This window comes from Poecilia mexicana, unplaced genomic scaffold, assembly GCF_051168715.1.
Source record: "Poecilia mexicana isolate PSO_F unplaced genomic scaffold, ASM5116871v1 scaffold_21, whole genome shotgun sequence".
Classification (NCBI taxonomy): domain Eukaryota; kingdom Metazoa; phylum Chordata; class Actinopteri; order Cyprinodontiformes; family Poeciliidae; genus Poecilia; species Poecilia mexicana.
Window position 1 is genome coordinate 22,895,450 of NW_028263390.1, and position 249,709 is coordinate 23,145,158.

Below are 249,709 nucleotides of genomic sequence, written 5' to 3' on the forward strand. Positions count from 1 at the left end.
TCTCACTAAATCTAGACTAAAACATGATCAATGAAACATTAATCAATAATCTGATGTCTAATGACGGCAAAATTTAATGTTGACTGTGTGTTCTATGACTTTGTATTTTTGTGTTTTTATGATGTAAAACACTTTGAATTGTCTTGTTGCTGAAAGGTGTTATAAAAATGTAATTGATTTTGGTTTATAGATGCACTACTGCGTTTTGGGCTGCATTTTTATGCAATCTGCAAAGAAAGTATATTTTTGAAAACTTGTGTAACTTATTTTTTACAGACAGTTGTTTTGTGGGCTACAAGCATGTCAATTACATTCCATAGACAACCATTTTATTGTACAAACATATTAACTTTATTGTGTAAAAGTAATTTTTTAAAGACATGAACAGATTCTGACGCTATTGCACACTGTAGATAAAATCATTATTCAACTTTATTAGTATTTGAACTGTGAGAAGGATCCTAAAGGGCACCTGAGATCAGAAGAAAATCAGATAAGTCCTCTTATGTCAGCCTTTCTCACTGAAGAATCATGGAGGCTTAGCTAGGATGTAAGTTTAACCCCCTTAAATGTGTTCATAATGTATGTAGAACACTTTGTTTAAATAAATATGGTGCAATCTGCACCATATTTATTTTGATCTTTACATTTAATGGTTGAAATAATGCAGTTTACATAAAATACTGGGTACAATGTTGTAGTCCATAGCAAGAAAATCTAAATCAAACCGTTATTGATGTTGACCTGAAAAAAGCCTGTTTGATGGATGGAGCAAAGGGACGTGTGTATAATACCTTCACAAAATATTTAAAATATTTTAGTCTATTATTAAAACTGTGCAGACCTCTTTAATATGCCTGATTTAATGTTCTTCTTTCAGTTTTGTAGCTTGGTTCAGTAATAAAATATCTGTAGATATAAACTGGTTAGATTTTGGTCGTTTTTAGCTGCTGTGGTATTCCTCTCCAATCTCAATGATGTGTCTCAGGGTGTTCAGGATCAGAGCATCAATGTCATGGTTCAGCTCTCTCTCACAGTGGTAGTTCTTCACAGGGAAGATGCAGTTCTCTGGGATTCCTATCAGTTTGCTGAAGTCCTTCACCTGTGAGTTAAAACCAAAGCAGATCAGATTAGAAATGATGAAGCAAAGTTTGATTAGATGTCAAAAATAATGATTTACATAAGTTATTTTACAGAAAATAAATGTCCAACTCCATGTGACTGTACCATAAGAAGTACCAGCACCACATAATGTACCTTTTCCTGTAGCAACTTGCTCTTGCAGGCATTTTTTACATCTTTTTTGGTCTCAGGACAGACCTCATCAATCTTAGTGAGAACAACCACATGAGGAATCCCTGCAGAGAGGAAGCAGAGTCATTTTACATTTCACTTTTAAATTATTAAAGTTCACTGTATTGATAAATTATCCAGAAAATACAAAAAATTTTGCTCAGCTTAGTCAAAGTGAAACAACTTAAGTGGCTTTCCGTTGTTCTTTGAAATGTTTTCGCTCACCCAGCTCAGTAGCATCATCTCTAATGTCCTGAATTGTCTCTACAACTGAATTTCCCAGTAGATTTGCTGTGTTGGCATCAAAGACAGAAACCAGGATGTGAACTTTGTCATTGATAGTTGGTTTCTGCTTATAGAACGGGTCAGTGTTGGACAAAGTACTCTCTGGGTTGAACTGAAAACAGACAGTTAAATAGTTTTAAAAATAGTGACAAATTATTATTTTTTCTCCTTTTGCTGTCAAAGTTGATGCAAAAATCTTACTTTGTATCCATCCTTAATGTGACCCTTCATGACCTTTTTCATGTCTTTCACATGGACTCTTCTGTGTCTCCGATTGACGTTGCTCAAACCCATCATGTCATTTAGTACAAAAGGATACTCGTTATCCTGGTTTCCTTTTTTAATCCTGTAGGATTGGTACTGTTAACCAGAACAAACATTCAAAATAAAACATCCAGCCATCCATTGTCTATTCTTGCAAGGTCACAGCAGAACTAGTGCCTCTAAGTTTTAAAGACTAGATTTTGTCTTTCAATCTGTTTCTGTTTCCATTTCATCAGATCTAGATGGGAGAACATGATGTGAATGTAGAAATATTCAGCAGTTCTCAGACCAGTGGATAAATAATCATTGGACTTTCAAGATAAAGAAGGAACAATTTTCTTTCTACCTCTCGGGTGAAGCTGCCCTGCCCGGTGTTACATGCAGTAGCCCTGCGACAGATTCTACTTTCCAGGATACTGATGACAGAGTTGATGAAACTGGACTTTCCAGCTCCAACTGGTCCATGGAGAAGAATCCTGAACTTCTCTTGACCTTCACCTTTAGGTTTGTAGTTGTTTATGAACTGCAGGTCAGACTCTCTGTCTCTGCTCAGGGAAACAAACATCACTTCTCCTTTAGCTGCAAGTTATTGTCTGAGCTTCAAATGAGACATAGCAGATCATAATCAAATGGCTGGATAACTGCTGGAACCCAACAGTAGAGTCAGACTGCTGAGGGAAGGTTGGAGGGCTAGACGAGAAATAATGGAGGCTTGAAATGGAACATTTCTGCTATAATTGTTGTTCTATAATATATTATTGAATAGTCACTCACTCCCAATTCATCTGCAGCCATGGTTCTTCAACAACTGTTAATTGTAGAAACATAAAATGTATGTTATTTATTATAATAAATAAAAACACATTGGGGTCAAGCAAACTTACGCAGAGGAAGAGGACGCGGTCTAGAACTAGATCCTCCCATAGCTGAAATACAGAAACATCTGGGATCAAATCTAACTTCAACACCATCAATTATTTTCAGTAATGTTGTTGCACAACCCCTCCCCCCCTCCTCCTCTCTCTCTACTTCCTCTTCTGAGAGGAGGGAGATGTGCTACCAGCTAATGGGTGAAATGAGTTTCCTAAATCTGCTGGGGTTTTAGCCTGTCCAGAACTGAAGTAAACTCTGATTAAGCCTGGTTTCTGACTCCCTCCATCCAGATGTCCCTCCTTCTTCACCCTGTGAATTAGCCAGACTGAGCAGCCTACAGTGAACTAGGTCCACAGAGCCACCTGTTAACGGTCGCTCTTTCACTTTATTACAACTTGCATTTGTTACTGAACCAGGTTGGTTTTAGTGATGAGTCCCAAGGGTGTTACAGTTACACATTTTACACCATCTCCAGTTCAATGTCAAAATCAGATTTATAACCTTTTAGTTTCTCTGATTTAGCATTCATTCATAATATTATAACCATTACTTATTAGTTACTCTTATTATAATCTTAATGTGAGTTATTACAGACATTTTCTGAAAAGAAACCAAGAATAATCCATTATTTGGATTATTTGATACCAAAGTTACAGTTACTTGTTTTACTTGTAAGCATTCTCACAAGTGTAAGTATTCTTATAAGTAAACCAATACTAATGTAAGTATTTTACTTTAGGTCTTATTGAATTACTCAAAAAATGTTTAGATTTCATTCTTTAAAACTTTTATGCTTTGAAATATGGAATAGTCTGAAATATTTTTATACATATGCAGGCTGGAAACTCACTTCCTCTTTCTTCAGGAAACCTGCTCTTCCTGTTTCATGACTCTTTCTGTCTGACTATGATTTTTTTATGGTTAGACAGAAAAAGGAAGAACTAAAGCAAAGTTTGCAGGACACAATAACAACCAGATTAATGTTATTACCGTCTGACTCTACTGTTGGGTCTTGATGTCACTTGTGTAATTAATTTTAAAGATAACTGTATTCATTGTTATTATTAAACTAAAATCTCCAGCATGGGGAAATGGGATGATCTTGGCTTTTCTTGGCAGTAAATGCAATAATAATGACAGAAACTAATGACAAAAAAATACATCCAATATTTATTCACTTTTACAAGCAAATTGACCTCTAAAATTGAAATGGAAAAAGCAACTTACCTTTATGTTGTAATCCTCTAACGGAGATCAGAAACAGACTGAGTTGCCTGTCAGAGCACGACTGAGATGGTGCTGCAAGATGTATATCCTTTTAAACCAATTTACTTTCACTTTCTATAAGCATGGGATTTTGGAGAAATGTTCTATAAACTGAGATTTTGACACATTTGAAGTTAGCATATACATTCCTTAATTGAAAAACAAATGGAGGAACTCTTTAAAAAAATATATCCATAGACGAGTCTATGGCTATATAGACTCGTCCTCACATTGACTGTAGAGGTCTATGTGAGAGCAGCTGACCAATTTTATGGTAAAGCTATTCAGATAATTAAAAAACAAAGGCGAGGAGCACATTATGAAATTTTCCATTACATTATCCAAAGTCTTGACCAAGTCAAACTCCATGTTGATTGAGCTGTAGGTGTATCCAAGTGGTTCTGACCAGACCAGTGATGTCTGGGTTGATGGTACTGAAGGCTGAGCTGAGTTACACAAACAGGATCCTGGTGTGTAACGCTGAGTGGGTGAGATGGTGCAGGATCAAGTTTAGTCCCAGGGTGACTGCATCATTTGCTGCCCTGTTTAGCCAGTAAGCAGGATACAAGGGAGCCTGTGACTTCTTTCAGATGCTTCAACAACAGTCACTCAAAAGATTTCACAACCTCAGACATAGTGACAGGCCCGTCATTAAATCATGTAATGATGCATTTTTTGGGGACTATGATAATAGGGAAGCATTGTGACTGAATACAACCCCTGAAAATGGGGATGGGGCCTGAATGGGAGGTAGAATATGACTTCAGGGACCAAGCCTTCAGGGGAAGGCAGGCCCTCTCATAATGACCACTGTGTATGTAGGATTATATAGTAGGTTGCTAAAAACTTTACAGAACCGACTGGTTTTAGTGATATAGTGGGTGTAAAATATTGACTAGAATGTTGTGCTACATGACTGGCTATAATTTTATCCTTACATTTAACTTTGACAAAAATTACAAGTGTCATGATGGGTTTAACGGATTTCACCCACATGCATGAACACCAAAGAGACGGATGTAAAAATGAAAAGTTTTATTTACAGCAAGCAACAATTAAAGCGAAGCTGGTCCAGAAAACTGCTTGGCTGCTCTCGGTGCATGGCTCTGTGCGTCCGAACGGCTTGGAGGGGGTTGGTTGGTCCTGGAGTTCTTTCTAACCTATAGAGTTGCTTCTCCGTGGAGCTTGGTGGTTCGGTGAGTGGCGTTGGAGGGCGGACAGGGAGGCTTGTCCTTGAAAGCGGCTGAGTTTAGGTGGAACGGCCGGTCGGAGACTTCTGAACGGCTGGCAGAATCTTACAGTAACACATGAGGTTTGGCTTTCAGGCATCTATGGGGCAAGATCCCATGACATCGTGGGAGAAACCAGTGGTCAGGCAACCAGATGTGGAAGGATCCTGAGGAGAGCAAAAACCCACAATGAAGCACAGCACAACAACAGGCAGATCTCAAGAAGGAGGAAAACTCGGAGCAAAACTCTGAGGGGCTGGAGGATCCATCTAAGGTTGACACTCTGGCGTCGAAGTACCGGCGTTCCACCTTCTTATGCTGCCGTCAATTAGATGATCAGCCTCGGGTGAGAGGATGACATCATCAATGAAACCACAGCCCGCCACCTCTCGGACTCCATCTAGTGGGGAGATAACTCAGCAACCCAAAGGAACAAGCTAAAAAAAACCAGGACCTAACAACAAGTGGATTGCCAATATTGTCTCCTAGTGTATTCTGGGTAAAACTTGTCACCAGCCCCCCACCAACGTCATCAGTCACTTGTTAACAGGAGTGGAGCTCCATGGAGCGGCAAAGTGGAAAGGATGGAAAAAAGAGAGCAAGGAAAAGCCAAAAAACTGGACGCATATTTTGTTTGTCGTCTTGGAGATGAAGTGGAGTTTTTTGTTGGCAGCGATTCAGACTCGTCAAAACTGGCATCCCAGCCATGGAGCCCTAGACTGATTGTAAATTGTATCAGCCCAGCCGCATAGCTGACATCTGACGTCAAGTGTCTGACATATGACATATTACTGAGTTATCCACCTCAGTAATATTCCCTGGAAATTTCACCCAGGGAATGTTACTGTTTTTTACCTGTGTGCCTTCAAAAGAATTTTATCTTCTTTTTAAGGCACACAGGTATTCAGATATGCAGGTATTTCTGACATCTGAGACAGGACTTGGATTCACAAAGCAATTTATTAAATTCTGTTTTAAAATACTCTTTTAAAAACACACTTCCCTATAAAAGAAAAAGAAAACAGAAGAAAAACAGTAGCTGAGGTTACCGGTAGATGAGACGGCATCCACCAAACACAGCAAACCAAAAAAAAAACCCTTTAAAGCACCAGATGCAGTGAGACAACCCAAATTCGAGAATTTGAGCACACAGAAGAGGAAGACAACATCACCACCACTGGACCTCAGCAACTGCAAAAAGAAAAGACAGTTCCTGCATGTTACAACCCTGAGCCTAATATAAATAAATGAAATACAGTTATATAAAGAGTCAAAAGGGAAGGTGATGGACTGGCCAACCGTGTCTCCAGATCTAAACCCAGCAGAGCATCTTTGGGGCGTCCTCGAGCAGAAGGTGGAGGAGCGTCAAGTCTTGACTGTGTGCCAGCTCCATGATGTCATCATGTAGGAGTGGAACAGCATTCCAGTGGCAACCTGTGAAGCCCAGGAGAGTTGAGGCAGTTTTGGGAAATAACGGTGACATAAATATTGACACTTAAGGAACGTTCACTTTTGGGTATAGTTGCTTTTGATGGTTTAGACCTTAATGGTTGTTTATATAGTTATGTTGAGGGAAGAATACATTTACACTGTTATATAAGCTGCACATAGACTACTTTTCATTGTTTTAAAGTGTCATTTTGTCATTGTTGTCCCATGAAAAGATATACTGAAATATCTGCAGAAATGTGAGGGGTGTACTCACTTTTGTGATACACTGTATTACGTTATGCGTTAAAGGTGTGTTGAATACATAACATCCCTCATGTCTTTCCCAGGCATAAAAGAAAGGCTCAGAATTTTTTACCACCAACAGCCCTGGGATAAATCACACCTGGTGCCAAATAGTGATGTAAAAACACAGAGACTCATCAGAGGGAAGCTGGAAATCTGTAGCCTTTATGACTTTTATTTTTTGCAAATTCACTACTTTGGTTTTTTTAAAGCCGACCAGGTGCGACCAGGTGTATTTTAAAGTTTAATTTTACATGTTGAAGTAAAACAAAACACAGTAAAACATCAAATTTGGATGTTTTAGACTACTTTCAACAAAATTACAGGGATGAACATGTCCCAGCCTGAAACAGTGAGATAAACTTTTTCCACAGTCTTTTGATACATTTGGTTTAGATTTTAATCTTTGCAAGAAGTGTTTTTTTCCTCTCCATTTCATCTCCCAAGCTAAAGTGCTTGCATAGTTGGAAAGGTAACAGATTACTGTTTCCGTTTGTGTCCTTTTCACGCTGGTGTCCCACCTGTCACAGCCTGTATCCTCTCGTAAATGTCTGCCTGTTTCTACATGTTACACAACGTCTAGAGACATCAGATGTTTTGCTTTGTGCAAACTTGTCATTTGTTATGTGCTGTGATGTAACTTGATCATAAGTCCCCATGTTTCTTTACAATACATTCAGCATTCCCTACAAACAGTGAGTTTAAATTATATGGACAAAGACGGTGGGCTTTTACCTTCACGGCTAAAAGGCCACCTGATTCATAACTGGAATGTAAATTAGCATTTTTGTTTATTCGCTTGATGATCTTGATTATGGTACTTGACCAAAGGCTGTTTATTGCTTGTTTCATAACTGGTGATGTTCTTAGGACAGTTGAAACAAAGTGAGTTTGGTTTGATGTTTGTTATGGTGTATGATTTTTTTATATAGTTTTTTAGCAATAATACTGAGTATAATACTGCAAAATATATTAATGTAATAAATATTTGGAAAAAGTCAAAGCTTTGTATGGTCTAGAAACTAACTGGTTTAAAAGCAAAAGTGAAACGGAGGATTTGATTGGATGTTTTGTAGAAAACCGTCTCAGTCTACTTTGGAAGGTGACTGCTCTTCTGTTCAGGTAACAAAAGGTAATATTTTACACTTTTAATGTCGGATTTAAATGAGTCTTTGACTAAACTGAAAGTATAGTTATGTTTAATAGTTTTTTCTTAATTTGATTAAAGTATTTTTTCAGTTTCATGTTTATTTCAAGCATTTTGAGTTATTAAAGATCTTTCTAGAAATTTCTTTAAAGCTATAAATTGTAAACTGATCAATGTTAATTTTCAAGTCATGTTTGAAGACATATTTTGTTGCCATAAAATAAACTTTACAAATGAGCTCACATGCTTTATTTTCTAGTCATGGGACAATCTCAGTCTAAATCCCCAGGTAAGTAAGTTATGGGAAATTGGTATACATTGTCTTAATTTAAGAAGTCTCTTTATTTTCTAACCTTTTTGCTCTGTTGGTTGGTGGTGTACTGTGGTACATTATTAACTTTAACACATGTGTTATGCATGAAGAATTTATATTTAGAAACAAAAGGTGTAAAAGTGCCTTTTATTTAGGAAATTTACTACAATGGATATTTTCTGTGAAAAATGTTTTGAGTCGTGTGAAAACTTTTACCTCAGAGCCTGCATGTTCCGACACACCGCCACCATTCCTCCCCCACAGATAAACAAATTTACAGATTTTTATTTATTATCTTATCCTGCTTGACAAAATGGTCAACAAGACAGCTACTTAATGTTTTGGAGCAGGTTTCAGACAAGTCATAATTAATAATATGATGGAACTTCAAGGCTCACAAGACAAAACTACTAAATTCACATTTCTTCAGATCTGGCAGCCAATAAGAGGAACTACACACAGCTTGATCTACACACTAACTTTTTCAGCTGCATATTGACTTGTCCTTAAGTGATGAAAGGAGATTTTCAAAAAAAAAGAAAAAAATATATATATATGTACACACACACATATATATATATATATATATATATATATATATATATATATATATATATATATATAGAAAACTGGAAATCTGTTGTGGCTATGCAACAAACTGACATGTAGATAAAGAAACTGTTATCACCACCTAGTGGCAAATCAGGGGTATTTAAGCATATTAAATATAGTATTTGTTTGTTTTCCCACAGAAGCAGAAGATGATATGAAAGGTAAGAAAAAATATATCTGTATGTCACTAATTTAAACCCTAATTTATTCAAAGTGTTATGATTCTAAATGACCGCCAGACATTGATGTTTATTTTGTTTATCACATAAACGAGATGAACTATTGGTCTATTTTGACCAATAGCCCAAAAATGAAGATGATGTTGGATTTGTTATGAATATTACCCCAAACAAAAAAACAACAAAAAGTTTGAGGCAGCCATCTTTTTGTCATATTCTTTTATGCTTAAAATTGACATATTTGCCCTAAAATTGTGGTGTCAAATAAAACGATTCTTTCATCTCACTGTACTTTTTCTTAGTTTTATAAGTCATATTTACAACATGCACTATTTGAAACTTTGCTGAAAGAGCAAGTTTTCATTTCTTTTAAATATTTATGCAGTTTGTTAATCTTTGTTTCTCTTAACCTTTGATTACATTTTCAGTTCATATTGAACCCTGGAGGATAATGTAAGTGTGATTTTTGAAACATTTTTTTTTAAAATAAAAATAAAAATGTATTTAATAGACATGTAAAAGTAAGTTCCTGGTTTGATAGTGTCTTATTATCTTATGGATGTTGGTCATTAAGCTTTGCCAAAAGTTACATTAGAAAATTACTTTTTTTGTTTACATTTAAATGTGTTTTGTCACTTTAGTACACTTAGGGCTCACTCAAGTAAGCAATACTTATAAACCAAATTAAATCTTAAATCAAAGTCTGTATTTGTCACATGCCCTTTGTGCCTACTGTAGTTAAAGGCACGGTTCCCTCTTGACCCTGGAAGAACTAAATGGGTTTAAAAGATTTATGACTGACTGAGGATATTATCTCCCCATTCTTGGAAATCTGTGTTCCAAAGATAAATTAACTCTGAAAAGCTATGAAGCTGTTTGTGTTTGATTCTGATCAGTAACAGTGAGGATGATCGGAAGTTTCTCAATGAGTACAAACCCGGGCCTGAAGATCAGAAACTCAGGATTCTCCTTTATGGACCAACTGGAGCCGGAAAGTCCAGTTTCATCAACTCTGTCCAAACCGTCCTGCGCGGCAGACCTTACTCTCAGGCCTTGGTTGATCACACTGAGGGTGATTCTTTTACCAAAGAGGTAACTTTGCCTTTTATTTCAATATAAGTTTGATGTTAAACTTACAGATGCTTTAAGGCAAAGCAGTTATGTTTCTTTTACTTTATAGAACTAATTTATTCAATCTTTACATTTCTTTTTGTGCGATTCAGTACATAACCCATCAGATCGAAAAGGATGATGACTCGTTTTATCCTTTCATCTTAAATGACATGATGGGCCTGAGCAAACTCAAAGGTGTCTTGGTGGAAGACGTAGAACTGGCATTAAAGGGTCATGTCAAGGAAGGGTACAAGGTAAACTAGATATCGGGATTATCTTTTTGAAAAGGTGATTTTAGACCTGCATTTTTATTTACACATACAACTAATTTGAATGCGTCTCTTTTTCTTTTTTCAGTTCAATCCTGAGACTCCGTTAACTGAGGACAATCAGTTCTACAACGCCCGTCCAACTCCCAATGACAAAGTGCAGATTCTGGTGTGTGTCATTCCGGCTGACAAAATAAGTATAATGGACCCTGAAGTTTTGAAAAAAATCAAGAATATAAGACTCAAAGCCAGTGCACTGCGTAAGTGTGTAAATTTCTTAATGTATTGTTGGGGTAACTTTTGAAAGGTCCAGTAATTCGGACAGAGAGCTAAAGGTCCACTATTATGCTTACTTGAACAAGCTGTATGATAGGTCTGTGGGCTAAACAAAACATTTTCATTGCATTTAATTAATATACAAAATTATTCTCATATCTTGAGATTTCACCAAATCAGTTCTGCCTGTTTTGAGCTGTTTTAATGCTACGTCACTATAATGCAAATGAGCTGCTGCTGGCCACGCCCTCTTAACTCTGTTTACATTAACAACTATGACATGTGAAAATGACAGAACAACAATACAAAACACGCAAGACATCGTTATAAACGGTAGAAATTTCAATTTAGGAGGGATATTAAACATTTCTATATCTAATGACAGCTCATTGTATACTTTTAGAATCAAGATAAAAATGTGTTGAAACATCTTGTTTCTAATGTTCTGAGGTAAGACACAAGGATAAATCATTATTTATGTTAGAGGTTTTGTCTTTCTGCAACCACTAATCTGAATCGGTTCAGATGTAAGCAGAGCTCTGTAGAAGTTGACCAGTCGATTCAGGTGTGTTGGTCTGTGAGTGCTGGAGTGTGAGACCATTGATGGTTTATTGTTGTTCCCTTCCTAATGATTTTGTCATGATTTACGGTGTTTTTACTTCAGAAACACAACCATCATTAATGTTTTTTTTACTGTTATGCTGACAGAAATTCCACAGGTGACCATTCTCACCAAAATTGACGACCTTTCCCTTGAGATGCATGCGGAAATAAACGTATATGCGATTAAAGGAGTGAAAGAAAAGGTTTGTTTGATTAGTAATTTCATGAATATCTAGTAAATCATTGAATGTCCATTAAGAATAGTTTACTACTGAATAAAAAAACTTTTGTGACAAGTGTGAAAATATATAACTGGAACTTGGTTTGTAAACTTTGCAACATTTAATCTATAGAGTTCTTTGAATGTCTTTTTTTTCAATTGACACAAGTTTCTGGTATGTGTGTTAAGTGGGAAAGATTTTCCATCTGTGAGTTTTTTGTAAATGAAGATGTTTTTTTATGTTCTTTGACCAGATAAATAGAATCTAACATGGCAGAAAATATGTGCCTGTTCTTCTAAAAAAAGTTTTAAGACATTGCTTTCTTTTGCCTATATAAAGAGAAGCATTGTTGTAAAAATATTTAAAAAGTATTCATGCATACATAATATATGGTAAACAGAAGTAAAGGCTGATGGCTAGAAAAGAACTTTACTCTGTTTCTTTTAATGCATGTTGTTTGTCCTGACAGTTATCTCTCATGTGTTTAGTCCTATTTTAAACAAAGGATAACAGTAATATCTATAAATACTCTGATTTTTTTTATCTAGGGCTGGCATAAAATATCTTAAATCTAAAATAACAGTAACAGATAATGTAATTAAATTTATACAATTATTTAAGATTAGCAATTCAAGCCTCATTTCTAGAAAATTAGGATTATTATATTATTAATCTAATTAGATTCTATTTATCATACCTGCAAAAATAAATCTTCCATTTAGTACTGGTAACTATTGTATTTCTTTACATATTTTATGGTATTTACCTTTATACCTGGGTTAATAATGGCCTGTATTTCTTTTCATTGACAGTCTAATATCTTTTTAGTCATGTGAATGCTGCCGCTGAACATCATCCGGGCCTGCTCAAAAATAAAAGACATACTAAACACAAATCACTTTTGACATTTTTCAGTTATGTTGAAACACTTTGTACTGATCCTGTGTGACTGCTGAGCAGTGATGGTTCACCAGTAGGAAGTCAGGTTGTTGAACTGTAAGCTGTGGTTTGATGAAACATGTTTTCTTTTTCAGATGAAGGCAGCGCAGGCGAACATGGGCTTTCCACTGAACTGCATGTTCCCTGTGAAGAACTATCATGAAGAAATCAACATGAACAGAGAGGTTGATGCTCTGATTCTGAGCGCCATGAGACACATCATCCAGTATGGGGACGATTTCATAAAATTCAGTCAAAACCGTTCTGAACCCAAAATTGATTCGTTGTGAAGATTTATTATTTGGCCCAAATCAACCATGTGTGACTGAATTCTGATGGGTAAGTCTTATTTTTGAAATGTTGCATTATGCTCATCTTAGGTCCTTTACAGATAAGAGTTGTTTGCTGTAAAAATAATTACTTTTGAAAAAATATTAGAGATAGCGGTACAGGGTTGGGGTTTTTTTAGTAATAATATAACGTTAATATTGAATTTTAGTAATCAATTATCAGTATCTCACGCTGAAAAATAATCTGACATTTTATCACCATGTATCTCATGTAAGGGGTGAAAATAAGATAAATCTGTTGTAACCTTCTATTTACTCTGATTATTGCTTTTGTCCTTCAGACTCAGTTTGTCAACACAAATACTGCATTTTGAGTAACAATTTTATGTAATCTGTATCCAGAAAAAATAAAATCTGAGCCAGCAAAAGAACCAGCCTGCTGTCAGACCTACTGCTGTCTGCTACAGCAAAACTCAGAGAAATCTCTCATTGTGGGTTTTCCAATGAACTGCATCTGTGAAGAACTGCCAAGAGGAAATTTACTTGAAAGATGAGATAGAAAAGCATCCTATGATGAGGTACTGGACTGATGCTGATGAGGAACATTTTTAAAAATGACAGGTAATTCTGAGCTTGTTGGGAAAATAAACAGCTTATCTACTTTTCTTTTCTCTGCTGAATCTGCTCAGTATGACTTTTATGGCCTTCTTAGGTAAATCTTCCTTATATATCTGTTACTTACCTTATGCTCACACGGTTTTCTACCACTCAACATTAATCTGTCCTTCCTCTCTTGTTTTAAATAATGATTTGAAACATTTCTGCATCTGCAGTCATGTGTGACTTTAGATCCAGATGAAACTTCCCCAGTTCCTCTGCCTCCAGTTCTGCCAAGTATTTATAAATACACAAAACCTTGCATATCCTGCATACATATATGCGCAAGAACTTGCAATCCTAGTCATGGCATCACAACATGGATTGGTGATTTAAATAGTTAATCCTGGTCTGAACATTAATGTTATGATTACCCAGAAACTGTGCTGAGTTATAGTTTAGAGTTTAGTATTTCTTTCTCTGATCAGAGACCATCAGATGTCCAGTTTGAGAAAAACTACAAACTTTAGTTTGATGGTGACCAGCTTAGGATTCTTCTCATTGGGCTTGTTGGAGTTAGAAAGTCCAGTTTCATCCAAACTGTTCTACAGGGAAAGTTGTTCAGACTTCAGCAAATAATACGTCTTCCAGCTGTTTCACTACAGCTGCAGGAGGATATGCTTTTCCATTATTGCCTGATAAATGTGGTTTTGTTTGACTTCTGAAATTTGCTGGTTGGGTTGTTGAATGGCAGAGACGGTTTACCGACATCTTGATGCCTTCACTACAGCCTAAATCATAGATCTCACCGGTTCTGTGTTCTTGTCACCACAGGCCTCACTAGTCTTTGTCTGTGGCGTATTTGTCTTTACTTATAATCGCCAGGCCTTTATTTTCTGCTGCTGGTTGTCGTTTATCGACCAGCTTGTCCCCAGCTGTTGTCCCTGGGCTTCATCTCCGTTTGTCTGCTCTCTTTATTCCCCCATTTCTGCCTTTCATGCCACTGCAGCTGAATAACGCCTGAGTGAGCAGTCAGTTTGTGTCTGTCTGTGCTTTGGGAAATAATTAAATAAAGTTAAATAAACACACAGCAAAGTACAAAAATAAAACATGCAAGTAACACAATACAAAAAGGCCACATGGAAAATCTGTCTTCAGGAAGGAAGAAGTTTTTATGGCAGAACAATAAAGTTTACTGTTTACAGTCATCCAGTAATTCAGAAACATTCAATAAAGGTCAGCTGAGCTGAAAGATGAAGCTGTTACATGTTTAAATGTTGAGGTCAGTGGGGTTTGGGTGCAGCTGGTGAATAATAGCATAAGTGATGAGATCAGTTGTTCTCAGTTGATCATAGAACAACTTGGATCCAAGGACAGATAGACATTTCATCACACATTTCCTCTCTTTTAAATGTTTTTTAAACATTTTTTCTCCTCATGGTTTCACTGAGGAGAAAAGGAGAATAGAGCCAGATGAAAAAAGTTTGATGATAGTTGGATGTATTGTGCAGCTCAAGTCTGATCTTGTCTGGTATTCAGACATGATGTATCGGAGGATATATGTCCATATTGTACTGCTTGAAATTTTTAAATAAAGTGCAGCAGCGTACAAAGAAGACTAACTATGTTATAAAACGTTTCCACTCTTTTTCTACTCAGACTTCCCTTTGGGTGAGATGACCAAGGGTCACGATTCCCATCTGGGAGTGAAAATGGATGTCTAAGAATTACTGAGGTCTTTCTAGTCTGATTGACATTCTGTTTATACAAATACATAATTATGCCCCTAGTAAGACCGTTTATTTATGTAAAATAAAGAGATCCACATCAAAGTGGCTGCTTAGAGTATGAAAAACAGAGAGTTTCACTTGTGTTATTTTGAGACAAAACTTCTCTCTCCATGAACATTTCAGGTCTGACGGTATCTAATCTGACCTCTTCCTCAATCTGTCACTGGGTCGCATCTCCTCCTCCCCTGACGAAACCCCAACAGTAACTAATTCTCCTTCCTTCTCAGCACCTGCTGCCAGTCAAACTAAGTTTGACACATTTTGCTGTGTCTACTTAGTAGCTTTTTAATCCTTTTTTCTCTGATTTTCTGCACCCCCACTGCACTGTTATGGTTTATCCATTCCTCTCGTTTCTTTCAAACTCAAACAGCAGAAGTTGATAACTTTGATCAGAGGGAGACAGATGAGGGTTTTTATTGGATTGGCCTAATATCCTTCAAGAAAATCAACCCATGAGCCGTCGGGGAAGATTGAAAATTATTTATAATGTTCTCTTGATTAAATTATGTCAACCAGCCCAAAAATATATGCCAGGTCAAATGACCAAAACCAGAACCAGAATATCAACCCAGAAAAAAAATAGAATAGAGTCTAGACAATTTCAGCATAATATTAACTCAACATCACGATTTAACCTGGACCAAAGCCAGAATAAAATCAGGTCAAAGCCAAAGAAGATCTAATGTTGGAGGAACAAATAATAAAATGTTACAGAAAGTAGAACAAGTCCATAAAGTGGAGTTTATAGGTTCCAACATTTGGACTGAAATTTACAGTAAACATGAGCATAAAGGACAAGTGTTTCTGGGTAGCAGCTGACTGACTCGGAACCAAAGATTACTCTCAGTAAAACACAGCACAGGTGTTAAAGATTTACTAATAAACATGAGTCAGCTGATTTTTATTTTTATACAATTTTACACGTGGATTTGCAGCTCAGCTGGTTCTCTGTATGATATCTCACATTTCCCTGAAGTCAAACTGCAAGTTTCTGATTATTTTGTTCACTCTGAGCAGAACCAGGCGTCCCAGATGAGAAACTTTACTGGTCCAGTCACTCTGCCCCTCAACCTGCTGCAGCCTCTCTGTTCTCCATGTAAACAGACCAGGCAATTGCTGCAGAGGTCAAAGTGCCAACGCTCCATCAGTCACTTGTTTGTCAACAGGAATGACAAACATGGATACCTGTGGACCCAGACAGCACTTCCTGTGATCTCAGAATGTAAGAAGCAGCAGATTCTGCAGCCCAGTCTGACAGAACCATGCCTACGCTCCACATCCTGCTGAGTACTGGCTTCCAGACAGTCTGTGGAGTGTGTTGATGAAACCTGCTGTTTTAATGCTCATGTTCTTATCCAGGCCCTTTAACACCTTCAGACACTTATTATACATCTGAAGAAAACACGGTAACACCTTATATGAAGGGGGGTGAATAAGACTGACATAACACCTGTCATGAACATGAATAAGCCTTCATGAATATTTATGACTGTTGTCATAAATCATCATTCGGTAAATTATGACACTTTTAATACAAAGTTGACATGATTCAAAATGTCTTTGATATGACAACTTGACATTAACCAAGACATCATTACTGTTTAAACTTTACTTTAATAACAAAAGTTACCTCATTTTTAAAGTGCAATCAGTAATTATTTTATAACAAATTTATATCAGAGAACTGCATGATTTAGTGATGCAGCTGTGAGTTTGAATGTTGTGTTGATGTTTTCTTTCAGGTATTTTATAACTGCTGTGAATTACTCAATTCAATCAAATCAGAATCATAAAATAAAGCTTGTCAGATATAACTTAGTTCTGCACCAAAAATCACTACATCCATATGTCGTTCTTTATGAAAAATGCTTAATTTAACACAAGGAACATGTGAAACAAAGGCATCAGGTTTGATGGTTATTGATCTGCAAGAAGTTCATTTGACTACATTAACACAATATAATCCTGCAACCCTTCAGATAATTAATAAAGGATACATTTTTAAAACAATGTTTAAAATGTTGAATGCTCATGATTTTGTCGCTGCTACTCATAAATGGTTGGCTGAGGCTCGAGGTTGCTCAGCCATGATGATATTAAACAGAATGAGAGTGAAAATAATAATGAAGCTGAACTATAAGCTGCCTGTAGTGGCATCATCATGATGGGGGAGAAGCTGCAGATTTAAATTCATGACAGCATTTCAAACGTTTCCTGAAGAACTTTGAGGAGAACTGGGAGTCAAAATCATTCTTCTATAACAAGTTTTTCTCAAGCAGAAAATCTTCAGCACTTTATGAACAAATAAAAGAAGAAAAGGCTGCACTCTTGGCTTGTGCAGCTGCTGTAAACATGCATTTGAGGAGCAGGAATACCTGGTAAAGAAAAAAAGGAACAACTTCAGATGGACACCAAAATAGCTGCTGCTAATGCCAAGCTAATGGTGCTAGAGGGCATCACTAAAGGCAGCATTACATCTCAGCATTCTGGTGGAATGGATTCATATGTTAGAAAAGGTGCTAGCTAAACTCAAGAACAAACCTACTTTACCAATTCCATGAGCTTCATGGATGGTTACCAAACCTTCACCGAAGCTTCAAGAAGATGCTGCACTCCTGTTGGATAAAGAGGTTGTGTCAGATCTAAATGCAGCCTATGAAAAACGCATCCCAGCTCTGGTGGATGACACGATTTTCAATACTTTGGTGTCACAAACGGCTCCCCCTGCAATAGTCCAGTGGTCGAGAGGAGAGGAGGAGAGCTTGTGAGTCTTAAGTCTGGTTTAGACGGCACAATTTAAGGATTGTCGGCTGATTCTCCAAACCTCTGTGACCACAGAGCTGATAAAAGTACAACAGGTTCGATCGGTTCGTGTGTCCAAGGCAGGAGCAACACGAACCGATTCCAGAAGAAAATCCTGTAAAGCTAAAAATGAGTTAATATTCTTCATAATATTCTTCATCCTAATAGAAATAGTCCAAACTCTGATATGATATGTTTTTATTTAATAACTGGTGACAGAAATCAGGCTCCAGTTGTTTCCTCTGAAGATCCAAAAGTTCAGATTTAATCTGAATGATCTGCTGAACGTCTGAGGATCAGATTTATTCTCATATTTACACCCGAGTCAGTTTGTGGCTCTGGAAGGTTTCCGTCTGTTTTTGTTTTCTTCTGGACATCAGAAAGCTGCTGCTGCCTGACCCAGTTTCCCTGCCAGTCCTTACTGGGTCGTTCCCAGTGCAGATGTGTGCGGCTCAGTCTGGATCCGGTTCTCTCTTTCAGAAGCCAGCAGCGCTTCTCACGTGAAGCAACGTCTTCGTCTGGTTCTGATTGACTTCTGTCGTCTGATATGTAGGACGGCGCATTACGGCCATTTCAGATAGAAAAAAAAACAATTAAAAATGTGTCAATTTCTGCCAAAAAACCTCTGAGATTTTCTAGATAAAGCAAGATAATTTATGGATTAGAAAAATAAAATAAAATTCTTCTGAAACTCAAATTTTGAAGTTTTTTTCCAGTAAATTTTTGACTTTTTGAGTTCAAACATCTTGTTTTTTTTTCTAGAAATGTTCTGATACTTCAATGTATTTCATTTGTTACTATTATCATTGAATCATTTTTAACTCTTTCTCACAGTCGTAGTTCTTCTCAGGGTAGACGCAGCTCTCTGGGCTTAAGTCCTGAACCTGCAAATAAAAACACAACAGATCAAATTAGACAAAATAAATCATCACTAAGATGACAAAGATGGACTAAAAATGTTAAAACTAATGATTTAATGAAGCTCTGTGCTTATTTAATAGTAAATAAAGAAACTCCTTGAGTTTGGGGGATAACTTACATCTCCCTGCAGCTCCTGGCTCCTGCAGACATTCGTCTCATTGCTGATCTCAGAACAGGTGTCATCAGTTTTGGTGAGATCGGCCACATGATGAATCCCTGCAGACAGGAAACACAGGAAGCCACTCATTTCACACATACTGTTTTTTAGTAACTTAATTGAAAGTAAATGAGTTAAAAATGTTTTTTTATTGTTGTAATGTTTCCTCTCACCCAGCTTAGCAGTTTTCTTTCTGATTCTGATGTCCTGAATCGACTTCCTAACGGTTCCTCCCAGCACATTTGATCTTTTACCATCTAAGACAGAAACCAGGATGTGAGCTTTTATAGTTGGATTCTGGTTGCTGAGGGAATCTGTTTTTGACAAAGCATTTTGAGTTGAACTGAAAAGTCAAATAGTTGTAACAATAATAATAAATTGTTCTTTATTCTCCTTCAGCAGCAGAAACCTCACTGTGTGTCCATTATGTCCCTTCAAGGCCTTTTTTATGTTATCATGAACTTTTCTGTGTTTCCAACTGATGTTACTCAGACCCATCATGTCATTTATTACCAGAGGATTCTTGTCACCCTGTTCTCCTTTTTAATGCTGTAAGTTTTGTACTGTTAACCAGAAAAAAACAAACATTCAACATGAAACCTCCATCCATCGGCTGTCCTTGCAGGCTGATGGCTCTGAATCTTAAAAAATTTGCTTTTGTCTTTCGATGTTTATTCAACTGAGAGCTGTGAAGGCTTATTATAATCGCAGGATTTCTTTTTTTCCTGCCATTTTACGCGGCTTTTTGGAGGCTTTAACATATTAAAACCTCCTCAGACTTCACCCAGAATTGTCTCCCACATGTAATTTTCAGATTCCAGTGGAATCGTAAGCGGACGTGGCCAAACTGCTCTACAGCGTTTGATATGGTGCAGTTTGATGGTCACTGCAAAAAAATAAAGAAAGAAAGAAATCCAGCATGCTGCACGACTACGAGGGGAGTGAGACGTCTGGGCTGAACCACTGGCCCACCAAAGCACCGTCTAACCAGGAACACAAACATAAACCTTATCGGTGCAGACACAGAGCCAACGCGCTGGGCAGCATGTTGAGATGTAAGAACACGCTGCACATAATTCTTTGTTCACAAAGATAAATGATCCTCACTGTTCGCTCAACACGTCTGACAGCGGCGGCTTTTAAACTCGACTCGTACCTTGATGAAGAATTCTCCAAAGAAACATCAGTCCTCACAGGGATAAATATCCACACAGCTGAACAGTTTGAGTGACAGAAGGCGCGCAGATCTGCACTGAGGTAAACTTCAGAGACTGGGCCGCGACAGCGCGCGAGGCGCCAGCGGTGTGATTGGTGCACTGCTACCGACTTCCTGCCCTGTTCAACGCATCAGCTATAAACCAACGATTCTGCTCAGCACAGCAAAACACTTGCAGTCCAGCTTATTAAAAAATAAATAAAAACAAGTAGTGCTTAGCCTAGCTGGGGGGCAAGTAAAGCCTGGCAGCTGCCAGGCTTATCATACTCCGGGGTAAACCCTGTAGTGGTAAGTTTTCCAAACACAGTTTGGGTGCAGTCGTGCTTTAGATCAGGTCGATAATACACAGAAGTTATGATGGCTGCAATGCTTTGACACAACTGGTTATATTTAGGTCCTTTTTTTAACTGCTAAGGTATTCCTCTCCGATCTCGATGAGGCTCCTCAGGGTGTTGAGGATCAGGGCGTCGGTTTCATGGTTCAGCTTCTTCTCACAGTGGTAGTTCTTGATGGGGAAGATGCAGTTCTCTGGGATTCCCACCAGTTTGCTGAGGAGCTGAATCTGCAAGGAAAAACCAGAATAGATCACAAAGCAGTACAGTAGGGAAAAGATGTATTTGGTAAAGATCTATTCAGTAAAGTTCTTTAAGTATTTCAGAAAAAAGCTATATTCAGTTTTTAAAAAGCTGCAGTGTATGTACCATAAGCAGCAACAGTAGAACAGGAGTAATTTACCTTTTGCTGGAGTGTCCGGCTGTGGCAGACATTTTTTATATCTTCTCTGATCTCAGGACAGGCCTCATCAATTTTGGAGAGAATGGCCACATGAGGAATCCCTGCAGAGGAAAGTAACATACATCTCACTGTTTCACAATATGAAATTCTGTGGACTGATAAATATATAAAATACACCAGTTTTTTGTTTTTTGTTTGTTTTCTGGCCTCATTGATGGTTGGATGACTTCATCCCGGGGTTTTGTGGTTCTGTGGTGTCTCTCACCCAGCTCAGTGGCTTCGTCTCTGATCTCCTGAATTGTCTCTGCTATATTTTGGTCCAGCTGATTTATTGTGTTGGCATCAAAGACGGTAACCAGGATGTGAGCTTTGTCGTTGATAGTTGGATTCCGGTTGAAGAACGGATCGGTTTCGGACAACGCACTCTGAGGGTGGAACTGGAAACAGTTAAACAGTTGCATCAATAAGAAATTATATGAATTTTTCCCCCATTTAGTTTTTTCATAGCTGCAGCAGAAACCTTACTTTATACTCATCCTTGATGTGACCCATCATGGCCATTTTCATGTCCTTCTCATGGACTCTTCTGTGTTTCCAGCTGATGTTGCTCAAACCTGTCATGTCATTCAGTACAAAAGGATACGCGGTTTCCTGGTCTCCTCTTTTTATCTTGTAGGTTATGTACTGTTAACCAGAAAAATAAAACAAATATTAGGAATAAACTTTTTATTTTGTCTTTTAATCAATTTACTTATTTTAAATTTAACATTTGTGTGTGAAAATTGTGATGCAGAATTTCAGATAAGTTATTTTATGTCAGATCTGAATGACAGAAGATGAAGTGAATGTTTTATTTTGGTGCAACAGTAAATCAGTGCAGAACTAATCATCAGAATTACAAGATGGAGAATGAGAATATATTTTTCCCTTAAATGAATCATACATTTCCTTTTACCTTCTTGGTGAAGCTGTTCTGGATGATGTTGCATGCAGTCGCCTTGTGACAGATTCTACCCTCCAAGGCGCTGAAGACGGAGTTGATGAAACTGGACTTTCCGGCTCCGACGGGTCCATGCAGAAGGATCCTGAGCTGCCGGTGGCTACCTTTGGGTCTGTAGTCGTTTATGAACTGCAGGTCAGTCTCTCGGTCTCTGCTCAGGAAAACAAACATCACATCGCCCCCTAGCTGTAACTGACTGAATTACTGGACATGTTTGCTGAGGGAAGGCAGAGCTAGAACAGAGGCAACAGGTTTGAAGTCTTTATGCAATATATTGTTGAATAGACACTCACTCCCAATCAATCGGCAGCCATGGCTTTTCAAGAACTGTCAAATACAGAAATAAATTAAAATAATGACATCAAATGACATTTATAATAATAGGTATATCAGTTTTAAACAAACTTACATGAAGGAAGTGCTTTGGCTTTAATACGTCCCATACCTGAAACAAAGACACATCTTGAGTTTTATCTCATTTTAAAATTTTAAATCAAATCATTTTTAGAAAATGCAATTATTAGATCACTTTTCATGATTCAAGATAAACCTCTCATATTCAGATTGGAGATTTTAGACTTAAAAGGTAGCATGTTAAGATGCACACATTTCTAGCTGAAAATTATAATGAACTTAAACATTTAGAGGAACTCCTTTGTTTTTTGTTTTCCTAAAACTTATTGATAAAATCCTCTTAAAGCTGCAGTATGTAACTTTTCAAAAAATGTTTTTTACATATTTGTTAAAACTGTTATCATGTTGTAACAGTTTAATATGAGACAGATAATTTGAGAAACGATTATCTGCCTCCTGAGCTACTACTGCTTTCTGCAGAAATGCTCCACTTTGACCAAAAACAACCAATCAGAGCCAAGAGGCGGGGCTTAGTGCTGTCAATCAGCTTTATGTCCATGCAGCTAAATGCTAATGGCAGAGAAACAACTTACTGTTAAGAGAAAACCGTTTTTCCGTCATCATCTGTGGCCATGCTAATTAGCTTTAGGATTTGTTGCAGGATCCTTTGAGGTGAACCAGCAGCTGTGTAAGGTCGTGTTGTGTTCTGGTCATATGAACTATATCTGTCCAATCATAGCTCATGAGGTGTTCCTTTGAAATATTTACATACACACATTTGTTCATAAGTAACAGTGAATATGTTTTTTTAGTACAGGAAGTAATCACACATGTAGCACTCAAAGACTGTTCAGAGACAGTTGATAACTGAAACATTACTTTGAATCAAAAATTAAAACCTACCTAACAAAAGAGGACATTAAGTTGGTGGTTCACATCAGTCCAGTTGTTCTGCCCCAGTACATTAAATAAAACACAATAAACTGTTCTGCCCCTGTACATTAAATAAAACACAATAAATAAACATAAACAAACTGCAGCGCATTGGCTCCCAATGAGCAGTTAGCAACAGTTAACAGTTGTAACATTAAACATAACTAAAATGCACGACATTAATAATAGGTAATAACAGGTAAAAACCCTCACAAAACATGGCAAAATTACTCATGAAACTCTGTATATAATTAAATTTGTCTAATAGATATGCTAAAATATAATATTTGTAAAGAAAACAGAACCGATCCTGATACGTACCAGAGTTACAGGCGGCAACAGAAAAAGGGGGAGGAGCTGTCGGTTACCGGTTGCTATGGTAACCACCAACCGTCAGGAGAAGCAGGAAACAACTTCCGGACAAACAAAATCAATACAAAGAATAAATGAACAAATAAACATATGCTTTTTAGAAATAAGTCAGTTTATTTTAAAAAATTATGTTTTTCTTACCTGAATAAAAATAACTTCATTATAAAACGATTTGTTTTTTAATTGTTTTTAAACTTGTGAGTTAGAAGCTTAATATGGTTATTTCAGTATTGATTCTTCCCTTAAATAAACCACAACTCCCCTTTTCACCTTTTATTTTGGGAAATTCAACATCACGTAGTTTACTCAGCTATAATGCTCCATATTATGTTTTCCTTCCTTTCAGTCAGAATTATATATATTTTTTTAGTTTTAGGAATAACGTATATTAGCTGCAAACAGCTAATATACGTTTATTAGCTGTTGTAAAGACTTATTGTAAAGAAGTTGTAAACTGATGGCTGAGATGTTTTACAACTAATTATTTTTAATGGTTAATTGTGGGCATGAAAAAGTTTACAAAATAATTCAAATTTCTGTTAGGTTATACATAATTTAAAAGAAAAATCAATTCCCTTCACTTGAAACGCAACAAAAAAGTACAGGAAGAAAATTATTTAAAATAAATATAAAGTTATTAAAACCTGACTCCTCTACATCACATGAAAGCACATATTAATTTTATTTAATCTGTAAAATTATGCTAAAAATAAAATTTATAGCAGAAACATCTTTCAGAAAAATGTAATGATCCAAATCAATATTTGTATCAATCAGGACGAAAATTATTCAAATATCTTCATGCCTTTGTTATTTTCGGTCACTCACACATTTTTATATGAAAAAAACTTTCTGACATGATAACATTTCTTTTAAGTAAACAAGGATTTTAGAAAATAGAATGAAACATTAAAGCTGTGAAAGACTTAAATAACTTCTTAAATCGATCAGTTCAGCCTGTGCAGCGTTGAGCCGCAGTGATGCGGAGCTCCAGCAGGGGGCAGCACGCTCTTACTTTCTGTTCGGTTTTATTGTTGCTGCACGTTGAGTCATCCTGTTTAACGTTATTCTTCCCATCCGTATGGAAATACCAGGAAAGATAGAATGCTTAGAAAACTCCAGGTTTAATGTATTATTAAACATATCGGTTAGTTTTCTTAGTCTTCTTTAAGGGTCAAGGTAATTTTGTCGGACAATAAAAAAAACAACTCAAGTTAACAATTTCTTGCAGTTTAATTTAAAACAGGCAAAAAAATAACACAAAACATATAAATTTATTCTAATTAAGTAAGTCACAGAAAGTCACATAAAATTATCCGATTATGCATCTGCAATTATGAATTGAATATTGAGCATTTCTGTTTTTATGTCACTAAAGTAATTCATATATTATTGATGTGAGGAATGATTTATGAAAACAAAATCAAACTTTTACAGACAAAATGAAGTAGATATTCTTTATCTTTATAGAAAAAGATCAAACTCTGATATTATGTTTTTATTTAAAAACTGGTGACAGAAATGAGGATCCACTTGTTTCCTCTGAAGATCCCAAAGTTCAGATTTAATCTGAATGATCCGCTGAACATCTGAGGATCAGATTTATTCTCATATTTACGCCTGAGTTCTGGAAGGTTTCCATCTGTTTTTGTTTTCATCAGGATGTCAGAAAGCTGCTGCTGCCTGACCCAGTTTTCCTGCCAGTCCTTACTGGGTTGTTCCCAGTGCAGCTGTGGGCGGCTCAGGCTGGATCTGGTTCTCTCTTTCAGAACCCAGCAGCGTTTCTCACATGCAGCAAAGTCTTCATCTGGTTCTGCTTGACTGATATGTAGGTCGGCGTATTACGGTCATGTCAGATAGGAAAAAAATGTAAATTTCTGCCAAAGAACTCAGAAATTTTCAGACTCAGAAATTAGATATAGCAAAATTTTCACACTCAGAAAATTTCTGATCTTAAAAAATAAAAAAGTTCTAAATAATTTCTGAGATTAATTTCAAAATTTCTGAATATTTTTCTCAAAATTTACAATTTTTCAAACTCAGAAATTTTCTCGTTTTGTCCTAGAACATTTCTAAAATTAATCTAAAAATTTCCTAAATTTTATTTTAGCAAGTTTTCAACTTGTCAAGCTCAGAAATGTTCTTTATCTTTGCAGAAAATTTCAGAAATGAATCTAAAACTTTCTAGGCTTATTTCAAATTCTCAATTTTTCAAGCTAGGAAATTTTTTGTAGAAAATGGCCGAGCCTAATCTCAGACTTTTTAAGTTCAGAAATTTACTTATTTTCTACAGAAATTATCTAATATTTAATTCAAAATTTCCGATTTTATTTCTGGCAAATTTTCAATTTTTAAGGTAAGAGATGTTCTTGATTTTTGCAACAAACAAAAAAACTGAAAATCTAAAAATTTCAGAACAAGTTTTTTACTATTCAAGTGCAGAGGTTTAGTTGTTTTTTTCTAGAAAATGTCTGAGATTAATCTCAAAATTTCTGATCTTTTTTTCCCAGAAATTTTTCCACGTTTCTTTGTAAGAAATTTCAGAATTTGACTTTAATCTTAGAGTTGTGACCTTAATCTCAATTCTCATCTTCTTCCCAGTTTAGCCCGCAGCATCAGCACTAGAATCAACAGCAACACTGTAAACAACAACAGCAGCAGCAGCATCGCGGGAGCTGGCAGCACCATGAAGGGGAAGAAAACCTCCTCCAGGAGGGGAGCAGCCGACAAGCGGAGCAACACCAGCTGAACCAGTCAGGAGGAGGAGGAGGAGCGGATGGATGCCAGCCTGGGATCAGACAGCAACAGCAGCAACAACAACCCTCCTCCGACTGGGACCAGCTCCCAGTTTAATCATTATTATGGGAATGGAAGAGGAGGGCCTTGCTTTGATCAACATGGCGGACAACAAAGCCCAGGGACTGGGGTAACAGCGGCGGCACACACGGTACACGGCACCATGGACCAGGTCCACAACTCCCACGAAGGCTACAGCAACAACAGCCCGTACAACCACTATCCGAACTACCGAGCGGGCTACGGGAGCGGCGGCTACGGGGGCATGATGAGCCCCTCACGGCAGGGGAACAGCCTGATGGGCCCGGCGGCCGCTAACCCTGCCAAAGCGGCTATGGTGGCCGCCAGTTCTCCGGCTGGAGGAGGCGGAGGAGGATTCCAGCGGTTTCCCGGACAGGGTCAGCAGCACCCTTCGGGGGCTACGCCGACTTTGAACCAGTTATTAACGTCTCCGAGCCCGATGATGCGCGGCTACGGAGGCGGATATTCAGATTACAGTAATCCCGCTGTACAGCAGCACCAGTCGGGTGTGGGGCCGGCGGAAGACACGGGCTCTCAGTACGGATCAGCAGCAGCGCATGGTTGGGGAGGACAACAGAGGAGTCACCCGGGTCACAACGGACCGAGCAGCGGAAGATCTCAGGTGATTTAACCGGAATTAACGTCTGTTTTTCCCAGATAAAGACACCCACCACGGTCTGTTCTGTCAGTTAGCCGCTATGCTAACCCCGCTAGCTCTACTGGTATCGGTGACAGACCTGATTTTCACAACACGACACGCGGATTCCTGGTATTTTGGACTAATTACTTAACAAAATACAACACTGCGTGCTTTATTTCTATTGGGAATATCGATTATCACCAAATAGAGGTAAAATATATTGCTAAAATGTTGTATTTTGTGTCCAAGGTGACTCCGTGTTTAGCTCGATATGCTAAGCTAATGTTAGCCTCGTAGGCCCGAGCGGATCTTGCGGAAACAACCGTTAACGGTTATATTTCCTCATTTTTAATCAGCTTTAAATTAATTTAACTACATTTAGGAACATTAAAAGATGATGACAGGAGTTATAAATGATCTGACAGCTAATTCCTCCCCTGACACCCAGTAACCTCTTATCATATGCTAATTAGCCCGTCTTTTTAGTCAATAAAGCCGACCATCACGTCGTTTTTTTTCACCGACACTTCAGTCAGAAAACGGTCCAAATTGTGACTTAAACCCAGTTTTTATTCATCAAAGCTGTCCAGGTTTGAGCCCCTGATCTGTACAGAGATTTATGGGCAAAACGCCCACAGTGTCCAAGTCTCCAAACAGGAGCCCTGACCTTCACACATGCAGATTAGCCATGTGCCCATCAGCACCGGGATAAATACACAGCTGCCCCCGCAGCTACAGCTGCCAGCCAGCCGGAGGCAGCAGTCTCTGACACCGGTCAGCCCGTCACCCGTGTCCGGGACATCAAGCAGGATTTTAATTTTCAACTTTTAATAGCACAAGTCATTGTAATAACCATTTCCTTAACAAGAATCTCAGCTTAAAAATAGAGGTTAAGTTATATTTAAAGAACTATAAGGGTTTTTCCAAAGTAAACATCAATAAACAAATTTTATTTAAGTTGCATATTTTAATGCTAATTTGAGAATTCAGATGTAGGAACGTCTAAAAGTTGCATGAAACCATCAATAATAAGAGAATAATTGAAAATTTGAAGAAAATTTACACACATCTTGAAGAAAAAGCCACCCAGTGTGAGTACTTTGTAGAATCATCAAGTCTCTTCTGGTATCCAGCTGAAATTTTTTTTTTTCTCAATTGGCTTAATGTCTGGACTTTGACTAGGCCTTCTACCCCATGATTCTAGTGTGATCTCAATTGGTTTGTCCTGCTGGAAGGTGAACCCTACAGGTTTTCCTCCAGGTTTGTCCTGGATTTAGCTTCACCCATCTTCACTTAAACTTTGACCAATTTCCCCTTTCCTGCTGAAAAAATTCAGCACAGCATGATGCTGCCACTACAATGCTTCACTGTGTGTGGATGATGTGTTCAGGATGATCTTCCAGATGTTTTTTTCTCCTGCATGGCTTGCAGCAAACTCCAAAATTGACATGCATGTGTTTTTTAACATGTTGCTACTCTTTCATAAAGTTCAGATTTCTAAAGTTTGCGACTAAAAAGGATGTTTTCTACCCGACAGTGGATCATGCATCATAGTTTGAAGTTTTAGGTAAGGAAATGTTAGGTAATTTGATTAATATAGCACATTTTCAACAACAAGGCAATTCAAGGTGCTTTAGACAATTTAAAGTGCTTTTTTAATGTGGTAAATGTGAAAAAGTGTAGCAGATATGAACATTTTTGCATGTGGTTCTGAAAGCTTTAACTGAACTCCTCAGGTTAGATCAGGAATATAGATTATTTAAACGGTGCATTGGAAAATAACAAACAGAATTGAATTTGTGATATTGGAAGGTATTTTTGTTGCATGTTGATAGAAAACCTTTAGCTGGATCAAAGCACAAAGTTGCACTCTGTTGTTGTTGCTAATTTATTATTTTAAAGCATTTATGTCCACAAATCAAATTAGAAAGCAGCCGAATCGCTTCCTAGCTGACCTGAGATGAGAACTATCGTTTGTTTACATTCTGGTTATTGATCAGCTGTTTCTACGTTCATTCAGAAAGGATTTATCTGTTTCTGTCTCCTTGGTAACGTGTTTCCTCACCTGTCAGCCTCGCTGTGAGCTGATCCAGGCGTGGCAGTTGCTCGTTGCCTCCCAGGTTGCTCAGATTGCTCTCCTGCAGTCAGAGTGTGAGGAAGCAGCAGGAGACTTTCTGCTCCACAAACCCTCGTCATCCTGCTGCAGCCAAAACAAAACTCTGCCAGAACCATTTTATCTCTGAGTTTATTGAATGATAACCAGAATCTGTCTGGGAAGATTTTTATACAATTTGAGATCAAAACTGAACCAACATAAAGAAATGATTTGATACCTTCATTTTATAGTTAAATTTTACATGCCAACTTATTTGGCATGTAAAATACTGAAGACATCCAGATTTGCCTAATTAGTTTTATTTTGTTTCGTGTTTTATCTCTTTCTGTTTTTTTATGTTTTATGTCTTATATTTTATAAAGCACTTTGTAGTTTCTAACCTGTAAAAGATGCTATATAAATAAAGTTTACTTATTTACTTTTAAGGTGTTTAAATAAGGCAAGAGTATTACCTGACAACTAGGCTGTGAAAGGTTTAATATTTAAAGTTATTTTATTTTTATTCTGTTTATTGCTTGGGGCATAAATAGGATTACAAATGTATGAGATTGTTGACTGGCTGCATCGGTCATGGTAACCGATTTTGCTGGCTGATACATTGTCCCAGAAATTATCGTGATAAATGATAATATTGCTGTTTTGAGTTTTTCAAGTCATATAATGCAAGTACACATTCTCAAAAATCAATAACTTTAATTTCTTGTAAATATTTAACACTGGAACTGGGCGATATTTTAAATGTCCAAAATAAACAAAAATTTAAAAAAGAACGAATTATGAAATCTCTGTAAACAAGATTGTATTTAAAAAGAAGAGTTGGTTATCTAGTCATGCAGATGGAAATTATTGAGTTTGTTTTAACTCATGAGAAAATATTTATTGCTTATTGCATCAGGCAGTTATTGTGAATAAGAACTCATTCTTAATATCTGGTAAAATAAAGGTTGATTGAAGTTGGGCTGTAGAATATCAGAAATATCAGAAAAATATTAAATTGGGATACTTCTGTTAATGATACTGATAGCTAATAATTGATAGTTTATCAGAATCTGTGACAGTGTTTTTCAAAGTGAAGCCCACAATGAAGATCAGAAAGCTGGAGGGAAAAAGAAAAAAAAAATATTTAAAAGATAATTTTAAAAATAAATGTTAATTTTTTTATAAATGTAATATGTTTTTCAGTATTCATCATCAGATTTATGTCATAATATAAAATTTCATGATACAATTTCCAAAACAGAACTAATTGCCAATTAAAATCAGAAGGTGTGAGGCAGCTTTTATGCTAAATGAATGTAATAGTTACTGAATAATAAATAATTGATTTTTTTAAATATTATTGTTTCTTTATGTACACTGCTCAAAAAAATAAAGGGAACACTCAAATAACACATCCTAGATCTGAATGAATGAAATATTCTCATTGAATACTTTGTTCTGTACAAAGTTGAATGTGCCGACAACAAAATCACACAAAAATCATCAATGGAAATTAAATTTATTAACCAATGGAGGCCTGGATTTGGAGCCACACAAAATTAAAGTGAAATGTTCCCTTTATTTTTTTTGAGCAGTATATTTTATCTGTGGGTTTTTAAAGCGAATTTAGCAAATGTTTGTTAGATTTTTCAGTCTAATTTATAGAAATAGCTTCACTATTTTTCTGTTTGCCATTGCCTGCAGGTGGCGCCGATGGACCCGATGGCAATGAAGCGCGCTCAGCTCTATGGGATGAGCAACAGCCCGTACTCCCAGCAGCAGGGGGCGCCGTACCCTGGACAACCCTACAGCTCCCCATCGCCCCACAGATACCCCATGGGAATGTCTGGCAGGGGGCAGATGGTAATGGGAGGGATGCAGTACCCTCAGCAGCAGGTAGGAGCCGCCATTTGGATTATTATACCACAAAGCTGGATAAAATGAACTGTTGAACACTCTCAGCTCTATAAATAAATCAATAAATCACATTTTTATGTTAATATTGTTAAAAGCAGTAAATTCATGTTACCATTAAAGATTCACTACCTAAATATTGTCATATTAGTCATATTAATGTAGAAAAAAACATCTATCTCATCTACTTATGTAATTAAACAACAAAAAACAGGAGTAAATAATAAAAATATGGCGAGCTCCAAAATAATTTGTATAAATGAAGATCTTCTAAAGTGAAACCTTTTCTTTGAGTTTTCCACCTTTTTATTTGGCCGAGGCTGAAAACCGTGAGAATCTCTGCTAAGGACAAACAACTTTAGTCAAATTATTTAGAAACAATCAGAGTGCAACAGAAATGGGCCGAGATGCTAACCCTGAGGAACTCCATATATTATTAAGTGGGAGTTGTAAAACAGAAGCTACAACCTGATGAACCTGAACTGTGTACAGGTGTTAGAAAACCAACATAAACTTAGTTTTTGCTTCTTTTTTTCTGTTTTTTCTTCTGCTTAACTTGAAAAAACAAGTTGTGTCCATCCACATTTACCTTCATCTAGAATCAACACATTCTCTCTCTCTTTAAGAGAAAGTCACCATGTTGTGTCTCTGAGGTGATGATTCACATAAATCTGAGTAACAAATGTAACTGTACAGTAATCTTAGTGAGCTGTGGGTGTTTTATCGGTCATCATTCTCCTCCCCGACCCATTTAAACACTCCTAAACCTTGAGGTGAGGCGTCTCCGTCTCAACATGTCGGAGCAGACGGCTGCAGTGGAGCGGGTCGGGCCCGGCTGCTCTGGGTCGGCCTATTTCTGGACTCCAGCCGGTTATTTTTAGACTCCAGACTGCTGATTTGGGTCTGAGGCTTCTGCTGCTTTTCAGCCTTCCTGGATGATTTCTGACAAAAACGACGATTCTGAGCCGCGGATGTTCGACTGTCTGAGGATTTGGTTGAAGCTTTGGATGTTTTCTGCTAAAGACTGAAAAGTTTTCATTCCTCAGTTTTCCACTCTTTAGTTTTGCTGCATGTGAAATTTCTCTAACAGCTTGAATAAATAAGTGAAGTCAGAATAGTGAGTGTAATAGGGGATAGAGGATGTTTTTCAGTAAAAACAAACAATTTAAAATTGTTCATAAAAATACATTCTTTATTTTGAACAAATCAATTAAAAACACGTTTTGCAGCATAAGAATCAGTCACTTTAGCTATTGTATTTGTCTGAAAACGAGTGAGAAGACGTTTACACTAATTTAATGAGGTATTTCCTGTAGCAGTCAACGCTACTACAAACCTTTATAAGCCTCTGACTGAAGACTGTTTCCTGGCATGCTAGCATCTTAATCTCCAGGCAGCAGAGAGAATAATCCTGGATGATGCTATCACTTCTTGGCTAGCTGTGCTAATCCAGCTCCTTTGCTTTTGCTGCTCCTCTTTAAATCAGTTTGACTGTTTGGTTAGAGATGCTGGAGTAGGGGATACGACCCTTTAGTTCTGTTCTGCATCCACAAATTTTCCTTTTCAGCTTCTGGTTGGTTAGACTGAAATCTCCTGGAAGGTGTTCCTCACATCTCATAAAATAATTATTCTTAAATAAAATTAAATTTTCCAATTTTAAAATGCATTAAAAAATTATAGAAATTGTGCAAAGTATGCACTCTGTGAGTTACATGTCAGATGACATTTTTTAAACTGGTACATTTATTACATTTAGTTTCTTAAGAAGTAACTTCAAATGAATCAAAAAATATATTTATCCACTTAAACCGATCAATGGTAATAAAACGTTTAATGTCTAAATTATAGTATTTAAAAATGTTAAGCAGAAAATATAAAAAAATCATAATTTAAGAGGAAGTTAAAAAATATTTAGAAATCCTCAACAGGGTTTCCCCCAGTGTATTATAAGCCTGGCGGCCCGCCATGCTTTACTAGCCCCACCGCCAGGCTAAGCGTTGCTTGTTTACTTTTCTAGGAAAATAAAAAAAATAATAATATATATATATATATTTTTTAAAGCCGGGCTGCAAGCGTCTCTTTTGCTCTCAGCATTTCACTAGCAGAGCATATTTTTTCCTAAAGGGTAGGTTTATAATAAATAGTTTTCTGTTTGCCGTTGCCTGCAGTTTATGCATTTAAAAAGATAAGAGCGCGTGGACCAATCACACCGCTGGCGCCTCTGCGCTTTACCTCGCGCTGCCGCTGCTTTACCTCAGCGGGATCGCGCGCGCCTCCTATCACTCAAACTGGACACAGGCTGACCTGTATGGATATTTACATCAACCTACTATGAGGAATTATGATCCTTTGGAGAACTCTAGGTAAGAGTTTAAAACCCGCCGCGTTAGCTCTGGTTGTACAGCTCTATGTGAACCGCAGGACTAACTTGTAGCGAATTCAGAGGCGCGTTGTGGAGTGGTGAGAATGATTTATCTTTGTGAACGAACAATTATATGCGCCGTTTACATCTCAACGCGCTGCCCAGCGTGTGGCTCTGTGTCTCTTCCCTGTAAAGTTTATGTCTGTGGTCCCGGTTGGCCGGAGCGTTTGTGGATAAGGAGCAGCGCTAACCTGATCATGCAGGTTCAGCCCGGTGAGGAGCTTTAACGCTCTCCTCAGAGTCACACACCACGCTGATTTTATATATTGTGTTATTATTATTTTTAGTATTATTTTTCCGGTTACACGATGCATCAAACCATATCAAATGCGTTGTCTACTTGGAGATAATGTGCGCAGCCGCACAGAGATCTGAGAAACTCGTCCCATAAACTTGACCAACCAGAATAGTTTCTGTGACGCTTATTAAAAACTCAACAGACACAAAATGGAAGAGCTAATAAAGGCACATTAACAGCATTGAATTAAATCTCCCTTTTGTTGCTCATCTCTGCGTAGTGCAGCAGATTACCTCATCATGCAGGGCCGGTCCATGGCTGCATGAGGGCTGGAGCAGAATCAGACGTAGGGGCCCCTTTTGTTCCTAAAAATATCAGCACCTCTAACAGCTTCTGTGTTAGATTTAGTGAAACATGGGAGAAGGGAGTAGTTTAATTGGCCAGCCTAAAAAGCAATAAGTTATAATCGCAGTTTACTCATTTGTATTTGTAAATTCAAAGATTAAACTCACAGCATTAGATTGTTACTATGGTAACAAAACACTCTAACTATGAATATTGTTCTTTGAAGTTTTACAAAGTAAACTTGCCAGCTCCTTAAAATCTTGTATTTAAATATTAAACAATTTAAAATCATTTATCTATGCCTAAACAATTGAATCATATTTAACAGCATTGATCATCTCAATAAACAAATCTTACATTTATGTATCTGTGGTCTGTTTTAAACTATTTGCGTTTATGGGGCCCCTGAAGCCCTGGGGCCCTGATGGAGCCACTGACTTAATTTGGATTAAACAGAAGTGCAAATTTGTTGTTTTAATACTAGTTGTGGGTTTAATAGCATTTCACTGGAGATCTTTTCCCGTAACATATAATTACACAGTAATACTTTTACATTTCCTGTCAACTTAACATCTTTTAATACAAAAACACGGTGGACCGCCTCGACGCCCCGACCACCAGGCTTAGCAAATTTTCTGGGGGGAACCCTGCTCAAATTAATTTGGTTTGTAGAAGTTGTATGACCAGAGAGACGTTACTGTTGACCTCTGACCTCTGAGACTGGGTTTCCCCCAGATGAGCTCCCAGTACGGCCAGCAGCAGCAACAGAACCTGAGCTTCAGCCAGCCCGGCCAGCCGCCGTACTTCAGCCCCCCCCAACAGCAGCCGGCCGCCCCCAGCCAGCCGCCGTACATGCAGCCCTGCCCGCTGCCGCCCCAGGTAGGACACGCCATCTCCATGGCAACGATATGGAGACAACGACCACAGAGCAAGTCGTCGTCAGGATTAGATAAAAAAAAAACATCAAAACTGTTGAAGAACTGTTCTGAACTATTTGTCTGTCCATCCATCTTTTTTTAACACTTGCCAAAAATATAAACAGAATCTTTAATAACTTTTGTAATGGACAAATCAGAACCTGAAAGCCTTTCAGACAAGCTGATTGGTTGATTTAACTTGTGGGCGGAGCTCCGCAGACAGAAGCTTATTGGTTGATTTTAATTTGTGGGCGGAGCTCCACAGACTGAAGCTGATTGGTTGAGTTTAACAATCAGAATCTCTTTGTGTTTTAAAGTTCATGATTAAAAGTCAAACTGCTGCTGATTTTTATAATTGGGATGTTGGGACTAACAGTGTGTTTTTCTGTGCTTCGTGCAGGAAGTTCCTCAGGAGGCATATGGGGGGCGGGTCAAGTCTGCAGCAATGACTCCTGGGAAATCGAACCAGGAGGACCTGAGCCAGCAGGAGAGGCCGTCCAGTCTGCCGGTGAGTCAGACTCAGAAACTCTGAATTCAGATCAAATGTTTGGGTTGGTGACCTGAAGTGACCTGAGGCAGACGTTTTATTTTGAAAAGCTGATCATGATGGGTCACCGCGGAGTTATTTTAGAGCGCTGAGCTGTTTGTTGTTGTGATTCAGACTCTGACTGTGAGGCAGATTGAGCAGATTTCAGGCTGCGCTGCTGCGTTTGCTGCCAGATTGTCCTGCAGCTCCCTGTCCTCGTCCATAATGACGCCGTCAGTTTCTCCTGGCCGCTGAAATCTGCAGAGATCACGCTCTGAGCGGCTGCAGCTTCCTGCTGGGAGACCAGCAGAAATAATGATGATTCACAACAAATCGCTGAGTCAGCGGCTCCTCAAGCACCTCACATCCTGTTTTACAACACAAATTATTATTTATCTACAAAGAAGAAAAGGTAAAAGCATCTGAATAGGAAGGAATTCTCAATTTTAGGTTCTGGTTCAGTTCTGTAGGTTCTGGTTCAGTTCTGTAGGTTCTGGTTCAGTTCTGTAGGTTCTGGTTCAGTTCTGTAGGTTCTGGTTCAGTTCTTTAGGTTCTGGTTCAGTTCTGTAGGTTCTGGTTCAGTTCTTTAGGTTCTGGTTCAGTTCTTTAGGCTCTGGTTCAGTTCTGTAGGTTCTGGTTCAGTTCTTTAGGTTCTGGTTCAGTTCTGTAGGTTCTGGTTCAGTTGTTTCTCCCGTTAAGTGTGTCGCCTCCAGCTGCGATCCGTCCTCTTTCTCGCCGTCTCTTCGTCTCTGATGTTGCGCCGCCGTCCTCTTCCTCTCATCGCTCCATCTGAAATTGTGCTGCTGATGCGGTTGCCGTGGCGACGGCTGGTTTGAGAAGATCCTCAGCTGTGCTGAGAGGCCTCAGTAATGAGCAGAGCAGAGATCAGAGGTTTCTGAGGTTTCCTGTTTGATTAGAGAACGTCCTCCATCTCATCTCGTCTCGTATGGAGGAGTGGAAATGAATCACAGACACACACACACACACACACACACAGACACACACACACACAGACACACACACACAGACACGGCCCAGTCTGAGGCTAGAATCCAGTAGATGGATGATGAAGCAGCGCTGCCACAGAAATCTATTTACCAGTTTGATTGACTGCTTCAATCAAACTGTCTCTGCTCCATCTGAGGCCTTTGGGTTGCTATAGCAACCTGATTCTCCTCTCTGACATCAGGTTTCATCATCTATTTTGACGCTGGTTGTTGTGAGCTTGCCGTGCTGCTTCCAGGAGTCTGGTTCTGGTTCTGGTTCTAATCCAGGACTCCAGAAACGGGGCGATCAGAACCGATGCGGCTGTAAACACCTGGTTGCATCTGGTCCTCGCAGAGAAACACAGACGACTGATTGGTGGAGCTGTTGGAGGGGGAGGGCTCTGATTGGCTGGTTTAAAAGTTTTCGTTTTGTCTTTTTCTTTTTTGTCTCTTATTTTTTCTTTTATCTTTTTGTTTCTTTTTTCTTTTACTCTCTTTCTTTCGTCTTTCCTTTCTGGATTTCTCTTTTTGCTTGCTCTTTTTTTCCTCTTATTCTTTTTTTATTTTTCTCTTTTTCTTCTTGCGGTTTGTTTCTTCAAGAAGTTTCTTTCATTTTTCTTTTCCTTCCATCTTTCTATTTCTTTTTCTTTTTTCTGTCTTTCTATTTTCTGTTTTTCTTTTTTCTTCGTCTCATTTTGAACAGTATTGAGTATTTAGTTAAAACTGTTGATGTTTTCCGCCTCCTCGTGTTAAGTCCCACCCCCCATTGTTAAGCTCCGCCCCTCTCTCCTCCAGGATCTCTCCCGCTCCATCGATGACCTGCTGACCGGCACCGAGGCGGCGGTGAGTTCAGGGGCCTCCGGTTCTGGCAGCACTCAGGGCGACCAGGGGACTCCGGGGGCCCGCTCTCCTTTCTCTCCCCACGTTTCGCCGCGCCTCCCCCCTCCGGCCCGAACGGGTCCCTCTCCGTCCCCGTCGCTGTCCCCTGCTGGGTCCCGCTCGGGGCCCCTGTCCCCCACTAGTGGTCCAGGTGGGATGAAGCAGATGAAGATGATGAAGACGAATGCTGTGACCTTGTCGTTTTAACTCTGGTTCTGTGTGTTTCAGGCCCCCAGGCGGGCCCCCAGGTGTCTGGATCAGACATCGGCCCCCACTCCTCCCAGTCGGCCATGACTCCAGACCGAGGTTCGGCCCCTGCCTCCATGTTGGGCCCCAGAGCGTTGATGTTTTCTCTGATCGCTGTTTGGCTCTTCTTCAGGTTTCCCTCCCTCCATGCAGCGCAGCAACCAGGGGCCACATTTCGGCCCCATGTCCCCCAACCCAGCACCGGCTGGCCCCGGGCTCCACGGCTCCTACCAGCAGGGCAGCCACTCCTACGGCCCCCCAGGTGGGACATGAGCAGAGCTGATAGTAACTAGTCACAGTTACCTGAGCTGCTGACTGTCTGATCACTGGGATCAATTAAAATGTCTGATTGAACTTCTGTTATTCTTTAAAGTTCTTTGATACAATATTTGTTGTGAATTGGTAATAATAAATAAATTTAATTGAATTATTATTAAATATTACTTCTTTACTGGAGTAAAAATTGCAACTTAATTGAATGAAGATCAAACTTGTTTTAAAAGTTTCACAACAAAACTTTTAACTAGATTTTATGAAAAACAAAAACTTTATGAAATCAATTTCTTTTATATTGAAAGGAATTGATTGGGAAAACATTTCTTTTGCCGGATTTTGTTATTTTCTACTTGTTTTTTTTTGTTTAATAGTTTTGCTGCTTATATGAATTATTTTCATTTTGTTCCTTAAAATACCAACATTTTCACATAAATTTTTATTTCGGTTTGATGATGTAATTTTTAAATATTTATTGATGTTTTGATTATTCACTCAGGACTTGAGTAACTTTTTAACCAAATACATTTTTACTCGAATAAAAGATTTGAGTAAAGTTTCTTATCGAGAAACTAGTCGTGTTTTGGGCCCCTGCCTGCTCTGCTGTGGCCCTTGAAGCTACAGAGGAATAAACTTGTGTGTTCCTCAGGTACCTACCCTCGGCCCCCTCACTACGGCGGGACCCCTGCAGCCGGCTACAGTGGCCCCGGCTCGGGCCCCAGCCTGGCTAACAGCATGGGGCTGAACACCGCTGGCCCCATGCACGGGCAGGGCCCCTCAACCCCGTCGGGCCGAGGCCCCGGGCCCGGAGCTGGGGGCCGCCCCTACACAACTGGACCCAGCACCGCGGCCCCCACCTCTCCCAACATGCCGCAGGCCACCGGCCAGGGCATGAGGCCCCGTGGGGCCACCGCCAGCTGCAAGCCGCCAGATATGGGCCCCAACTCTGGACCGAGCACCAACGCCTCCCTCAGCGCTCACAGCAGGTGAGAAACAGGAGACACTCTGGAGGAGAGAGCGCCCCCTGCTGGGTGGAGGCCAACTGTCTGAAAGTTTAAATATTGTGGACAGAAAATAAAAGATTTAAAGGAAGCCATGACCTCTGACCCTATGACCTCGGCTTAAAATGAAAAATACAACGGGATCCAATTTCCATTTTAGTTATTTTCTTTTATTTTATTATTCTCTAAAAAAATTACAAACGACAGAAAAGTGGCTTTTATTTCACTCATGTCTTCTAAGAGTTTTAGAGCCAAACTACGAAATTTTTGTTTAATCATGAGAAAAAGCCGTAAAATTTTACAAAAACAGTGTCTTAAAATGATGGATAAAAAGTTTTTTTTTGTTTGTTTTTAGGATCTGAGTGAGTAGCTCAGTTCATGTGTTTTTTTGTTCAAAGTAGAATTTTATTCTTCTTCTGTGGTTGTCAGATAAAATGGCTGCCCTGACATCACTCTGAATTATGGGAACACACAGACTCTATTGGTGCAAAAGAAATCCAGATCTTTTCAAAAAACAAGAACTATAATAATTGACTAAATTGATTAATCACCCAGAGTTACCTCTGGGATTAATATTGATCGGTTTTGTTTAATATCCAGGCAGGGCAGCTACTCAGCTATGACAGCGATGAGAGGTTCTGGAGCTTCTGGAGGTTCTGGAGGTCCGTTCAGCAGCTCAGGCAGGATGACCCCTCAGGGCCCGCCTTACACCGCTCCAGGTAGGAATCATCAGCACCCAGGAATCATCGGCACCTCAGGGATTATAATCCATCATCTGTGTTTTGTTTTTCTCTCCATCCCTGCAGGATTAGGGATGATGGCGGCAGACGGGACAGGAAGTCATGACCTGAAGCAGCGGGTCGAGCTCCGAGATGCCGTCGGTTCTGCTGCTGATCCAACCAAAATGAAGGTTGATTTGATTTATTTCTACAGACTCATGGTCCACATAGACATAAAAAAGAACAAAGACATGATACACAACAACGCATACAAAAACCTCCTGGTTTAACAAATAAATGATTGATTAAAAACAGCAAGTAAAGGAAAATATTAAATTAATATAGATTCTGAAAAAATGAAGTTAGAGGAGAGAATAAATATAAACATTGTGTTAACTAAATACAGATTATGGAAAGTGAGAAAAAAATCTACAAATAAAACGTGAAATAAATATTGGAAATGGATAATCGGCTTGGATTAATTTCCCATCTTACTTACAGTGTAACTAAACCCCAAATCTATTTTTTACAGATAAACTGTCTCCTTAAATGTTCTATCTTTATACATCTGTCAAGTTGTTTAATGATGCAATATTTGGTCTCAAACTGTCTCAGTGCTGCCCTCTTTGGCGTGAATGTTGGTACTGCAGCTGAATTTTCCTATTGGTTCCAGGTGGTAGACGTTTACATCACTTTTCTTTTCTTTCCAAACAAGCCAATTTCTCATATTTAATCTTTAATTCCTGAAGAAACTAATTTCCACCATGTTGCTTGGCAGCTCAAATTATTCCAGGACCAAAACTGTTCAGTTTTTTTTAGTAAAAACTTCCTTTAAACCTGAGTGTGTGGCCGTGTGTGTTTGCAGCAGGACAGCTACGGCTCGCAGTGTGTGGTGCCGCCCCCCAGCGCCGCCTGCCCCATGTCCCCCAGCCCGGCCAGCGTGTCGTCCTGTGTGGGGGAAGACAGCGACAGCATCGGCAGCCCCGCCTGGCTCAGGACCCCGTCCAGCCCAGTAAGCCCCGCCTACAACGCTAAAGAAATGTATGGAGAGAAATGTGTGCCAATATTAATACTGCAAGCAAAGAACATGTTTCAAAAACTCGATAAATTAAGTCAATGATAAAGTCAGAATTTGAAAAACTTATCAGTCAAAAAATACGTTGTGAAAGTAATTTGCAATATATTTGGAGTAGTTGAACCTACATTTGTGCAGATTTTATTTTTTCCAATTTTTTCATATTTCAGTTCTCTTTGTGATCGCAACACTTTCTACTTTTAACACACAGATTAAAAAGTATTACATTTGTAAAACTCTGTCTCAAAAGAAAAAATAGAAATTGGAGAAATAATCTGAAAAAATAATAAAAAAATAATAAAATCTGAAAATCTGTTACTGTAGGTTTAACATTCGGAAACTCAGACATTAAGTTTTATTTTTAAATGTTTTTTTTTTTTTGTTTTTACAAATTTAAATTTTTGAAACGTTCTTCACTTACAATAATAATATTGTAACTAATTTCTCTCCATAGAAGTGTAACAGTTGGTAACTGAAGTTATTTAAAGAGACAGAACCATTTTCCTCCGTTTCTCCTGAGTCTTGATCCGCCGCCTCTCTCAGCAGAAGCCCAACGTGGCGACCATGACCAACGAGAAGATCACCAAGCTGTACGAGATGGGCAGCGAGCCGGAGCGCCGCCTGTGGGTCGACCGCTACCTGTCCTTCATGGAGGACAGGGAGACGCCCGTCGCCACCCTGCCGGCCGTCGGCAGGAAGCCGCTGGACCTGTGCCGGCTCTACATGGCGGTGCGAGCCATCGGTGGCCTGGCCATGGTGAGACGCTCTCCTCTCGGTTCTGCTTGGTTCTGTCTGGACCAAACTGGACCGTGTTTCTCCTCCTCAGGTGAACAAAAACAAGAAGTGGCGGGAGCTGTCATCGCTGCTGAGCGTCGGGACGTCCAGCAGCTCGGCCAGCTCCCTGAAGAAGCAGTACATCCAGTACCTGTTCGCCTACGAGTGCAAGATGGAGCGAGGGGAGGAGCCTCCGCCTGACGCTGGCGCCGGAGACGCCAAGAAGGCCCTGCAGGTCAAGGGTCAACCGCCTTCTCCTGGTAAGACGATGCTGAACTGTAAGAGGAAGCAGCTGCTGTCAGGGATCCTGTTTCATACACACACACACACACACTCACACTCACTCGGATGGGATTATGTAATGGACTTTCGGTGAGCTGTCAGCCGTGAACTCAGTGTAAATATAAACATTAGTGACCTCAGTTTGACCCAGTTACCCACAATGCCGCAGTGATTCCACTCTGCAGGGACAACAAAACGTGTTGCTGATGATCAGCAGGAAGAACTTCCATGGATGGACCATCACACTGATGGAAATGCGTTTTCTTTTTATTTCTTTTTTGCAACATTTTAAAAGTGAACAAAATTCACATGACAGTTGGATAAAAGCAAAGTTACTGTCTCTGTAGCGCCAACCTGAAGGTGACAGTCACACAGTGTGTGTCCCTGACCTTTGACCTGTACAGGTTCTGCACAGATGGAATAATTTGTTTCAGCCTCATTAAGCTGGAGCCATTTTGGAAAGAGTCAAGGATAACTAATGATAACCAGTTTAATTTTGGGATCTAAATTTTGAAAACATGAATTATTTTACAGTGATGATGTTTATTACTGACCCCACAAAGATATGAGACATAATTATCGAGTAAAGATGGCTCCGGTTTGTAGGATTAAGGCGTTTTGGGTGGAGGCGGCGGTCAGGTTTGTGTTGAGCGTCTAAAACTTTGAGGACGTATCGACGCCATTTTGTTTGTCTCTGCAGCGAATTCGGGCTCGTTTCAGGGCCCCAACACGCCCCAGTCCAGCAGCTCCTCCCTCACCGACGCTCCGGTGGACCCGAAGCCCCCGACCCGCTCGTCCACCCCGCACAACCAGATGGCTGCCCAGCCTGGAAACAGGTGGGGGAGGGGCGTCTAAAGCAACATCGTGTCCAAACCTTATTAGCTCGTTTTCTGTGAACATGACTCAGCATTTGTTTGTCTGCCTGCAGGACCATGGGAGGCGTGAGCGTCCAGGACCCGTTCTCTGAAGGCAGCGACCCGGCCTTCCACAGCAAGCGGGGCCCGGGGCCCGGCGGGGGCCCCTACCAGCAGGGGGCGGCTCCAACAGAACCCGCAATGAGAATGCAATACGACGCCAGCAAAGACCCGTATGGAGCCCCGAGGAAGGGTGAGGAGAGCCGCTCAGCTCTCACTCTTAACATATTTCCCAGAATTCATAGCAGGAAGTGGAATAAACATCCGTTTCTTTACTAATAAACAAATGTACATAAAATTCAAGCTAAAGCTAGGCGTGAGAATTTATCCTTATAATTTGTTGTCATAATTAGACCTGTCACAATAATCATTAATCACAGGATAAATTTAAATGAGCTCAATAATTTCCATTTGCATAATTTATCGTTTTTGTTTTCTCTCTGCTGGTCGTTAGTTTGGTGCTTTGGTCTCAACTGGACCTTTTTTTGAAGGATAATTTTGCCTTTTAGAAACTTCATAATTCATTTTATTTTGTTGTTTGTTTTGGATATTTAAAGACTTCCAAGTCTTGAGTTAAATGTTCATAAGAATTTAAAGCTTATTGATCTTTGGGAATGTGTTCTTGCATTATTATATTACTTGAAAATGGTCTCAAAACAAGAATATTGTCATTTATCGTAATAATGTACAGAACAATTTATCATCCAGCAAAATTTATTGGCCTCACCATAGTGAGAATGTTGATTTATATTCTCGATTAGTTTCACAAAATATCCCGTTAAAGTTCTGAGTCCATGTTGCTCTCCCCTATGAGAGACCAGACTGAGGATAAATGTTCAAACTGAAGAGGAGCTCTGCTGCCCTCTGGTGGCCACGTATGGACAGCATCCACTTACATCCACTTGCATCACCGCTTGCATCTCCATCAGTGTTCAGTTTCCCTCCTTTCAGGCAGAAAAACTGTTTACGCAGAAATTGAACTGCATCCTCAAAGGGATTTTGGTTGGTTCAGGTCCGGTTCCCGGCGAGGCCTTCGGTCAGAGCCAGATGCCCAGCGGTGCGATGCAGGACATGTTCCCCCGCGGACCCTCCTCCGGCCCCCTATCAGGGATGGGGCCCAGGCCGCAGTACCCCTACGGCCCCGGCTACGATAGCAGGTAAGACCCGGCTCCGCTATCGCTCCCTCATGCCACGTCTAAACCTGAAACCGGTTGAGTGTTGGTGCCACTCTGGTGCAGATTGGACAATGTGATGGGCCCAGAGGGAAGCATGGCGCCCCCTGGCGCCCAGAACAGCATGGGCCCGTCTGCCAACGAAGCCAGCATGTATCCCCCCAACAGATTCCCCCAGCAGAGGTGAGAGAATGTGATAAAGCTTTCAGTTTAACTGAGAGGCATTCCACATGGCTGTCTGTTAGGACCCCTGCTTTTTCAATGCATATGAGGCAGAATGGAACAACAAGTTATCATCATTTAATGGATTCTAATAGATGGATACTAATGTACATCAGAATCGACACAAACTGTCCCACTTTTTTCTTTTAGATGTAACCAGGTTGGTGTGATGTGGTTGAATAAAACTCAGTTTCTGTCTTCAGGCACGGACACGATGGATTTGGTCAGCAGTATCCTCACAGTATGGCCTACAGTTCCCATCAGCCCCTTTACCCCCAGCAGCAGGTGAGTGCTCTGTACCTGTGACCCAGCTGGGTCACATGGGACAGGAAGTGATCGGTGACGATGTGTGTAATGATGTCTGGATCACTGACATCGGTTTTCACAAAAATATTTCAAAAACGTGACGGTCCCTGAGGGCCCCTGACGATCTAGGCCCCTGACGATCTAGGCCCCTGACGATCTAGGCCCCTGACGATCTAGGCCCCTGATGGTTCTGGTCCCTGATGGTCCCGGTCCCTGACGGTTCTGGTCCCTGATGGTCCCGGTCCCTGATGGTTCTGGTCCCTGACGATCTGGGCCCCTGACAATCTGGGCTCCTGACGGTCCCGGTCCCTGACAGTCCCGGTCCCTGACGGTCCCTAACGGTTCTGGTTCTGTCCCTGCAGGGCTACAAGCGTCCGATGGAGGCCATGTTCCCGGCTGCGAAGCGTCATGAGGCCGAGGCGTTTGCCGTGCAGCAGTTTGGCTCCCAGCAGCCGGACCCTTTCGGCCCCTACGGATCCGGACCTGGGGGGTTTTCAGGACATGAGCGCCGGCCCGTCCCCGGGCAGTACCAGTACCCATACGGCCGCGACCGACAGGCCCCCCCACAGCACGGCATGATGGGATCGGCCCCTGCAGCGGCGACGGACGGGGGGCCGCAGCCCAGCTTGTGGCCCCCCAGGACAGAGATGGGGATCTTGTACAGCCGGCAGGGCCAGGGGCCCCCCTTCCCAGACCAGGAGGGCCGGCCCCCACACGACACCCAGTGGGCCCCCAGTCACCTGAACCAGTGCCAACCTCCCTTCCCCTCCCACTCTTCTTCCTCCTCCTCTTCCTCCATGCCCCCCCTCCCCTCCAGGCAGCCCCCCTCCTCGTTCCAGGCCACGCCCACCATCCCAAATCACGTGACCCGCCCCCAGAGCCCCTCGTCGTTCCCCCGTCCTCCGGTGGGCTCCCTGTCCCCCAACGGCGCCCCCTACCTGCCTGTTAAGAAACCAGGTGTCCCCACCGTTCCCCCGGCCAATCAGGGCCTCCCCCTTGTTTACAGAGAGGTCGTTTTCCCGCCCGGCTCCGTGGAGGCCACACCCCCCAAGCTGAAACCACGGCGACGGCTAACGGCGAAGGACACAGGTGAGACCAGCGCCGCTCCGCACAGAGGTCACATGACCAGGAAGCCATCCTTAAAAAGTCTTAAATGTCTAAGATTAAGGCCTTAATTTAATTTGCTGTTGCGGCTACCGCTAACTAGCTGTTAATATACACTAGCTAGCTAACTATCTCCCAATGATAAAGTGAGCTAGCTGTTCATGTTTCTAAAGTTAAGGCCTTAAAACGTCTTAATTTAAAAACAATAAGTTTAATACATTAAACACGGGTTTTAAATTTTGTTGAGGCAGAAATATTTAATCTCATATTCCAAGTAGTAATTTTTTTTGTGAAACATTACTGTTACATCTTCACTGCGTTCTGTGGCTCAAGGCGGTTGCTAACTGTTGCTAACTGATATACCCTTGCTAGCTAGCTAGCTAACAACTTCTGAATATTTCTATTATGATCTTAAATTTAATTCATGACGGCCTTAAAGTCTTAAATTTGAGTTGGTGAAACCGCGCTGAGCCTCACTCTGATCGGCTTCGTCAGGAACGCCGGAGGCCTGGCGGGTGATGATGTCACTGAAGTCGGGGCTCCTGGCGGAGAGCACCTGGGCGCTGGACACCCTCAACATCCTGCTGTACGACGACAGCACAGTGGGCTCGTTCAGCCTGACGCTGGTGAGGCGCCGCGCCTGAAACGCTGAGCTTACTGAAGTTTTTTAGATCAAATCCAAACGTTTGCTTCTCGACTGCAGCTGCCCGGGTTCCTGGAGCTCATCGTGGAGTTTTATCGCCGCTGCCTCATCCAGATGTTCGGCATCCTGCAGGAGTACGAGGTCGGGGCCGAGGGCCCGAAGATGACCCCCGAGGAGCCAGGGGAGGCGCCGTCGCCGCTCCACACGGAGGACGCCAAACCTGAGGATTCCCCTCAGCAGAGCAGCAAGTACGACAAGCGGCCAGTCAGGGTGGAGGAGGCCGGGCAGAGCTGGGAGGAGGTGGAGCGCCGGGCCGACCCGAGCCGACCCAACGGCTTCATCAGCGGCCTGCTGCACTGGAAGGCCGGAGGAGGAGACTCCACGGCTCACATCCAGACGCACTTTGAGCCCCGAACCGGAGACTTCAGCCCCCCAGACCCGGAGCAGGAGGAGCAGAGCGCAGGAGTGGAGGAGCAGCGAGCCCAGGAGGAGGAGCAGACGGGTCAGCAAGGAGGTAAACGGGTCAATATGGGGCTGAGCTCCCAGTCTGCAGCTCTGACTGGTCTTCAATGTCTGCTGTTTCAGACTTTGCAACATTGATCAGCTGCTCCTGGTTGTTGCTGTTTCTGCTCTCCAGGCTCTCCATCTGAGGTCAGAGGTCAGCGCCCGGCCCCTGCGGAGGCTCAGAATCCCATCAGCCTCCAGGAGGACGAGCCGCGCTGCTGGGACGAGGCGCCGCTGTCCACCGCCGAGTCGTGGCAGGACTCCCTGGCCAGACGCTGCATCTGCGTCTCCAACATCATCCGCAACCTCTCCTTCGTTCCCGGCAACGACGCCGTCCTGTCGCGCCACCCAGGCCTGGTTCTGATCCTGGGCCGGCTGGTTCTGCTGCACCACAGCCACCCGCGCAGGAAGCGGGCGCCGCCCACCTACCAACGAGAGGAGGAAGCGGGCCGGGCCTGCAGCCGCGACGAGTGGTGGTGGGACTGCCTGGCGGCGCTGCGAGAGAACACGCTGGTGACGCTGGCCAACGTGTCGGGCCAGCTGGACCTGTCGCAGTACCCCGAGAACATCGTCCTGCCGGTGCTGGACGGGCTGCTGCACTGGATGGTCTGTCCGTCCGCCGAGGCGCAGGACCCGTTCTGCGGGGCCAGCGGCGCCGCGGCGCTGTCGCCTCAGCGGCTCGTCCTGGAGTGCCTCTGCAAGCTGAGCGTCCAGGACTGCAACGTGGACCTGCTGCTGGCCACGCCCCCCTTCAGCCGCCAGCGGCAGCTCTTCGCCACGCTGGTGCGCCTGGTGGGCGAGCGTCGCAGCCAGGTGTGCCGGGAGATGGCGGTGGCCGTGCTGTCCAACCTTGCGCGTGGCGAAGCCACGGCGGCCCGGGCCGTCGCACTGCAGAAGGGCAGCGTGGGAACTCTGATCGGCTTCCTGGAGGACAGCCTGGCCGTGGCGCAGTACCAGCAGAACCCGCACACCGCCGCCGCTGCCATGGCGCCAGAGCCGCCCAGCATCAACATGATGTGCCGCGCGGCAAAGGCGCTGCTGGCCGTGGCGAGCGTGGAGGAGAACCGGCCGGAGTTCGTCCTGTACGAGAGCCGGCTGCTGGACATCTCGCTGTCGTCGGCCCTCAACTCGGCGGTGGCGGCCATCATGTGCGAAGTGCTGTTCAAGCTGAGCCGCTCGTGACACACAGACCACCATGGAGCGTGCTCAGTGGGACCCACCGGGTCCGATTCTATTTTTATTTAAAGAGACAGAAGTTTTTACGTAGAAATGAAAATATATAGAATATATAAAGCTCCTCGGTTCCATCCACAGATGTTTATTTGGGGTTTTTAAATAATTTTAATACAAAAAAATATTTAATACTTTTTAATTTTCTAAAAATTTTCAGTTTTTTGTTTTGTTTGAACCAAAGTGATTTGACGGACAGCGACGGGGATGGAATGCTCTTAATTTTTTAAAACAAGCGTGCTCATTTCTTTCCGTTTGCAGGGCTGCTCCGTGTGGGCGGGGCTTGCTGTTTGTGGGCGGGGTCAGGGTTGTAGATAAACATCCTTTTTTTAACGTGTTATGACGGAGGAAACACTGATGTTCAGTTGTGTTCTTTGTTCTGGTGCAATAAGTTTGTTTTGACGTTTTTTGTTTTTTTTTAAAATGTGAATTTTTGAACCATCCGCAGTTCAAACGCCGCTTCGCCTCCGCGGAATGAGGCGATGTGGGCGGAGCTGCATCCCATTCTGTTCCCACCAACATCCTCCTGTAAATATGTACATTGCAGCTCCAGCAGAGGGCGCCGGTCACAGCGGCTGACAATTTCAGGATGTGTCCGAGGGAGGCGGGTACGTTTGATTTGACGGACTGCGTGTACAGGCTGTGGGGGCGGGGTTTCACCGACGCCGCTTCAGAAACAGTTGTAAACAAATGTAAAGAGAGAAAAATGACTTTGTTTCTTCAGTATGAGATCTTTATATGTTCCACAACATGTTAAAGAATAAATGTACATGAACTCTGGTTGAGCACTGTGAACAGAGCGCCACCTGCTGCTTTTCTTTGACTAAACCGGAGCGGAAAGGAACGGGAGCGTCACTGTCAAACAGCTAACAGTGATGCTAATAGTTAGCATTTTTAGCTTGTCCACATTCATACAGCTCCATGTCACCTGGGATGATAAAATGTTGAAGTTTGATGCTTTTTGCAATCCAAAAAAAAAAAAAAAAAAACAGTAAGTCATAATTATGAGATTAAAAGTAATTTGTACCACCGTAGGTCTGCATGACTTGAATAAACGGGTCGATGTTTTGAGGACTTATTTAGTTGTAATTTAAGCGTTGGAGCAGAAACTGCTGGACTGTTAGTTGAAAAAAATTAATCTTTGGTGCCATGAGGTTAAGATGTTAAAACGGATCAATAAAGCTAATTTCTTAACTAGTGTAATCAAAGCCTATCAAATTAAAATTTGGAGACATTTTAAGCTAAAGTTTAACATCAGACTGTAAAATGGAGAGCAAGACCAGAAGAGTTCAAATCTCAGATCAGGAGCTAGAGATGTAAAGATGCATAAAAACTAAAAACTCTAGGAAATGTTACATGGATTTATTTAGTTTACAATTAAAACAAAGAAAATGGATCACAGTGAGATCTATACTTTTTCACTTTGACCCTTATTTTTCTTACCATTCTTGACTTTTCCTAAGTTGGAAAAATCAGGATAATCTTTTTCAAGTCTCAAAGTGTTGTTTTTCTCCAGAAATATCTGGTAAACCCAATGGAACCGAGCATCGAGCCCTGAGGAACTCCATGCAGTTGCTGAAAACCTGTGGTGGGCACCGCTAACTAAAAAGTTAGCTGTGCTAACTCTAAAACATGAATCATGAACATTAGATCTGCTAACACTATAGCGCTACAACAACATAGTATTCAGAAGAAGCTAATGCTGAAGCGCTAACTTTTTCTTCCAAAAATGTAAAAATCTGCATTCATCTTTAGAGTTGTATTCCTTAGTTTTACTATTCTTGCTTACAACTTTACACTCAAAAAATCATGCCTATTTATAAGTCACATTGATCAGTCCCACCAGCATTTCATGATCATTTTTGCGATTCTTTTTCAATCAAAATTACTGATAAAATTGTTATTGTTTGACTTTTTGTTACTTGCCGTATTAATTGGAGGAAATAACTTGACATCAAATAAGGAAATACTTGCGTAACATTTGCAGGGGTTTGTTGATTTTGTGGGATCGCAAAAATCTGGAGGGACTGATTAATGTGATTTGCCTTTAAACTGGTAACTTGATAAAACATTTAAACACAAATGTTTTCTTGAAGGTTCTACTATGTGTTCCTTTGGAGATTAGACGGCCACATAAGTAGCTTTGGTGAGCCGGATTTGGCTCCCGGGCCTTAAGTTTGACGCATATCAGAAAAAAATCCTCCATAAAACTTAAAATTTCACAACATTTAAATATTTTTATTTACAATATGTGACTGTTCTTGTTCTGGTATGACTTTATCTTCATAATTTTACATTTCCCAGCTGTAAAATCTCCACAGGGTCAGAATGGTTTTCAGTCTCTGGCTGATCCCTGTGGTTTGGACCCTAAGATGGCGTCCCAGTCCAACGGTTCTGATCCGGCTGCGGCCTCTGGATTCCTCGGGATGGCCGGGAAGAACGACTCCATCTTCTGTCTGAACTCTGCCAACTGCAAGAGACAGGGAAAGGATCAGAAACCTGCAAACATCCCACAATATGTCCTCTAAACTGAGCTGCTTCCAGAAAAATACTTTAAATATTTATTCACCTTTTTAACCAATGTAAACATTTTTTTTAATTTTACACATTAATTTGAAGTCATTTTCAGTTATTTTTGTGAATTTCAATCAATTGTTTGAATTTTCTCCAGATACAATCCAAACTTTCCTGTTTATTAGAAACAAACGTACGCTGTGGATGCCGAGAGCTTTCCACACGGCGACGCTGAGCAGACCCACTCCACACCAGGCGTACAGGGAGCCCCAGCCCAGCGCTCTGAGGGCCAGGGAGGCCCCGGACTCGGGGGCCACGGCTGTCGCTGCCACACCCTGCAGAGGAAACATGTTTTCAGCAGCTGGTTGGGTCCATGTTACCTTAAGAAGGAGATTTTCCTTCTATCTGCCAAAGCAGTCTGATGGCAACCAATAGGATTCTAGAGACTGTAACCATGGCGATGTTAGAAGAAGCACTAGAATTTCTGTTCTAGCACAGGAAACTTTATGACCAAATATAGACAGAGCTCTGCAAATGTCCAATCAGATCTCTGCCCAGGGGGCACATGACTCCTGCTGAGGAAATCGTTCACACTAACAGAGTCGCTCGCAGTTTGGCCCCTGAATCTTTAACCATTTTAGATTTTGGCCCTTGAATATTTGGTCTTTTTTAACTTTGGCCCTTTTGTCATAAGATTTTTACACTTTGGCCCCTGATGAAGGTTTAATTCCAGAGAGAAATATGATTTCTTAACGTATTTCGGTTCGGTTCTGTTTTCTAGTAAACATACACAAAGCTGCCGGGGCCCCCAGCTCAAATCAAATCTCCCGTCAGACGACAAAGCCCGCTGTGTGATGGAAATAGAACGGAGGAACAGCGGCCGGATTGTTCGCCTCAGAAGGACCAGAACCGCCGCCTCCTTCTCAGAACCGCCACCGGATCGAGAGTCAGGAGGGAAACGGACGTCATCGTTTCACAAACACAGCTTTAACTTTTCAAACCGGATTAGTAGGAAGAGTGATGCTCTGGAGTTCACACCAAACATGAGGCCGTTCTGCTTAAATTCACACCAAATCCTCCTAATATCAGAATATTAGCAGAATAAATTCAGACATTTGTAAAATTGTTTCTAAGTTCTGCTACCAGTAACAATTAAAGGTGAAGTATGTCCTGATTTGTAAAATTGACACTAAATTACAACTACAAGATAATTAAAACTCCTCAATTTGTGTTTATTTGTTTTTGTGTAGGAGACAAAATAGCTACTTCATTTTACAAATTATCACTTTTTTCTCGTATTAGGACTAAATTATCGTATGGTTATTTGTTGTGCGACTTTATTCTCATATTACGACTTTCTCTTCATATTATTACAACTCCATTCTTGTAAAATTATAAAATTACAACTTTTCTCGAATTATAACTTTATTATTGTAATATGACTTCTCTTGGTATTACGACTTTCTTCCAGTATTATTACAACTTTATTCTCTCAATCTTGCAACTTTTTTCTGGAATTATTGACTTTTCTTTTCTTATTACTTTATTCTCAAATTATGAAATTTTTTGGAATATAACTTTATTCTCATATGACTTTTTTTCTCAAATTATTTTTAGTTTACTGTTGTATGTCTTTTTTCCCATAAAGTTGTGAGTTTAGTCTTGTGATTAATTTTTTCCCAGTCTGGCTCTAACTCTGTCTTATTAGTCCAGTTTGCGTGAAAATATTAACTCCATTCTTCTTTCTGGAAAACATTTTTCCCGCTGGGCTGACTTTACCTTACTGAACCACTCTGGGCTCTTCTTCTTGGCCAGCGCCAGCGTGGAGCCGAACCCAGCGATCATCCCCGCTGAGGCCACTGTGGTCAGAAACACCGCACCTGCAAACAGGAAGCCAGGTGAGGAGTGATGTCACAGCAAACAGGAAGTCAGTTGAGCTGTGATGTCACAGGATTCAGCTGCTACATCAGCAATCACTGACATAAAGTGGGGAAACAGGAGATTCTCTGTGTTTGGACATCGGTACCAGGTTCTGCTGATGACCCAGTTTGGACCTTGCTTCAAATTTGATAAACAGAGGAGATAATAGTGCAAAACCAGCCCGCAGCATCACACCTCCACCACCATGCTTGGAGGGACTTATGAAGCTAGTTAAATACCTTCCTGTTTTGTTGTGGATACTCCAAATGTTTGTTGATATGTGTCATACTCATATTATTACAAGTGCTTTGACATCAATAACTGCTATAGCAGCATCAATAAAATAGAAAACACACTGAAACTGAAAAGTGCTGTTCTCCAATGACACGGTGTCTTTCTGATCTGATATTACACGAAAACAGTGGAATCAGAGTTTTGTCTTGGTGGGTAAATTATCAGCGGAATAGTTGGGGGCATTTCAAAAAGTCCTCCTTATACATGTCAGTGACCCCTGACCTCTGCAGCCGCACTCAGGTGAGCTGAACCTTAAATCGGTAGATTTTTGACTGAAGTTCGGCGGCAGCGGCTCCGTTTGGTTTTAACCTCCATTCAATCTGCAGCTGCTCACCTTTTAACACATGATGTCCGTCCTTTTCATCAGTATCACGGTTTGTTCTGACAGCAGAGTCTCCGCCAACATCCGCGACCGTCATGCTGTTTCGGTCCGTCTCCGTAAAACGTCCGGGTACAAACACTAAAAATAGGAATCAGATATTATTTTCCAGGGAATTAGTGAAGAAACCCCCCAGAAATATGACAACCTCACTGAAGATACCATATAGGTTTTTATTTTCACTGCGTTTTAACGACTAACAATTTTAACCAGAAGATAAAGAACCAGAATCCTGAACCAAAGATCGTTTATTACTTCTTGAGGCGGATTAAACTGGACACTGAAAGCAAGGGACTCACTACAGTATAAAATCTTTTAAAATATAATATTTTACATATAGAAAGCAGCTATGAAAGCAATGTAAATGTAAAAACGTTAAATAGAATATATTTTAAATATGAATACCAGCTTGAAATAAAAGTGGGCTAAGAAGATGCCATGTTATTTTAAAAAACGAGCTTTAAATGATAAAGCTGCTATCATCAAGTTAAAATGTCCTCATACCATAAATAAATAATTACAAGAAGCGCTTATTTGCTATAGTGGTTGCAAATATTTTGTCATAAATTGTTGAGGAAGTTCTAGATACTTTTCAAACTTAGAGTTTTTAGTAAAGTTTAATTTTTGTTTGTTTATTTATTTATTTGTTTGTTTGTTTGTTTGTTTGTTTGTTTTTCAAGAAATTTTGTTTTCATTTCCTATTTTCTTAATAACCTGACAGACAAAACTGAAGGATAAATACGCTAAGGATGGTCAACAAAGCCCTCCGTTTTGACTGGAAGGTTGTTTTTCTGTGTGTAGTGACACATCCTGGTGGTGATAGAGGATCTCCGCAGGCACCAGCGGCTCTGCGGAGGATCGGGATGCTCTTCACCTCCTCCTCTTCCTCTTCCTCCTCATCCTTTTCCTCCTTTCCACGGACGCGGACCATCTGAACGCCCGGTAACCTGGATCACACCCACTCCCAGCTAGAACCGGAACCAGTTCACATCCAGGGACTGGGTCCGGAGAAGACGGATATGGTACCGAACCGGAGGTTCTAGCGCGTGCATTTGTTTACAGAACAAATTAATTGTAACAGTGATAAAACCCGGTCGCTTTTGTTTGGGTTCGTGATGGAAATACGGGCTCATCCGCGCGCGCACCTTTGATTATCGTTTCATCTCCGCGCGCTCACCTGTCAGGACTCATGTCTCAGATCCAGCACGCGGTTCCGGACGGACCGATCCGGTACACGCAGATCTGCACCCGCAGCAGCAGCTGCTCCTCCCCGCAGACCTCATCCTCCGCCGCCGCCGCCGGCACCGAGCCGCCGTCCTGCACCGGACACCGCGGCCGGACCCCCCGCAGGAAGTGGCAGGTGTTCCCGGGGCGGAACCGGTTCTACTGCGACGGGCGGGTGATGATGGCGCGGCAGACCGGGGTGTTCTACCTGACCCTGGTGCTCATCCTCCTCACCAGCGGCCTCTTCTTCGCCTTCGAGTGAGTCACGTTTGGGTTTAAAGTTTGTATTTCAGAATATTTAGATGGGAAAACTTTACGTTAAACTTTAAATGTTTGTAAAAGTGGAGATTATAATCCTAAATTCATTCAGTGTGAAGAGTTGGGTTTTGATTCAGCCTCTTTCTGATACATTTTACACACTTTGGGCCCCTGAATTACTATTCAGTAACATTCTGGGCCCCCAACTTATTGGAAACTTTCACTTTTGGCCTCTAACCTGTTGATTAACACCTTTGGGTGTTAATCAACTTGTCACTAACTTGCTGGTGATGAACATTCTGGGCCCCTAACTTTTGAAATCTAACAATCTGGGCCCCTAATTTGTTGGTGATTAACACATTAGCCCTTAACTTTTGAAATTTAACATTTTAGGCCCTTTATGTGTTGGTAATTAGGCCCTTGAATTATTGCTAATTAACAATCTGGGCCCCTAATTTATTTGTAATTATCACATTGGCCCCTAACTTTTGTAATATAACATTTTGGGCCCCTGACTTGTTGCTAATTAACATTGGGCCCCAACCTCAATAAACATGATAACTTGTCTCAATGTTTTGTTTCCTCCTGCTGTATCGAGCTCTCTGATTGGTCGAAACGCTCAGCCCGTCTCTCTGTGTCCTCAGCTGTCCCTACCTGGCGTCCAACCTGAGTCCGGCCATCCCGGCCGTCGGCGCCGTCCTCTTCGTCTTCGTCATGGGGATGCTGTTCAGGGCGAGCTTCAGCGACCCCGGCGTCCTGCCCAGAGCGACGCCCGACGAGGCCGCTGACCTGGAGAGGCAAATCGGTAACCATGGAAACACAGATTAGTGGGCCTGTTGCAGAAGTCTGGAGTTTGTAGTTGTTCAGTAGTTTCCCTCCTCCTCCGTGCCGTCGGAGCGCTGAGTCACATGTCGCCTCTTGGTTTCCATGGAAACTGAAAGTCGCCGTCTATTTCTGGAAGCCAGTCATTCCCTGATTCACTTCCTGATGCAGAGAGACGGAGACGATCAAACATGGAGGACGATGACGGCGACTCCGTCAGAGGAAGAAGAAGACAGGAGCCGCCATTTTGTTTCTGAAACTCCAGGAAGTTCTCCTGATTCCAGAGAAACAAATTCATCCATCAAAGATACATCCAACCATCTAAACATCCAACCACCCTTCTAAGCATCCATCCATCCATTCACCCATCCATCCATCCATCCATCCATCCATCCATCCATCCATCCATCCATCCATCCATCCATCCATCCATCCATCCATCCAACCACTCATCCAAACATCCATCCACCCACCCATCCATCCATCCATCCATCCATCCATCCATCCATCCATCCATCCAACCACTCATCCAAACATCCAACAAATCCACTCATCTATGTATCCATTTGTCCATCAATCCTTCTAAACGTCTGTTCGTCCATCCAACCATTCACCATCCATCATCCATCTATCCATGCATCTAAACATCCAACCACTCATCCATCCATCAAAGTATTTATCTTTATTTTATTTTTTATTTTGTTTCTATCTAGTCGCTCTACTTCAGGAGTCATTTGTATTTCAGTTTTCCTCTTTGACCTCTTAGATCTTGACCTCTCAGGCCTTTGACCTCTTAGATCTTGACCTCTTAGATCTTGACCTCTCAGGCCTTTGACCTCTCAGGCCTTTGACCTCTTAGATCTTGACCTCTCAGGTCTTGACCTCTCAGGCCTTTGACCTCTTAGATCTTGACCTCTCAGGCCTTTGACCTCTTAGATCTTGACCTCTCAGGCCTTTGACCTCTTAGATCTTGACCTCTCAGGTCTTGACCTCTCAGGCCTTTGACCTCTTAGATCTTGACCTCTCAGGCCTTTGACCTCTTAGATCTTGACCTCTCAGGCCTTTGACCTCTTAGATCTTGACCTCTTAGATCTTGACCTCTCAGGCCTTTGACCTCTCAGGCCTTTGACCTTTTAGATCTTGACCTCTCAGGCCTTAGACCTCTCAGGCCTTTGACCTCTCAGGTCTTGACCTCTTAGATCTTGACCTCTTAGATCTTGACCTCTCAGGTCTTGACCTCTCAGGTCTTGACCTCTCAGGCCTTTGACCTCTTAGATCTTGACCTCTCAGGTCTTGACCTCTCAGGCCTTTGACCTCTTAGATCTTCACCTCTCAGGTCTTGACCTCTTTGATCTTGACCTCTCAGGCCTTTGACCTCTCAGGCCTTTGACCTCTTAGATCTTGACCTCTCAGGTCTTGACCTCTCAGGTCTTGACCTCTTAGATCTTGACCTCTCAGGTCTTGACCTCTCAGGTCTTGACCTCTTAGATCTTGACCTCTCAGGTCTTGACCTCTGAGGTCAGAGTGTGTTGTACCAGCATCTGTCGCCTCGTCTCTGAGCTGTTGTTTGTTTTCAGACTCGACCGGCTGCTCCAAGCCTCCGCCTCGCACCAGAGAGGTTCTCATCAACGGTCAGACCGTCAAGCTCAAGTACTGCTTCACCTGCAAGATCTTCCGGCCGCCGCGGGCGTCCCACTGCAGCCTCTGTGACAACTGTGTCGGTCAGTTTACCTCGTATGTTTCTGCTTCCTGTCACTTTCAGCCATGGATTTACATTTTTCTCCAATCTTTCATTGAATCTCGGGCTTTTCCAGGTTCTTTAAGCGCTAATTTTTGCCGTTTTTTTGTTGTTGCAGAGCGTTTCGACCATCACTGCCCCTGGGTGGGGAACTGCGTCGGACGGAGGAACTACCGCTTCTTCTACCTCTTCATCCTCTCCCTCTCCTTCCTCACCATCTTCATCTTCGCCTTCGTCATCACACACGTCGTCCTCAGTGAGTAACCGAGCTTCTGCCGCCTCCTCACATTGTTTTCTGTTGTGACTCAGCAGCTAATCTCTTTAGAAATCTGCTGAAAGGTTTCTAATATTCAGGAGACAAAACTTTGAGAAAATGTTAAATAATCCAACCTTTAATTCACAGATTACAATGGAAGAGTGTTTAGATCATTATCCCACTAAAAATTAGATAATTATGTTGCATAAAATGAGATCAGAGTGACAGGGAGAGGCAGCTATGCATAAAAATACAGAAAAACAGAAAAAAAGTCTCACTTCAACTGTTTTTGTTTAATTGACCTAATTAAGACCTGATTTTTCTTATAATTCCTGATTTTTCGAAAACTGGAAAATGGTTTAGGTTAACTTCCAAAATCACAATTTTCAAGTCAGAAAATGTTATTTTGCTCCAGAAAACATTAAAAACAATAATAGGATCAGGCATCAAACCATGAGGATCTCCATTCAGATGCTAAAAACCTGTGGCTGTTACAGCTAAAGCTAGTTGTGCTAACCCTAAATCTCTAATCATAAACATTAGTTCTGCTAATGCTAATGTGTTACAACAACATAGTATTTAGTTGAAGCTAATGCTAAGGCGCTAAGTTCAAAACGTTGATACCCACCATGCGTCAATGACACAACACATTTTCATAGTTGCAAAAGAACTAAACTAAAAATTAGCAGAAGTATTTTTACCGCTCATGAAATCTGATATAAACTCACAGAACCATCATTTTTGGATAATTCATCCCAGTTTTGATTTGTTTTTTCCTTTTTACCTTGAGGAACTTCATGCAGTTGCTAAAAACTACTGGTTGTACCGCTAATCTGCAATAGCACAACTAATCCTGAATATTAGTTGTGCTAAAGCTTTAAAACAACATAGTATTTAGTGGAAGCTATTGCTAAAGCGCTAACTACAACAATGTTGATACCCACCATGTAAATGTAAACAATGCAAAACTATTTCAAAGTTAGCTTTCAATGCTAGCTCTGCTGTTAGAGGCTTGTTTGCCGTCCACTGCTAAAAACTGATACAGAACAGTTTTTTGATCATTCAGGATGAATCTATTTCATGTTTCCTGCTGTTTTTGTGTTGGAAAGGTTTAAACCCGTCACGTTAACTAATTTCACTCCACTGAACCGGGGGGTAGAAAGCAGTTTCTGTGCTGACGGAGGTTTAACCCTGATCACTGGTTTCTGGGGATTTTTCCTGTCATCAACCAGACTCTCTTCTCAGGCCGTTAAAGTTGTTTATGTGGCCCGAAGCTCCAAACTCCAGAGCTGTGAGGCTTTTTAACAACCAGCAGACTGTCTCAGATAAACTCGTGTTTTCTTCTGAGCGCTCCTTGTTTTCTGTTTTTAGCAGCGCTGCTATAAAAAGATGCAGCACAGAGTGGTGACTTTGATCTGCATGAAATTAACTGCAGCCTCTGACGCCTTCACTTCTCCTCAGCATCTTTGTGTGTTTAAAACACAAAAACAATCCCTCAAAGGTTAAAACTTTGAAATGTTTCTGTGGTTTTATCATGGTTTTTGACCCTTTCCAGTTGCTTGGTTTCCTGTCTTCACACCTCGCTAACTCCATTAGCTCAATGAGATTTAGCTTGTTTTAGCAATAAAACCTTTTTCTGTCTGACTGTGGAGGGATTTTTGTAGATTTAGCTTAAAAACAGCAACATCTTCATGGTGATTCAGATCTTCACTGTAAAACAGAAATATTGGGATGAATGGGTGAACTTTATTAATGAAGTTATGAATCTCTTCTTCTTTGTTGTTTTCCAGGATCAAACCGGACTGGATTCCTGACCACACTCAAAGACAGTCCAGCTAGATATCCTTCAGAGCCCAAAGGTTCTGCTTGTTGAGCCAGTAAAAGTTCTGAAACAAAACAAATCGCTTCTTTTGACAGGAACGTCACATTTATACATATAAAACACAAAATTACTTTATTGTGAATCCAGTCTTGACTAAAAAAATCAAGCTGAAAGTGTGGCTGGATGTGCAGCCGTTAGCATAGCTGTAAAAGTGGCAATAAACTTAGCTATAAGTGTAAGCATAGTCGTTAGCATGGCTGTTTAAGATAAATAAGAGTTATTTTGTTAGCGTATCCGTTAGCATAGCTGTAGGCAAAGCTGGATGTGTAGCCGTTAGTGTAGCCGTAAAAGTGGTGTTAAACATAACCACTACTGTAGCCATAAGTGTGACTGTGTGAGTGCAGCTGTTAGCATGGCTGTAAGAGTGGCTGTATGTGTAACTGTTAGTGTGGCTACAAAGTTACCATTAGCACAGCCATAAAAGTTATGATAAATGTAGCCGTTAGGGTAGCCATAAGCATCTTTATGCTCGGCTGTAAGCGAAGCTTTTAGCGTGGCTGTAAAACTGGCTGTAAACATAGCGGTTAGCATAGCTGTTAGCTGGGATTCATCATCTATTTGGCTGTAAGCAGAACCAATCTGATCAGGAAAAGCTGTAAACATTCAGCCTTTCCAACATGGAGTTCAGATCTGACACAGAAAATCCACCACAGGCATTAATTAGCTCCCATACAGCCCCTCCCCTCCCCGTTTCTGATAAATCAATCCCTGATGCTGCCACCATCTACAGCTCGATATGTCCTGTAATGCACTGCCAAGGTCAAAGTGTCGCCACCCTGACAGGGACATCGGCTTCCCTGATGGGGGAAATGAATAAAATCCAGATGAAACACTTCAGTTTGTTTTCGAGTCGTGAGCCTCCATGTTTGACTCCTTCACTCCGCGCTGCACCATCCTGGAGGTGGTGGTGTGCTTCTTCTCCGTCTGGTCCATTGTGGGCCTGTCGGGCTTCCATACCTACCTTATCAGCTCCAACCAGACCACCAACGAGGACGTGAGTATCCCAGAGCTCCCAGTTAGACCAACACGACCGATCTGATGGATTAACCCCGGTGTTCCCATTCAGATCAAAGGAACCTGGTCCAAAAAGGAGGGAAAGGACAATTACAACCCCTACAGCTACGGAAATGTCCTGACCAACTGCTGCGCGGCGCTTTGTGGGCCGCTGCCTCCCAGGTCAGCAGTAAACCAGCACTAATGCTGGTACAGGTAACCATGGCAACCACAGATTACTCAGGTAACCAGAGGTAAAGCCATTACCAAGATCAAGGCTAAAGTCTGTCATGGTAACTGATTTAGCTGGACGATAAAATATCCCAGAAGTTATTGAGATAAACGATAATATTGTGCTTTGACACTATTTTCAACTAATATAATGCAAGAAGATATTCTCAAAAATCAATAAATTAAATGTGTTAATGAACATTGAACACTGGAACTTAAGACATTTTAAATATCCAGAACAAATAAACAAAACAAAAAATAAAATGGACTGAAAAAGGGGCTAGTTGAGGCCAAAGCACCAGATCTTTGGTAGAAAAAGAAAAACGATAAATCATGCAAATGGAAATTGTTGAGTTTGTTTTAATTTTTGTGCGATTACTAGATTTATTGCTTATTGCAACAGGGCATATATGAAATAGGACTAAAATCTGGGTCAGAAAACAAAAATAACTAAAAACCTGAATCTTGACTAAAATCTGCTTCAGAATCAGGACTAAAAAGAATTTCAGTCAAGACTAAACAAAACCAGAAATCATTACCTAAATCAGGAGAACTATTTTTTATTTAAACATTTCAGCCTAGTCCCACCACTAATATTAATATAGACAGAGGAAAAAACACACAAAAACCTCTGAACTTCTGAATAACAGCTGTGGATTTCAGGTCAGGAGGGAATCACCATAGCAACCAGCGACCAACCACATTTTGTGTTCAACTTTCAAAATAAAGCTATAATTCATAGCTAATGATAATAAAAGATAGAAACCTTTAATATTGCTAGTTGCTGCTGCCATTCAACTTATCTGGGATCATCAGTTTGGGTTTGGAGCCGCGACCTCTGACCTCTCTTCTTGTTTGTGTGCCAGTCTGATTGACAGGAGGGGTCTGATCCAGGCTGACACGCCGCAGACCGCGCCCCAGTCCAACGGGACCGGCGGTGGCAGCTACGCCCCCACGCAGCTTCACAGTCACATGGTAGGTGGATATCACCCAGGGTGGCTGCAACACGGGGGCGGAACTTCCTGCCAATTCTGCTGCTTTCACGCAGCAAAGATTTCCTTTGTGCCGCTGTCATTTTACATTTACTAGTACATCGTTCCCACAAGTCTGAACTGGAGGTGATCCACCACCACGTCACTGAACCGCCATCTTGGTAGGAAAGCTTAGTGCAAAGCCTAGCTGAACCATGGCTTCCAGCCCAACTAAAACAAAGCACAGTGACACTCTTCATCAATGTGCAAGAGAAGGAGACATCAACAAAATGGCTGCTGTCAGGTTTGATCTGTATGAGACAGAGAATATGGCTTGTTTATTGTTGTCATAGCAACTCCATAGCAATGGTCATGACAATTGGTTACCTACCAAGACGGCTACCAGCTGCAAAGTTCCCAGGAGTGTTACATCACATGCTGTGTATATCTTTAAAAAGATGGCGGCACAAACGATTTGGTCAGATCTGAATAAGTTTGGGTTCCAGCTTCACTCTGGTCTCCTCCTGTCCTCCCAGTGCGACCAGGACCAGTGCCTCCAGAGCACCAAGTTCGTCCTGCAGGCCGCCGCCACGCCGCTGCTCCACAGCGACCCCGTTGTCCTGCCGCCTCTCCCCGCCAAGCCTGCCTCGCTGGGCGGGCCCTGCGCCTACCTGGCCCCCGCCCAGCCGACGCTGCCGTCCTGCGCCGGAGACGTCCTGACCCTGAGGGACACCGCCGTCGACTCCCACTGCCACCATCACCTGCACCTGCACCACCTGCACCACCACCAGCACTTTGCCAGCCCTGAGGAGACGCCCTGCGGGACACCGCAGGGGGCCCTCCCCTGCCCCGCCCACATGCACCTGCAGCACCCGGCACCGCCGGTCCGGTATGACCCCGTGACCCAGGACTCACTGCACGAAGACTCGGTCAGAGGATTGGTGAAACTCAGCTCTGTCTGAACCACCGGACAGAAAAACTTCAGGAATGTAACAAAAAACCTTTATAATGACTAAAAACTGATTTATTTTTTATTTTTATTGCTTCTGAGTTTATAATTCCACCTGTTCAGAGTTTAATTTGGAGCTGCGAAAGTTCACATTTTCACTTTTTGGTGTATTTTATATGGAAAAACAAAACACAAAATTTTTCATCGGTGGAGAAACCGATGAAAAATCGGTTTTCATCTCTCCCATCTCTCCCACTTGATGGTGGTGGGAGAGATATTTGGAGCTAAATACAATACAATCCTGGAAGTGCTGGGATGGCCTAGTCCAGGGGTGGGCAATCCTGGTCCTGGAGGGCCAGTGTCCTGCAACTCTTAGACGTCTCACTGGTCCAACACACTTGAGTCCAACAGCTGAATCACCTCCCAAGTGCAGTCAGGTTCTCCAGAGTCCTGCTAACGACCTCATTATTTGACTCAGGTGTGTTGAAGTAGATACATCTAAAAGTTGGCCTAGTCAAACTCCAACTGAGAATCTGCTAAACGTGAAAACTTTCAGAATGAGTTTGAGATGTTTTGTGAAGAGGAAATGTTCAAAGCTGAACAAGAAAAACCTGCAACTGGAACAGTCAAAAATTTTCTGAATAAAAAAAGCATGCCACACTTTTCAGATTTACTTCCACTTGCCAGTGAGGGACTACTTTGTGTTCCTAATAAAATACACTGAAGTTTTTGGTTTTTAATGTGGCAGAATGTGGAAAAGGTCGATGTGTATTAATACTTCCGCAGGGTTCTGGGTTCATCAGTGCTTTTATTTTGAAATTCAGAACTTTGGGTTGTTTGGTTTCTGGTGTTTAATGCATTCAGGTGACGCAGTTTGAGCTGCACCGGGACCAAAGCCGGACTTCTCTTCTTTCTACCTTCATCTTCCTCCTCAGAGAGGAATTTATTGGACTTTAAATCCAGAATAAGCTACTTGATGATGATGATGATGATGAGTCCTTCTTCTTCTTCTTTGATTGCTTCTGCAGCGCTATGGAGCTGATGCGGCCCAGCTACACTGCCACACACAGTGTCAAGTTTTATACCGATGATGTCGTCACTGCATTAAATTAAACCATTCTGTGCTTTTATTCTGAAGGTCATATATTGTTTCCTTGCTGAAACCCTTCCCATTAAAAGATCCACAGATAAACTTTTACAGAGAAAAACTGAAGTTATCAAACTCCTCAGAGAGAAATAAACCAAACATTTCCTAAATATGTTGTCAGTTTATATTTGATCATTTCTGTTTATTACTATATGGTCCATGGAGTTTAACATTTATTGTGGGTAGTCAGCCTGCAAAATATAATTCCACAAAAATAGAAATGAGGCAAAAGTAAACAAAAAACAAACAATGGAGTTCATCTAACATGAAATGTGTGCATAAAAATGACATTTTAATGAAAATAAATAATAGTGTCTCAAAAATCAGGAGTAAGTTTGCATGCAATCAAATTTATAACCAACTGAATTTTAATTAAAATGGGAATATTTGTAAATGGAGTAAAACATGTCGGGCACCCAGGCCGCTAGGTGGCAGACGTAAACTTCCGTAGTACTCCTAAACATCCAATGAGCGGCCGCCGTGGGCGGTAACCCGGATACAGTTACTGGGCGGATTGCCCCGACGTCAGCTGCGAGGAAAGAGGGTTTTAAAAGACATTTGGAAGTTTTAGAGGGAAAACCGAGGAGAATGGTTCAGTTTAAAACGGAATATGAGTTTTATAAAAGGTAAAACATCCGCAATCCAACAGAAATACAGAATATAAAGCTATATATCAGTAAAACAATACTTTATCAAACAGATTATTAAGCAAGAGACTAATTCCTGGAATGTATTCTTTCATTGTAAGCATGTTTGCTGGAATTTCAGAATAAATAAACCGATAACTGCACTAAAATGCATACAGTACCTGACTTTTTAAGAATTCTGCTGATTCTTCTGTATGAAATATTTTCGCGCTAACAGGTTTGTTGACAACGCCTTTTTATGACATAAACAAAGGAAAAAGCGCGGCAGCTGCACGCAGAAGCCAAAAAAACACAATAAAATCCATCCTATTTTATTTACTGTCTTTATATAGATTCACTTTTATATAAATTAATCTGTTGCATGTTAAGATGTTGAATTCATCGCAAGAAATCGGGTTTAATACGCAGTTACACTGATTACACACGTATCCTGTTGAAAATAAGTCATATGTGTTATTTTCGAAGTTACCACCAAATGGCATCATGATTAGTGTGTTTAAGCTACTGTTTATATTATTATTATTATTATTAAATGAATAAAACAATAATTTAGCATCTAAGGATTCCCTTTTGCTGTTATCGACATTCGCGATTTAACGTTGTAGTTTAAATACACACCTACTTGTTTTTGATCTACGAGAGACATATTTTATTAACATATTTTATGTTTCATAAACGGCGGCTTTAATTGTTTTGTAACGTCAGTTATTCAGCAGTTTTGTAACTTTTGCCGGTTTGAATTTCCCGCAGTATTTGCACGTAGTACGTAATGACGTTACATCAGCTGATTGGCTGGGGGAGTTCTAGCGGGAAGATTCCAATAAAAGAACGAGCGGACAACAGAAGCCGCTTCATTCTCTGCTGTCTGTCTTTATGTTCGTTGCTTCTTAGTCCTAGCTTTCTGACCTTTCTTAGTCTCTTTAGACGTTAATTTTGTTACTTTTCCTTTTTATTCTTTATATTTGTGTGAAACCGAAGCATTAAAGATGCTGTCTGCGCGCTCCCCTCTCTCTGTGAAGAACCAACAGACTCTCGGCAGTCAGTTAGACAGCATGACTTTGGACAAAGAGAACACGGTGAGAGCGGGAAAAAACATCATGTCCGCCCCGATTTATTAGAACATTTATCTTTTAAAATGTCTTTCTTGATCCTCTTTAACGTCTTTGTTCCTTTCCAGCCTCCCAGTCTGAACAGCACCCGCGTGCTGGCGTCCAAAACCGCCCGGAAGATCTTCAGTGAAGCCGCGGTGAGTGTGTGGAAATGTTCCGGAGAAAGATCCGAATATGAACCGAACTATAGCGCTGGTCGTGGCGCCTAAACTGGAGGAAGTTTAGGCGCCACGACCTAAACTTCCTCCAGTTTAGAGCTTTCCGATGCAATCAGATCCGATTTGATTGGATCTGATTGCATCAGAAGGCTCTAAACTGGAGAAGAAGGGTTATCGGATCCGATTTGATCAGAAGGCTCTGAGTTTAGAGCCTTCTGATGCAATCAGATCCGAATTGATTGGATCACATCAGATCCGATCAGCTCCTTTCTCATTTATTTACCTGCAAATTGATTTATATCTTACAAAATGTGGTATTTTTATTTATGTTGCACATTTTTGTTGTTTTAAAGTAGCTATATTTGGTCTTAACATAAGTTATAAAATTAAAGTAATGCATATAAAGAATATTAAAAAATGATGATTGTGTGTTGCATGAGACTGTAGCTGATATTTGCTTGTTTTCCAGCCTAATGCAGTGAAGAAGAGCAGCTCTGAGGAGCCTCTGCTGAAGGAAAACCCTCGCCGCTTCGTCATCTTCCCCATCCAGTATCACGACATCTGGCAGATGTACAAGAAGGCAGAGGCTTCCTTCTGGACAGCAGAGGAGGTAAAAACCCTAAGAAACGGGTAAACATCCTGACATAATTAATGCAATGCACCCAGAGCATGATGCTGCCACTTCTGTACAGGGAAGTGAGTACAGTGTGTGGCTCCTTTCCTCCAAACATGAACTAACATCAGAACTTAAAGTTCAGATTATGCATATGTGTATAGCCAGTTTTATCAGAACATCTTAATATTAACAAATAATTTTGGTGAGAGAAAAGCGTGAGATCTGATATCAGCTGCTCAGTCGATGGGATTCTTTCTTCTATAAACTCGTTGCTCAGTCATTTCAGTCCTGATGATGAAAATCATTTAATGAATGATTCCCTTATTTGTAAAATCAATACCAGAGCATGACCTCAACGTTTTTCTTTGTTTTTTGTGTCCGAGATATAAAGCTACTCCTTCAGTCTCCTAAGACCATAATTTCATTGTCCTAACATTAAAACATAAAATCCCAGCCTGGTTCTTATTGCATTGTATTATTGACCTGAATTCAAAGTTGAAATAAATTGAAGTTGTGAAAACGCATTTGTCAAACAAGATGGCTGCCGTAGCTGCTCTGACATTACTCCAAAAGTTAAATCTTCAAAATGGAGTTGGATGATATTCTGCATCACAGGTCTCAAACTCCAGTCCTGGAGGGCCACTGCCCTGAGCTGTGCCTCTGCTGCACCACACCTGAATAGAATAATTAGGTCATTAAGGCTCTGGAGAACTTATCTACACAAGGAGGAGGTAATTAAGCCGTTTTGTACCTGTGGCGCATCTAAAAACTGCAGGACAGCAGAACTTAAGGACTAGTTTGACATCTGATCTACATCGACTGTTTGGATTTTGAACCTTTTTCTTGAACTATTGAACCTTTTAGCCTAACTCTTTCTGTCTAACCTGTGTTGCCATGGTGATGTGCGTGCAGGTGGACCTGTCCAAAGACCTGCAGCACTGGGAGTCCCTGAAGGACGACGAGCGCTACTTCATCTCCCACGTGTTGGCCTTCTTCGCCGCCAGCGACGGCATCGTCAACGAGAACCTGGTGAGGAACCTGCCGCTGGTTCAGGCCGCTCTCGTTGGGCCCGACCCGCTAACACTGTTCCTCGTTTCGGCCACCAGGTGGAGCGCTTCACGCAGGAGGTGCAGGTGACAGAGGCCAGGTGTTTCTACGGCTTCCAGATCGCCATGGAGAACATCCACTCTGAGATGTACAGCCTGCTCATCGACACCTACATCAAGGATCCCAGCGAGAGGTGAGTGGCTCTAACTGGTGCTGCTGGGAGCTCTGGCCGGCCTCCCTCTGACGCTGCGTTCACTGACCCTCAGGGAATACCTGTTCAACGCCATCCAGACGCTGCCGTGTGTGAAGAAGAAGGCCGACTGGGCGATCAACTGGATCGGCAACCGGAACGCCTCCTACGGTAACACCGCCCTCTGTGACCTCACACCGCCGTTGCCATGGTGCCGATATTGATCAGCTGTGTTTTTGATCGCCCAGGAGAGAGAGTGGTGGCCTTCGCTGCCGTGGAGGGAATCTTCTTCTCTGGTTCGTTCGCCGCCATCTTCTGGCTGAAGAAGAGAGGCCTGATGCCTGGCCTGACCTTCAGCAACGAGCTCATCAGTCGAGACGAGGTGATTTACAGCCCATCAATAACCGATAACTGATCGATAACGATGGCTCGGGGAGTAACGGACTCTGCTGCTTTCAGGGTCTGCACTGCGACTTCGCCTGCCTGATGTTCAAACATCTGGTGAACAAACCGCCGGCAGAAACCGTCACCAAGATCATCCGGAACGCCGTGGAGATCGAGCAGGTGGGGAGAACTGGGAGGACTGGGACTGTACTGGTTAACTGGGAGCTGCTGTTTTTGTTTTGTCCTTTTTCCCTACCCTTGTTTCCCACTTTAAGAATCTCATGAACTAATTCTCTAAAATAACGGTTGAGCTCTATGAATTGTGGGAAGTTGAGTATTAAGTGTTTTATTAAAGCTGTTTCTGGCTCCTCTCTGGTTCTGCTGGGTCTGATGTTGGTTCTGGTTCTGTCCAGGAGTTCCTGACTGACGCTCTGCCTGTGAAGCTGATCGGGATGAACTGCGACATGATGAAGCGCTACATCGAGTTCGTGGCGGATCGGCTGCTGCTGGAGCTCGGCTTCTCTAAGGTACGGACAGAACCGGGTCAGCTGAGGCCTGGTTCTGGTGTGTGGTGATGATCCGCGCAGGGGTACGGACCTCAGCCAGTGATGGGGGCTGAGCGCTGCTGCAGGAACCCATCAGAGCGTGTGGTTCTGATGGGGTCAGCAGCAGAGCGACACAGACGCCTGTCTGAACACGCCTGCAGTTTCCTCTGGGATCCTGGATTCTCAGCAGAGTGAGACCTCCTGTCCTGTTTCTGTCTCTGCAGGTGTACCGGTCGGAGAACCCGTTCGACTTCATGGAGAACATTTCTCTGGAGGGGAAGACCAACTTCTTTGAGAAGCGGGTCGGGGAGTACCAGAGGATGGGCGTCATGTCGGGTCCGACCGACAACACCTTCAGGCTGGACGCCGACTTCTGAACCGAGCCGGACCGCCTGACCGCTCCAACTGGACCTGCAGTGCCTGGCCTTGATGAACTGAAGGTATCAGCCAATCAGAGCCCTGCAGCTCACCTGGAGTCAACAATGAAACACATTTTCACCTTCAGTGACTCTTCCTGGACTCTTAACTTAATTCAGACGCTGGATTTCTGGGGTTTTATATTTAATTTGTATATAAAGTTACCTTGTTGTTTGTCTTTTTTGTTGTTTTTTAATAAATGTTGGGAATATAAACGTGTCAGTTCTTCATTAAATCTGCTTCAGTTCAAGATTTTGAACAAATTTTGGTTTCTATTGGTTTTTCCTCCACATTGGGCTCAAAGTTAAACATGAAGGCTCTAATTTTAGGTTATTGGTAAAGAACGTTTCAACCACTACACCCAGATTTCAGGCCTGATCACTACTTTCTAGCTGCAAAAAACTAAAGCTTATTAATTCAAAGTATAATCAGCTAAAGGGAGCATGTAGATATTAAAAAGGATTGACTTTTTGGTTGACTTGGTAAAATTGTCTTTTTTTTTTTTTTTTTTTCCTACATTTGCATTGATCCTAGATGTCGTGTTGGTAGCTCCTGGGTTTAATACTAGAGAACAGTGATTTTAAAAAGAGTTCTTAAATCAATTTTAATAAAAATGTTTTTATTTAAGACATTAAGTTAAATTTATGCCTTTTCTGTAAAAACGTTTAGTTCATATAGATAATGTAGTTTATGACTGACTCGAACGCACCGCCGCTCCTTTATCACGTGATCTGTTACGTCACACTAGGAAGTAAACAAAGAGCCGAACGTTTCTAATTAACCGCTTGACCTGCGTCAGAATGTCGATTTCTAACCCAAGACAAGTGTTTTCAAACCCGGTAAGATATTTTATTAACACATGTCTACCTTTTATATCAGATCTAAGCTTTACTTTTGAACTTTAATCCATTTTTATTTGTTTTATTTCTTAAATATGTGCTAGCATGTTAGCTTAGCTGCCCATCTGTCACATCGGACCAGAACTTTTTAAGCACGTTTGAAATGTTTAGTTTAATTTTTAATGGTTCTGTTTTAATCCAAGTAGGCGGATAAAGTGAAATAAATTAGTTAGTTTTGGTACTGTAAGAGTTGAAGGATGATGACGTCAGTTAAAATAATAAACTTCTATAAGGAGGAAAATATACAAATTACGAAAGGAAGTCTTGAAGTTTTCATAATTTCCAAAATCTTAAAGTGATACAGAACATCTCAAAACAAGAGTATGGAAATACCTAAGTATTTAAAATCTTCATTCCTCTTCTCATTGTCTAAATAACGTGACTTTCTTCGGTTTTGATGTAAAATTTTAAAAAATTCATCCATTTAAAGTTAAGTGTATGTTTAGAAGCTGAAAAATGTGGCAGAGCTTCCCTCATTCAGGAATGTTACTGCATGTTTGGTATTCTGAGCTGAAAGTCTTGTTTGTCCTGTGAGGTCATAAAACATAAAACAGCTTTCCCTTCCCAATATGGCCGACCTGCTGTCATGTGAATCTGGTGGCTGTGGCTTCCGGCTGTTTCTGTGTGCAGCTCATTGTGTTTTCAGCTGAAAGTATTGAAAAAATAAGTCAAAACAAAACAACTTTTATATCTGGAAGTTGCTGATATTTAATCAGAAAGCGGAAACTTTTTGCTGATTCTGACGTGTCCAGATATTTCTGTCTCTGTCCACAGTCGATCCCATTCGCTGGCACCATTCTTGGTGGTTTACTGCCCGAGGAGATGGTTCTGATCCAGGGTTCGGTACCATCTGGTGCTGACAGGTGACAAATACGTTTCTGTTTATTTAAATTTACTCTGATTCAGGTTGCTCTATAATCTAACATGGCATTTAACAGGAGCTAAAAAGCACTAACTTATATTATGTACAGATTTATGTTTGTATCTTCTCCTCTCATGTTTTATATTGTTCTTGTATGTCATTTGTTTTAAAGTTATGAGAAAAAGAACAGTCTTCAACCCCTTCAAAATAAGAGCATGAATATAAATGTCTTGGAAGAATTCTCAACAGTCTAACCAAAACCTCAACATAGATGTCAAAATTTATTCAACTGAAAGTTCACGAAACAGCTAAGTTAATTATTGGTTTAGGATTTATCTGTAATAATTAATTTAGGGGAAGCTAAGTGCGGTAAGCGTTTTCAAAGTTAGCAGAAATGCTAAATGCTATTAGCAGATTAGCGGACGTATAACCACCACAGCATCTGAACAATCAATTTCTGAAATACAAACGCCAACGAGGGAAATTTACATTGTTAATATCAGCCCAGTTGTAGTTATTGGATCGATCCCGATATGTTAAAAATTACTGTCATCGTCCGATACTGAGATTAAAATTTAAATATTGTGCATTTCAGAATGAAAATGTTATTTTTTAGCTCGTTTTCTCTGCGGCTTCTCTCAGGTTCCAGGTGGATTTTACGTGCGGCAGCAGCGTAAAGCCGCGGGCTGACGTGGCATTTCACTTCAACCCCAGACTGAAGAAGAAGCGCATCGTCTGCAACACGCTGGAGAAGGAGCGCTGGGGCAGCGAGGAGATCCTGTATCAGATGCCTTTAAAAGTCGGAGGTGCATTTGAACTCATCATCCTGGTCCTGAAGGACAAGTACAAGGTGGGAGACACTGCTGTCCTCACAGCTGTTTTATTATCCAGAAGTTAGCTAATATGTTACATCAAGTAGAGTGGAAATGTCAAAATATAATAAAAAATAAAAAAAAACTTTTTAATATTTTCTAACGCCTCATCTGGCTGTTAAATCCTGAGCAGTCGGGTTCAACCATGTTGGTGGAGCAGCTACCAGGTTAGCTCTGCTGGATGAAGCCACAGCAGTTTTTGGGGTTGTTGCTTTTCCTTTTTAGAAAAAAGTTGGTATATTTGCTGCTAGTTTTTATACAAAACATTTCTAGATTTGTCTGAAGTGAACTTTAGAAAAATAAAAACTTGCTAAATTTGTTGCTAGTTGCTTTTTTTCATTAAAAACTTGCTACGGTTGTCGCTAGTGGCTATTTAAGAGTCACCAGATTTATCACTAATCGATTTTTTTTTTTGATAAGTCCATTGATTTGTCGCTAATGGCTTTTTTGATTAATAAGTCGCTAGATGAGTTTGAAAAGTCGCTAAGTTAGCATCAGTGTTGTCTCCCTTTTTTTCTGCTAAATAAAACTTCAGACTGAATTAATTCTATGTTTTTATCAACACTGGACATTCAAGCATTGCCGTTAGTTCTGGGGTACCACAAGGCTTGTTGCTCGGTCCAGTTCTCTTTGAATTAAAGTTATTAAAATAAATGGGATAAGTTTGTTTTAATCAGAAGATAAAAACCAGAAGTGATGGTTGTTTGTCATTAAGGTTGCGGTAAACGGAGCACACGTGTTGGAGTACAAGCACCGCGTGGACCTGAACCGGGTCGACACCATCCTCATCTCAGGGACAGTCTCGGTTCAGGCTGTGGCTGTTCTTCCTCCTGCTTCTGTAAGTTGATTTGAACGACGGGACGTCCAACCAGCCATCCAACAAACCAACCAGCCATCCAACATGTCTGTCTGTTTCAGAGTCCCGCCTCTCCTGCTTCCAGTCTGACCAGCCAGAGTAGCTCAGACTCTGAGGTAAACAGCTTGGAAACGTTTTTCCACTTCCTGTTGTTTCAGATTTTAAGTTTTTCATTTCTCCCTTTTCCAGGCGATTCTCTCGTTCAGAGATCTGGTGAGTTTTTCTGCTTCACATGAAATTTAAACTTTTGTGAATTCCTGTTCAAAAATCTGTATCTGGTTTCTACCTGGACCTTCTCCATCCCTTTAGTTGTCTTCGACCTGCCTGAATGAAAATCAAACCTGGATCTGAATAAATTAGAAAATTAGAAAAAGTAAATTTATTTCACAAAGTAATATGTTCCCATTTAGTTCTCATTAGTTTACAAATAAAACATGCAAACCCAAAATTCAGCTTTCAGGTTTCATCAGAGGTGTGACTTGTTGAAAACTTTATTTTTCATAAAAGGTCATGAGAACAATTTGAAAAGTTACTAAATATAGTGAAAGGTTTTTTTTTTAAAGTTTCCATCAATGCTTCCCCATTTAACTTAATTTCCATTTGGGATAAATAAAGTATTTTTTTGAATTTGTTGTTGTTCAGCAGGTAAATGAAACATTTCACTGTCTATAAATTTCTCCTGCAAAAAAATTTCATACTTTTAAATTGTTAAATTAACTTAAATCATTTTAATAAAAGATAATTTATAGATTTTATTAAATAATTTAAATAACCTGAGATGATTAAGTTCTTAATTGTATAATTTAATGGTTTTAATTAAATTATAATTGAAACTAATTTAGTCATATTAAGGAGATTATTTTTGTTGATCTCAGAAAGTTCCCTTCAGAGGACGGCTGGAGAAGGGGTTAAAGGTCGGACGCAGCATCATCATCAAAGGACAGACGAGTCCGAATGCAAACAGGTAAAACACACCTGATGGTGTCACTGACTCCGCCCCCCCCGCTGTAGTTTGATCCATGTGTGATGTTCCAGTCTCGGCGTTAACCTGCGCGACGCCAGCGGCCGTGACGTCGTCCTCCACCTGAACCCCCGCCTGGCCAAACGAGTCTTCGTCAGGAACTCGTTCCTGTCCGAGTGTTGGGGCGCCGAGGAGTTGGACCTGGAGGCCTTCCCCTTCGCGGCGGGGGAGTACTTCGAGGTGAGCGTCCCTGTTGACCGTCTGGGTCCGGTCCGGCCCGGTTCTGAGCGCCTCTGTTCGCCCTGCAGATGATCGTCCGGTGCGACGCGCGGCACTTCAGGGTCGCCGTCAACGGATGCCATCAGTTCGACTACAAGCACCGAGTCCAGGACCTGAGCGCCGTCGGCCAGCTGGAGGTGGTGGGCGACGTGACGCTCATGGACGTCCGGATGACCTGAGAAACACTAAACACTCACCGTACAGCTGGGGTGTCCAAACTGGCTCAGGTGTTTACCACGGCACAGACAGAAGAAAAGGAGCAAAAAACTCAGAAACATTCTGGAAACAAAACTGGGAAATTTCTAGAAAGCCATGGAAATTTTCAGACTTTCAAAAGTCGAAGAATTTATCAGTAAAAAACTAAAAAATTTAGCATTTAACCTCAAAAATTTTCTAGAAAAAACATGGAAATTTGAGTTTTCAAAGTAAAAAAATGTGACTTTTTAAACAGAAATTTCCACGTTTTTCTTTCAGACTCAAAATTCAAACTTAGTTTTTTAGTGGAAATTCATTACTCCTTTTATTTTATTTTCAATGGCCAGGTTCATAGGCGTTTCTATTTTTAATTAGGATAAAATTATCACAGTATTCTGTAGCCAATATTTTATTTGTTAAAATAAAAATATTGGCTGCAAAAAACCTGTTTGGATACATAATAATCCCTTTCCAGCATCAAATCTGGCTGTTTCTGTGTAAGTCAAGTATTACATGCTTAGTTTATTGAGGAGGTGAAATAAGTTATTTTTGGCTTCCAGGTATTCTTGTTTCGATGAGACGTTTGGACACCCCGGCCTTGAAGCATGTCTGACGCCTCTGATATTCTATCATTAACATTAATTAATTACTGCAGTGATTTCTGGATCAATGTGACGGATTCAAGGCTAAGAGTGAAATAATCCTAATGCTTGATTATAACATTGAATGTTGTATTATTACTGGCCTCTTAAAGAGGAAGATGACTGTTTTTTGCACTCAAGGATGTAAAGATGTAAAGAGAAGAAAAGATGGCTGATTCATGTAGATTGATTTTGTTTTTAATGTTATGCCTGATGGAAAAATAATCTGATAAAATTAATCCAACATGCTGTGCTAAGAATTTACTTTAACCTTAATGACTTTTTTTTTGCACCATAACACGTTGGCTCCCTTGCAGTGTGACGTCACGCCCCCATCGTCCTGCTGGAGGGCAAAAACATCCGCTAGCCGACGATGACTAGCATTGGTTTTAGCTGTTGAGTTGTAAATATCACACGCGAAATGTTAAATGTGCGCCTGATATCTAAAAGATAAAGTGTGCTTTGCTACTAATTCACACTAAAGCTACTGTTAACATTTAGTTTTAATGTTAAGGTAGAGAAAAGTTATGCTAGTTTGACAACTACAGCATGTAGACGTGATTGAGTTCGGTGTTTCGGTTGAGTTGAAACACTGGATCAGTAGAACATTAAATTAGCTAATCTGCCACAGTGATCAATAGCAAAATAAACATCAAACCTGAAGACATAAAACATGTTCTGTTTATGTAGAAAATGTTTTTCTGACGTTGCCGGTTGCTATGGCAACGAGACTGCTTGTAACGTGGCAGTGATTAAAAAGGTTTAAATATTTCATTGTTCTTCCCTTTGCTGCGGTGCACAGCACTAAACACCTACATCTCATCTAATGGTTAACGGAAATGTTCTAGCGGCCATGGCAGCAGCGTTGTGCGCATGCGTGACATTTCCTCATGTAAACAAGGTGTAAAGGGTAACGTGACATGGATATTTGAGACCATTTAAAATTAAGGTCTTAGCTAGGCTATAAATACAGAACCTTAACTCAGCAGTCCAAACTGCCAACACTTATGAAAACTAAATGTAAAAACAAAAAAAAAAGAAAGAAAGTTAGGCTGGGCCTCTTAAAGAGGAAGATGACTTTTTTTTTGCACTCAATGTTGTAAAGATCCTTGAGCAGGTGGGGAGGACAGTCCAGTCCTCCACTGCTTCATCTTTGAACTGTGTCCAATCTGAGGATGTCATCTGAGTAGCTTTATGGCACCATCCAACCAGCCTCATAGCAAAGACTTCTCAACCTGCAGAGACAGAAACGGGACAGGAGGTCTCACTCTGCTGAGAATCCAGGATCCCAGAGGAAACTGCAGGCGTGTTCAGGCAGGCGTCTGTGTCGCTCTGCTGCCGGTCCATCAGAACCACACGCTCTGATGGGTTCCTGCAGCAGCGCTCAGCCCCCATCACTGGCTGAGGTCCGTACCCCTGCGCGGATCATCACCACACACCGGAACCGGGCCAGAACCAACCCGGTCCTGTCCGTACCTTAGAGAAGCTCCAGCAGCAGCCGATCCGCCACCAACTCGGTGTAGCGCTTCATCCCCGTCAGCTTCACTGGCAGAGCGTCAGTCAGGAACTCCTGGACAGAACCAGAACCACCAGCAGAACCAGAGAGGAACCAGCAACAGCTCTACTAAACATTTTAAACAGTCCTCAACTCTAATTTTGGAAATTAAAAGTTCACTGAATTTATGACAGAAATTTCTAAATTGGGAAGCAAGGTCACAAGAAAAAAAGCGAAGGAAAGATTCAAAAAAGGAATAAAAGATTCATAGAATGAGGGATGCAGAAAGAACAAGAGAAGAAGGAATAAAGGACAGAATGAAAGAAGAACATAAGGAAAGGAGAGAAGACGAGGACAGAACACAAAATACAGGATAGGAAAGATTTAAGGAAGAAAAGATGGAAGTAGGAAAGAACAGGGACAGAAATTAAAGGAAGGAAGGACATAAGGAAGACTGTTACCTTCCAATGAGTCCATTTTTTCAGATCTTTGGACAGATTCATCTGGACACGTGATGTAAACAGGTCAGAGGTCAGGTGATGACGTATACAGGAGTCTCCTTCAACAAAGGTTCCTCCTTTGTTAGAAACAATAATTTTAAAATTACATTTTACACAATGACCTCAGTACTCCAGAAAAAAATCCATTTTAATGTGAAAATTTGTCTTATGAATAAAATATTATCAATGTTTGTCTCTTTTAAACATTCAGTCCCAAAATCATTTTTCCACTTTAGTGGCCAGAAAAAGATTTCAAGCGAGTAAAGCTGTTAAAGATCTAAACTCATCTTCAATGGCTTTGGTGTTTACAGCATAAACACCAAATTTCAGAGTCACGGTCAGAAATTAGCCGTTTTTTATTACTAAATACCAAGTTAGCCCCGATCAGCTTGTTGGAGGTGATTAAACAAATATTTCTTTTGAATATCCCCCTAAAAGGCTGGTTTTAACTCTTACCCTGGTCTTCTTGTACATCATTGCGTCGATTTCAATCCTACTAGTCTGTTGTTTCTGAACGAAGAGAAACAAAAACTGCATCGTCACTGCTTCGGTTTCACATAAACATAATAAGATAAAAATATTTAAAAAGTTTAAACTGGAGAAGACTAAAGTTAAAAGGTCCAGAGAGCTAAGCTAAGCGCTGCGGTCCCATCACGGCTGTTTCTTTCCTTGTTTTAACTGACGTTCCTTTTCCTCCAATCGAAATCTTTGAGCTACAACTAGCCAATAGGAGCTCGGCGCTGTCTGTCGCTTTGAGAGAGCAAAGCCAATGAGAAACGAGAACACGTCCAACCGGATGTCACCGTTACAAGGTTTTAAACTGTAAGAGTTAAAATAAATAAGTTTTATTGGTAGAAATACAAATTATGCTTGAAATATTATAAATAATATTGTTTTAAAACTTATTTCTTTTATATTTAGGAGGTTGAGGTGATAGATTTGAGATATTTCATTATTAAAACAGATCTGTTAATTAGGATATAGAATATTTTATGCCCCCTTTTAAAAAAAACTGTTAATTTATCTTTTCATACTTTCGCCCCATCAATAATAATATTGTTCATCTTAGGAAATGGGATTTTATCTAGTTTCTGTAAATTTCTAACATAAATTAATAAATTAACTATTAAATAAATGTCCAATGGACTAAATGCCGTTATCCATACCGTTCACATGAATACAGATGCCCTTTTATGTAAAATATTATTCAATGTAGGAACTGCTAAAACTTTATTTCAAAACTTAACTATTTGTCACAGCAATATGTAAAAGAAATTATGCATATTTTTTGTCTCGTCTTTAAGGAATCTTCATGTTGAATCTCCTAATTCAGAGATAAACTCCTAGGATTTTCCCGTTTTATTGAGAACATAGAAATCAAAATGGTCACACAACTCTCAGGAGATGAAGGGAACCAGGATGGAGGGAACCAGGATGGACTCGGATGTAGTTTTGAAGTTCATCTTGGTCTGAAAGCAGCTGTTCATCAACAAGTATCATGGCAATAGCAAAATAATGCAAGCACAAATTCTCAACATTTCACACTGGAAGTGGACGACATTTTAAATATCCAAATAAACAGAAACTACAAATAAAATAAAAATTATCCTTAAAAAAAGGTTTGAGATGAAAACACGAAAAACAATAAATCATGCAAACGAAATTGAGACTAGACGGGACGCTAGTCGACATTTCAGGAACAGAAACCATGAAATGTTTGGAGAAAACAAGAATAAAATGAGCCAGTAGGGATTAAGATGAGAGAAAGATCAAAGCCTCAGAGGAGTAATTAAAAAATGCAGCCGTTTTATGTTTTCCACAGAAGATAAACAGTAGGTTCTGGACCTTCAGAACCAGACTGGTCTGCAGATGGACTCCAGGTCAGCTTTATATGAACGACCAGCTGGCTCTATCAACAGAAACTTGTCAGGAACAATGTCCTCATTTAAAGCTGTCTGACAACATGAAGTCTGCTAGAAATCCAGAGAAATTCAAGAATAGATGAGAAACAAAGTAGTTTTACTAGACCTGCAGTTTTGCCTCCCGGCACAGGGCGTCACTGTTCTCCGTAAAACGCAACCCTGGCCAGACTCCGCGGCCTTTTTGTTTATTTTCCCTCGCTTCTTTTGGCTGCAGCTGAATGTCGGTCAGTAAGGCAAAAGGGCGGAGACACGAAGTTTCAGTTACACGCCTCCGTGCTCTCCCATTGGTCACGCCCCCTCAATGCTGGCCTCTGATTGGTCGGTGGTTGTTACCGGGTGGGGTGGGGAGAGAGCAGCGGAGGTTCTGTTGTGTAACTTCGTACGTCAGAGTCCTGCGGTCATAAACGGGACGCTGTTTATATAACGCAGCTCAGAAAGGTAAATTAATTTCATATGTTTCAGTTGAACTCTTTGTGTTTTTTGTACTTGTTAATCTACCAGAAGACAAAATAAATAACCTAAAAACACAAGACAAGCTACAGAAATCCAAATATGTCAAACAGACAAGAAAAAAAAAAATCTTATTTCAACATATAAAGTTAGAATTTTGCCTTTTATTTATATGTGTTCTTGTGTGTTAGTAATTAAAATATATTTGCTGTTTGGACAAGTAAAATAGGTGATGATAAGTGAGTTCTCAGGGGTTGTTGAGTATTTGTGGATGTTAATCATTTATGGTCCAAAACAACCTCCATTACTTTATTTTTTCCTATTAGAAATGCTGGAAAAATCATTACAAATTGCCCATATCATCCTCAAAAGGACGGTAGTTACTTAAATGTATTTGAAAATATTCCTTTAAGAGCTTAATTGCACCATACTTTTACTTGATTAGTATTATAAAGTAATTTCTACCTGTGAGTATGTACTGGTTTAATGAGCTTTATGTTGGAAATTTTTGATTTCAAAGTGTTTCTTCTGCTTGAATTTTTAATATATTAATTATTTGTATTAATCTTTTCATTCCAGTCTTCAAAATACTAGAATTTGTATATGACTATATTTCTATTGGTCTAATGACATTTCTAAATATTAAATCATGTTATCAGTACTTTAGTCACATTTTTATCAGCAATTTCTTGAATGGTTGTTTTTTACTTTTATTTTTAATTTTTTATTATTATGACAACATAACTATGTCGGCATAGTTATGTTCTTAATCTTCCCAACTTATAGAAAAGCAACACAAATACAAAACAATCAAGAAGTTCATTGTAAAGTTTTATTATAAAAGCTATATTGTTCACTGTTGTCAACAAACAAATGTATGGAAATGGGATTACTCTGATATAAACTGTTATTATTAAGAATAACATTTAATAACATGAGGTATTCTTACTGGCTACACTATGGGCCAAATCAAGATATTAAAAACAGCACTTTTTCCTCAACAAAGAATGTTAAATAATAATAATAATAATAATGAATAAAGCAAATATAGGTAGTATCACAGTGATGAATACTGTCCACTGACATTTTTTAAAAAATATCAATAAATGGAGACTGGAATACATGTAACATTCATATAGATATCAGTATATTTACAATATTTACAGTCAAACAAACAGAAGTCGGCTAGTAACAGAAGCACAATACAGAAGCTTTGGCAAACAATAAACCTTGTGCATACGTTCTGCTAAATGTGACATATACACATGAAGTAAACATCATACATGGAGAGAGTATAAAAACAAGTAAGATTTTTATTTTTAAAAATCCAGTGCAAAGTCAGGTTTTTGTTGGTTCTGTTTGTGGATGAGTAGCAGCCTTCATGTCCTCCTCCTTCCTTTTTGCAGTGAGTTTTGTGGTTGTGGTTGTAAAATGTCCTGAGTAAAGCGGAAAAGCTGTGAGTCCGGGTTTATGGCAGCACGGATATTTTAAAACGTGGTGCGTTTGTGAAGCAGTTCCTCCTGTCTGATTGTAGCGCTTCTTCCATCGCGACGAGGACGGACATGTTTACAGGAAGTTCTTGATCTGAGTTCACCAGGATTTGCGGACCCTGTTCTGATGTCTTGTAAACGTAGCCGGGGACTGAATCCTAAGCCTTGGAGTCCTGAGTTGCCCCCGCCAGTCTTTCAGTTGGCGGTGGAGACGAGCACGCCGAGGGGAAGTGTGGGGCCCTTGTTTTGGCCCTTGGGCGCGACGGCTCCTTTCGCCAGGTCCCTGGTTTCCGGGGGCCACGAAGACGCCCTTTTGGTGGTCATGTGCCGCCGGGCATGTTTGGTCAAATGGTCGCTGCGCATGAAGCGCCGGTCGCACACGGTGCAGACGAACTTCTTCTCGCCCGTGTGCGTCCGGCGGTGGCGGGAAAGCTCGTCGGAGCGGGCGAACCGCTTGTCGCAGCCTTCCCAGTGACAGCTGAACGGCTTCTCGCCTGCAGAGAGCGAGAACGGGTCGGTTAGAGAAACAGAAACACAGAACGCTCTCCGACTCAACGCCGGACTCACACTTAGGGCTGCACAGATGACAATGTTTTTCTGTCTAACGATTATTACAGTAAAAGATTATTCTATCAATTTATTTTGACAATAAATCAATTACTCTAATGATTAATCTGATGATTCATTGATAATTCTTATTGATATTTATGCTTTTCTAATATTGTATAAAATATTCGATTAAACGATCAACTACTAAATTAGTTGACGATTATTTCAACCATCAATTAATCATGATTGACTGTTTCTGCACTATTCAATAAAATAGGTATATCCTTATTTTAAGTTGTTTATTTACATTTTAAACGTATTTCTAATGTTGTATAAAACAAGTGATTAAATGATTAACCGATTACTTTTTGATGAATTTTTATTCTTGTATTTTTATGATGTACAGCCTATTGAATTGCCTTGTTGTTGAAATGTACTATACAAATAAACTTGTTTCATTGATTACTAAATGAATTAATGACTATTTCAAGAAGTGATTAATTATGATTATTTGTTTCAGCATGCATCGGCTCCACTAACTCGTACCTGTGTGTGTGCGCAGGTGAGCCTTGAGGTGTGAACTCTTGAAGTAGGTCTTCTTGCAGCCGGGGAAGGTGCAGACGTAGTTCCGTCTGCGGGAGAAGTCGGCCTGCGAGGCGCCGCTGCTCGTTCCTGACGGCATGTAAACGGGGGCGGGGGCCAGGGGGAGGAGCTTGGTGTTGCCCAGGGTCATTACAGTCTGGGGACCCTGTGTTGTCTGTGACATCGGCCCCTGCGGCACCACGAACATGACTGCCCCCTGCGGCACGGTGGAGCCCACCAGCAGGGGCTGGGTGAAGGTAGGCGGAGGGGACTGGGGTCCGGCTTGGGTCTGGACCTGGACCGGAGCCTGGACAAACGCCGAAATCATTCCCGTCTGGCCGCCGACCGGAAAAACCTGGCAGAGAACCGGAGAGGAGGGAACCGCAGAGGAAGACGGAGGGGGTGTGGCGTTCTTCTCCACGGGAGGCAGCTCCGGCGGTGTGGGTGTGTCCGTCTGCGGGGAGGAGGGCGGCGGCACAGGGAGGCTGTCAGCGGTGTGGCGGATGACGCTGGTGGCCATCGCCTTGCCTGGCAGAACCATGCAGGGTGGCTCGATGTGAGGGGGCGGCGTGGGGATCTCAGGGGAGGCGCAGGGCTGCAGGGGGCGGAGCATTAGCTGTCTGGAGGCGGGGCTGGGGGCGGAGCTTGTGGTGAGGACAGTCGTAGTCGATGCCTCGGCAAAGCTCGGACTGTGAGGCGGAGTCATACACTGAAAAACAAGAAAAGCTTTTCAGTCCTCCATTTCTGCTTTCTGATTGGTTGCTTTCCTAGTTGTGCTGGAAACTGATCAATGATCATGATTTAAGTGTTTCACATCAGTCAATAGACCCTTTGCACATGACGTCACACAACCTCCGTTTTGGCTCGAAGCTGTGTATCCTTAGTTCCGGTGTACATAGTAAGTAACGATAAAGTTGTCTATTTCATATATATATATATATCATATATCATATATATATATATATATATATATATATATATATATATATATATATATATATATATATATATATCTGACAGCATACATTGATCAGACAGAACACCGGAGCATGGAGTTTACACAGTCTCTAAAACATTTGCCTAAAATAAGATTTGAAGATAGATCACGATTTGCAAACCAATTTTCTCTGACAACAAAATCTAAATTAGACAAAGGCTAGAAATTCTTCACCGAACAATACCTGTTTTACTATGAAGGTAGGTATTTTTGTTTTGCGTAACCGTTAGCTTAGCATTAGTGAATTTTGTTAGCTAGCTAACTACGTGACATAACTGTTCCTTAACCAGAACTTTTTACTGTTTTTGAACTATGACGTTTTAGGCTCTAATCTTGATCAGATTCTTAAATTATAGACTGGAGTTGCCACTCATCCCATAAAATAGGGGTTTGTTTGTTGTAAGCAGAGATGTCCGGTGCCGCCGCTGCTTTGTAATGCCTTCATCTAATCGGACCACTTTTTCGGTAACGAATAATCTAACGAGTTTGTATTTCAAATCCAGTAATCAGATTAAAGTTATTTATCCAAATCACTGCGCATTAATATTTTTCTTTTGTATTTATTTTTATTCCTTCTGTGCGTCTTTGGGAGACTCTGTGACAGCAGCGACAGAAACATGAACAGTGCATGGAGATGCGCATTTTGTTGCTGGAAAAACAGAAATGTCGTCAAGCCCAACTGCTATTTGTGGCTTTTGTCTTTTTTTTTCTAAACTCATAAAAACCGGTCGCGTTTTTTGGGGGACTTGTGTTTGAACGTGAAGTTGCTCATTTGAGCTTGGAAATGAGCAGAGATACATAATCAGCCCCAGAATATTTAAAATACTATTCTAAACAACGTTGTTGGAAGGTGTCCTTTATTTTCCATTAATACAGAAAATGAACCTCTAAACGTTACATCACTGACAGGCGGCGGTGTAAATGTTTCCTAAATGTGGCTAAAGCTGCTGCTAGCTGGTCATGATCGGAGGCTGGTTCCTTTGAATACAGTTGGAGAATGGTGAATTGACAATGACTAATAACGGTTATCTAACACGTAAACACTGTTTTATAAAATACAGAAAGTGAACCTCTAAACGTTACAGCGCTGACAGAGTATATTTTTTCCTAAATGTGGCTAAAGCTGCTGCTAGGTGGTTTACTCTCCGATCGGAGGCTGTTTATTTTATACACAGTTAGAAAATGGTGAATTTACAATGATTAATAACAGCTATCTAACACTTAAATGCTGTTATTATTAAACTTACCTTTTATTATATCCTTAAGATTATGAGAATGCGGGAATTTTTCAGCTTGGTTCCCAAGGCAAAATCACACCGGAAGTAAAGATACCCAGGTTTGAGTTATGGCGGCCATTGTCTGACGTCACTGTGAAAAGGGTCTATATTGGTAATTATTAGTGTTTTTGCTTTAAATATCTGAAATACAGCTGATCTGGTGGTGTGACGTTTCCTGATTTATACACGTTTTTATTTTTAACCAGTTATGAGGAATGGGGGGGAACTTGAAACTGCTTCTGTGCCAGTTACTCAGCATGTTGTTGCTAGGCAACCGAAGAGTGAGTGAGCTAGTTGATTCCACCCGTCTTGCTTAGCTAGCTAGCTGTGAGCTAAAGCTGTGGATCGAAGTTCAGTGAATATTCTGTACATCAGGGTTGTCCAAGGTGCGGCCTGGGGCCGTTTATGGCCCTTGGATTCATTTTGTGTGGATTTTGACACAAATTTGGCCATCCAACACTTTTTGTAAATTTATTTATGAGGAGATTTTCTGCTGCAAGTTTAAATCTTCTTAAACTGAAATTTAGTACAACACAAAAATTTTTCTTTATTTGATTTATTTTTTTATTATTAAGTCGTGCCACTAATATCCAGGAAGTTTTTACTCAAAACATTTGAGTAAAAAACAATTCCGTTATCTGAACATTACATGTGGGTAAATACAGTGGAGATTGTGGAAGAAAATTCTTACATTTGTTGCTGTGAGTAAACTTTAAAACATTTCATAGATTTAAAAAATGGGAAATAATAAGCCCAAAAAGGTAAATAGCAAAATATTTAAGCAAACACAAAATATTAAGTGTTTTTTATTGTTGTGCAGATAAAAGAGGGAATTCACAACAATATTTTTGTGTTTTTAATTGAAAGTTTGCCCCCTGAAAACTTTCAGCTTGGGGATTTTGGCCCTCAGTGCAAAACATTTGGACACCACTGAATATTCTATCAGATGTATTATCTATTGATATAAATTACATAGATTACATAGATTACATATTGTTATTGATTTATAACTTTAGGCTGACTTCCTACCAGTGAAGACAGGGCGATCAGGTCCTTGGGAGCGTCGCCGCCCTCCGGGTGCAGCTGGATGGAGTCGCAGGAGTCAGAGGTGGGCGTCAGTGGGCGGGGCTTAGGAGGCCGCTGGCACCAGAAGCTCATGCTGACGAGCGCCTCGGCGGCCTCCAGGTCGTGGTACTCGACGCACGGCCTCTGCTCCATGGCTGCCAGCGCCGCCGTGTGGCTGTTCACCAGATCCACCTGAAGAACATCAGCAGGTCAGATTAATCCTGAGAGCAACTACTTTGCTCTGAAACATTTATTTTAAGTCTTTTTTAAAATCTGCCAGCTCTTACTATATTCATTGGAAAAACTTAAGACACAATGTACAAGCTTTCATAAAAACACATTCATCCCTTTTTGCGAAACTAATTTCTTCATATTGTAGCGCCCCCTATTGTTGGAAAATAAAAAAAATTATTTGCGTGATTAAAATGGAATAAATCAGTGAGATGAAGTGGACATTTGGGATGGATGGATGGATGGTCAAGTGGATGGATGGGTGATGGAAGGATAGATGGATGATGGATGGTTGGATGGATGGACAAATGATGGATGGTCGAGTGGATGGATGGGTGATGGATGGATGATGGATGGATGGGTGATGGAAGGATAGATGGATGGATGGGTGATGGATGGATGATGGATGGATGGTCAAGTGGATGGATGGGTGATGGAAGGATAGATGGGTGATGGATGGTTGGATGGACGGATGGATGGACGGATGGATGGTTGGATGGATGGACAAATGATGGATGGATGGATGGATGGATAGATGGTTGGTCGAGTGGATGGATGGGTGATGGATGGATGGATGATGGATAGATGGTCGAGTGGATGGATGGGTGATGGATGGATAGATGGATGATGGATGGACAAATGTTGGATGATGGACAAATGGTTGGACTCTTAGAGAATAGTAAAGGTTTTTCTAGACCATCAAACTTCAACATAAAACATTTTACTTTCAAGGTTTTGCTTTTCTCTAATGTTCCAGATTCAACTGCCTCCATGTTTTGTATTTTAAAATCTTGAAGAGCCTCCATTTTACCGTCATGTTATTATAAGAAAACTGAATTTATTCGAACAGATTCGGAGTTCATTTGGTGGAAAATGCTTCATTCTAAGTGGTTTAGATTAGAAGTGAAAACAAAGAAAATGTCGATCAGGCTGATTACGTCTCAGTGAGCAAACAAGGCAATCATTCCTGCATGTCCTGAACGCACCAGCCGACTGTTTGCCTCTTCCTCTGGGAACGAGGGCGCACCACCACCCATCTAATTACCAATGATATCATAGTTTCCCCAAATCCTCCTGAGCCCAAACCGCCTCAGATTCTAAATAAACCAGAACCAGAGGCTGGGGTGTAGCAAAAACACATAAATAATCGACGAATTAACTGCGAGGCTGAGCTTGGGAGGCGACTCAGGGACAAAGGGCTTCGGGGTATTTGGCCGAGTTGGAGCAAAGCTCAGCTGCACATGCAGGAAGGGTGGAGGAGAGCGAGCAAGGGGCGAGAGACCATCATAAAACACAGAGAGAGAGAGAGTCCCCTTCTTTCTCTTGCTGTGTTTCACAAAAGCTAAAGGGGACCCTCCCTGCACCCAGAATAGATGACGGAAGCGGTTACGCCCCCCAAAACAGGCCACGCCCCCTCCACTGACTCACCCACAGAGAGAGGGAGAGAGAGGGATAACAACAGGAAGTCAAACAAAACAAAGTCAATTTGCAACAAACATGCCAACACTCCCATTTCCCAGCTTCACACGAATGCACCGCTTGATTATAAACAGGTTCATGCACACACTAAAGTTCCTTCATGCAGATATCGGCTCCTGATCGTCGTGTTTTGTCGACTATTGCTGTGTCTTGGTTTTTTTCCCCTCCCATACGCGCCCATTTCTGCCGAGTCTTTGTTTTCAGGGGCAGCTTTCAAACATACTGACCCCTGGATGTGATTCCCTGATCAAATCCAGACTTTCAGACAATATCTGACCAAAACAAAGACCATGTCTGATCAAATTAAAGCAACAATGCTGCATAATATAAAACTAATGCCTGAACATATTCATTATAAGCATTTTTGAGAACCTTAAAATAATCTTATTGCACTTTTCACAAAGACTCACACATACATTTTCTTGATTTTCCAGATATTAAGGCATGCATAAATTCCTCAGTTTTATTTTTATTTTACATTATCCACTACTTAAACTTAAAGAAAAAGCACAAATTAATACAGTCACGAATTATCAAAACCAATCTGGTTGAGGTGGATGAATTTATTTCAACAATAAAACCACATGAAAATGTAATTTCTGATCATTTTTCATGAAAAAAACAAACGCTGTGATCGACACAATAGGCGGTCGATTGTTTTTCCTGGAGGTGATTCAGCTGAGAAACAAAAGAAACCATCAACCAGACAAACTTTCTGGTGCAGCGATGGATGCATTGCAGGGATGCAACTGTTGTTAGAGAGAAGGGAAGAGATCGCGCGCGCACACAGGCACGTGCGATCCTGCATCCGCACACAAACACACATGCGCGCGCATATGGGGGTTCATCGGGTTCACTGTGACCTCAGATAAACCGGCTGGCAGGCTGAAACACCACCGGATCAGAGTCGGTACCGAATCTGCCGCGGGTTTTATTAGACCAGAGAGATAACCGGACAACTTTAATCCTTAAAAATAAATAAAAATTATGACAATAACAATAAAAACAGACAGGGGAGGACGAAACCGGCCGGGACTCACCTGGCAGGGGCTCCCTAACGAGGAGCTCCGCATGAGGAGAGCGAAAAGGAGCAGAGGAGTACTGGAGGTTCGGAGCGCTGTGGTTCTGCCTGCAGACCGAGCTTCACTTCAGCTGTGAGGAGCCAAAAAAAAAAACAACAAAAAAAAAAAAAAACACAGAAACGAAATTCAGAGCAAGTCTGGCGGGTGGTAACACGCAGCCAATCACAGTTAAAGGTGTAGCGGGCGGCGGCCAATCACCGGCGAGGCGGTTCATGATCAATACGTGGCCGCCAGATGATTGGTCTGAGGCGGGGTGCGTGGCCGCCGGGGGGCGTGGTTAGGGAGTCAGCGGTGTCAGAGTAAACCCGGTGAACCCGGCAGCGCGTGCGATGTGGGGGAAAGGTTGGGGAGGAAGGGGAGACGTGAGCCAGGCGAGCCCGCGAAAACCAGCGGGAGCGCGCGCGGCAGGCTGCACTGAGACACAATGACTGCCACAAAAACAGCGAAGATATCGACAAAAATTCTAACCTGAAAATGATGAAAACAGGCTCACACTCGGGTTTAACGACACAAAGGCTCTCTCACACACGGTTTGGGTTCCTGTTTCTGCGTTATTACTTTGTTGGAAAGGCGGAAACGCATCGAACCTCAACAATAACAAAAGATTATCATGTAAAAACACTTGGGTTCCAACTTTGTGTGTTCAATGAACAACACATTCAGAAATTCCACCACAATTATTAAAGTAAATACAATATTTTAGTTTCAAACAAACTAGTAATCAATTAGTCTTTTGTTTGTTTCTAGAGAAAGAGTGTAAGTATCTGGAAGAAATACATAGCATGCTATGTTACATTTGTTGTGGGAATTTGGATATTCTGACATTTTAGTAAAAAGATATCAACTGGAACACCTCACATAAGTCAAACCTCCTACTTTAAAATTCTGACAATTTGTCAAACTCCAGCTTTAAGTTCCAATATGGCCGTTCCTTGCAACAACAATCGTAAGCTGTGATGAAAACATGTTTATTTTACAAGAAATACTTGTGAAAGGGGGTTTATAATGAATGTCAACTAGATAGCAAGGCCAGGAAAAACTTTTAATTAAATTAAATTTAGTGAGGGAGAGGGAAGTATGTCAGTTATGCTAGCTTGACTTTGACAACCGTAAGATTTAGATGTGCTGTGTAATTTGGTGTGTTTGGTTTCAGTAACAAAAAGACGACCTAAACGCCAACTGTCTGATATGACAGAGGAGGCGTTTAAATTAGCTAATCAACCACAGCGATCACTTATTAATAATCTCAAACATCAAGAAAACATCAAACTAACAGATTGAATGTTCTGTTGTTTATGTGGAAGATGTTTTAAAGTTTTTTGGTGATGAATCCTGATACATTGTTGCTGACAGTTGCTATGGCAATGAGTATGTTTGGCATTACTGGCTATGGATGGCAAGTAAAAGAATCATCTTTTTGCCCTCCATTCTGTGCATGCTATACTTCAAAATCCACATAAAAAAAAATCGTAGACGGAAATATGACTCGTGCTTCTCTGGAGTCCCAAAGCCTTTTCATATGGATTTCCATTTATTTTTGTGAACTTTTCATGAATTTCTTTAGATGGGGGATGATGTGATTTTTTTAAGATAAGATAAGATATTCCTTTATTAATCCCGCAGTGGGGAACTTTACATTGTTACAGCAGTATAAAAAGCAAAACCAATATGAAAAACTATATATACACAGTAAAATCAAGTGATTTTTGCCTACTTCATGTTGTCATGAAGTAAAAGTAATTTTTTATTTATTTTCTTGAACACAGCCTTGCAAAAAATGTCATTTATCACACAGTTTAAGATGTGATATGACTTGTTTAATGAAGCTTGTTTTCCTCCATGTGAATATTTTTTGATTGACACGGCTGTGAAAATGTGTGTTTAGGAAGAGATGGGCGTGTCACATAAACATGCGACTGGACGGCAAAAAAAAACACTTGAGTGACAGCAGTTCAAAGCATTTTCTTTTTCGTTCCCTGAAGGAGTCAGAAACTGAAGCTGCAGACAAAACAACACGCGGGGGCATCCAGCCTGTGTTTACATGCAGGACTTGGGAATTCAGCTGCTGGGAACGGCAGTCCGCGAGTTAACTGATGATTTATTTTAGATGCTTGCAGGGATGTTGAGTTTTTTCAATCGTCTGCACGTTAAAATACAGGGAAAATTAGTATTTAAGGTGAGACAAAAGGGAGGTGAGATTCTGCAGCTCTGGAGGCCATCAGCATGTTCCTCATTGTCTTTTTCCTGCACCGTTTTCCTGTCTGTGGCTCGCCCCCTCCCCACCAGGCCAATGAACCCAGGGACTCCAGAGCAGCGAGGTTGTAAACAGCCTCTCCAGTGAAGAATTTCAGGGCGGGGCTAAAAGGCAGCCTCCCCCCCACTCTCCACCATTTTTCTCCCCCTTTTCCTCACCCAGGCTCGTGCACACGCTGGCCCTGCACCGGCTCCTTTGTTGAAGCTGCATGTTAACCCTTTAAAGTGCAACGTGGTGAGAGTGGGTGTCTCAATGCATTTGCATTACAAATGACCACAAGTCTACATAAAAAAAACTAAACAATTTTGCTATTGTGCTGTCTCTACTAAATAAGTTAAATTAAGGTTGTTTTCACAACTGATGGGTTTTGATTGGGACCAAAACTGTAACATTTGTTCCATTTCCAGCTGCTGTGGGTTTTTTTCCACTGCACTAAGTCAAAACAACCAAACCCTTTGAAAAACCTGTTCCCCTCCTCGCCTGTGGGGGCGCTGCACCAAGAACCACTGAAAGAAACAACATAAAAACCTCTAATGAAGACCCTTGGCGCAACTTCTTTCTTCACAAAATGCAAACAAAAATGGAGTAGCATCATATTCTTCTTTAGCGTTAGGCTAGCATGTTTGCGTTTGTTGTATTTACCCAGAATGCCCTGTGCTGTAGTCTACTTCCTGCTTTCTCACTGATTTATTCCATTAATTTTATTTTTAATTAATGAAAACACCACAACTGCAACATTGTGTTTATTTTTCAACATTAGCAGAATATAGACAAAAATGTATGTAAGCTTGTACGGCAAACGCAGCGCATGTGTGAAACAAAAAGCTTGAAGCAGGATCTGGGTGACGTGAGTTCAATCTGGCCTCCAGGTTCACTGAGGTTGTGGAGTAAAAAAAAAAAAAAAAAAGGGGGTGAAAAAGAGGAAAACACATGAACGGTCGGTCCATAAAACCCAGTCTCCAGGCAGAAAACACTCCCAGATTTGTGCAGGAGGAAATCACAGACTGAGCTCAGCTGTTTCAGGGAGTCAGGAGGAAAAATCCTGCGGCCCGTTTTCAACCCACAAAAACTCAAAGAACTGTTTGTTAACGTGAGTTAAACAAGCGCACAAACCGCCTCTGAAGTCCAAGAAATCCTGGGGACTCAGTGTGAAAACAAGTGAACTGGGAGGAACTCTGAGGTCATTATTAAAAACAGACATGGACAAATAACAGAAAAAGATCTGAGCACCTTTTTACAAAGTTAATGCACTTTATTTTTTACCATAGCCTTCTATGGTAAAAAATAAATTGCATATTTAGGAATAAAATTATTAAAAAGTATTTGAATATCAAAGCAAATACAAAAAAATGTCCAACTTTGGATGTTTTTGCTGAAGAAAAAACTATTTTTGACAAATTTCATCTGAGACAGAAAGGCGTGTGAAAGTAAAGAAATAAAATATTTTTAAATGTCTGATAATGCTGACATGTTCATTTAGTACAGAGTTAAATCACCTTAATTCATTTTGGTTTGGTGGAAGATATAAAAAATAACTTTACAGTAAAAATGCATTCATCTTAGAAACATTCAATTATTTTATAATGGGTGAGAAATTAGTCAATTTTATTTGTTTACTTACACAATATGACATTGTTAAATAAAAAATGTATAAATAAAAAAAAATCTTTCACAGCTGTTAGATTTCAAACAACCCAGAAAAATGGAAACAAATTAAATAAACATAAAAAATGATTATAATACTTTCATTAAATCTACCATTATTGATACTGCCACAATACTGAGAGATAAAATGGAAAAATATTTAACTGTTCAATTTTTTCTAAGAATTATTGTGAAATAAACCCTTCGTTCAAAAGATGAGATTATTTGTTAGAGATATTGTTAAATTTTCCAAAAATCTTGGTAAATTTGTCATTCATTAAAAAGTCTTTGAATAATTTAATCACAAAAACATTGTTAAATGAACGATTCATAAGTCTGAAGATTTCTGGTTTAGAAAACATTTTGAAATAGACAGCTTTGCTCAAAAATCATCTAAATTTTTGTCAGATTTGCAACAATTGCTTCATAAAAGTCTGAAGATTTTTCACTTAGCAACATCGTGAAACAGACACCTCGATATAAAGTATTTTAAGATTTCTGTTACAGGAACGTCGTTGAAAGACTTTCGATTTTAGTCACGTGTTAGTAAACGAACACTATAATCAAAAATTTTTAAAAATTGTCAGAAACATCGTGAAACAAACTCTGTTCAAAAGTCTTAAGGTTTTTGTTACAGAAACGACGCTGGGCTGTTAATCAGTCTGACGCTGGTGAAATCATGGAGCAGATGAAGCTCCAGATCCGTTTCCCTTCCCTCAGGCTTTGGCTGAACATCACGACACCACTTTACATATCTTCAGGGTCAAAGGTCGATCCTCCTTCGAGATTTCCAAGAACTGGAAGTGAAGGAGCTGCATGTCTCATGTTGTTCCAGTTGGACGTTGATTTAAAAATGCGTCTCATAAAACTCTGTTTTTAACTCTTTATTTTGTTTTATCTAAACAACTAAACAAATAAACACTTTGTGTTTATGTTCAGTGCAGAGTTGGTGATTTTGCAGAAGAATCAGAAAATCTAAAACATTTATATTTTCTTTAGTTAATATATTATAAAAGTCCCAAATCTCAAACTTGTTTTATTTCTTTCTGGGAATAGCTACTGAATAATTAAAAATGTGTCACCCTTCTCTGTTTGTCTCTGTCCAGTAAGTTGACTCCTGCAGGTTCACCAACTCAAATTTAAGACTTTTTAAGACCATCAACAATTAACTTTAAGACCTGCATCGTGACCGAATTGTTCAAATGAAGATTGTATATTCATATATCTGTAAGAATAGAAATTTATGGTACTCCTGATGAGATTGACAATAGCATCATTTCAACTACAAATGTGTGCAAAACTTTGTCAATATTCTGATAATGTTTGAAAAACATAATTTCGCAGTTGCGTTGTTTCCATTAAATGAGAGACAATTAAAATCACATGCGACTAAATTTGTTTACGCAATAAGTCAGACTGGTAGTAGTCCTACTACTTCCTGTCAGCTTCTTTGTCGTTTCCACCAGTAGCAACATCTGGTGGTTAGTCATGTGACTCGTGTGATATGAAAAGTGTTTGCATTGCAGTTTTGCATAATATTCTGATACGCCCCAAAAACCCCACCTCATCCTAATGCAAAACCTTTTTTAAAATTTTCTTTTGACATTGACATGTTTCCACAAACAGAAGTTTCCAATTCATGATAAACGCAGAAGAGCTAGCTAGCAAGGCTATATTACCAGCTAGTTAGCGGTTAGCATTGAGTCACAGAATTAAGATGTTTACGCTCAGCTCAAACTCTTGACTGACAATAAAATCAGTGTGAGAAAAAACCCCAAACTAGACTGAATATATGAGATCAAATATGCCACTAAATGTTGTTTTAAACATGCCAAACCCATAGGGGGCAGTGTAGCACAAAGCTAAAACCTGTCATCCAATCAGAATCCCTCAAAACAACCGTGACTTCCTGTTCAGAACTCAAAACAAGAAAGTTCATTTGTATAGATACATATATGTATTTAGGTACTTTTAAGTACCGTATTAGAATATAAATTAAAAAATAAAACATCTGGCTATGTGTGGACTATACTAACAAGAAAAACAATTGGTTGTTAGTAATGGTCCAGCAGCTTTTGCCCGAACATATTAAATAAAATGTAATAAATAAACCATAATGGTTCCCAAAGAACATCTGACAGAACAGCATCCAGTTATAAAATCAAACAAAGTAACTGAAACTCACAGATTAATTATAAAAACATCTATGTTACATGTTCAAAGTTACACATGAAACCGTTTCATGCAACTTGATTTGTATAAAATGTGTGTTGGAATATAATTTGATACCACAGTTACAGACGGCAACAGGACAGGCGGGCAGGTGTTTCTGGTTGCTACGGTAACCACCAACCGTCAGGAGAAACAGCAAATAAAAGTCAGTAGCAGAAAAACTTGACTAAAAAAAATAAATGAGTTTTGATGAAAGAACCCTTTTAGATGTATTAATCTTGATTTTATATAAGCATTTTTAAGAACAAATGTCAGCATCTCAAACATATAAACTTTAATCTGTTAATGTCCAAAGAGCGGCCTGGGGGCCATTTTGTGGCCCTCAAATGCAATTCAAGACTGATACAGACTTCTTTATAAAACAAAACCTTAATAAACAGGTTATTTTTCATCAGGGTAAAATTATTTTTTTACAATGGAAAATGTTATGTAAAACACAAAGTATTTTACAACCAAACTAACAATAAGTGAGACAACGTTTTTACTAACTTTTCCTGGAAAGCCAACTTTGCTGCACCCAAATCAGCTTTTATTTAATTTATTAAATTCGGCTAAATGTAGCAAACATTTTGAAAGAAAGTGACCCGAATCCTGTTGTTATAAAAGCCTAAAACAATTTGTAAGCGTGACGAATCCTTTTTAGGTTTTGGTTCTGCAATGAATAACATCCCTTTCCTGCTGAAAAATGAAATATTTTATTTGCTCAATTTTAGTTTTATTTGGTACTTTTGACTCTACAATTTTGGCCTAAATGACCAAATTTACTCTGGGAGGAACTTCAGAGACTAAAAGTTAAATTTAAATTTGAAGTTCAGTTTCTGAAATTATTTTCAAATTATGATGTTTAAACTAGAATAGTTTTTGGTTTCGAGTGTTTTAGTTGAATTAAATGAAAATTCCCGATTTAAATTCTAATATTTAGAATTGACTTTTCATTCAGTTTTTAAATTTGATACTTTATTAAGTAATTCATTTACTGAGGTAAATAAACTGCCATAAATTTCAGATAAAATGCTGGAAATGTTTTGTTAATTTTAGAATTTGGTTCCTGAGTTCAGTTTAATCTTGGATACAAAATTATTTTAGATTTAGTTTCAGTTCGTTTCAAACTTTTGAATGAAGAGATTTTTAGTTTCAGAATTTAATCTGTATCTTTTTAGTTTATTTTCATTATAGATTTTAATTTCAGGCTCTGTTTTCTGGTAAAACATTTTATGTGATTAATGTTACAATAATATGGAGTTAAATTTGATTTTAGTTTTGTGTCTGAATTTAATTTCTGGTTTATTTCAGGTTTATTCCTGAACTTTTAAAATACCATTAATATTTGTAAATTGAAACAGAAAAAAAAATAAACAAAAATAAGTAAAAAATCTTAAATGGAAAAAGAAAGTGTCATTTCTAATAACAGTTTGTTCTGTTATTACAATTAACTGTTTAATAATTGTTGCCAGATATTCACACATGTAGAAACAATTTGAACATTAAAATTTAAGATAAATAAAAATTTTGAATTAGAAGCTAATTCTTCTACATTCATGAATTGTTTGACAGAAATGGTGACATTTTTAAAATATTTCAGTTTTACTTCTTTAGCCTAAAAATGATTTAGATTTTTTATTTGTTTTATGAAGGAAAAAAATATTTTTATTTTAATCAATAACATTGCTTTTAATTTCAGTTTTTCCAGCTAAAATACTTTTTTCCACCCTGTTTCTTCTGCTTTATTAATTAATTACCAATAAATTGATCAGTTTGGATCATTTTCATTATAGACATTTTGACAAATTTTTAGAACTTGGGTTCAAATAAGCAACTAATTTTAGTGTCATTTATTCTAAAAAAATCAATAATTATACTTCTTTTAAATTGTACACATTGAAAATAGTTAATTTGTTTTCTAAAATGTTATTTTTTAATGTTTAAGCTGCTGTCTTATTTCTAGAAACAGAGGACGTTTTCAGAAAGCAGAAAAACAGATTCGGTTTGAGAAAAATGTAAACTATTGATGCCAATTGACTCCTAAAAGTGGTTGGTTTGTGTTTAAATGCCGAGTTATTCTGCAGCTTCGTCGTCGGAGCAGCAGAAACTGTCCTCCTCTTCGTGTCTGAGAGTCCGAAGCGACTCAGAGCCAGCAGTCGCTCCTGAATCCTCGGAAGAGAGAGCCCAGTTTGCTTTCCAGTAACTCTGCGTGGGAAACCTGGACGACTTCCAGATGGTTTATATCAGCCGCCTGACAGCAGCAGGAGGAACTTTATGCTAAATCAGGAAACTGGGATCTGGTTTTTATTTCTTAAAACAAGTTTCTGGACGCCACAGGCATGGAAAAAAGGGAGGAAACTTTTTCAGTTTCTGCTCCACAAACCTGAAGTCTTCTCTAGCGGACAGAGTAAAGTAAAATTACTTCAGTATATTTTTACTGCAAAATCAAGCAAAAGTAAAAGTAGCTTAAGAAATTATTTACGAGTAAGAAAGTATTTGATAAAAAAGTCTACTTAAATACTGAGTAACTGATCAAATTATCAATCATTTAATATTTAATATTACATAATCAGATGGATCAAAGTATGAAGTAAAGTGGGAATTTTGGTATTTTAAGAACCTAAATGACAATAATTCATATGAATAACAAAAGAAACAAAATCAGGCAAAAGAAAATGTTTCCAAATTAGTTTCTTTCAATAAAAAATTATGAAACTTTAACAGAACTGCTGGTGTGTGTCTGTCTGATGGATCTTTGGTTAAAACTTGTTTGTTTTTCATTCAGTGGGTAGAAAATCCAGAAATTTTAATCAATTAAGAGTAGAAATACTTCATAATAAAAATACTCAAGTATAAAAATAAAAAGTACAGCAAATAAAAACATACTCCTAAAAGTGATTTTTTTCCAAAAAGTTACTCAAAAATTATTTGGTAAATGTTACGATCCAACTCTGATCACTTTTGAAACTTGGGATGTTTTCCCACCTGGTAGTCCGGTCGACTCGATTCGGGACCAAAACTGCAACAGGTGTCACATTTTCAGCTGCTGCGGCTGAAACCAATCAAGCCCTCTGAGCAACCAGTTCCCCTCCTGGCCTGTAGGGGCGCTGCACCAGGAGCCACTGAAGGAAACGACACAAAAACATCTGAAGACACTGAGCGCAACTTCCTTCTTCACCAAATGGAAATAAAAACACTAGAGTCAGATTATAACAGTTGCAGGATTTTTTAAAAACCATGAGCCATTTTTCACGCTAGCTCTAGGCTAGTGGGTTTGTTTTGGTTGCATTTACCCAGAATGCCCTGCTCTGCAGTCCGCTTCCGGTGTCCGGTCTGCTTGGCATTCACACGTGAATTCGAACCGCACCAGGGTTCACTCCAACCAAACCAAAACCAAGGATTTCTTGGACAGAAAACTTTTTATTAACAAGTTTGAATAATAAACTGTTAAAGGTTTCAGTTCAGTTAAATGTTTTCTGTCAACTTCATTATCATGCAACAAAATTTTTTCCATATGTAGGTAAAATAGTTAAAAGAAACCCTGACTTTCTGCTTATATCTTTCATTTTTTTTTCTTTTTTCTATTTTCTAACATGGCTTCTTGCTTTCTGCATCAATATGACCTTTAAAAATCTAAAAACAAAAGTTTTAGCTAAAAGCTCTCATTACAGTCTCTGTACTGGATTTAAAAATATTTTCTACCTGTAAAATTGTTATTTCTTAAAATTTTCAGCATCAGACAAAAAATGGGAAAACCTCCAATTTAATAACTAATTTAAGTTTTATTTTGGAACACCAAAATAAACTGGTTTTAAGTTGTCTGTGGCTTTTTTAATCATATTTTTATGTTAAATTTATTAGACTAAACCAAAAATATTCCTCTGAAAAAGATGGATTAGAAAAGAGCTACAGTCCAAGAAAAATCCTGGAAAACTCCTGATTTAAACTTAAATCTGGTTTATTTTAACACATAATGAAAGTGACTAAGTTTCAGCCTACAGTAAGTGAACGCAGCGCCAATCGATTGGCCAATGGGCTGCTTGTTTTCATATCTCCATGGCAACAGCAGAACACGCCGCTGACGCAGCCCAACAGAGCGAGTCTGCCGCTTGAGAACTTTTCTGTATTTACCAGCAGAAACAGACCGAAGCCGCATATTTATGTCCAGAGGAAGTAAACTATCAAAGGAAGTGTTTGATTTTATTCTGGCAGCAGAGGAGAAACGGAAAAACTGACTTCCAGAATGAGAAATCCTCGTTTTTGCTGCAGTTTGTCTCCACCTGCTGGCCATTCTTCTGCCACTGCAGCTCTCCGCTGTTTCTTTGTTTCCAGACAAAGCAGACGAAGCAAATAAGTAAAATTACTATTACAGTCAGCAGGGCTCTGTTAAATGTTAAGTAACTCAAGTATTTTCCGTAAAATATAAATATTGATAAGAAAATAAACAGATGAATGAAACTTATCAACATTTTCCTACTTTTCTTCATCAGTTCTGGTAGAATATTTCAGTAGCAAAATCAAATGTTTATTCCATTTCTTCCTTTTCTTGGGGTTCTGGGTTTCTTTACTGGATCTCCAGTTTGAGTTGCGTTTGTTTTCTCAGTCCTGAGCCACTTCCTGGTCTCGACTTGTTGTCCGATCTGCGGCGTTTTGATGCCAAAGACGCGCCTCTCCATCTCCAGCACCTCGTCGAACAGATACCAGGCCTCCACGTCCAGCATGAAGGAGAAGAGCTGGAGCAGCCAGACGAAGGAGCGCGGCAGCATGGGCTCCATGCTGGGGTAATGACTGATGCACGTCCTGCAGAGCAGACGAACACGTCTGGGTTCATAACGGGACGCCTCATTAACGAGTCGCTGGCTGAGCATTCAAAGACTCACCGGGGGTTGCAGGGTCGCAGCGGCGGATGCCAGTAGTTGAGGTTCAAGGGAGTCATGAATCCGTTACTCAGGGAGATGACTCCATCCAACTTGGTGTGGTGCAGACTGGGCCCGTCTGATCCGTTCTCGTCGCCCCAGCAGAACTGGAAGCTGGAGGGACCGACATAATGGACGGCCGCCGGACAAGAAGACAGCCTCTTTAAACACATCTGGACGTTCTCTGAGATTCCTGAAGAAATGACAGGGTCTCTTAGTATGTTACCCAAATCCCAATAAATCCCTGCAGACGGATGGGTCCCCAAAACTCAGCCGACTTCAATCGGGTTCGTTTCCGGTTCACAGTAATGAAGCCAAAACTAAGATGGCTCAGGTTTGTTGGTAATCTTTTCTGCACCGCTCTCTCTCTCTCTCTCTCACCGCGAGTGAACAGAAGGACGATGGGATCAGCGGACGGACGAGAGGAAGAACGGATGATCAAGGTTTTGAGGAGAATCGGTGATAAACGGTAACTTTGGGGGTGTCCAACCCTCACCAGAAACGAGTGGGACTTACTGCGTACGAAGCTCTGACACCAGTCATGCAGAAACCTATCAAAGGTTTCCTGCTGTACTGATCAACCAACCTACCTTCCCACCCTGTGTGTAGTGACCCTGACTGTTTTCATGCTCATTCAGATTCTTACTTCTCCTTTTTGTCACTATAAGTCTGTCCCGCTTATCCACGAAGAACAGTTTCTTTCCTTTCCACTGTTTCCTGTGAAAAAAGACAGAAATGATCGGCTGTTCAGTAAATGAAGTCATATAAAGACCTTCAGGTTGGAGGCCCTGATGTCTCACCTGGCGGTGTCCTGGTCCCTCCTCTGCTGGGCCTCCACCAAAGCAGCCTGAACCAGTTTGTACCACTTCCTGAAGCTGAACATGTCTGCTGTGAACCAGCAACCAAACAGAACAACACAAAAAACAGATTAACTTTTCATTTTCATACCATTATGACTCAACCCAATGCATTGGGGATGCACAATATATTAGCACCTTGTTCGGGTGGAAATTATGCATTTTCTACTATTTTCCAGTATTTTCCTGAGAGACAGAAACAATGACTGAAGAGGAGGAAAAGACCGATGGCAGAAAGACAGATGGACTGATAAGACAGATAGAATGATGAATGGAGGAATAAATAGATCAACAAGAAGATAAATGGACAGATAATGGACTGGATGGACAATAATCTAGATCTATTGATGCCACAACAATTAGATGAATTAGACAGGTGGACGGACAGATAAACGTATGAAAGGACAGGAAGACAGAAGATCCAAAAGATTGAAGAATGGATGAACAATGAGATGACAGGAATGGGTTAACAATGGGATGGAGGGACGGACAATGGGATGGACGGGCGATGAGTTGGATGTATGGATGAATGAATGAATAGATAGGTAAATAGATAGACGGATGGATGGACCACCTGGTAGATAAATAAAACCTTTAAGATAAAACAGAAACATGGAGGACCAACCTTTGTCGTCATGGGAATCAGCCTTGTTCGATAAATCCCTGAAACACAGAAACGAAAGTCACAAAGGTGCAGCAGAGACTGTGAGGTCTCCATGGCAACAGTTCAGGTGTGTCAAGTTACCACTCAGTGTGATCGTCCAGGCCAAATATCACCTTTATGGTGACAATGATGAGCGCGGCGGCCTGCAGGTCGTACCGCGGCAGGATGGGACGCAACCCGCCGTCCAACGTGTGGCGCTTCTGATCCGCCATACCTGCACGGTCCATCAGGACGCAGACCCACCTGTGCAGCTCGTCTGAGGACCAGAACAGACGGGGGGGTTGTTAGCGGTCCTGGTAACAGTCTGCAGGACTGACTGGGTCGAACAGGTTACCGGGCAGGTTAGCGTCAGTCAGGTAGCGCAGGCTGAGTGGCGCCGGGTGGAGCAATGCTTCTGGGATGATCGGAGGAAAAGCAGGGAGCTGCAGGAACTGGACCAGAACCTGCGCTTCTTTGTGGACCGAGCGGTGAGACGGGATACTCTGCAGGAACAAGAACCATCGTTAGCAGATAAAATGGGTCAAAAACAAGGAAAACCTATTCTCTCTGTCTGGATCATTGATTCTCTAACTTTCAAAAGGCAAAAATTTATATTTAGGGGCTGCAAATAACTGAGCCGTACCTCAGCAGGTTGAAATATTAAAGTATTTTTAAGATGCTTACTGCTTAGACTACAGAACAAATACTTTGTTTATGGGCTCAGGACACATTCAAATTAAAATTAAAAAATACTTTACTAATCCCAAAAGGAAATGAATGTTAGAAAACCCAGTTATTCCATAAACTCACAGAGGAAAACCCGTTCAAAAGCCTAAATGTCGAGGAAATTATTACTACAGTACATTTTAACAAATCGGAAATCATCATTATTAACTGGACATGTTATCATTAGCATGTTAAAGTCAGAATTAGCGTGTAAAATTAGCTGTAGCATATTAAAATTAGCATGCTAAAATAAGAATTAGCATTTCAATTTGTAAAGCGTTAGCATGCTAATGCTAACATGAGCCAAACATAGTGAAAATTACGGTAGTACCTTTTAGTACAATGACCAACCTCAACATGAAAAAGAAGAGCATCCGGACCACACAGCTTCATCTCTTCTGGAAGATCCTCGTATGCAGTCACATACGGGACGTGACCTTCTTTTACCAGCCTGAAACCACAGACGGATGCTTAGGAGCAACTAAAGTTTAAAGGATTAGGATGGGTTAGAAGTAAAAATAAAATTTTGGTTTGACTGGAAGCCGTAGCCTTTAGCGTCTGGTTTAACTTCAACAAACGTGAAAATAATGGGCCGAATCCAGAGCCTTGTGGAACTCCATTCCCCAATATTAAACTATAATCTGCTAAATTAGAGCACAATATTTGAAAATTCATGTACAAAGAGCATAAAAAAGTTTCACCAAACAATATTCAATACAGATTTGTAAAAGGAGAAAGCAAATACAACTTAAAGGAACTGAATACATTTTTTCTAAGTAATTTAGATCGAGAACAGTGACAATGGAAATCTGCATTTCACTAAAAGGCGTCAGTTTATGGAATAATCTTGATGGTGAGATAAAACAACCTCGATCTCCTTCTGCCTTTAAAAGATAATTGAAAATTATTACGATGAAGCGACATGGCGTTGAATTAGTTAATGTTTTGTTTTTTATTTGAAATATGTTTGTAATAATTGAATAGCAAATTTCATTTTTTATTTCATGATTTTTTTTTAGTTGTTCAATAAACTACTCATGTTTATTATGGAATAAATTAAATAAAAACATGAAATGAAAATAGGTATTTAGCAAAAATATCCAAGTTTTTCCAGAATATTTTTGAGATTAACTGAATTTTTTCTTTAGTTTTCTAGCAAACTTTTGACTTTCCAAACCCTTTCCAAGTTTTTTGGTGAAAATGTTCTCGCCTTTTTGTCCCTCTAGAACGGCTCTGATGCTCCATCGTATTCAAGTCTTTTAAACATTTTTAAAAGTGAAAACATGACCATCCAGGTGTGTTTTGCTACCTGAGCAGGTCGCTAAGCGTCAGAGCTTCGCGGCTCCAGACCAGAGCCAGGTGGATCAGAGCCAGAGTCTTCTTCATGGTCATCAGGCTGCGGCTCCGTTTCCACGACGCCGAGGTGCCTGTGCTGCTGTAGTCCGATCCCAGCCAATCACTGGAGCTCTCTGAGGGTCAAAGGAACATTTCAACCAATCGGAACAGTCTAAAAAATTTAATATTTCACTAAATTCACCATGGATTGATTGTTTATATGTTTATTTTTTAGTACCTGCATTAGAGCCAGCGGAGCTGCACAGAACTGACCCGGAGTCGGTGAAATTATCAGACAGAACCGATTCCGCGGCGCTGTCCATGTCTGTGTCCGAGTCCAACGCTGCCTGTTGGGAAAACATGGAGGAATTAACTTATGACTCATTCAAACATTTTTACAAAGACTAAAATTAGTTTAAGAAGTAAAATCACAATTAAAATGTGTATATTTTGATTTTAGCCCTGACACTTTATAATAACCTAATAAAAAGACTTTAGTGAAACTTTGTTAAAATTATAGAAAAATTAAAATGGAAAAAAATATTTACAGAGCAAATATTTAAAAAAAAATTTTACTCTGTAAAATTATCAACAATACAAAATATATTTTAAGCATTACTGAAAAAACGGTAAATTCACTAAAATGATCAGAAATTACCTCAAAAAGAAAATTCCCTGTAAACACATGAGCTAAAAATTACAGAAATAAAATCTATTAAAATCTTCCCAGAATAGAGTGAACATTAATGAGAAAAAAGTAGTTTCTCTGAAATAAAAAATAATTTCAAAATGACCAAAATGTAGATGAAAGTGTCAAAAAACAACCAAAACAAATGGGTAAAAATGACAGAAACCTGAAAACATAAATTATATCTAATGAAAAAAACAAACAAAAACAAACCTATACCAGTGACGAACAAAAGGAAACTGACCCCTCTGAACCTTAAATTCCTGATTGGGTTTCTGGTGTATCCCTGCTGGCTCTTCTGCAGATAAAGTCTCCACATCTGACACAGAACGTCGTCCTGAAACCAAAAGCATCAAACTAACAAAGCAGGTTTTATCTACTGGTAACGGATCAATGGGAATGACGGGAGCGGACCTTAAACTGAGGAGCGACTCCCAGTCTGAGGAGAGCGTCGGCCTGGTTCTGCAGGATGAACTGGAAACCTTCGCACAGCATCCAGATGTAACCGCGCTCTGAGGAACAACAAATTATTAAAACATCTGGTAATATGAACATTCCAGAAAACAGTGTCAAAAGACGTTTAGATACTTAATTATTCAGGTGTTAAAAGTTAAGTTTTGACCGCAAACTTAAAATTTCTGGGAAATTTTTAAGTTAAACCTCTTAAATAAAAAAAGTTTGATATGTGAAAAAGAAACAGGAGATTAAAACCAACCCGACTTCCTGATTCTGGATTTATTGCCGATCCGGGAAATTCTGTTGGAGTTGGAAGTGAACGACATGTCCACCACCTCTCTGGTTCTCTGAGGACATTTGGATAAAACACCAAAAACAAACAAACAAACAAAAACAAACAAAAATCACCACTTATCCAGGAGACACGTTGAATGCACAACAGTGACACCTGCAGGACGGTTGGTGGTACTGCTGTGAGCACAAGCTCAATTTGAGTGGATTTAGTAAAAAAGGCGATTGTAAATGGAAGAAAATTAAGAAAAATTTTCTGCCAAAAACTTACATTTTTTTTAGATCAATATCAATAATTTTCAAGGAACAAAACAAGAAAATTTGTGAGTTTGAAAAGTCCAAAATTTGCTAAAAAAGAAAAAAATACTAAAAACCCAGGAAAAAATCTAGAAAATAACAAAAACAAAAAATCAAACATGTTCAACTTTTGGAATTAGAGTTAGAAAAGACTTTTAAGTTAAAAATTCTCCACTTTTGGAAATGTTTTGGGTTTGAACAGGCTAATTTTTTTCACTTTGGAAATTCAGTGATGTCCTTGTTTTTTCACATTTCTGAGTTGTTTTCCTTTGTTTCAGAAATTTACTCCATTTTTGTTCTAATGGCCCCAATCATTGTTTAAAGTCAAACTCTGTCAGAGAAAGATTTGTTTGGGAGTTACCTCGATGACATTGTGGCAGGACCTGCAGTAGAAGCGACCCTCGTCTGAGATGCCCCAGTCCACGGCTGCACACTGATTGCAGGGCTCTTTGTATCCGTCCTGAACCAGAGGAAACACAGAAGGACAGGTGAAGGCGACACACCTGGCTGAGTATCAGTGAGATCTGATTTTTGTGTATTAAAAACGAGCCAAGCAAGAAAACAAGTCTAACAAAAAAACATAACAGCTTGTATTTACTCATGCTTAAAAGAATAAATTGATAATATAAATAAATCTTTCCTTTTGCTGAGATAAAATCAGCTGGTTAAAATATCAAGAACAGTTTGATCTTTATATGAATAAATTGTCACTAAACATTTATTTTAGAACATTTCAAAGCTGCTGAAACTATTTTAATTAACAGTAAAAGGTTGGCAGGAAGACTGTGGAAAACTTATAATAAAAAAGCATATCTTACATAATTTTATGGCCATGATTTTTAACAGTAGCAATATAAAGAACCAAACTAATTTATTAAAATTAAAACCTGCTATCTGTACCAATATTTACAGTTTTGCAGATAGCTGGAAATTAGCAGTTAAAAACTATATTCACTTATTATTAAATAAGATGCTGTCTTATCAGGATCAGTAATTAAAATATATTTATAGCACGTTTCAGAGTTTGTTAATCAGAAAACATGATTAAAAAACAGGTTTTGTTTACGGAGTTCGATGCAAATCGACTAGCTAACATTAATTTAACTCTTAAAAACAAATATATATTGAAAGAAAGTTTAAAATAACTAAATAAAAGTTGAAGGGAAACCACTGGAAAATGTTTATAGAAAACAATTTAGAATTTTATGGCAATAAATTTTAAAGCAGTATGATATAGTCAATCCATAATATTTGAACAAATATGGCTTTTTTAAGTTTGCTGAAAGTTAATAGTTGAAATCTATGTTCTCCGATTATTTAAAAAAATGCTTTATATCCAAGATCAGTAAAAAAAATCTGTATAGGATGTAAATTAGTTTGTTAATCAGAAGATAATAGAAAAAGAACTGGTTTTCTTAACGGAGTTTGGCGCAAATCAACTAGCTAACACCAACATATACGTTTTCTGAGTGACATTTACGCAAAAAATATTTAATTACTGATCAGTGCTTACCGTATCCTCTTCATCCATGGTTAAGGTTCAAATTTATCGGTTTCGCATTGATTTTTATCAGATGTTAATGTCCGCAATCGCTCTATCATGTGGACCATAAGAGTAGTTTGGATTTCTTCTTCTTGTTTTCTTTCAGGCTGGAAGTTGCACTGCTGCCACCAGCAGTCCGATCCGCAAACTACAACATCCAACAGGTCAAATTAACTTTGGGACTTTCGTAACTTTTGAAACTTTTACGATCCTGAACCCGTCAAACTGAACGAACGCACAAGAACGTTCTCTTAAGACGTGTAAATTTCGTGAAAACCTTGGAGTTTTCACAAAGTTATACTCCCAGAAATTTTACACACAAGTCTGCTTTTATAATTTTGCATTTTAATGTGTTTATCAGCTTGTTAATGTCTGTGATGCTTTCTTTGCTCTAGTTTATGAGATTTTTTGCTTCCTCAATCTAAAAGCGGATTTGGGTGAGATCAGAGATTATAAATAGAGCCGCCAGATGTTTCCGCTATATTCTCTTACATAACGTCACGACACGAGTTCCTTTTGTTTAAAATGTGTGTTTATTGTTGTTTTGTTTCAGTTTTTAATGTTTTATTTATTTATTTTTTATTAAATCACAGCCACCATGAACGGGTTCAGATTTCACGAGCAAACGCACACCGCGAGCGCCTCATCAGACCGTCAAGTTCACGTGCGCACGAACTAAAAAACCCGCGGGCTTTCAAAATAAATGCATTTCTGAAACAATTTCGTACCGTATGAAGAAAATCAGATTTATTTCTATTGAATTGTCTTACTTAATCCCAAATTAAGCCTTGTTTTTGTATCTAGTTGAATGTTGTTAGATAAAACACGATGCTTCGCAAAACATAAAAATTAAATTAAAAATGTTTATTTGACATTCAAGATGTTCCATTAAACTAGGTCAAAAGCCATGAAAATGGCATTATGCAGCTGTTTTTAAGTGGCTTACCTTCATAGATATAAAAATTTACAAAAATAAAGATTAAATAAATTCAACAAGTACTACTGAAAGGCTGAACCTGTGACAATTACAAAGCTCTTTGGCCACTTTTTCACCGGTTTTCAGAGGATTTATTTTCTCTCTTCACATTACTGTCTTACTCTGACCTATTCCAACATTCAGGCATGAAAAAAGCTACTAAACTGAATGGGTCAAACTGTGTAATGTGCCCAACTGAGCGCAAATATGTTGAAACAGAGACTTTAAAAATCAGATTTTCTTGTTTTCCTGATTTTGTAGCCACTCTGATGAATTCGGTTTGGTGTTCAGTTCCGCAAAGCATTATTCAAGACTTTGTATATTAAAGTTATTATAGTTGCTTACTAAATTAAATTTAAACAGGTCCTATCTTCAGCTTCTTGCTTTTAATCATCCTAAATGTTGATTCAGTGTGAATTCCATTACTGCTGTTGATTTCATGCTTTTATTCTGAAGCCGTCAGGCCTACTTCCGCCCCGCCTCCTTGCTTCTCGCCAGCTTTCCTTATCGACTCTCGGTCTTCCTGGTTCTGCGGAGTTGGAGTCGTTTTCCCTGCGCCTTTCTGTAACAAACAATGACTTCATCCGATCTGGATGCGGATATTTTAGTTTTTAAGAAAAAATGTGCTTAAAGTCGGAGGTTAGCGGCTGACCTTTCGGGACCTTTCCCTCCGTTGAGTCCGTCCCGCTGCGGATCATCCACCAATCTGTCCAACATGGGAGCGAACTTCATTGTTTTGACACTTTTTGCAGTTTTTCTCTCCAGAACAGAGGCTGCTGTGTCTCCACCCGAAGACAAACAGCAGCAGGAGTTTGGTAAGTTCTCCAAACATGGAGGTTTATATGAAAACCTCCTGAATGAAGTTAATTCAGGGAGACAGAGGCGATTCCAGAAAAGTTCATAATGGTGGCCATTGATCTGGGGGCCAGAAAAACTTGAACTAGTTTATTTTGAGTACAGATATTAAGACCACTGCCTCAAGGCTGATTTAAAGATGTAATTTTCATAATATCATGTAGTACCTCAGTAATACTACTTAAGAAGAGTTAAAGACGTTTTAAAAATTTAATGTAACTTAATTTTTCTATTTGTGGAAAAAAAAAAAGTATAAATAATATTTTAACCCATTTTCATCAAACTTTTGTTTTTTGCTCAGATATCTGAGCAAAAATTGTCTGACCAATCTGGCATTACAGTTTTAGCATCTCAATGGCCAAATTTATCAAATTGTACAAAAAAAACAATACATTTTTATTACTTATGTGTTTTTGTTGTCAATTAGATATTAGTCAGTGTTTTCCCTCCATCTGACCCCTTACTTGGTTTTAAACTTTTTGTTGTGTCCTTCCTCTGCAGAACCTCTGCGGTCCATGCTGGACAACTTTGACGTTCTTCCATTCTCCAGCCTGCAGACCCACTCTGTCCGCCGCCGGGACGTCCAAACCGAGGCACACGTGGAGAAGCTGCTGAGCTTCAACGCCCTGCAGAGGTTGGACCCCAAAACTTCACCTATTCCTCTGAGCTGATCATCCAAAATATAAACTCCCCTTTTCCTTCTTCCTGCTGATTCCAGGAACTTCAGGCTTTACCTGAGAACCAACAACGAGATCTTTACGGAGGATTTCAAAGCCGTCGTGGAGGACGAGGATGGACAGAGACGAAGCTTCCCGGTCAACAGACACAACTACTTCACCGGACACGTCATCGGTAAGGTGTTCTTCAAGGTTTCAGAGTCAGATTCACCTCAGTCCTTTAAAAAACACTGGGTTTATGAGAGTCCTTGGAGAAGCCTTGACGTATCAGACGTCCCTGAAAACCAGGCAAAGAATTTAGAAAATGAGGCTTTAGATGAATGTTTGATCGACTTTGATAAGAATGAGCAGGGAGTTGCTTTATATTTGTGTTTTCTCTCTTCCAGGGGAGGAAAACTCTCGTGTTCAGGCTCATATCGACGACCACGAGTTCTCAGCTCACATCCTGACGGACGAGGCGGAGTACAACATCGAGGTAAAGAGCAAAGAAACTCAATTCCTAGTGAATAAACATGGAGTCACTTTAAAATGTCTTGTTCCTCTCTAGCCTCTGTGGAGGTTCACGTCAGCGCCCCCCGATGGCCGCCTCCTGATCTACCGGTCGGAGGACATCAGGAACATCAGCAGGCTGCAGCAGCCCTCAGTCTGCGGATACGTGGCGTCTGAATCCGCTCACCTTCTACCGGAGGGGGTCAGGATGGCGACGAAGGGCGATGAAGAAGGTCAGTAGGACGTCAAAACAAGTCGGACAGAGAGTTTCTGTTTTAGGATGTTCAACTATTTCATTTTCTCTCGATGTATGATGATTTTTTAAAAAAAATCTAATGAAAAGATACATTTCTGGTAAATCTCCAATTAAATATTTGTAAATATATTCCAAAATCACCTCCATTTGCATAAATTCAGCCATGATTTTATGGAATGATGAAGTATCTGTGAAATTGTTCTCCTTGACCTTTATGCTGCTTCTAGAACTGTTTTCTTGCTCCATTTCTTTTGACTACCCAATCAGTAAAGGAGTACCACAAGGTTCTGTTGTTGGACCACTCTATTTTCTCCCCCTCGTTTTGACTCATTTACCGTATTTTCCGGACTACAGAGCTCACCTCACTATAAGCCGCATCCACAAAGTTTTTTTTTTAAAAACTGAAAACGTGCATACATAAGCCGCACTGGGCTATAAGCCGCATGTTTCAAAGTGTGGGAAAAAGTAGCAGCTTATATTCCGAAAAATACGGCAGATAATATTCCGTTGACACATTTTTACTGCATTCTATTTTTTTCAACATTTTCACATGTTGAGAAAAATTTGTAGTAGTTTTATGGTGGATAATTATTCCAATCTATTAGCAACAAATCTCTCAAAAGTATGTCCTTTCAAAACATCTCTTTGGTCTTTCTCAACTAAATCCTGTTTAAAGAACCAAATTCATCTCTGGAAAGACTCCAGAAATTGGTCAAAAAACAGTAAAAATTATGTTATTATTACATTTTTTTTTGTAAAACAACCCACCATTTGTCCATCTTGTCTGCTCAGAGTCAGTGTTCAGAGGGAAACGCCAGGTCACCGACCATAAGAAGAACACGTGTCCAATGCTGCTGGTCGCGGACCATCGCTTCTACCAATACATGGGCCGAAAGGAGGAGAGCACCACCATCAACTACCTGGTTAGCTCACAGCCTCCATGTTGCTTCTTTTCCCCACTTCTAGTGATCTGACCTCTCCATCCCTCTCTATCCAGATCGAGCTCATCGACCGCGTTGACGACATCTACAGAAACACGTCATGGGACGAAGAGTTCAGCGGTTACGGAGTTCAGATCCAGCAGGTGAGGAGGAGGCCGCCGCCGCTGGTCGCTGCAGTGAAGACGACCAGATGTTGAAGTGTGAAGATGTTGTGTTTCTGCTGCCAGATTATCATTCAGAAGTATCCCACTGAGGTCGGTCCTGGAGAAAGTCACTTCAACATGAGGGGCAGTCCAGTGGAGGGAAAAGACGTCTGGGACGTCAAGAAGCTGCTGGAGGTAAGAAATGCTGAACATTAGCAGGCGAAGGGGAGAAACGGGCTGCTGTTCGTCTTCCATGTTGAGAGGAACCTGTAGCTTAGGAAGCTAGCATGGCTGGATGAATGGATGTTAGCATGGACGGAAGTGCTTCCATGCTCTGTTTTAATGAGCGTAAATAAATAGAGCATCCTGATCAGAATAACAAATTAGTTGCAGCTCTGAGCCCATTTGCTCCTCTCTGGATTTAAGCCTTCAGCATTTGACTCTTTTTGGAGTTGACCATTTCCTGTCTGACCTCCTGCAGCAGTTCAGTGTGGACATTGCAGAGAATGCCTCCAGCGTCTGCCTGGCCCACCTCTTCACCTACCAGGACTTCGACGAGGGGACCCTGGGCCTGGCCTACGTGGCGCCAAACAAACCAGACTTTCCCGGAGGGCTCTGCTCCAAACGTAAGCGCCAAAGTTTCCTCTACAGGTTGTCACGGTTACCATCAGCATCGCTGTAGTGTTTCTGAACTTGCTGTTCAGCTTGTGTTTCGACAGCAAACAAACACGGATTCATCTGTCTGAACACGGGCCTCACCAGTACCAAGAACTACGGGAAAACGATCCTGACCAAGGTGAAGTCCAGAAGCCCTTTCTGAGGGTTTTTCAGTTTTTGTAGCTTTTTTCTGATGGGTTGTCTCTACAGGAAGCAGACCTGGTGACGACTCACGAGCTGGGCCATAACTTCGGAGCGGAGCATGACCCGGACAACGTGCCGTACTGCGCCCCACGGGAGGATCAGGGTGGGAAGTACGTCATGTACCCCATCGCTGTGAGCGGAGACCACGTCAACAACAAGGTGCCGAGATATTATAGATAGATGGACAGATGTTAGCATGGATGGATGGATGCTAGGGTACATAGATAGACATATGCTAGCAGCCATCCAACAGTGCATGCTAGAAGAGATCGATGCTACCATGGACTGATGGATGATATAAGCAACCAACCATCAATCCTATCATGCAACAAGATGCCATGTTTTTTCCACTGTAAACCAGAAAAAGTTTCATGACGGTTCGTTTCCATTTCAGCTGTTCTCCAACTGCAGCAAGCAGTCCATCGTGAAGCGGCTGCGCTCCAAAGCGGCGTCCTGCTTCAAGGAGAGGAACGTCAACGTGTGCGGGAACTCGCGGGTGGAGCAAGGCGAGGAATGCGACCCGGGGTTGCTGCACTTCAACTCGGACCGCTGCTGCACCCAGGATTGCCGGCTGAAGGATGGAGCGGAGTGCAGGTCTGAGTCGCTCCAGGTCGGGGGTTCAACGCCGCTCCGATCGGCTGATCCGCCATCTTTCTTTGTTCAGTGACAGGAACAGCGCCTGCTGCAAAGACTGCAGGTTCCAGGTGAGAGGCGAGGTCTGCCAGGAGCCCATCGACGCCACCTGTAAGGGCCACTCCTACTGCACAGGTCAGGACTCTGGGTTTCCTCTTCTACAGGAATACAGATGTTTTGTTGGACACTTGTTGCTTTTAACAGTCAAAACAAGGAAGAATTAATTGAAAGTTTCAAACTGGAGCTATTTTAAAAATACTTAACTTTATTTATATTTCAAATTGAAATATTAACTATTTAAAAATATATGTGTATAAAAAACTTTTTTTTTCTAGAATATTTTAACATATACATGAATTACAAAAAGTTCTGTTTGCCAACAGGAAACAGCAGTGAGTGTCCTCCGCCGGAGAACGCTCCGGATGCAACGGTGTGTCTGGACAACGGGGAATGCCGTGGCGGAAAGTGTGTTCCCTTCTGCCAGGTGGTCAAAAAGCTGGAGCCCTGCGCCTGCAATGGTAACGCTGCTGCATGGGTTCGAGAGCGGTTCTCATGGGGAGTGTCACGGGTTCGAGAGCGGTTCTATTGGGGAGTGTCACGGGTTCGAGAGCGGTTCTATTGGGGAGTGTCACGGGTTCGAGAGCGGTTCTATTGGGGAGTGTCACGGGTTCGAGAGCGGTTCTATTGGGGAGTGTCACGGGTTCGAGAGCGGTTCTATTGGGGAGTGTCACGGGTTCGAGAGCGGTTCTATTGGGGAGTGTCACGGGTTCGAGAGCGGTTCTAATGGGGAGTGTCACGGGTTCGAGAGCGGTTCTATTGGGGAGTGTCACGGGTTCGAGAGCGGTTCTATTGGGGAGTGTCACGGGTTCGAGAGCGGTTCTATTGGGGAGTGTCACGGGTTCGAGAGCGGTTCTATTGGGGAGTGTCACGGGTTCGAGAGCGGTTCTCATGGGGAGTGTCACGGGTTCGAGAGCGGTTCTGGTTCTCTGATGAATAGCGAGAAACACTAACTTGTTTTTTCTGGAAGCTGAAACTGTCTTCCTTGTGAACCTTTGGGTCTAACCGAACCTTCTGGTTTCTTCCCAGAAACAAACTCGTCCTGTAAAGTCTGCTGCCGGGGGAGCAACAGAGTCTGCAGCCCCTTTGTTGACGTGAAAGGCGACTTTGTGTATTTGCGGAAAGGCAAACCTTGCACTGTGGGCTTTTGCGACGGAGCGGTGAGTCAAACACTCATGACCATTTAGTGTTGGCAATGCACCATCATAGCTGGTCTGCCAACCAGAAGAAGAGTCCCTTGCTTACGGTCTGGATGACCGCTATAAGTAGTGCAAATTACCAAAACCATAAGGCCAAAAGGGGTACTTTCATTCTGACTCAAAGGTCTGTAGCTGGTCTAACCAATGTTCCTTTAGGAAGATAAAGAAGGGCCCTGGTTTTCTGTGATTCTTAGTTCTAGTGGCCATTCAGAGACGAAGGGAAGGATGATCACTGGGTTAGAACCAGGAGTTACAGACATACATTAAACTGGACCTGAAGAGTCCCCGTTGGTTTAACCTGATGATTGTTCCTCAACCTCAATAACCAGAAGCCCAAAATGGAAAAGGCATCTACTGAATCCCCTTGAACACAAAGCAAAGAGTTGGGGACCCTTAAGGCTTCAGATCAACCATAAGGCTTAAACTGAACGAGCCATTCCTGTCTGTACAGGGGAAGTGCATGAAGCAGGTGCAGGATGTGGTGGAACGTCTGTGGGACTTCATCGATAAACTCGACATCAACACGTTCAGAAAGTTCCTGGCTGATAACATCGTGGGCTCGGTGGTGGCGTTCTCGCTCCTCTTCTGGGTTCCTTTCAGCATCCTGGTCCACTGTGTGGTCGGTGTCACTCCTCACAGACGCCTCTCTGGGTTTTTTTCTCCCTGAAAGCCGTAACTTTGTTCTGCTTTCTGTACTTCCAGGACAAGAAGATGGATAGACAGTATGAAGAGACCACCAAGTCTCTATTCTTCTCCAGCGTGAGTATGAGCGTCCTCAGTCATGCTACATATAGCAGATAGCAGGATGTAGGCATGAGGTCCAACAGCTTATTAGATCAATAAACAGTCTGGTTGAAGATGGCATTGTTCTTTGGCAAGACATAAACTGATAATCACTGGCGTTTGGTTAGCCTTTACCTTAGGAGAACCCAGTCAGCATTAGTTGAAGGTCAGAAACTCCTGCTCACCAGCTGCAGTTTCCTGTAATTGGCTTTTGTGCCATCCTCTTTGCAGCCAACATCTCCAATTTGGAACCACTTCCACCAAATGGTACAAGTCAAATGTAACTCAAAGCCAATCAATTTTATTGGCAGCAGACTGCATTTATTGATTGACCCGTGGATTCACATCAACAACATCTTAACCACCATTTTCAGCCTATGATGAAACTGTAGTAGCTGCAAATCAATTCCTTGAGGTCCAACCTTTTCATCATTTGTGGGAGAAGAGCATGCATACATTCGACTCAACGGGACAATCAACAACGTGCAAATGTACCAAGAGATTTCTGAGAAACTGGCCTCAAGAGTAGATGCACAAAATGACGTCATCTGAGTGTCAACCACAGCTTCCCCTACATGTTCCTGCCTATTTTCACACCAACATACTGAGGTATGTTGGTGTGAAACATACCAACATACCTCTGTTTAGCCTCTGCTAACAGAGGCTAAACCCAAACCAGAGATTAAACAGCTACAGTAAGACTTCACAGTGGAGAGGAAGCTCTTACTGACTCTGAGCCAAAGTTTTTAATCAGTTTCAGACTTGGTGATCATTTCAGGGTAAAGGAAAACCCTGCTTTAGTTTGAGGCATTTCAATGGACTGTTTGGTCAGGTTTCACTGGGATTTGGTCGAAGAGCCTTACAGCTGTAGAAGCCACAGGAACGTCAGAGAAAACAACACAGGAAGTTTAAAGTGTTGCAGCTTCGACTATGTTAAACTTCAGATTGGGGAGTTTTTTGGCTTAACAGATCCTCTAGAAATAAATCTTTTGCAAATACTTTTGCAGTGGTGGGCACATTTCTGCTAATAGTGGAGCTAATTTTCCACTTAGTTCTTGAGCCAACTTTGTTAGCGTTTAGCATGAACAGGAGCAACATGGTTGAATTGTTGTTGAATTTAACAATGCTAACATTGTTAGCATTGTTTTCTACTAAATACCATGCTGGTAGCACTTTAGCATCAGTGGGACTAATGTTTATGACTTGGGGTTTGCATAAGTAACTTTTTAGCTAGCGGTGCCGACCACTGTCCTTTGATTTCCTTCTGTTTACTTTCAGATAACTGAAGGTTGACAGCAGGTTCCAGTCTAGTCATCACCACACTGACAGTCCTTTTCTTTCCCAGAATGCCGAGCTCCTGAGCAGCCTTGATTCTGCTTCTGTCCGGATCTTCAAGCCTCTAAACTTCCCGCCCGCCCCTGTGCGGCTCCCCCCGATCAGCCCGCAGCTTGCCAGCACACCGCCGGTCTTCGGTGCCGCCCCCGCCTCGAGCCACACATCCCCGCCTCTGGATGCGCCCCACATGGCCACCATCTTGGAGAACCCCAGCCTGGACTCCCACCTGGACGAGGAGGAGCTGCAGGAGGCGTTCGGACGCCCAGCTGGAGCTACTCGCCGTTCATTTGAGGACCTGACGGAGAGAAACCCGATGAGACGCAGCGACAAGTCAAAGCTGTTCAGACTTCAGAGGCAACATCAGATCGACAGCAAGGAGACTCAGTGCTGAGAGACGCTGCCAGGGGGCGCTGCTGCCCCTCATCCGTTCCTTAAAGCTGATCCCTGAGCTCACCTCCAGCTGTCTCAGGTAACGTAATGAAGCCATTTTCAAACACAGCTTGGTGTCGATTTATAATCTGTTTATTTTTTAAATAATTTTCTGATCTTTTTTTGTGTTCGTCACTCATTTTCCCTTCTAAACAGGTACAACTTTTAACTTTGCACTTCAGTGGTTGAAAGAATACATTGAAGTTTTAGCATTTTTAATTATTTGATATAAAAATCAATTTTTTTCTGATCTCATCACAATGGTAACATCTTCCCAATCTGCTTTTCCACCTCAAGGTCCAATATTTTCACAATTAAAGCGCAAAGATGTCAACCAATCATCAATTCCAATAAAGTCCTGATAGGGTTTAAAAATAGGATCTGCTGAAATTTAAAACCTCTCAGTTTGAGACGTGAAAGGGAGCTAAAAATTAAATTTAAATTTGTGTTTTTGATTCTTATCAGAATGAATTATCCATAGTATCCATTGCCTAAACATAGTTTGTAAAAAAATGGAAGCAGTCTTTAATTTCATTCTAAATAACTGAGGTAAGAAAGATAATAACTTGATTCTTACAGAAATAAAACTTATTTTGTCTCATATTTCTCTGATTCTGGTTATCAAAATGAGATGAAATGAGACCAAAACAGGTGTCAACTTTTATGATTTCTGTAAAACAAAATGAGCTCAAATTATGTTAAAAATAAGAGTTGAAACTGTTATAACAGCAGAGCTTTTATCTTAAGATAATGGGAGAATGAAACTGATCACATCACAGATAATGAAATAAATCATAAACCAAACTGCTCTGACTTGTTTCAACATCTTAAGATAATGAATTCAGTGTTTCATTAAATACATTAAATACTAAATTACAACAAAATGATCTTCAGGAACAGACTGTTGGCAAAAAAAGCAAACGAGAGGCTTTATGTCGACATAATGAAACATTGAAACTTATGACAAAAACTCAAAATCTCAAAGATATAAGTAGCTACTTGTATCTAAGTAATTTCAAAAAGAAATATCACTTACCAACTGATAACCCCCAGAATGCTTAGAGCTTAACCACACTAAGCCCAAAGAATAACCAACAAACTGTTAAATTTTACTGACTTTACATGTCAGCAGTGGATCTAAAATTAATTTAACCAGAAAATCTGGGATTCATAAATAAAAAATGTGAAGGTTTTTTCTTTAAACTTTCAAAATCGCCTCAACAAATATTCTTCAAAATAAGAGCCCAGGACATTTAAGCTTGAACTACTGCAAAATTCATATTTTCTAATTTTCACACGATGAATGTGAAAGACAAAAAATTCTGCATTTTTATACAGTTTTGCAAGATATTTTACAGAAAATATTTATTTTTTCACGATTTAAAACAGTTTGTGGGACTAAAGTTAAAGTTTTCTTTAACAGGATGGTGCTTTTTATTCGTGTTTTTAAAGTTTGTATTTCTCTAAAGTGAATGATTTACTTTAGAGAAAAAAAACAATCAAAAACACAGTAAAACTTTAGAAAACAATTTAAAGATGGTTGATATTTTTAAATATGCTATAAACTGCTTTGAAACAAAAAGACTTGTACAAATCTAAATTAAAACCAAAGAATTAGACCAAACTTTATAGTTTTGGTGAAAAAAAAGTGTTGTATTTTTTTTTATTGTATTAAATATCTGTTAAAGTGTTAAAACCACCTCTGTCAGTATTTTGGGATGTTGTGTCTTTTTGTTTTAATGCGTTTACTTTTATTTAAATGTTCAAAAACTGCAGCTTTACATGAAAAATAAAAACTACTGTTCAGAAAACCTTCTGCATGTTTTCATTTTACAATAAAAGCTTTAAAATCTTCATTTATTCAGCTGAAGAATTTGGTTTAAATAAAATTAGAAAAAAATAGCAAACTGAGGTAATTATGCAAAAAAGTGTTAAAAATGAACAGAAACTCCTAACACACATACATGTCAGGTGTATTTTCACAAACTTTAGAAATATGTTGAATGAAATATGTATGTGGTCTGAAACCTTTGTATTACATCGCATTTCCATTTATTGTGGTTCTAATCTCACCAAAATAACCTAAGTTTCCTCCAATGGATAAATATTATTGATTTGATTCATGTAATCACCTCGATTGGAGTCAGAGCTGGACAATCTGGAAGAAAAATACATTTATAGAAATCTAACAGGTTAATAAGATATAAATGTTCCAGAACAAATTTAAATAACAGGAATTAATTAGATTTATTTTCAAAAATTGTCAAACTAAACACTGAATTTCCTGTAGGAAAAGTAGGACAAGTCGGAGAAATCTCACAAAATTTGTTTTATCTTGTACAAAAACAATCGTTACGGACGTCTGACAACAGCTGTGTTGTAAAAAAATAATCAGTTGGAATAAAGTGGGCGTGGCCTGTCAGAAGACGGGCGTGAGGGCCTCAAAGAGTCGATGGACGGCGACTTCAATCATTTCTCTCAGAGGCTCGTCGTCCAGACACGTCACCGCCTGCAGGATTAAATTCAGTTGTTACAAAAATGCTGATATATTAAATCAAATATGACTTAAAAGAAATTTGACTAGAAAATTTAACGCCTCCAAATTGGGCCTGTCTTTTTAAAAACTGACTCTGAAGCTCCGCCTTCAGGAAGTCATTACAACATGGCTCCTCTATTCACCCTTTAACAAAGTTTTTACCAGCGTTGCTCTGAGCAGTAGCTCCTGCAATGAGCTCAGCAGCTCCACCAGCTGTTTGCTAATTGCTGCTGGCTAGTCTGAAGGAGCTGAGTGGGGGGGGGGAGCTGTGTCCTTGAAGACGGAGCTAGGTTGCCATGGAGATTAAAAAAAATCTCAAACATGCACAAAAGAATCAAGGCAACACTGCAGGAATATTTTTGATGAGGGAATAACATAACATGATGTAATGATATCGACTAAAATTTTTTTAGAGTGTATGGACTGTATATGTTAACCAGGAGAAGTAATAAAAAGCAGATGTATTTATTGGCACTTCTGGCACTCCGTAATTTTTCTCCTTTTGTATAAGAAAACAGAAATCTTCTCGGCCTGAAGAGGGCGCTGCTGTATTGAAACATACAGCAGCGCCACTTTCTTTGTACTCACTCTCGTCTCCGGGTCGATTGTTGCCGTGGCACCGTCCACCGTCACAAACAAATTCCTGCTGTCTTTGAAATTTACGCAGTCGTCCCCGAACATGTCACTGCAACACACAAAGCGATCAGGTCGCTGCTCCAGTTGTCGGGCTTTTATTTTGAAAACAGTGGTTTGTGTGCCGTGTGGACTCACTGCATCATGAGCTCCAGACGCTCCACAAACACCTCCATGTCGAAGGTCTCCTTCCTGTCCAGGACTGAAAAACAAGCAAACAAAGGTCAGAGGCTCCAGCCGAGTCCCAGAGCGCCCCCTGCAGGCGGTCGTGTTGTGTTTACTGACACTTCTGGGCGCTGGGATTGGACTGGACCTCCAGAACCACAGTGGCGACGGCGTCTGCATACATGTCGTTGAGCGGGTTGGCGACCCACTGAGGAGGAAACAGACATTTGACATAAACAACCAGCTGCACTGTTGGAGAAAAACCTTTAAATATAAAGAAATCTGTAAAATAATAATTAAACTTCATATTACATAAGTTAGAGAAATATTACAAACACTATGCTAATTTGAAACTAACATAAAAATAGTGTGTTTAATTTAAATATTTGTGTTTTTTCATGCAAGCAAGTAAACATGAAGATAAAACTAAATTAGTTGATTTAATACGCAGAAAAAAACTTTATACTTCAAATAAATGTTTCAAACTCATATTTTACACATTATTTATTATATTAATTTATAATTTCCTATGTACATGAACAGTTGCTAAACAATTTCCTGTACCAGACTTTAAATTTTTTTCTTTTTTGATATTTCTTTTATTTTTAAAAATGCAAGTAAAGTATATGTTAACCAAAGATAAATAATAAAAAGCAAATTTATCTTTTGTACACTGAAACTGATTGCCATTTTTGGGTCTTCTGGCATTCCATACTTTTATTGCTTTTGTATATTTTGACTGAGGATATCAATGTGTAAAGCGAAACCCAAATTATAACATATTTTCTTTTTTTCATCAAAATTACAATCTTAAGTTTTATATTACCAAGTATGTTTTAGACCTGCAAATTAAAACTTAAACCTTTAAAACACAAAATATTACAATTTATCACAAAGTTAGCCATCATATGACCTCCAGCAGCACCATGCCGGCTTCATGAACCAATGTGATGCTTTCAAAGATCTTCACTGTGATTTTCTCCGCCTTCTCCACCTGCTGCACATCACCTGCACAGAAAACACCAAAACACCTCAGGTGAGATTTAGCCTCCTCAGTGAGAGTAAAGCGGGTATAAAACATGGACAACGTGTTTGTCAGTCAGAAAAGAAGCAGAGTAATTCCCTAAAAGAGGCTGGAATAAAGCGTCTGGAAATAAAACCCCAGGTGAGTTTCTGTTTTTGGTTTACCTGCCAGGTTCCTCAGCTGGCTCACCAGCAGGGAGATGGGTCCGGTGAACGGGATGGCCTGAGTTTGGGTCACCATGCCAACGGACAGATCCGTGTAGTCTGGACAGAGAGGGAACCAAGCAACATGAACACACCACGGCGCGGTGCATTCAGGGACACAGAACCGCAGGAAAAACTAAAACTAAAGGAACAGGAACTACTACTGACATCTTAAAACCAGCTGTTTGCATTTAAGTTCTCAAAAGTTTGTTCAGTACTGTGGAAGTTCAAAGTTAAGAAGAACTAGTTCAAAGTTCAGTTCACAGAAGGTTAACAGTAACTAACCACCAACTATAAGGCCTGAAAAAGACAAACAATAAAGAAGAATTAAATAAATAAAACAATGCTTAGCTTGGTGGGGTCAAAGTAAAGCCTGGTGGCCCGCCAGGCTGAAGGTACACCAGGTGAAACCCCGCCCACATCTTACTACTGTTGATGTGAGGAGCGGCCATTTTGAAAAGTAAAACCGGCCGTACAAATCGTAACTGGAGTAGTCGGAGCTGCTCTTAATTTCCCAGTAGGAAATCCGACTTCGGAGGGCGTTCCAGAAGATTTTTCCAACTGAGAAGTCTGAAATCCCAGTTTTGAGAGCAACTTGCATGCAGCATCAGCTCTGTGATTGGACTGGACAGTTACTCACTGGAGAGGTCAGTTGGGGTCATGATGTGGTAGTTAAAGTTCCTCTTGACCAGGATCCCGGAGACCCTCTGGCCCTGAGCGCACTTCTTGTCTGCGAGCGCGCCCATCACCTGCAGCAGGGCATGCTGGGAGTTAAAACGCAATCGGATTGCATTGTGTGTTCGCGAACACGCCGAGACGGACCTTCGCCAGCTTCTCTCCTCTGAAGGTGAGCGTTACGGCCTCGGTGTTCCTCGGGTTGTGGACCTCGATGTGGACCTCGTCATTGTCCTCGTACTCCCGGATCAGAGCCGCCTTCAGGCGGGCCATCTCGTTCTGCTCGCCGTGGACCAGAATCTGCAGGACCAAACGAAGACCAGTCAGTTTTTTGATCTCGACTCAGATCTGGATAGAGCGGGGAGCCCGGATTACCACGTGGGGAGGTTTGAGAGCTCTGATGAACTCGCTGGTCTGCTGGTAGTCGGTGTGAGCCGAGAAGGAGATGTAGTCCACAGACATCTTCAGAGGAAGCTTCTGACCCGACATGGTGGTGATCTCCTCAGGTTCAGTCATGATGTGCTGCAGCACAATAGCACTTTGTCAGACATGACAACACATATCTACCACAAGAGGGAGCTCTTGCACCACCAGCTTCTGGTCTGGCCAAACCTTTGACCTGATTACACACTTGGTGAGCAGGTGTGAAGTCAGTGAGCCATTATAACCAGTGAGTTTTATCTGAGCTCTAATGTGGATTAAAAACAGCATAACTGAACCTCAGTGGACATAATGCTGCCAACATCCGCTAACTGATATTAGCAGGCCAATTTTTGGAGTTGCGCTTTTTCTAGCTTTGAGAGTTCACTGTGTTTGGCTTTAGCTTCCACTAAATACCATGTTGGTAAAGCATTTTAGTGCTAGTGGAACTAATAGTGCTTTGGGGTTAGCGCAGCTAGCTTTTCAGTCCCATTAGAATCTAAATCTGTGATCGGGGTCTGGATCACCTTGGCCAGCGTTCCCTCCACGCAGTACCCGGCGATGATGACGCCGTTCCTCCTGTCGGTGCACCAGCTCTCAAACAGCTCTCTGGAGAGTCCGCTCTGCATCATACCAGGCGACGCCATCACCACGCTGGGGCCGATGTCGTCAAAATGATCCATGCTCTGAAAACAAAAGACACAAACACAATCAGTGATTGGTCGAGCCACAGCTGGACGCCGTACTGAGCACGCTCAGTGACCTTCAGGTTGCTGATGTGCTTGAAGACGAAGGGGTTGTTGACGTTGATGGCCTTGCGGATCTTGTCGTTCATGGCGTTGATGTAGGTCTGGTAGACGGCCATGCACTTCCTGGCCAGAGACGAGGCGTAGTAGATGGGAATGTCGTGGAGCTCCGGGTGGTTCTGCCAGTACTCGTCTGGGTCAGAAGCAGATCCAGATCGATCAGACTTACAGAACCGCCGTACGGTAAGAGGATGCAATGGAGCCGGACTCACCCAGGATGAGCAGCAGCTCCTGGGCTCGTCCCAAGGCGAACACGGGGATCAGGCAGCGGCCCTCGCGGTTCACGATGTCGTGCACCGTGTTGCAGAACCGGGCCTCTCTCTCCTCCCGCTTCTCATGGATGTGGGTCCCGTACGTCGACTCCTGTCGCACAAAAACATGTCAGCGCATCTCAAATGTTCTGGTACATTTTCATGATGCCTCTAGATATTCTCTGGAAGGTTAGTCACTGAAACTACCTGAAGCCTCACCTTTTATCTGCACAGAAAATGAGCTAAAATCCCTGAATCTGTTTCTTTACAAACAGCCACATTCAAAACTGTTAAAGACTCATTGATAGTTATAATGATGATTTGTGTGACAAAAAGGCAAAATATAAGTTATCATTAACAGAGCTTTGGTCTACATTCAACACTAGAGGGCACTATAGTGTGGCACAGATTAAATAAAACAGCTTTAACAGAAGCTTCAAAATGGTTTTAAACAGTTTAATTGGTGGTGGGTTGCAGGGGAGCTGCTTCAGCCTGGTGACTCACTGTGATGAGGATATCTGGCTTCACGCTGGGGATCTCCGCCGCCATCAGGTGTCTGTCCTCCTGCCGGGAGAAGTCTCCGGTGTACAGCAGCTGCACCAAAACACAAACACTTAGAGAAGGAAAATCTCTGCTCCTATTAGTCAGAGTGCTTCATATTCACTCCAGATTTTAATATTTTTATAGACGGACCTTGACGCCGGCGATCTCGATCATGAACATGGCGGCGCCCAGAACGTGGCCGGCGTGGTAACACCAGAACTTGATGCCTGCCACTTCTTTCACCTCATGGAAGTTGATGGTTTCGATCTTCTCCATGCTGTCCTCCAGGTCCGTCTCGGTGTACAGCATGTCGTCTGCCGAGATGTTACTGAGAGAGAGGAAAACAATCTGATCATTTTCAATGATCAAAGTATGCAGTTTCTGTTTTCAGGGTTATTTTGGTCAGATCAGAAGACCTCCAGATTAATATCCACCAAGACTTTTTCTTTCATTTTATGCTAAATTTCCATTAGAAGAACCAGAATCCACTTTACTGCCCAAGTTTGTCCACATAAACAGTGGTGGCTGTAGTAGGAATGGTGCCTTGGGCATGACTCAACTTTGGTCCCCTTGAACTATTAAAATGCAAACAATTAGCATTTTTTCCCCCCCAACAAAAAGCAGGTAAATAGTCCTCAGTTCCCAAACGTTTCAGTGTATGACCACACCAAAAATATAATTAAATATGGAGTGAAATATTAATAATATTACATATTTAAAAAAAAAAATCAATAAAAAATACTTAATTTTATAATTCAAAATTATATTACATATTTGTTTAGAGATTTAATGGTATATTTATTTATTTCAAGATATTTCCATATATGATGGCCCCTGAACTCACCTGACTTTGACGTAGTCGGACAGCAGCCAGCGGTAGATGGCCTTGGTGGCGTGTGTCATGAAAGTACGTCCCTTAAAGCTGGTCTTCTGCAGGAACCAGGGAAGCGCTCCACAGTGGTCCAAGTGGAAGCTGAAAGAGGACAGAGCTGTAGCAATTTGGCTAATCTCCCATCCACATCACCGCTACTGCAGGTCTGAGAGGAGTTTGATGTTGGTTTCCTGAACTCACTGGCTGATGAGCAGCAGGTCGATCTCAGCCGGGTCGATCAGGTCGATGTAGGGCAGAGCGTCCATCCCCTCCAGACCAGGATGGATCCCGCAGTCCAGCTGGAGGTAAACAGATGTACAATTTTACAATCTGGGGTTTTCAGTTTGTCCAGGAAATAAGAAATAAAAAGAAAAACAGAGTTACCATGATTTTTCTGCCTTTGAACTCCAGAATTATGCATGATCGTCCAACTTCCTGACCGGCTCCTCTGCACACAAACGCACCATGAAACCATAACTTTCATCCAGATTATATATATATATAAAGTCTTTAAAAAGAAAAAAAATCTGACTTTATAGTCTTCAATTTGAATTACATACAGTCAAAGAATGGTATTAAACAAGTTACAATTAAACGGGGAGCGAGGGAAAATTTCAAAGTATGAAAATATGACAAATGTGTGTGTAAAGGCTACTAAAATATAATCAACAAACTTTTACTTGTCACCGAATTGAAAAGATTATCCTTATTATTATTTATAAAACCAGTATATAAAGTGTTTGGGAACATATATGCGATAAAATCCGAAAAGTTGTGTTTTGTGAATGGAATTTGGTGTACGAGCAACGGACTCGGGGATAAAATTGTCCGATTTAAACTCACAGCGGGCGGATCAGCAGCTGGTCGCTCTCCTCCGCAGGAACCGTCGCATCCGCTTTACGTTTAGCCGCCATGTTTACTGTAATAAACTAAACAAGACGTTTAACAAACAAATTCATCACTCCGCTACTTTCACACTTCAGTACGGCAACACTTCCGGTCCCTTCTCTAATCAGTCCGGTAAGTACAACTTCTAGCTTCTCCAGTTCCAAAAATAAAGCCCGACCGTAGATTTGAATTTGTTGTTGTATTCTTAATCTGTGACACTTTATGACCACTAAACCTTAAAATTCATGCAATCTTACCCAAAACACTTATAATAATAGTGTTGAATTTATTGTCCACCATTTTTATATATATATTTTGAAATGTTGATTTTATTTTCCATCCTTTTTTATTTCTAAGTGTTGCTTGAAAGACTTTTTGCTTCAATTGGCCAGTGTGGGGATTGAACCCATGACCTTGCCATTATTAGCACCACGTTCTTACCAGATGAGCTAACCAGCTATTCATATGAATGAGTTTCCATCGATTTACTAAAAACTTAGATAATCTTGACTTAATGTTTTTCAAAATCAACATGCATGTAAGTATATTTTACTCTGAAGTGTTGATTGTACTTCAGAGCAATTTTTTATTTCAAGGTATTTATTTTATTTCCCATCCTTTCTTTATTTTGAGGTGTTGATTGTCTGAAAGACTTTAAATGTCCAGTGTGGAGATTGAACCCTTGACCTTGGTGTTGTTAGCACCATGCTCTAACCAGCTGAGCTAACCCACCTTAAATAATGATGATTTTTCATGGATTAAAAGAAAACTTACATGATCTTACCACAATGAAGATTTGAGAAAAGCACTCATATTAAAATGTTTTTCCAGCTGTTTTTGTTGTGAAGTGTTGATTGTCTAAAAGACTTTATGCTTCAACTAGCCAGTATGGGGCTTGAACCCATGACATTGGAATTATTAGCACTACTCTCTGACCATCTGAGCTACCCAGCCATACATGCTGTTGAGATTCCATCGATTTAAAAACAACTTACATGATCTTAACAATGAAGGTTTAAGAAAAGTGCTCATATTCTAATGTTTTTCCAAAATCAACATGCATAATAGTTTATTTTCCAGGCTTTTTATGTGTTGATTTTCATTATACTTTAGATTTGACCAGAGTGGGTATTGAACCCATGACCTCAGCATTACTAGCATCACACACTGACCAGTTGAGCTAAACTACCTTTTGTAATGTCAAGTTTTCATGGATTTAAGAACAACTTACATGGTCTTAACTGACTAAGAAAAGTGTTCATATTCTAATGTTTTCCATGCATAATATTTGATATTGCAGCCTTTTGTATCTGTTGATTTTCCTGAAAGACATTAGATAGGAATTAGCCAGGATGATGATTGAACCCATGACCTTGGCGTTATTAGAAACACGCTGCGACCAGCTGAACATGTTGTTGAGTTTCTATCGACTTAAGAAAACTAACAATGAAGATTTGAGAAAACTTATCATTGTCAATATAAATAGTGGTTAAATTTAAGGACTTCTGCAGTTTTGAATAAGACTTTAGGTTTCAATTGGCCAGTGTGGGAATTGAACCCATGACCTTGGACATTATTAGCACCATGTTCTGACCAGCTGAGCTAACCAGTCCTTCATGTTGTTGAGTTTTCATCAATTTGATAATAACTTAGATGATCTCAACAGAATGTTTTTCAAAATCAACATTTAGAAAGGTAAAATTTCAAGCTGGCCTTTATTTTGAAGTATTGATTTTATTTCTGAGCCACTTTTTATTTTAGAGCCATTTTTCATGTTGATTATTTGAAAGACTTTATATTTGAATTGGCCAGTGTGATTTTTGAACCCATGACCTTGCTGTTATTAGCACCATGCTCCGACCAGCTGAGCTAACCAACCGTTTGTATAAATGAGTTTTCATCGATTTACTAAAAATCTTAGATGATCTCAACAAACGTGCTCAAAATTTAATGTTTTTCAAAATAAATATGTACAATATTAGATTTTTCTGGCCTTTTTATTTGTTGATTTTCTTAATACTTTAGATTTGAATTGGCTGGTATGGGTATTGAACCCAAAGTGCTGATATTCTAATGTTTTTCAAAATCAACATTTATAAAGATTTATTTTCCAGCTGTCTTTTATTTTGAAGTGTTGATATTATTTTTGAACCAGTTTTTATTTTGAAGTATTGATTTTATTTTTGAAGCGTTAATTGGCCATTATGGGGATTGAACCCATGACCTTGGTATTGCTGGCACCCTGTTCTGACCAGCTGTGCTAACTTCAGCTGGTCAGACATAATAATGAGTTTTCATGAATTTAAGACAAACTTACACAATCTTAGAAGTGTTCATATGCTAATGTTTTTCTAAATCAATATGCATAATAGTTTATTTTCTAGATATTTTGAAATGTTGAATGCATTTTGCATTGATTTTTTTAGTTTTGAAGGTTTGTTTTTATTTTCCAGCATTTTTTATTTTGAGGTGTTGATTGTCTTTTTATTTTGAAGTTTTGATGGGGTTTTTTTAGAGCACTTTATTTTGAGGTTTTGCTTTTATTTTGTACCCTTTTGTATTTTGAAGTGTTGATTGTCTGAAAGACTTTAGATGTGAGTTGGCTAGTATGGGGATTGAACCCATGACCTCAGCATTGCTAGCACCATGTCCCGACAGGGTGAGCTAACCTACCTTATGCAATGTTGAGTTTCCATCGATTTAAGAACAGCTTACATGATCGTAACATGAAGATTTAAGAAAAGTGCTCGAATGTTTTTTCCAAATTCATAATATTTGATACTGCAGCTTTTTTATGTGTTGATTTTCTGAAATACATTAGATAGGAATTGGCCAGTGTGGGACTTGAACCCATGACCTTGGTGTTATTAGCTCCACCTTCTAACCAGCTGAGCTAACTATCCTCTCATGTTGTTGAGTTTTCATCAATTTACTAAGAACTTAGATGATCTTCACCAAAGTGCTGATATTCTAATGTTCAAAATCAACATTTATAAAGGCTTATTTTCCAGCTGGCTTTTATTTTGAAGTGTTGATTTTATTTTTGAACCAGTTTTTATTTTGAAGAATTGATTTTATTTTTGAACCAGTTTTTATTTTGAAGTATTGATTTTATTTTTGAACCAGTTTTTATTTTTGAAGAATTCATTTCAGAACCTGTTTTTATTTTGAAGTATTGATTTTATTTTTGAACCAGTTTTTATTTTGAAGAATTGATTTTATTTTTGAACCAGTTTTTATTTTGAAGTATTGATTTTATTTTTGAACCAGTTTTTATTTTGAAGTATTGATTTTATTTTTGAACCAGTTTTTATTTTTAAGTATTGATTTTATTTTTGAACCAGTTTTTATTTTTAAGTATTGATTTTATTTTTGAACCAGCTTTTAGTTTGAAGAATTGATTTTATTTTTGAACCAGTTTTTATGTTGAAGTATTGATTTTATTTTTGAACCAGTTTTTTTATTTTGCAGTATTGATTTTATTTTTGAAGTGTTAATTGTCTGAAAGACTTTATGTTTTAATTGGCCAGTATGGGGATTGAACCCATGACCTTGGTGTTACTAGCACCCTGCTCTGACCAGCTGCGCTAACCTCAGCTGGTCAGAGATAACTATGAGTTTTCATGGATTTAAGAAAAACTTACATGATCTTAACAAAAGTGGTCATAAGCTAATGGTTTTAAACATCAAAATGCATGAAGGTTTATTTTCCAGTCTTATTTTATTTCAAAGTGTTGACTTTGTGAAAGATGTTATGTTTTAGTTGGCCAGTATGGGAATTGAACCCATGACCTTGGCATTATTATTACCAAGTTCTGACCAGCTGAGCTAACCAGCCATACAAACAGTTGAATTTTAATCGATTTACTAAAAACTTGATGAGCTTAACAAACATGCTCATATTCAAATGTTTTTCAAAATCAATATGCATAATGGTTTAATTTAAAGCCTTCTCTTTATTTTGAAATGTTGATTTTGTTTAAGACTTAATATTTCAATTGACCAGCATGGGGTTTGAACCCATGACCTTGAAGTTATTAACTTTCATGATCTTACCACAATGAAGATTTGAGAAAAGTGCTCATTACTGTAGCTTCCGTGCTAAACGATGCCTCCAATCAAATGTTGATATCTCAGCAACCATGAAAGCTATGGATTTCATTCACCCACCATTTTTATCAGAAGGAATAGGGGAACGTTTCTGTCCTTTTAAAATTTTAGGATTTACATTAGTTTTTTATTTTTACATTTCATGGAATATACTGTAACCCAGCATATTAGTGGAAGCCTATTTGCTATCATCAGTATTTTAGCTAGTTTTAGCTCTTTAGCTAATTTTGGCTTTTTACCTGGGTTTCTCACACTACATGGACTATTTCTTACCTTTCTGCAAGTCTTCAGCAGTTGGCTTCAAATGCTTTTGCCATTTTCACCAAAAGCGTTCATCATTGAGCATTCAGCATTCACACTTGCATTTTCATAGGAAATGCACATTTTCTAGTTCGCGTCTGAAATCTCTTTCAAAACCATTTCAAAATTAAAATGAAAGCTGTTGAGTAGAAGCACGGTTGAGGTATTTCACTAAACACAGAAGTGTCTCCAGTAACAGACAGAATCTGAGTATGTGCTATTGATATAACCTTGAATAAACTGAAAAATGACTTTTTATGTCCACATATTTATTTTCTAAAACATATGCTTGAAAAGTGGCTTTAGAATGCAACCGTGGACTGGAAAACACAACAGTCGTCTGAAGTTTTATCTTTTCCCACATCAAAATTGACAGTAATTAACCAAGAAATGATCATTTTACACCTATTCTGTCAAAGGAAAGTTCCAGGAAGGCCAAAAGCGAGGCACATGCACGCACGCACGCACGCACGCATGCACGCAGACACACACACACACACACACACAGAAATAATTGTTTCATAATTACAAAAAAAGAAAATTATAGCCTACTTACTTGGGGACAGTGTATTAAGTAAACCAAAAACTGTAGCAAAAAAATCTGTTTATGCAAGGAAGTTAGAAGTAAAACAAAAAGGAAAATAAATACTTCAATAAAAAAAATATGAACATTTGATGTGTTGCATTCAAGTCTTGACAATATCTGAAAGTCAAGTTTTGGCAGGTTTTATGCAAACAAATTTATTTGACTAGCACCATTCGAGCAATGACCCAAATCCATAGATTTTGAAACAAAATTCAGATACATGCTTGGTTTTTAAAAAGAGAAGCAGTTAGGTCATTTTTTAAAAGTTTTTTTTCTATACTGAAAAGCAGCAGAAAACAATCATGTTTTAAATAAGTCAACAGGATGCTAGTTCCAGAGCTCAGAACCAGACATTAAACTTTACTTATTTAGTTCTGAGTAAAAATGTCTCTAAATTACTTTGACAGAAATTGTTCTTTTGAGTTTGATTTGCCAAACTAAACAGATTCAGTTTTGTGCTCATCTGTGTTTGACTCTGAAAATCAGATGTTTGCTCCACTAACGGCTCTTTGGGAAGATCAGAATGTGTTTTCATGAGAAGGAAATTCACCAGCAATGTAACAAAACATTATGTATTCAAAACGAAACAAAACTGAATCCCCAGTTACATCAAAGTGTCTTTATTGAAGAGAGAAAACAACAAAATCTAACAGCCGTTTCCTGTTTCGCACTTCTTGACCCCATTGTTGAATCTCACCTCCGGTTTTTCTGTGGAGAAATTATTAATATTTTACATCTTTTCCACTTTTTTGACCTGAAGCATTAAGATGCAGGATCGACTTCGATGAAGAAGAGTCATTTCATCGGTCTGCTTGAGATCATCTTTCAGCCATCGAACAATCCCAGCTTATTTTCAACCAATGAATGGAACCTTAAATTTTGTGTTATGTAGCAAGAATGACCCAAACATTTTACCTGGAGCTGATAAAAAACTCCCCAACCGACAGGAAGACTTGTGTTTTTATTGGTGTTCAGCTCTAATGATCATCAACAGTTAAATTTTTTGAACGCTTGATTTTTAAAATTTGGAATACCTGCAGATGCATTGCATATTCAGCAGACGTAATGCGCCCAAGTCTCCATATTTACAGTGAAGATACATGTAAACGCAGCGATCCTGCCGTCCGCCTCCATGCTGAAGCTCCACAACTTTCATTTTAAATGTTTTCACAAATATTCCCAGAACTCAGGTTGATTTAAAAATACATTTTTAAAAGTTTAAACAAGGCACAAACATAATTTAGAGATGCAAACAATTGTCCTGCAGCGTTCAGCACATTGGATAAGATAAACCTTTTGAAGTTTCAGATATTACACATCAGGTCCGACATGAAGGCAGAGGGTCTTATGATCCAGTGTGAGTTTTTTTCCTGGTTACGTCCAGTCGGACCTCTGGTGGAGAATGTTGACCCTTTACAGGACTGATCACTCAGTGATAAAGTGAACAAAGGTGACGGGAAACGCTCCCTTTCTGTCCGGTTCTCCTTCAATGTGACCAATCTGAAACACAAAGCAAACGCCGGTTACGGAAATACCATTAAGAAATCAGAAGAAAAGCAAAACTAGCAAGAAAAACAGTAAATGAAGACAAATAGCAGAGCAGGCTTAAAAACCATTGCTTGTAAACCTTAAAATATGTTGAAAGTGGCAAAAAGTAGTTCATAAAAATTCATCATGGCGTACCCCCAGGCTCAGCTCTTGGTTTTCTGGCATTTAGCAAATATAAATAATTTTGGTAATTCTAACTAAGATAAAACAGGTTTGTAAGAACATTGCATCTGAAAAGTAATTTCATACATTGAATGTGTTTATTTGCTTTTCCTCAGAAACAAATCTTTAACTGACAACAGTGATATGAGATTAAAGACCAATGAACAAAATAAAATAAATTGAAGAGCCATGTAGGATTCTCATTTGGATCAACTTTGCTCAGCATCTTGACATGTCAAGTTGTTGATTTTTCTCCTTTTCTTGGTGCGTTTCCTTTTCTGGACACTCACCCACCACTCGCTGTCCTCCTCCCCCTCCACCACGATCACCTCCCCTTCTCTGAACGTCAGCTCGTCTGGATTGTCGGCAAAGCAGTCATAGATGGCCTTCACCCTCTTTGGCTTTGGCTTCTACAGAACCAGAGATCAGCCAGGACAAAGTTCACACTGAGGTTCAAACACCACAAATGATTTCACCTCTGGAAGGTCTGAGGACTCACAGAGACGGTGGTTCTGGGTTTAGGTGTAGGAGGAGCCGGACTTCCAGGAGGCTTAACACCTAGAAAGGAGAAGGAAAGGTTGTTGGTGAATTAATAGCTAAGGAAGATGAGCTAAACCGTCTAATGCTACAGGAGGTACACTGACTGACACGTCATTAGGTACACCAGTTTACTAAACCGTCTTATGACACCCGATGTGACCAAAATGAGGAATTGGAGGAATTGCCTGTTTGGCATTGCGTCAATCAGGCAATGATTGATGCAATGCCAATCATTGCGCCAATGATTGTGTCAATGATTGGCGCAATGATTGGCATTGACTCAATGGGTCATTGGGCCAATGAGTCAATGACCCAGTGACCCAATGAGTCAATGCCTCATTGGGTCATTTCATCTTCCTTCCTGCTCCAAAGGAAGAGCAGGAAGAGGTCTCTAAAGAGATTGTGTTCTGGGTGTTTGGATGGGAGAACGGACGGAGGATAGACGGACAAGCCAATGTTCTGACATCCTTGGATCCTGAACAACAACTACTTTGGTCTCATAATTCTCCACATCTGAGATCAATCAGGGCTGATCTCTGGAGACAAACCTCAAACTTCCAGGACTTAAAAGATCTACCAAAGCAGACCTTTCAGGGTCTGAGTGAGTCCAGACCCCAACAGGTCTGGACTCCCTAAGGGGCGAAGCAGGACCTTGTATATCCAAGGCTGCTGGTCTAAATATTACTGAAAAACAAAGAGGTGTTTAATTACCTGGTTTGTTCACAGATGCAGTTCTGACTGGAGGTCTTTGAGGAGCCTGCTTCTCTAACCTGAAACCAATGAAAATGAAGTCATCACTTACAGTCTTTACATTTCAGCCTAATTTGACAAGATTAGTTCAAGTTCTAACCAATAAGACCAGTTCTGACCAGTACTGATTCTAAATAAAAAATGCAGACCACTACTTAGTGGTAATGATTCTGACTGGTATTAGCATTTATGTTCGCCGTAAACCAGAACCAGACATGGTTACAAGAGATTTTCATCAAAGTTCTTTAATAGGCAAGTCCAAGTCCAAGTCCAAGTAGAGTGTCAAGTCTATGGAAAAGTCCAAATCAAAGCTAAAGCATTTTACCCCTAGTCTAAGTCAAGTCACAAGGCTTTGACAGGCATATTGTAGTCTGGACTCAAGTCTTTGAGAGGAAGACCAAGTCGAATCTTTGTGGGCCAAGTAAAGGTCAATCCCACATCTTTAAAGGACAAGTTACAGTCTTGTCTTACGTCCGTCTTTCCAAGTCAACGCTCAGGTGTTTGAGAAACAACTTCAAGTCTCTCTTCTTTTAGACCAGCTCCACATGTTCAAGTCAGTTTATTCTCTGATGTCAACTTCCTATTTACTTCAAACACCAAACGGTGAATCGTATCTCATACTTGGGTGATGCGGATCCTGGCGGTCTGCTGGGCTGGTGCCGGTCCAGATGCGGGGTCGGAGGTTGAGGTTTGTAGTGGGGCGGCGATGTGAGCGGTGGTCCCGGTGGACGTCCAGCTGGTGGAGGAGGTATAGGAGGCAGCGGCGTGTTTTTGGCTGATGCGTTCTTTGCATCGAACCTGCCAGATGCCCTAACTGAAGGAGGAGCACCTGGAGGAGGAGGGACAGCTGGGAGCACTGGGAGAGGAACACGGAACAGGTCAAATTTCTCTTCATTTCCTTGAATCAAAGACGGTGAATAAAACCGACGAGAGGCTCACCATACATGGAGGAGTTTGAATCAGAGTTTGGAGGGTTAGACGGGTCAGAGGATGAACGCTGTCTTCCTACTGTTTCTACTGCTGCAGGTTTACTGACACCCGGTCCTCGGTGCGGGCCCCTGGGGGGCAGCGGCGGGGTTGGCCCCGGCGGCGGCAGGGCCCCCTCCAACATTGTGCCGTACGTCTCATTGCTGATCATAGAGCTTGGGATGGGAGGCCTTTGCTTGGCTTTGAAAGCGATGTCGTGCGCCAACGCCGAAAGGTTGGACTGCATGGCGCCGGGAACGATGCAGCTGACCGGACGGTCGTCCCGTCGGGGTGTTTTCAGGATGGGCTGCAAACAAATCCCAAAGGGCGTTAACATCCTGAATCCCGAACAGGAGACTCCGGCGGCGTGTTAAGATGGCCGACCTTGTCCTCTAACTCGTCCTCGCTCTCATCCAGCTCCTCGTGTTGGAGACGCCACTCGTACTCGACGTGAACGTGGACGTTAAATTTCCCCGTCTGAGCCTCAGTCAGCTGGAATATGAAGCATGATGACATGTAAATGGGACATTACCCAGAATGCTCGAGAAAAATCTACATAAAAATAAGACAAAGACAGATCTGATGTTTCTGTATGAACTCCTGAGAGTCAGTAATGACTTGGTGCTGTGCAGGAAAATCATGACACTAAGATGTTGGTCTGATACCAACCAAACCAATGGACTGGTTTGGTTCTTATTTATCATTTTTAAGATTCTGTTTTCCAAATAAATTTCAATTCAAGTCCTTTAGTACCTCTTAAAGGGGCAGTTTCAGTTACAGCAATCGGATTTTAGTGAAGTTTAAGTTGCAAAACTTTCAGTTCTGCAGAGCTTTACAAAATCATCAAAGTCCGAAACATTACTGGACAACCATAATATTTGGAAAATATGAATACTGGGAAGTTCCACATATAATGTGGGAAAACTGATTCATTTTAGATCATTTTTAACTGAGAAAATGTAAATTTGAAATTAAAAAAATGTTTTTTTTTGCCTCCACAACTTTAAAACAGAATGCACTAAGTTGGATTCCTAGCAGGATCCTGAGCCGACCTTTGGGAACCAGGACGTAAAACCAGAAAAATAATTTGTTGAACCAGTAAAATCTCACCAGCTCTTTGCACTGAGAGTGTCCCAGGCGTTTAGCGATGTCTAGAGGCGTTTCTCCTGCTTCGTTTGCTGTGGAGACAAATTCAGTCATTCATTTAGAATCAATATTTTGGTTTATTCTGACAGGAATCATCAGCTACAAGCAGCTTTGATTCCTCTGTTTATAATAAGACATGATTTCCAGTGAAAGACGGTTTTGTGCAACTTTTCAGGGTCTCTAAAAACCCTGAAAGATTCGTTCTAATACTGATTTTCTTGTTGCAGACTTGAGTCTTTCTGTCAAAACTAATCAGAAAATAACTTTTCATTTAGATTTTAACACCAGAAAAAAGCATTTATGAAAAAAAAACTTTTAAGTAAGCAAATTACAGTAAACAGTAAATAAAGTCAAAGTTCATAATAGACATTTCTACACGATAACTGCAGCGTTTTGGAAAAACATAAATATATAAGAATAAACCTGATGATTGACCTTCTGACTTTAAGGGAATCTATGATTTTAAAACATGTTAAGAGGAAAGCGACAAATTAGTTTTTTGTGACTAATTTGTGAACTGAAATCACTAAAATATGAAAATCTTACAATTTTAAAGGAATTTCATGCATTTTTCTGCTTATTTAAATCCATTTTTCATTACGTTTAAAATGATTTTAATAGGAAATGATTATACCTATGTTGTAAGAGAACATTCACAGTTTCTCTGACTTGCTGATTATCACATTCTGATTGAGTTGCTGGTTTTCAGCTTCTTTCTGCGACTGCTTTTAAGAAAGGAGGAACATTTTGATGCAAAGTGATGCATTATTTTGGTGCATCTGTCTCTTTATTGCAGCTTTTTGCCAACTGATTAGACTAAACCAATGATGCCTTCAGCTCAAAACCTAAAGCTGCAAAGTTTGTGAACCAGAAATGACTCCTAAAGTTGATTCCTCCACATTTCCATAAGCAGAAGTCAGATTTTCAGTCTGATAAACAGTAAAATGAGCCGTTTGAGTCTTACTGGTGGAAACTGAAGCTTTCCCCCTCAGCAGCAGCTTCAGACACTCGCTGTTGCCCGTCAGGCAGCAGTAGTGCAGCGCCGTGCTTCCTCTGGCCGTCTGCTTGTCCAGGTTGCCACTGAAACACAGTCAGAGAGGTCAGAGGTCACGGAAGCAGCCGAGAGGGTCCGTCAGTCGGCCAGCCGTTACCTGTTCTGAGCGAGGAAGTCGACTATGTGGAGAGAGTTTCTGTCCACCACTCTGACGGCCAGGTGGAGCACCGTCTCTCCGTTTTCCTGACGGACACAAACGCAGCAGTGAAACACACAGAGTAACAATACGCTGCATTTAACAACACAGAGTAACAATACGCTGCATTTAACAACACAGAGTAACAATACGCTGCATTTAACAACACACAGAGTAACAATACGCTGCATTTAAACACACAGAGTAACAATACGCTGCATTTAAACACACAGAGTAACAATACGCTGCATTTAACAACACAGAGTAACAATACGCTGCATTTAAACACACAGAGTAACAATACGCTGCATTTAACAACACAGAGTAACAATACGCTGCATTTAACAACACAGAGTAACAATACGCTGCATTTAAACACACAGAGTAACAATACGCTGCATTTAAACACACAGAGTAACAATACGCTGCATTTAACAACACAGAGTAACAATACGCTGCATTTAAACACACAGAGTAACAATACGCTGCATTTAACAACACAGAGTAACAATACGCTGCATTTAAACACACAGAGTAACAATACGCTGCATTTAAACACACAGAGTAACAATACGCTGCATTTAAACACACAGAGTAACAATACGCTGCATTTAAACACACAGAGTAACAATACGCTGCATTTAAACACACAGAGTAACAATACGCTGCATTTAAACACACAGAGTAACAATACGCTGCACTTAACAACACACAGAGTAACAATACGCTGCATTTAACAACACAGAGTAACAATACGCTGCATTTAAACACACAGAGTAACAATACGCTGCACTTAACAACACACAGAGTAACAATACGCTGCATTTAAACACACAGAGTAACAATACGCTGCATTTAACAACACAGAGTAACAATACGCTGCATTTAACAACACAGAGTAACAATACGCTGCACTTCAACAACACACAGAGTGACAATACGCTGCACTTCAACAACAATGCAGCAGTAAAATCAAAGTAAAATCAAAGCTAAGGTGTGGCCTGAAAATTTGAGAAGCCTTGTGAAAACAAAGCGAGTCAGAAAGCTGCAGAGAAACAGAGATGACCTGAAAACCAAATGGCCTGAAAATCAAAATCAAATGAAAACTAAATATATAAATATTAACTCACATATCCAATAAAAATAGTTTATTTTGCCTAATTTTGTTATTTTGTATTTATGTTATATTAATTATTTTCAGTTTGATCCTTAAAATACCTAAATTTCCATGTAACTTCATATTTCTTCTGTCTTATTTTACTTAGTTCCCATGTGAAGTCATTTCCATGAGCTTTGTAACTAAACAGCCATCTTGTCAGGCGGTTGCTATGGAGTTTCCATGACAACAATAAACACGCCACAAGCTCAGAACGAGCTCTCGACTCGTTCTTAACTTATAAACAGTATTTAGACATTACAGCTATTATGATCTCGATTTTTGAGTACTCTACTCACATCTGTGGAACAGTAAGATAAATATCAGTGATACTTACTGGTATTTACTGGTACTTATTGCTGAATTAGCAAAATTAGCTCAGCTGATGTAGCTTCCATCTTTGTTTTGTTTCCAGTTCAGAGAACAGCGAGTATCAGTTGTTCTCTGGCTGTTTGGCTACATAGTGGCAAGTTGTGAAGACGTCCTGCCCTCTGGTTAACGAGTGTGTTAACGAGTGTGTTAATGAGTGTGTTAACGAGTGTGTTAACGAGTCTGTTAATGTGTGTTAACGAGTGTGTTAACGAGTGTGTTAATGTGTGTTAACGAGTGTGTTAATGTGTGTGTTAACGAGTGTGTTAACGAGTGTGTTAATGTGTGTGTTAACGAGTGTGTTAACGAGTGTGTTAACGAGTGTGTGTGCCTACGTGTTCGTCGGCCTGCGGGAACGCCTCCATCAGGTCGACGCCCTCGGCGTAGACCTGGATGAGCGACAGGATGTCCCGTTTCCGGACGGCCTCGTACATCGCCTTCAGCCTGGACTCGGCGTCGGCGCTGAACTTCAGGGCGAAGCGTTTCTCCGTGTACTTCGCCGTGATGTAGTCTTTCCTCATTTGCCTGGAAAAACCCGCAGATGGCGTTAAGACCCTGCAGCTTCTCAACAGAGCCGCACCAGCAGAACCTACATGTCACTTTTGGGGTCCGGCTTGGTTACGCCCTCCATGTCTGCCTCCATGATGTCATTGAAGTTGGCATTTCCCACATTCTTTGCCAGCTAAAACACAAAGAGACGATCAGCTGCGACCAGATCCGTCTGGTCCAGGAAATGCAGCATTTTGTTCTGAATCAGCTGATCTGTTGCTGAAAACAGGATTTTCAGACGCTGTCAGAGCATTTTGAGGCATGAAACTTCTTCTTTTCTCCAGTTTCCTTATTTTTTTAGAACAAAATGTACCCTATGTATCTACAGTGCTGTAAATATTTAATTCCTGACAAATTTCCCTCTTTTGTTTGACAAAAACAACCTGGACCATCTTCTCTTTTCTAGCTTTAACTTAAACATACCACAGTTATTTGGACAGCTGGCTTTAGCTTAACTAACACACCAAAGTCTGACTACTGTCTCTCTAATAGCAGAAAGAAATCATTCAAAGTGCAACTAACCCAGGAAATCAACTTTATTTATTGATAAACTGTGTAAATCAGTTATTTAGGTTCAATCTTCATGTTTCTGTGGAAATGTTTATATTTTCATGTAAATTTGTTTAGTTCTGCAATATTTTGTGAGTATTGAGATACACGGTGTCCAGGCCAGGCTACAGGACTTTTTGTCTACTTGCAAGAATAAAGTCAAAATATTTGAAGAGCAAAATCGCAACTTTACCAGAAAAACATCTGAAATTATGAGAAAAAAATTTGTTTTAGTAAGAAAAACATTTGGAAAGAGTTTCCTTATTGACGTGATTCTTTCCTCTAAATAAATTGTTTGCACAATTGTTCCAAAGTCCTACTGATAATAATTTGATGCTGTAAAAAAATTAAGTATTTCCTCATTTTTTAAAACTGATTCCAAAGTATAACTTCGCAAGACAATCAATATTCCTCATTTGATTTTGTTATTTGTTATTTTTAGTTCTCATAAAATGATAACTTTATCTCCTAATCTTACAACTTTATTCCTGGAATAAAAATTTATTCTTGTATCGTTTTGACGGTACTCTTTTAACAGTATGACTTTTTTCTCATAATAAAAAGAGAAAAATAAATAATCTGAATTCAAAGTCCAAATTAACAGAAGCCGCAAAACACACTTATCAAAACAAGATGGCCGCCCTGAACTGCAGAAACCAAAAAAAAACAGATTTTCCAAAAATTAAATCTTCAAAAATTTGATTTGATTTGATTTAGAAGCAGAAACATTCGGAGACGTTAAACTGAGTCGGACTCACCAGCAGCTCCGACGTCCCCAAAACGTCCAGCTCCAGACTCTGGATCCTGGAGTAATGGACGCCCATCTCGCGGTGGATCCCCGAACACTCGATGCAGATCAGGACGCCGAGGTTGGTGGAGAGCCACGTCGGGCCTGCAGTTAGGATGAGGAATTATGAAAACAGGATGGACCCAATCCAAGTTCACTTCATCTCAATGTTTCATTGCATTATTTACTTTACAGGCTTACTGTTTCACAGAAAACATCACTGAAAAGTTCATTTATTTCAATAATTCAGTTTAAAAAGTGAAACTAATATGTCATATAGATCCATTCCACACAGAATTACATATTTAAAGTGTTAAGTTCATTGATAACTGGGGATAAAAATGACCACATCACAACAATAGAAAAGTTGGTTGCATTTTTTTTACTTGAAGCCAAACACACCAAATTCCACAGCACATCTACATGTTAAGATTGTCATAGTCAAGCTAGCATAGCTGAACTACTTCCCTGTCCCTCGCTATTAGATTTTTAGTTTAAAGTTTTTCGAGACCTTTTTTCTGGTTGTCGTAGTTTTGACAATTAGCACTGCGTCTCTTTTTCTTTTATATATCACACATACATTTAAGATTTAGCTCGTTGTGTTGACTTGTCAGCTAAAACCAATGCTAGTCATTGTTTGCAGTTTTTTGCCCTCCAGCAGGGGGGCGGGATCTTACCCTGGTGAGGTCACGCTGCAACGTGTCTGAGGAAGAGTTTACTTGGTGGTAAATGTGACCGAACGGTGTAGACTCACTTGGAGCGCCGCAGTCGCAGCAGCTGTTGTTCCCGTTCATCCTCTTCACCTCCCCGACGATGGCCTTGGTCAGCTCCTGGACGATGTTGTTCTCTCCTTCGTTCTGGTCGCCTTTGAAGGCCATGTTCAGAGCCTCCTCCTTGCTGTTCTGCAGCACCGACACCCAGCTGAAACACACAGGTTACCGTCAGAACCAACATGGCCGCCAACAACGCACTCCGGAGCGGGAACTTACACCTGACAGTCTGCCTCGTCTTCAGCCTGGAAGTGGTACGTTCTGTCGTCTGCAAGAGAGGAACAGATAGATGAAAACATGGGAATCGTGTCGGCCCGATGTGAGGACAGATTGGCTCTGCTGCGTACGTGAAAACAGGTCGAAGCTCTTCTTCTCGTCGGGATTCATCTTCACCTGGCAGGTGAGCAGGTTGAGTTTGGCTGGAGGTTTGTTGGGCTTTGAACACAGAGAGACGAGACAAACTGAATTTGATGGAGCATTTACCACATCTACTGCACATCCCCAAAGTCATCTGAAACATTTGTAATTTACAGTTTAAAGGACCTTTGAAAATGAGCCTGGTAACGTCCAGTAGAGCTTTACACTGAAACACGACAGTGAAACCTCAATGAACACAGGGAGTTGTTGCCATTGAACGCAGCACGTCTTTCAACGTTTTCTTCAACAGTCCAAGTGAGAAAATAAAGATTTGATGCACATGAAACCATAAATGTGTAATAGAAAATATTCCTTCCAGGTAGGGCTGGACGACATGCATGAAAGACTTACGACAGAAATGCTTCATACATATCAATAATTGTTGATGCTAATGATTATTGATTAGTTTTTTTTGCTTTAAATGTCTGAAATTTTGGGTGTTTTATCCACAGTTTTCTCTCCAGGCTGTTTTTTTTATTTTGAAGCAGTTATGAGGATCGGAGGGGAAACGTAAAGCTGCGTCAGTTACTCAGCGGATTGTTGCTAAGCAACCGAAGTGTGAGTGAGTTGGTTGTTTCCACCAACCTTCCTTATCAGAGCAGCTAACGCTCCTCTGCCTACATCTCCCAGAATGCTGTGCGGTTCTGGAATGGAGGTCAGTGCATATTATACATGTTGAATATTCTGATATTTTATCTATTGATATTGATCATGTATCTATTGTGATATTATTGATTTATTGTCCAGTCCCACCCTGATATGAAAAACTTTTTGTCGACTTGTAGTTTTTGTGAAATACTAAAAAACAAAATACTGTTTTCCATTTCTGTTTTCTTTTTTCTGATCTTTACTAGAGAGGATAAAATACCTGGATAAACCCTTAATCTGCAGCGTAGCGACCCAGACTCAGTCCTCCCTCCATAAACGCCTCTAACCAGTGTTGGATTTAAGTCCAAACTTTTCCCACCCTGTTCTCTTTTATCCATTTCTTTATGCTTTTTCTTCTGCTCCTTTTTCTCCTCCTTTTCCGCTTGCTCTGTCCTGATTGGCCCCTTGACTCCTCATGTAAAAACTTTAAAATAAAAGGAGGAAGACGAAAAAGGAATAATAAATATAAACCTAAATTAAAGATCTTGATACTGAAAACCCAGGGGGAGCCTTCCGGTTGGACATGCAGGCAGGAGGGCGGGAGCTGTTCATGCAGGACAACCAATGAGACGAGAGCTCTTACCGTGCCGTGGGAAATCGTCAGCAAGCCTTTGTTGACGGAGCATTTTCTCTTCTGCCACACCTTTCTCAACCTGAGGAGGCAACAACAACCTTCAGACCAAACACCAAACAGTTTCAGCTGTTAGTTAGATGCTAAACGCAGATAAATCTCGCTGAAATCAGATTTTGGACGGAGAACAGTCCTGCAATGAAATGAAGAAGTCACTTCTCCAAAAGCAACATAAGACGGGTTCCAGGACAGAAACCTTCATTTTTGGAGATGAAATTGAAGTGTTGGATTGATACATTAAAAAAAATAAAACAGGGAGCTCCCTTTTACTTTTTTCAGTTTTAATTGTAAAAAGTTTTAAATAATTTTAATGTTCAGAAAATTCTAAAAAAAAAAACGACAACAAAAAAACCACTAAATATTCTGGTTGTAAGGTGACAAAATATGGAATCACTTCTGTCTAAAATAAAAATGTAAAATGTAAAAGATGCGGCCCGGTTCTGCTAAGCTCGCTCCATCTATTCCTGTGGGATTCTGGGACTTGGAGTTCACTCACCCCTCACTCTTCTTGTAAAGGAATCCAGAGTATTCGGTGCCGTGAGCTTTGTTTCCTTGAAGCTGATGGAGGTTGTAACCTACGCTCTGCTTCGCCTGAAGTTCCTGAGGGTCAAACAAACTTCATCAATAACCACGTAAAATATAAACAGTCTGTGAAAATTTATTCCATTTTTGCTTTTTTGCCTCACTGAAATCATTCAGATCACCAAAAAAAGTTACATAAAAGTCAAAGATAAATTGAGCAAACACAAATTTTTGGGAATCCAACCAAAACGGATGTGTTAGCCTAGCTTTAGCCTAACATTAGCCTAGCATTAGCCTAACGTTAGCCTAGCATTAGCCTAGCAGGATAAATAGCTCATGGTTTTTCACCGGAGACAGAGAAATCCACCAACCACTAAAATCTGACGCTACTCCATTTGTGTTTACATGTCGTGGTGAAGGACGTTGCGCTCTGTCTTCTTCAGAGGTTTTTGTGTCGTTCTGGGTGCAGCGCCACCACAGGTGAGGAGGGGAACAGTTTTTTAAATTTGTCTGAACCATTTGAATCAGTGAGAAAGAGAACCACAGCAGCTGGAAATACAACAAATGTGGAAAAATAATCTGTCTCTCGTTTGTTCTTGAACTTTTTTAGATCAGGTCATGATGTGTCGCTTTCAGAGATCTTTTAGCCTACTTCGTGCTGCCAGACAGGATCTGTTTAAGTTTTTTCTGGCTTCTACGGGTCAAACAGTAACCAGACAGAGGAAAATGAAATGATCACCATTTACATCTTCCACTTCATCAGTGAAGTTGCGTTTAGGGTTCTTATTGATCATTGATTATCTCAATGTGAGACAAAAAAAGCAAAACCAGAAGAAATGTTAAACAGAAAATCGGAATAATGCGATAAAAACTGTTTCCACCTCCTTTTGCTCCATTTGCAGCGACGCCTTCAGGACGTCTCGGAGCTGACTCAGCTGCTTCCTCTCTCCATCCTGAGTCTGTTTGATCTGAAATAAACAACAGAAAACGTTTAACTAAAGTCACATTCTGTAAAACAAAAAGCTTCAGCATTCATCTGAAGCTTCCTCACCGCGGTCAGGTCTGTGCCCATCTTCTCCACGGCTGGTTTCAGATTCTCCACAGTTTTAAGTCCGTCCTGAAAAAAACTGCATCAAGAGCAAAATGTGCATATCGAGGTTATTAAAACTAAAACTAACAGAAACTGAAACGGAGAAAATATTTTTGTTAACTGAAGTAATAAAAACGGTAACTAAGGGGTTGTCAGAAAGTTAAAGCACTCAATTTTCCTTCTGGCGACACTTACGCTTGTCCGCAAAATGGCCACAGCAAAAGTTGGGAGAAAACAGCAGAGTCAGCGCGTTGCTGAACAATAACTGGAGACACTTTTTTATTTTTCTGCTAACCAATTTATCTAAATATAATTACAATACAAAACCTTTGAATTCTGCCCCTAGTAATTAACTACCACTATAATAATAACTAAAGCTAAACAATATTATACTAATAACAAAGAAATGTGCAAAAATACTTTAAAACGAAAACTAAACTGAATTGGGCAAACAAACATCACAACAACCTGGGAAACATGATTTATTCATGAAAAACAGAGGAGTTATGATACTGATAAATTTGTTTGTGTCTTGATTTGAAGCTAATAAGTTTTAAATAATTTGTCATTTTTGAGGCTTTCTTACTTGCACTGAGCGTGGAAGTACTTGATGAGGTTCTGGAGGAAGTCGACACCTTTCTTCTGCTTGATCTCGTTCACCTTCAGCAGGTACTGCAGCGACGGGGGCAGAGATGAGGAAACTGAATAAAAACTATGCGGCTGTAGTTTACCGATATTCTGGGATAAAGTACTTTTAAAAACCCGACTTCCTCCTTTCAGTGAACCGGGTTCAGATGTGAAAAGAGCCGACCTCTGAAGTGGTTACACAAACTGAGCTCAGAATGACGAATGACTCTTAGTTCAGGAAAACACTCCACCTGGTTCTGCTCTGTAGAAAACGCCAATCAGGGTCTAAAGACTCTGATAAGATAAAGTTAATATCCAGAAAAGGCTCTAAGTGAACAAAAGGCACCTTTAAAATTATATTTCTCCATAAAATAGAAGATATTTCTGTTAGCTCATTTTATTGTTTCCTAAATTACCTATAGGGGGCACTGCTGAGTACAAACCAGACAAAACATTGAAAATGTTTTTTATTTTAGTTTGAAGAAGAGAAATCCTTCTCCTTCAGCTTAGTTTGAGCCGCTTCATCAGCGAGGATGGTTTAGTTTTCTGTTTAAAGACCAGAGGAACGTTTTTCCTTGTTTCAGAGATCAGTGACCTAAAAACCGAGGCAAACGCAGAAGGAGGATGTGTAGCGTAACAAATCTGGTGAGCAGTGACCAAAGATACCTTATGTAAAGGGCAGCCAGTCTCTGAAACTAGAAAGTTCAGACAGGACCTGGCCACCGGCTGAATTTTGGGTCTCAGATAAACGTTCAATAATCTCCTTTCTGGAAATAAAATGCTGCTTTTCGTCAGACAAACTGTCAAATCTGTTTTTTAATAGATTTGACTGCAGAAATGGTGTCATAATTAACACACTTCATGACTGGGTTCAAATTCTTTCTTTCTAAAGGTCCATCAAGGCCGGGATCCTTCAGGGTAGCGTATTCAGTCCCCTTACGTTATTTTATTACTACTTTACTATTCCTGTAAATAAAACCATAAGAAAAAACGAGCAAATTAAGGGTCACCTTAAAATGGCCTTTTTCAGTTTTCTGTTATGTATGGGCAGAATGTTGTTCCATACTTCTTTAAAAACAAAGCAGCCAAATTTGAAAAAACACAGCAAGTCATTCGGAAAGTGTGAAAACCTAACAATAAAGATAATTTTAACGTAATAAAGTCTGACTCCTTTAAAGAATAAACAAGAAATTAGGGATGATTTGGACCAGTGAGTAGTTCCGTATGTCCAGCTGGTTCATCATAAGAACCACCCAGCAGTTGAGCGCTCATCAGAGGAGGATCAGGGTTTTATGTGAAGTTTCAGCTCATCGGCGAAGACTCTGACCTCACACATCTGAAGCTGGAAAGTCCGTCTCTCTTTCTCCATATCCTCTGCAATTTCTCCTCCGCTGAACTCGGTTCGGATCATGCCATGCTGCTTGGCGTGTTCTCGCTTCTCCTTCTCAATCTTTGCTCTGCAACAGGTTATGGTAAGATGTTATTCAGAATAGTTAAATGGAACAAATCTGGACGATCTGACTGAAATATTTATATTCTTACAGTTTTGTTTCGTAATCCTTCCAGGATTTATCAAACGACTTCTTCAGGTCCTGAAAGAACGAACCGGAAACGTCATAAATTCTCAGCAGATGACGCTTAAAGCAGCAAACAGGATGAACTTTGACCATCAAGTCACTCTGGAAATATTTCCTTATCATGACATGAGTTCATGTTTAGTAAAGAAAGACTCATCCACAGGCTACACTAAAGTGCTAAAGAGATGTTAGATTAATTAAATCAGAAAACACAGCTATAACGGAAGATTGGACTGGATTTAGAGAATTTAAAAACCAAAGATCAAGAACTTGTCATTTTAGACACGGTAAAACTAATTTGCAAAAACAATGTGAGGAAATAACACCTGAAACTCTTAGTTTCTTACCACTAATCAAAGATTAGGAATCTGGCCGGTGGATGCATCGCGCAGCAAACACATGAATGATGCAAACTCCAAAACACACAAACGCAAAAAAACAAATGTAAAAGAAAATCCTGCAAACACAAAAAATACAAAAAGCAGAAGTCCTCCAGACCACTAGGGGGAGCCTGGAGTAGGTAAAATTACCTACGTAAATATGCTGCGGTTCTGTAATGCTGTAAAATATTGTACATTCGAAAAAGACCAAGCAAAACACGTCTTTCTTTCTTCTGACCAACTCGTCTTTACTGATGATCTGGTTCCAAATGATTAGGTGATCGACTCCCCCTGCTGGTTTGGAGGGAGTTTGCAGCGTTTTTTATTTGCTGTTTGTGCGATCTGCTACATTTCCTGTCATTTGTTTTCTGGGTCTGTGTGTTTTGGAGTTTGCATCATTCATGTATTAGCAGCGTTTGCACCTTTCCGCCACCGTAGAAAAGTCTTTCTGAAATAACTTTATGTAGATTGTCTGACACGAGAACTTTAAGTAACAGAATTAAAATAAGGAATCCTGCCAAGTGTCTGTTTGTGGAAACATGAAGCAGTTCAGATTTAGTGAGCTGGTGTGAAAGTGTCAAACAGAAACTGAAACACAAACCCCTTTCACTCCTTTCAGGTCTCCTTTCAGCAGACTGTCCAGAGGAAATGTGATGATGTTGTTCATGTTCTGCAGCTGCACAAACAGAAAGACTTTAAAAACCTTTTCAAGTTCTAAAAGTAGCAACCAAATTTATCTCCTGGAGAAAACAAGGATCCTCACCAGGTTCTTCAGGAGAGCCGCCAACTCTTTGGTGAACACGGCGAACTTCAGGAAGGCGGCACCGAGTTCGCATTCCACGTCGTTCATGTAGTTTCCTGCGAACTTCTCCAGGGATTGGACGTACTGCTCCTCGTTGTCCACATGACCTGCGACACAGCAACGCCAGGAATACCAGATTACAGCAAAATAAAGACAAATTATAATCCAGACTAGAATAATCAATGTTCCAGTTCACATTAAACTCAAAAGCAGCTCTGAACAGCTGGTTTTTAGTCCGGATTTACAGGAGCTCAGTGTTTCGGCTGTTTTTCAGTTTTCTTGAAGTTTGTTCCAGATTTGTGGTGCATAGAAGCTGAATGCTGCTTCTACTTGTTTGGTTCTGAGGATGCAGAGCAGAACCAGAACCAGAACCTGAGGGGTCTGGAAGGTTGATACAACAGCAGCAGATCATTAATGTGATGCTAAACCGTTCAGTCATTTATAAACCAACTGAAATATTTTAAAGTTTATTCTCTGACGCTGCTGCAGTAAAGAACGCGACTAAAGATAAAAGCGTTGACGAGTTTCTCTAGATCTTGCTGGGATGTTAGTCTTCAGGTGATGAAAGGCCGACTTTGTAACTGTCTTCATGCGTTTCTGAATGTTCAGGTCAGAGTTCATCACTACACCCAGATTTCAGGCCTGACCTTTAGATCCAGCTGTAATAACTGAAGTAGCGCCTCCCTAACTCCACCTTTTAGACAAACATGCCAACAAACATTTTACTTTCCATAAACGTAACCAAAGGACACATTCACATTTCACCGTCTAACGTCAGGCCAACCCTGATCAATAACATCAATAATACGATAATGCACCGTATCGCTTCTGGACAACAAAACTTCCCCGGCACACATTTAAAAGATAAAAAAAGAAATCACAAAATATGTTGTCAAGTTTTCTAACAAACTCAAAAATCAACAAAACATGAAATATTTTTATGACCTCAGATTCATCCAGTCTGCTGATCATTTTGAGATAAAACAAAGGAAAAATAAAAAGTCTGATCTCAGCAATAAAAACAGGCTCAGTTTAATCTATTAAACGTTAGTTTACAAATGCAGAAAGGCAAGTTATTAAAACAGCAATGCTTTGTGTTGTCCCAGACTTCTTTTGTCTGGAATAACTACGCCCTCATTAGAAATAACAGTGAATTATTTTGGTGCTTCAACAAACAAATTTGTACCATTCTTGAATTAAAATTTGGACTAAATCAGTGTTATGGCCGTAAATGGCCCCCGAGCCACGCTTTGGCCCCAAATGGAGCCAAACATCAGAGAAACCTAAAAATAAACTTTCTGTCTTCAGACATTCGAACAGATCATGAAGCTGCTGCCGGTTCTCCCACAGAAACATGTTGAGGCAGCGAGTTTGGTGCTGCGCTGTGTGTGTGTGTGTGTGTGTGTGTGTGTGTGTGTGTGTGTGTGTGTGTGTGTGTGTGTGTGTGTGTGTGTGTGTGTGTGTGTGTGTGTGTGTGAGAGTTGGGATTCCTTCCTCCCTGCGTCGGTTTGCCAGTGGGTCGGCGTGCTGCAACAGGAAGCAGTATGAGAGGAATGCTGGGAGCTGAGACTCCACCTGCCTGAAGTCAGACCCACCCGCCCAGCGCACGGCTGCAGACGAACCAAACGCACCCCACGCTCAAACAGCAGCCAGAAAACTACGAGACTTTCAACTGACGCAAAGAAGAAATGCCAATCCTGAGGGGAAACAATTAAACCATCCATTAAACCATTTTATTATTATAATAATAAAAAAACAAAATTGGATTTTCAAATATTCTGTCACAAAGAAATAATCTCAGTCTAAAGGGCGAATAAATAAATAAACAAACGTAAATTAAATAATTTTATTAATAAATCATAATAGTAACAAAAACTAATAATAATAAAAATAAAAAAGCTTTTGAGCATTTCTGGCACAAAGGAAAAAATATTTCTAAAGGTAAATAAATCAATAAAATAAATACAGAAATCATAATAATAAGTTTATTTATATGAAACATTTTATATTCATTATTAAAATTAACAAGAAAAACAGTCCCAAATGAAAATTAAACAAATTCAAGGCTTTAAGTTCTAACTGAAAGAAATTCTGTTTTTTTTTCTTTTAAATTTTTGGCACAAAAAATGTCAGGGCCTAAAATATTTGCAAAATGTATTTAAATAAATGACAAGAAAACTAAATGTGAGAAATAAATAAAAAGAGAAAAAATTCCAAAAGACAGAGAGAAATAAAAAAAGTCTAAATGGCATCTTTGGCATTAAATTTACATATTTTTGGGTTTTTAATGAAGCCAGATTTCCTGCTGAGTCGATAAAAATGGGTTTGGCTTTTCAAGACATTTTATCTTTCAGAAGACAGGACTTTTTATTCTTCCCCAGAATAAAAACAAAGCAAACGCCTCCAAATGCAGGTAGTTAGCATCTTAATGGCTCAAATAAAACTTGACCTTTGACCCTACATCCCAGAGGAGTTGAAATGATGAAGTTCAACCATCTTCCATCCATCATAATGAGCTAAAGGAGGAAAGTTTACTCACTGAGGCCGGAGTGGTTGATGGCCTTCACCGACTTCTTGATCTTAGACAGGAAGGATCTGTCCAGGTCCAGAGCCTGGAGGAAACACAACGGGTTCAAAGGTCAACGCTGGTCCTGAACTTTTACACAAAAGATTCTTAACAAGTACAACAAAACAACCGACTGCACTGAAGTCTCATAGAAAAGAGCCGACTAAACTTCTCATGATCCGTTTCTGGACCAAAACGAGGCGCCGTTTATAAAGTTAGTTAAAACTTAACAACAATTTGGATTATTTAGCCTGAGAGAAAAAAGCAGGTTCATTTTTCAGTCCTATGTTATTCATTCATTTATAAATATCACAGTTTACAAACTGAATGTTTAGCTCCCAGCTAAATGTTCAGTTCGCTCTAAATATTTAGCTAATATGCAACTTCACTTACTGTTAGCTTGTTACAAAATATTTAGTCTGAAGCTAAATATTTAGCTTACAGACTAAATAATTAGAATCTAAATATTTAGGCTGAAGCTAACAAAATGTTAGCTTAAGATCTAAATATTTCGCTTCAAGCTAAATATTTGTTTACAGACTAAATATGTAGCTCCAAACTAAATGTTACAAGCTAAATATTTAGCTTAGAAGTTAAAATATGACTGAAAAATTAACCCGTTTTTCTCTCTCAATTTGGCTAAATAAACAAAATTGCTGTTAATGTTTTACTGTGTAACTTCAAACACAACATCCCACTGAAACGGTTCTGCTGCGTCATGGAGAAGTCAGAGACGGGAAAATATCAATGCAAGATGGAGAAAAGGGATGAAAATAACCACGAGACGCAAAATGGTGAAAATCCAGGAAAATAATAAAAAGCTAAAAAAAAAAAAAAAATTGACAACACTGAAAGATCAGCAGAAAATTTCAGCAAATTTATCACAAATGTCAAAGCAGCAAAGCTAAATCTGTATTTCCTGCTTCTCGATTTGATGGCGGCGGGTCTTAATTAATCGGTTATAAGCAGAGTTTGTCTGTCAGCAGAGAAAAGCCGACTTGATGCTATAAAAGGAAAAGGGAAGTTCAAGATAAAACTGACAAGCTAAGACAACAACACGTCGACCACGAAGCTTCTTTCAGTTCACTCGTTTGTTTGCAGCTCCAGAGACGCGACGCTGCATTCAGTCCATACCTGCAACATGGAGGTTTTTATTAAACAGATTTCTTCTGATGACACAAACTTTGTCTCAACAGGAAGACGTTGAGCTGCTGCCAGTCAAAAATAGACGTTCCTTCACACGTTACTCAACAGGAAAGCTGCGCAACAGACCAAACCACTTTATTAGATACATCCGTACAAACACTTGTCACCACAAAGGGCAAACCAGACAAACGTGACAGCAGCTTAATGCATTTAGACCTTCAGCTGCATCAAAGATGACTTACTGGACATCACAACCGAGGAAAAGAGGATTTTAATATGCATCGTTGAGGTCAGAGGAGAATGGGGCGAAAGACTGGTACTAGATTGTAGGAAAGCAACAATAGCTGAAAAGTTCACCTGCAGGTATGCAAAATTCACATGCTGAATGCTTTGTTCCTCCATTTGTGTCTCTACTGCCTCTAAAAAACTCCACCCACCTGGCTTTTGGCAATAAATTTATATTTTTGGTGTCTGGAAAATGACCTATTTCAAAAACCTCAAAGCCTGTTACCTAGCAACCACAGCCGAGCTCCAGCCTGTTACCTAGCAACCACAGCCGAGCTTCAGCGTGTTTGGTCAGCCCGTTTTACCGCTGCACAATGGCTGCTTTGTTACTGACTTACTATCCAGAAACCACTTGCTGCTTTCTTGTTGGTTCTGCAGGAGGCTCCACTTCTGCTTTTCAAAGATATATGGTTGCATAGCTGTGCATCTGATTGTAGCTACGTTCACAAACGAGTGTAAATGTTGAGTTTGGGGAGGGATGGCCGGCAGCTGCTAGCTCGGATTTAAAGCTGCAGTATGTAACAAATTAACAAAATCAAACAGAAGGTGAAGTTTTCTTTCAAAATAAACAAACAGAAACAAGCCTGGTCTTCATTCAGTGAAGTTACTCAGCAATTTTACTCAACAGTAACAATGCTTTACAATAAAATTACTCAAGTGAAAGTACATTTGTTCCAAAAAGTTACACAAGTAAATGTAACCACTACCCAACTCTGACTGGAATGCTGTCGTGTTTCTACACAAATTTCTGACCCTCCATGTTCAAAGTCTATTTTGAACTCCACCTGGTTGTTTCCACAAAGTATTTCATGGCTAATGGCATTAAGCTGCTGCCAAGTGACAAAATTACTATTTGAAGAAGAAGTAGAAGAATGAAGTAGAAATGTGTTCTGCTGGTTTTACTGCATTAGTCACATGACTTGGCCCAGCTGCACACCTTTAATCTAGAGTTTGGTCTGGTTTCCAGCTGCAGCCGTGAGTCACAGCTCAGTGACTCACGGCCTGAAACATGCAGAAAGTCCAGAAGCTCAGTCGCTCTGCGGCTGAAGACAGCGAACAGGGTCTGCTTCGTCTCCATCTGGAAAACTGAAGGTTTCAAACCCAGAAATCTGATGGGAATAGAAAACCGGCTTGACCAGGAAACGCTCCAGTTTTTACAATAAAACCCAACAGATTAAGGAGTTTGGCTCTAGTATTTAGTTTCTGTATATTCCTCCACATTGATTTGTTTAAGATCAATAAATCAAAAGGTATTTTATTTTAAAAGCAAAAGATAGAAGGGAAACCCACAGAAACTTATCACAGTAATGTGTTATCAACCTAAAGCTGGATGGCATGGCTACAAAATGTATCAAGCTAAAGTGGTTTCATGTCAATTCATATTGATAATTATTGATTAGTTTTTTGTTCTAAATATCTGAAATATTGAAAAACTGGTGGAGTGACCTTTCCTGTTTTATCCAGTTTCTTCTCAAGGGATGGTGGCAAAACCTGAAACTGCTGCTGCGCAAGTTACTCAGCAGGATGTTGCTAGGTAACCGAAGAATCTATGAGTTGCTAGGTAACCAAAGAATCTATGAGTTGCTAGGTAACCAAAGAATCTGTGAGTTGCTAGGTAACCAAAGAATCTGTGAGTTGCTAGGTAACCAAAGAATCTGTGAGTTGCTAGGTAACCAAAGAATCTGTGAGTTGCTAGGTAACCAAAGAATGAGTGAGAGAGTTAGATGGTGCTACCAGCCTAGCTTAGTTAGCTGTGAGAGGTTGAGTGTCTGAAGTCCTGCCTTTGCCTACATTTCCCAGAATGCTGTGCGGTTCTGGATTGGAGTTCATTGAACTTATTGAATATTCTCTCGGATGCATTATCTATAGATATTGATCATGTGTCTATCGCAATATATATTATCTTTAATCTATTGCCAAGCTAAACTAAGACCTACAAACATTTTTAATCAAGACATTAAAACTGACTTGACTAAGCTAACACAAATAAAAGATGCTAAAGCAAATTCTTCATAAACCAGTAACAGACTAGGAGGATCTTATGGCAGGACCATCAGATGCTCATTTAGCATTTAAAAAGAGAAAACATCTTGTTCTATTGAAAGAGATCTAAAGCGATAGCTTTCAGTCTCATCTGTTGTATCCTGATGAACAGGAAGTGATGGATAGAACACGGATTATTGTGTGTTTATTTCCTAATCCTCCCATTTGTTTTCCAATCCAGATTATTTCCCAGTCTGTTGGAGCCAAACGGTGACATAAGCACAACCACAAATACTACTGAGGAAAATCCATGCGTCTGCTGTCGTCTGAAAATGAATGAGTCGTCGATGAGTTGGAGTTACTCAGATCACTTCAAGCAGACAAGTTGTTACAGGACTGAAGCTGAAGCTGCAGAGAAGAAACAAATGGAGAGACTGGATGGAAATAATGGAAGAAAGACAATTAAAACATGGAGAGGTTCAGCAGAGAGATGTATAATCTGCAGTAGGAGGGAGGATCAAAGTGAGGCTCATCATGTTGGAACTTGAGCCGACTTCAGTGAAGATATCCCAACATGCAACAGGAGAAAACAATGCCTGGTCCTGTGGCTTTTACTCACTCATATTTGCTTTTTCACTGGTGTAAACATTTGAAATATTTGATGAATCAAATTTAAAGTTACTGAACATCCGAGAACAGCAGGTGTGTCTGAATAAAAGCTCATCTGACCAACTTCATACCGTTTGTTTTGGTGAAAGTGAAGTCCTTCGGTTCCTAAACTCTTCATGAAGGTGAAACTGTATCAAATCTGGAATGCTTTTTGAAACAGTCACAGGCAAGAATACATAAATCACCAAACTGGGAACAGGTCCAGGCCGTTCTACAGTGCCTGGAGATGTGGATTTCTTCATAATTAATAATTGAGGAGTTTCTGCGATGGGAATATTGCAAACATTGATACTGTGAGCAGAACTTTGATTTGAACTGTTGTGTAACTTGACATGTCTGCCTACTTTATTCTTTCCTCCATTTCTCTTTTGTGTTTCCATCACTCTGCGACCTTTAGCACTTGGGGAAACACCATTAGTGTCCGGTGTGAACAGCTGATGAGACTGTAGATTACTACACCAGCATGAAAAATACAAGTTATTAACATTTTAAGTATTAGCCAACATGCTAGCAGCATGAAAACTGAAAACATTTACTGCATCTTCTCCATGAAGGTCGAAGGTCATTTTATCTGTTTATTTTGACCATACATTTCCTCTTTATTTGTTTAAAATTTGCATTTTAATGTTTCTTTCTTTCCATACAATGGGTTTCTCTTCATTGACCTCATGGTATTTCCATCACTGTTGAAGCTCTTTTTAGACCAGTTTCCTTTAAGACAAATGAGGAAACTGAATAATCATTTTAAGGCATTTTACTCGGCTGTCTGACTGACTGACTCTGAGAAATAAAACATAACCAGCAGCAGGTGACTAGTTTTCACCCAAATCTGGATCCAAAGAGACCAGAACTGCATGCAAGAAACAACAACATCAAAGAAAATGCTGCTAGTAAACTGAAAGAAGTTACAGATCATATAGAGCAGGGGTGGGCAACTCCAGGCCTCGAGGGCCTCCTGCAACTTTTAGATGTGTCTCAACTTCCACACACCTGAGTCAAATAATGAGGTTGTTAGCTGCATTACTGGAGAACTTGACTGCACTTAAGAGATGATTCTGCTGTTGGATTCAAGTGTGTTGGACCAGGGAGATGTCTAAGAGTTGCAGGACACCGGCCCTCGAGGACCAGGATTGCCCAGCCCTGATATAGAGTAAAAAGATACAAAACAAAATCAAGATGAATACTACAAAACATAAAGCACCTTGTGTAAACTGACCCTGTTCTAAGAAGTAAAATGAGTCATGGTTGAGCTGTTTTTGTCTCTGAATAAAGAAGGTGACAAAAGGAGGAGAAAGTCTCTAAGCAGAAGTAGACAACATTAAAAGGGTTGCTCAGAGTCGACACATTGCCTAAAAAGGCTACAACAAAGATACACACAAAGAGTCTAAAAATGATTCAGGGAAATGGACTGCAAAGCTGTAACAGACAAACAAAAGACCTACTAAAGGCTTAAAGTCCAAAAGCAAGACGGACAAAATTAGCTTTAGAGATTCTCCCAAAGGAAGTCAAAAACAAGCAAAGTGACCGTCCCAGTGCACATCATGCTGCTAATTAAACTGTACTGTTTAATTCAGACGTGCAGAAGCAGAAAAACACCTAAAAGCTGCAGGAAAGCGGCGCTGTAGACGAGCCACGTGGCTGCAGGTTAGGGGAGCAACAAAGATCTCAAAATATTACAACACAACAATATTTCTCTTTGGGATCTCTGCTGTTTGGCCAGTTGTGGTCAACATGAGGCCTGATGATGCCACAACTACCCTTAAATAATTGGTTTGCAGCATTTCGGGTTTCCGGTAGGAACGATAAACAGACGATAAATGTTGCATAGCTGAACAGTAAATGTTCAACTATGCAACGTTTATCGTCTGTTTATTTGCAGTTTTCCTGAATGTCATTAAAATCTCATCCCATCCCAATATTGTGTCTCGTCTTGAGGGTGTTTTCCCTTCTGATAGTCCAATAAACTCAGTTAAACTTGCGATCAAAGTTTCAACATTTGTTGCATTTTTACTGTCAAACCAGCCAAACCCTTTGAACAACCTGTTCCCCTCCTCGCCTGTGGGGGCGCTGCACCAAGAACCACTGAAGGAAACAACAGAAAAACCTCTAAAGAAGATGCCACTTCCTTTTAAATAAAAATAAAATAAAAATTGAGTTTTAAGATTTCTCTTTTGTCCTTGGTAAAAGACGGCGAAGCATTTCTCCTGTTAGCGCTCGGCTAGTAGGTTTGCTTTGGCTGCATTTACCCAAAATGCCCTGCTCTGTACTCCAGGCCGCTAGGCATTCACATATGCATTCAAACTGGACCAGAGTTCACTTCAACCGAACAAAGACTGAGGTTTGTAGGTGGACCAGGGTTCACATTTTGGTTCGATTACGCATTCAGACCTCCCCAACCGAACCGGACTTTCTGAACGAGCCAGTCTGATTAAAGCAGACCTGTCTGTCTACATGAAACAGGTTAAAAGATCTCAAAAACAGAACATGATGGTCTGACCAAGAGAAAAACAAGTGAGAAACAAAGTCACCTGCATAGTCACAAAGTCGTTTCTAAGATTTATGGACTCCAGAGGAACAAAAGGTGTAAAACATTCACCACATTTCAGGACAACAACGTCAACGTAAATCAGAAGAAAGTAATTCTTCAGTTTGTTTTCAGCTCTGATGTAAAGGAGCCAAAAGTTTCTGCACATCTCAGGTTTTCAGGGAGTTTGTTCCAGATCTGACGAGCATAGAAACTAAAAACTGCGTCATCTTGTTTAGTTCTGGTTCTGAAAACAGAGTAAACAAATCTCTAGAGACCTGAGCACCAAGCAGCTTTATGCACCAACAGCAGATTATTAACATCTTATTATTAATCTGCCTCATTTAATCAGAATAATCTGGAATCAGAACCAAAACAAATGGAAACAATGTTTTCAGATAATCCAAGTGCAGAGCTGAGCAGTAACTACCTACATTTACTCAATTATATTTTCTTTTAAATTACTGTTAAGCTTTACTTTTTACTTTTATTTGAGGGATGTCATTATGAAATATCTAAACTCTCATTTGTGTAAATTTTCTGGATTTTCTACCCACTGAATGAAAAACAAACATGTTTTAATCAAAATTCACCAGACACACATCTGCAGGTTTTGTTAAAGTTTCCTAAGTTTTATATTGAAAAAACTGATTTGGAAAAAAAATATTTTGCCTGATTTTTTTTTGCTACTTATATGAATTATTGTCATTTTTGTCTTTAAAATACCGAAATTTTCACTTAACTTTATATTTTCTTCCATCTGGTGATGTAATTTTTAATTATTAAATTTATAAATATTATATTTTTACTCTTGAGTAAATACTTGGATGGGTAATTTTTACTTTTACTTTACGTAGTGCTGCTCTGCCACCTCTAAATGACAGTGTTTGTGTGTAAAACGGTAAAAAGAGAAAACATCCCAACAGGATTTGTGGCGCATCCAGGAAACCCCAGTTTTCAATCAGCATCCTCTGACCTTCGCCTCCTCTTCCTCACCAAAACCAGCCTCATCATCACCGAGTTGCAAAACTTCACAAACAGGCTGTTACAAAATGCTGCGAATCAACTGCAGCTTCAGCAGGAGGAAGTGCTGCTTTCTGTTCCCCTTTTCAAACACGAAAAACACGAATCTGCTGCGTGGAAACGCGAAGAGGAGAGGGTCACCAAATCTTTCAAACTGTTCCAACTGCAGGCCGAACAACTTCTCAGGTTCCAGCCAGCTGTTTCAGAGCAGGAAGTGGACCGACACCAACACGGCTAAAACCTTCCAGCTCTGACTGGGTTTCGTTAGTAATGTGGACCTGATGGAGCAGAGCGGGTGGTATGTGTGTGTGTGTGTGTGTGTGTGTGTGTGTGTGTGTGTGTGTGTGTGTGTGTGTGTGTGTGTGTGTGTGTGTGCGCCCACCTCCTCCAGAGCTCCCACCGTGTTCCTGCAGTGGGACATCCGGGTGGTGAAGCTGGACGTGGTCGGAGCTTTGTAGTCCTCATTGGTCTCCGCAACAAAGTCCGTGACGCTGATCTGATCCACCGGCATCTTGAGGAGTGATAGTCCTCAGCAGAACTAAGCCGAACCGAACCACAGGTCCTGCAGGTGGAGCCGCCTCACCTGGCCGGATGAGTTAGAGTCCGCCGGGCTGTCAGAAAACCCTCAAACCTCGGCCAGCTTCTACTAACGTCATGTCAGTCCATGTTCAAGGCTTGGTCGCATTCCTGTGTCGGTCCAGCAGCTGCCTCACCTGGGGAAGCACAGAGCAGGGCGGAGACACGGACAGAGCTCTCACTCTGCTGCAATTTCCTGGAACCAAAGTCTCTCGCTGGCCACGCCCCCTGGGTGGGCTCTGGCTGAACTATCGGTTTTCTCCTTTTCATTTGAGTAAATGGCTTTAATTAACGCACTGAGGGGGCAGAGCACCCAAGATTTTACTCAAGAAAGAGCAGCAGTACTTCAACATACTCAAGTAAAATGTAGCCGTCCAAGAAAGTACTGAAGCAAGAGTAAAAAGTATTTGGTAAAAAGTACTGATCAAATTTAATATTTAAAAATTACATAATCAGACTGACTAAAATATAACAATAAGTGGAAATTTCGGTATTTTAAGGACAAAAATTACAATAAGTCATAGAAGTAATAAAAATAACAAAATCAGACAAAATATTTTTTTTCCCAAATCAGATTCTTTCAATAAAAAGCTTAATAAACTTTAACGAAAACTGTGTGGTTTTTGTGAATTTTTTGTGAATTTTTGTTTGTTTTTCATTCAGTTGGTAGTGAACCCAGAAAATTTAGTCAAGTAAAAGTAAATATACTTTGTAATAAAATTATTCAAGTAAAAGCACAAGTAATGTAGTAAAAATACTCCTAAAAGTTTTTTTTTTTTTTCGAAAAAAGGTAACTCAATTAAATGCAATTGAATAAATATAATTATACATAACTCTGATCATGCACTCCTCCTAGTGGTGTGCAAATATTGCTCCTGGAATCATGTCTGGTTTTTGCTGTTATTGTTGCACAATTCAATACGGAAATGAGAAGTGCACAAAAAGCCTCAACAGATAGTTTTAATATTTTCACAGTTTCCTTTTGTGTAGATTTGATGATTCCAGAGAATAAAAATCCTAAATTCAGTGTTTGACAAAAATTATAATTTTATGTAAAATCAATACAGACATATATGTTAAACTAAAACGTCATGTTTGAAAAAAGTATATTAATGTTTATTCCTACAGCATCTGGTTGGGCCTTATTTTGCATAAATGACTGCATTGTTGTGGGAAAGATCAGCCGGATGTTCACACAGAATATGGCTGTAATTTTCTTGTGTAATAATTTGACTTTTACTGTTGAAAATGGTAAAATAAATTATTTTGAACAACATTCCTCGTTAACTTTTAAAAAACATTGCCAACCACTAAATCAATACATAAATATGCTGCTCAGGTAGAGACATGGTTAGTCCTGCCCTCTAGCGAGCAGAAAGTATAATTACATCATCACACACGAAACTTTTTTTTAGAGCTAAAGTAAAGAGATAAGATAATAAAAAGGCGATAATATAATTTAGTTTTTTTATACAGAAAAGAAAAAGGGAATTTAAAATCAGATAATTTTAGATTCCCTACACAAATTTTCCCCCACCTAATTTTACATTTGCAGTTACATTTTTCATTTTGTAAAAAAAGCAGATATTTACCCTAACTTTATGTAATGTTTTTTTATTAAACTTTTTAATTGAAGTTGAGTATTGTTTTTCAAGATTCAAGTAAATAATCCCTATCTGAGCTGTGACAGACTATTTCAGACAATAATTTGTCAGATTTGAATGAATTCAGGTAATTTAATGATCAATTTCTCCAACTAGTCTCCAATGGCAGGAGCAGTGGCGCAACTGCACATTATTCAGGTGGATGCGAAAAAATAAATCGGCGCCCCTCTCCCCCTCCACCCCCCCGAGAAGGAACGTCAGGGTGAAGGGGCGACGCTCAGCCCCCCCTCCCCCCCCACGAGGCGACGCTGCGTGAAGTGTAAAACTCGCTACATGTACCTCGTTCTGTGCGAGAGGTGAAGGAGCGTGAGGCGCGCTGAACTGTATGGGAAAACATAATCGGCGCGTCGCCCCCTCCAGACGGGGTTTTGGCGCCCCCTCTGGTGCTGCGCCCCTATGCGTTGCATACGCTGCATACCCACTTTTTGCGCCTCTGGGCAGGAGGAAACTGTTAAGATTATACTGCTGTCAGCAGTCAGTAAAGCAGTGTTTAAATTAGCTAACCAACCATCGCTGGGCGAGGCCAGCTATACGGGGGCAAGAGGGGACAATGGCCCCTCAAACGAGTGTTTTGCCCTCTCAAATCAGACTTCTTACAAATAATTAACATGTCACTGAAGTTCTCTGTGTCTGCAGCCAGTACAGCTCAAACTCTAACCCCTTTACCGCTAGTAAACAGCCAATCAGCATTCAGTATGCAAATGAGCCTACAAGTAGCCTTGAAACGTAAACGTCACTGGATCAAGATCCCTGTAGAGGGGAACAGCTGCTGGCCACCATTGGCTTTATCTGTCAAGTTGTCTAAATCGTAAGTGTACGCTTATATAGAAAAGAAAAAGGAACGCAATGCTTTGCTAACTCTACAACAACTAGAAAACAAGGCTATCACATTTCACAGGTCAGTAAAAGGTTTTAAAAAACAAAAACAAAAAAAAATACCGAGGGAGAGGGAGCAAGACAGTTATCTTAGCTTGACTTTAGCAACATTAACAGTAGATGCTGAGCTGCTGGGTTTGTTTCGTTTCAGTTAAAATAAGGCGACTCACACTAACTGACCTGTAGATCACCTGTAGAACAGGTGATTAGCTAGTCAGGTAGTAGCAAAATAAACAACAAGCCTAATAACATAAAACTGTAACGGTCTGAATGGTCTGTTTCTGGGGAACTGTTTGCGTGTTTTTGGTGTTGAATCCTGAAAGTACATTATGTCCTCTTTTTAGTTTCCTTTTCAGTTTCCCGCACTGCTGCCGCCGTAGTTTCTGTTCAATAAACGACTAAAACTGGACTAAATGTCTTGTTTGTTCGTAGAACTTTGCAATATCCACGACAGCCAAGATAAATAAATATATAATATATATATAATAAGGGTGCTGCAAACATTTTTGTGGCTGATTCCTGCACAAAGGATAGACACATTTGGAAACCCCTTATTTAAATGACTGCACCACCTCAGCCAATGCTGGGCAGCTAACCAAAGCCTGCATTCGGTGCATCTTTAAGATAATTCAATCCTGCTAGGGTCCTCTGCTATGCAAGATGCAAAGAAATAGTAGAAAAGTAGGAGTGGTAAGAAAAACTTTTGAAACTAACTAAAAAACTAACTTTTTTAGTTAGTTCCTAATTAAAAAAGCCTTCTGCTTTAGTTGTACTGTTTGTTTATCCTGTTTGAAATTTAGGTTATTGTTTTTAGGTTCATATTAGTTTAAGATGTGTAACTGCATAATAACCATCCAAGTAGATAAATGTTGTGTTGGTTGTTCAGTCTTGGATGAATAGTATCTCTAATTAAGATCTTGCAGTTCATGTTTCTTTTGTTGGGTTGGGCACAGTTTACCCCAATCCCATGAGGAAATCACAACAATGTTACTAAATACCATGGAATATAATATGTACACATAATGATGCCCCCTTCACATTTCTGTCTGCCCCCTCATGTATCCATGCTTAGAGCCGGCCCTGTCGCTGGGCTAGATTAGCTCATAGCAGTGGTGGCTAATCTACTATAGTACTTAATAATCGCAAATATAAACATCAAGCACAAAAACATAAAACCGTAATGGACTGAATGACCTGTTCTTTATGTTGGAAATATTTGATTGTTTTTGGAGTGTTGTTACTTAAGCCTCCAAGAAAAATATGAACAAGATTTAGCTTTTGTTACTAATAGTTCAATAAAGTCTGAAAGTAAATTATAGGGATTTTTCTATGTTCTAAAAAAATAAATACATTTCAACCTACCATAAAACGTTCCTCTAAAGTGTGATGACGTTGTTCTAATACATTTCAATTATTCATTTGTTTTTCAGATTATTGAGATACAATAATCATTTAACTATGAACCAGGATTGTTTTACAGTAGAAAATAATGGATGTTTTTCTACTGATGCATTATGGTATTAGTGTCTCATCTTCCCCATAGATTCCTGCTGGGTTCAGGTCAGGCCATTTTGCAGGCGATACCATCGTGACTGAGGTACTGGTATTAGGTACATGGGCCAGTACTTGCTGGAAGATGAAATAAAGCTTCTCAGCAGAGAAAAGTGGCTTAAAAACAAAGAATGTAACCCGGGTCCTGGAAACATGTATGTGTGGAGGCTCTGGAAGGTCTGACATCAGTCTGTGCTTTGCAAATGTCCATCAAACTCCTTCCACTTAAACCTGCAGATTTAACAAATATGTAAAAAAATACTTTTTAGATATTCTTTTTTTACATGTACTTCAGCAGCATTTTGGCTTTTCAGTCCTGATGTATTATAACCTAGATATCTTGATTTAACGTGGGCTGATTTTAATGTTTTACAACAGATGCAATCTTGATTGTTAGAGCCATAAATAAGAAATATTTAGATTATTTCTACAATGCTTCATCATATTTAGTAAAGAAGGTTGATTCAATTCGATTTGATTGATAATAGAAGAGGTGAAAATGTGTTTCTTATGCCAGCAGTCATATTAGACGTTGATTTCAGGTGAGAAACCTCCAACTCTCTCTGATATACATATTTAGAAAACATGTTAATTATTTTTGCCTCAAGCTAAATATTTATCTTGTAAGCTGAATATTTTGCTTCATGCTATTTTTTTCATGATGATTTATTAAAGTTTCATATTTATAGTTTTGAATTCGAGTTCTCAGGAGAGTTCAAGAAAAATGAGATATTGGATCCCAGGGTATGTTCAGATCACCGATAAACGACAAAAAAGTCTCAAGTAACAAAATATAAGTGAAGGAGGAAGCAGAAGTAAATTCAGGCATTAAAGGAAGAGTAGATAATTATATCTGCAAGCAAAACATTTAAATACAACCCCCCTCCACAAAAAACAGTTGCCGTTCTAAAAAGTCTTTAAGCCAAACAGAAAGTCATTTGTTTTGTCTCTGTGTTTAATATTTCTAGGTTGACAGTAAGAACACTATTTGTCCTGTGACGTAAATCCTGTTGACTGAGAATCTCCGTGCATTTCCAATTCATATGGAAATATGAATGACTGTGAAGACCAAAAGGAAGAGTTCCTTCACACTAAAATTCCTCCTGGTGGAGAACATGGGACCCGGATCAAAACCGCGGGGTGAGATGAAGATCTCGTGATCATATCTGCCTCCGCTCCACATCATGGTGAAATCCTTATGGCTTTCTGTTTATTGTATTGAAGAACAAAGCGACAAAGACGAGAATCTGATGAATCAGAACCTGCCTCTGAATTGGAACCAAGCTGTGTGTCCTTCCAGTCTCGAGAGCCACCTATTCATTTTAAAGCTCCATTGTCTGAGACAAAGTAAGTCAACATAACAAAACCAAATCTGATTATGAGCAGAGCTCAAACTACTGTGAGATGGATAGATATTAGGAATGCTAAACAAGAAGACATTAGAACCACATCCCACAGTGGACTTTAAAATGTATTTAAAACTCTTGATTTAAATCCTGATTCTTTGCTGTAAATGATTTAATGTTTGTTTTGTTGCAGAATCCAGAACTTTTCTGATCCCAGCTGTGTTTCCAAGAAGAACCCTACTGCATTTGCCAGTGAGAAGAAGTGAGTTTTTCTGCTTCTATCTTGCTGTAACTATTTAACCTAATAATTTATATTAAGCTTTTGTAGAAAAACATATCCTGTAGTTCAACAGTGACTGCAGTGGATCCCCACCAGCGAATAGATGAGATCCATAAGTACTATTTTAATATCTCAAACACCAAATATACCTGCGACAGTCATACTATTACTGTCAGTTGATTAAAAACATCAGTTGGGTTAATCTTACTTTACTTTACTGCTTAAATATCTAAGCTTGACATTAAAACACATTTTCAAAAAATGTTACAGAAAATGTTTTATTGCCTCATACCAAATATCTCAGTTTTCCATGTTTTTGCATTCAGGAAGGTTTAAAGCAGTAATTGCGTTTCAAAAATAAATTGGAAATGCTCACTATAAATTGGTTGTGCTTCGGTGAAAGGATAATTCACTGTTGCAGTAATACTACCATCATCAAGGTGTTTATTTTAAAGTACAACAGTCTGACACACTGTGGTTCTGGTGAGACTTTTAAGTCAACATAGGTAAGGAGATTAATTTGCATTATTTAATATCAACATGTACATTTTTTTAGATTAACTGCATGCATTAACACGTTAATGTTGACAGCCCTAATTAATACATACAGGGGAAAAATTCATGAATCTGTAAGAACTGGCTGATTGCATAGGTGAGGGGGCACTGTGTCAAAAGTTATCAGCTACTTATCCTCAATTGTCCTCTTTATTTTTCTCCATAAAAATACAATAAATAACATTAAAAACTGTTTTTATGCATAAGTCATTTTAAACAACGCTAAAAAATTCTGCTGACTGCTTTTGTAGTTCTTACCAGGAGAGCTCATATGAACTCAGGAGTCAGGCTGCCATTCAGAATCACACTGAACTGGACGCCATATTTACGGTGAGAATACGTAAATAAGTATGTGTGTATTTAAAAGTTATTCGTTGAAAATATGTACATGACTTTATTAATCTCATCTCCAGCTGCTGGAGGAAAATATTCGGACTTTTGTGAAGATTGAGCTGAAGAAGCTCCAAAAGCTCCTGAGTCCAGATTATCCTCAAAACTCAGAGGGTCAAATGCAGAATGAAGAGATTCTGGAGGGTGAGAATGAGGAGCAGAGGAGAAGAACCAGGGAGTCATTTCTGAACATCACTCTGCACTTCTTGAGAAGGATGAAACATGACGTTCTGGCTGAGCGTCTGGAGAGCAGTAAGATATTCTTTCTTCATTTAAATAGGAACATATCTCACTTTCATTCTACTAAAATCACAGAAAAAGTGAACATTAGTAATGAAAGAGAAACTGGTGTTCCTGTTACCTACTGGATTCTTGGTCCAAATCACAGATTTCATCTGTTCTTCAAGTGTGATGTTATATGCCACATCTCCAGTACAAAAGTAAAAAAATCAAATCACAGTTTGCAGATCACATAATGCAAAGCTGCTATTAAAGCCAGAGGAGATTAATCTGGAGAGTGCAAAGAGAAGGAAAGACTCAAATGCCTTTCTCAATTTGTACTCCTATGGGTTCATGATTTACCACAGGAAGAGTTTTATCCCAACAAAACATTAATTATCAGTGAGTTCAAATACAAAAGAAATACCCTTCTAGAATGTCATTGTAACAAAGAGAGGAAAATGTATTTTCAATGTTAGCAGAATAAAGCAAATGAAATAAAACTGTTTTTGTTTCTTCATGCAGGGACCCCTACCATAGAGTTCCAACAAAAACATAGAACAAATCTTAAGGAGAAGTTCCAGTGTGTGTTTGAGGGGATCGCCAAGAAAGGGAGTCCAACCCTTCTGAACCAGATCTACACAGAGCTCTACATCACAGAGGGAGGGACTGAAGAGGTCAATGATGAACATGAGGTCAGACAGATTGAAACAGCATCCAGGAAACCACACAGACCAGAAACAACAATCAGACAAGAAGATGTTTTCAGAGCACCATCTGGAAGAATTAAACAGATTGGAACAGTGATGACAAAGGGAGTGGCTGGCATTGGAAAAACACTCCTGACACAGAAGTTCACTCTGGACTGGGCTGAGGGCAAAAACAACCAGGACATCCATTTAATATTTCCATTCACCTTCAGAGAGCTGAATGTGCTGAAAGAGAAAAAGTTCAACTTGGTGGAACTGGTTCATCACTTTTTCACAGAAATCAAAGAAGCAGAAATCTCTAAGTTTCACAATTCCCAGGTTCTGTTCATCTTTGATGGCCTGGATGAGAGTCGACTTCCACTGGACTTCACCAACAGTCCGATCCTGACTGACATTACAGAGTCCACTTCTCTAGATGTTCTCCTGATAAACCTGATCAGGGGGAAACTGCTTCCCTCTGCTCTCCTCTGGATAACCACACGACCTGCAGCGGCCAATCAGATCCCTGCTGAGTGCGTTAATCTGGTGACAGAGGTCAGAGGATTCACCGACCCACAGAAGGAGGAGTACTTCAGAAGGAGATTTAGCGAGAAGCAGAGTAAGAATGTAATTTCTCATATCAAGACATCTAGAAGCCTTTACATCATGTGCCACATCCCAGTCTTCTGCTGGATCATAGCTACAGTTGTGGAGGACGTGTTGACCAGAGAGAAAGGAGAAATGCCGAAGACCCTAACTGAGATGTACATCTATTTTCTTGTGGTTCAGATAAAATTGAAAAAGGTTAAATATGACAGTCAGCCTGAGGCAGATGCACACTGGACCACAGAAAACAAAAGAATGATCGAGTCTCTGGGAAAACTGGCTTTTGATCAGCTGCAGAAAGGAAACCTGATCTTCTATGAATCAGACCTGACAGAGTGTGGCATCGATATCAGAGCAGCCTCAGTGTACTCAGGCGTGTTCACACAGATCTTTAGAGAGGAGAGAGGGCTGTACCAGGACAAGGTGTTCTGCTTCGTCCATCTGAGTGTCCAGGAGTTTCTGGCTGCTCTTCATGTCCATCTGACCTTCATCAACTCTGGAACCAACCTGCTAATTGGATCAACCAATGCATCAAAGCAATCTGCTCCAAGACAAAATGAGTCTTCTAGAACAGAGCTCCACCAAACAGCTGTGGACAAGGCCTTGAAGAGTCTGAATGGACATCTAGACTTGTTCCTCCGCTTCCTTCTCGGTCTTTCATTGTCAACCAATGAAAATCTCCTGCAAGATCTCTTCACACAATCAGTAAACAGCTCACAAAGCAATCACGAAACAATTCAGTACATTAAAATGAAGATTGCTAGCAATCTGTCACCGGAGAAAAGCATCAATTTGTTCCACTGTCTGAATGAACTGAATGATCGTTCTTTAGTGGAGGAGATCCAGCAGTACCTGAGATCAGGAAGTCTTTCCTCATATAAATTGTCTGCTACTCAGTGGTCAGCTCTAACGTTCACCTTACTTTCTTTGGAAACAAATCTGGATGTATTTGACCTGAAGAAATACTCTGCTTCAGAAGAGGCTCTCCTGAGACTTCTGCCAGTGGTGAAAGCCTCCAAAAAAGCTCTGTAAGTGCAGGTTTTGATTTGTAAGTACATTATAAATTAGACATTATTTCACTGCTCAATGTTATTTCGTCTCAGGCTTAGTTGTTGTAATCTGTCTGAGAGAAGCTGTGAAGTTCTGTCCTCGGTATTGGGATCAAAAAACAATTCCTTGAGAGAGTTGGACTTTAGCAACAATAACCTGGGGGATTCAGGAGTAAAGATGCTCTCTGTTGGACTACAGAGTCCCCACTGCAAACTGGAAAGCCTCAGGTCAGTACTCCTCCACAAACTCCTCTACAGTTCACATTTACTGTTAGCTTTGAGTTATATGCCAAAGTATTTAGTATGTTTGCTTGCAAACACAACATTAAACAATCATCCATGTCAAATATGACTGTGTTTACATTAAAAAAGTTAAATGTTAAATGGTTGAGTGAAATAAAGTACAGTCCATTCATGCATTTATTGTTTTTACTGAAATGAGATTGGGTGGTGAGAGTAACTGGTTCTGGAGGGACCAGTTACTCTCCAGTATGGTAAATGAGGTCTGAGTTCCCAGGCCATTGGGACAATATATAGGCCCTCAAGCCAAATCAGGGTCTCCTCACAATGTCTCCAAAGGGAAGTGTCCAGATTATGTCCCCAACCATGTCAGCAAACTCTTTGGAACAAGCAGACCCCAAGTAACAGAGATGCTGGTTCCCTATTCTCTGAAATGTCTTGAGGAACACAGCGATACACAAACACAACTGGAAGGACAAACGGTCCCCCACAACTTTCTCAGTGATTATGCAAGGTGACAGATCTGGTATGGTTTCCCAGTGCCGGTCCACTTGATCTAAATTGGTGTAGAAGTCTACATATCCATGCCTTTTTTTCGTGTTTGAGATTGTGGTGTTTTTAATTGCAGGTTGTCAGGTTGTATGATTACAAAGGAAGGTTGTGATTCACTGATCTCAGCTCTGAGCTCCAAACCCTTACAAATGACTGAGCTGGACCTCAGCTACAATGACATCGGAGAATGGGAAGAAAAGATGTTGACTGCCAGCAAAAACAACTCTGAACTGGGCACTCTAAGGTATTTTCAGACAATAGCAAGTTGATGAGTGAAGTCATGCTAGCAACAAAGGTGCAGAGGAGATGAGGACCAGGAGGAAGACATGCTATGCAGTTGTGAGCTCAAGACTATTTAATGACCTTTTCCTAGTTAATTTTCTTCTACATGCCTTCCTGCAGGGTGGATCACAGTGGAAAGCAGTGGTTAAAACCTGGTCTAAGGAAATGTAAGTTTGAATGAAGTAAACCCATTTATTAAGATATTAAATCAGTTAATAGCTTAATTTGTTTCTCTCCATTAGACTTCTGTGAACTTGAGTTTGACACAAACACCATAAACAGAAACCTGAAGCTGTCTGATGACCACAGGAAGGTGACAGTGTTGGAGGAGGAGCAGCCATATCCAGACCATGTAGACAGATTTGGCTGGTGGCAGCTGCTGTGCAGAAATGGTTTGACTGGTTGCTCTTACTGGGAGGTGGAGTGGAAGGGAAGAGTTCATATATCTGTCAGTTACATGAGTATCAAGAGGAGAGGATTCAGAACTGACTGCAGGTTTGGAGAGAATGATCAGTCCTGGAGTTTGAGCTGCTCAGATACCGTTGGGTATTCAGTCTGGCACAATAACACAGTTACAACCATCTCCTTCTCATCTCCCTCATCCTCCACAGTGTCCAACAGGATAGCAGTCTATCTGGACTATCCGGCTGGATCTCTGTCCTACTATAGAGTTTGCTCTGGCAGATTAATCCACCTTCACACTGTAAACACCACATTCAAAGAACCCATTTATCCTGGCTTTGGGTTCTGGTCCTATGGTTCCACATTGTCACTCTGTTCATATGAGAACTGCAGGCTTCTGGAAATGACAGCAGTTTGAAGTCTAAATTAGTTGTTAAATTATTGTTATTTATTTAAAATGCATTATTTATATGAAAGCACAGTTTGAAGAAAGGGATAACTTTTCAAATGCTAAATTCTCAACTGGAAAAACAGCAACTTAGACTTTTTTAGCTAAACTGATAACATTAGCATTTCAAGCAAGACTGATTTAATGTAACATACTAACAGCACAGTTATTAGCTAAAGTGCTAATTTTAAATTTTAGTTAACATTCCACAACATGTTAGCTTTAATTTGCATGTTAACTATATTTTTTACTATGATAAAATGAACTTATATACTGCGATTAGCTAATTCTAAAACACTGGCAAAAATACGAAGATACAGATTAAAGTTAACTACTGTTTTTAGTTACATATACAGGTTCTCTCTTTGGATTGTTTGGAGAAAAAAAGTCAGCCTTGATTTTTGTGCAACTTTTTGGACTACAGTGACAGAAGATATCTGCTCTGCTGCACTGTTGCCAAAGATACGGAAGAGGATTAGTGCCACTGAAAAAGAAAATCTGACTTTAATCTCAGAATTTTGAGAAAAAAAACTCAGACTTATTTATTTTTTTCAGGGGCCCTAATCCTCTTCTGTACAAAATCCACAACAATGCTGTTTTTTTTGTTTTTTATTTTATTCTGGATAACAAACCTCTGTCTTTTGTCAGTGCTTGCTGTGAATACAGAAAATAAAGATGAAGTTTCTGTGAAACCTTCTCTGCTGTGATTCTGTGACGTCACAATGACTAATTGACTCGACTTTCATCACGTTTATCCCGACTTTAAAACAAATAAAAAGATGTTCTACCTGAGCTAGAAATAGTTTCTACGTAGCTGTAAGTTTAGCAAACCGCAAAGTATTTTCTCAGTGGACTGAATAGTTTCACGCCACATATAATTTTCTGTTCACCTTTCAATTATGCCTCACATTGTAAAATCTCCCACAAATAGGTTGAAATCTGTAGCTGTGATGCAACAAAATGTGGAGAAGTTGGAGTGTGAGCTTTTGTAAAGTACCTTTGGAGTGTGAGCTTTTGTAAAGTACCTTTGGAGTGTGAGCTTTTGTAAAGTACCTTTGGAGTGTGAGCTTTTGTAAAAGTACCTTTGGAGTGTGAGCTTTTGTAAAGTACCTTTGGAGTGTGAGCTTTTGTAAAAGTACCTTTGGAGTGTGAGCTTTTGTAAAAGTACCTTTGGAGTGTGAGCTTTTGTAAAAGTACCTTTGGAGTGTGAGCTTTTGTAAAGTACCTTTGGAGTGTGAGCTTTTGTAAAAGTACCTTTGGAGTGTGAGCTTTTGTAAAGTACCTTTGGAGTGTGAGCTTTTGTAAAAGTACCTTTGGAGTGTGAGCTTTTGTAAAGTACCTTTGGAGTGTGAGCTTTTGTAAAGTACCTTTGGAGTGTGAGCTTTTGTAAAAGTACCTTTGGAGTGTGAGCTTTTGTAAAGTACCTTTGGAGTGTGAGCTTTTGTAAAAGTACCTTTGGAGTGTGAGCTTTTGTAAAGTACCTTTGGAGTGTGAGCTTTTGTAAAGTACCTTTGGAGTGTGAGCTTTTGTAAAAGTACCTTTGGAGTGTGAGCTTTTGTAAAGTACCTTTGGAGTGTGAGCTTTTGTAAAAGTACCTTTGGAGTGTGAGCTTTTGTAAAGTACCTTTGGAGTGTGAGCTTTTGTAAAGTACCTTTGGAGTGTGAGCTTTTGTAAAAGTACCTTTGGAGTGTGAGCTTTTGTAAAGTACCTTTGGAGTGTGAGCTTTTGTAAAGTACCTTTGGAGTGTGAGCTTTTGTAAAGTACCTTAGCAGCAGCTGAAGTGACCTGATTCTCAGGAGGCTCCATCTCCTGTTCCTGTATTAGGATTACACCAGGCTCCCAGCCGCAGGTCCGACTGGTTCGGCATCTCTTATGATATGTGAACGAGATCAAATCCCCAGTTTCTACTAACGAGGGACAATGAGCTGCTTGCTCTGATTCAGTGGTTTTACCTGGAAGTTGGAAAAAGTAAGTAATTTAATATCCGTCACTATCTGACCTGGTTTATTAGAGCTCTAAAATGTAAAATCCTAATAATCATTTACATGTTTTGAACTTCTAAACCGGAGCAGTTTAGAGTCATATCTGACTCATCTGTAAAAATTGCAGGAAATGCTGAACCAGCTCTGACAGAAGCAGACAGACTAGATTATGAGTTTATTTTGAAACGCTGGAACAACAAAGCCTTTAGTCGTCTGCATGTTTTCATTTGTGCAGGTTACAGAAGAAAAGCTTCCAGTAGCTTTTCTTGGGTGTTGAAACAGGTTCATAATGTAAGCGTGGAGCAGTTAGTTGCTTTGGACAGATCAAAATATTATGTTTGTGGTGGATTCAGCAGGTTCTGGGTCAGTGTGTATGGCGGTTCTCTTTAAGGAAGTTGTGATCGCTGACTGATCGCTGACTGATCGCTGACTGATCGCTGACTGATCGCTGACTGATCCTGCTGCTGCGTTGCTGTAAAGGTCTGAACTCTGCTATGGATCTGTGTGGGAAACGTGAGAGCCAGACCACGAGGTAAGATGTTTATGTTTATCAGCTAAACGTCCTTAGATAAACTTATTTGTTTTATCAAATATAACCGAAGAGTCATCAGAAAGTCAATAACATTTTGATTCTAAGCATAAAATTAAAGATTTAAACAAAGAAAACATCATTTTCCCCACTTCACAGCTCTGAACTCAGTCAGGTGTCAGTCAACCGTCTTCGACTATTATTTGAACCCTCTGCTGACGCAAGGTGATGATTTTCTATTTTCATGTCACATTTGTGAAGTTATGTAGTGAAGTCATAGTTTTAATTAACTAATAATTATGATTCTTCTGTTTCAGGCTCCGACCACCGAAACATGACACCAATAAGAGTGATCGATTGAAGAAAACCCGTTTATTTGACGAATCCGACCTCGACGGTGGAAAAACGTAAGAATCTGGTGCTGATTCAGTTTTCAATCTGTGGTTCATTCTGTTTTTGAATGAAACTTTCTCTTCATCAAGATGAACTGCATTAGAAAATCAACTCTGGGCCTCTCTCCTGAGTATTAGTGTATTCTTTAAGGAGGTAAATGGATTTAAAAAGTTATAGGTCCCTTAATGAATGTGTAACAAATATACTGCCTAATATATAATAATATAAATACTAAGTATCGTCTATGTTTCTTCTTCACCTTGGTTGCTTGAGTTCTGCATGAAGTTGTGCAGCTAATGAGCTACAGTGAGCCAGATTAGCTGAATGTTTTTAGGAACATTAATTTCTTTGGTCATCTGAAGGAAACAGAGATGTAGAGAGTATTTACAGACTAAAATGTCAAAATCCAAAAGTTGGAATGTATTTAGTTAAAAAGTTTCATTGTCGGATGTTTGGTTAAACATTTTTAGTAAAGACACAAATCAAAAGGGCTACTGTTAAACTCAGTGGGAGCAAACCATCTAACATTAAGTATTTATAGGAAATTGCAGCACTTTACTTAAACTCTGTTTAAAAATGCAATAAAATTTGATACATTAAAGATAATTGACAAAACAAATCATCCTGCAGGAGCAATCCCAGCTGAACCAGATTTTCTTGACTTTGAAGTGAAAATAAAGGTTTTTATTTTTAGAGGTCAAACTTCAGTCCTTCGCTCTGATAATCTGAGCTTTGGGAGCCAAACAGATATTTAGGTGCATTTGTTTAACCTTGTTGACAGTAAAATGGAAGTGGTCAAAAATAGAAGTTAAAAAAAGTAGCATAAATGAAACTATTCACATAGTGAAGCAGTTAATAGCTTTACTTCATCATCAAGCTAAAAGAAAACGTCTCAAACTGGGATCATATTTACTGCAAACACTTTAATCCCAGTTAGTGGATTATAAGGTTGAGGCTTTGCAGTTTTTAACGGTTTATATCCTGAACGCCTCTTCCTCTGAAATCCTGCATCATCACTGCAAACCTTAACTTCCTGTGTAAACCTTTCTCTTTCTGAATCATTTATTTATTTAGTGTTTTGGCTGACTGCCACTTCTGCCTCTGTACCAGGGTGTCCAAAGCGCGGCTCGGGGGCCATTTGTGGCCCTTAGACTGATTTAGCATAGAACAACATTTACTGACTTTACTGCAACCAAATCAGCTTTAGTCAAATTTATTAAACTTGGCTAAATTTAGCACCAACCTTATAATAAAGTGATCTAAATCTTAAATAAATTTGTTCAGTCGAGCCAAAAATTTTAAAAACTTGATGCCTTTTTTTAAATACAGCAAACAAGCAAAATTTTTTTTAAATTTTTGGATCAACAACGAATAACATCAAATAAAGACACTACTTTTGCTTGATTTTATTCTACTGTGAAAAACAGAATTTATAATGCCTAGTTAGTAAAAATAAAAACTGTATCTATATTAACTTGTTGTATTCAGTAGAAATATCCAGACCAGTTAAATGCTCCGATGGAAGCGTCAGTATGTGTTGCTCATGTTTTCAGCCTAAGTGATTGAAAACAGTTGGTAAAATCTGTTATTTTTAACATTTCAGAGCTGCTTTCTGCTGATAGAAATATCTCTGTGAATCACTCGTACTGTTGTTTCCATCAGCATCGACCTGCAGACACCAGTCCTGTCCCCAACCAGCGCCGTGTCCATGAAGAGCGACCGCTCAATGGATCCCATCACCGTGTTCAGAGAACCACAGCAGCCGCAGAATAAAGGGTGAAGAATCACTGAAAGTAGATATTTACATAATAAAACGAGAATAGTTGATAAAACTAATCTTATCCAAACTGCTGTTAGGACTCTGAGGAGAACGGTTCTTTTCCAGTGTTCAGCTGAATTTTCTTAGATAAACTTATTTTATCAAATATAACCAAATAATCATCAGAAAGTCCAATGAGATTTTGATCCTAAGCATAAAAATAAAGATTTAAACAAAGAATTAAGTATAAACATTCTTTATGAGGGAAATTCAACTGAGTCAAACAAAAAATCTACCAAATTTGACAATAATTTAATAATCTGACTGAACTGAATCCAGTTAGGTTGACTTGGATCTACAATGAATAACTGGTCCATTGCATTCAATTCAATTCAGCCGTCTCAAGGCACTTTATGTAAAAAAGGTCATTTTAATTTAATCACTCATATGTTCCTGTTGATCCTAGTTGTCAACCTGTGCATTAAGCTCAGTTCATTATTTAAATTAGTCCAAACTGTTTGTGTTTAAACCATCAGAAACGACCAGGGTCCGGTTCTGTCCCCAACCAGCGCCGTGTCCATGAAGAGCGACCGCTCAATGGATCCCATCACCGTGTTCAGGGACAGAAACCAGACTGAACACAAAGGGTGAGAATCTAATTATTTTATACTCATTTTCTTAAATTAAGGTGCATTGTGGCTGCTGGAAAAGACAAAGTTTTATTTTTGAATTTCCATTCAGAAACCACTGCTGCATGCTCGATAGTTGTGGCCACTTCTAGGTTTTCCTTGGAAATGCTTTTACTGTCAGTGAACTTCTGGTTGTTTTGTTTCTACCAGGATCCAGACAGCAGCCGTACCCCCATCCAGCTGTTTATCCATGAAGAGCGACCGGTCCATGGATCCAATAACCGTCTTCAGAAATGGAGACCTGCCTGAGCACAAAGAGTGAGAATATAAATATTGACCAAACTAACACTGTATTCATCACAGGAGAATTGTTTTGGGTCTCTACTGCTTCTAGAAACGGGACAAACTAAAAAACCTGTCCAGGTGTTTTTAGGGGATAATAAATGTTTTGTGATGCCACAATCACCTACCAACCCAAGTGAAGCTCCAGCATGTGTGGTCAGATGGTTTTAGCGCTGTATGTGCTGTACAATGGCTGCTGGAAAAGACAAAGAGTTTTAATTTTGATTTACCATTCAGGCTCCACTTTTTCTGATTCTGGGTCAAAGATGTACGGTTGCTCTGCTCTCCATCTGTTTGTAGTAGTTTTCATACAAAGTGTGAGTGTAAACTTCATTCAGTCTGTCTCTGAACATGAATATGTCTCTGGACACAAAACTCTAGGTTGTGTCTTGGAAAACAATCTAGATGTGCTTTCCTTGGAAATGCTTTTACTGTCAGTAAACTTCTGGTTGTTTGTTTCTACCAGGATCCAGCAGCAGACAGCAGCCGTACCCTCATCCAGCTGTTTATCCATGAAGAGTGACCGGTCCATGGATCCAATAACTCTTTAAAGAAGGACACCAGCCTGTTCAGAACAGGTGAGAATACAAACTATCAGCTGTTTACTTAAAAAAAACATCATAATTTAAAACAAATGTTTAAGTAAAGAAAGATCATCATAACTACTTTTCTTCAGAAATTCATAATGAAACAGTTAAACTTGTGCTGAGGGATTTGGGTATTTTGATGATGCCAATACAAAGTAAATACTGAAATAACTTTTGCTAAAATGTGTCATTTCTGCAGTAATGAGCTGCAGGACTCAGCGGCTCTCGGTGTTCAGTCTGTTCATCATCAAACTGATCTGGACTCCATTTTTAAGGCAAGGACCATTTTAGATCAAACACTTGATTGTTAAATTACAAGGCTCCTCTGGGAATTTGAGCATTTAATGATGGTTGCAATGATCACAGTTAAGTGCAGTCACCCTCAACATAAATATATTTATTTATTCCTTTTTGTTTCAGGCTCTGGAGGAAAGCATGGTAGGTTTTGTGAAGTCAGAGCTAAAGAAATTCCTCAACATTGTTGGAGCAGATTATCATGAACACTTAAAGAACCAGAGAGAGACTGAAGAGGTGTTGGGTGGAGGTGAGGAAGAGGAGGAAAATACCAGCGGAGAGTCATTTCTGAAGCTCACACTCGACTTTCTGAGGAGGATGAAGCAAAAGAGGCTGGCTGATTATCTGCACAGCAGTAAGATTACTTCAACTTTTAAAACTTAAAGTTTACAAAACAACCAACTAAATTAGTGCTTTTGAATTTATGCTTAAACATTAATTTATGGGAAGCTTTAAAATGTGCTAAACATTTTTAAAGTCATCAAAATGCTAAAGAATTTGCTCTTCTACTAGCACATTAGCGGTAGCGTGCCCACAGATGTAAACCAGCACCTCATTAGGCCAACATTGAGAAGTTTCCTGTATTAATGCTGTAGGAGTTGTTGTTTGCATTAAATCATATAAAACTTTAAAATGCTGGAGTACTCCAGTTGTTCCAGGTATCTAACATGAAAAATGTCATATTTTACATGGTAAAAATCGTCAGATTTCTTTTCTTTGTACAGGGGCCTCTTCAACGAAGTATCAGCAAAGACACAAGACTAACCTGAGGAAGAGTGTCCAGCATGTGTTTGAAGGGATTGCTAAAAGCGGAAGCTCAGCTCCGCTGAACCAGATCTACACAGAGCTTTACATGACAGAGGGAGGAACCGGAGATGTTAATGAGGAGCACGAGGTCAGGCAGATTGAAATGACCTCCAGGAAACAAGGCAGTCCTGAAACTGTTAGAATAGAAGACATCTTTAAGGTTCATCATGACAAAGCTCAGCCAATCAGAACAATGCTCACTAAAGGAGTTGCTGGCATTGGGAAAACCATCCTAACGCAGAAGTTCACTTTGGATTGGGCTGAAGACAAATCGCATCAGGAAATTCATTTTACTTTTCCATTTTCCTTCAGAGAGCTGAATGTGCTGAAAGAGGAGAGATTCAGTTTGGTGGAACTCGTTCACCGTTTCTTTCCAGAAAGCAAAGAAATCTGCAATTTCGAACAATTTAGTGTATTGTTCATCTTTGATGGCTTGGATGAGAGTCGACTTCCACTGGACTTCACCAGCAGTCCGATCCTGACCGACGTTACAGAGTCCAGCTCAGTGGACGTCCTGCTGATAAACCTGATCAGGGGGAAGCTGCTGCCCTCCGCTCGCCTCTGGATAACCACACGACCGTCAGCGGCCAATCAGATCCCTGCTCAGTGTGTGGATCTGGTGACAGCAGTCAGAGGGTTTTCAGATTCCAAAAAGGAGGAGTACTTTAGGAAGAGGTTTATAGATAAGAAGCAGGCCAGCAGGATCATCTCCCACATCAAATCGTCACGAAGCCTCCACATCATGTGCCACATCCCGATCTTCTGCTGGATCACTGCCACAGTCCTGGAGGATGTGCTGAAAACCAGGGAAGAGGGGCAGCTGCCAAAGACCCTGACAGAGATGTACATCCACTTTTTAGTTGTTCAGACCAAAGTGAAGAAAGTTAAATATGATAAAGGGATGGAAACAGATCCTCACTGGAGTCCAGAGAGCAGGGAGATGATCGAGTCTCTGGGGAAACTGGCTTTTGATCAGCTGCAGAAAGGAAACCTGATCTTCTATGAATCAGACCTGACAGAGTGTGGCATCGATATCAGAGCAGCCTCAGTGTACTCAGGCGTGTTCACACAGATCTTCAGAGAGGAGAGAGGGCTGTACCAGGACAAGGTGTTCTGCTTCGTCCATCTGAGTGTCCAGGAGTTTCTGGCTGCTCTTCATGTCCATCTGACCTTCTTCAACTCTGGAACCAACCTGCTGATGGCAGCACAAAACACACCACAAACAGGAGAACTAGATTCTGCAGCAGTCCAGCTTCATCAGCTCGCTGTTGACAAGGCCTTACAGAGTCCAAACGGACACTGGGACATGTTCCTCCGCTTTCTGGTTGGACTTTCTCAGCCTGTGAATCAAGCGTTGCTACGAGGTCTACACACACAAACACAAAGCAGCTCACAAAGCAACCAAGAAACAATCCAGTACATCAAGAAGAAGATCAGCGATGATGTGTCTGTAGAGAAAAGCATCAACCTGTTCCACTGTCTGAATGAACTGAGCGACCGTTCTCTGGTAGAGGAGATCCAACAGTACCTGAAATCAGGAAGTCTGTCCACAGACAAACTGTCTCCGGCTCTGTGGTCGGCTCTGGTCTTCATCTTACTGTCATCAGACGAAGACTTGGACGTGTTTGACCTGAAGAAGTACTCTGCCTCAGAAGAAGCCCTGCTGAGGCTGCTTCCAGTGGTCAAAGCCTCCAACAGAGCTCTGTAGGTGCACAAAGGATTTCATACATTTAGTCTCTCACATTTCAAACAGCCTTCAGTTTTCTGTTCTTTGTTTTTCCTGAACCCCAGACTGAGCGGCTGTAACCTCTCTGGGAGAAGCTGTGAAGCTTTGTCTTTGGTTTTAAGCTGCCAGTCTTCCAGTCTGAGAGAACTGGACCTGAGCAACAACAAGCTGGAGGACGTAGGAGTGAAACTGCTTTCAGTGGGACTGGAGAGTCCAAACTGCAAACTGGAATCCCTCAGGTCAGAACATGCTGGTGTTTCAACTGGTTACACTTGTTTCCAATCTTTGGTCGAACCAAGCTTGTAAAGTTTTCAAACCCCCCATCCCATTTTTAGTCTTACAGGATGTCTAATCACGGAGGAAGGCTGTGCTTCTCTTGCCAAAGCTCTCGCCTCCAACCCGTCCCACCTGGAAGTCCTGGACCTCAGTTACAATCATCCTGGAGACTCAGGAGTGATGCTTCTGTCTTCTAGGTTGAAAGATCCACACTGCAAACTGGAAACACTCAGGTCTGAAACTTCATTTCTCCCCGTCTTTGTTGACTGAACTAACTCCTCACTTTGAGACGTCAACACAACCTGCTGAGTTTGACCCTGATCAGGATCTGCAGGAAATCGATGTAGCTGGTTTACTGAGGAAAACTCACTGGCCAACCTGAATGTCCCAAACTATTTCCTTCCATCGGACTGAGAAGCCCAGCAGGCCAGTAGGATTCACAGATTGGACCCATTATTGGTTCTTCTCCCTGTTTTCACTCCTGACTGAGCCAGGAATCATTTACTGACTCGTATGGAGGTTACCTTTATAGATCTCCTGTAAACTTATGAACCATGCAATTATACCACATCTTAATGTAGCAGCGCAGATTATTAGAATAATAATTGAATCTAGCCTGTCTTTCCCTAATGGTGAAGCTGAAGGATTTTAAATAAATGCTTGGGAGACAGAATGACTTTCAAACCCCAGTCAGACCTGACCTGGAGTTTCCTGGAAGAGAAGCAGGTCCAGTTCAATCTTCTTTTTGTCCCAGTAGACAGATGTACAGTTGAATCTCAATAAAAATTAGATAAAAACTCAACTTATTTTAGTGATTAAAATATTCCAGTATGGCCTGTTGGTGATGCTGCAGCTGCTGTTCAGAGACACATGAAGTTCTCCAACATGTCCTGCAGGTCGCTTCACCGACCAATCAGTGGAAAACTGCTGATCATGTAATCTCTGAATGTGGAAACGTCTTAGTAACATGTTCAAACATTTTAATTCACTCCTGTTCGTCTTCCTGCAGAGTGGACTGCTGTGGGAAGCAGTGGCTCACGCCTGGACTGAAGAAGTGTAAGTCTCAATAAAAACGAAGAAGAAAAACTTTCCACATGCATCTTTGGGGACATTTCAAAGATATATTATCAACTTTATTTATTTCATAGTTTTGCAATGGCTTGTTGGTGTTTCTCAGCTCCTCCTCTACTTATCTGTTCATCTGCCGCCTGGGTTCGTTTCCTTGTCCACATTCCTCCATCATTCCAGTAAAACCTGCTTGTTGAGCTGCACTTCCTTCTGCCTCAAGTATTTTTATAATCCCTTATTTGCAAACTCAAGTTTGCCTCGTCATTCTCACAGTTATCTGTTTTTTTCCATCAGTAAAGATTTTTATTTTGCTTTCTGTAGCTTTGATTCTGTCTGAACTCTAACTTTGGACATGATTTAATCCCAACAGAAACATGACTCGGCACTCTTCTAAGTAGATGACATAATGGTGACCCACGCCTGTTTTCTCTCCTCAGATTTCTGTGAACTTGAACTGGATCCAAACACAGCTGGCCGAAAGCTGGTTCTGTCTGACAACAACAAGAGGGCAAAGATCGTAAACCAAGAGCAGCCGTACCCTGATCACCCGGACAGATTCGAATGGAACCAACTTCTGTGCAAAAATGGCCTGACTGGTCGCTGTTACTGGGAGGTGGAGTGGAGTGGGAGGGTTCTGGTGTCGGTGAGCTACAGGCGACTCACCCGGAGGGGCCTGAGCAGCGAATGCTGGTTTGGTGGGAACGAGCTGTCGTGGGGTCTGAGGTGCTGTGACGACGTTGGTTACGCCACCTGTCATAAGAACAACATGGCCATCGTCCCCCTGCCACAGTCCTGCCTCTCCCACAGGATAGCCGTGTATCTGGACTGTCCTGCTGGGACTCTGTCTTACTATCGAGTGTCTGCTGACACCCTGACGCACATTCACACCTTCAATGCCACGTTCACAGAGCCGCTGTACCCTGGCTTTGGGTTCTGGTACGATTCCTCAGCGACTCTGTGTTCCCTGTAAGGAAAATCCACTTTCAGTGTCACCATCATGTAAAGCAGCATAAATAATATTAATATTGTGATGAAACTAGAGGCAGGAAGAGCAATGAGAACATTTGTAGTAGTGAATAAACATTCATAACGTTTTTTTCTGATTGTTTTACGTTATTTTTGAACAATGTGTCATTCTTATGTTTTAAATGTTTTATTGTCTTTGTTAATCTCTATGATGTAATCTCTGAAATTGGCCAAAGTTGTAAATGAATATCAAACTGGTTTCTAAATTGCTGTTGGTAAGTTTCCATTAAAACACTTTTTGTGTTGGTGGCTATTGACACTGTGGTGAGATGATTTTTATTTTAATCTTTTATTACCATTATTTGTGTTGATCTGTTTAATACCAAAGTAACTTTGTTTCAACAGATCTTTTAAAAATGTGCTTTGAAAATAAAATTCATTTGGATGTTTTGAATCAACACAAAAATAATACAAAATACTGTAATATTCAATATTTAAAAGATTCCTGAAAAGTTTATTTTAGGGCTGAAATTTAAATACATAAAGTTTAGGCATTAAAAATTTCACATAATCACATTTTTTGTGTTTTACATATTTGATGGATTTCTTAGATTATATTTTGTAATGTATCTCAATAGCAGCAATAAAATATATATTCATGGAGAAAAACACTGATGAATTCCCAGCTTTATGTTCTTATTTGAATGACCTTTTCAGGATTTCCTTAAACTGTTTATTTTACTAAAACATCCAAATATATGGAAACAATGTGAGAAGCTGATACATGCAGTCGGACCAAATCTCAGGTCACAGCGTCTTTACAAATGACAAAAACAACGACTGTGATGGCAAAATGTTTCACTTTCTGCACTACTGTAATAAAAACCTGCATCTTTCTCTTTTTCCTGCATTCTGATGGCAGCAGGCTAACATGTGACTACAGGACGGCGTTTCTGCAGGGGACAAACAGGAACTGTAAGTATTTTCCCAAAAGCTCCTCCTTGCTTCATGACAGGACAGACTGGTTTCATGTCTGATGAGTTTTCATCATTAACGCTGCGGTTAAGAGGCTCAGAGCGCATCGATGAGCCAAATGTCATCTGGCCTGACGAGGAGTAATCAGCGCCGACTCTCCGGACGACGGACAGCCGAGGAATTTCTACTGAAAGTTAGATCAGCAGGTCAGATCTGTAAATCTGTTAACTGGTTCCCATTGTAGCTTCAAACTGGGGTTTGGTGTGTTTGTAAATGTGAATGCTGCACAAAAATGTTTTTTTGGTAAAGCCCAATAATCATAAAGTACTGAACATACATCTTTGTGTCGTTCTTATATAATATCAACACTGTAATCAGTGAAAAAATGCAGGAAGTGTCAAAACTACCCAGAGAACTTTGCACTAAGATGAGTGTTAAATATTCACTGAGTTTGTTCCTCAAAGCATTTAAAACCTAATGGATCCTCAAATGGCTCATTTTGCCTCCCTAATGTATCTTCCTAATTCAAATTAAATGGTTAATAATACTGTATGTGTGGCATATTGAAGGGAATAACTTGACAGTAAGTGACGACTCAGCATGTTATTCTTTGTGACAAGGTGAGAAATGAGCGCGCCACCTGAAACGCTCGGGGTGGAAGAGGAGCCTCAGGGTGAAGCTCAGAGGTGAGATTATAATCTCAGACTGCCTGCTCATTTTTCTGACGCTGCATTTCAACTCTCCGCTTTGTGACTCATTTGGATCCAGTGGATCTGAACCAACCTGGAAGCCACTGAGGAATAAACGCTCCAAAGACTTTGATATGGATTTTAGTAACTCGCCTCGTAAGACGCAGTAAGAAAAGTTTTATTCTGTAACTTCCTGTGACTCACATTCCCAGTGACCAGTTTGTTGTTTTAAAGCTCTGAGCAGGAACACGAAAGCGAATGCTCTGGAACTGGACCAGAACCGAGACTCCAACCTCCTGGAGTGTCTTTGAAAAGCGACAAATTTCTCAACATACCAGAGGATTTCAAACCAGCACCTTCTATAGAAACCCGGTATGTCTGTTAAAGCGTTTCATGTTACATGAACCTCAGGTTCACATTGTCAGGTGAAAACTGGGTGTAGTTTTCTTAAGGAGAAAAAAGTTATTTTTACCTCAAATATGTTGTTTTATGTCTACATATTGTCAGGCTTCAAGAAAATGATCAATGTTTGTTGATATTTATAATAAAAAGTAGTTTCTGACTATTTTACAAGAAATAAACATGTTTGTGGAATAGTTTCAGATGCCATGGACGTAGTTTGAGTTTTCGATGATTTGGCTGCTGCCTCAGTGAGGGAAACTATTACTGCAGTAACAAGAGGGAATAAATGATGCTCTGTAAATCAGCACAGTTTGGCTTTAATCAGGTTTTACTGTCAGTGAATAAATGGAATCAGCTCCTTAGACAAGTTGGGATAAATAAATAAACTGAACTGAATTATTGTCAGTTAAGGGAAGAAGAGCTGGAGAGCCAGGATTAAACCTGGATTAGGAAGGACAGCCTGTCCAACGGGAAACGACTGGAAAGTCGTTTCTTTTATTCTTTTATTCCGATAACAAAACATCATTGAATAAAAGTCCAAAATCCTGTGAGTGATTAAAGGTTTTGGAAAGAACAAAGTCTTTGAAAAAAGAGTTTTGACCCAATCAGATATGTAAATTTGTTTCTGTTTAACTGAACTGTAGCAAACATTACTCTGGGTTTCAGATTAGATCAAAACAGAAGAAGAAGATGCTTTTCCTGAAAGACCAGCAGCAAATATAACAGTTTGTTTGTCACGTTTCCATCACAATCTGTTCATTTCTTTGGCTGACAGTAAAGCTCCAGGCTCCCCTGGGCCCAGCTCGTCGATGAAGAGCGACTCCTCCATGGAGATTGCAACACAGTTTAAAAACAGACGTCAAACTTTTCATAGCAGGTAGAGGGTTGAATTTGAATCATAGTTACATTTTTGGATGATCTTATATTAGTTTAAATCTAAATTTCTCTTTGCAGCCAAGAGTTCCCAGATGAGTCTGGTGCTGAATCTGCTAGAGAGCAGCATCAAAAAGAGCTGAGCTCTGTGTTTAAGGTAAAGACAAACAGTTATTACACAAACTGACAAGATAAAGAAAAAACAATCTAAAGCTGTAGAGCTCAACCAGTCTAACTACCAGACACATTTCTTTCTGCCTTATTGATTTATTGGTGCCACGTTCTGTGTTACAGCAAGTGATCAGAAGAGGCAGGCTCTATCAATACAGTGGACAGTAATATAATTAATGGCACAAAGAGAAATAGTTGAGTCTGTGTTGGTTGCTTTTCTCAAAGCATCATAAGTTAATTTGCTGTTTTTATTTCAACATTTGAAGGTTAAATTAGCTTCTTTAGCAGCATTTAGTCTGCAACAGGTTCATCAGAGAAAGTTCCCTAAAGCAGCTGGTTGCTATGGCAGATCCAAACAATGAAAGAAATTCAGCAACTTTGTTCATGTTTCTATATAATCTGATTAAACTGAATGTGTGTCTGTTCCAGACGCTTGAGGAAAACCTTATGACTTTTATGAGAAATGAGCTGCAGAAGTTTCAGCTGATTCTGAGCTCAGATTATTCAGAAGCTGCAGAAAATCAGGAGAAAGAAGATGAGAGCAGCACTGCAGACCCAGAACAGGCCAAAGGCAGCAGGGAGGCGTTTCTGAAGCTGTCGCTCCACTTCCTGAGGAGGATGAGGAAAGACGACCTGGCCGACTGTCTGTGGAACAGTGAGACATTTTCAGTTTATATTTTTATATGATGCCGACATATAAAAATACATCACAGCCATATCTGTTCCAAATTTATAATTATTCTAAATAACTATTAATTATTGCAGTTCGAGGTTCTGCTGCTAATCTCGTTGACTTTTTTAGGAACCTGTGCAACAGAATGCACACAAAAGCTGAAGTCCAGCTTGAGGAAAAGATTCTGCTGTGTGTTTGAGGGACTCGCTAAAGCAGGAAACCCAACACTGCTGAACCAGATCTACACAGAGCTGTACATCACAGAGGGAGGCGATCGGGAGATCAACGAAGAGCACGAGGTCCGGCAGATCGAAGCAGCGTCCAGGAAGCAGCGCGTTCAAGAAAAAACCATCAGACAGGAAAACATCTTTAAAGCTTCACCTGAAAAAGATAAACCAATCAGAACGGTGATGACCAAGGGAGTCGCTGGAATTGGGAAAACGTTCCTGACGCAGAAATTCGCTCTGGACTGGGCTGAAAACCGGAGCAACCAGGACATCCAGTTCATTTTCCCCTTCACTTTCAGAGAACTCAACGTTCTTAGAGAGAAACGGTTCAGTTTGGTTGAACTTGTTCATCACTTCTTCAATGAATCCAAAGAAGCACAAATCTGCAGATTTAACGACTTCCAGATCGTGTTCATATTTGACGGGTTGGATGAGTGTCGACTTCCTCTGGACTTCAGCAACAATGAGGTCCTGACCGACGTGACCGAGTCCACCTCTCTGGACGTCCTGCTGACAAACCTGATCAGGGGGAAGCTGCTGCCCTCCGCTCGCCTCTGGATAACCACACGACCTGCAGCGGCCAATCAGATCCCTCCTGAGTGCGTTGACATAGTTACGGATGTAAAAGGGTTCACTGACGTACAGAAGGAGGAGTATTTCAGGAAGAGGTTTGTAGACCAGAAGCAGGCCAGCATGGTCATCTCCCACATCAAGATGTCACAAAGCCTCCGCATCATGTGCCACATCCCGGTTTTCTGTTGGATCAGCGCCACCGTTCTGGAAAACGTACTGAAAACCAGACAAGGAAGAGAGCTGCCCAAGACCCTGACGGAGTTATACATCTACTTCCTGCTGGTGCAGAGCAAAGTAAAGCAACTGAAATATGAAGGGGGAGCAGAGACGGATTTAACCTGGAGCCCAGAGAGCAAGAAGATGATCGAGTCTCTGAGGAAACTGGCTTTTGATCAGCTGCAGAAAGGAAACCTGATCTTCTATGAAACCGACCTGGCAGGATCTGGCATTGATATCAAGGCGGCTTCAGTTTATTCAGGCGTGTTCACACAGATCTTTAAGGAGGAGAGAGGGATTTACCAGGATAAGTTGTTCTGCTTCATCCATCTGAGTGTCCAGGAGTTTCTGGCTGCTCTTCATGTCCATCTGACCTTCGTGAACTCAGGAGTCAACCTGCTGGATGACAGACAGCCAAAGCAAAGGGTGTCTAAGGCCTTTAAAAACCAGCCTAATGTAAGAAAACTTCACCAAACTGCTGTAGACAAAGCTTTACAAAGTCCCAATGGTCACCTTGATCTAGTCCTTCGCATACTGATAGGTCTTTCACTGCCGGCCAATCAAACGCTGCTCCGAGGCCTGCAGACACAAACAGCAAACGTCTCGCAATCAAATCAGGAAACGGCTGAATACATCAAGAAGAAGATCAGTGATGGTCTGTCTGCGGAGAAAAGCATCAACCTGTTCCACTGTCTGAATGAACTGAACAACCGCTCCCTGGTGGATGAGATCCAGCAGTACCTGAGATCAGGAAGTCTTAGCACACGGAAACTGTCTCCGGCTCAGTGGTCGGCTCTGGTCTTCATCCTACTGTCATCAGAAAAAGGTCTGGACGTGTTTGACCTGAAGAAGTACTCTGCTTCAGAGGAGGCTCTGCTGATGCTGCTGCCAGTGGTGAAAGCCTCCAACAAAACTCTGTAGGTGACGGACTCGCACAAAAATGACTCAATGCAAATCAGAGTCATTTTGAGTTTTATGTAACTGTTTTTCAGGCTACGTGACTGCACCCTGTCTGAGAAAACCTGTGAAGCTCTGTCCTCAGTGCTTGGTTCGCAGTCTTGCTGCTTGAGAGAAGTGGACCTGAGTCATAACGACCTGGAGGACGCAGGAATGACGGCGTTGTCCTCTGGGATGTTGGATCAACAGTGTGGGCTGGAATCACTGAGGCACGAAGCATCTGCTGGTCAACCTCCACCAATCTGCTAACAGCAGAGATCATTTATTACTTAGCAGTTTTAACTTTGAAAATGTTTAGTGCACTTAGTTTCCCCTAAATTATTCCCCCATATAAACTGTAATTGCTAATTTAGTCAGCCATTTTGCCAACTTTTTTAAGCATTAGCATTAGCTTTCTCTAAATACCATTTTAGTGTAGCACGTTAGCGTCAATAGAGCTAATGTTTCTGCTTTCTGCTTTAGGCAGAACTTTCTAGCTAGCAGTAACAATCAGAGTAATCATTTGTTCTTCAGGGTGGCTGACTGCAGCCTGTCACAGAGGAGCTGTGAGGCTCTTTCCTCATGTCTCAGTTCAAAGAGTTTGAGGCTCCAGAGTCTGGATTTAAATTACAACAACCTGCAGGACGTCGGCCTGAAGCAGCTTTCTGAGGGACTGAGGAGTCCGTACTGCAAGCTGGAGAGGCTCAGGTCAGAGAAACCAAAATGGCTTTTCCTCAACAAGTTGACCAAAATTTTAAATAAAGGAAGATGATTTTAAAAGTAGGTCAGCAGTACATCCAATCAGATGCAGACGTGTTAAAATAAAACGATTCTCATTGTGAAATTGTGTTTGCAGCTTGACGGCATGCAGCCTCTCAGAGCACAGCTGTGAAACTCTGGCCTCGGTGCTCAGCTCTCCCTCCTGCAGCCTCAGATCTCTGAACATGAGCAACAACAACCTGGGCGAGTCGGGGCTGCAGCGGCTCTGTGCTGAACTGAAGAACAAACACTGTCAGATGGAGACGCTCATGTTCGTTGCTTTTATCACGAAGCCTTCTAGCACTTACCTCTTGATTCACAGTTTGTGTTGAGATCATTAAGATCCAGACAAATACGCAGCAAACTAACTGGGCAACCGACATGAAATTCACACCCTTCAGTTTCTTCTACCTTCACTTAGAACAGAATCCAGATTTTAGGTTCTCATCTGATCAAACTGGGACAGATCCAGTACCGACACCAGTCCTTTTGGGTTTGACTGGTAGTTTAAAGCTGCTTCCTAAATGCACTTCAATATGTTTTCTCATGCCTTTTGCCTGAAACAACTTTCTAATTCCATGTTTTCTTGAATAATTCTTCTTTTTATCATTTTTCCAAATGCAACACCTGCAGCTTGTTTCCAGCATTTGGTGTGAATTTCATGCCAGTCGTCCCATTATTACTGTGCAAAATGGAGATAAAATTAATTATCAATTCCCTCCATTGTTTATACATTTTTTGCATCTTATCTTCAAGATTTACTCTGTTTTTAAAAGGCAGAACACAGAAAATCATAGTTCAGCATAGCTGTTGAGGAGCTCAGTTACTGGATAAAAACATTCAAAATAAGACTTAAAACAAACTGAAATCCATGAAGTTCTCTGTTCATTAATCCTGTTTAACGTTTTTATTTTTCTAGACTGTGTGGATGCCAACTCTCAGAAAGATGCTGTTCATACATATCCTCAGTTCTCAGCAAACTGAGAGAGCTGGACCTGAGCAACAACAACCTGAGAGACGCAGGAGTGCAGCAGCTGTGCAGGGGGCTGGGGACGCCGCACTGCACGCTGCAGACGCTCAGGTGGGTCCAACCTGGTGTGTTTATGACTCTTTGTAGACTTGAACATAACTCATGATGCGTCTCAAACACCAGACTGTCAGGCTGTCTGGTGACAGGAAAAGGCTGCGGCTACCTGGCATCGGCCCTGAGCTCCAACCCGTCTCACCTGACAGAACTGGACCTGAGCTACAACCATCCAGGAGTCGTAGGGAAGCAAATGCTGTCCTGTGAGCAGAAACAGTGGAAACTGGCTAATCTGAGGTCATTACACATGAACTCTACCTGCAGATCTACACTCAGATGGGAATTATGACATTTTATTATTTATTTCTCGCTAGCTAAGCTAGCTCGAGGAGCAAAGCAGTTTGATGAATTCGACTGTCAGCCAATCAGAAAATGAGCATCAGAAATAAAATTTTAATAAATTACTTTAACTTGTATTTTAAGGTTTTTGATTCTTTTATTTTTTCCCCTCCAACTTTCTGAGGCCCCCAGTTTAAACACTTTTCTGATTTTGAAATATCAGTTATAATTCTCTCTATTAGCGAACAATTTATCATAGAAAATCAGAAAAATGATGAGTCTCACAGTTACTAAATACATGAGAAACAAGTAAACCTAAAACTTTATTGTTGCCGTTTTCTCTGCAGTTTGGACCAAGGCGGAGAGCTCAGGCTAAAGCCTGATGTGAGAAAGTGTAAGTTTCATAAACGATTAAATATAAAGCTGGAAACTGTTTTATTGTGACTAATCTTCCATCTCCATCAGATTGGGGTGAACTTGAAGTGGACATGAATTCGGTGAACAGACATCTCCGCCTCTCTGACAACAACACGGAGATTCGGCAGGTGGAGGACGAGCAGCCGTACCCCGACCACCCAAACAGGTTCCAGACCTGCTGGCAGCTCATGTGCAGAAATGGCCTGACTGGTCGCTGCTACTGGGAGGTGGAGTGGAAGGGAGCAGCTCTCATCTCTGTGAGCTGCAAAGGAATCAAGCGAAGTGGGAAAAGTGAGGACTGCCGGTTTGGAAGGAATGATCAGTCCTGGACGTTGGAGTGCTCCGATGTGTTTGGGTTCGCCGTCTGGCATGTGAACAGAGAAACAACCATCCCCTCCCCCTCCGCCCCCCACAGGGTGGGGGTTTATCTGGACCATCCTGCAGGAACGCTGTCCTTCTACAACGTGTCCTTTGGCAGGTTGAAGCATCTCTACACCTTCTGCGCCACATTTACTGAACCCGTTTATCCCAGTTTTGGTTTGTGGTCTGGAGCCTCAGTGTCTCTGTGTTCAGCAGCTTCAAAGAAACTTTAAAGCCGTTTCAGTGTAAATATAACAGCTTTACATAATTATAGCTGTGCATAACTAAAACCTTCTATGTGAATAGGTAAGTTAAGCTGTTACACGTTTTCTATGAAACCAAACGATATCCACAGATCCCAGAGCAGCAGGATTAGAAAACACCAACAGATCTGTTACCATGACGCCATCACAGCCGTTTAATCCGTTGTTAACATGCAGTAATGTGTTTTTCTGAGCCGTCTTTAAACGCATCGTGAGTATTAAACCTGGGGTTGCACCATAACTCTGTGACTGTAGGAGGCGCTGTTGCATTTTAACACTTTAATGCCCGTTATTGAAAACAAATTGATGTTCATTTGTCACCGTTTATCAGTTATATATTCATTATTGATTTGCTTCAGTTGGTCGTTTCTGTAAATTCTGATGAATTTGGTTCATAGCAAACAAAAAACACAAACTCACTTTCTCAGAAAATTACAAGACTAGTGTGTATTTTAATCCGGAAATGTGCAGCAGGAGCAGTTTATCTTTTATCAGCTTGAGTTGAACTCAGGTAACGATGAGGTGGAAACCAGCCCGACCTGAGATCAACAGGTAAACGATCCTTCCTGGTTCCTTCCTCTCAGGGAAGGTTTGCTTTCTGGACATGAAGTTTATTAGACATCACTGTCGTCTGTAAAAACAGGTTATGTTCACTGGGACAATAAAATGGAAATAAAACTCTTTTCTCTCCAAAATGGTCCTGAAGTTTAATTTAATGTGTTTCTGGTCTGAATTGTTATTTTTTATAAACATTCATGGCCTTTTATCAGATAATAAAATCCTCTGATCTCCAGGTTCATCTCCTAAAACCGAGTCCATTTCCTCGTTTACTGGAAGAAATATTTAGCAGCTGTGAAGAACAGATTATACATTTATATTGCAGAGTGGTGCAGTGAAATGTTAGTAAATGTGTAACATATAAATCTATATTTTAAATTTGATTCCTTTGCTCCATTTGTAGGAGTTACTGCTGCAAAGATCCTTCACTCAGTGGAGTCAGCAGAGTTTCCTTGGACAGAAAACGTTTTTATTTAACCTGATTATTTGCTTAAAATGACTAAATTCAGTGAATTAAATCAGTTCATCTTGTAAAGCTGCAGTAATTATGGTGTAATTACATATCATCTCCACTAGATGGTGGAATCTGACCAAAGTGACATTATTTCTAATCTGAACACATTAAATCTCAGGTGAGACTTTATTCCATTTCTAACTGAATTCACCTGTAAAATTAAATTAGATGAAGTTTTTTTTTACAGCTGCTTCTCAGTAAATCAGAATATCAACTGACTACTTGGTGGAGGCTCCTTCTGAATTATGGAAAACATCAGAATTCACCTTTAAGGGATAATAAAGTTTTCCTGAACTTGAACCCAGAGTCAGCCTGTCAGAACAAACAGCTGCTGGACTTTGGACCCGCTGGGCTGCAGCCACATGGGACTTTTATTTCAAGGTTCAGCAGGAAAAGCAGCAGCTCTCAACTTTCTGCTCACCTCTGAGAAAACCGAGGAAAAACTCCAGGATGGCAGAGAGACGGGCGACGGCTGCAGCAGAACCGGACTTCTTGCAGTTTAACGACCTGGCCTGCGAGACGGAGGGAGGGAAGGTGAATAATGTAGAGAAGAGAAAGTAAAATTTAGGTGAAACTGTCAGATTGTTTTCCAGATGGAGGACAAAATATTAGCATAAGACAAAAAAGTCAAAATTTGAAGCATCTTGAACCTTTTGGCGGCTCTGCATGGAGGAATGATGAACTCCACTCTGTACCTATTAAAACGGCCTCCTGCAGGGGTTTTCTGATATTGCAAAGCATGATTGTTACTGTGTTTGCACTGAAGTTGATCTCAAATGATGAAATTTACAACATTTACAATCTGCTAAGGAAACCCAGAAAGAGAATAAAATGTATGTACAATTTGTTCAATCTGAAATTTTTAGTCTTAAATGAAATAAATTCAACCAGCAACATTAAAACAACTTTAAGTTTCATTGTTCTAACCTGTGCTTGGTGTGATTCCTGCAGGTTATTTTTGCCACAGATGAATGGTTTGCTCCGGCGAAGAACCTGCTGAAGGTGAACGTCTGATTTTACCTGCAGGATTTGATCTGCTTAAGTAAAAAGATCATTAAATCTGGAAAACATCCACAAGCTACTGAGCCAAAACAGCTGTAAATCAAATGTTTCAAATCTTTGGCTCGACAACCACGTTTAAAGACGTCGATACGTTTAAAGCCAAAAGTTATGAAGTAATATTTTAATTCTAAGTGAGCTCAGTTGTTTTCACGCTGTCCTTTACCTGAAACGGTTTATTACCGTTTGTTTCGCTGCCGTCACTCCCCAAACATCTGCAGCCTGTGTTTTCACAGCGAGAGCCTCCGCAGTTCATCCCGTCGGCCTTCACAGAGTTTGGGAAGTGGATGGACGGATGGGAGACGAGGAGGAAGAGGATCCCTGGTCAGCGTCTGAAACCAAACGCCGTAAAACTCGCATCACGCTGAACATCGTCCGATTCTGACCTCAGATCAGATTCATCCAGAGAAACTCAGACAGAAACTGTTAAAGTTTATTTTGAGTCAAATTCTGTTTTTACAGTAATGAGATTAAAACCAGTTCAATGGAAACAGAACAGAAAAAGTTATTATAAAATTAGTTTCAAACGTTTTTCATATTTGTCTCTTCATCATAAAAACATTTTCTTGTTGAACTAGAAGGATAATTGCTAAAAGAAAAGTGGAGAAGGTTTTAAACATTTTCACCAATTCAGAATCTGAAAAGTGTGGCAAACATTTGCATTCAGCACCAGATGTTCTCCTTCAGCCTAAATGAACTTGAGATGTTTTATAAAGACAGATGGAGAAAAACGATCAAACCTCCAACGGTCCTGAAGGTGAATATGATTCTAGTTCTGATTCAGGGCTGAGAATAAATCTACACCACACTTTTCAGATATTTATTTTTGTAAAATCCTGTGGTTATGTTTTGGTTCCACTTCACATCCTATCCCTGCTTTCTGTGTCTCCATCAGAAAGCAGTTTGATAAAAGATATTAAACCTAAAACCACAGCAGGTCATTTTCAAGAATAAAGTCAAATCACATAAACCTCAAACATTTCATCCCCATTTCTTCCCCATCCATCTGCATGTAAACTCCATGCAGATTTTACAGAATGAAGCGTAAACATGGCTGCTTTTGCTCCCTGAAGGTCATGACTGGTGCATCATTCAGCTGGGAGTCCCTGGTTTGATTCATGGACTTGATGTGGACACGTCTTTCTTCACTGGAAACCACTCGCCCTACGTCTCCATCCAGGCCACCTGCCTCGGTACCGATCATCAGTCCTTCCCGTCTACTGGACCTAAACGCTCTCCATCTTCTCTTCCTTTGCCTCCACACATCATTCTCCTACTTAAGTGTGAAATGTGTTGATATAAGTGAGTTAAAGTCGTCCTCCTGACCAGATGAGCTGCCCTCGTTCACTCCCGGGGAAGATCGGACCGGCATGGCCGCCACTGCAGCTCAGATGGCTGCTGTTGCCAAGGTAACTGTCGGTGGTATAATAGATCAAAAACATGTCATCGTGGTGATACATGACCTCTGCTAAATGGGAGTCGGCGCTGACAGACATCATGTGGTGGTGCTGATGGATGACGGCTGACTGACGGTTTCTGATCGCCAGCTGAGCTCGGAGGTTTGGCCGGAGCTGGTGGGCGTGGCGCCGCTGCAGCCTGGATACGCAGAACGCTGCCACAACTACTTCAGGGTCAGCAGCAGGAGCAGAGTCACACACCTGCGCCTCAACATGCATCCAGGTACGTTACAAACACACAATCAGGACAGACATGGATGGCTGGAGACTCTGGCCTCAATAAATGATCACATGACGAGTAAAATGCTCTGATTTCTTCCAGATGGAGGAATAGCCAGACTCAGGGTGTTCGGTGTCGGGCAGAGGGATTGGTCTTCCGTCCCGACCAATCAGGACGTCGACCTCGTAGCGATGACCAATGGGGGAGTCTGCCTCGGCTACAGCGACGCCCACTTTGGACATCCGCGCAACATGATTGGTTGGATTTAAGTCAATCACTTGACCTTCCACCAAGAGGTCAGATCAGGGAACCACAATGTTTAAAGAAGAAAGTCTGAATTCACACAGACTTCAGTAAAATGTTTTCTCTTTGAATGCATGAAATTATATTTAAACATTACTAAACTACAAAACAAACTTCAGAAACCTCCTCTAGTTTCTGACCAGAAGTCAGTCCAGTAGGAATCCGAGTCCTTCTGGTTCCAGAGACACTTTAAGGCTTCGGCTGAACAGCAGTTAGACATAAAAACACACAACTGTCCACTGATCGGTAATCAAACTTAGGAACAGGAATAAAAGAATATACGAAAGTTAAAGAATCAATATGTAATATTTGTGATTGTTATGTTAATAATTAATGAATAATTATGAGATTTTTCCCTTTTTCTTAAATTAACTATAAATTTCTATTTTTCCCAACATAAAACTTCAGTTTACTGATTGGATGCGAGTCGTTTGTGCAAACAGATCATTAAAGCAGCGCAGAAGACGAGTCGACACTAAACCACACAATGATTAAAGGCAGAATTGATTTTATCCTCATTTCTCTGTAACATAAAGACGTTTGTCCACCGCCTGGTCTGCGTTCATGTCTTCAGTCCAGTCTGAATTACTTCCCTCTGCCATTTTTACAGGACGCGGTCGAGCCGCCAACATGGCGGACGGATGGGAAACAGCCCGCAGATTAGACCGGCCCAAAACGCTCAAGGTTTCAACATGAATAGCATCCAAAACGTTTTGTTTTTAATCTGAAATATTTCTCATGCATTTATTTGATGCTACAAAATATCCAGTTAAAGTCGCAGTTGAAGAAAATGACGATCATTTAAACTGGGAACTGAAACACTGAGCTCAGATCAGCGTTTCAGTTAAATATGAAAGCGCTCATGTTTTACATGGAGGCTTCAGGTGAAATGTTTGAAATTTCTCCCTGGGCGTCGCCTTGCAGGCAGACCAGCAGGGGATCCTCCAGGTGCCGGGCTGGGAGTGGGCCGTGTTTCGTCTCGGTCATCCTGGGCTGATTGGCAGCATTGAGGTGGACACCAACCATTTCAAAGGCAGGTACATCCGAGTCAAGTCTGCTGCCTCCTCCAAGAACAAATCCATCTTTTTATCCGCGCGTTTCCCACTCAGGTAATTTCCCAGACTCCTGCCGGATCGAAGCGTGTCTTTTAACCCCTGAGGAGGAGGCGCGCTGCGTCCAAACCAGATGGAACTCTGGGAAATGGGAAGTTCTTCTCCCACCTCAGAAGGTAACATTTATCACCACTCAGATCGTCTCAGTTCTGTGATCGGCGTCCTCACCTCCACCTTCCTCTCTGGGCTTCAGCTCCGCCCTCATCACAGGCATCACTACAGCAAAGCAGATCTGACGCCGACTCGGCCCGTCAGCCATGTTCGGCTCATCATCGCTCCGGATGGAGGCGTCAGCCGCCTCCGTCTGTGGGGTCGGCCCAGGCTGGTCACTGGAGCTCCAGCCAATCAGAGCAGAGCGTCATCCAAACTGTGACAGGCTGAATTCAGCATCACTGACCATGAGGGGCATCTGAGGATCTTATTCTGAAGGAATCATGTTGATGATCTAAATTTAAAAGGTTTTAAATCTATTTTCAATCTAAGAAAACTGAATGGTTCTAATATAACAAACCGAAAGAAAACGTTCCCAGGTTGACGGGAAAACAAGTGAATGTTTGTCTCTGTCCACGGATAACGGAGGAGACATCTGGACTCAGGACAGCTGGGTCTGCCCAACTCATTTTGAACAGAACCAGAAGTTGGTGTTAAATTATGACGTCAAATTTCCTTTAACTCAAATTTGATATGAACAACATTTTTACGGTAACAGTCACTGTTATGAAATCCCTGGTAAATATAGAACACTGTCCCTTTAAGAGTTTTCCTGAAATAAAATGTCGTCTTCATTTCCACCCAACTGGAAAACCGTCCCTGGACCCAGGCTGGTCCACCAGGAAACATTTATCTGCTTTACTCAGTTTCTCTGCAACACAGCCATTTGTTTAGATTCACGTTTATCGGCTTCTTCTTCTCCAGCTGCATCTTCCCCAGTTAACGTGAAATAAACAATTGGAGGTCAGATGAGTGAGGATCAATGACGGCTCCATTTTCTTCTTCCTCAAAAATTAGTTGTCTTAAAAAATATATCTAATTGGCATTGATTTTGTCTCGATTGATCTCCTTCAGTCCTTTTTACGGCTGCCGTTTCCTGCAGCAGCTCTAGCTGGAGCTGCGTCACCTGAAATGTTCTGCATCGTATATTTCTATGTGCTGCTGCTGCGTTTAAGCATCTGAAGCTCCGCCCCTTCATCACTCAGCTCTGAGCATAAACCTGACCTCTGACCCCATCTGGGCAGCTTCAGCAGGGAGGCAGCCATGTTTGTCAGCTGCTCAGATGTTACTGAAATTACAGTAATTATCCACGCTGTGTGGTCCAATGTGTTTGAGTTTGACTGCTGACTTTGACCGTTTGGGCCCCTCCACTCATTTCCCACCTCTCTGGGTTTTCACCAGATGTTGGACGTCGCAGGAACATTTTCCACAACTCACTGATCTGTTGATTCAACAGGTTTATTCCACAGACATTTTAAATTTCAACATAATTTAAGGCCTCATTTGGGTTCTGCAAGTTTATTTTTCTTTTAAAGATAAATAATTATGAGAATATTATCTGGAAAACAATTTAAAAAATAAATGTTGTAAATAAAATAAAGCTAGTAAAAAGGTTTTATTTTGTATTCATGGTCAACCTGATGTCTGTTCCTAGTAATGAACAGAGTCCGTAGAACAGCTCCCCCTGGTGGAAGTGTTACAGTAATACATATTTTTGACTTGTGGGACAAATTGGGTCTATTTAATGAAAGGTCCAAAAAAATAAAATAAAATAGCCCTTCATATTTATGCATTTATAAATAACTAAAACCTGAGTATGCAGCATGTTGGTAAAAAAAAAAGTTAAAATATGATAAAAACTGAGGCTCATTTCCAAATGATAAAAGAAGTTATTTCTATTACATTTTTATTTAAAATGTTATTATGGAAACTAACCTTTCCAGCAGTTGCTCATTATATCTGATCTGTTTTCTCTGTGTATGGGTTTGTTTGGTTTAAGCTCCGCATGTTTAGATGTTAATTGATTTTGTCGACTTTGTGGAATCTAAACAGCAGAAATCTGAAGTTTCCTCAAACATTTATTCAAGGTAAAGCAGATGAGGGAATTCAGCAGCTTAAAGCAACGAAGGATTTGTTTTTTCTGCTGGTCGTGGTCATGCATCACGCTGCGCTTTTAATCTGAAACAATAAACACTGCAGAGTCTCCAAACTCTGTTTATTCGTTTAAATGACTTCAGCCCCGTATTCAAACCCTTCTTGTTGCAAGGCAGGCAGCAGTGGCATCAACTTCACCGTTCCCTCCAAGAAACCAATAAAACAGCAGTTCATAAAAACTCTGTGCTGTCAGACTGTCGTTTCCTGCCAGTGATTCTTCAAACCAGTCATGGGAGGAATATTAGTGCAGCACTTTTCATGCAACCAAAACAAAGAAAGAGATTCACAGCCAAGAAAAAGTCATTTTAAACAGAAGATCTCAAACTGTTCTGGTAACCAATTCAAGTTCAGCCATGGATTTACTGTCATTTCTGCAGCTCTTCTCAGAAACCTTAAACCTAATGAGTGAAGCCAATGTGTGGCATTAAAAAACACCAGATTGTTTCTGATAACAGATTATACGTCCATTGGACAGAAACTGGAGGCTCCAGAGACGTCCAGCTGGATGGACTGTTGAGTTCCACAGTAAGGAGATAAATATTCATATTTTAGTGAGTTTCCTTCTGCAGTTGACTCACCTCTGCTTTCCTTCCCAGGGTGTTCAGGCTGAAAGATTCCCCAGGTGCCTGAGCTCCACTTCAAGGTTCCAGGTTATCCTCTGAGAATAGAAAAGAGTAGTTAGTATTTCTGGTAAAAATGTTAAAATTAAAATGTCATGTAGTGAAGATGAGCTGCAGGCATCGTATGAACTGGCCAATCAGTGAGCAGAGCTAACGAACTCCAGCCTTCCAGAGCTGCTGTCCTAGATGCAACCCATCTCCAGCACCTGAACTAAATCACCGTTTCATTACCGAACCTCTGAATTACTGAATGCCGATGAGGAAATTCAGGCATTTTGACCTAAAGGTGACAGGAATGACTGGGAAACTCCTGATCTGAACTGGCAATAAAGTGCCAGAAAATGTTTTAAAAATGGTTTCATTTCTGTACCAATAAATTAAAGTATTTTTATTCAGTGACGTACAAACAGAAAATGCAGTGAAGAGCTGCAGTGTGTCCTGAACCGGACCTGCTCTCAGCCTTCAGCGCTGAGCTGAATTCATCTCTGCTTTCTGTCTTCGAAGGCTCATCATCGACCGCTCTGACGTTAATAAAGATGAAGCACAGAAGAGGAAATTAAAGCCCAGCTTCCCTTTTCTAATGAGATCATATCCATCATGCTCTGCTCTTTAACCTTCACTCCTCGGAGCACAGCGCCACAAAAACAACCAGTGGTGGAAAAACCTGAAGCTCCTCAACCAGGAGGAAAACTAAACGCTCATGGCTGAACCTAAATTATGTCCCATTAAACACACAGAGACATCAACAGCTTTGGTTCTTCAACAGGGGCAACGGAGACAGTGCAGCTACTGGAGACATGAAACTCACTGACAGCTGAGATGTTATGCAGATGAGCTCCTCATGTGATTCTTGTTTGTCTGAATGCTGGGGGGGGGGGCAGCAGACAGGAGCAGCGTAATGAAAAATGGCTTTTAAGCTTAATGGGAATTCACTTAAAAACATAATTTAGATCCTGCAGCAGAGCAGGAAGCAGCATGAGGCGTTCAGGGAGCGACAAGCAGCTCAGAAACCTGTAAACGATTCAGAAAAGGTCCATCCAGGAAAAACTGCTGCCTAGAAACAGTTTATGGCTGCTGGAGATTTACAGCTGATAATTAATAGTTTTCTTAATACTTACATTGCTTATAGTAACTGAGATGAAACAGATAACCTAAGCTCTACATGAAGAGGACTCGGTTCTGAACTGTGGGTTTAGGTGTGAATAATGCTTTTACAGCCACTCTGTGTGGTATGCTTTTCCATCTAACCTGGGTTTCCTCTGCAGGCACACAGCTCCAACAGACCAACTTCACACAGCTGGCAAATGGGACCCACATCTGATTTTTTCACGGCGGTGTGAATGGCCTGATCTTCTCTCACAGATCTGGATTGCAGTTCTTCCACATGTGGAACTAAATCATGTCTGATAGTTTTCAAAGCGTCTGCAGTCTGGATGAAATTAAGTCAACTCGCATTTTATCCAACGTTTCGTCTTTCCAGTTATTGGTTATGAACTCTGATCAATAAATACATTAATAACTGAAGAATCGAATTTCATGTTAATTTGGAAGAAAATCTGAAAGCTGAGAATCACAAAGCCGTCCATGTTCTGCAAAGCGTTGGATTCATTGACCTTCTTGATGTTTCCTTGCTGAGTTATCATGACTAGATTAAATAATCCAGCTGGTTGTGGAGCCGGGCGGATCACCAGGCGGATCACCGGGCGGATCACCGGGCGGATCACCGGGCGGGCAGCTGGGCGGGAAGCCGGGCGGATCACCAGGCGGATCACCGGGCGGATCACCGGGCGGGCAGCTGGGCGGGAAGCCAGGCGGATCACCGGGCGGATCACCGGGCGGATCACCGGGCGGGCAGCTGGGCGGGAAGCCGGGCGGATCACCAGGCGGATCACCGGGCGGATCACCGGGCGGGCAGCTGGGCGGGAAGCCGGGCGGATCACCGGGCGGGTCGCCGGGCGGGTCGCCGGGCGTACGCTCTGTCTGGATGTTCCTGGTTGTTAACAGAGCTGCTGCTGTAAAACCTTCCCATGAGCCTCTGGGGCTTCACCTCTGGTTCTCTGCTGGTTCCCGTCTGCGTGACAGGAACCCACACTGATCGACAGCGGCCTCATAAACGACAACTGAATCTCCCCAAGCGTCACTCAGCCCCTCGGGGGGATAGGAGGTGAGCGGGCCTCCCTCAGCCCGGCCCGCTGCAGATTATTGCTCCGTCTAACAGGCTGAGGATATTACTTTGCCTGGAGCGGAGCCTCACCAGCTTATTTCCCCTGAGACTCCTGAATCACATTTCCAACGACCCTCGCTGGAGAGATCTGGTAAAACCGTGTCGGTGTAAATCCCCCTGAGACGGAGCGGCAGCTTCATTAGCATAACGGGGAGCGAATGAAAGCCACAGCGAGGAGGCTGGAGCCGGTATGAACAGGTTCGACTTCCCTCCCCCCGACACATCCAGGATGATGTCTGGACTCCTTCTGCTGAATTATTGTGGACCATTAAATACACATTTATGCCAAAGTCGGTGTTATTCTGTCTGGTGAAAGAATGATTAATGAACATTTTTGACTTCACAAACATACAAAGATTCACACATCAACAACCAGAGATTCAACTCAAAGCAGAAGATGCTCTTAAGCGAAGCTCTGGCTCTGTATTCGACCTTAAACTGCCCTGAGTTGGTTCTCCCTGTGGATCTGGTGCTTCTCTCTTGGTACTCCAGCTTCTTTCCACAGTTCATAAGTATGGATAACAGTCCATGTCTACGGGCCTCAATAGCTGTGCTAAGAGGCAGAATATCTGTCCATCCACTGTCTTCCACTAAACCAAGATTGAGTTATGGGTAACAAGCCAAGGAGGAACCCCAGGTACCCCAGGCCAGATGGGAGCCACTTTTCCACCGAGTGGTTTGTGTGGGTCGGTTTTTTTATTTTATGGGATATTCAGGAGAGTTTCCGTTGCCAGTTGGATGAATGTGGTGTTATACTGGAGCAATGACCAATGTGATGCTCTACATCTGGTGCTCGCTGCAAGCAGCGCCGTTTTTCTGTCCCCCACCTGATGGACTAGTTGTGTGCTGCCAATGCATAAAGTAGTGAAAAATCTAGAAAATGTTGGGTTTCTTTGATGCTTACTTCCAATGGCAGTTTATTGTTACTTCAAGATGTGTGATGTTTACAAGTTAGTGACACAATGATGAGCAGAAGGATCCCAAACCTTTGGGTGAAAGTAATTTCTGCAGACATGCTTCACCTTCTGATGGTAGAGATGGATTCACTCAAAGCATGGAAACAATAATTGTTGAACATTTATGAACTTTGCTGCTGTCCAAACTGAAGATCAGGCTAAAAATACTGGATGTCAGACTTCTGTGTAAAAGTCAAAAGAAAAGTTTCTAGATGCAATAAATCCGCAGATGCCAGCTTTTGCAACCATTTTGCATTGATTGTTGATTTCCATGATATTCCATGAGCTCCCATGTCACTCAGCGGTGGCAGGAAGAAGCACAGCAGCAGAAGTGATGAGGATGGATGTCCAGGATTCTCTGCTTCATCCCTTCAGTCTTCACTCACAGCTGACAGCTTACTGCGTCCCGGAGGCATCCGATTGATCGGCAAGTCGAGACTCTGTCCTGCTCAATAAAGCCTGAATGAATTCTCTTAACGTTGCGTCTGTCATGCAGGACAGAAAATCCTCCCTCGCTTTGTCAGTGGGGAGATATTAAAATCCATCAGGGTGAGCTCTGCACCAGACACAGTAATTCAGCCTTGAACACTAAAACAAACTTCAGAAACATAATAAATGGATTTTCTGTATATGTGCTGAATACCTGAGACCAGAATGAAATGTAAGTAACTGAATTTGACTGGGTTGATTTGATTATGCATTTGTTCTTTAAGGGGAGCTGAGATGACATTAGTTGTGAGTTGCATCAGTAAAATTTCTCCAGAACAGTTGCAGTAATGCTGACAGGAATCATCTAAGGTCCGACCTGTAATTCACTGGGTTTATTTCAGAGTCCAGTCTGTCCACAGAGAGGATTGTCCCGTTGGTCCAGAGCCTGCGACGGCCAGGCCTGGTCACTGCTGAAAACAGCAGCTGCCCCTGAACTCTCTTCCTTCAGTCCCGTGATTGATGGACTATAGATTCAATAGACAACAAGGTCAGTGAAGCAGGAATAAAGATTAGACCCAGAGGTCAGTGGAAAGCCTGGACATGACTGTCGCAGGCAGAGGAACCTGAAGCTTAGAGACTTTGCTGGAAACCCCAGTAAGGAAGCCAAGAGCTGGGATTGATTCACTTCCAATCACGGATAGAAAAGTAAACCTTGATCCAGGCAGAAATTAGAAACCCGGAGGAGCTGAGGAACTCAAGAATGGTGGAGGTCAAAGGAAAATGGCGCACAGACATGGAGGAACCTATCCAAGAGGAAGTGGACCTGGGCTGACCACTAGAGCTGTGGGGTGAGGAGAGACGTAGTCAACTGGAGGATCTGAGGACCATTTGAGAGGAAAACTTAGGGTGCAGTTGGATATGCCGAGCTGCGACAGGATGCAGAGGCTTCGCTACCCAATCATCCTGGAAACATCAGTGGGAGAGACAGGAAGCAAGAGAGGCAGCAGAAAGAGCCTGATGGATATGAAGCAAGAGGGAGGGAGCAGTGGCCAGTCACCAAGCTGACCCACCAGCAGGAGGGTAACGGGTCAAACCCCTCCATGGCAGCCGTCACCAACCGAGGACACGACTTCCTGGCTGAAGGCAGCAGCCCATGCTGTATGCAATCAATTGGTCCAAGCACTTTGTGAGTTTTCTATCCTAAAATGTACTGTTAAAGTAAAGACTTACTTTATTCCTTACTACAAATGAACTGGTCTCTATTGTGTATGGCTAACATAATACCACTGTACAACATGGTAGTGGCAGCATCATGCAATGGGAATGTTTTTCTGAGGCAGGCCATGAGAATGTAAAATGACAGCAGGCAATTATAGAAATAGTATTCAAGAAAAGTCAACAGTTGATCTTCCATATCTTCTCTTATGATTTGACAGTTTTAAGGTATAATTTTGATGCTCAGACGTGAAGCACATCAGACAGTTTCTCTGAACCCAAATCAACGATGTTTAACTCTGTAGAGTGGAAGCAAACAGAGCTGCAGCTCTGGTAGAAGAGCAAACAGCTGATGTCTCACTGTGTTCTCCATGTTGGTTTGGTTTCTCCTGCAGACAAACTTTCACATTCTGACAGTTGTGAGTAATAACTCCTCGAGGCAGTGCTGCACTCTGCAGGGCACCAGGGGTTACAGAAACAATGAAAAATTCATACCGCTGAATCGCCCACATTGACTTCCTCCTCCTGAGTGTTTTCTTTGATCGAACACTGACGAACTGTGGCCTCTGCGCTCTGCTGACTCTGCGGTTCTCTGCCTCATCTTTTGTGTTGCGAGTCTGTCCGATCGGTTTCTGCTGAAGGACTGCACTCAGTCCAAGGTGAGGAGGATCAATGCTGCTAGTCTGAGCAGTGGAAGGACCTTTAGCCCATAATGAGATGCTCCTGCAGCAGAAATGAAGACAATCAAAGGTAGATTACTAACATCCAGAGACCTCCGAGCTGCAAACATCCTTCTGACGACGCAGTTACTGAGGCCCAATCGTGGTTCTTCATTTCATCCATCACATTTTCAGAGACAACTTTTCACTGACACCGATCATTCAGGACTTTCTCTTTAGTAAAGTAACAGCTGATGGTAGTTGATGGTGGTGAAGGTTTGCATTTCAGCCCCATTCAGAAATATTTAAAAAGTTTCTGCACATCTTCCCACATCACAGCCACATGGGAGCTGCTCTGCTCTGCCTCACTTCAGCTTCCAGCAAATTCAGGAGTTTTAATTTCCACCTTATGGCCATTTTATTTTAGTCTCTTCCTTATGGTGACCTGAAGGCTTCCTTTTGTCCTCATAACGCTTTTATACTTTTACATGACGCCAGTACAACTTACTAGAATATCATTGAAAATGTTGCTTATTTTAGCAATTCCTTTAAAAATTAAAACTCGTTTTAGATTTGATTGAATTTCTATTGATTTTTTTTATGACTATGGCTTACAATCAATAAAATCTCCAAATTCAGTTTGTCAGAAAATAACATTTTACGCTGCACAGTTAGCACAGACGTCCAGCAGATGGTCGCCGACGCCCTCCACAGGGAGCAGCAGCAGCAAAAGGTTTTGCTCTGTTCACAGGGTTCCAGCAACATAATGGGAAGTTGAGTGGAAAGAAAAAGTTGTTAAAAAAGGAAAAGGAAGATCATTTAAGTGTTTAAGGGAACCGTTGGGCTGAGTCAGAGCTTTCAGACCCAACACACCAAAGACGCTCGCATGCAGAATTTCATGCTTTTCTTTGTTGAAGTGCTGATTTCAGTTTTCTCTCTGACTTCATACGTTCCCTGCAGCCAACGGTACAAGTACCAGTTTTAATGACCAGGTGTCATATAATCCGAACTGGAACTAAAAATTCATCCATCCATTCATTGTCTCCTTGCAGTTATCGCCAGCAGTTATAGTGTGAGCAGTGGGGTCACCTCTGAGAGGTCAGGCCTCAACGTCCCCGGAGAATCTATGGGTTATTGTCAGGAGGAAGATGAGGCAGAGGAACCAACAATGCAAATGAGCTGAAGACCACTACTAAAGCAGCCTTTAGTCCAGGACACCAGAGGCTGATGTCCTTCGTTCTGTTGGTGCAGTGGAAAAGGACTTCCATCCAGATCCTACTGCAGATAATGTTCAGCATTTCCTGGTTTCATTTTCAAACCAGGACTTTGAGGGGGAAAATAAAAGAAGAAACATGAATTGTTTTCTTAGTGGTAATAATGGCAACAACTTCAAAATGGATACGTGACAAAACGCTGACGGCGTTCATCCAAGATTTGGGGATTATCAGGACAAGAAGTTTTCTGCTGTAAGAGCTCACAAAAGGATTCCCTACATATTTATATGAGATGGATAAAAGACTTTAATTGGTGATATTTCAATGTTTGTGGCCTTTGCATCATCTGTCACTCAGTTCATAAACTTTTCAAAATCTCTGGTGAGATGTTTTCACAGAGCAACAACATGCACAGCAAATGACTGTCTGTCCTTTAAGGAAAATAAAGTTAGACTGTAGAAACTCAGTGTCTGAGTGCTGGTGTTTATCCAGCCTTAATGCATGCAGACGCCACCGGGGATCAGACCAATCAGGAGCCAGAAAATCCTTCCTCCATTCAGCGTGTTCTTTGACAGATGGCTGATCAGTATTCAGAGCACACACATTCAGCCCCCCTCCACCTCTGCAGCACTTCTCACTTCATTTCTCCGTCATGCTCGGCTGGTCCGTCTGCTCGCTCAGGTCTGCAGCGCCTGGAAATGAAGGAGCGGCGGCAGAGATTTCAGGGGGTCGGACGGTTTTGGGGGGGAATGATGACGACGACGGTGGGGTGAGGAGAGGCAGGAAGGAGGCAGCTGCAGTTTCTGAGCAGCCACTGCACAGTCAGAGCTAATCAGACACTTACTGGGGCCTGGAGGCAGGGACAGGCACTTTCTGATGCTCTGAGAATATTTTTTACAATTTCTGAATCCTGAAAACCATAATGTTTTAAATCATGTTCAATCAATGCATAAACATGTCTGTTTATAACCGAGTCGTTTTTATTAATCCATTTGAAACAAAAAGTAAACGCCTGACTGCAAGTTGGTTGTTTGAATTATGCAAATATACATTTGAGATTATTTAGAACGGAGATTCTCAAATCCAGGCCTGGAGGCCCGGCGGCGTGCTGCGGCTTTTAGACGCGTCTCTGCTTCAACACACCTGGTCAAATAACCAGGTGATGAGCTGGACTCTGAAGAACCCGACAGCACTGAGATGCATTGAACCAGGAACATAAAGGTTTCTGGACACTGATGTTTCATTCCTTCAACATTATGGTAACTGAATAACAAGTAAATATTTTTATCACCAACACAGAGAGAACAAAACAGACTGGACTTATAAACTAATGAGTCATAAATATTCGGTCGCTAAACGAAGGACCAGTGTGTTAAATCTTCTGAAGACCAGCCTACTAAATAAAACAGGAAGTAAAAAATTAAAGCTACAAAAACACAGCAAATGTAAACACAGAAATTAGTGAAATGAACTAAAACATGTTGATTCAAACTACAGGAACTAATAACTAGTAAATCAAGGACATCTGAACAAAACCATCAACACTAAAATACAAAATCCCAAAAGTCAATTACACTAAAATAGACTAAAGCTGAACAAAGTGATTTACACCACAAATAAACAACTCCTGGTTTTCTATCTTTCTGTGTAACAAATACTTTGGTTTTGTTGTTACAAATTCTGCAAGAACCAGCTGAATGTAAGTTACATGGAAATGTAATCACTCAGAAATGTTTCTCCTCAAGTCGCCCAATTAGGAATATTTTCCCTTACAGACTGAAACTCTGAATGAAGAAACTCCAGCATCTTATGATCATAAAGTCCTGCATCATTCAAATCCTTAAAACATGCAATATTTTGAGATGATTTTCAGTAGAATTCAAGTGCAGAGAACAAAAGGCAACAAAAAACTGGCAGGTTAAAAGTTAACCTGTCATTCACAGGTTGTCATTCACAATGACAGGGGTGTCAAACTCCAGTCCTCAAGGGCCGCTGTCCTGCAGTGTTTAGATGTGCCACAGGTAAAAAACAGTGGAATGAAATGGCTTAATTACCTCCTCCCTGTGTAGATCGGTTCTCCTGAGCCCTGCTAATGACCTAATTATTCTTTTCAGGTGTGGTGCAGCAGAGGCACATCTAAAAGTTGCAGGACAGCGGCCCTCGAGGACTGGAGTTTGAATGACAGGTTAAATAATAAAAACAGGAAAAACTTACAGAAATGCATGAGCAGAAAGAACAGAGACCTGAGGTGAACCAGCGTTGAACAGCGTTCAGCAGGAGATGACGCGCTGGAGCAGGGCTGGAAATGAGGATGAAACCAGGTGAGCTTAATAACAGGTGATGTGGAACAGCTGCGGCAGAACGAGACCAGAGAGACGGAGACAAATAACACGAAGGGAGCTGAACTAAGACTCAAATGGATCTATAACCAAAGAGAAAAAGACTAAAACTAAGAGAATAACCCAAACAGCAGGGAGGGAAGAACCAGAAAAATGTGAGATAATAAATACAAATATGGCAAAACTCTAATAAACACCGAATGATTACGACTGAATGATCATCTCTTAAAATAAAAATAAAAAATCCCTTCCCATTAAATAATTGTTTTTATTTTATCCTATTTGTTTCTTTTACCTAATTAAGACATTAAAAAACAATTAAAATAAATACATATAAAAACATTGGTGGTTATTTGTAACTATATTGTTAACTTTTTTCTTTTTTTAAGGAGTGACTGAATTGTTTCCTGGGTTACATTAACTATCAAATAAATATTTGATAGATTTTACAATGAAACTGACAATGGAAGGTAATGTGTAATATTTAGAGAAGTTATCAGATCTTATAATGGTCAAACAGGATTTTAGATGCGTTTAACAATCACACGTCAGTCTTTGGTTTTATTAACTGGCGTTTTTACTACAAAGTTCTGTAGCTAAAAGGACAAAAGCTTTTCTGTCTCAACGATCCAAAGGCGACGTTTTCCTCAACCCAACTTCTGTTTATGTTTCTTATGGATGTGAGTTAGAAAGTGACATTTTTTCCACTGACAGTTGAATAAACAGGATCCTAACTGCCTCGTTTTTCCCAGGTAATTTAAATGCAGCATAGCTGGTTGAGGGGAGAAGCCAAGCCAGGATCCTGAAGCTACAGCAGTTTTCTAATCTAAACAGCCACTTAACCCCTGACATGGCGCCTTACAATGAAACACCTACACAACTGGAGATCGCTGATGAAACAGAAAACAGGACATCACATTATTAGGATAAGAAGATTTCTGCTGTTTGATCATTTGGTGCCAAGCAGGAAACGGCTACCAACTGTAGTTCCAGCAACTCAACCTCTTTAGAAATTACCCTTCTTGTCTCCCGTTGAACCCAGATCTCATTTCTGTTTGTTTTCATGGCGTAGTTCACAGCGAGCGGGGTCAAAGGTCAATGAGGAGAACACAGGATACCGAGGGGGGTTTCCAGGGCGGGCTGGGGCCACCGGGTGAGTCTGCGAAGCCAAAACAAGCTTCTGAACTAGATGAGGGAGCGAAGGAGCCTTAAAAACTGACAGCCGTTTGGTTTTTCTCTCAGGAGAATTTCAAAATAAAAGGAACCTGACTGACATTCGATGTGTGGGCCTAGTAGGGAGGAAAAAAATAAAAAAACAGCTCCACCATAAAAATTCACATCAGGATAAGAGAATTCAATAAAGCATGAAAAAGTAAATAAATGTTGTTTTTAAAGTAACTTTTAGAAGTGGACAAGAACATAGAAAACATATTTGGAAAAAGCTGAAGTTCTGATCAGATATATTTAAAATTCATTTCTCCGAGTTACTTTTCAAATCGGAGATCCATCGTTGATCCATCGTTCTCTCAAACAACTTTTTAAAAAACTGTCACTGTGAAGGGAAATTGAAGCTTTCTGTCACACAGAAGACAAACTCCAAGCAAGACATTCATTTTGTTGTTGCTGCTTCCAGGTTACTCACTTCATGGCATTGGGAATCTTCAGCAGGTTATCTAGAGCTCTGACAGGAACTGGACCAGTGGCCATAGATCTTCTCTACACAGACTCTGTGGCGCAACGGCAGCGCGTCTGACTCCAGATCAGAAGGTTGCGTGTTCAAATCACGTCAGAGTCAGCAAGGAGGTCTTTCAGAAGTACCAAGCCCTTCTAACTCAGCTTAAGCTTCTAGATGTTAACTAAAACAGTTGGTCATTCCAGATTGAACTTGAGAAATTCTGTAATAAAAATTAGAAGTGCAATGGAATTTTTATGGTTGCTGCTTACGGACTCCTCAGGACCAATCAGAAAGCGCGGTGACGTAAGAACAGAGGGGAATCCCAAACAGCTGACATATCGCGCAACTGAGAGTCCGGTGGATATTGGAGATGATATGTGGAAATGTTTATTATTATATGTAAAGGTCGTTATTATATATGTTTATGTTTATTCAGTTAAAAATGTTAACTATGAAAAAACATATTCACTTCCAAATCATAGTGCAGCAAATAGAGCGGCTGCTCCCGCTGTCTTTTATCCACCGCCTTTTCTTTTTTAGTCTTTTATCTCTTAAAATGAGTCCACAAACTGTCACTATTGCTTCTACATCGTCATCCGTGTTTGGTCATTCTAAATCCCCGCTATGTTGGGGGTTTTGTGGATTTTCTTCTGGAATCGGGATGTTTGTGACTGGAATCGGTTCGTGTTGCTCCTGCCTTGAGGCTGAACACGAACCGATCGAACCTGTTGTACTTTTATCAGCTCTGTGGTCACAGAGGTTTGGAGAATCAGCTGACAATCTTAAATCTTTCTGTCTAAACCAGACTTAAGACTCACAAGCTCTACTCATCTCCTCTCGACCACTGCCCAAACGCTGTGACTCTGGTCGCTATGGTAACGTTTACATAGCCCTTCAAAATAAGATACAGATGCACCACAAAAACGAACATTTTACTTTCATGAAAATTTTAACTCACGATAAAGACTAACGGAGCCCTGAGCTTGTTTCTCTGCAATGAGACGGTCCATCAGGGAGTGATGGAGACAATGACACCCGAAGTGTTGCTTATATCCACAGCCTGCTTGGTCTCTACGAGGTGAAGCAGTTTGAAGCTTCATTGCCTCATTAGCAGCCGGCCGCCGCATGTTACTCAGAGCGGATAGAACACCGGGATAAATCCATCCTCCTGTCGCTTCTCTGGGCCTTCTCCCCTTTGCAAAGAAACTTTCCAAAGACACCTGATCTGTTTCTTACTCATTTTGCTGCTTGTGGGCTCAGTGTTGACTCAGAATTCGGTTAAAGGATTTTCAAAATAAACGGTCATCCAGACTCAAATAATACATAAAACGGAAATATTTAATTATTTCTTGTGCGGCCCGGTACCAATTCACAGACCGGGGGTTGGGGACCACTGACATAGAAGACAAACTCCAAGCAAGAAATTCATTTTGTTGTTGCTGCTTCCAGGTTACTCACTTCATGGCATTGGGAATCTTCAGCAGGTTATCTAGAGCTCTGACAGGAACTGGACCAGTGGCCATAGATCTTCTCTACACAGACTCTGTGGCGCAACGGCAGCGCGTCTGACTCCAGATCAGAAGGTTGCGTGTTCAAATCACGTCAGAGTCAGCTCAGAATCTTGATTTTCACAACACAACAACTGCTGAGGTCCATCTCTCACTCTCATCAAATCTCTTTCATCACAGTCCACAGCAAAACACATTGAAGTCGGCCACCTAATTGAAGTAAAAGCGTTTCCTTGGTATCGTTGCAAAAACTAGAAGTGAGTTTACTCTTACCAACTGGTCTCTGAGATTCTCCAAATTGGCATAACGTTGGCGGAAGCCAAACGTGATGTTCCATTGTTTTCTTTTTGCATACATTTAGTTGTTGTTTGAGAGTTTTTATTCACATGCACTCATTGGTTCAATCACACACCTTTAGTTGAGCAGGTGGCTTTTGTACCCACAGTTTCTCTGTCAGGAACTCCTCCTGTGGCAACAAATCTTTACTGCAGAGACTCTGTGGCGCAATGGCAGCGTGTCTGACTCCAGATCAGAAGGTTGTGTGTTCAAATCACGTCAGAGTCAGTAGTTAAGCTCAACCTAAATGCTTTCTCTGAGATATCTTTTGGTGGGTTGACGCATTGTTCTCTCAAACCATTTCTCTTAAAAAAACTGTCACTGTAAAGAGACATGAAGACAAACTCCAAGCAAGACATTCACTTTGTTGTTGCTGCTTCCAGGTTACTCACTTCGTGGCATTGGGAATCTTCAGCAGGTTATCTAGAGCTCTGACAGGAACTGGACCAGTGGCCATAGATCTTCTCTACACAGACTCTGTGGCGCAACGGCAGCGCGTCTGACTCCAGATCAGAAGGTTGCGTGTTCAAATCACGTCAGAGTCAGCTCAGAATCTTGATTTTCACAACACAACAACTGCTGAGGTCTCACTCTCATCAAATCTCTTTCATCACAGTCCACAGCAAAACACATTGAAGTCGGCCTCCTAATTGAAGTAAAAGCGTTTCCTTGGTACCGTTGCAAAAACTAGAAGTGAGTTTACTCTTACCAACTGGTCTCTGAGATTCTCCAAATTGGCATAACGTTGGCGGAAGCCAAACGTGATGTTCCATTGTTTTCTTTTTGCATACATTTAGTTTTTGTTTGAAAGTTTTTATTCACATGCATTCATTGGTTCAATCACACACCTTTAGTTGAGCAGGTGGCTTTTGTACCCACAGTTTCTCTGTCAGGAACTCCTCCTGTGGCAACAAATCTTTACTGCAGAGACTCTGTGGCGCAATGGCAGCATGTCTGACTCCAGATCAGAAGGTTGTGTGTTCAAATCACATCAGAGTCAGTAGTTAAGCTCAACCTAAATGCTTTCTCTGAGATATCTTTTGGTGGGTTGACGCATTGTTCTCTCAAACCATTTCTCTTAAAAAAACTGTCACTGTAAAGAGACATGAAGACAAACTCCAAGCAAGACATTCACTTTGTTGTTGCTGCTTCCAGGTTACTCACTTTGTGGCATTGGGAATCTTCACCAGGTTATCTAGAGCTCTGACAGGAACTGGACCAGTGGCCATAGATCTTCTCTACACAGACTCTGTGGCGCAACGGCAGCGCGTCTGACTCCAGATCAGAAGGTTGCGTGTTCAAATCACGTCAGAGTCAGCTAAGGAGGTCTTTCAGAAGTACCAAGCCCTTCTAACTCAGCTTAAGCTTCCAGATGTTAACTAAAACAGTTGACCATTCCAGACTGAACTTGAGAAATTCTGTAATAAAAATCAGAAGTTCTATGGAATTTTTATGGTTTCTGCTTATGGACTCCTCAGTAGTTGGACTTTTTAGTGTTGTTATAAATCTCCCAAGAACTCCTCCTGCGGCAAAGAAGTTGTCTGCAGCGACTCTGTGGCGCAATGGCAGCGCGTCTGACTCCAGATCAGAAGGTTGCGTGTTCAAATCACGTCAGAGTCAGCGAAACACCCTTTCACAGCTGCTAGCAAAGTGTAACACTGCCTAAGCTTCCATATGTTAACTAAAACAGTTAATCTATTGTAACATGATCCTTCCAGGGGGAACTTGAAAAATTCTGTCATACAAAACAGAAGTACAATGCAAACTTTATGATTGAGCCTTATGGATTCCTCAGTAGTAGTTTTCATTTATATCTCTGTCAGGAACTCCTCCTGTGGCAACAAATGTTTACTGCAGAGACTCTGTGGCGCAATGGCAGCGCGTCTGACTCCAGATCAGAAGGTTGTGTGTTCAAATCACGTCAGAGTCAGTAGTTAAGCTCAACCTAAATGCTTTCTCTGAGATATCTTTTGGTGGGTTGACGCATTGTTCTCTCAAACCATTTCTCTTAAAAAAACTGTCACTGTAAAGAGACATGAAGACAAACATCAAGCAAGAAATTCATTTTGTTGTTGCTGCTTCCAGGTTACTCACTTCATGGCATTGGGAATCTTCAGCAGGTTATCTAGAGCTCTGACAGGAACTGGACCAGTGGCCATAGATCTTCTCTACACAGACTCTGTGGCGCAACGGCAGCGCGTCTGACTCCAGATCAGAAGGTTGTGTGTTCAAATCACGTCAGAGTCAGCTCAGAACCTTGATTTTCACAACACAACAACTGCTGAGGTCTCACTCTCATCAAATCTCTTTCATCACAGTCCACAGCAAAACACATTGAAGTCGGCCTCCTAATTGAAGTAAAAGCATTTCCTTGGTACCGTTGCAAAAACTAGAAGTGAGTTTACTCTTACCAACTGGTCTCTGAGATTCTCCAAATTGGCATAACGTTGGCGGAAGCCAAACGTGATGTTCCATTGTTTTCTCTTTGCATACATTTAGTTTTTGTTTGAAAGTTTTTATTCACATGCATTCATTGGTTCAATCACACACCTTTAGTTGAGCAGGTGGCTTTTGAACCCACAGTTTCTCTGTCAGGAACTCCTCCTGCGGCAACAAATCTTTACTGCAGAGACTCTGTGGCGCAACGGCAGCGCGTCTGACTCCAGATCAGAAGGTTGCGTGTTCAAATCACGTCAGAGTCAGCTAAGGAGGTCTTTCAGAAGTACTGAGTCATATAACATCGTTAACTAAAAGAGTTGGTCTATCATTCCAGATTCAACTTGAAAAATTTGTAATAAAAAACAGAAATGCAATGCTAATTTTATGTTTGCTGCTTACAGATTCCTCAGTAGTTGACTTTTGGTATTTTTATTCAAAACTCTGTCAGGAACTCCTCCTGTGGCAACAAATGTTTACTGCAAAGACTCTGTGGCGCAATGGCAGCGTGTCTGACTCCAGATCAGAAGGTTGCGTGTTCAAATCACGTCAGAGTCAGCAAGGAAGCTCAACTTCAAATGATCTCTCTGAGATGTCTTTTGGTGGATTGTTCTCTCAAACAATAAAAAAAAAATGTCACTGTGAAGGGAAATTGAAGCCTTCTGTCACACAGAAGACAAACTCCAAGCAAGACATTCACTTTGTTGTTGCTGCTTCCAGGTTACTCACTTCGTGGCATTGGGAATCTTCAGCAGGTTATCTAGAGCTCTGACAGGAACTGGACCAGTGGCCATAGATCTTCTCTACACAGACTCTGTGGCGCAACAGCAGCGCGTCTGACTCCAGATCAGAAGGTTTCATGTTCAAATCACGTCAGAGTCAGCAAGGAACCTTGATTTTCTTTGCAAGCTGTTGCTTTCTTGCAACACAACAACTGCTGAGGTCCATCTCTCACTCTCATCAAACAGTCCACAGCAAAAGACATTGAAGTCAGCCACCTCAATGAACTAAAATATTTCCCAAAAAAGCAAAACAATTGCATAAACTTAACAACCAGCATCTGAAAACATTGAACTCATTTGCTAATTTTAACTCAGTTAGGAACTCTTGTTGGGTGCCAATTAGCATCAGCAACAACCTGTGATGAGCTGCAGAAGAGGTGAAGCTGAAATCTAAAGGCACGTGTTTGATTCATGTTTTCACAGGATTCACCTGTTGCAGGTAATTAGACTCATGGTTTGGGTGATGCACCTGTGAGATCATTTCTTCACTTTTCTGCTTTGGCTTTAACTGACATGATCTTTCTTTAAAGTGTAGGAGAGGTGCTGAATATTTAACCAAATGAACCTACAAAAAGAATCAGAGGCAGATTAACATCCATGTGAACATAAATTATATTTAATTTGTATGCTTGCTTACTTTTGTAGCCTGCAGGATGTGATACAGGATAGGACAACTGGCTCAGCAGGACATTTCCAGAACAAAATATTGTTGGATTGTGCTGAATATTCAGCACAACAAAGACTTTTATTTTGTAGAACATAACAGGAGATTTAAGTTCCTTCTAATTCTGATCTTTTAATGTTTTGTTGGTTTTCGGGCAACGAGTTTGGAGACTTTTCAGAGGTTTAATGATTCACTGCGTTATTCTTTCAAAAACCAGCTTCATTGTGTTGTTTGGTTTGTTGTTCTCTTGGAACAGGCGATGCGAGTTCATTTTTTGTGTAATATGAAAAGTTAAATGTGCATCATCTTGGAAAAAACATTGTTTTAAGTACAAATACAGATTTTATCCTTTATCTGATTTTATTGTGGTCTTGATTATTTAAAATTTTGTCAAATTGTTACTTATTTCCAGGATTGTTGGTAATGTTTACTAACAGAGGTGAGTTTGTGTGCAGGAAGTGGGCCTCCAGGTGAGCTGACCGACCTTTCTGAGGCGCTCCCTCTGGGCCTGATCTTGTCTTGTCCTGCTTCGTCTCCAAGGCCTTTTTCATTTCCAGCCAGTCCATCACCTGACAGCTGTGGTCCATTCTGCAGACAGAAGTCATTTTGATCCTGTGAAATAGAATAAAAAATGAATTATTCAAGCAGGATTTGGTGAGTGATCATTTTATGTGGAGGGAGTGGAATTGAAATGTCAAAATTCAGAGAATATGTTGTGTTTCTTCAGACAGCAGCCTGATCCCTCAGCAGCTCCACCTCTTAAGTAAACCCAGAGTCTGCAAACCTGCGAAAGTTGTGTGACAGAAATGGATTCATCAAAACAAAGTGGACTCCTTCGTCCAGGGAAACTGAAAGTTGCTGCAGACAAACAGCAACCTGCTGGTGAACCGCGCCGCCTCAGCAGGGGTCCGCTGTCGTCTAATTAGACATGTAAACGAGGTGGGGCCCCTGTGGCTGGAAGTGTTTGAAGTGCTGCTGCTGAGGGCGGCGGCATAATTAGGAGAGGGAACCGTTAGCAGGACTGGCTGTCGGGTCCGAGTCCCTCTGCTTCTCCAACGTTTCCCACACAGGACCAGGATGGAGCAGGATCAGCACTGCAAAAACTAATTCTCACCAACTATTTGTGGTCTATTTTCCAGAGCAAATATCTGAATACATTTGAAAAAAAGACAAAACTAACTTAGAAGTAACTGTTCAGCAAAATATAGGAGCTTGTTTTATGTAAACAATTCATTAATATTGACAAAATAATTGCATTTCCATTGGCAGATTATTTCACTTATGAGAAAAGTGTTTGTTACAAGAAAAATAATCTGCCAGTGAACATGAACTTCTTCATCAATATTAAGGAATTATTGCCTTAAACAAGATTCTACATCCTGCTGAAAATTCACCTGAATTAGATTGGCCTTATTTCAAATGGACCAGAAAATAAACCAATACTTGGTAAGATTTGGTGTTTTTGCAGTGAAACAGAAACAGTTTGTGCAGCTTTAAAATGTTTAAACTGTATGAATAAAAACAAGATGTATTATTGGATTATATAGTCATGGAGGGAAGTTTATTTATCCTGGGATACATTATATAAAATATACAATAATGATTTACAAATAGTTTGTTTTTATAACTGCTTTTCCAGCTAAATAGAAAAACAGTTTATCTCTTTAGGATTCCAGGTTATTGTTTTGATTTCATTATTATTCTGTTATACAAGATTCATGACTTGCCTTAAGTAGTCCCACCTGTTTCTAACGTGAGTCTGCTGACATCACCAGTGAGTCAAACATGACATCATCACCTCACCCGGTGAGTAAGCAGCCAGTTACTCACCGGATCAGGTGTGAGCTGTGGCTTCAGGCGCTGGTTGGCGCGTTTCGTCAGTCTGACTGAAAACAGCAGCTGACTGAACCGCACCTCCGAGTCCTGGAGGCAAGAAGAGACACGCCGACGCCATGAGCTCCCGCCTGCTCAATCAGCCCTTCAACATAAAATATCCAGAAAACTCTGTGAGTTGGGGAGGAACTGGTGACTTTTTGGAAAAAAAACAAAACTTCCAGGAGTATTTTTACTACACTAAACTGTTTATATTTACTCAAGTAATTTCATTATGAAGTACAGAGACTTCACAATTAATTTTGTTTCTGTTGTTTTGTTTATTTTGAATATTTAAAGCATCTCCAGTCCCAGTGTTAAACATTAATTAGAACTTAAAGCTTATTGATCTTTGAGAATGTGTTCTTGCATTATTATGCCATTAAATCACTTCAAAAATGGTCTCAAAACAATATTACGGTTTATCGCAATAACTTCTGGGGCAATTTATCGTCCAGCTAAATTTATCGTGATAAGGCTACCTGCAGTTGTTCTTAAAATTGCATAAGTTTTTTATTGAAGATGTTTATTTTGCCTGATTTATATTAATTATATTCCTTTTGTTTTTTAAAAAAAGAAAACATTTCAGATTTTGTCTTGACAAAAACAACTTCATAAAATTCATTGATCTATGTGTTTGTTTTGTTACTAAATGTGAACAATGGATCAATTATCTGGTTAATGGTGAAGCTAGACAGAAATGTTTCTCAATTCCTTCAGAGGAAACATCAAGATAAAAATACTGTGTTTTTGGTCAGGTTTGTGTTTAAAGATGGAGTTTGATTTTGTCTGACTCCTCTGACGCTGTAATGCATCAAAGCGACAGGCCAATCAGAAGCCGATCCACTCTTCGTCCAATATGATTAACTGTAATTAATCTGCTCTCTGAATGAGGTGTGAAGTGTGGCGAGTCGCCTCGTTCATCTTCGTTATGCAACCTTTGGGGAGGCGAGGAGTCGCTGTCCTGCTGCTCAGTCAACCTGAAACTGTAATTGGAGCTAATTTACTCATTTATCTGCAGAAAAACAAGAAGCTTAACTGAAGAGAGAAGCTTCAGGCGCAACTGAAACCCAAAACAACAGATTTTATCCTGTTCTTTGGCGTCTTTCAGGCTGTTTGGATGTAATGAATTTATTCAGATGTATGAAATTATTTTCTGGATGCAGAACATGTCACCTCTTCTACTGTTGGCCTTTGGATAACTGGACTGCACTGTGTTAAAGTGGCTGTAAACATGCAGCTATTGATCTGAGTGATTGTGCATTTTTAGAAATAATTACAGTGAAATAATTAGAGTTCAATAAAGCAGAAAACTTCCATTAAAAGAAAAAGTGATCTGACTCAGTTACACATCTGATATTCCTATTAATAATGACTGCAGAGTGTGTCCTGTTACATATTTATGAAACAGAAAATACTTTTTGTGTAAACCTTTATACCTGATGCTGCTGTTACACCTGAGTTCCCCCATATGGGATAAAAAAAGACTGATTACATTCAATAGATTCTGGGAATACAATAATACTAAGTTATTAAGAATGTCCACTTACATGTAATGAGCTCAAACAGTTTACTTATGTTTGCTAGCTTAATTCCTTGGTGTTAAACGATTTAACATGTAAACATTAACTACACAAATTTATAAACTGTAACAGCAAAACTTTGCTATCAACATAAATTTGTGAATGCAGACATGAACGAACTGGTTAAAAATGCAGGAAGAAAAGTTGTTGCAAATAAGCAACCAAACGAGTTAACTTGAGTTAGAACAAGCTAGGCTACATTGATTAGCGCCATGTTTGGCTAGCTAGCCTAGCTGATAGCTAACACGACACTCCGCAAAATAACTAAGGCAACAGACAATTTCCTCACATTAGTTATACTGTACCTCTGTCACGTTTTTCCTGTTCTTCTTTTCTCATTTCTGCTAAATACTGGACAGTTTCGGACGTTTTGCCATGAGACTTTCTGAGATGACTCAAAGCTCATCCAGTGATTCTCCCCGGAGCGCAGAGCTGTCAGAGAGTCGGTGTGTTTAGGAGAGCCATTATCATCGTTATCATTTTAATTTAACTGTTACATTTTATTATTAAACCACAATTAGATAAAATTAATGTCTTCCTGTGGAAGTAGTAGGTAGTGAGGGGAGGAAGCTAAGAAAAGTGCCATTATTATTAGATACAACATTTAATATTCTTTGCTATGCAGCTCAATTAGTGCAGAATCTTTCATATTAGGAAGTTATATTATTACCAGTGGAGGGAACTGCTAACTAAAAAGTTAGTACCGCAAACATTAGCGAAGGAATCATAAACATTTGTTCCACTAACACTACCAACATGGTACTTAGAACAAGCTAATGCTAAAGCGCTACATCAGCATGGTTATTTGTGTAGGCTAATGCTAAATCACTCATTTCAACCATATTGCTATCCATCAAGTGTGAATCACGTTACAACATAGCATGTCACCCTCAACGAAGTCAAATTTGATATTGCACACCTTCCTGTGTGGTTTGCAACTTCATTAAGTAATTCTTTGGTCTAAACGTTTCCCTCATGGTTTTAGTTTTATAGATGTTAAGTATTGCTACGTCTCTATTGCTAATTTAGCCTGATTGATTATGGCAGGGCTTTAATAGATTTTAAACTGTTTTAAACATCATTTCCTGTTGGAAAATTTTACTTAGGGGAAACTAATTGTGCTAAATGTTTTCAAAGTTGCCAAAAATGCTGAACAAAAATTTAACTATGCTATTAGCACATTAGCAGAAGTGTGCACACACTCACCTGAACATTTTGAATTTGATTGTAAATTTTTTAACTGCAAATGAAAGATATGAATTTGAAGTAAAGCTGTCTGTCACAGCCATCAGCTTGGAGATTTATTCAGATGAAAACATTAACTGAATCCATGACTCGTCTCTAAAACAGCAGAGCAACTATTCATTTCTCAGAACTGATGATGCTGCTGATGATGGAGATGTGAAGACATAAAACCAGAGTGGAGACTGTTTTTATGGGGAGATGGGAGTGAAGATTTTAATGTTTCACCCTCGTCCTGCTCTCACGCTCGGAGGCGTTTTCTGTCTGCTGAGCTTTATGACGCCGTCTAACGTCTTTCCGCACCATCAGCATCCAGTCTGAGCGACACGCTGCAGTGATGGCAGATATATGATCGCTGCAATGAAAATAGAAAATGCCAGATTAAGTGATATTTTATATGAAGACATTAATTAAACAAAAAAGGTCACGGGGAATATTAATCATTTGATTTAGGGCAGAATAATTCAGGAAGAAGGAAGCAATTAGAGTGAAGATGGAGAGGGTGACTTTGCAAGGACTGAAAATAAAAATTTATGATGTCAGAAATTCACCAGATAATCTCGTAGTTTCTCATCAATGAAGGTCGACTTTAAGTCTGTAAATTACTGCAGGATATTACAAGTTGGTGCTATTTCCCATCCTGTTTCCTGTCTGCGGACCAGACTTTCCCAACATGTCGAAGCAGAAGTGCTCATCGCTCTTTATGAACCTCTGAGATCATAAAAAAGTAGCTGCAGCACAGATTTAACTGGCAGCTGTTTGAAATGCTGCTTCAAAGAAACGAGGTGGATTATGAAAAAATATCCCAGGTGGGAAGAACAGAAAGGAGAAGAAACTTTGTTCTTCACGTCTATGAAAATACATTTGGTATCAATCTTAAGGATAAAAACCTGCTGCTAATACACTCTGATCGGATGGAGTCAAAGAGCATTTCAACCAAATGTTCAATATAATCTGCTCTCAGTTAAATAATGAAAAATGTCCAGCTTGTTGCAGTGAATTGGACTGAAGGAATCTATCTTTTTAAAAAACAAAAATAAACCCTTAGATCAAAACATGATCCTATTTCAGATGCAACCCAAACTGATGCAGAGAGCAAGTTCTCATTTCTTAAAGCTGCTCTATTATAATTCCTTTTAAACAAGTTAGGATAGATCTCTGGGATATAGATAAGTTAATTACAGTTTTTGCACAAAATCATTTTTGGATAATGAGATTTTGTTATAGTCAGTTCTCCTTATTAGCTGTTATAGCGCTGTGTCACTTTTATTCAAATTAGGAGCTGCTGGTCACCTCCCCCGCCCCAATTTAATGCAAATGGCTGCAGACAACAAATTTATACAACTGTACATCTTTGAAAAGCAGAAGTAGGGCCTCCTGCTCAACCAATGAGAATGCAGCGAGTGATTTCTAGAGTCAACTAAAAACAAAACGTGGCTTTTCCAGGATATTACAAGTTAGTGCTGCATTTGTGCAGCGCATTTAGTGGAAAAACCAGCTGACCAAACATGCTGGAGCTCATATTGGGTTGCTAGGCAAAAGGGCAATGCCTGGCAATTGTTACTTAGTAACCAGGAGGTTTTTGATGCCAAAAATAATAAATTTATTGCCAAAATACTGCTGTAGCTTTTTCTTGTTTGTTGTCTTTTTTGTACTTCCCAGATGGAAGTACGAAAATGTGCAACAGTGAATGTTTTCGTATCAGAAAAAGCTGTTCATACTGGATTCAAACCGAATTAACGGACAACAAAAGTTTTCATTTTGATGATTCAAATCTAATTCTGGTTATTTTCATTTTCAATTATTTATAAGAAGCAAAATAACATAAAATTTAAGATGAATTCTGGAGGCGAAACGTCTCAGACTGATGGTGTAAATAACTGGCTAATTTTCTAATATCGTTTATAGATTCAGTCTCAACAGCTTTGGAAAACCTCGTCCAGTCTGACCATTTGTGTGGATTATCTCTTAAAGCAACACTCACTTCTCTTCTTCATCTTCTTGTTTTCTACCACACAGATGGTGAATTTAACTTTTCGAACTTCCTGCCAATTAGAAGCCGGTGGAGGAGGAAGGGGGTGATGCAGAGACAGATGGAGACGAAGAGACATGAAAAGAGACTTCCTGCTGAGTTTGGGGGAGGCAGATTGTGCTGCAAACCATCAGCATCAAACTCGTGAATTCATCGCTCCACCCGGTGATTTCTCTCTGAGTCTGGAGCCGAGCCAATCCCTCCTCATCATATATTCGTCCGTTTATCCCTTCCCCTCGCCTGGAGGCTCTGGATCTCACTGATGGGGAAACAAGGAGCTCCTCAGGGCTCTGATAAAACAACAGGAAGTGTTTGGGCTGAGTCCATCCTCAGGTTTCACCTTTGTTTCTTCTGCTGCCCGGCCAGTCACCATGGATCGATGCAGAAAATGATCTCTAATTGTGTTCACAGCTCAGTGATTGAGAAGTTAGCCTGTGTTGATTTCAAATTTGCTGCTGTAGCCACAGGCAGGCTTTGTACAGCAGAGCTTTGAGGTGTGGAAGCTGAATAAATCTATACGGATCAATAGTTTCAGTGGTGAACAAACAGGAGGTTTTGGGTCACTAACGAAGGAAACTACAGCAGAAGCTTCAGAACTTTATGCAACACTGCAGGGATCAGAAACTAAAAACATCACAAACACCGAACAGCTCCTGGGAACAGCTCAGATTTGGTTCTATGCTGTATTTTGTATCAAGTGCGGCTTTAAATTCCTTCATTTTGGTTCCTGGAAGCTGCAGTAAGTAATTATTATAAACAAAAAGGGGCATGTAAATTCAACTTTGTTTAATTTTTCCATCATGTTTTAGTTTCATTTCCTCATCAGAAACAAACCTGGAGTTTTGCTTTGATTGTTTCATGCATGTTTGAAAAATCCTTTAATCTCCATGGCAACCAGTCAGCTGTGCAAAATGCCGGAATGGACTTAGCCCCGCCCTCGAGACAAAGCTCCTCCCCCACTCGGCTCCTTCAGACTAGCCAGCAACAATTAGCAAACACCTGGTGGAACAGCTGATTTCAGGAGCTGCTGCTCAGTGTAAAAACATTACATTACATACTGGCGCTTGAAAGCTGCAGTACGTAGCAAGAAACAGAAAAAACAATCAGTGTAAAATATTTGACTTTGTTTTTTTATTTGATTCAATTTTGATTGAAAATTTAAATATTGTTTTTATCTCCTTTCAGATGTCATTTTCTTAGGTATTGTTATTATTTCTGTTTTTTTCCAAATATTTGAGTTAAAATCTATGCAAGCAAACAAGGTCACTGTTAAAAATGAATGAAGTGGATTAAATTAAACCATTTGTTTGCATGTTCTCTCTGTGAATGTGTGGTTCTCTCTGGGTACTCCAGTTTCCTCCCTCAGTCTGTAAACATGACTGTTAGCTTAGTTAGTGTCTGAATTGTGTGTGTGGTTTTATGTGACATCGCCCCACATTCCTGATATATATATTAACACCTGTTTGTCCAAAATGGCCTCCGTATAGTCCACATTTTTTATTTTCATGCTCTTCTCTGGACCTGAACCGGTGTTTCTCCAGACTGATGACCTGCTCTGGTAAGAGCTGCTGCTCCAGCTCGCTCTGATTTTAATTTAAATAAATCAAAGCAGCGCGTCATTCACGCCTCATCAGCTGCTCCTCCTCCTGCTTAATGTGCAGCTTCTCAGGATGTAAACCATCAGATTCAGCTGCTAATGAACCATGTAGAGGATTTTACCTGACGTGTCTCTTTATGACTTTTATTCCTCAGATTCTCTGCATGTTTCCACGGTTGTAGCTCAGAGTAAAAAGAGAAACAGTTTTAACCTTGAAATTAACTTAATTTAATTCACTGAGACTCTAAAAGTTCACTGTGCAGCATGAAGTCCAGAAATAGTCATACTCAGCTAATTAGATTATGCATTAGTCAGATTAAAAGTACTTTAAACAACATTAAAAATACATTTCTGAGTTCAAATAAAAATGTTCATTAGTCAGATGTGATATTCAGATGTCATGTTTTCATCTGCCATAAGCAGAAAATTAACAGAAAAAAGATTTGAAAGAAAAGTCCATGTCATGTTTACGACTACAACTAACGATTATTTTATCAATTGATTATTCTGTCAATTATTCTGATGATTAATCAGGTAATAAAACTGGAAAATTGTGCAGATTTTTAATTTATCAACTTAGTTTTCTTCAATAAAATATTAGAAATAAATAAAAAAAATGCATAAAAACCAATAATTCAAACCTATAAGAAAATAAAAATTGTATTGTATTAAAATACAATAACACAGAAATCCTTTAGTGAATTGATCATTTATAGATTCATTGATCTGAACCTAATAAAACATTTTCTGAGACGTCATACTGCTGTGAAATCTGAATAAATAAATATTTTCATCAGATTTCAGGATTCTCTGTCATCATTTTGTTGATTTAAAAGTATAAATTGTTCAGGACTCATTATGAACAAAAAACTAATTAGTTCTCGTTTTATGTTCAGATATTTCCAGTTTTGCCTGAGATGCTTGAAGACGTCGTTAATGTGAAGGTTTAGAAATGTTTTCACCGCCATGTGAGAAAAGCTCATTTGAATGTCCAGCAGCTGATCCATGATGCCATCTGCAAACATATCCGCCATCTGATCCTCTACGGCTGCATGATGAGACAAACAGACTTCCACTTTAAATGTTTATTTTTTTAATTTTCAGGTGATCATTTCCTGTTCGTCATGGCAACAAGACGAAGCTCCACGTCCATTTCTGGACCACCCAGGGAAGGGATATCATGTAAAACATTTTACAGAGATTGAAACTCATAAAGCAGAATTATATGAACCCAGAGTGTCATACAAACATCTCATTTATTTCTGCTGAACAACGGGATCCAATCATACGAGGGCAGCAGCGGTGATGAAGATGAAGGTCTGCAGCAGGAAGTTAAAGTGTTGCAACGACTCGCTTCTCCCTGCATTAATCAGATGATGTGAATGTAAATCCATGTGACGCGCCGCCCTGCTGGAAGCTCATATAACCAGATAATCATCAGCTGATAACACGGCTGTCGTCTTCCGCCCCCTCCACACTTCATAAATACACACAGTAAAAGCATATTTATTGTCTTTATGGGGAGGCCGACAGGACGGTTTACACCTGCAGAGACGGAGGAGGATTGGTTCTGCTGCTCTCTGTCTTTCATTTTTCAGCAAAAAATAGAGTCTAGACTGCCTCAGTAGTTTGGGAAAGCCTGGAGTTCGCTTCTGACAGGTTCATCTACAAAATAACACAAAATAATTACAAAACATACAGATTTATTTAAAGACAACAAACCTGGTTCTTGGTTCAGTTGAAGTGAACTCTGGTGCGGATCGAATGCATATGTGAACACCAAGCGGATCAAAAGCTGAAACTGGACAACAGAGCAAGGGATTCTGGGTAAATGCAACCAAAGCAAACACGCTAACCTAGCGCTAGCAGCAGAAATGTCTCCTGGTCTTTAGCCAAAGACTAAAGAGAAATCCTCCAACACTAAAATCTGACGCCTCCATCTTGTTTCCATCTGGTGAAGAAGGAAGTGGCTCTCAGTGTCTTCAGAGGTTTTTGTTTCCTTCAGTGGTTCTTGGTGCAGCGCCCCCACAGGCCAGGAGGGGAACAGGTTGGTTTGACTCAGAGCCACAGCAGCTGGAGGAGGAGCAGATGATGGTTCCCAGTTAAACCGAGGTGGGAAAACAGACGTAGGTTTTATTTCAGATAAAGTGAGAACAGCACTCTGAATGATTGTTCAACTCGTCCTGAAAAGTTGCATAAGGCTTTACGGTCCATGAAAAAGACATGTTGCCTTTGCATATTGGCTTGTATTACATCCCATAATACAATGCAAACCTCGCATCTTATTTTGGGAAGGTGTTCGGATGAAACTTGCAGCGGTTTTTCCTGTTTTGCTTTATTTATAGATTTTGAATTTTAACATAAGAGACTACAACACGACCTTGTCCTGACCTTTGGGAAATCGCTGCGATCTAAACAAACTGGGAGGGAAATGGACCAAATTTCAATTTAAACTAATCATCCTCTACTTTAATGGGTAGAATCAGCTGAAATAAACAAAGGCTACATTAAATAGCAGATTTTTTGTTGTATTTTAATGTGATTTTTTAGTTTCTGGCTGTGATGAAACTCCCTCATGGCCAGGGGACCAGAGGTGGTCACCTTCAGGTCCTCTGTGATTATTGGCTGATGCTCCAGCCAGCAGCGCCTCCTGCAGAGTTTGCACATCTCATCTCATCGTGTTGCTGCTGATTTCTCTCCGCGTCCTTCTTACACTTCACTTCTCCTGCATCTAATGAGGTCGACTACATGGCAGCTCCGCGTTCCTCTTGTCTTCCTGCTGGGATTTAAATGACACATTAAATTTAAAAAGAAAAAGGATGAATATTTAGATTCTCCTTCTGTGTGTTTTCTGTCAGGGTGTAAACTCCTCGGCGTTTTCTCCCACTCAGTTCCACTCTTGCAGCTGCTAACCGATTCTCTTTGTTCGCATTTAATGGCTTTTCAGGATCAAAAACTTCCTGTTTTCAGGCCGACGTTCAGGAGACGCTTGGAAATCAGGAGAGGATTTGAAGCTCCTGCAGCTTTTCTGATTTGGATCAGAGTTTGATGATGGTTCACTTTAATAAACTCTAAACCACCGGCTGTCTCCTCCATGCCACGCCGCATTGATGCAGTAACTCATGACTGACATTTTCTTGTTCCTGTGTGATGTTCTTATGATTTAAAACATTTTGAGCTGCCTTGCTGCTGAAATCTTCTTTTGAAACAAACTTCACTAATTCATGCAGACCTGAGAGCATTGACATGAAAAAACATTTCAGAAGACTGATATCTATGTTTAAAATATCATTTTTATTGATCTGATTGAATATTCTGATATTCTGAAACACTAAATGTTGGGTTTATATTCACTGTGGGCAAAAATAATCAAAACTGCAAGAAATAAAAGCTTAGTTAACTCTGTGTGGAGTGAATTTATCTGAGTTTCAAGTTCTGAAATGAGGGAGAAACTATCCACAATATTCCAGTTTTTATTTTAGAAGAACCTGTGATTTGAACTCTGAAAACAAAAGAAAACTGATCCAGTTTGTTCAGTTGGCATCACTAGCTGTGTTTCCATTAACCAAAAAATTACACAAATAGAAATGATCCTTAATGAAAATACACCCATTTAATATTTGATCAAAGGTTTTTGTGGTATAATGAGCACAAAAACTCAATTTTATTTTATAAAACTGTAGGAAATACGAGTCACGTCATCTACAACAGGATGTTACTGCTGATGGAAATGACAAAGAAGACGACAGGAAGTGGTAGGAAGATGATGGTTTGTTTTGACTCATCGTCTGAACAAGTTTATCCACTTGTGATTTTAATTTTACTTCTAACTGCAATTGCCAAGTTGTTTTTCTTTCAACATTGGCAAAAAATAGTCAAAGATTCTGAATATTACCAGAGGCTTTAACCAGGTTACCAAGTCATGGGGTTTATTGGAAGGAGACAGATTATCATAACAAACAGTTCATCAAAACAGATTCAATAAAAGTTGATTAAAAAGGTTAATCATTTTAGATCAGATGTTAAAACCCACATTCCCTTAAAATGTTTAGCTGTGTTGGACTTCAGTCACACGGTAGCAGCAGAATGAAGACGAAGACTAAGAATGATTACATCATTACATTTTTAATAAATGCCTTATTTTATTAATATCTACTCTATCTGACCTCTTTCCATCTCTTCTCCATCAGTGATTGACTGACATCTTGTACATTTTACAGATTTTCTTTCCAATCTGTGTTTTTTAAGATTCTCTTATTTTTATTTCAGTTCCTGGTTTGATTTGTGAAGTTTTCCTTTGATCCGTCCTTCACACTCTGGTCCTTCTGCTTTCTGACTTCATGTTGTTTCCATGGCGCTCAAATGTGTGTGTGTGCTTAACATGTGTGTGTGTTTTATATGTGTGTGTGTTTTATATGTGTGTGTGTTTTATGTGTGTGTGTTTTATATGTGTGTGTGTTTTATGTGTGTGTGTGTTTTATATGTGTGTGTTTTATGTGTGTGTGTGTTTTATATGTGTGTGTGTTTTATATGTGTGTGTTTTATGTGTGTGTGTGTTTTATATGTGTGTGTGTTTTATATGTGTGTGTGTTTTATGTGTGTGTGTGTTTTATGTGTGTGTGTGTTTTATGTGTGTGTGTGTTTTATGTGTGTGTGTGTTTTATGTGTGTGTTTTATGTGTGTGTGTTTTACATGTGTGTGTGTTTTACATGTGTGTGTGTTCGTCGTGTTTGCAGAGCGACGGCTGCTCTCTGCCTTCTTTCTCATGTAAATCTGAGCTCTGAAGCGCTGCGGCGTCGGGCCGCTGCATCTCTTCTAATGACTCTACTCCGTTTGCAGGACGTCGGCCCCCATAATCAGGTTAAGGAGCCCTGGGGGCCTCTGCGGGCCCCTGAAGTCCGACCATGCTGCTGCGAACGGCTGCAGGATCAAAAACCCCAGAATATAAATTTCACGGCTGGAAATGGGGCGAGGGGTTTTCTGAGCGCTGCAGCTTTTTCATTTCATCCTTTTTCATCTTTTCACTCCTTTAATTTATTATTTCCTTATTCTAAAGTTTTCTCGTGTTTTAAGACACAGCTGCAAGCCAGATCTATTTATCTTATAATCAGAACTTTTATCCATAACAGCCTAAAAAATGTGATTTTAGGTTCATCATATCTTCTATTTTTTACCCACTTTTACATTATTGTTTGGTCAAACATCATTTTATACAAATAAAATCTAGACTAAAGGTCTGTTAAACTCTTGCATTAAATGTGAACACAACATCAAATTACATCAAATTACTAAATTGGTTGTTTATCAGCATTGAAAACCCCGTTTTCTTTCCAATTTGTTTGCAATGTTTTGTCTACAAATTCAATATGTTTTTACTTTAAGTTGATAAGTTGAACAGAGTTAGCATAGCAGCGCTAACAATAAAGTTGAATACAGTTGGGCTATGATAAGCTAAACAGGAAGTAAGTGAAACCTTATCTATGGAGCACCTTTCAAGGTAAAATTCACACAGAGCTTCAACAAATAAAACAAATGCGCAAAACAAACTTAAGAAAAAGCTAATTTAAAAAAACAAGCTTTTATCTGAAGCTACTGCATCTGCTAAACATGCTAATCATGTGACCCAAAACCACTAACAAACATCTACTGCACTGTTTTCACTGCTAAACAGATCCATGTGTTTTATTTGGGTAAATAAACAGTTTTATTGTTCAAGTTTTGGCCCGTTGTTCATCATAATCTAAACTTGCAGTTTGTGCCTTTGCTGTTCACACAGACGTCTGATAAATTAGTAGCATGAACAAACATGCAAAAGAAAATAAAAAATTGAGCATCAAGACTTGAACTTAGCCTAATTTTCTTCTCTCTATGTATAAATTTGAAAAACATAAACTTGACTAAATGAGCTGGTTAAGGTGCTTGGAGTCGTTTCTAATGGTGAAATTTCCTCCTGCTTCAAACCAAGAGAGAAACTTTCCTTTAAAATGAAACGCAGTTCAAATAAATGAAGCAAGGAAAAGCACCATGATAATGTTCATGGATTGATGTTTAAAGTGTTTTGTCTCTGGCGAACAATGAGCCGACCATAAACCGGAGCTGTTAAACTTCATCGCACATCCTTTGTGGCTCTTTGCAGCTGATGAAAGACGATGAAACCACAATATTTCTGAACACAAAAGCTCCTCTCCTCTACAGGGCGATGCTGTGAACGAGTAATTACATCAAAACGGGGCTGAGGGGAGATGAGCCCACAAACATCCACGCAAAGCAGACGTTATCATTTTACAATTAGTTTGTTCGATTTTTTTATTTCTTATTGGTGTGAAGAGAATGTTAATAATGATGCTGTCAGTGGAGGGTGGGGGCAGCAAAGGGAAGATAATGAACACAAAGCTTCCCCTGAATGGGCCTTAATTAACTCAACGAGGATCATTAACACATCCAGTTGGCGTGCACGTGTGTTCCTGAGATAAAATACAAGAAATTCATGGTTTTTATTGAGCAGATGACAGGAAAAGAAAGTTTAAAACATGTATGGATTAGAACTTGGACCCAAATTCTGACCCAGACTGACACATGCTGCATTGTGTTTACCAATATGGCCAAAACCTTGTTGAAATTCCACTAAGGTCAAAAAAATGCAATTTTGCATTTGCAGTGTTTCCATTAAACAAGATATGCAATAAAAATCCCACATGAATAAGTTTGTTTACACAATAAGACATCAATAAACCTCATCCTACTCTCACTTCCTGTCATCTTTGTCATTTCCACCAATAGTAACATCAGGTTATTGATCATGTGACTCATTTGTGTTTCTATTGCAGTTTTCCAAAATAAACCAATTTCAATATGGATGAAAAACTGAGTCATCCCAGCCCAAAAACTTTTTATTGAAAATCCTGTTTTTTTTTTTTTTTTTTTTTTTCTTTTTTCAAATTGGTATGTTTTCATTGAGGGAATTTATTTTAGTAATTCAAGTTTGCACAATTTTATGGTCACTAGAAAAGCTTTAGTGAGACCAGTCCATGTTTCTGGACTGTGGCAAGATGCCGGAGTATCCTGAGAGAGTCCACAACTGCACAGGGAGAACAGGAAGGCCAGCAGCTGGGATTCAAACCAACAACCTTCCTGCTGCGAGGCAGCAATGCTCCAAGCTACTTCTCATCATTATTATTGAGACGCTTTGGTAAACATTTTCAGCAGAAACGATCGATTTTCCATGAAGCTCATTCATGTCAATACTTATTGATTTGGTGAAATATTTCTTCAGTTTGATCCAAATGACTTCTCAGTTTCTCACAGAGACGTCCATCTGAAAGGACGGATGATCTTTAATATGTTAGCGTGTGATTCCACGTGTAATCTAACGGCGTTTAATCCAGCTGAACGATGCGGCCGTTCTCCCTGCAGCTCTGCAGACCTCAACGTTCAATAAAAACACTAACAGTAACAGGAAGTCCTGTCCTGTGGCAGAAGGATCCATAATCAGGTTTAATCCTCTCTGTGGTTAAAAGCTGTTCATCGATCCGCTCAGTTCCTGCTGAGGTGTTTTCTCCTCCAGCTCTCCTCCTCTGTGGGGGACATTTTCTCTGAGGTTCACTTTGAAGCTCACACTGACTGGCTTCAGGAAAATACCGCATGGTGTACTGACGAAGGGCCTGTTTAGGCAAACATGACAATAATTTTGACAAATTTGACAAGGTTTACGTTACAGGTTACCTATTATGATTCCTTTAACAGGTTAGAATAGGTCTATGGTCTATGCCGAACATGTTCATGACATTTTTTTGCATAAAATATGAGATTTTAGTCTGCTCAGTCCTGCCTGTATTGACCTGTTTTAGAGCCTCTGTCACTTTGAATTCAAATAAGCTGCTGCTGGCTACGCCCCCCCAGCTCAACGTTTACACTGGCATGTGAAAATGGCTGCAAACAGATGAGCAACTATATAACTGTACATCTTTGAAAAGCAGAAGTGGAGACTCCTGCACAGCCAATAAGAATGCAGCAAGTGGTTTCTGAATAGTAAGTCAATAGGAAAACACTCGTCATTTCCAGCAGCCATTGTACAGCAGGAAAACCAGCGAACCAGAGCTTGGGTTGCTAGGTGACAGGCTGGATTTCACTGGGGTTGCTAGGTAACAGTGCAGTGTGACACAATTGGGAGGTTTTAGAAATGGCTCCTTTTCCAGACATCAAAAATCATTAACTTATTGCAAAAAATGGCTTTCAGAAACAGCTGAAACTATACTATGACTATTCTTGTAATTAAATTTAATTAAACTTTTTTTTTAGTCTGGCCGTAATACTCTGTCAAATCATTGGTGTTTATGTGGAATTTAAAATTTAATTCCCCAAAATATGAACTTCTTCAGTAAAGTTTGTTTTTATGGAGCTAATATTACTCTGCTGCTGTTTTTACTTCAGAAGCTTAAATCCGAACTTGGAGTTACATTTTTGTTTCCCATGAATTTTGATTTTGGTAAAATCAGAACACGTAGCTTTGGGCTTTTTCAGCTGATGGTAGCAAACCTTCAGAGACCGCCCTGACTCTCTCTCCGGACCCTCGCCATCTGCCGCAGCTGTCGCTCGCCCCAACCGCCACTCTAATTGACAATGAACCCAAAGGCGCGGCGATAATTACAGCCGGCCGCTTGGCAACTTCTCTGGGTTTCAATTCCTGCTTTTCAGGATTCATCAGGCCCCATCTGCCGGCTCCCAGGTCTGGCATCTGCCTCCCCCGCCTCCCCCGCCCGCCTCCCTCGGCATGCTGGGGGTTTTGTGTTGGTGCTTATTAGCGAGCTGGCCTGTAACCCTCAGAGGTGAAGCAGCCTGAAGCAGAAAGACCAGCCCTGTTTGTTCAACCAGAGAAAGTTTCAGATGAAGAAAAGATTCCTTGTGGTTTTCTCTCTCCTCCTTCTTTTCTTCTTCTGCTTTCCTTCTATTTTTCCTCTTTTCATGTTTTTCTCCTTCAAGAAGCAGGATCTGAACAGCTTTATTGGTGCAGCGTGTCGCCAACAAAGAGCTCTAAGAAATTAGTAAAAAAAATCCATTCAAGCTGCACAAAACATCTGTCATTTCATTTAAATCTGCTGTGGAGGTTTAAAGATTTCAGCCTCAAAGGCAGCAGAAGTAACAAAGTCCTGGATCAGAAAATAAACCACATTCAGGCTTTATAGGTTAAAAACTCTGTTGGAAGCATAAGAACAGTCTTTCTCCATTTATTTACAAGTTCTTCATTTAGCATTTACTAATTTATGACCCATTGTATTTAGTTTTTATGAACACAGCCTGACAGAGAATGAAGATCAGCTGTAAAAGTGGCAAATCCAGCCAGGTGCTCGGATTATTTCCATCTGCTTTTTAAAGATTTATTCTGGTTTTGGTGTTTTTATTTGGTCTCATTTCATTTATATTTTCTAGTTGGAAAAGTCAAATGAAATCAGAATCAAATCCAATATGGCTGCCATTATGCATAAAACATAATACTGCTGTAACACTATGGGATATCAGCCGCTATCATCAGTAGCAATGGTCCCACAACGATCATGCAGTCAGTGTGATGTCACAGCGATGACCCAACGATTACATCACTCAACCTGAGCAGATGCTCCACTCACTTCAGGATGCTTAGTGCTTGAAACTGAAATTCATAGCATTATTTGCCGTCAGATTAATTTGCTAGTGATTATCTGACCTCTGATAGAGCTACAAACTTTCATTCCTAGTCAGCCATCCTTTTCTTTATCTATAATAAAATTACAAAAAGTAATGAATGTATCCTGCCTTGTTGAATTGAGCCATAACAGAAACCTGACGGTCCATAAAATGCCCTTAATTTTCTCACAATCATATCAAATGTACCAGTCATCTGAAGACAATGTGATACAACTTTAAAATTCTGCAGAAATAAATATTTTTTTAATCTATCTTAACTGACAGGTTGGCAACAAAGCACAAAAAAACAACAAAAACATGTCCTGTTTGCCATAGGATGTGATGGCGACACAGTGAACATGACGAAGAACATGATATAAAACTGAACTTATTGGTTACTTTTAAAACACTTTGTGGAAGAAAACTAATACTTCACTTCTGTCTAAACATGTTCCTCTAGTGAAACATGGCGGTGGCAGTGTCATGCTGTGGAAACCTGTCAGCGGCTGCATGAGAGCTGAGACTGGAGTGAAGATTCACCTTCCAGCAGCAAACAACCAGCCACAGATATTATATGGGTGTCCAACACGCGGCCCGGGGGCCATTTGGGGCCATTGAAATAGTTTTGTGTGGCCCCTTTTTGTGGCTTATTCTGTATGAGATTTTCAATCACAAATTTATACAATTTTATGACACATTGGCCAACAAGTTAGTAAACCTACGACTTTGAGCATCTTTGTTCCTTTGTAAATGTGCAGCTAAACGGGTAAAAAACACTGACAGTGAATTAAATAAATAAATGGTTTACTGGTGGTTTTCTCTCCACACATTGGATTACATTGCTAACAGCAGTTAGCCTGGTCGGAAAGCAAAAGTACTTCCCTCCCAAACAACAACAAATTTCTTCTTCTATGATAAAACCAGAGAAGAAAGAGTTTCACAGAAGTTTATAACTTTTTTCTGCTCTGATTGAAAGTCTGTGAATCATTCTCGTCTTCATTCAGGCTGAACTGAAGCAGCAGCAGCAGAAAAGCGTGTCGTGGCTCATCAGGGGGCTCAGGTCAGAGGAAGGGGGGTGTTTTGTTTCCCATAGGCTCTTTTCTTGTCTGCAGCAGCTTCGTTTGTGTGCGAGACGCTGCCTGCTGTTTGTGAATGCATCACGCTGCATTCATAAAATCCCGCTGCTCTCTGGGCTTCGAACTGACGAATCTGGAGAATATTTGCAGGTTTTCTGTGTCGAGACACTTTTGATATAGTCGAAAAAACTTCTGAAATGACACAAATGCTTCCCAAATTTTGCACCTTCTTGTTTTTGGACAGATTGATGAACTGAAGAGTAATTTTCCAAACTGATAAGATCATCTGGTCGGCCGACTGTCTGCTATATATCAGACACAGATGTGCTGAAATCATTGTCTTGTGTTATTAGCTGCAGTTCATATCTACAATAGTGTAGTAGGGCCACTGTAGGTAGAAAAACAAAGGAATAAATTTCTGCCAAAAACCTGAGAAATGTTCAGATTAATCTCAGAAAGTTTCTAGAAAAAAAAAAAAACTTTTCTGAGCTCCAAAAGTAAAAACAATTCAGAAAAACTAAGAAATTTTGAGATTATTGTAAAAAAACAAGTCTTCTGGACAAAACAAAGAAATTTCTGAGCTCAAAAAGTTGAAAAATTTGCAAGATAAATACTCAGAAATTTTGAGGTTAATCTCAAATATTTTGAGAAAAAACAAGGACATTTCTGAGCTCCAAAACTAAATAAAATAAACTTTTCTAGAAAATTTTCGAAATTAATCTTTTTCAGTTCTTTGGCGGAAATTTTCTTCGTTTTTCTATCTGCAACTGTCCTAATATGCCATTGCAGATATCGTCCTTCGGTCCAAACTGCTAAAGATTGTGCTTTATGGAAGTTAAGTGCTGATCTTCTGTAAAAGACAAAATATTTTCTGCAAGAGTTAAATCAGGGATTAGACACAAGAGTTTATCCTGAATAACAGGAAACTCATCCAGGATTAAACCAGGTTGTTTTTCTCGCTTTGTTTGTTTTTGAGACAGATCAAGAAGGACATTGAAAAAATAAAATAAAAACACAAATTTCCTGTTACTGTGTCAGATTCAGGCTCTGTATGTTATATATTTTCTTCTGCAGTTAGAAAATGAAGGTTGAATGTTTTGAAGAAAACTCAACTTTATGATGTGTTGATGCAGCAGTTTGGTGTTTATCAGGAATTGGTTTTATACCAATAAACTGAAGGGGATTTTAATTAAACACCACAGACAACATTTTAAAAGTGATAAATATATATATATATATATATAATATGGATTGTTGATGTGTGGTCCATGTTTTAAGGTAAAACTGTTAAATAATAGAACACATCAAACTAGCTGTTATACACTTTGTGAGATAATTAGATTAAATTAAAGTTTATTTTAAACTTTAATGCCCAGTTCTTTTTTTTATAACTGTGGGTGTATTTCCCAGTCCTCAAGGTTTGGTGACCTGCTACTTTTACATGCATCCCTGCTCCAACACCTGAGTCAAACGACTGGATTCGCTCCTCAGCAGAGGCCTGGGAACAACCATTCATTTGATTCGGGTGCTGCAGAAGGGATGCATGTGAAAGCTGCAGGATGGTAGATCTTAAGGTCTGGACCTGGGCACCCTTCACTCTGCTTTCACTCCGTACACTGCCTCCTACTGGGCAGTCGGTGTAAATTCACAGAAAATGCCAGATATCCTACATCTCACAGTAAAAAAACCCCAACAATATTAATAACATCAGTTAACCACTAACAATGAACATTACTGCTACAATTTTAAGTTGGTGAATGTGATGTCTGATGTTTTCCTTTCGCCATATGAAATAATATTTTGGCTATTTTTGAAGAACTTTTTTCTTGTTGAAATTCAACAGAAGAAGTGAGAATGTGAAGAGAGGAGGCCATAAAGTTAGGAAAATATTTATTTTTATTAACTTATTGTGCTGCTAACTAAAATGTTAGCTGCGCAAACTAAAATTTTAGCACTAATTAAAGTGCTAGTCATAAACATAAGTTCCAGTAATGCTTAAACACTATAGCAATCTGGTATTTAGTTGAAGCTAATGCTATATTTCTATACAAACACAGTATTCAGTGGAAGCTAATGCTATATTTCTATACCAACACAGTATTCAGTGGAAGCCAATGCTATATTTCTATACCAACACAGTATTCAGTGGAAGCTAATGCTATATTTCTATACAAACACAGTATTCAGTGGAAGCTAATGCTATATTTCTATACCAACACAGTATTCAGTGGAAGCTAATGCTATATTTCTATACCAACACAGTATTCAGTGGAAGCTAATGCTAAGCAGCTAAATTCCACCACGTTTTTGTTGTGAGAGCTGGATTCTGTTTACCTCATTCGTTGGTTTGCTGTTGCCACTTGTTCAACAAAGTTTCTTGGGGAAAAAATAAAGAAAAACGTGAGGAGACAAAACGGAAATCCATCAAAAACAGTTTTCACCACCTTCAAAATAAGAGCATGAACATAAACTAAACGGTCGATGAGCAAAACTTCAACACAGATGTCGAACTTTATTCAACTGAAAGTTGACAAAACAGCCAAGTAAATTAGTGCTTTAGGATTTATCTAGAAAATTAAGGAGGCTAAACGTTTCCAAAGTTAACAACAGTGAAAAATTAATAATAATTAGCTCCGCTGTTAGCTCATTAGCAAAAGTGTGCTACCACTGTACAGAACTGTACTGAAATTATATTTGTTTTCTCTGAGTACGTAATAGCATTTATCTGTTACTCTTATATTTTGGAGACTAAAACATGTGAACACATGAAAAAATTTAATAATAAAAACTTGCTTTTGTTCCCCTGTGATTCTGTTTATACGGCTATTTTACAACATTTTATTTTTCCTTTGTTTTTTTCTGCTTTTGATAAATTGTTGCTTTGTTATGTTATGTTATTAAAAGTAATTTGTAGATGTGACTGAAAATTAAATGTTATATTTAAAACTATTATTTAAGTGTTTTCAACAGAGCAAATATTGAACAAAATTATTTTAAAAAATTTAATAAGAATTGTATAGTTAAGTAAATAATTTTATTTCCTTACATTTAAAGTAATTATTTTTATTTTATGTTTTAGTTGATTTTTGGGGCAGTTCTGTTACACCATAATCTAGCTCCAAAATCTTTCCCTAATCCTGAGGAAGAGGAGGAGGAGGAGGAGGAGGAAGGCCTGAATCCTCTGCCTCTGCCCCTCCCCCATGCAGAGTCACCCTTCCCCCCTCATCTTCACCACAATGGCAAGTCCCCCGGTGATTGGGGAGCAGGGAGTTGGGTGTGTGGGGGGCGTCTTGCAGCTTGGTCTCAGTTTGCGTCTTTAGAAAAACCAGCTGCTCTCCTCTCAGCCTGAACTCAGGTTCAGCTTCAGGCTCTGAAATTTAAATCAGGGAAATAATCAGCAGCAGCAGAATATTTACAGCTCATTTTGGGATCTTAGGATTCGTTTTGTTGTTTATCATGTAAACTTGTATATTTTTTACTCTGGTTGTCTCTGGTTTTGCTATATTTAGTCACTCCATTGAGTTTTATCCTGTCAGATCCTTGATTTAATCTCTTATTATGTCCCTAGATCTGTTTATAGTTGCCCTATTTTCACATTAAATGTACCTTTGTGTCTGTTTTTGGATTTCTGGCAGCAGCAGCACATTACCTTGGCATCATGCACCTCATTTCCCCTGATCTGGTTGACCAGCGTGGCCCGGTGTCTTCAGGAGAGCAGGGTGTTTTCCCACCTGACAGTTCGGTAGATTCGGTTCGATTCGGGACCAAAAACTGCAACATTTGTTCCATTTCTGGCTGCTGTGATTTGCTTTCTACGTTGTCAAACCAACCAAAGCCTTTGAGCAACCTGTTCCCCTCCTCGCCTGTGGGGGCGTTGCACCAAGAACCACTGAAGGAAACAACACAAAAAACACTTTCTGTCTTCACGAAACACAAACAAAAATAGAGTGGTGTCAAACTTTAGTGGTTGCAGGACTTCTCTTTTGTCTTTGGCTGAACACCATAGGAGCCATTTCTCCCGCTAGCGCTAGGCTAGCACATTTGGTTTGGTTGTATATACCCAGAATGCCCTGCGCTGTAGTTTACTTCCTGCTTTTTGTCTGCTTGGTGTTCACATGTACATGCAGAGTTCACTTCAACCAAACTGGTTTGTAGGCGGAGCAGAGTTGTTTTTTTGGTCGATCAGCTTTCACACCTCCCCATCCGAACCGGACTTTCCAGGCAAACAGACTGGAACTGGATTAAAGCTGGTGGAAATGATGCAGCCTTAGGCTCTATAAATAGGCTGTCATGTGACAAAATGAACACACCGACAGCACCACTGTCCTGTGGATCTACAGCTGAACGAGGTGTCGCGTATTATGATGCATCAACGACGTAAAAGTTGGATAAAATGCAACTTTTCTGTTCAGACGCTTTGAAAACTGACTGAATTAGTTCCACATATGGAAATGGAGCAAATTAGATTTTTCTGGGTAGAAATGTCAGAATTGGGTTTCATTTATCTGCTATGTAAACCTTATTCCCTCCTTTCGCTAAGGAACATGTTGAAGTTATCAATCAATAATTTCTGATTCTTTTTCTCATTATTTTGGCATTTGACCCAAAAATAATCCTAAATTTTGAATTCAATCTGTCTATAATCTGATATGTTCCAGTTTGTCTTTGTAACAGTTCAGGTTTATATTCAGTCATAAAGAAACAATAAATCAATCGCATGATAAATTGACATCAGCTTATTAATTTCCATTTGTATGATTTGATGTTTTCTCTTTTCTCTGGATGTCCGTCTTCAGTCTGCTGTTTTTTGAGCTACAGTTTTATTTACAGAGATTTTATCGTTCATGTTATTTGTTATTTCTGTTGTTTTGTTTATTTATTTCGCATATTTAAAATGCCTTCCAGCGTTAAATGTTCACTAGAATTTAAATTTTATTATCTTGATATTACATGAAAATGGTCTCAAATTGACAATATTACGGTTTCACCACATTTTGATTTAGATGAGATCGTCTTCTGAGTTCCTTCCAGACGGGATTCAGGATTTCTGGAATTACTGCATTCAACGTAATCTGCAGTTTAACCTGCTTTGTTTTGGATGGCTGCTAGCTTAATCCCTAATCTGTCTTTTTCTATCCATGGTATGTTGTCAGTTTCTGAATGTTTTCCTTTTGTTAATCCTGATTTATTCCATGAACACTCCAAATTACACCTAAAACAGACACATTTGTTACAGTTTTTCTATTTTTAACATATGTAAATCCTCACAATCACCCAACGTCGACGCCTCCTCTTGTAATTTCCACCTCTTCAGGTCTTTCAGTTCAGCTGATCAGGGCCTTCATTACTCCTCTCTGTTGTTTCTGTCTTCACGGTGATTGCACTCGCAGCAGGCGACCTCGCCGTGCCGCCGGTGGTGGCCGCAGCAGAGAGATGCCTCTCCATTATGCAGCGTCCAGTTGGCAGAATTAAACCCAGACAGCCGAATCCATCAGAGGCTCATCTGGAGGCGCGGACGGCGCTCCAGCTTTGACAGATCCTGCTTGGGTGCTGTCACTGCCCATCGGCCCGGCCTCAATCAAACACAGCCAACGATTTATTTAAAAAGACACCTTTCTGATTATTCGCAGAGACGCCTGGCGCTGTGGCGCGTTGTAGGCTGAATATTAAGGAGGTAAATGTTTAAGATGCAGTTGTTACATTTTAAAAATTCTGGGAAACTTGGTGGTTTGATGTTATTTTGATGTTTCTTAACCCAGGTTGGAAACAACATAACGCACGGGGCTGAACTTCATGTGGTGTTTCCACCTCCAAACCTGCAAACTGGATCTTGGGAGAAATCTTTTTTTTTTTTTTACCAAGAATTTTTCATCCAGTTTCAGTGCAAATGTCTTAATACACTTGAAATACGACAAAATGAACAAGTACCAGGATACAGGAGCTTGTTTTAAGTAAATTATTCCTTAATGATGAAAAAGTCCTAGTTCCACAGGCAGGTTACTATGACATGGAAAAAATGTCTCATTATTCTTCTGAGAAAAAGTCTGATCTCTTAGATTATAGTCAGAATTTTGAGATTAAAATCCAAATCCTGAGAAAAAGTATGTTTAGCCGCAAATATGAAAAATGTAAATTTCTTCACAGGGACACTGAACTTTTGCCTGGATATTGAAGGGCTAAAGAACAGCTTTAACTCGTTTCTAAGCGTTTTTGTTGAATTCGTTGCCGGTAAAGCGTGTGCCTGGAAGGTGTTTGGTGAAAAATCTTCTGTCAGATTCTTTCCTGCAGAAGATCATCACGGATGCGCCAGCAGCGCTGGACCTTCACATCATTTGCTGCATGATAACATCCGAGCTGCAGCAGAGCTGCTCAGGCTTCAAAGCTCCCAGGAAAGGTCCAGGCTCAGCGGGGGGCCGCTGACGATGGAGGAGGGGAGAAGGCAGCAGAGCCAGGGTGTCATGGAAACATGGAGGTCAAGAAGCTTTAGTTTACCACATGACTCTGACCCTCCATGATATTTATTTAGCTCTAAGTTCTTTCTGACTTGTTCACTTTAGAAATTTACATTCCTACATTTTCTTTTTTTAGACATTTATTCTGGTTTTGGATTCTGTGCAGCTGGAAGGATTTCTGCTCTTTCTACTTTACTTTTGGGCAACTGCTATGATCTGTAACCATGGCAACAACATTTTGTTTTTATAATCGGAGCAGCTGATTAGCATCTCAAATAAGAATCACATCCCCGACTCCAGCGTCCTTCTGACCAGATAGATTTAAAGAGAAGGAACAAAAGCGAAAGGTGTGGATTAGCAGCCCTGCTAACTGCTGATGGTCCATCCAGGACAGGATCTGTGGAAGATCATCTCTGCTTCCTGGTGTTAGCATGACATGATGGTTACGGAGTCTTCAGTCAGAGGCCTCTTCAGATTTGTTGCAGGACTGACTGCTACTGGAGATCCTTCCTGCACAAAGCATTACCAATCTGAGTTATGACAATATTTAATTTAACGTTGGATTAAATAAAGTAGTTTAGATTGAATTTATTCACATATAGCGGCATATTTCCTTTTGCCCAAAAAGTTATTGCCACACAGAAAAACCAAGCTAGCTTCTTTAACTGAACTCATATTCTCCAAAAATGAATTATTTGATGCATAATGTTGCTGAACAGTTATTTTACTATATAGAAGCTGGATGGAGTTAATATGATCAGATTTAATAGAAAAGAAAGGAGAAAAGTGCAATAAAATTAAACTGAATCTTTGGGGACTTTGACTTTGCTGTTCCTCAGGGCTCTGCCTTCAGCCCCGTCTGTTTTCTTTATGAACATACCAGAAGTTTACATACACCAAATTAAAAGACACTTTTTTTCTGACTGTCTGAAGTTAAATCAGACCAAACATCTCAGTGAGTAAAACCAAAATTATTTCTATTTACTTAAAACCAGAAAATGTGTAACCTTTCTTGAACTGAGACATTTACATACATTTGATCAGTATCAGGGATAAATTGTCTGTTAAAACGGACGTTTCCTTCCACAAACGTCTGTCAGGTTAACCAACATATCTGACACTCGTATCGGCTGAGAAATCAGAAATTCACTTTCCTAAAGACTGTGAACATATTTTCCTCTCTCTTTGGTTAATCAAGACGTTGCAGAGAAATTCCTGCTCTGGTTACTAATTATGACTAGTAGGTCAAATGTGGATTATCAATTCAAAATAATAATTAGTTTAACATAAAACATATTATGTGTCACATGAACATGTTAAAACACATCTAGAGGGTTTTTGCATCATACTGAGGATGCAACAACAAGCTCGTGGGAATCAGTAAATCCTTTTGTCTATATATTTAGACTATAATTTTTATTGCTGCTTTAAAAATATTGGCTTTTTATAGCAAAAAATAAATAAATACAAAAAAAAACCCACTATAGTTTTAGTTCTGTATGATTTTTATTTTCAAAGCCTACATGGATGAATTTTTATGCATTTATTTTATTTTTCATGTATTTATGTTTGACCTTTGATGATGTACAGCTGGAATTTAGAGACAAATATATAATAACAGTATTTTGTTTTTACAGTATGATTAATGAAATAGTATATAAGCTGTTGTCTGGTTTGGTGTTCAAAATATTAACCATTTATTGGCTCAATAATAGATGTAGGTAAAAAAATAAAAAATCATCTTGATATGTTCCGTGTATGCACAAATATACGGTAAAACATACATTCAGACACAGTATGGACCCCCCACCCCGCCATCTTGTAGCTGAATTTCAATGAACCATCCATAATGCATGATGGGCCCCGTTACCATGGCAACATAAATCCAAGGTTACACCAAACCCCTGACACCCCCTCCTCCCCCCATCCCATACAGAGACATAATTGGTTGTCACGGTAACCCAGTTGTTCTGATTCTCCCGATGGAGGAGACGCATCCATCAGGCCGGCCCAACCCCCAACCGAACCACCTCCACCGCTAATCAGCCCCCAGCACTCCCAGTCTGCTACTGGAAGGAGATAAATCAGCTTTCGCTTGGAAAACAAAAAAATAATTCACCTTCACTGGTTTGTTTTGATGGTTTCGTGTTAAATTCTGGTTTCATTTTCACTCTTTCAGCGTAAAAAGTCTCAGTTTATCATTGATAAACGAGTTTGTCAACCAAATCTCAAATGTGACCTTCAGATGTTGGCTATGCAACATTTTACTGATGGACATGTTTTTAGCTAAAAATTAAAAAACAATAAGGGAGCAGTGGTTTTTTTCTACTTGATTCTTAAAGATTTTTACTATATTTGGAAAGTTTAGACTTGTAGACTTGTTCTGTCTAATTGAATAACATTTTCTCTGACATTTCCCATTTTGAAGAATAGTTCAAATAAATAGGAAGACTGTGTGGCGTCACAGCTGTTCCCCAGGTAAACAGGAAGTCATAAACTGTTAATTAAAGTAAAGTAAATTAAAACAAATGTTTCATTCAGTTTGTAATATTCATTTACTTCAGTTTAACTTATTTAATAGGGACAATGCATGTTCATGATTTATATTTCTGTAAAAAGTTCACTTTGTCTTTCTAAAACCAAAGATCATACAAACAAGGATAAAATTACTTAAATACACAAATTATGTCAATAAATACAAAAATAAATACAAACAATAAACAGAAAACAAGGAAACTACAAAAACAATTATAAAAAGTATAAGAACTAAATTAATCAATCATTAATAACTGATTTTATAATTTTTTGTCCGTTTTCAGTGAGTCTTGTTGCAGTAAAGATTTAAAGCTTCTGGCGATGAAACGAAGGTGAAGCTGTTCATGTTGGGACTGAACCACCGTTACAGCAGACGGTCGCCCAGTCACCCTGTTGAGCGTCGACCCTTCCTTAAGGATCCAAACCTCCATACAGATGCAAAGTGAGGAACTCAATGGGTTTGGAGTAGACCAGTCTGCTGCAGCTCTTAAAGGGACGGCATTATGCATTTTCCAGCCACATTATGCCAGTTTATAGCGCAATCAAGTAACTAGTTTACCTTCAGTTGTTGGAAAATGTCATATTTGTCAAATATGTCTCAAGAGAAAATTGACATTGAAATTTAATGCCTTGAATTTGGGCCTCTGTCTCTTTAAGAAGCTCCTGCTTTTTCTGAAACTCCGCCTTCATGAAGTCATCACAACATGGCTCCTCTATTATCCCTCTAACAACGTTTTTACACTGAGAAGTAGCTCCTACAATGAGCTCAGCAAGCAGTTCCACCAGATATTTGCTAATTGCTGCTGGCTAGTCTGAAGGAGCTGAGTGGGGGAGGAGCTGCGCTTCGAAGGCGCCACTAGGGCTACATAGGCGTTTTAACAATATAATAAGAATGTTAATTCAGTCAAACATTCGTCACATTTATTGGCTTATTTTTATTTATTTATTTGTGTCTTGTTTGAATGTGTTATATAAAAAAGAAGTTACAGAGAACATAAAAAGTTAACATGCTTTTATTATGAAACTTTTCCGGTTTTACTTTAAATTTCCTGACATGATCAAACATTTTTCCTTCTTGATAAAATTCTTCCTCCAATAGACCCTTTTCACATGACGTCACACAACCTCCGTTTTGGCTCGAAGCTGTGTATCCTTAGTTCCGGTGTACATAGTAAGTAATGATAAAGTTGTCTATTTCATATATATATATATGTAAAATGGACACATATATATCTATATATATCTATATAGAGACATATATATAGAAAGAGAGATTTAGATATATGTATATATCTGACAGCATATGTTGATCAGACAGAACACCGGAGCATGGAGTTTACACAGTCTCTAAAACATTTGCCTAAAATAAGATTTGAAGATGTATCACGATTTGCAAACCAATTTTCTCTGACAACAAAATCTAAATTAGACAAAGGCTAGAAATTCTTCACCGAACAAAACCTGTTTGACTATGAAGGTAGGTATTTTTGTTTTGCGTAACCGTTAGCTTAGCATTAGTGAATTTTGTTAGCTAGCTAACTATGTGACATAACTGTTCCTTAACCAGAACTTTTTACTGTTTTTGAACTATGACGTTTTAGGCTCTAATCTTGATCAGATTCTTAAATTATAGACTGGAGTTGCCACTCATCCCATAAAATAGGGGTTTGTTTGTTGTAAGCAGAGATGTCCGGTGCCGCCGCTGCTTTGTAATGCCTTCCTCTAATCGGACCACTTTTTCGGTAACGAATAATCTAACGAGCTCGTATTTCAATTCCAGTAATCAGATTAAAGTTATTTTTATGTCCTTTATTTTCCATTAATACAGAAAATGAACCTCTAAACGTTACATCACTAACAGGCGGCGGTGTATATGTTTCCTAACTGTGGCTAAAGCTGCTGCTAGCTGGTTTACTCATGATCGGAGGCTGGTTGGAGAATGGTAAATTGACAATGACTAATAACGGTTATCTAACACGTAAACACTGTTTTATAAAATACAGAAAATGAACCTCTAAGCGTTACAGCGCTGACAGAGAGTATATTTTTTCCTAAATGTGGCTAAAGCTGCTGCTAGGTGGTTTACTCTCCGATCGGAGGCTGTTTATTTTATACACAGTTAGAGAATGGTGATTTTATAATAATTAATAACAGCTATCTAACACTTAAATGCTGTTATTATTAAACTTACCTTTTATTATATCCTTAAGATTATGAGAATGCGGGAATTTTTCAGCTTGGTTCCCAAGGCAAAATCACACCGGAAGTAAAGATACCCAGTTTTGAGTTATGGCGGCCATTGTCTGACGTCACTGTGAAAAGGGTCTATTCTAATCAATCCCAGCAGCCAATCAGCTCTCAGCACTCTGTTACCACAGCAACCACATGATCAATCTGCAGACCACGTTTTGATGCTTCCTGTTTCCACCTGAACGGTTCTCACCTTTGCAGCAGCTTGACCTCTGACCTCTGATGGCTCCCACAACAACAGCCGCATTCCAGAGTAACGGCTCAGCTCATGTATGTAAATGGCTGCTGACACACACACACTGAGGCTAATCACTGACAGCTCTGATGGTCTCAGCAGCTGCACTTTATTTTACATGTAAAAGCCTGGTTTAACAACCAAACTGCAGATTTTCTATCACTTCAAAGAAAAAACATTACATGTTGCCACATATCCCGTTTCAAAATGGCCGCCTGGTGATTTGACTTTGATTCTGTTTCACTCTCAATGTGTACACACAACATTTATACAAAATATGTAAACTAAATATGTAAGATTGAATTTATATATGTTGAATGTCCCTGATTTGAAGTTGGAGTCCCTGTTAGAGTAATCTATCTGACACACCATGCACAGCAGGAATATCAGAAAATTATCGTTAGAGCCATTCTGATAAAATGGTGAGAAGGAGAAGATTGAGTTAAAAAGTAGTGTAATTATGAATCAGTGTTCATCAGAGAGACTGTCATGGGAAATAAACGGTCTCTGTTGCACCGACCTAAAGGTAAAAGCCTAAACAGTTTGTGTCCAGTATCTGTGGGATCTGCAGAGACGTTAGCTGCCATTAACACCTGAGTTTCTGTTTAATACAAGCAGATTTTATCACCACTATTTTGTAATACTGCACCTTGATCAAAAGTGCATTATTATCATTATTTCTATTATTCCTGTTGTTGCTTAAACAGTAAATAGGTGTTTAATGTTACATCCCTGCTGTTTCTGCTGAATGTGTAAATAATCCACACATACATGCAGACAGTTGGTAAACTCCTGATGATCTACAGGCTGAATAAATATTGATTATGTGATTTTTGTGTCCCTGAACACCAATAGAAACTCATTAAACATCGACAGTTTCAGTTATCAATTTAAATGAGATTAAAATAACGGACAGTCGCCGGTGGGAGTAGACGTGAGAGCTGACTTTAAGCTCTGATTGGCTGGCAGCAGTCTGGAGGCGGGAAAGTTTGGCCATCCAAACGCTGTTATTGGTTGGAGCTGAAGTCGTGGTGCGCATGAGCAGCCTGTTAATTAGACGCCGGTTGGAGCGTTGGAGCAGACGGAGAAATGGTGCAGGTCTGAGCGGATCCTCGCGGCTGGAAGGGGGAAAAACCAAGTTAAAATAGTGAAAAAGGAGCAGGAAAAGCGTTTCTGCTGGATTACCAGAGTCTCCTGCGGTTGACTGGAACAGTCTGGGACCATGGTCCAGCACAGGGAACATCCTGGAGCGGGAATCACCAAGGAGTCCCGCGAGGCGACGGACACCGAGGAGGGTGAGCTGCTGGCGGCTTCGGCCTGCAGCGCCGTGCCGCTGAAGCCGGACTGGTGTAAAACGGCGTCGGGTCACATAAAGCGGCCCATGAACGCCTTCATGGTGTGGTCCAAGATCGAGCGGAGGAAGATCATGGAGCAAAGTCCGGACATGCACAACGCGGAGATCTCCAAGCGGCTCGGGAAGCGCTGGAAGATGTTGAAGGACACGGAGAAGATCCCGTTCATCCGGGAGGCGGAGCGGCTCCGGCTCAAGCACATGGCCGACTACCCGGACTATAAGTACCGGCCCAAGAAGAAGCCCAAAACCGAGGGCTGCGCGTTTCCAGCGGGGAAGCCATCCGCTCAATCCCCAGAGAAGAGCACCGTGAGGTCGGTGAGTAAAAACCCCGGAGCCGCCAAGAAACTCTCCAAACTGAAGGCCGGGAAGACGGTGGCCGTGTCCGGCCGCGGGGGCAGCCACCTGCCGCCGCAGCCGGACCACCGGTACCGCTACATGGTGAGCGTCAAACGGGAGTTTACCGACGACGAGGAGGATGATGATGATGATGATGACGACGACGACGACGATGAAGACTCTGAGGAAGAGTTCAAAGTGGAGGAGGAAGAGGAGGAGGAACCGTCCCGGTTCGGCCTGGCCAAGGTCCCGTCCGAGCCGCAGTTCGAGTCCTCCGGCCGGCTCTTCTACAGCTTCAAGAACATCACCCGGCAGGGCGGCGGGGCCTCCTCCTACCCGGCCTCCCTCTCCCCCGCATCCTCCTCCCGGTCCGGGTCCACGTCCTCCTGCTGCGGGGAGGACCTGGACGACCTCCCGGCGGAGCGGGCCGACCTGGCGCTGGGCTTCCTGGGCGACCCCTGGGCCTCCTCCTGCAGCGCCGCCGCCGGGAACCTCAGCCTGTCCCTGGTGGACAAAGACCTGGACTCCTGCGGCAGCGAGGGCAGCCTGGGGTCCCACTTCGAGTTCCCGGATTATTGCACCCCGGAGCTGAGCGAGATGATCGCCGGGGACTGGCTGGAGGCCAACTTCTCGGACCTGGTCTTCACGTACTGACCGATCCGGAGCTGAGGGTCCGGATCGGTGCTGATCGCGGGGCTTCGCGGTAAAGGGGGCGTGGTCGCTGCCGGCTCCCTGCCTGGACTCGGTACCGGTTTCGGAGCTTCGCTTCACCCCAGCAGCTCCCTACCTGGACTCGGTACTCTCCAACAGGGTTTTTATGAATTAATTTTCCGTCTCAGGTCCGACCCATTTTCCGGACTATGCAGTCTCACTCAGACCCATAAAGAACTGTAGAACCAGAACTGTAGGACTTCAGGTGTTTTTTAACGTCGGATACTTTTGCAGCAACTTTAAAAAGAACCAGAACCGAACTTCTAGGCGTGGCAGGAAACCTTTTTGATATTTGCATAACCAAACATACCTCATCTTTTTAAAGATATCAGAATAATAATAAAGTGACTATTTTCAGGCATATTTTTGTACATTCAAAGGGAATGTCAGGCACTTGTTCCACTCCTGGTTTGTTTTTCTTTTCCTGAAAACTGTTGGTTCCGGTTCTGCCTTGATTTAATGCCTTGCAGTTGTTTTAAAGCGCAGATGGAGGTGTACTGGGAGGTGTACTGGGAGTACTGGCCAGAGTGTAAATGTTGTGTATAAATAGATTAAAGTTTAGCAAGTTTGTGTGACTGGTTATAAAGATGGAGGAAAAGCTGGAGTTTTTGTTGCTTATTTTAATTATTTTTGTATCACTTCATCAGCAGCACACGTCCGTTTTGTTGCTCATTATTTTTGTGCAATATGAAAGAAAATGAACGTAAAGGGCCATCCTGAGTGTTTTGTAGCAGAAGGGAAACTGTGTGAACTTGTCCTTTATCATAAAGTCTGTATGTCTGAATAAATCAGCTGGAACTGAATCAGATCATCTCATTATTGATCCTTCTGGACTCTGATTGGCTGATTAGTGCAAAATGTAAAGTCGGTGCATGAAATACTCCTGCAGGTTTTGTTTTTTGGGGTAAAAGTTCTTAAAATTTGTCAGAATGGGATAAAACAAATTAATAATTTCTGACTAAACTGTTGACAAAAATCTGTTTTAACATATTAAGTCACGTTTTGATTATTTAAATACATTAGTTGCACATTTTTGCACATTGATCCAGCCTTTTTCCATATTCCTTCAAACATTATTCATATTGTAAAATTATTATAGGAATTATTGTTGCAGGTTTTGTTTTTTAGTTCAGATACATTTGCGACTCAAACTGCAAATTAAAATGTTTTTTACTTAAAATGATCAGAAAAATGTTACAGGAAAAAAAAACAGAAATCAGTTTTTCTGCTTAAAATTCAACATGTTAAGTCAGATTTTTCTTTTATCTTCTAACTTTATCCATATAAATCAGGACAACACAGATGCATCTCTAAATATCCAAAACTTAATTTGTTTCAACAAATCAGTTCCTAAAATATTCATTACATGATCTATTCCAGCATTTGTTTGGTTTCCCCTGTTTGTGCACCTTTTTCTTTCCACTAAACTTTCCATTGATAAAAATGGTCACAGTGCTGTGAAGCTCCTGAACTCAGCAGTTTTATGACATTAGATGGATTTGAGGGAAATAATTAAAAATTAGGGTTTTAAATTTAAATCAGAAATTCACTAAAACAACTCAAACAGTTGGAAAGTAAGGAAATAAATCAGATGATTTCTTCCTTCTCTCTTTCTGTGTTCCTGATTTCATTCTGGAAGATGCAAAGGTGGGAGACGACTCTGTGCAGAAGTTTTAAACCGGTTCAGCTGAGAATGCAGATAAAATCTGTTGTATGATTCAACAGTGACCTTTAACCCTCCGTAGAAATCATAACCTCAGTAAATTAGTGAAAATCAGAACGTGTTTCTCAGGCTGAAAATGGAGAACAAACATCTGCCCGTCGCTCTGAAGCTGCAGACGTTCCTTAGTTCCTGGTTTTGGTTTTCCAGCTGAAGCTTCGTCTCCTGCCAGGTTCTGCTCCCATGCATGAGCTGCAGCTGAATGCTTGTTGCTGCTGCAGCATGAAGGGTCGGGGGTCCTGACTGCGAAGTCAAACTGTTTTCACAACTGCAGCTGATTAACTGGAGGGATGGGCGACACAAACCGGCCTTCATCAGAGGAAGAGGAGGAGAGCCAGTCACATCTGTGAGTTTAGTTCCTGACCGTCTCTTTTAGCCGTTCAGGTCTCATGACCCCTGCAGACAGACGTCTCCGTCTAGAAGAGCTGCTGCTAACGGGCAGCGTTTCTAAATGCTCTAAAAAGCCTCTGGCTGCCGTCCAGATCGTGGCGTTCAAACGGTTCTGTTTGTGAAGTTAATGTGACAGAAATGACAGCAATAATGTGGATTATTCAGCTCATCGTAGGAGGAAACAGTCAAAGTTTAACCATATTATTCATTATAAATGTTTAAAACTAAACATTTAATTAGCAAGCTCCAAACTACATATACATAGTTAGCAAGCTAAATGTTTAGTTTATAAAGTAAATATTTATTTAGAAAGCTAAATGTTTAGTTAGCTTTAACCAAGTTAAATATTTAGTTTACAAGCTAAATACTTATCTCCTAACTTAATAGTTAGCAAACTAAGTTATTTAGTTAGATTGCAAACTAAATATATATTTAAATATTTAGTTTATTAACTAAGTATTTATCTCCAAACTAATGTTCTCTGGCTCACCTTTGGCTTTAATCTGAAATGTGATAAAGACGTGAGATGAAACCATTTGAAAGCATTTGAATACTGGAAGACCCAGCTTTTATTTTGGTAGTCCACTTCTGGTTATCAGCAAGTCAATATTCAAATACTTAACTCTAATTAAATATTTAGCTTCAAACTAATTATTTATCTTTATCTTAACACATCTGAGACATTTATAAATGATGAATCAATAACATGGTGAAAATATAATTTGATTTTTCTTCGGCTCAATAACTCAAATTATTGCTGTTGATTTCGTTTGTTTACAAACGTCGCCTTATGAGTTCCACTTCCTGTTTCAATCAGTATCATTAACTGCTTATTTCTTTTCCAGATGATGAGACAAAATGTTCTTTTGATGCTTTCAGTGTTTAAACAAGCAGATTCTGAAGGTACCAGGCGGCTGGCGGCGCTGGGATCGTCCCCTCAGGTTTCTGGTTCTGGCTGTTTTTACAGTGCAGTGTGGAGACGTTCCCAACCAGCTCAGGGTTTCAGCAAGACGAGTTTTAAGGTTAAAGATCAGTCAGAGACACAATGTGTTCATCATGAGCTGCAGTGAAACCGCTCAGTGTGACTGACGGGTCAATATGAGCCGGTTCTGGATCCGTTTAAAAGCCTCTTTAAGGCCTCGATGACAGAAGGGCTCATTTTACCTCCAGCCGCAGACAAAAGCTCCAGTGTTGGACGGCGGTGAGGTCACAGAGCAGAAACCACATCAGAAATATCACCTGACACCAGATACCAGCCAGTATCATCGGGCCGGGCCGGGGCCTGGTTCTGATCAGCAGAACGCTCCACACTAACATGAACTCTGTCGGGTCAGGCTGCTGATCCGAGACGGACGCAGAACTTCAGCTGCTTCACGAGCGAAGAAGATCTGAAACCCAGAGAGAAACCTGAGGAGTCAGCAGGCAGAGACTTTTAGTTGGTGATGAGGAAAAACAAAATGGCTCCGTTCGGGTCGGACTAACGGCGTGTTAAAGAATGTAACTTTATTAAGAAAAACATTTTACATATTTGTTGAAACCGTCACCATGTTGAGTTTAATATGACAAAGTTGATCTGTGAAAAACTGGTCAAAAACAACCAATCAGAGCCAGGAGGAGGGTCTTAGCGCTGTCAATCATTCTCATGTACATGCTGCTAAATGTGTTAATGGCAGAGACTATGTCTCATACTGTCACAGTATAGTAACAGTCTCAACAAATATGTGAAACAACATTTTTTCATGTAAGTTACATACTGTAGCTTCAATAGTAGCTACAGTATGTAGCTCTGGTCCTCCAAACCTCGGTCTGGGTCCGGTTGAAGTGAATTCTGGTTCGGTTTCAATGCATGTGTGAACACCAAGTGGACTGGAGACCACTCCTAAACCAGGAAATGGACTACAGCACATGGCATTCTGGGTAAATACAACCAAACAAACATGCTAACCTAGCGCTAAGGGAGAAATGGCTCATGGTTT

The 249,709-nt window shown here is 40.3% G+C and overlaps 18 protein-coding genes, 3 long non-coding RNA genes, 12 other non-coding genes and 1 pseudogene across 45 annotated transcripts; 25 read left to right on the forward strand and 9 right to left on the reverse strand.

Annotated features, from left to right (window-relative positions):
* Window positions 1–327: 327 nt before the first annotated feature.
* LOC106925329 (interferon-induced protein 44-like) lies at window positions 328–4,009 on the reverse strand. Of its 4 annotated transcripts, XM_088001748.1 has the most exons (9): window positions 3,943–3,994; window positions 2,981–3,024; window positions 2,727–2,768; window positions 2,617–2,650; window positions 2,189–2,387; window positions 1,780–1,938; window positions 1,519–1,690; window positions 1,258–1,358; window positions 328–1,102 (listed from the first exon to the last, which is right to left on the reverse strand). In XM_088001748.1, exons 3-9 carry the CDS (start codon window positions 2,764–2,766, stop codon window positions 944–946), a joined length of 864 nt encoding a protein of 287 aa, XP_087857874.1. In that variant the 5' UTR covers window positions 2,767–2,768; window positions 2,981–3,024; window positions 3,943–3,994; the 3' UTR covers window positions 328–943. The 4 variants fall into 4 exon arrangements, with proteins under 4 accessions (XP_087857874.1, XP_014855104.2, XP_087857875.1 ...); XM_014999618.2 differs by lacking the exon at window positions 2,981–3,024 and having other exon boundaries at window positions 3,943–4,009; XM_088001749.1 differs by lacking the exons at window positions 2,189–2,387; window positions 2,981–3,024 and having other exon boundaries at window positions 3,943–4,005.
* A 3,958-nt stretch (window positions 4,010–7,967) lies between these two features.
* LOC106925332 (interferon-induced protein 44-like) lies at window positions 7,968–13,340 on the forward strand. 2 transcript variants are annotated; one of them, XM_088001747.1, is made up of 9 exons: window positions 7,968–8,076; window positions 8,351–8,380; window positions 9,157–9,177; window positions 9,624–9,648; window positions 10,092–10,287; window positions 10,419–10,562; window positions 10,666–10,837; window positions 11,562–11,659; window positions 12,712–13,340. In XM_088001747.1, the coding sequence occupies exons 1-9, from the start codon at window positions 8,010–8,012 to the stop codon at window positions 12,904–12,906; spliced, it is 948 nt and encodes a 315-aa protein (XP_087857873.1). In that variant the 5' UTR covers window positions 7,968–8,009; the 3' UTR covers window positions 12,907–13,340. The 2 variants fall into 2 exon arrangements, with proteins under 2 accessions (XP_087857873.1, XP_014855106.2); XM_014999620.2 differs by having other exon boundaries at window positions 7,982–8,066.
* A 4,936-nt stretch (window positions 13,341–18,276) lies between these two features.
* Window positions 18,277–23,578, reverse strand: LOC106925328 (interferon-induced protein 44-like). The gene is made up of 13 exons (XM_088001739.1): window positions 23,382–23,578; window positions 23,072–23,231; window positions 22,534–22,569; window positions 22,418–22,451; window positions 22,080–22,275; window positions 21,650–21,808; window positions 21,390–21,561; window positions 21,125–21,225; window positions 20,798–20,951; window positions 19,347–19,430; window positions 19,135–19,232; window positions 18,928–18,979; window positions 18,277–18,637 (listed from the first exon to the last, which is right to left on the reverse strand). The coding sequence occupies exons 2-13, from the start codon at window positions 23,100–23,102 to the stop codon at window positions 18,360–18,362; spliced, it is 1,395 nt and encodes a 464-aa protein (XP_087857865.1). The 5' UTR covers window positions 23,103–23,231; window positions 23,382–23,578; the 3' UTR covers window positions 18,277–18,359.
* Window positions 23,579–26,433: 2,855 nt separating this feature from the next.
* arid1b (AT-rich interaction domain 1B) lies at window positions 26,434–48,822 on the forward strand. 2 transcript variants are annotated; one of them, XM_088001729.1, is made up of 22 exons: window positions 26,434–27,222; window positions 31,040–31,231; window positions 34,990–35,133; window positions 35,572–35,679; window positions 37,479–37,713; window positions 37,791–37,868; window positions 37,942–38,070; window positions 38,731–39,067; window positions 39,683–39,801; window positions 39,889–39,992; window positions 40,667–40,813; window positions 41,420–41,632; window positions 41,703–41,910; window positions 42,633–42,768; window positions 42,861–43,039; window positions 43,859–44,003; window positions 44,085–44,201; window positions 44,444–44,525; window positions 44,909–45,635; window positions 46,146–46,276; window positions 46,354–46,807; window positions 46,931–48,822. In XM_088001729.1, exons 1-22 carry the CDS (start codon window positions 26,560–26,562, stop codon window positions 47,977–47,979), a joined length of 5,697 nt encoding a protein of 1,898 aa, XP_087857855.1. In that variant the 5' UTR covers window positions 26,434–26,559; the 3' UTR covers window positions 47,980–48,822. The 2 variants fall into 2 exon arrangements, with proteins under 2 accessions (XP_087857855.1, XP_087857856.1); XM_088001730.1 differs by having other exon boundaries at window positions 41,423–41,632.
* Window positions 48,823–50,244: 1,422 nt separating this feature from the next.
* On the reverse strand, window positions 50,245–53,206 carry tmem242 (transmembrane protein 242). Its single transcript, XM_014999624.2, has 4 exons — window positions 53,090–53,206; window positions 52,321–52,421; window positions 50,739–50,876; window positions 50,245–50,497 (listed from the first exon to the last, which is right to left on the reverse strand). Exons 1-4 carry the CDS (start codon window positions 53,172–53,174, stop codon window positions 50,363–50,365), a joined length of 459 nt encoding a protein of 152 aa, XP_014855110.2. The 5' UTR covers window positions 53,175–53,206; the 3' UTR covers window positions 50,245–50,362.
* A 365-nt stretch (window positions 53,207–53,571) lies between these two features.
* On the forward strand, window positions 53,572–63,715 carry zdhhc14 (zDHHC palmitoyltransferase 14). The gene is made up of 9 exons (XM_014999623.2): window positions 53,572–54,616; window positions 55,261–55,421; window positions 57,016–57,159; window positions 57,295–57,432; window positions 59,223–59,271; window positions 60,206–60,308; window positions 60,381–60,490; window positions 61,405–61,513; window positions 62,046–63,715. The coding sequence occupies exons 1-9, from the start codon at window positions 54,324–54,326 to the stop codon at window positions 62,469–62,471; spliced, it is 1,533 nt and encodes a 510-aa protein (XP_014855109.2). The 5' UTR covers window positions 53,572–54,323; the 3' UTR covers window positions 62,472–63,715.
* A 393-nt stretch (window positions 63,716–64,108) lies between these two features.
* Window positions 64,109–68,933, forward strand: rrm2 (ribonucleotide reductase M2 polypeptide). The gene is made up of 11 exons (XM_014999626.2): window positions 64,109–64,231; window positions 65,231–65,328; window positions 65,430–65,498; window positions 65,989–66,129; window positions 67,048–67,164; window positions 67,242–67,375; window positions 67,449–67,543; window positions 67,621–67,754; window positions 67,832–67,936; window positions 68,170–68,283; window positions 68,526–68,933. The coding sequence occupies exons 1-11, from the start codon at window positions 64,216–64,218 to the stop codon at window positions 68,676–68,678; spliced, it is 1,176 nt and encodes a 391-aa protein (XP_014855112.2). The 5' UTR covers window positions 64,109–64,215; the 3' UTR covers window positions 68,679–68,933.
* Window positions 68,322–68,455, forward strand: LOC148153142 (small nucleolar RNA SNORD94). The gene has a single exon (XR_015761894.1). It is a non-coding gene; the product is annotated as a small nucleolar RNA SNORD94 (small nucleolar RNA).
* Window positions 68,934–69,270: 337 nt separating the features above from the next.
* On the forward strand, window positions 69,271–74,532 carry LOC106925337 (galectin-8-like). The gene is made up of 9 exons (XM_014999627.2): window positions 69,271–69,557; window positions 70,392–70,480; window positions 71,122–71,329; window positions 72,067–72,189; window positions 72,270–72,323; window positions 72,397–72,420; window positions 73,083–73,171; window positions 73,243–73,408; window positions 73,477–74,532. Exons 1-9 carry the CDS (start codon window positions 69,519–69,521, stop codon window positions 73,624–73,626), a joined length of 942 nt encoding a protein of 313 aa, XP_014855113.2. The 5' UTR covers window positions 69,271–69,518; the 3' UTR covers window positions 73,627–74,532.
* Window positions 74,460–76,972, reverse strand: LOC106925338 (uncharacterized). The gene is made up of 3 exons (XR_001419820.2): window positions 76,735–76,972; window positions 75,760–76,355; window positions 74,460–75,518 (listed from the first exon to the last, which is right to left on the reverse strand). It is a non-coding gene; the product is annotated as an uncharacterized LOC106925338 (long non-coding RNA).
* Window positions 76,973–79,468: 2,496 nt separating this feature from the next.
* klf11a (Kruppel like factor 11a) lies at window positions 79,469–87,648 on the reverse strand. Its single transcript, XM_014999628.2, has 4 exons — window positions 87,361–87,648; window positions 84,575–84,802; window positions 81,236–81,980; window positions 79,469–80,634 (listed from the first exon to the last, which is right to left on the reverse strand). Exons 1-4 carry the CDS (start codon window positions 87,391–87,393, stop codon window positions 80,336–80,338), a joined length of 1,305 nt encoding a protein of 434 aa, XP_014855114.2. The 5' UTR covers window positions 87,394–87,648; the 3' UTR covers window positions 79,469–80,335.
* On the forward strand, window positions 84,727–96,240 carry LOC148153143 (uncharacterized). Its single transcript, XR_015761753.1, has 2 exons — window positions 84,727–84,819; window positions 95,599–96,240. It is a non-coding gene; the product is annotated as an uncharacterized LOC148153143 (long non-coding RNA).
* LOC148153144 (uncharacterized) lies at window positions 91,961–97,003 on the reverse strand. The gene is made up of 3 exons (XR_015761752.1): window positions 96,808–97,003; window positions 96,500–96,636; window positions 91,961–92,097 (listed from the first exon to the last, which is right to left on the reverse strand). It is a non-coding gene; the product is annotated as an uncharacterized LOC148153144 (long non-coding RNA).
* A 451-nt stretch (window positions 97,004–97,454) lies between these two features.
* taf1b (TATA box binding protein (Tbp)-associated factor, RNA polymerase I, B) lies at window positions 97,455–105,408 on the reverse strand. 2 transcript variants are annotated; one of them, XM_014999630.2, is made up of 15 exons: window positions 105,237–105,408; window positions 104,085–104,183; window positions 103,395–103,482; window positions 103,094–103,191; window positions 102,924–103,016; window positions 102,230–102,338; window positions 101,966–102,125; window positions 101,008–101,107; window positions 100,286–100,433; window positions 100,033–100,207; window positions 99,913–99,950; window positions 99,231–99,315; window positions 99,077–99,147; window positions 98,395–98,623; window positions 97,455–98,314 (listed from the first exon to the last, which is right to left on the reverse strand). In XM_014999630.2, the coding sequence occupies exons 1-15, from the start codon at window positions 105,252–105,254 to the stop codon at window positions 98,032–98,034; spliced, it is 1,794 nt and encodes a 597-aa protein (XP_014855116.2). In that variant the 5' UTR covers window positions 105,255–105,408; the 3' UTR covers window positions 97,455–98,031. The 2 variants fall into 2 exon arrangements, with proteins under 2 accessions (XP_014855116.2, XP_014855115.2); XM_014999629.2 differs by having other exon boundaries at window positions 99,231–99,318.
* A 1,327-nt stretch (window positions 105,409–106,735) lies between these two features.
* Window positions 106,736–116,711, forward strand: adam17b (ADAM metallopeptidase domain 17b). 2 transcript variants are annotated; one of them, XM_014999635.2, is made up of 18 exons: window positions 106,736–107,057; window positions 107,599–107,731; window positions 107,816–107,949; window positions 108,161–108,249; window positions 108,322–108,496; window positions 109,312–109,442; window positions 109,517–109,603; window positions 109,688–109,798; window positions 110,085–110,229; window positions 110,308–110,399; window positions 110,471–110,623; window positions 110,859–111,058; window positions 111,129–111,232; window positions 111,481–111,615; window positions 112,184–112,314; window positions 112,805–112,972; window positions 113,056–113,112; window positions 114,482–116,711. In XM_014999635.2, exons 1-18 carry the CDS (start codon window positions 106,958–106,960, stop codon window positions 114,860–114,862), a joined length of 2,526 nt encoding a protein of 841 aa, XP_014855121.2. In that variant the 5' UTR covers window positions 106,736–106,957; the 3' UTR covers window positions 114,863–116,711. The 2 variants fall into 2 exon arrangements, with proteins under 2 accessions (XP_014855121.2, XP_014855122.2); XM_014999636.2 differs by having other exon boundaries at window positions 110,323–110,399.
* A 417-nt stretch (window positions 116,712–117,128) lies between these two features.
* On the reverse strand, window positions 117,129–124,048 carry cpsf3 (cleavage and polyadenylation specific factor 3). The gene is made up of 18 exons (XM_014999638.2): window positions 123,871–124,048; window positions 123,412–123,475; window positions 123,229–123,326; window positions 123,001–123,129; window positions 122,307–122,484; window positions 122,118–122,207; window positions 121,575–121,725; window positions 121,320–121,495; window positions 121,084–121,242; window positions 120,512–120,658; window positions 120,284–120,436; window positions 120,102–120,210; window positions 119,423–119,521; window positions 119,148–119,242; window positions 118,355–118,442; window positions 118,208–118,271; window positions 118,025–118,121; window positions 117,129–117,409 (listed from the first exon to the last, which is right to left on the reverse strand). Exons 1-18 carry the CDS (start codon window positions 123,939–123,941, stop codon window positions 117,320–117,322), a joined length of 2,058 nt encoding a protein of 685 aa, XP_014855124.1. The 5' UTR covers window positions 123,942–124,048; the 3' UTR covers window positions 117,129–117,319.
* Window positions 124,049–129,515: 5,467 nt separating this feature from the next.
* Window positions 129,516–157,035, reverse strand: asap2b (ArfGAP with SH3 domain, ankyrin repeat and PH domain 2b). Of its 2 annotated transcripts, XM_088001736.1 has the most exons (28): window positions 156,666–157,035; window positions 148,627–148,699; window positions 146,049–146,194; window positions 145,887–145,961; window positions 144,871–144,920; window positions 144,656–144,785; window positions 143,288–143,373; window positions 142,663–142,738; window positions 142,493–142,579; window positions 141,586–141,689; window positions 141,042–141,111; window positions 140,778–140,882; window positions 139,741–139,828; window positions 139,613–139,661; window positions 139,378–139,544; window positions 138,595–138,728; window positions 137,332–137,420; window positions 137,074–137,263; window positions 135,175–135,260; window positions 134,988–135,103; window positions 133,988–134,055; window positions 133,262–133,369; window positions 132,851–133,184; window positions 132,533–132,767; window positions 131,873–131,931; window positions 131,121–131,179; window positions 130,912–131,031; window positions 129,516–130,411 (listed from the first exon to the last, which is right to left on the reverse strand). In XM_088001736.1, the coding sequence occupies exons 1-28, from the start codon at window positions 156,792–156,794 to the stop codon at window positions 130,337–130,339; spliced, it is 3,108 nt and encodes a 1,035-aa protein (XP_087857862.1). In that variant the 5' UTR covers window positions 156,795–157,035; the 3' UTR covers window positions 129,516–130,336. The 2 variants fall into 2 exon arrangements, with proteins under 2 accessions (XP_087857862.1, XP_014855118.2); XM_014999632.2 differs by lacking the exon at window positions 140,778–140,882.
* Window positions 157,036–159,230: 2,195 nt separating this feature from the next.
* LOC106925347 (protein NLRC3-like) lies at window positions 159,231–168,700 on the forward strand. 3 transcript variants are annotated; one of them, XM_088001735.1, is made up of 11 exons: window positions 159,231–159,331; window positions 161,919–162,090; window positions 162,175–162,297; window positions 162,487–162,558; window positions 163,383–163,461; window positions 163,545–163,773; window positions 164,266–166,063; window positions 166,139–166,312; window positions 166,953–167,120; window positions 167,279–167,325; window positions 167,401–168,700. In XM_088001735.1, the coding sequence occupies exons 2-11, from the start codon at window positions 162,002–162,004 to the stop codon at window positions 167,976–167,978; spliced, it is 3,357 nt and encodes a 1,118-aa protein (XP_087857861.1). In that variant the 5' UTR covers window positions 159,231–159,331; window positions 161,919–162,001; the 3' UTR covers window positions 167,979–168,700. The 3 variants fall into 3 exon arrangements, with proteins under 3 accessions (XP_087857861.1, XP_087857860.1, XP_014855127.2); XM_088001734.1 differs by having other exon boundaries at window positions 159,234–159,421; XM_014999641.2 differs by having other exon boundaries at window positions 159,234–159,421; window positions 162,490–162,558.
* Window positions 168,701–169,607: 907 nt separating this feature from the next.
* Window positions 169,608–174,566, forward strand: LOC148153145 (uncharacterized; annotated as a pseudogene). Its single transcript, XR_015761878.1, has 8 exons — window positions 169,608–170,522; window positions 170,679–170,744; window positions 170,837–170,926; window positions 172,575–172,688; window positions 173,208–173,318; window positions 173,511–173,618; window positions 174,109–174,220; window positions 174,549–174,566. The product of XR_015761878.1 is annotated as an uncharacterized LOC148153145 (transcript).
* Window positions 174,173–179,683, forward strand: LOC106925346 (NLR family CARD domain-containing protein 3-like). Its single transcript, XM_014999640.2, has 8 exons — window positions 174,173–174,220; window positions 174,429–174,504; window positions 174,650–174,878; window positions 175,249–177,034; window positions 177,122–177,295; window positions 177,392–177,565; window positions 178,342–178,388; window positions 178,838–179,683. The coding sequence occupies exons 3-8, from the start codon at window positions 174,665–174,667 to the stop codon at window positions 179,368–179,370; spliced, it is 2,928 nt and encodes a 975-aa protein (XP_014855126.2). The 5' UTR covers window positions 174,173–174,220; window positions 174,429–174,504; window positions 174,650–174,664; the 3' UTR covers window positions 179,371–179,683.
* A 706-nt stretch (window positions 179,684–180,389) lies between these two features.
* On the forward strand, window positions 180,390–188,958 carry LOC106925345 (NACHT, LRR and PYD domains-containing protein 3-like). Of its 2 annotated transcripts, XM_014999639.2 has the most exons (15): window positions 180,390–180,547; window positions 180,962–181,027; window positions 181,110–181,196; window positions 181,265–181,402; window positions 182,208–182,309; window positions 182,387–182,462; window positions 182,906–183,131; window positions 183,279–185,082; window positions 185,158–185,331; window positions 185,636–185,809; window positions 185,958–186,131; window positions 186,780–186,941; window positions 187,014–187,181; window positions 187,571–187,617; window positions 187,689–188,958. In XM_014999639.2, the coding sequence occupies exons 2-15, from the start codon at window positions 180,969–180,971 to the stop codon at window positions 188,231–188,233; spliced, it is 3,936 nt and encodes a 1,311-aa protein (XP_014855125.2). In that variant the 5' UTR covers window positions 180,390–180,547; window positions 180,962–180,968; the 3' UTR covers window positions 188,234–188,958. The 2 variants fall into 2 exon arrangements, with proteins under 2 accessions (XP_014855125.2, XP_087857859.1); XM_088001733.1 differs by lacking the exon at window positions 180,390–180,547 and having other exon boundaries at window positions 180,986–181,027; window positions 181,110–181,186.
* A 711-nt stretch (window positions 188,959–189,669) lies between these two features.
* Window positions 189,670–195,091, forward strand: allc (allantoicase). Its single transcript, XM_014999644.2, has 11 exons — window positions 189,670–189,869; window positions 190,287–190,337; window positions 190,631–190,718; window positions 191,468–191,587; window positions 191,724–191,803; window positions 191,942–192,074; window positions 192,174–192,329; window positions 192,985–193,058; window positions 193,299–193,407; window positions 193,484–193,602; window positions 193,680–195,091. The coding sequence occupies exons 1-11, from the start codon at window positions 189,786–189,788 to the stop codon at window positions 193,857–193,859; spliced, it is 1,194 nt and encodes a 397-aa protein (XP_014855130.2). The 5' UTR covers window positions 189,670–189,785; the 3' UTR covers window positions 193,860–195,091.
* An 11,919-nt stretch (window positions 195,092–207,010) lies between these two features.
* On the forward strand, window positions 207,011–207,082 carry trnaw-cca (transfer RNA tryptophan (anticodon CCA)). The gene has a single exon. It is a non-coding gene; the product is annotated as a tRNA-Trp (tRNA).
* A 1,419-nt stretch (window positions 207,083–208,501) lies between these two features.
* On the forward strand, window positions 208,502–208,573 carry trnaw-cca (transfer RNA tryptophan (anticodon CCA)). The gene has a single exon. It is a non-coding gene; the product is annotated as a tRNA-Trp (tRNA).
* A 389-nt stretch (window positions 208,574–208,962) lies between these two features.
* On the forward strand, window positions 208,963–209,034 carry trnaw-cca (transfer RNA tryptophan (anticodon CCA)). The gene has a single exon. It is a non-coding gene; the product is annotated as a tRNA-Trp (tRNA).
* A 245-nt stretch (window positions 209,035–209,279) lies between these two features.
* trnaw-cca (transfer RNA tryptophan (anticodon CCA)) lies at window positions 209,280–209,351 on the forward strand. The gene has a single exon. It is a non-coding gene; the product is annotated as a tRNA-Trp (tRNA).
* Window positions 209,352–209,734: 383 nt separating this feature from the next.
* On the forward strand, window positions 209,735–209,806 carry trnaw-cca (transfer RNA tryptophan (anticodon CCA)). The gene has a single exon. It is a non-coding gene; the product is annotated as a tRNA-Trp (tRNA).
* A 245-nt stretch (window positions 209,807–210,051) lies between these two features.
* On the forward strand, window positions 210,052–210,123 carry trnaw-cca (transfer RNA tryptophan (anticodon CCA)). The gene has a single exon. It is a non-coding gene; the product is annotated as a tRNA-Trp (tRNA).
* A 231-nt stretch (window positions 210,124–210,354) lies between these two features.
* trnaw-cca (transfer RNA tryptophan (anticodon CCA)) lies at window positions 210,355–210,426 on the forward strand. The gene has a single exon. It is a non-coding gene; the product is annotated as a tRNA-Trp (tRNA).
* A 238-nt stretch (window positions 210,427–210,664) lies between these two features.
* On the forward strand, window positions 210,665–210,736 carry trnaw-cca (transfer RNA tryptophan (anticodon CCA)). The gene has a single exon. It is a non-coding gene; the product is annotated as a tRNA-Trp (tRNA).
* Window positions 210,737–210,981: 245 nt separating this feature from the next.
* Window positions 210,982–211,053, forward strand: trnaw-cca (transfer RNA tryptophan (anticodon CCA)). The gene has a single exon. It is a non-coding gene; the product is annotated as a tRNA-Trp (tRNA).
* Window positions 211,054–211,436: 383 nt separating this feature from the next.
* Window positions 211,437–211,508, forward strand: trnaw-cca (transfer RNA tryptophan (anticodon CCA)). The gene has a single exon. It is a non-coding gene; the product is annotated as a tRNA-Trp (tRNA).
* A 220-nt stretch (window positions 211,509–211,728) lies between these two features.
* trnaw-cca (transfer RNA tryptophan (anticodon CCA)) lies at window positions 211,729–211,800 on the forward strand. Its single transcript has one exon. It is a non-coding gene; the product is annotated as a tRNA-Trp (tRNA).
* A 32,419-nt stretch (window positions 211,801–244,219) lies between these two features.
* sox11b (SRY-box transcription factor 11b) lies at window positions 244,220–246,426 on the forward strand. The gene has a single exon (XM_014968192.2). It carries the CDS (start codon window positions 244,445–244,447, stop codon window positions 245,564–245,566), a length of 1,122 nt encoding a protein of 373 aa, XP_014823678.2. The 5' UTR covers window positions 244,220–244,444; the 3' UTR covers window positions 245,567–246,426.
* The last annotated feature ends 3,283 nt before the right edge of the window (window positions 246,427–249,709 follow it).

Coding starts and splice junctions, on each gene's coding strand:
- arid1b (XM_088001729.1), top strand. CDS start 26,560: ATGGATGCCAGCCTGGGATCAGACAGCAACAGCAGCAACAACAACCCT. Junction 35,680..37,478: donor AGAGGCCGTCCAGTCTGCCG/GTGAGTCAGACT, acceptor TCTCTCCTCCAG/GATCTCTCCCGCTCCATCGA. Junction 46,277..46,353: donor GCTCGTTCAGCCTGACGCTG/GTGAGGCGCCGC, acceptor TCTCGACTGCAG/CTGCCCGGGTTCCTGGAGCT.
- tmem242 (XM_014999624.2), bottom strand. CDS start 53,174: ATGACGGTCGCGGATGTTGGCGGAGACTCTGCTGTCAGAACAAACCGT. Junction 52,422..53,089: donor CGGACATCATGTGTTAAAAG/GTGAGCAGCTGC, acceptor TCCTGTTTGCAG/GTGCGGTGTTTCTGACCACA. Junction 50,877..52,320: donor GCCCAGAGTGGTTCAGTAAG/GTAAAGTCAGCC, acceptor TTTCCTCTGCAG/GGTGTGGCAGCGACAGCCGT.
- LOC106925329 (XM_014999618.2), bottom strand. CDS start 2,766: ATGGGAGGATCTAGTTCTAGACCGCGTCCTCTTCCTCTGC. Junction 2,651..2,726: donor ACCGCGTCCTCTTCCTCTGC/GTAAGTTTGCTT, acceptor TACAATTAACAG/TTGTTGAAGAACCATGGCTG. Junction 2,388..2,616: donor TGGCTGCAGATGAATTGGGA/GTGAGTGACTAT, acceptor TTCCCTGAGCAG/AGACAGAGAGTCTGACCTGC.
- cpsf3 (XM_014999638.2), bottom strand. CDS start 123,941: ATGGCGGCTAAACGTAAAGCGGATGCGACGGTTCCTGCGGAGGAGAGC. Junction 120,659..121,083: donor TGGAGGGAACGCTGGCCAAG/GTGATCCAGACC, acceptor ATTGTGCTGCAG/CACATCATGACTGAACCTGA. Junction 118,272..118,354: donor CAATCCCAGCGCCCAGAAGT/GTCAGTAAACAC, acceptor CTTGTTTTTCAG/TCCTGGACAGGAAGGAGACC.
- LOC106925345 (XM_014999639.2), top strand. CDS start 180,969: ATGAGCGCGCCACCTGAAACGCTCGGGGTGGAAGAGGAGCCTCAGGGT. Junction 185,332..185,635: donor TGTGGGCTGGAATCACTGAG/GCACGAAGCATC, acceptor TTTGTTCTTCAG/GGTGGCTGACTGCAGCCTGT. Junction 186,942..187,013: donor TGCACGCTGCAGACGCTCAG/GTGGGTCCAACC, acceptor CTCAAACACCAG/ACTGTCAGGCTGTCTGGTGA.
- rrm2 (XM_014999626.2), top strand. Junction 67,755..67,831: donor AGCTCATCAGTCGAGACGAG/GTGATTTACAGC, acceptor TGCTGCTTTCAG/GGTCTGCACTGCGACTTCGC. Junction 68,284..68,525: donor TGGAGCTCGGCTTCTCTAAG/GTACGGACAGAA, acceptor CTGTCTCTGCAG/GTGTACCGGTCGGAGAACCC.
- LOC106925337 (XM_014999627.2), top strand. CDS start 69,519: ATGTCGATTTCTAACCCAAGACAAGTGTTTTCAAACCCG. Junction 72,324..72,396: donor AGAGTAGCTCAGACTCTGAG/GTAAACAGCTTG, acceptor TCCCTTTTCCAG/GCGATTCTCTCGTTCAGAGA. Junction 73,172..73,242: donor ACGAGTCCGAATGCAAACAG/GTAAAACACACC, acceptor GTGATGTTCCAG/TCTCGGCGTTAACCTGCGCG.
- LOC106925328 (XM_088001739.1), bottom strand. CDS start 23,102: ATGATGACGGAAAAACGGTTTTCTCTTAACA. Junction 20,952..21,124: donor GCCGGACACTCCAGCAAAAG/GTAAATTACTCC, acceptor TTTTCCTTGCAG/ATTCAGCTCCTCAGCAAACT. Junction 18,980..19,134: donor GCCAGGAGCTGCAGGGAGAT/GTAAGTTATCCC, acceptor TTTTATTTGCAG/GTTCAGGACTTAAGCCCAGA.
- LOC106925346 (XM_014999640.2), top strand. CDS start 174,665: ATGGTAGGTTTTGTGAAGTCAGAGCTAAAGAAATTCCTCAACATTGTT. Junction 177,035..177,121: donor AAAGCCTCCAACAGAGCTCT/GTAGGTGCACAA, acceptor CCTGAACCCCAG/ACTGAGCGGCTGTAACCTCT. Junction 178,389..178,837: donor CACGCCTGGACTGAAGAAGT/GTAAGTCTCAAT, acceptor TTCTCTCCTCAG/ATTTCTGTGAACTTGAACTG.
- asap2b (XM_088001736.1), bottom strand. CDS start 156,794: ATGCCGGTGGATCAGATCAGCGTCACGGACTTTGTTGCGGAGACCAAT. Junction 133,370..133,987: donor ACTCTCAGTGCAAAGAGCTG/GTGAGATTTTAC, acceptor TTCATATTCCAG/CTGACTGAGGCTCAGACGGG. Junction 131,032..131,120: donor AACCCAGAACCACCGTCTCT/GTGAGTCCTCAG, acceptor CTGGTTCTGTAG/AAGCCAAAGCCAAAGAGGGT.
- LOC106925347 (XM_088001735.1), top strand. CDS start 162,002: ATGAATGACTGTGAAGACCAAAAGGAAGAGTTCCTTCACACTAAAATT. Junction 166,064..166,138: donor AAAGCCTCCAAAAAAGCTCT/GTAAGTGCAGGT, acceptor ATTTCGTCTCAG/GCTTAGTTGTTGTAATCTGT. Junction 167,121..167,278: donor TCTGAACTGGGCACTCTAAG/GTATTTTCAGAC, acceptor GCCTTCCTGCAG/GGTGGATCACAGTGGAAAGC.
- klf11a (XM_014999628.2), bottom strand. CDS start 87,393: ATGCGGAGCTCCTCGTTAGGGAGCCCCTGCCAG. Junction 81,981..84,574: donor TGATCGCCCTGTCTTCACTG/GTAGGAAGTCAG, acceptor CTTGTTTTTCAG/TGTATGACTCCGCCTCACAG. Junction 80,635..81,235: donor TCACCTGCGCACACACACAG/GTACGAGTTAGT, acceptor CGCTCTCTGCAG/GCGAGAAGCCGTTCAGCTGT.
- allc (XM_014999644.2), top strand. CDS start 189,786: ATGGCAGAGAGACGGGCGACGGCTGCAGCAGAACCGGACTTCTTGCAG. Junction 189,870..190,286: donor GCGAGACGGAGGGAGGGAAG/GTGAATAATGTA, acceptor TGATTCCTGCAG/GTTATTTTTGCCACAGATGA. Junction 190,719..191,467: donor GAGGAGGAAGAGGATCCCTG/GTCAGCGTCTGA, acceptor TGCTCCCTGAAG/GTCATGACTGGTGCATCATT.
- sox11b (XM_014968192.2), top strand. CDS start 244,445: ATGGTCCAGCACAGGGAACATCCTGGAGCGGGAATCACCAAGGAGTCC.
- zdhhc14 (XM_014999623.2), top strand. CDS start 54,324: ATGTCTCAGATCCAGCACGCGGTTCCGGACGGACCGATCCGGTACACG. Junction 57,160..57,294: donor CCTCTGTGACAACTGTGTCG/GTCAGTTTACCT, acceptor TTGTTGTTGCAG/AGCGTTTCGACCATCACTGC. Junction 60,309..60,380: donor ACCAGACCACCAACGAGGAC/GTGAGTATCCCA, acceptor GTTCCCATTCAG/ATCAAAGGAACCTGGTCCAA.
- LOC106925332 (XM_088001747.1), top strand. CDS start 8,010: ATGTTTTGTAGAAAACCGTCTCAGTCTACTTTGGAAGGTGACTGCTCT. Junction 8,077..8,350: donor TTCTGTTCAGGTAACAAAAG/GTAATATTTTAC, acceptor TTTATTTTCTAG/TCATGGGACAATCTCAGTCT. Junction 9,178..9,623: donor AGCAGAAGATGATATGAAAG/GTAAGAAAAAAT, acceptor TTACATTTTCAG/TTCATATTGAACCCTGGAGG.
- taf1b (XM_014999629.2), bottom strand. Junction 103,017..103,093: donor GAGTCGCTCCTCAGTTTAAG/GTCCGCTCCCGT, acceptor TTTTGGTTTCAG/GACGACGTTCTGTGTCAGAT. Junction 100,434..101,007: donor CTCTTCTTTTTCATGTTGAG/GTTGGTCATTGT, acceptor TTGTTCCTGCAG/AGTATCCCGTCTCACCGCTC.
- adam17b (XM_014999635.2), top strand. CDS start 106,958: ATGGGAGCGAACTTCATTGTTTTGACACTTTTTGCAGTTTTTCTCTCC. Junction 110,400..110,470: donor GGAAAACGATCCTGACCAAG/GTGAAGTCCAGA, acceptor TTGTCTCTACAG/GAAGCAGACCTGGTGACGAC. Junction 112,973..113,055: donor GCATCCTGGTCCACTGTGTG/GTCGGTGTCACT, acceptor CTGTACTTCCAG/GACAAGAAGATGGATAGACA.